This window comes from Taudactylus pleione, unplaced genomic scaffold (assembly GCF_031769625.1).
Source record: "Taudactylus pleione unplaced genomic scaffold, aTauple2 ptg000381l, whole genome shotgun sequence".
NCBI classification, from domain to species: Eukaryota; Metazoa; Chordata; class Amphibia; order Anura; family Myobatrachidae; genus Taudactylus; species Taudactylus pleione.
Window position 1 is genome coordinate 4,201,891 of NW_028284782.1, and position 243,793 is coordinate 4,445,683.

Sequence of the window (243,793 nt, forward strand, 5' to 3'; positions counted from 1 at the left end):
TCACAATGCCATTAATCTCGGCATTGTGAAGAGGAGGCGAGGCCACGATGACGCAATCGTGCTGTCACGCCCCATGCCCCGCCCCCAAAAGACGTGTCATCCTCTGAACCACGCCCCTTTCCCCACGACACGCCCATTTTTGCCTGCTATACTCCCCCGTGTGGTTGCCGGACAGCTCCCTCCCGGAAGGAGGGAGCTCAGTGTCGGCAACCCTGCACTGACTCCTCACACATAGCCCCCCCTCACAGATCACACTAGCCCCTCACACAGTACCCCCCTCACAGATCACACTACCTCCTCACACAGCCTCCCTCACAGATCACACTGGCCCCTCACACAGTACTCCCCTCACAGATCACACTGGCCGGTCACACACCCCCCCTCAACAATCACACTTGCCCCTCACATAGCAAACCCCCCTCACAGATCGCACTGTCCCCTCACACGGCCCTCCTCATAGATCACACTATCGCCTCACACAGCAGCACCCTCTCACAGATCACACTGTCCCCTCACACAGAACCCACTCCCACAGATCACACTGTCCCCTCACATAGCAGCCCCCCTCACACATTGCACTGTCCCCTCACACAGCAGCCCACTCCCACAGATCACATGGTCCCCTCATATAGCAGCCCCCCTCACAGATTGCACTGTTCCCTCACACAGCAGCTCCCCCTCACACAACAGCCCCCCTTCACAAATCACACTGGCCCCTCACACAGAAGCCCCCTCACAGTTCACACTGTCCCTTCACACAGCAGCCCCCCCCACAGATTACACTGGTCTCTCACACAGCAGTTGCCCCTCACAGATTACACTGGTCCCTCACAAAGCACCCCCCCCTCACAAATCACACTGGCCCCTCACACAGCAGCCCCCCCTCATAGATCACACTGTCCCCTCACACAGCAGCCCCCTGTAATGGCTGCCGACACTTGGAACTCCTGGAGGGAGGCAGGCCTACTAGGCACAATAAACTGGGGTGATCTTAGGAATTACCTTTTTATGGAACTTAGTAGCACAGAATAAAAGTAAAATAGAATTTATTCACAAAAGAAATATAATCAGCAAGGTCTCATATAAAGTCTCAAACAGCACAGAGGTTCACATATGCAATAATAAGTATAGGAGGTAATCCCCAAATATATACAGTCAGGTCCATAAATATTGGGACATTGACATAATTTTCAGATTTTGGCCTCTATTCACCACCACAATGGTTTTGAAATGAAACAAACAAGATGTGCTTTAACTGCAGACTTTCAGATTTAATTTGAGGGTAATTACATCCAAATCGGGTGAACGGTGTAGGAGTTACAACAGTTTCAATATGTGCCTCCCACTTTTTAAGGGGCCAAAGTAATGGGACTATCAACTCAAAAGCTATTTCATGGACAGGTGTGGGCTATTCCCTCGTTATTTCATTATCAGTTAAGCAGGTAAAAGGTCTGGAGTTGATTCTAGGTGTGACATTTGCATTTGGAATCAGTTGCTGTCAACTCTCAATATGAGATCCAAAGAGCTGTCACAATCAGTGAAGCAAGCCATCATTAGGCTGAAAAATCAAAACATACCCATCAGAGAGATAGCAAAAATATTAGGTGTGGCCAAATCAAGTGTTTGCAACATTCTTAAAAAGAAAGAACGCACCGGAGAGCTCAGCAACACCAAAAGACCCGGAAGATCACGGAAAACAACTGTGGTGGATGACAAAAGAATTATTTCCTGGTGAAGAAAAACCCCTTCACAACAGTTGGTCAAATCAAGAACACTCTCCAGGAGGTAGATGTATATGTGTCAAAGTCAACAATCAAGAGAAGACTTCACAAGAGTGAATATAGAGGGTTCACCACAAGATGTAAACCATTGGTGAGCCACAAAAACAGGAAGACCAGATTAGAGTTTGCCAAACAACATCTAAAAAAGCCATTACAGTTCTGGAACAACATCCTATGGACAGATGAGACAAAGATCAACTTGTAACAGAGTGATGGGAAGAGAAGAGAAGGAAAGGAACTGCTCATGATTCAAAACATACCACCTCATCAGTGAAGCATGGTGGTGGTAATGTCATGGCGTGGGCATGTATGGCTGCCAATGGAACTGGTTCCCTTGTATTTATTGATGATGTGACTGCTGACAAAAGCAGCAGAATGAATTCTGAAGTGTTTCGGGCAATATTATATGCTCATATTCAGTCAAATGCTTCAGAACTCATTGGACGGCGTTTCACAGTGCAGATGGACAATGACCCGAAGCATACTGCAAAAGCAACCAAAGAGTTTTTTAAGGCTAAAAAGTGGAATGTTATGCAATGGCCAAGTCAATCCCCTGACCTGAATCCGATTGAGCATGCATTTCACTTGATGAAAACAAAACTGAAGGGAAAATGCCACAAGAACAAGCAGGAACTGAAAACATTTGCAGTAGAGGCCTGGCAGAGCATCACCAGGGATGAAACCCAGCGTCTGGTGATGTCTATGCGTTCCAGACTTCAGGAACGCATAGACATCACCAGACGCTGGGATTTGCAACAAAGGATTTGCAACAAAGTATTAAAAAGTGCAACAAAGTATTAAAAAGTGAAAGTTAGATTTAGGATTGTTTAGTTTGTCCCATTACTTTTGGCCCCTTAAAAAGTGGAGTCACATATAGAAACCGTTGTAATTCCTACACCGTTCACCTGATTTGGATGTGATTACCCTCAAATTAAATCTGAAAGTCTAGAGTTAAATAACATCTTGTTTGTTTCATTTCAAAGCCATTGTGGTGGTGAATAAAGGCCAAAATCTGAAAATTCTGTCAATGTCCCAATATTTATGGACCTGACTGTATATGTAGTCTTTAACATATAAGAACTAATGTGGTAGGGAACCCCGAGTCCAGTATGAGGCTAACACCTCAGGATGACATTGAGGACCTTTGCCAGGGTAGAACCCTGTAGTAATGGACATCCAGAGCAGAGTGAGCCCTGCAGAATTATATAGTTACGGGACGCCTTGTGGTGTAGTGAAGTCGGAGCAGGGTTAAGCCCTGTAAGGCGATGAGATTCCAGAACAGGGTTGAGCCCTGCGGTGTGACTAGGGTTCGGAGCGGGGTTGAGCCCCGTGATGCAGAGAAGACTGAAGCAGGATTGAGCCCTGTGATGCGATGAGATTCCGGAACAGGGTTGAGCCCTGCAACGTGGTGTCGAAGCTGGATAATTGGCTGAGACAAGATCAGCTTAAAATTAGATCATAAAGGCGCCATCTTGTGACAGGCCGCAAGACGCCATTTTGGAAAATGAGATCGCAAGACGCCATTTTGCGAATGGCCGCCCAAGCGCCATTTTAGGTAAACTCACACTTAAGTACATATGGTAATATTACTATTAGCATCATGCGATTGCATCTTTCACCATTTCTCATACACACATTAATACGCACAATTGCGCTAACTAGTCGCATATTAGCGAATGCATAAGATCCTGTATGAAAACGCTGTTTATTAGCTTCATGCACATGCATGTGCCCCAAGTTAACTAGCGTCTTTATATCAAACCCCAAATACTTACACAGTACATATTCACATAAAAGGTCTCATAAGCTTTAAAGTATAAGATTCAAGTTTGTTCATTTATTATAATTGCTGTGAAATAAAGGTTATTTAGTAGCTCAGGTTTAATACATGATAAGTATGCCGTGCTTGGTATTATACTGATCTGCACCCTCTCCACAGCTTCCCTGTATCGTTGGTGTGAAGATCGCAACATGTATTCTCAACTTATGGACCGCAGAGACTTAAAGCACCGAAATGTACATTATATGACCAACTGTTAAAATGTGCATGAGGCAGGAAACCAGAGACAACCAGTTGTTAGAGGCTGGACTGTGTATATTTGAATCAACCTGTTAAATGCTCTGCAACAGATGCATCCTCCTTGGGAACCAATGGCAATCGCGACAAGCCTCTCTATTGTGTTGTCTGTTTCTGTGAGAGTATAAACATGTGTGTTGTGACCCCAGTCTGAGTCTTCTTGCTGAATGCTGATAGACGGGGGTTTCTTGCTGATGCCTACATCTGGTCCAGAAGCGCTGCGTATGTATGACTGTACTTGGGTCTGTATAATTCTTTGCGCTAAATTGTACTTAGATCATAGCGTGTAAATGACTGTACTTTTACTTGAAATATCACTTTGTGCTTTGGAACCACAGGTTCAAAGTCTGGAGTTTTTATTTACTATATGACTTCGTACGCAAAATAGCGTCATCCTTAGAGGTTTATAGGCAGGATATTAGAAGGTATAGGCAGGAGTGTATAGAGGTTCTAATTCAATATCCTTAGTTGGGGGCTCATAGTGAAGTCACGTACCTACTCACACGGCACATATGGTTATCCATATCTCACCAAAGGGTGGAGTGGCCACATGCAGGGTTTACCTGCAACCGCTCAGTGCTGAGAAATCGCTACCCGTTTTCGTGTGAGCCAGGGATGCTGACTAGAATCCAGGGACAAGAGAGGAAAAAGTTTGTTTTCCTTTGTTGATAGAAACTTATGTTTAGAGGGGTGCCGCAGTATTGAGCACGCGGCTGAGTCGCAGTTTTGCACACAGTCAAGACGCACTTTTGTGTATGCAGCTAAAGGTTGTCATACGGTTGTGTGGTAGTCGCATTATTGTGTGTGCGACTGGTCGCACAATAGCGTATACGTACTTCCAGTTGTGCTGCCACGTGTTTAAACAAAGTTGTTGAGGTTTACATTTTTCAATTGTTATCAAAATCTGGGTTAACGTGTATTTTTCTGCGCAGGAAAAAAGTGTGTAACAGTGAGTATTTGTTGGTAGGGGTAACTTGTTCCATAAAGTTAGAGGTACCGTATGACCTTTAAGGGCTAAGTGCTAGCCGCTCAGTAAGCAGCTTACCGCTCTATACACAGTAGCAGGTGTACATGTTGTCTTTGTTGTAGAGAGGTGCATGGAAGTAGCAGACTTAAACCTCCATAGGTGTGGAAGTTGCCTTCTTAAATCTTATCCGGGTGTGTGGAGTAGCCTTCTTCAAATCTTCACAGGTGTGTGGGTTCTGCCGTTTAAATCGTCCACATGTAAGTGAAAGTATCTCGACTGTCTTTCACCAGTTTAAATCTTTATTGAAAAACGTAAGAGTTGTTTGCATGGCTCCCATCTTGAGACAATAGAGATGTTAGATAATGATGTGCTGCTAATGGAAGCGCCGTTTGGATCGCCCCTTCGTATTATGCATACTAAGTACGGTGCTTATGCAATAAGGTATTGTGATGTATGGTTTAAAATGAAAATGAAGAGTGTTAGACCGTTTCCCAGAATTGGTAGTTATGATAAAGATTTATTGGATAATGTCCGGGATCACATCAGTCTGATGCGCTCCCGAGAGAAAAGGGTAAAATATTACAAATGTTTAAAATTGTGGCAGCATGAGGGGGATGCGTGGCTTAAAAATGTGCAAACGACGCAAACTAGCGTTGCAAGCGCATTGCCAGATAATACACCCGAGGTGCTAAATTGCAATGCGTGCGAGCCGCAAAATTACGCGCACGTGCGGCAAGGTAGCATTGAGGAAGGTATTGCAAGCATTTCACGCACACCACCTCCACCTTATGTGGATGGGAGTGCAAGTACAGTTATCGAAAAAACCCATAAAAATGTAACAAGCAATTTGTACCCTCTCTTAAGCAACCATAAAGAAAATGTTCATGATGTGGATGATGAGCCTATTGCAGTGGTTCTCAAACTCGGTCCTCAGGACCCCACACAGTTCACATTTTGTAGGTCTCCTAGCAGGTGCACAGGTGTAGTTATTACTCACTGACCCAGTTTAAAAGATTCCCAGGTGGAGCTAATTATTTCACTTGTGATTCTGAGGAGACCTGGAAAACATGCACTGTTTGGGGTCCTGAGGACCGAGTTTGAGAACCTGTGGCCTATTGTAATGTCTGCCATTTCCCATGCTGTGCAGATTATAGATGCTGCACCACAACAATCTCGAGTGGTGCCGCCATCTCCATCGGTAACAGTAATGGAAGTGCTAGCCCCCTCTGCACACGTAGAGGAAGTCGTTAATACCATACGTAGCAGCAGCAGATTAAACCCCCAGCCAGGTAACAAAGTCAAAGGTGGCAGCGCTGCCGGTCTGCATCCCATTCGGACAATAACTGTTCCGAATGGAAATGCAGATGCAAACGGTGTAGTGCCCACGAGGGAAGTAGTAATGCATTGTCCTTGGACAAGAGCAGAACTAAATTCCATCATAAATGATTTCCCCGATCCCAAAAAGGAACTAGCCAAATGTCAAAGATTTTTGAGGAATTTGGGTAGTTCTCATGAGCCAACTAATAAAGATTGGCGTGTGGTGTTAAGGGCCTGTCTACCACGCAATACCAATGTGACAAAATTAATCACGGATTGTGTATTGGATGGTGACGTTCCCTTAACAAACCAAGTAAACCAAGGTAACATTTCCCGCATTGTAACTCAATTGGGTATATATTTTCCAGTAGTAGTTAACTGGAACAAAATTTTCACTATAAAGCAAAAGGAGAGTGAATCTGCAGAAGGTTATTGCGACCGGGCTCTGCAGGCTATCACCCAGTACACTGGGATAGAAGATATTAAAGATAGCACTCACCACAGGGGAATGATAGTCACGGTACTCATGGACGGTCTTAAAGAAAACTTAAAGACTCGGGTTCAGACCTCACAACCTGGCTAGAGGGGTGTCACAATAGATACCCTCATAGAATCTGCCATAGAACATGATAAGAACATCTCAAAGAAGAGAGAGACCCAGAGCGAAAAACTAATGGCTGTCAGTATCCAGGCTCTGGAAGAAATGACGGTAACATCACAGCCAGCAGACACACTTGCATCTATACACACACTTACACCTGAACAGTTATATGCCCTCACTAATCCCATGCAACAGCAAACACAGCTCTATTCCACTAACCCTACACAACCACAGGTCTCATACTAACAAACTTCATACCCCCACAATACCCTTATCCTCCATATCCCTACCCATATCCATCACCTTTTCCCCCTGCTCAAACCTCACAACAACCCGTGTCTTCATCCGATCCACGAACATGTTTTAATTGTAACCAGCCAGGACATTTAAGTAGAACCTGCAGAGTAAAAAGGGTAGAACCCCCAAACCAGAGAGTACCTGGATATCCCCATAAGGGATATGCACAGAGACCAGCAAATGTCCAGCAGGCACCAGCTCCAATTGTGGCCGTTAATGCTTTATTGGAGAATGGTAGCCAACGCTAGGGGTCAGGTCATACCTGTAGTCTACAGATAGTCAGGTTAACGGGAAGTACTACGGAAGAACCGGTCATGATGGTTGATGTAGCTGGTACTAAATATCCTTTTCTTGTAGACACAGAGGCGACCAGGTCAGTGATAAAATCTCCCATTAATTTACAGGTGACCAACGAGACAGTACCAACAATGGGTGTAACAGGTAAAGTGGAACATTATCCTTTAACAAAATCCACAGGGGTTACTATCGGGCCACTGCATACCAAGCATTCTTTCCTTCTGGCTGCTGCGGCTCCTACTAACCTGCTGGGTAGAGATTTATTATGTGTCATATATTGCACCCCTGATGGTGTATTTTTAGATATCCCAGAGAGAGTTGCGCACGAGGTGATGGATATGTTGGACACTCCCCAAAGGATAATGTATCACTCTACCAGTTTAAATGAAAATCCATCCTCAGGTAGATCAAATGTTGTCCCAAATTCCAGATTCCCTTTGGACTAAGGATGGACAGGACACTGGATTAATGGCAAACGTAAGCCCTGTAATGGTAAATTTAAAAGGCGGTAGGCAAGCTCCAAAAATTCCCCAGTACCCACTAAAACAGGAGGTAGAATTAGGGGTTTTTCCAATAATTGAGCAATTATTACAACACGGAATTTTAATTCGTACAGCTAGTGTAGCCAACAGTCCCATCTTCCCGGTGAAGAAGAGTGGTGGGAGGGGTTATAGGCTGGTACAAGACCTTAGAGGTGTTAATAAGGTATTAGAGAGCCAATTCCTTGTAGTGCCAAATCCAGCTGTCATTCTTATGCAGATCCTTCCAAACGCAACCCATTTCACTGTCATTGACCTCTGATCTGCTTTCTTCTCTGTGCCTCTCCACCCTGACTGTCAGTATTTATTCGCATTCACATACAGAGGTGTGCAATATACATGGACACGGTTGCCCCAAGGTTTCATAGACAGCCCCAGTATCTTCTCCCAGGCCTTGCATGACTGTTTACAATCTTTTCAACCTGCCAATGGATCTGTTCTAATTCAATATGTGGACGATTTATTGCTATGTTCTGATTCGTTTATGTCACGTTTGAATGATACTAAACTTTTGTTGCTTCATCTCTCGCATACAGGACACAAGGTTGCTGAGGACAAACTACAGCCGTGCCAATCCAGAGTAAAATATTTGGGACACTGCCTAACCCAGGGGTTACGACATCTCACAAATGATAGAATCCAGGCCATACAGAACATGACACTGCCGCAGAATCAACAGCAAATTCGTACCTTCTTTGGAATGTGTGGATACTGTAGAATGTGGATCCTTGGTTTTTCTATTTTGGCCTTGCCTTTACAGGACTTAGTCTCTTCCTCAAAGCCCGATCGTGTCATACACACAGAGGAAACAGAGCAGGCTTTCCTTAATATTAAAGATAGTATGACAAAAGCACCTGCATTGGGAATACCTGACTATGAAAAACCTTTTGATTTGTATTGTACGGAAGCCGATGGTTGTGCTGCAGGTGTCCTTACACAAAAAACATGGTGATGCCAGTAGGCCCATAGCACACTACAGTGCCCAATTGGACACTGTGGCGAGATCACTCCCCACCTGTTTGAGAAGTGTAGCAGCTACCGCTTTATTGGTGAGTAAAAGTGAGGACGTAGTAGTATTGAGTCATGATATGATTGTATACACTCCCCATGCTGTATCTGCTCTGCTGAACTTTGCTCAAACCAGACACGTCTCTTCGGCTAGGTTTACCAAATGGGAACTAGCTCTAATCGCACCTGCAAACATCACTGTTAAACGTTGCAGCATGCTGAATCCAGCAACGTATTTACCATATGTACAACATGATGTACAAAGGGTGGAAGGAGACGAGTTGCTGGCGGAGGGTGAGTTCAGCGGACATAATGATACACACGATTGTATGGAATATCTGAATCAGACCTTTACTGCTAGACCTGACATACACGACACACCTTTAGAGAAGGTAGATGTGACTTTTTACATGGATGGGAGTTGTCATAGACAAACAGACACAAGTGAGTTATGTACAGGTTATGCTGTTGTAAATGACACAGACATCATAGAAGCTAAACCTCTTGGTCCTCCTCACTCAGCCCAGGTAGCAGAGTTAGTAGCACTAACTAGAGCGTGTGAACTGGCAGCAGGCAAGTCTGCTAACATTTACACTGACTCGAGGTACGCGTTCGGGGTGGTGCACGATTTTGGGGCTCTATGGCGTCTGAGATATTTTATGACAGCAGCAGGCACACCAGTTGCACATTCCTGACACATAAAACATCTTTTAGAAGCAATCCAACTGCCCAAAGCGGTGGCAGTAATTAAGTGTAAAGCCCATACATGTGAGGATGATCCGGTGTCACAGGGCAACAACAGAGCCGATGAAGCTGCAAAATGGGCAGCAGGGTTAAAAAAAAATTTCTCCAACTGAACAAATTATGTCTTTTCAAACAATTGATATGCTGAAATTAATTGAGATGCAAAATTTGTGTTCAATCCAGGAAAAGTCCATCTGGAAGTCTAAGGGATGTGGGCAAGAGTCCTTGGGGCTCTGGAGGGAAGGACAAGGTAAGCCAGTAGCCCCCAAGGCATATTACCTCAGCCTGGCTGAGGCAGCACACGGTCTGACTCATCTGGGAAAGCAAGGTATGCGCAAGTTGGTGAGAGCATACTGGTGCGCACCAGGTTTTTCTTCACAAGCAGAAAAGATAGCAATGTCCTGCCTGACCTGCTTGAGGAAGAACATAGGGAAAGCGATCCCTACTGAACCATCCCACATTCCACCGACTGATGGACGTATCCAGGTGATACAAATTGATTTCATCCAATTACCAACGTGCAGGAATCTTAAGTATGTATTAGTGTGCACTGATGTATTTTCTAATTGGGTTGAGGCCTACCCAGCTGCCACTAATACTGCTACATTTACTGCCAAGAAAATAGTTCAGGAATTTGTATGCAGGTACGGTATCCCTAAAATCATTGAGAGTGACAGGGGTACTCATTTCACAGGTGATGTTTTTCAAAATATGTGTAAGCTGATGGGTATTAATAGTCGACTTCACACTCCCTACCAACCGCAAGCCAGTGCCAAGGTAGAGAGGATGAATGGGACTATTAAAAATAAGTTGAGTAAAATCATGGCAGAGACTGGACTAGGATGGCCAGAAGCGTTACCTTTGGTCCTACATAGTATAAGGACCACTCCTAGACCCCCTCTAAATCTGTTCCCATTTGAAATACTGTTCAGTAGACAATCTCATTTGATTATAAGTCCACAGAAAGACTTGAAGAGTAACAACGAGGTAACTGTAAAGTATCTTATATCAATGAGTAAGCAGTTAAAACAACAGCAGCAGAAACTGAAATTGTTGTCCAATGATATGCCTGAAGCTAACTGTCATGATGTTGAACCAGGAGAATATGTTATGATCAGAAATTTCTTGCATTCAGGTTGTTTGACTGATCGGTGGGAAGGTCCATACCAGGTGCTGCTGACAAGTACTACATCTTTGAAAGTGGCTGGGTCCATTCCACTCACTGCAAAAAGGTCAATCAACCGGTGGAGAAACAAGTCAGAGACAAGGCTGATAGCGTGGACCTGTCGCTCGCGAACATGTTCCGGGAGGATTGAAAAGGTTGTAGTGAGATACCTGAACTAAAAGAAATCTGCAGGTCTTGTTGTGGCAATGGACGGGCCTGCTGTGTTTATTTTCATGTTCTCTTTTATAGTGTTCACCATCCTGGTCCATTTCGGGAATGTCCGGTTTTTGTGAAGGGGGACCGATTGTGGAGAGGGGAGTTGATGGCAGTGCTGATGGAGTGGAGTCAGGAGTGCAGTGCCAATCAGGGGAGTGTCTGACCAATCTTAGGGCCTGATTCAGAGCCGCTCATAAGCGGCCGCTCGTTCGCTCCGAGCGATGTTCGCACATCTGCGCATGCGTATGTGTCGTAATGCGCATGCGCCAACCAGTCAGTGCGGTTGGAAATCGTATGCTCGCAAAATAGCGAGAGCCTGCTAATTTGAGTGACAGGATGAGGCGTTTGTGGGTGGTAACAGGGGAAGGTGCTTGAAAACGGGGAGTGGAGATCCGAACGCAGGCGTGCCAAACGGTCAAAACGGGCATTTTAAAGGTGTGCATAATTAACAAAGCAGCGTCATCGACCACGTCACTTGGTTGTCTTTTAGCCTGAACTGCTCGCATAATTGCGGTAGAAAAATGCTACCACAAGAATAGCGAGCAGTTCATACGCCTTTCGATGTACTCGATTAATCTAATAAATAGCGGAGATGACGTTTGATGCGAGCGGCCAGGGGGCGTCTTTACAAAATAGCGAGCACATGTTTCGTTTGCTCGTTCAGACATAGGGGCGTCAACAGACCGCAAAAAGCGAGCGCTCAATTTAAATATCCGGCCCCTTTTTCTGAACGAGTGAGCGCAAATATTGTCCGGCTCTGAATCAGGCCCTAAGTACTGTTATTGTTAAGAGAGCTGTTATTCCGGATACTAGTTATGACCCTCACACATGTTGAAATGCTTGGTATAAATAAAAACACACCATCACCATATCTTCACACGCAATATAAACATAGTGGCAAACAAAATATGATACCTGGTGACGTGCATAAAGCCACTCAGTTAATTAGTGAGACAATTGGCTTTCAAGTTTTAGTCGCATTGGATCCCACCAGGATCGCTCTGGGGACTTAAAATTTTAGATATATTCAGGAACTTGCTAAATTAATAGATAATATCACCGAGATGTACGATGACACATTCAGGTATACAGGGAGAGAATTGCAAGTGTACAAGAAAGAACTGGTGCAACACAGGCTAGTGTTAAATTATTTAACTGCTGTTACTGGAGGGTATTGCGTAACGTTGGCCACCCAATTTGGAGTAAAATGTTGCACCTATGTCACCAATGATACCAGCGACCCCAAGGAGGTGATAGACCGAAAGATGGATGAAATTCTGCAGCTAAAATGGGAATTTTGTAAGAACCATAATGCTTCAGTGGCTGAAGTAGGGGAGAAGATAGAAGGATGGGTTTCATGGCTGAACCCAGTAAAATGGTTCTCAGGTCTAGGGGAATGGGTCCAGTAAGTGATCGCCAGCATAGGCAAATTCTTAATCCTTATACTGATTGTCATCATAATAATTTGCCTAAGTGTCCGGTGTGTTCCTGTTGTGTTGAAGTGTGGAAAATGTAAAACTAGAGTAAAACGAAAGAACAAAATTATGATGGTGGTCAATAATGGCAATATGAATACTGAGGTAAATATAGAACTGCATTACAACCCTGAACTAGGAAATACCATCATTTAATGTATTATATTTAGACATGCATAGAATGTATTATTGAAATGTTATTTTTAAAACACCTCAGATAATGTAATGTCTCAAATTCCCCTTCAAGACTGCCTTTATAGGACTGGTGTATCCCCACACCTTTCACATGATCTTCCAAGATCCGCGGTGTGCGTATAATAGTAGTTTTATGTCCCCACTCAGAGACACATTATTGATGGATTAAGAACCACCTTGTGCCATCCCATAATAACACTAAATAATATATAAATGTAAGCCTAAATTAATTTTTTTAAATCAGATTGTGATAGCATGTTGTTCGCTATCAAAGGGTGGACTGTCGAAGCTGGATAATTGGCTGAGACAAAATCAGCTTAAAATTAGATCGTAAAGACGCCATCTTGCGACTGGCCGCAAGACGCCATTTTAGAAAATGAGATCGCAAGACACCATTTTGCGAATGGCGCCCAAGCGCCATTTTAGGTAAACTCACACTTAAGTACATATGGCAACATTACTATTAGCATCATGCGATTGCATCTTTCACCATTTCTCATACACACATTAATACGCACAATTGCGCTGTTAACCAGTCGTATATTAACGAATGCATAAGATCCTGTATGAAAACACTGTTTATTAGCTTCATGCGTACGCATCTGCCCCAAGTTAACTAGTGTCTTTCTATCAAACCCCACATACTTATACAGTACATATTCACATAAAAGGTCTCATAAGCTTTAAAGTATAAGATTCAAGTTTGTTAATTTATTATAATTGCTGTGAAATAAACGTTATTTAGTAGCTAAGGTTTAATACTTGATAAGTAAGTCATGTTTGATATTTTACTGATCTGTACTCTTTCAACAGCATTTTGATATCGTCAGTGTGAAGATCGCAACATGCATTCTCAACTTATGGACCGCAGAGACTTAAAGCACCGAAATGTACATTATATGACCAACTGTTAGGATGTGCATGAACAGGAAACCAGAGACCACCAGTTGTTAGAGGCTGGACTGTGTCTATTTGAATCAGCTTGTTAAATGCTCTGCAACAGATGCATCCTCCTGGGAACCAATGGCATCAGCGACAAGCCTCTCTATGTGTTGTCTGTTTCTGTGAGAGTATAAACGTGTGTGTTGTGACCCTGGGTTCCTAGTCTTCGTGCTGAATGCTGATAGACCCCCCGTTTCTTGCTGAAGCCTACATCTGGCCCAGAGTGCTGCGTATGTATAACTGTACTTAGGTCTGTATAATTTCTTTGCACTAAGATTATATGAGGATCACAGAGTGTAACTGACTGTACTTTTATTTGAATAATACTTTGTGCTTTGGAACCACAGGTTCTAGGTCTGGAGTCTTTATTTACTGTATGACTGCGTACGCAAAACAGCTTCATCCTTAGAGGTTTATAGGCAGGATATCAAAAAGTATAGGCTGGGGTATTTAGAGGTTCAAAGGCAGTATCCTTACCACAACTGGGGACTACTGCTGGGGTGGACTACTACTGGGGGCACTGCATCAAGGGGGACTCCTACTGGGCACATTATATAAAGGGCATTGTATAGGAGGGACTACTACTGGGGGCACTATATAAGGGGCTTACTACTGGGGGCACTGCACAGGGGTGACCACTACAGGGGGGCACTGAAAAGGGAGAACCACTACAGGGGGCACTGCATAGGGGGGATAACTACTGGGGGCACTGTATAAGGGGCACTACTGGGGGCCTGCATAAGGGGGGATCACTTCTGGGGGCACTGTATAAGAGGAACTAATGGCGGACTACTACAGAGGGAACTGTGCAAGGGGCACTGCATATGGGGGATCGCTACTAGGGGCACTGTAAAAGGGGCACTACTGGGGGCCTGCAAAAGGGGGATCACTCCTGGGGGTATGGTGTAAGGGGCACTGCATATGGGGGTTCACTACTGGGGGCACTGTATAAGGGGAACTAATGGGGGGCTGCATAGGGGGGACCACTACAGGGGGCACTGTGTAAGGGGCACTGCATATGGGGGACCATTACTGGGGGCATGTATAAGGGGAACTAATTGGGGGCTGCATAAGGGGGACCACTACTGACGGCCTGCATAAGAGGGACCACTACTGGGGGCACTGCATAGGTGTGACTGTATAAGAGACACTGCATTAAGGTGCATATGGATAGAAATGTTCCCAGTGACAAGAAAGGGGGTGTGTCATGCCTCTGATGAAAATGCCTTGCTGATTGGCTGAGAAACGCGTCAGGTGTTCCCTACCAGGAAGTGCTACATTGAGCTAGGAGACAGTAGACGCCAGGCACCCAATCAACACGAGTGCACGCTGACTTACGTTGACAGCTCGGTGGACAGGTGGACAGGCAGACCTCTGGAGTGGTGAGGCAGAAGCCATCGTCTGCGTCAACACATACAGACCGGCTGACTCTGAGAGACCGCGAGCGAGGATGGCAGTGTGGCTTTGCCTGCCTAGTGGCTGCGGCTCCACCGCTAGCCCTGTCGGTGAACGGATCTCCATCTATGAGGGCGCCTATTTATGAGCGGCTGTTCCCGACTCAGGCCCCGTCCTTAACCCTCAGCATTATTTATCCAGCGGCAGCTGCAAGGTACCCCCATTGAGGGATTCTATTGGTGGTATACATATATACATTAGCTGACCGGTACGCCGATATCAGCTTATTTAAGACATTTCTGCCTTAATATAATTTGATACAAGCATCTAGGAGTTTGTGGATTGCTCCTATGCATCAATAGAGGTGTCTTATTATTTATTTCTGAGACTATTTTTGAGGTCACCATTTTCCTCTGTCTGCTACTCTGAACTGCTATATGTCACTAACAACATTTAATCCATACTAACCCATTGCCAGGGTCTGCTGCCATATCCACTGATTACTAACAACTGTGCCTATTATGGAAATCCGCCTATGACCCTAACCTGTCTTTCTTTGCGACCGTAACGATTATCTACTGGAAGCACGATATATATTTCTATTTTACAAATTTTTTAATTCTACTGTTGCTTGGTCCAACTGACTACATATCTGTGTGCACACAAGATCTTTTTGTAGTTTTCATTGAGCTCAATTGCCTATCCTGTAGGAGATTTTGTTGTTGTTTTTATAAATCATTGTATTATCAATTGAATTTATGTATTTGTTTTAATAATATCTATAAAAATTGTGTTATTGCCGCAGCGCTTTCCTTTTTCTTTGTTTCTATCTTATTTTGGAGGAATCAGCTCCCTCGTTTTCTGGGTTAGCTGCAGTGGCATTAATGCATTTACACTTAGCTCATTTTGGTTGATTATACTCATTATCTCTTAGCGCCCGGTACTTTTTATTTTTTCTGTCTTATGCAGCCAATGAATGTTCATGTGGAGTGGTCTAGGGGTATGTAATGGAGTGTATGTAAATCTGTCTCTTTGTGCCAGTTTTTCAGGACAGAGAAGTACATGCAGTTGTTATTATAATATTTGCAGCTTCCTTACTTTATCTTTCTTTCTTACTGCTCCTCGGCTCCCCCCCTTTTTCTGTTTCCTTCATCTTCATTCAATCTGTTTTCTTTTCTCCTCGTTTTCCCCCCTTCCTGTTCATCTTCCCTCCCCACCACTATATGCGCCCTGGGAGCCTGATCCCTGTGGCAGCAGGCTCCCAGTACTTTTCCCTGCCGTGGCCGCCGCACCTCGACCATCGGAGTGTCTGAGGCGGTCACCGCGCATGCGCTGTAAGGCAGAGCTGTGGCTGAGGCTTTGGCCGGCGGCTCTGCTTTGAATGCAGCCATGTCGGGAGCGGTCAGCAGTGCCGCCGCCCCACATAGTATCCCCTACACCACGGCCGCTGTCAGGCTCCCTCTAGGCCGCGACCGTGCATGCGGACTGCTGCGGCAGCTAAGGCCGATGGCCATACTGATCCGGCTATGTTGAGGCAGGCAGCGCCTGCTTCTGCCTCTATGCTGCAGAGGTAAAGGTCCGGTCGCGTGCAGGCCGCACCCGCGATCCGGATCCACTCAGGGGACGTGGCTACGCCGCTAGTCGCAGCCGCTATTTTGTGCTTGAGGGGCTGCTAATGCACCCAACGGTTGTTCAGCCTCCCCTGGTCCCTGACTCCACAGTGTCCTATGTTATAAGGGGCTGCAGGGGTGGTTACCCCAATGATGGTTCTATTCCCTCGGGCTGCTGCTGCAGCTTTGTGCAAGGTATGCCAGTGCGTAGGAATGGCGCTCCCCCTCAGTCCTTAATGCCCCTGGTCAATGTCATCTTTGTGGCTGCAGGGCCAGCCCGTAGGCATGAGGGGTTTATGGTTGGCCCCCTCCCCCCAAGCCCGTACCTTGATGACCACAATAGAAATAGCCTATAATACTAAAGTAGCATGTTTTTTAGGATCCCTTCAGGTCACAACTATCCAGTACATAAGGAGTCCAATCTGTACATCTATGTCCAGGGCAGTGCACGGTTTCTTTTTCTGCCCTCCCCCAAATTCCCCAACTTGCTCAAATGATCTGTAATGGAGCCCACATATGAAATAAAAGATTCAGCTCAGACAGGATGGCTCTACTTCTGCATATAATTGCTTACTGTGTTTGCTGGTCCTGTATATACCAGAATTATTTGATTCAGTACATTCGTATGATGTATTGATAGCTGGTTTAAGTGCTGATTATGCCCTCTTCATGGTAGTAAATGTTGAAGTCAAGCATTTGGAAACCCCTCTGCAGAAATTCTGCTTTTGCCACTGAGCCCTGTCCCTTTACGAACAAGGGCTGTTAGGATTGCCGAAGCGGGAGGTGCAGGCAGACCCCCCCCACCCCACTCCCTACTGAGCTGTTCCAGTGGGGTTTGGCCAGCCTGCGGGGGACTACTGAAGTGAAGAGGAAAACAAACAGTGGCAGTTTTATGCTGGGAATTGAGGTCCCATTGGGGGAATAGCATACTTTAGTGATGCACTATCTGACATTAAAGGGGCAGCTGCTTTGTCACTGCTTTATATATGTATGGCACCTAGGATCTAGCTTTTATCTCCTTTGAATCCTTGTTATCAGTCAATAGAGGAGATTGTGTTATATAGTCTGAGCATTTAAATTGACAGAATACATGGGCTACAGTGAATACATGTGCTACATTGAAATGCCACAGGGTGCACGGCTTATTGCTGCAGTTACTGCCCCAAGATGCTGTCACTGGAGTGGGAACACCTATGGGAAAGCTCCATTCTCAGCTATGCTCCTACTTCGCCTTGTCTCCCATGGCTGCGGCACCCCCCCCTCTCCCCCAGCTGTCATCTCAGGCTAGCCTTTTCACCATGAAAAGGACTTGCTTCAGTGTCGAATCTGGTATCAAGCTGTCGGTGGCAGATTTCTGTAAGACGGCATCATCTATATGCCTCGGTCGTATGTGGTGCTGGCTATGGCTATATCCCCATAGGGAAGTGGCTGAGTACTCCTGCAGTAACACTCAGCTCCAATTTTACTGACGCTGCTGTCGCAACTGGCTTTTTGAGCTTACCTCAACAGTTCAAGGTGCACTATACTTTGGCCGTTCACGTGGGTTGCGTAGGGGTTCACTAAGAACATTTTGTTGCTTAAGCTGTTCCCCATTGTGGTTGCTCTAGAACTCTTGGGGGACCGCTTGGGTAACGTGAGTATGATTTTGTTGCGACAACCTGGGTGCGTTGTAGGCGCTTGACCTCAGAGGTCGTCCTCTCTTCTGGGTGTTTGTTTGCTAGCATGAATTGTTCTGTGTTGCCTGCTGCTTAATGTCCAATTTGTGTCCAGGCATGTGCCTGGGATAGATTGGATTGCGGATGCACTGTTGCCATTCTAAGAATTAGCCCCTCAGGCCGCTCTGGCAGGTGGGAACAAAAAATATGATTGGCAGTGATCCTGGGCGCCTATGGCCAGGGCCGGCGCTTCCATTAGGCAGCTGCCTAAGGGCGCCGGTCTCTGATGGGTGGCCCGTTGAGGCTGCCTTCTACAGTGGGCATGGTCTTGTCTCTCCCCACCGGAAGCCATTTCACCCGGTGATGCACCTAGTCCAGTTATGGTGACATCACCCTGCTACCGGTATGTCGAAGCTGGATAATTGGCTGAGACAAGATCAGTTTAAAATTGAATCGCAGCGACGCCATCTTGCGACTGGCTGCAAGACGCCATCTTGGAAATGAAATCGCAAGACGCCATTTTGCGAATGGCCGCCCCAGCGTCATTTTAGATAAACTCACAATTAAGTACATATGGCGAGATTACTATTAGCACCATGCGATTGCATCTTTCATCATTTCTCATATACACAGTAATACGCACAATTGCGCTGTTAACTAGTCACATACTAGCGAATGCATAAGATCCTATATGAAAGCACAGTTTAGTAGCTAAATGCGCACGCATCTGTCCCCAGTTAACTAGCGTCTTTATATCAAACCCCGCATACTCACACATTACATATTCACATACAAGGTTTCATAAGCTCTAAGGTATAAGATTTAAACTTGTTCATTAAGTATAAATGCTATGAAATAAGATTGTTTGGTAACTAAGGTTTTATACATGTAAAGTAAGCCGTGTTTGGTTTTGTACTGATGCGTACTCTTTCCACAGTATTCCGGTATTATCGGTGGGGAGATCGCATCATGCATTCTCAACTTATGGTCCGCAGAGACTTCAAGCAACAAAATGTATATGATATGAATAACTGTTAGGATGTTGCATGTGGCGGGAATCTAGGGACCCTCAGTTGTTGGAGGCTGGGTTGTGTCTATTTGAATCAGCCTGTTAAATGCTCTGTAACAGATGTATCCCCCTTGGGAACCAATAGCATCAGCAACAAACTTCTCTATTGTGTTGTCTATTCCTGGGGGGTATAAATATGTGTGCTCCAACACTGAGTCTTTAGTCTTCGTGCTGAATGCTGATAGACGAGGGGTTTCTTGCTGATGCCTAACATCTGTTCCGTAAGCGCTGCATATGTATACTGTACTTGGGTCTGTATAATTCCTTTCCGCTGAATTGTGTCTGGATCAATAGCGTGTAACTGACTGTACTTTTACTTGAATAATACTTGTGCTTTGGAACCACAGATTCCAGGTCTTAAGTCTTTATTTACAGTATGACTGCGTACGCAAATTAGCGTCATCTTTAGAAGGTATAGGCAGGATATTAGAAGGTATAGGTAGGATATTAGAAGGTATAGGAAGGAGTGTATAGAGGTTCTGATCCGGTATCGTTAGGCAGGAGATGTTCCCTCCCCGCCCAGTGAGGTGTCTCCAGCAGTGCTGTCACCTGACCTGTAACTCGGTCTTCCCTTGCTTCCTCCCCCGGCGGTGACGACGAGTCAGAGCAGTGCCTGCGCTACAAGGGATGAAGCATCATGAAGGCAATGAGGAGCTGCAGAGCGGGACCGTGGACTCTGTTGGAGTACTGAGGTAAGTGGAAAAAACTGGTAGGAAATGGGAGGGGGGAATAATTAAATATATCTTAAAATGGCTGGGGGTGAGGGGGGTTTATTAAATATATATAATGGCTGGGGATGAGGGGGGTTTATTAAATATATATAATGGCTGGGGGTGAGGGGGGTTTATGAAATATTTCTTAAAATGGCTGAGGGTGAGGGGGGTTTATTAAATATTTCTTAAAATGGCTGGGGGTGAGGGGGGTTTATTAAATATTTCTTAAAATGGCTGGGGGTGAGGGGGGTTTATTAAATATATCTTAAAATGGCTGGGGGTGAGGGGGGTTTATTAAATATATCTTAAAATGGCTGGGGGTGAGGGTTTTTTTTTTAAATATATCTTAAAATGGCTGGGGGTGATGGGGGTTTATTAAATATATATAATGGCTGGGGGTGAGGGTTTTTTTTTTAAATATATCTTAAAATGGCTGGGGGTGATTGGGGTTTATTAAATATACATAATGGCTGGGGGTGAGGGGGGTTTATTAAATATATATAATGGCTGGGGGTGAGAGGGGTTTATTAAATATACAGTATATAATGGCTGGGGGTGAGGGGATCATTAAATATATAAGTGCTGGGAGTGAGGGGGGATCATTAAATATAAATGGCTGGGGGTGAGGGGGATCATTAAATATATAAGTGCTGGGAGTGAGGGTGGGGTCATTAAATATAAATGGCTGAGGGTGAGGAGATGATTAAATATTTAAGACTGGGGGTTAGGGGGTTCATTTAATACATAGTTAATTGGGGTGAGAAGATCATTAAATATTTTGTATAAAGAGTGGGCCATTACATATGTTATATAACAGGTGAGGGGGGATCCTTAAATATATATAAGGGTGGGAGTGATATATTGTTGGGAGGTAGAAAGAGACAAAATTATGCAATATATAAAATGGAAGAAGTGGGAGGACACATTTATTACCAATAATAGAATGGTTCGTGTGTGTGGGCAAATGTGTGTGTATATGTAAATATATAGCATTCCCACTAGGCTGCTTTAGCAGGGCGCGGCGCCCTGCACTCCTTCTGGAAGGCAAAAAGTGCCCTGCCCTCACACCCTGTGGGTGCCGTCTTCACCCGTGGTTCGCAGTGTCCGGTGGGTGGAGAAATGTGTGGTGACCCGGTCACCGCCCGGCAATCTATTCTCTGTGTCTGCAGCGCTTGGGGGCTGCCTGGCGTGTCCGTATATGCCGGGCACGCCCCCAAGAGTGACGAAAAGGGGACGCATCTTATAGACATGCCCCTTTTCAATGGCCATGTCCCCTCTTTGGGCACGTGCGCACCATCGGCGCGCTCACAAAGGTGCCCTCTCTGGCTCCGGCGCCCTGCCTCCCGCCGGAGCTAGAGTGAACACTATATATATATATATATATATATATATATATATATAAATATGTTGAAAGCACTATGCCCTCCAAGATCTGCACGGAAGTCATGTAGCCACAATAGGATATCCAGCCGGCGTCACTCAGAAAAAATGAGACATACACATGTAGGGTGCACCCTGATGAAAATGCCGAAATAGAGCATTGAAACGTTGGTCTACGTACATGTGTATGTCTAATAACTAATTAGTTTTATATATATACATAATATGCACCTGGAGTGCTGGTAGAACCAGCAGTGCTACCTCAATGAAGAGTGGGGGGAGGAGGCGTCCACAGCCAGAGGAGGTGGTGCAGAGGGCCCCCCTCTCTTAAGTGTCCTGCCCCCCCCGAAGGCTTAATCTGGCCCTGCCGCCATGATGACGTATAATTTGCACTTTCGAGCGGATATTGGACATTAGAGCGACCCTATGGTTGCTCAGAATGTCAGATGGTATATGGCCACCGGTCTCAGTGGAACTGCGTCTTTCGTCCAACACGCCCACCGATGACAGTCACTCCCCCAGTCACCGCCCAGGAATGACTATCGGAGTTGCATGGATCGCCATCCAATTCTAATGTGTTCCCTGGTGGTAACATTTAGAACATATGCACAGTGCATGCGTAGACGCCCAGTGTTTTAAATGTGTCCACCTCTGAATCGGGCTCTATCTATCTATCCTGCCTGTGTCCCCTGACTACACTAGAGACTGTCTGGGTGTATCTCGAAATGTCGCGCATAATATATTTTTTTATTTTTTATTTTTTTTTGGAGGGGGTGTTTCTCTATTTAACATAGCGGCTTTGGAACATGTTATACGCCACCGCCACACTTTCACCTGAGAGGCTAAAATGTGTGTGTGTGGGGGGAGGGGGGTGGTAGGCAGAAGTTTTGCCTAGGGTGCCGAGAAACCTTGCACCGGCCCTGCCCATGGCACTTGGATATGGCTGCAGATAAAATGTCAAAAAAAAGAAAAGTACCACCCCAAGATACTCAAAATATATGTAGCGAAAATATTACTGTGACATTTTAAGTGCGCACGGACCCAAAATAAGAATTATGGAATACTCCCCAATTATGCTGATATTGGGGTCCCGTATATGTCAGTCGGTCCCAGTCGATGATACTCTCATTTACATGTAAAACATAATTATCATGTAGACATAGGGTCTCATTCAGACCCACTCGCGAGCGCAGGACGCTCGCAAGCGGGTCGATGGTACCCGAATGCGCATGCGCATGACGGAGGCTGCTTGGGGTCTCGCACCAAAGGGGGCGTGCTGTCGATGGTGAGTGAGAAACCCATGGGAACGCCTACCGTCTGGGTCCGGCCCCACTAACATCACTAGTGATGTCAGTGGGAGTGATTTTGGCTCTGATAGAGCCAAAATCACTCCAGGGCTTGCGGCAGCGAGACCCTACCGCAGGGTCTCGTCGCAAGCCCGATGGTCGCGATGGTCTTGACCATCGCAACCATCATCATGGACGCTTGCATAAGCTGTGGGTGGTAACCCACAGCTATGCGAGCGTCCAAGAGGCCGCTCCAAGTTTAGGTAGGAGGGCCCTGATTCAGAGCGAGCGCTCTGGTCAGAGCGTCCGGCTCTGAATCAGGCCCATAGTGCATTAAAGTAATCAATTTATTGAACAATAAAAAATGAATGAACTGGTGCAACATCCATAGTGCAACACATAAACATATTCATAAGCGCAATACACAACATACCAGATAGGTTATAATATGTGCATATATGCATACACAATATAAAATCCATGGGCCACTGCCTCTTGTTTACAGTAAAAATTGGGGAATTACCTCTCTGGCAGGTGACCCGTGTCCTTATGTTTGGCAGATCATCAGGCCGGCATTTAGGAATTGTCTTCGAGGGCCATTGCCCCCTGGACTTTGTGCTGTTATTAGGCGGATTGGCTGGAATGGGAGCGTTTTTTCTGATTTCAGTGGCTCATGCACGTAAGAGCTTGCAGAGAGTCATGCTGACATTTATTTTGGATCTGTATTCTCAAGGGCGCTCGCTCGCTGTGGTAGGGCATATTTTAGCAGGTATGTCTATTTTCTCGCCGTTGTATGATGGGCCTGGCCCCTTCAGGTCCTTCATAATTTCAGGGGCCTGCAGGGGTTGGTCCAGGTCGACCCCTAAAGCGATTTACTGCAGGTGTTCCATTGTTATGTCCATGGTACTTTACTTGGTGGCTGCGGTCCCTTCAGTTTGTTTTTATTTTCAGCTTTGAATGCTTGCTGTTTCAATTAGGTTTTTAGATATCCAGGATACTACCATATATTTCCGAAAAATATTAAAAACACACCTCTATTGGTAACAATAATCTGTTTTAATTAAATTTTTCTTACCTATATAACACTTTAATTTCTTTCATTGAATATTTCACGGACTATATAATTGATTTACATATTTTAAAGACTAATAAAAGTTCTATTTTAATTCTGTGCATCCATTGCAGACAACTCTTTCCCTCTCTACCCATCATGGGGAATGATTTAAGTCAGCGAATTGCATTGGATTTGCGCTCTATTGTAATTAGAGCCACTTGATAGCAGAAGTTCTGCCTTCCTGCCAGTTGTTGTGGTATTTCATTGTCCACAGGAGTGTTTGGTGGTGTGCTGGTTCTGGTGCCTGGTTGGATGTTGGTTGGAGGAAGGAAAATACTGCAGTGGTGAGGTACATGTTGGAGAATGGTGGTGGTGTAGTGGAGAATGGTGGTGGTATAGTGGAGCAGGTGTTTATTCATTCAGCGATGAACATTTGTTTTGTGGAGATGGCATACATTTTTAGTCCTGCAGGATTGACTCATTTTCTGCTGGTTGAGGTGTTTATTGTTACAGGGTTGAGTTATGGTGGTGGTGTATCGGTTTAGGCCTCGCTTGGCGGAAAAGAATGACACTTAGTTTATGTTAATACTTAGGCTTAGTGGGTGCGCTCTCATTGAAGTGGAGTAAGGCGACAGCCAATTGTCCTGGACGGGAAATGGCTATACCACCTGGACCGGTGGTTGAAGTTAAAGTAGAGTTGATCACCAATGCTTGGCTTGTGTGTGTGTTTGTTTGAACGGTTTTGTTGTTATTGTCCTGTGCGTTCTTTTTGTGCCGTCACCATTATTAGTATTAACGTCTAAAAATGTAATGACTTGTCAAAAATAAATTTGACAAAATATTTAAACGCCAACACTGTTGTCTTTGTTTTTATTTTAGAAGTTAAGTTACATTGTATTTAAGAAGGTTATTATATGGTAACACGATAATACACGGTAGTGAGTTTAGTAAGCCCGAACGCTGACATTAAACATGAGGGACATTAAACCACAAGTGTTTTGAGTGTTGCCAGTTTAATAACGTGTTGGCTATTGCCCCTGTAAGTTTAGCTGCTCTTATGCAGCTAATGAATGTTCATGGGGAGTGGTCTAGGGGTATTTAATGGAGTGATGTATGTAAATCTGTCTCTTTGTGTCAGTTTTTCCCACCCTCCCTCCCTCTTTTGTTTTTGTTTGTTGACTGTCTGATGGTTGGTTGGGTTTCTGGAAAAGAACGACACTTAAGGCCCCCACACATCAGAACGATATTTTTCCAACCAGCCAACTAGTTGGATGGTTGGAATGATAATCGTCTAGTGTGTGGAGCAAACGATTGTCAACCATTTGTTCCCACACGCTGAAAAACGCCAAAAAACGTTTGTTGCAACCAGTTGGGGAAAATCAAACATTTTCCCCAACTATCGTTCTAGTGTAGGGGAAACTTCCCCCCAACTGAACGATAAGTAGGCGGGCACTGGCCACTAGTGTCCGCCTACTTTTTACACACCAGGACAGCAGGTAATCACAGTTTCCTCTGACACAAGGTGCACCCTGCAGGGACTCCGCACACTGCACGGACCAAGCTACCCCCGGCGCACACTGCAGGGACTCCAGCTCTCCCCCCGCGCGCACACTGCAGGGACTCCAGCTCTCCCCCCGGCGCACACTGCAGGGACTCCAGCTCTCCCCGCGGCGCACATTGCAGGGACTCCTGCTATCCCCACTGTTGCAGGGACTCCAGCGACTGCCGGCGACCCTCGGCACAGGACTGCTCCGCAAGGGAATCCTCCTCAGCACCTCCGGTAACAGAGACCTCCTCACAGGCACCATTTCGCGGTGGACTTCACATCCGGTGCCAACCCATTCCAGTAGAAGGCACCTGACAGCCGTCTTACGTATGTATATGTGATCCTTCTTCCCTATCTGTGATCCTCCCTGTCTGTCCGTATGTATGTATGCATGTATATATGTATGTATGTATGTGTGATCCTCCCTGTATGTATGTGTCTGTGTGCCTCCTTGCCTGCCTGCCTGCCTGTATGTATGTGTGAACCACCCTGCCTGTATGTATGTATGTGCCTAGTGTGAGCCACCCTGCCTATACGTGTATATGTGTGACCCTCCTTGTCTGTATGTATGTGTCTATGAACAACCCTGCTTGCCAGTGTGTGTGTGTATGTATGTGTATATGTCTGTCCTCTCCTCCATGTATGTCTGTGTGACCCTGTTTGTATAGGGGATGGGGCAGGTGCAGCGTAGGAGAGGACCGGTGGAGCTGTTGCAGCTGCTGCACTACAGTCTCTCATCAGTCTCCAGTAAGTACGTAGCCCCCCCGCCCCTGACAACAGCACTGGTCTCCACTGCCGTCCCCACATCACCACCTACTGTTGCAGCTTCAGTGTGCACTGCCCTCACCCCCTCCCCACGTGTGCAACGCCCCCCTCCGCGATCACCACCCGCAGCTGCACCTTCGCTGTCCGATGCCAACACCCCCCCCACGCGATCACAGGTCTGCCCCCCACCTGTCCCCCCCCGTGATCACAGGTCTGTCCCCCGCAGGTGTTCTCCCCCCCCCCCCCCCGTGATCACAGGTCTGTCCCATGTGGGTGTTCTCCTCCCCCCCCCCTCGATCACAGGTTTCCATCATAGGTGCACCCCTTCCCCCTCACAAGTTGCCCCATTTTTATGTATGTATGTATAAGTGTGTGAATATATATATATATGTATGTGTGTGTGTGTATGTTTATATATATATATATATATATATATATATATATTTGTGTGTGTGTGTGTATATATAGTCAGCAAAAGAGAAAAGTACGGCGGCACTGAGGGTCTTTAGTAAATGCAATGAATTTCTTTAATCCGACGTTTCAGGGCTGGATCGCCCTTTTGTCAAGGTAATAAAAAGGGCGATCCAGCCCTGAAATGTTGGATTAAAGAAATGTATTGCATTTACTAAAGACCCTCAGTGCCGCCGTACTTTTCTCTTTTGCTGACTATTCATCAATAACGGAGGGCACGAGGGCTGTTCAACATTTTGACAGTAGTGCTGGACCATTGGACTTCTGTGTGTGTGTGTGTATATGTATATATATATAATATAGTGTATGGGGATGTAGTCAGGAAATCCTGACAGTGAATGCCCGCCATAACATGTTTGATTTTCACCAACTACTGTTCTAGTGTAGGGGGAAAGTTCCCCCAATTGAACGATAAGTAGGCGGACACTGGCCGGCAGTGTCCTCCTACTTTTGTCACACTCACCATAGCAGAACAGGGTCCTGTCTCCCTTGTCTTCAGCTCCGTAGGGTCCTCTGTCATCAGTGCCGGGTCCTGTGTGTCTAGTGCCGGCAGCAGCAGCGGGTCCTCAGTCCTCAGCAGCGGGTCCCGTGTTTTCAGCACTGGACTTGTCAGGTGGTGCAGGAGCCGGCTGGAACATGTAGCAGCAGCTGTGGATCCAGGTGGGTAGCACACCTCTCCGCAGCACCTTCAGTCTCCCATGCCAGCCCGTTATCAACTCCCCCACCATCACACTCCCCCATCCCCCTCAGTACAAGTGATACTGACCACCGACCCTCCCCAGTACAAGTGGCACTGACTCCCTGACCTCCCCTACAGGCGGCATCACTGCTCCTGATACCTCACCGCCTCAATCTCCAATGCATGGATGAAGCCAGTGCATGTCGGACTTTCCTCCTGCCACTTCTGTGCTGCCTGACCAATTTACGATCCCTGTAGTACAGCCACTGGGGTGCTGTGGATGTCCTCCCTCTTCAGGTTGTTGTACCTGCTGCTCTTTGGTACCATATTGTGTGTGTGTGTGTGTGTGTATATGATATATATCTGTATATATAGATATATATAATATATGGATCGGAATGGAATTGAAATCCCGACAGCAGATGCCCGATGGAGGAGATCCCAACTGGGGTACGTAAGTATACTAACCCTCCCCTCTCCTCCCCCTAACTCTCCCTTACGGGTGCCTAACCCTGATCTCCCCCCCTAGTGCCTAACCCTAACCTCCCCCACATGGGTGCATAAATCTAACCCCCCCTCCCTGTACCCTAACCCTCCCGGGGGGGGTTCCTAACCCTAATCTTGCCCGGGGGGGTGCCTAACCCTAACCTTGAGTTACCTTTGCTGTTCTCACCATTGACTTCAATGGTGAGAGCCGTTCATTGGCTGAGAGGCGGAGGGCTCGCGTCTCAGCCACTGAACGCTCAGCTGCGGGGTTTCCATGGTGAAATCCCGCCGCTAAGCTCTCATTCGGGAAGTACCGTTCCTAAAGAACGGTACTTTAGTTCGTGGCTCCGTGATTTCTGGAATGCCTACTTTGGAACGAAGAGGATGAACTTCGCATAGGAGATGATGAGTTTTTTTTTTTTTAACAGGTCCCCTATGGATACTCTACTGGACAAGTGGACCGATGCTATAGGGATACATAGGTGAGTATGAGAACATGTGTGTGTACATGTGAGTGCATGTATGTTTAATAAACTTATACTTTGTACGGTGTGTGTGTGTCCTGTGTTTATTTTAATATTGCTCTTGCAGTGGAACTACAGGTACGAGCGGGGCCCGTAATGATCCGAAAGCTGGTACTTGTGGTTCTCCAAGTACCAGAATGCCGAGGAGGCTTGCTGGGACCTGCAGTTCCACAACAAAAGACAATATTAGTTCAACTATTTTTTACACACACTATACACAATCAACCCGGCACCCACCGCCCAGGGGTGCTGGGGATAGCCCCGGGCTATCAGCCTGTGCTTGGGGTGCCCTGGAGAGGGGGACCCCTTTATTGGGGGGGTCCCCAGCTCCCCAGGGATCCATGGCCTGGGCTGACTAGCGGTCAGGGTTAATGCTTCGGCTGGGTGGCCCGGTGAAAGGGCTCCCCTGGCTGTGGCTCTGGATAATACAAGGGAATCCTACTCATTTTTCCTCCTGTATTTCCAGAACCAGGACCGTATCAGAGCCCAGTGCTGGTTGCACAGAATACGGGGGACCCCTACGTCGTTTGTCCACCATATTTTGCGCAACCAGCACTGGGTCACTAAAGCCTGGGGGCTGGTTGCTCTTTTGGGGGAGGGGGGTCACGCCATTTTTTTTTTACACAGGTCTTCATTTTTTTTAAACAGCAGCACAGATGGGTCTCACTGATCCCGTCCATGCATCTGTGTTTAATTTTTTTGCAGACAGATACATGCACCACTGATATCCCTGATCCGTGCAAGCATCTGTTTGCTATCCTCCACGATCTAAAGATTGACAAATCTTTAGATCGTGCACGATAGATCTTGTGACACATCATGCAGCTTTTGCTGCACATGTCCTGGAGTGCCGGGGAAAGTTCAAGGGAAATTGGACATGATATCGGATCGTGACCACATCACCTAGTGTGTAAGCACCTTAAGTCCCCCCGGTGGTTCCTAAACCTAATCCCCCATCCCCAGGCTAAGTATTCTACTTAACCGGCAGGAGGCCGAACGGTCCGGCGTTGGGATTAACATAGGCGTCGGAATTTCGACGCCTATGTTAAATCTCCTGCCGGGATTCCGCAGTTGGAATTGAGACCGCCGGTCTCATAATTATATCCCTATGAATGTGTGTGTGTGTGTGTATATATATATATATATATATATATATGCGTGTGTGTGGAACCTCAATTAGTAATGATCGCATTTGCAATGCAATCTGGGCACCATATTAGCGCCCATGATCGCATTGCAGGATGTGATCACACTGTCTGGATGTATGAAGTTCCACCTGCAGAGACAGCGGTCACTTCACTCCTGTGCTTGGATCCTGTGTGGTCTGCAGATCACGCATGCGCTGCGGCCATTGCAAAGGAATTTTTCCTATGGAACCCTCTTCCATCTTCAGAAGGCTCATGCTGCGCGCATCAAGGTTTCGGAATGTTTCGCGTTCTGGAACGTAATAAATCTGTCAGCATTGCATCCCCTATAGAAACTAATGGGGGTTGCGTTGCCGACGGAAATGGAGGAATAGCAACAGATATCGAATAATACTTAATATTTGCGGCTATCCCCCGAAAATGGTTTTCGGGGAATACAGCGCAAATGTTGAATGATAAATAGGCCCCTATATATTTTATGACCATCTGACTTCTACTGCATCCGGCCACCTTCCCCCCGACCATCACGGCTCCATACCCGCCGATCCATCCCAACTCTCCTCCCCTCATTCGGCACTGTCCAATGTCACACATATATATATTTTATGTGTGTGTGTGTGTATATGTATATATATGTATATATATTTAAAAACGCACAGACATATATGTGTGTGTGTGTGTATATATATATATATATATATATATATACAGTCAGGTGCATAAATATTGGGACATTGACAGAATTTTCATATTTTGGCCTCTATTCACCACCACAATGGCTTTGAAATGAAACAAACAAGATGTGCTTTAACTGTAGACTTTCAGATTTAATTTGAGGGTAATTACATCCAAATCAGGTGAACGGTGTAGGAATTACAACGGTTTCTATATGTGCCTCACACTTTTTAAGGTGCCAAAAGTAATGGGACTTTCAACTCAAAAGTTCGTTGCTCCGTGATTTCTGGAATGCCTACTTTGGAACGAAGAGGACCGAACTTCGCATATAGACGGTGAGTGTGTTTTTTTTAACAGGTCCCCTATGGATACTCTACTGGACAAGTGGACCGATGCTACAGGGATACATAGGTGAGTATGAGTACATGTGTGTTTGCATGTGTGTGTACATGTGAGTGCATGTAGGTTTAATAAACTTATGCTTTGTACGGTGTGTGTGTCCTGTGTTTATTTTAATATTGCTTTTGCAGTGGAACTACAGGTACGAGCGGGGCCCGTAATGACCCGAATGCTTGTACTTGTGGTTCTCCAAGTACTAGCATGCTGAGGAGGCTTGCTGGGACCTGCAGTTCCACAGCAAAGGACAATATTAGTTCATCTATTTTTTACACACACCATATACACAATCATCCCGGCACCCACCGCCCAGGGGTGCTGGGGATAACCCCGGGCTATCAGCCTGTGCCTGGGGTGCCCTGGAGAGGGGGACCCCTTTATTGGGAGCATCCCCAGCTCCCCAAGGATCCCTGGCCTGGTGGGTTGACTAGCAGTCAGGGTTAATGCTTCGGCTGGGTGGCCCGGTGAAAGGGCTCCCCTGGCTGTGGCATTAGCCCCCCGCTAGAAAAAGTCTGGTACTGGTTCTGGATAATACAAGGGGACCCTACTCATTTTCCCCCCTGTATTTCCAGAACCAGGACCGGATCAGAGCCCAGTGCTGGTTGCACAGAATACGGGGGTCCCCTACGTTGTTTGTCCACCGTATTTTGCTCTGTTTGCTATCCTGCACGATCTAAAGATCGACAAATCTTTATATCGTGCACGATAGATCTTGTGACACATCGCTTTTGCTGCACTTCGTGTCCTGGAGTGCCGCGGAAAGTTCAAGGGAAATCGGACACGATATCGGATCGTGACCACATCGCCTAGTGTGTAAGCACCTTAAGTCCCCCCGGTGGTTCCTAAACCTAACCCCCCCATCCCCGGGCTAAGTGTTGTACTTACTTGTAAGTGCTGTACTTAACCGGCAGGAGGGCGATCGGTCCGGCGTCGGGCTTAACATAGGCGTCGGAATTTCGACGCCTATGTTAAATCTCTTGCCGGGATTCCGCAGTTGGAATTGAGACAGCCGGTCTCATAATTACATCCCTATGGATCATATATGTGTGTGTGTAGCCCATTTAGTAATGATTGCATTTACAATGCGATCTGGGCACCATATTAGCGCCCATGATCGCATTGCAGGATGCAATCATACTGCCTGGTTGTATGAAGTTCCACCTGCAGAGACAGCGGTCACTTCACTCCTGTGCTTGGATCCTGCGCATGTGCGGTCTGCAGACCAGGCATGCGCTGCGGCCATTGCCAAGGGATGTTTCCTATGGAGCCCTCTTCCAGATAGATTTGTGATGTGTAGACCATAGGCTACAGTGGCTTACACCATCTTCAGAAGGCTCATGCTGCGTGCATCAAGGTTTCGGAATGTTTTGCATTCCGGAACTTAATAAATCTGTCAGCATTGCATCCCCTATAGAAACTAATGGGGGTTGCGTTGCCGATGGAAATGGAGGGACAGCAACAGATATCGGACAATACTTAATATTTGTGGCTATCCCCCGAAAACGGTTTTCAGGGAATACAGCGCAAATATTGAATGATAAATGGGCCCCTATATATTTTATGACCATCTGACTTCTACTGCATCCGGCCACCCTCCCCCCGACCATCACGGCTCCGTACCCACCAATCCATCCCAACTCTCATCCCCTCATTTGGCACTATCCAGTGTCACACACACACACACATATATATATATATATATATATATATATATAATTTTTTTTGTATATATATATATATATTTAAACACACACAGACATATGTGTGTGTATATATATATGTGTGTGTGTGTGTTCAATATATTTATTCAAAGCATGCAGAAGTAGGCAGGCAGTCTCCGCCTACTTCTGTGACATCACAAGTTGGACAGAGGTTGGCTGGTCTGTTGAAAAAATTGGCAGATTGCCTGGTTGGATGAAAAGTTGGTTAGATGGGTGGGGAAGCGTTTTAGTTGGACAGACAAGTTGGACGGTTGGTCAGTTGGTTGGTTGGAGGAAAGTTGGTCTGATGTGTGGCCAGCTTTAGGCTTAGTGGGTGCGCTCTCATTGAAGTGGAGTAAGGCAACAGCCAATTGTCCTAGACGGGAAATGGCTATACCACCTGGACCGGTGGTTGAAGGTAAAGGAGAGTTGATCACCAATGCTTGGCTTGTGTGTGTTTGTTTGAACGGTTTTATTGCAATTGTCCCGTGCGTGCTTTTTGTGCCGTCACCATTATTAGTATTAACTTATAGTCTAAAAATTTAATGACTTGTCAGAAATAAATTTGACAAAATATTTAAATGCCAACACTGTTGTCTGTGTCTTTATCTTAGAAGGTATTATATGGTAACACGATAATACACGTTAGTGAGTTTATATTCTGTTAGACAGCTTGGTAACCACAGATTCCTATAGAACAGCCCCACATGTAACTGCGCTTATTATAATGAATTGTAGAAAGCTTCCTGGTATTTTCCGTACACCAAGTATCTAAATAATGCATCACTCAGCAGGAAATGTTCTGGAAAACATTTATTGTGTTTGTTTTTACAATTCTTCATATTTTATTACAATCCATTCAATTTTATATCAATTTATTTTATATACAAGGGGTGGCCCAATAAATCAGGTAACAAGACCTCTCATTGTGTATATTGCAGGAACTGCACTCCCTCCTCATGGTACTGTGTCATGTGCATGAGACACAATCCCAACTTATTGGCTTTATGAACTTCTGTGCGGTTCTTCAGTACCCAGCGTGAACACTTTTTCCTATACCCCAGTTGCTCATGAACGATGTTGTGTACAGTGAGCCCGATTCAGAGCCGGTCGCTAAGCTGCGGACGCACTCTATGGGCGATTATCACACATTTGCGCATGCATATGTGTCAATGTACACATGCACGAACCAATCACTGCGTCTGGGAATCGTGCGCTCGTAGTACACAGATAGGACGCTATTTTGAGTGACAGTGCCATTGTTGGAGGTAACAGGGGAAGGTGCTTGTAAACGGGGGAGTGGTGGTGCAAACGCAGGCGTGTCTGGGCATCAAAACGGCGTCTTATGGGTATGCATAATTAGTAAAGTTGCGTCACTGTACACGTCACTTGGTTGTATTTCAGCCTGCAGTGATCGCAGTGCTTGCAGTGGGATAAGCTCTACCTCAAGCGCTGCGTGCAGCTCCGATGGCTCTCGATGGTTCCGATTAATCATACACTTCCTGGAGATGACGTGTCTTAAGTGAGAAAAGTTAGTGTCTTTATACCGGCGTGCTTTCGCTCTGCCATCACTCTCTAAGACATAGAGGGTGTCCTTACACCAGACAGTGCGATCGAATAATTTGCATACCCAACCCCTTTTAGCTGTGTGAGAGCGCAGCTTAGCGACCGGGTCTGAATGAGCTCCTGTGTCCACTAAGATGTTCAGTTCATCGGCAATATCACTAACTCGAATGCGTCTGTCCTCCTGAATCAGATATTCAATGTGGCAAAAATTGTCATCTGAGGTAGACATGCTTGGCCGTCCAGATCACTGTTCATCTTAAACATCTGTTCTGCTATTATCAAAGACAGTGCACCAAACCCAAATCTGTTTTTGTGACATGACGTTATCACCGTACACCTCGACATGTTGGTGATGAATTTCAGCTGCTGATGTGCCCTTCAGATCAGAAATGATCACACTACGCACCTCAATGTTTGACCATGTTTCTGCCAATCCCGCCATGTTACTGATGTTGGGACAGTATGACTGATATGAGCCTCAGTGTAATGGCCATGAGGGGAAGCAGTGGTCTACCTGCTCTAGCATGGTGGGAAATTAGAATGAAATAGAGAATATTACACACGTGAGAGGTTATGTTGCCTTACTTATTGAACCATCCTCGTATTACAATCCATTCAATTTTATATCAATTTATTTTATATATACAGTCAGATGCATAAATATTGGGACATTAACAGAATTTTCATATTTTGGCCTCTATTCACCACCACAATGGCTTTGAAATTAAACAAACAAGATGTGCTTTAACTGCAGACTTTCAGATTTAATTTGAGGGTAATTACATCCAAATCAGGTGAACGGTGTAGGAATTACAACGGTTTCTATATGTGCCGTGTAACGGCCGTGAGGGGAAGCAGTGGTCTACCTGCTCTGGCCTGGTGGGAAATTAGAATGAAATAGAGAATATTACACATGTGAGAGGTTATGTTACCGTACTTATTGAACCATCCTTGTATTACAATCCATTCACTTTTATATCAATTTATTTTATTTATATCCGGCCTCCAAACCACCCCTTCCAGCCGGCCAGCACACACCACTGATGTTATTATCTCTTATTTATTAAATATATACTAAAATGCTATAAATATTAAAATATAAATGTAAATAAATAAGTATAAAAGTAAATAAGGTAAAACATATAACAAATCTTATTCATAAAATATAAAAATTCTTAGTCTTCTACAATCTTCGATCTTCTATAAACTTCATCTACATGGTCTTCGATGTGCTGTATAATTACAAATGAATATCAGATCAGTATACCTATTACACATGTACACTCTGGTAACATGTACAACTAGATACTGTATAACATTATATGCATCTTTTTTTACATTTGTGCCCTCTGTTTATTCCCTGTTACTCACCAACAGCTGACAGCATGCAGTAATATAGCCGGGTTATATACCACATGTAATATTACACCCCTGCAGAGCATATGCTGCCTAGTGACATCTCTTCTTGCACTAATGCGCACACTTATACAGTAAGCACCTGGATCTGCACATCTATGGGGTGGTGCAACATCTTGGTGGGAGAAGTTGGGATAATCAGTGTATGTAGCTAAATATGGGGGCTACACTTGCAGGATGTGATATGTAACTGAGACTGAAGGGAAGGAGATTGGGCATTTATAGGGGCATTCTCTGGTTAGTGGGTGGTCGCAGAGGCTTTTCTCTGCTAAAGGATCTTAGAAGGTGTCTGTAATTAAGAGTTGGTCTAACTCAGACCCACTCACAAGCGGGTCGATGTTTGCCCCCTGTGCATGTGCCGCCTCTGGCGTGCACATGCGTGAGACCCAGCCAGTGACTGGCGCTCCGTAACTACGGGTCTCGCACCAAAACGGGGCGGCTGTCGATTGTGATTGACAGCTCGCCCCGTTTTGGAGGCGGGCAGGGGGGGTGGCTACACAAACGGAGGAGTTCCCGAAGGAACGCCTGCCGTTTGTGGGAGGCACCACTGACATCACCAGTGATGTCAGTGGTGAGCTTCTGGCTCTATTTAGAGCCGGAAACTCACTGGGGCTTGCGGGAAAGAGACCGTACCCCAAGGGTTTCGTCACAAGCCCCAATGGTAACAACCATCACCTGGCCGCTCGCAAAAGCTGTGGGTTGTCACCCACAGCTATGCGAGCGACCAGGAGGCTAAAACAAAACAAAAAAACGCCCTGATTCTGAGCGAGCGCTCTGAAACAGTGTCCGGCTCTGAATCAGGGCCTCTATGCTATCAGGACAGCTTTTGTATCACCCAGACATCTCTCATATGAATGCCTGACTAGGTGCACATATACGCTTTGTAATAAAAGCACTGACATATAAAAGGTACACATGCAGTAAAAACAGTCCACATCCCTCCCAGTACCCTCCCAGTCATTATTAATATATGGTTGGTGATGCTTGTTTTAGGAGAAAGCGTAATATGGGAAACTAATGAATAGGGTGATGGTGCAATAATAGGAGGCATTGTATAGAGGGGGCGGGGCCAAAAGGAGACATGGCCATGCCCCCGCTCTGCCCGCAAATGCCGGGTAAGCTGTCCATGCCACCCTATGCCGGCCACGCTCCCCTGCTATGTCAAACTGGTTGTTCCCTCCCGGAAGGGGCAGCCAGAATGTCGGCATCCCTGTCATCTACATTTCCACGTGCACCACAATCCATCCAAAATAGATTTATCTCCATTTTGTGGACAGTTACCAAAGGTATAACATGGGCTTCCCCTGTACATGTCCTAATACGCACATTTAAATAAACAGAACACACACTGAATGTCGTCATATGTTGCAGTTAGTAAATGAGCTTTTATTTTATACTTAATTCTTATTAATTATTAAGGCATGGGGGCTGATTTACTAAGATAAATCATATGATGTAGTCCATAGCAACCAAGTAATAATTTTCTATCATACATCTATCCAGTAGACTGATGAACGGTAATATCTGTTGTTATAGCACATTGTCATATTATATTATTTAATGACTGTCCAACATCCAGCCCACAACTGGTCCTCATAGAGCCTGAAGTGTAATTAGAGAAAAAGGCATCTAATCATAATCCTTCCAAAGAATAAGGGTTATAGTTAATAAAGTGAAAGTTTCTAGAAGTGGACATGTTGCCCATAGCAACCAATCAGATTCTACTTAACATTTAACTAGCACCTTCTAGAAGATAATAGCTAGAATCTGATTGGTTGCTATGGGCAACATCCTCACTTCTAAAAACTCTCACTTTAGTAAATAAACCCCTAAGAGTGTGCACCAGTGGCGGTTCTTACCTTTTCCCAGCCGGGGGGCTGCCCAGGCTCCTAATCTTGTATTGCACAAGTGCAAAAGCCGGGCTCAGGGGGAAAAAACGTGCATGCGCAGCTGTAGTATAAAAGCATCTGGGCTGTTATACTATACTGCCAGTGCCAACATGCAGGGCAGGTCTACACAGGGAGACTGTCTCCTGCTCCCTGCTGTGCCTGCCCTGCTATTGATTATCACGCCAGTGAGTGGGCGGTGCCAGAGTCAGAGCAGAGATCACTGGTGGGGTCTCACAGTGGCAGATTTTTACTGGGGGGGCTGCAGTCCCACTGCCCCTAGTTAGAATCCTCCACTGGTGTGCAAATTAGGGTGTGCAGTCCAGTTTTTGTGTATATAAAGAAGATAGCCACTTCCTTCTGCTAGGTACCAGCACCCTCCCATCTGCCCTTAGGTGTTTATAATCAGCACAGGTTCCTGCATTGCTAGCTACATATTACCAGACATTGTATAAATATACAATAATAATAATAATCTGTAACTAGAAAATATAAATGGAGTTTTGGTAAATGACTCTTAATGAAAGCAGGGGATTGGGTGCCGGTATACATGGCTGTAGCTAGGGTGGGGCGGCTGGTGCGTCCGCACAGAGCGCACTTGCTCTGTGGGCGGAACCGGCCGCCTCCACCTACGATCATGGCTACTACTGCCCGCTACAACGATTAATATTAGCGATTTGCTTGGGTCTTTAACTACCGGGCACACCGCTACTTATATACTTTACAGTGGACCAGGCAGCGCTCCTCTCTGTTTCTGGTAGTATCACTTGTGGACTGGGAGAGACGTTATGACATCTCCCAGTCAGTCCCAAGGTGGCGTGCGATGAGGAGCCGCTGGCCTGCTGCCATTCTACTGCGGCAGATACAGAGACTGCGGCTCCCTAATGCCCCCACCCCCGACTCGTTATAAAGCTAAGTGCTGATTTTAATTGGCATACTGTGTAAGGGGGAGGGGGGATTTTTACTGTTTGGCCTAATGTGTAAGGGGGAGGGGGGCTACTGTGTGGGCATAATGTGTAAGGGGGGGCATATTTACTGTGTTGACATAATGCGTAAGGTGGAATTTTACTGTGTGGGCATAATGTGAAAGGGGGAGGGGGGAATTTTACTGTGTGGGCATAATGTGTAAGGGGCATTACTACTGTGGGCATAATGTAAGGGGCATTACTACTGAGGGCATATTGTGTAAGGGGCATCACTACTGTGGGCATAATGTGTAAGGAGCACTACTACTGTGGGCATAATTTGTAATTGGCATTACTACTCTGTGGCGTAATCTGTAAGGGGCACTACTACTGTGTGGTCATAATGTGTAAGGGGCATTACTAACATGTATAAGGGACACTATTATGTAATGTAATGTGCATAATGGGAACTACTATGTCTCGTAATGTGAATTGGGGGGTAGTATAGTGTGGCCACACCCTTTTTTCGGACGCGCGCCTGTAACGCTCACTGTCCCTGTTTCATAGTTGCCGACATACAGCTACCTCCTTCCGGGAGGGAGCTGAATGCCTGCGCACAGCGGGGGGCGTGGTTGGGCACTGACTCTGCATGGGGGTGGGGCCAGGGGCGTATCCGTGTGATCGCGCTGTCATGGCCCCGCCCCCTCTTCACAATGCAGAAAATAAAGGCATTGTAAAGCAGGGGGCAGAGCCACGATGATGCGATTTAGCGCAAATTGCATCATCGGGCCCCTTGCTGCGGGGGTGTTTCTAGTTGTAGTTGGGGGGTCAGACGGCAGCCGGGAGGCTTGCCTGCCTTTCCGGGGGTTGGGAGCAGCACCCGATAATCGGGAGGCTTCTGACCAAATCGGGAGGGTAGGCAAGTCTGCCCTGTTTACAACATGGGGGGGGCACTGATGCAAATTCTGGCACAGGGCACCAAAATGTCTAGCTACGGCTCTGCCGGTATACCATACATGCCTACTCTCCCAGAAGTTTCGGGAGGTTCATGATTTTTCAGGTAAGCCCCGCACCCCCGGTAGAGTAGGCATTTCTCCCGCATTCTTGCCCACTTCTTAGTGAAGTGGGCAGTATAGGGAAAATTTCTGCGGCGATTGCGTGTCCCCGTGTAGGGGACAGGGTTTTGTGATGCGATTCTGCAAGAATCGCGTCATTTGGCTCCACCCCTATTTAAAGCTGTGTGAATCATGGCAACTTACCACGATGGGGCGGGGCTTAATTACTTGGACCGTCATGTCCCACCCCCCCCATTGCCATCCAGCTGCTTCTCCTCCCCGGATTTCTCCCGTGGAGGAGAAAAAATTAGTCGGCAAGTATGCGGTATTCCAAACCATTTGGAGTAATTCTGGAGGATGGGAAATAAATAAAACAAAGGGACATTACTCTGTACAACACTGAACCCTTCTGTAGATAAGAACATGTATTAGTTCTGTGTGGAACTGTATGTGTAGCTAAGTATATAAGGCTGTTTTTTGGGAATGGTATTGAAATATCAACAGCTCTTTAGCCACAGGTTCAAATACCATCTCTGGAAGCCCAAAAGCAGGAGATCCTGACGCGACTAGGTAAGTAATCTCTCCCACCCCTACCCCCCCAACCCTAACCCACCCCTAGTGGTGCCTAACCCTAACCTCGCCTAACCCTGAGTCCCCCCCAGTGGTTCCTAACCCTAACCTCGCCTAACCCTAAGTCTCCAACCAGTGGTGCCTAACCCTAACCTCGCCTAACCCTAAGTCCCCAACCAGTGGTGCCTAACCCTAACCTCGCCTAACCCTAAGTCCCCAACCAGTGGTGCCTAACCCTAACCCCCCCTCCTGGCACCCTAAACCTTAGTCTCCGGGAGGGTGCCTAACACTAACCCCCCCCCGGGATGCCTAACCCTAACCCTCCCTCCCCGCACGCTAACACTAACACTACCGGGGGGTGCATAACGCTTATGCTGCCCATCCACTAGGTGATTAAATCTAGCGATTGAGCAATAACGACTGTCGTTATCTCTCAATCAGTTGGTAATCGCCCGCAAATCATGCAGTTTAATGTCTAATACGACCAGCGATGCGCGTGCACGCTGGTCATATTGGACATCTGTCATCGGGCAAACATGCTGGTCAACCTGACGGCAATGTCAGGTTCAGCATGTTACCAGATGATTGATGAGTTTGCACTGAACGACTGCTCATTCAGTGTAGGCACATCACAGACATAGAAACGACAGCATGAACAAAATGTCGTAATAGTGCTATCATTTCTATGTCATGTAGTGGATGGGCAGCATTAGTCCCCCCCGGGGTGCCTAATAGTAACCACTCCCTTCCCCACTTACCTTCATACTTACCTGCCGTCTGGACATTCGGGATTCCGGCGGTCAGGATGCCGACACCGGTATCCTGATGGCCATTGGGATAGCGGCATCATGCCCACGCGGCCAGATTGCGGTGTCAGTATTTCGACTGCCGGCATCCCGTCCACCGGTATAATAACTGCATCCCGTTTTATGACACTTTTATATGAAAATGTTAGGAAAATATATGTTTGTGAAAGCAGGAAAATGTAACAAATCCCTCTTGAGCATTTTTAAAATTAGTGTTCCCTATGTGATATGGGCGCTGTCATTGTATGACTTCCTTCATTCAAACACATCAGCCTAAAATATGTCCCTTCACATGTCAGACATGATGCAGAAAACAACCAGTTTGGCATAGTAGTGACTACTTATGGTTAGCATTGTATCAATTAAATTGTGTTACACAATTTGTTACACTTATATTTTAGTGTGCGCTGGTGGGTGGGGTGTTGCATGATATAAAAGCTGGTGAGCAGGGGGTAGCACAGTATTTTACAGATGCGTCCACATACATCTATTCTCCATGCGTTACATGTCGCATTACACATAAACTTGCGAGCAACATGTGACGCGGCAGCGCCGAGCGTGTTTCCTTGGGACTTCTTCCTTCAAATGCATCTAATTTGCAGAGTGAATAGGACGCAGACAGCTTCTGCTGATTAAAACGATATGCGGCATGCCTATATTGTGTGTGCAACTGAGGGTGTATCTGCATGCAAAATGCAGGGGGTAGCATGTGAGAATACATGGAAATGTGTATGAAGTCACTGGTTTTGCTTTATTTAGCTGGTTATTTATTATAAAGCCCCTAGACACCATTTTAGAACAAAACAACAGTGAAGTAGCAATGACCAGATGACAGTGGGGTCACTCTAACCCCAGAGATCTTACTTTTCTGGACCCATGTCAGGACCTCCAATTTGCATGTAAGAGAAAAAGTTGGTTGGTAGTAAGTGACATGTGAGAGAAAATCTGGTGGAATGGGTCGGAATACGAGAGAATAGGGGTGTAAGATAAAAGCTGATAGGTGGCATATGATAGAAAAGACTGTGGGTTATGTGAGGTAGGAGCTGGTGAGCAGGGGTTGGAATGTGAGAGAAGTTGGTGGGTAGGGTTGGCATGTTATAGAAAACTTGCCAGTCAGGAGACATTTGGGAACAAAGTAATTGTTTAGAAGGTGCATATGCTAGAAAAGCTGGTGGGCTGATTGTGGTATGTGATAGAATAGATAGAAAAGTACATATTTATCAAGTAATTTGTTTTGCTTTAGTTACCTTGTTTTTTATGATAAAGCCTCCAACCACAGAGTATTTGTGTGGCCAGTCACCGTTTTAGAAGGAAAATAACAGTAAAGAAATAGTGCCCAGAAGAAGGGAGGGTCTTGTGTGGGAAAAGCTCTTGTGCAGGAGTGTCGTTTATGAGAAAAAGCTGGTTGGGCAAGGGTGGCATGTGTGAGAAGATCTGTATATTAGGCTGGCAATGTGCATATGAGGCTGGCAATGTGGTCCCTACAACGGGCTGGATATTAGACTGAACATCTATGAATCTGGCATAGTGTCAGGGCAGAGTATGATACCTGTTATAGCCTTGGTATCGGTATACAAGTCTGGCATGGAATCAGGGCAGAGTGTGGTCCCTGTAATGTGCTGGGTATTAGATACTGTATATAAATGAGGCTTGTATAGAATCAGGGCAGAGTGTGATCCGTATAATATGCTAAGTATACAGTATGTACTATACATATATGAGGCTGGAATATTGTCAGCATAAAGTGTGGTACATATAATGTACTTGTATCAGTACTGTACATATCAGGCTGGCAAAGTGTCAGGACAATGTATGGTCTGTGTAATGTCCATTGCGTGACATTTGTGGGAACATCTATTGGGCATGGAAGGACAGGGGTGAGAAAATGTGAAAGACAAGGGTTAGCATATGGGATAAACACTGGTGGGCAGAGGGTGTCATAAGACATGGTGGCTGTGGGAGCATGTGAGAGAACAGCTGGGAGGGAGTGTGTGGCATGTGACAGAAATCTGGTGAGCATGGGGGCATGTGAGGGAAAAGTTGGTGACCAGGGGGATATGAACAAAAAGATGGTGGGCAGGGCATGGAATGTGAGATAGAAGCTGGTATGCAAAGGGTGGCATATGATAGAAAAGTGTGGTGAGCAGAGAATGGCTAGTGCTTGAATAGAAACAGGACTAGGGCTGGTACAGGAGGTGTTGGGCACTCCCTGGTCCTAATATATTATAGATGATCCTGCCCACTATGCCAATAAGTAAGGGTGTGTAGAGCTAGATAGTAAGAGAGAGACACCTCAAATTCCTGACTCACCATGATGTGATCCAGCCGTTTTCGGAGAATGTAACTCAGGCCTCACTGATGGACGCAGCACTGATGCGGGAGAAGAGGATCCCTGCCTTGTACACCGGCCTTGGATTTCTGTAAAAAAAAGAAAGGCCATTTCTGCGAGAGCAGCACCATTCATGTCCCTGACCAAACTATACTCACCAAGTAACGAGTTCATCTGACGACCTCGGTGGAATCCTTGCTCCTTCTCTTCATGTGCATGACGGTGTTCCACTAGCTGGCTCTCACTGATGTTACCAGATGATCTGTGGACAGAACACACCTTATTATTTATCCTGTCCCTATTCTATCTCTGGTGATACACTCTACAACCATTTACATGCAGCCCTGGCTGTTACGCTCTACATGACATACAATAACCCAATCATCCACTGCACTGATCAGTTCCGTTTGGGGTACATACCATCTAGAGTACATTACTAGCGTCTTTCATGAGCGCTGTAATAAATTCTCCAGCATTTGTTCCCCCTGGATCACGTACCATAAGGCTCCGTAAAACAACTGATTTTGCATGGTTCTCTTGCTTCTTCTGAGGTGTCCATCCTCTGCTAACATCCCTGACAGGCCTCTACTCCTCTCCTCACCCCCTATCCTCCATTTCCCCCATTTTATTATATCTCTTATGCGTAACTCAAGCTGTATGTCAGTTTAGGTAATAATCTCAAGACTGCTATTGTTTCTCCATTTAGTCTTGTGAGAAGCCTATTGAACACCTTTCATCATGAATATTGATTATTACTGCTCCTTACTGTACATTATTGTTACTAGCTCTAGCTCCCTTTTTTCTCTCTTTATCCTTGTTTACAAATAATAATATATAAGTATATTATGTACATACATGCAGAGACCTCCATTGGTTTAACCAGCAGTGCTGCCGCCTGAGCTCTGTGTACTTATAGGCAGGGTGGCTTTGGCAGGGTTCTCCAGGTGGAGTTGGTAAATGAGAACCCATGAAATACTGCCTGGTCCTTGGATGTTATTGGCTGTTTGCTGGCCTCTGCTGCTTCCAGACTTTCCAGGTGGTTCTTTCTGCATCCAGAGTGAGGAATGGTTGGCTACAGAAAGAAGAAATAAGTGATTATTGCATCTTTCATTTCAATGTGTAAAGCTGCATACACACATAAAGATTTTCTGTCCAACCATCCAACTAGTTGATTGGTTGGAATAAAAATCTGGTAACGTATGGGAGTAACTGATGATCAGCAATTTGCTCCTAAATACCAGAAAACAGATGAAAATGGTCGTCAGACAAGTTTGTTAAATGTTTGAACTAAACAATTTGTTCAAACAACAGTTTTTGGCCATTTTGCAGCATTTGGGAGCAAATTGCTGATTGTCATTTGCTTTCATACGTTACCAGATTTTCATTCCAACCAATCAACTAGTTGGATGGTTGGACAGAAACTCTTATGTGTATATGCACCTTAAGATAGAAAAATGGCATTTATGAAACTTCTGTGTACTCTGTGCTCTCAGGAGAAGCCTACGTAACCTAGAAGAGCACCTTGGTGTGCAGAGAGGATAATGAATTTCCAGAGGCTCACTATAGAAAGTGTAACTATCACTTAACACTCCAACCACTTTATTTCCCCCCATTCATTAACAAACATTTAGTGTTTCTCCTGCAATACTGTAAGATGCTATAAATGCCGTTCTCCCCCAAAGTGCAATATGAAGGCTAAGAAGAGCCCCATTAATAGTGGAAATGTTCCCTTTGTACAAAAGGTAATGCACCATGTCCACCCTTACCTCCTTTCCAAAATATCACTCTGAGAATATAAATCTCAGACCTTACTGCTCTGGAAATATAGGAGTGCCGGTATACCTATTCCCCGCTTCATAATGAGCTCCCTTATTCTGCCCAGCATCTTTGCTTGTGCTAACTTGTGGTCTTCCACAGATGCCGACATCTTGCCTTGATGGAAATGTTGGTGCACTGGTTGCTCACAGCTGATTTTACTCAGAGCAGCGTCTATGTTATGGTTTGCCAATGAACCAGAGGAGGAAATCTCTTTGTGACCTGGACCAGCATTTATGAGAATGAAGTCTGCCAATTCATTAGGAAAGAGTGACACCACCTAGGCACAAGGCACTGTGGGGTTTATTTAGTAAATGAAATAAAGGCTTTTGTCCAGCATTATTTTTCTAATAACAGTGCTGCAGACCCCATTGGTTTCAATAGGGACTGCACACAAAACTCTGTTTAAGAAATTATAGAAGCAAAGCTTCTCACTACAATAAAACACCATTAAAGGATGGCATTATGTGCACCCTCAGGGGAGATAAGCAGGAAGAGACCAATCTCTTCCTGCTTTCTCCCATACTGCATTGCACCCCAGGCTACTTTGGGGCAGAAGGGTAAAAGATGGAAGTGGACTCTTATCTCCTCACTAGATCTGTTCCGGCGCCCAAAAATATAAATGTGGAGATAAAAGACAAGAGAAAAGAGATGATGCTGTTATGCCGCTTTTCTTTTTTTTTTACTTCAATAAATTTTTATTGTTTTTTTTAAATGCATAATAAATTTACATTGTAAAAACATTGTAAATAATACAATAAAAAACTACTAAATACATAATTCAAAAAGAAAAAGGTAAATGTGTGTGGTCTCACTTCACAGCACTTAAATAGCAAATTAATTATATTCCTTCCTTCACATGACTTGAAAACAGCAAATATATAACTTGACATATACATATACGGCAATGCCTTTTCACACAACAACATTCGCGTACTATGGTAACGTAACTCCCTGGAGTTAAGCACTGAACAGGTTAGGCACAGTCATCCTTGAACAACTATGTGGAGAATCAAGCCATCTTTCCCAGGTAGCATAGTATTTCTGCACTGCATTTCTGGCAGTATAAACATACTTTTCATGTGCAGCAACCGCCCCAACCAAGGATAGCCATGTTCCCAGGTTTGGCCCTGAAGTCGCCATCCACTCCCTTGCTATACATACTTTGGCAAGCGTACAGAGATTAGTAGTGTATCGTATGGCATGTTTATCGATTGTGTCTACATTAATCACAGCCAAAATGCATGTCGTAGGGGTAAGGATATCTTGAGGTATACCCATAGAAATTATAACACGGAGTACCCCCTGCCAAAAGGAATTCACCAGAGGACATGACCATATTAAGTGCCAAAAGTTCCCCTCAGATGAGTTACATTTAGGACATTTTGAATCCGTCCTGCCCCCTATTCTCATTAATCGGACGGGTGTCATATATACTCTGTGTATTATAAAGTATTGTATCTGCTGGTATCTAATGGACGTGGTAGCAAAACGAGGGCTAGCAAGATACCTCTCCAATCATCCTCCTCCATTACTCCAACATAATTTTCCCATTGCAGTTTTAAAGATAATAACTCAGACTTATGATGCTTGCTCAACAAGTTAGAGTAAATCCCAGATATTAAGTGGCCAGAACCAATAGATTGCAATAAAGATTTAATGGGAGACTCCTGTAGAGATAAAGGAACTTCAGAGAACTGGGCATTGATGGCATGTCCAAGCTGGAGGTATCTAAAGAAGAAATGGTTGGGGACATCAAACTCTAGACGCAACTGGTGAAAGGACTTTAGTGTTTCTGCCTGAAATATCTGCCCAATAGAGACTATACCCCACTGGCCCCAGGCCTCACCGACCTGAAGAGCAGAGAGCTCCCTGAGACAATTAGCATGAGCAAGAGGAGTATCTGGATTTATGCCCTCCGCTTGTAATAGACGTGAAGCCAGTCTCCAGATAGAGATGGCCTGCCTTAATAAAGGCATATTAACTATATGTATATTATCACTCAACAATAGTCGCAATGGAGATAGGCCTGTCTTATAGTGAGCCAGGACAATGGAAGGCAAGGAATCACCAGTCTTGTTATAAATCCATTCCCATACATGTGTCAATTGTGCAGCAAAATAATAAAATTTAAAAAAGGGTAATGCCAAGCCACCAGAATCACGAGGCCTAGTTAAAGTATCTAATTTGATCCTGACTCTTTTGTTGGCTCACAGTAGAGAGGATAAAAGTTTAAAAAATTTCTGAGGAATGTACACCGGAGAATGACAAAGAATGTACAGGATTTTAGGTTGGAGAACCATTTTAACAAGGTTCACTCTTCCCGTTAAAGTTAGTGGCAGTTTACTCCAAATTGGGACACGAGATTTAAGATAGGCAATTTGCGGCAGTAAATTCAGTGACAAATATTGTTGAGGGGTATTAGAGATCCATATTCCTAAATACTTAAATGAATTCACCCATTTTAAAGGAAGATTTATAACAGGAATGTCAGGGCAAGACTCCCTGAAGGGAAGGATACATGATTTATCCCAATTAATTAATAAGACAGAATATTTTCCAAATAAGTCAATAACCTCTAAGGCCTTAGGCATAGAGGTATCAAAGTGCCTGACAAAAAGTAGTATGTCATCCGCATACAGCGCAATTTTATCTTCCCTGGATCCTAGCTGAAACCCATGTATGTCGGCGTGATTTCTAATCATGCTGGCCAAGGGCTCAATGGCCATAGCGAACAGGATGGGTGACAGGGGACATCCTTGCCTTGTTCCCCTATACAGAGAAAAGGATGTGGAAATAAATCCGTTCACCGACACCCTCGCAAGCTTTATCCACTTAATAAAACCCGGGCCAATACCAAAACGTTCCATAGTCTCCCAGAGAAATATCCATTCAATCGAATCGAACACCTTGGCGGCATCCAGTGACACGATAATAGAGGTTTGTGGATCCCCACGTTTTATCTGTAGGTGTGTAAATAACCGCCGTAAATTTATTGCCGTGGACTTACCGGTCATAAAGCCTGTCTGATCAGGGTGAATCAATTGGGTTATGACCCGGTTAATCCTGGAGGCTAATATTTTTGCAAGGATTTTTACATCTGTAGTGAGGAGAGAAATGGGTCTGTATGATTCAGTCCTGGTAAGATCTTTACCTGATTTAGGTAAGACAACTATCAGTGCCTCAGACATAGAATTTGGCAACATATTATTTACATAAATTTGATTAAATAGCTCCAATAGCTGAGGTATAAATGTTTTGTTATGTTTTTTGTATAACTCCAAGGGGACCCCATCTAAGCCAGGGGCTTTACCATATGGGAACGATTTGAGGGCCACCTCTACTTCCTCTAATGTCAATGGGGAGTCAAGAGAGTCCCTTGCCTCCGGGGAGAGTGTCGGGAGTGATACAGCAGACAGAAATTCACGCACCTCCTGTTGGGAATGGACCAACCTAGACCTGTAAAGGTCAGAGTAGTATTTAACGAATTCCTCAACAATATCTGGGGTGCGCACATATACAGCATTATCTGACCCAACTAGTTTTATCACTGTATTGGGTGACTTTTGTTCAATTCGGGCCAAGTTAGCTAGATAGGAACCGGGTCTATCACCTGATGCATACTGCAAGTGTGAATTAAAAAGTAACTTATATTGGGCCTTGTCCATCAAACCTTCCACAATTTTTGGGTATCCCACCATGCTTTTTTATTTAATTCTGAACCGTCAGCAATATAGGCTAACTCCAAGGATTTGCATGAAGCCTCTAAATCCATTTCAACTTTTTTACAGGAAAACTTCAAGCCAGCAACTTTACGAATAAGAGAGCCTCTGAGAAATGACTTAAAGGTGTCCCACAAAACCGAAACAGATGCAGTACCACTGTTTAATTCAAAAAATTCTTTCTACTCCACCTCCAGCTCGGCTCCAGAGCCTATGCGTGACAGCCAAAACTGATTAAATTTCCAAAATTGTTGGCCCCTCTGACCCGCCAAGTCCAGACTGATTGTTATTGGGGAGTGGTCAGAAATCTCCCATGTCTTATATTTTATCTTGTGGATTCTAGGCAACAAATCTGGTGTAGCTAAAGCCATATCAATCCTGGAAAATGTTGAATGTGTGTATGAGAAGCAGGAATATTGTCTCACAGAGGGATACCTCACCCTCCAGGCATCAACTAGGCCCATTCCTCCAAGCATATTCGAGAAACCTGGTCCCCTCCCCTGTGTAGCTGGAGCAGACATTTTATGTCTATCTAACAGATGGTCTAATATGTTATTAAAGTCCCCCACGCATAGAGCAGGTGTTCCCGGGAATAAGGCCAAGAATTCGGCGACCTTTTTGAGAACATCATGGGAGTATGGCGGTGGGATATATACTGACAATAATAATAAGGATATAGAATTAATTTTACATTTTAAAAACACATATCTACCCCATGCATCACACTGCACCTTTTCCAAAAGGAACTGAACAGATTTCCGCACTAGAATAGACACACCTTGTGACGCTGAAGTATGTGAGGAGTGATATGTCCATCCTATCCATGGCTTCTTTAACCACAACAATTTCCCACCCGTCAAATGAGTCTCCTTTAGACAAATTATATCTGAAGCGTATTTTTTTACCTGTCTGAACACCAGCGATCTCTTAACCCTATCGTTCAAGCCTCTCACGTTCCAAGTGAGAACATTAATATTGTGTGAAGTGGTCATTCAGACAGTTACAAAAATATTTAAACATCCAAAGAATCATATGAAGAATAAGTATGTGACAACACACAAAATAGAAAAAAACCACTACAACTGAAAAGAAAAAAAAGAAAATAAGCAAACTATCCCATACAACTAGCATGGACCCAACCCCTATAACACTCCCCACCCTGTATACCAAACCCAACCTAGGCATACCTTATACCTGAACACCCCTATCCCATGCTATTAATCTAAACTAAACAATTCAATAAAATATATTACCTTGCTTGCATAAGATAAATGGAGCAAAATATATATAACCAAAGAACAAAACACCTGGAGGCCTCCGAACACGGAGTCTTCCCCCGGGAACAGAAACATATTTTTAGAAACTGCAATATATATTATCCTGTATCTAACCAGCAGAGAAAACATATACGGATCTGACCATATACGACAAAATGCTACTACACAGAAATACTATACATAAATATGAATATATCTATAAATATATAATGTTATCACCAGACCCTTATTGATATACGATAATTTGTCTACATAATAACAGTATTGTTAAAGCATGAACCATATACACTATAACAGAAACGCATTATGCGGCAGACTTGTAACCACATATAATTGGTGTAACACAAGATAAAATAGCAGGATATCAATCATTAGCCAGTGCTTCCGTAGCTGGTCTGCGGCGGTCCAGCCACAATGCCGCTTCCCTCGGAGTTGTGAAGAATTTGGTCTCACCATCAGCAACAACACGAAGCTTGGATGGGTATAACATGGCGTATGAAATATTAAGATCACGTAGACGCCTTTTAATCGGGAGAAATTGGGCCCTATCTTTTTGTATTTCGATAGTGAAATCTGGGAAAACAGAAACACGAGTCCCGTTCCATTGTAATGGACCGCTAGTTCGGGCCAATCTAAGAACAGAGTCCCGGTCACGGAAATGTAAGAACTTCGCTATTAGAGTACGTGGTGGTGCCCCAGGTGGCAGGGGTCTAAATGGCACCCGATGAGCTCTCTCAATTGTGAAGTATGATGAGAAAGAAGTAGAACCGAACGTATCAGCCAGCCATTTTTCCAGGAATTTTTCAGGATTGGTTCCCTCCTCCTTCTCTGGCAACCCCACAAAACGGACATTATTACGCCTTAGGCGTCCCTCCATGTCGGACATTTTCCTCTGTATGGAAATAAGCTGGGAATCCATAGTCAACACGGACGCTTAAAGGAGTTATCTTATCCTACAAAGTGGAAGTGCGAGTCTCCACCTCACCAACTCTCTCACGCACACACTGCAGGTCATGGTGTATAATTGAGAGGTCAGACTGTACCTTCCCGATCATCTCTGACAGCCTAGTCTCACAAACTGTCACCGCCTCAAGAACTCGTTGAAGCGCAGCGTCAGACGACTCAACTGAGGTTGCTGATTCTGCAGGGGATGTAGGAGGGGATTTGTCTCCCTGTGCAGCAGAAGTGGATTGTGCAGGGGGTACTCTGGAGAACTTTTCCAGTTTAGCTGCCGCAGCCGAATTCTTCCCCATCATAACAATATGTATAGGAGGAGCTGACTGTATATTGCTGTATGAGGCAGGGAACAGTAGTATATAGAATAGATATTGACAACACCACTACCTTCGTAGCTGCGTATTATATATGAGGCACAGAAAGAGCTATATTAATAATAGCTGCTGCCAGGAGGTGAGATGCAGAGGAAGCTGGGTCCGCATATAAATCAGCAGGCAAGTTAACAAGCACAGCCCTGCAATACAGGAAGCAGAGCTGAGCGCACACACAGGACCAGGAAGGGAACTCTCACCGTCAGCCTCGCAGGAAGCCCGCAGGGTGTTTCAGAGCTTGGCCGCTGGGAATCACCTCCTCCCGTCACACAGGAGTTGCTGCTAGGATGCTGCCCCGTCAGACAAGATGGCGCCGGCGGCGCATGTGACCAGGTCCCGTGTCTCAAGTATAGCCCCCCGGTGGGTAAGTCAGCCCCTGCAGTGGCACCAGCTCCACTCACCGCGGTCACCACACCCTCCGCCAGCCACGCACCGGATTCAGATCCCGGGGGAGCGATCAGGATAGTCGGGCAGGATGTATGGGTCCGGAGAGCACACCAGATCGTGTGCTACAGCATTCTCTCCGTGGCCACGCCCCCGTTATGCCGCTTTTCACTTTCCTTTTTAAATAGAGCCCTGTGTGTCCTTATAAACTTATTATGAAGGTCAGGGGAATCAAACCTGAAATTGGTCACAGATGTGAATTCAGCTATAGGAAATTATTGTCAAAGTAATAAAAATCCTTTTTTATATACTGTATGTCCACTTGTAGAAAGAAAACTCTTATAAATGTGTCTTGTCAGTAATTACTGTATAGACCTGATCACAAGAATATCTTATTTAAAAATTTCCATTTATAATTATGTAAAAGTAGCCAGGTGGCATATTAGTCACATTGCAGCCTCCTGGCACTGGGGTCATGAGCTACATTTTCAGCCAAGGCCCTATATGCATGGAGTTTGTATGTTTTCCCCATGTTGCTGTGAGTTTCCTTCCACACTCCAAAAATACGTTGATAGGTTAATTGACTTTTGATTACAATATACATGTGTGCGTGTATTAGAGAGAGCTGGTAGAAGTGACATGTGCACATCTCCTTAGATCTACGTGACTGACACTTATACATCATCTGCTTCTCTGCATTTAGTTACAGGCTGTCCAGGAGCTTATACAAGTTCTGTGTTATACTTACTGGAGCGGGTATGTACGGGGGTGCAATTTTAAGAGCTTCAATTGAGACCCAGTCAACATGCTGGAAAAATGGATGGTGGCGGATCTTTCCATTCACTCCGAGACGTCTGGTCGGATCTTTATCGCGCAGCTAAAAAAGTGATTTGTATTTAATTTAGTAACTTTAATTAATAAAGCAGAAGTGCTCAGCACAATCATTTTACACACATTTCTGCTGCCTGGCACAGAGGAATATAAAGTGATCTGTCCATGGCCACAGTATGATAACACTGAGATTCTATCTGGGGACTGTAGCATGTCTCACATTGGGCCTGATACAGAGGAGGATGCATTTAATACATCAGACGAAAGTGCCGGATGTTATAAATGTGTGCATGGGTCTGAGACGCACTGAGCCAGCATACTGATGGTTACCGCCATCTGTAGCACAGTGATAAATGGTATGTTACATTAACTATCTAGGATTTCCCTCATGCTGTATATAATGTTATACAACGTTATCTATAGCCATTAGAACTGCATAAGTGACAGAAATACTTCTAAACGTAATATCTAGGTTACCTTTACAATGATGTCTCTGGCTGCTGCGCCTGGTGCTTTAAATAGCTTACGTTGGAAGGTAAGTCTGCTGGTGATCATTTGGGTTAGGATGACACCAAACGAATACCAGTCAGCACCAGCGTTGTAGTTCTTGCCAGACCGTATCTACCAGAAGAGAGATAATAGTTATTATGGCTGTCACCAATCCCTCTCTAATTTACATTCTTTTATCTCACTGCCCCAGTCCATCACTCTATATAATAAGTGTTTATGTGGTGATAGAATACATGAAGGTAGAATAACAATACAATGTAATGCTCCAATTCAGAACACTGATGAGTGACTGTGCAAGCTTGTAATCATATTGGCATGTGCTGGGTTGTATGGGGAAGGCTGCATGTATACTATACAGGCATTACTATAACTCAGCTCTTTATTTCATTATTTATATATCATTTATATTTCCCTGACCTGGGATATCAGGAATATAATAATAGTTACTGTCTTGTCTCCTACCTTACTCACCTTTTCTTACTATTTACATAGTAACATCTCAAGACAACATTATAAATCACGTGACGATGATGGCCGTCATTATAAAAAACTCCTTGTTGTCCCCTCATAATGTGTAACCAGCACCAGTGCTATAGCCAGGACTTGGTACAGCTAAAGCAGAGGGACCACCAGGGGGTGTGGGGATTAGCTCTCTGCATGGTTGGGTCACCAGTGATCTTGCAGATATAACTGTAACAACGTAATCACATGTGAGAGCCTGAAGTCTCACTAAGAGATCTCTGACAATGGCTAATGGGCCTGATACAGAGATGTACACAATGTCAATGTTTCCATAAGTGGAGCGATTATTTGCCACTGCACAGGCATCATGGTACATTACCGTAGTCACACGCTGTGCAGGTAATGTACAGGTGTTCTTAAAGTGTGCCTTTTGTAACCATATTGCCTTACACCAGGCTTCTCTATGAAATGGGAGCAGTTACATGAGTAACAGTAGGAAATCCTGTGCACCTCACCTCAGGAGCGATGTAGCCAGGTGTTCCTGCATATCCATTGGCTGTTCTGTCTCCCAGCATGTTTTCAATTGCAAGACCGAAATCTGCAATCTTCAGATGACCCGTTTCAGCAACTAGAATGTTTTCAGGCTTGAGGTCTCTGTGAAGAAAAAAAAATCTTTGTATGCACTATGCAAATATTATTTTGATACATTAAATGATGAGTACATTCTAAATTTTAGTAGTTTTGAATGTAGGTTTAGGAGCATTGACTAGAGTGCCAGCACCTTATATTGTCATTATTAAGTTAGTGTCCATATGATCCCACTATTTTATGTACATTTATATGGGTTCAGCAGAATTCTTTTAATCATTTTGCAGCTAAGGACGAGTAGGACTCGTCCTAAGCAATGTAGAGGTTCAAATTGGGATGGGGAAGTTACCTAACAGTCCCCTCTTATAGTTGATGTTGCTTGGACCTGGAAGGGAGTGGGGCTTGATGATGTCATCTTATGGGCCCTGTGATGTCATTTATCATCATTACCCTACCAGATTAAACATTGAAGAACTTTTTAAAAGCTACAAAATAGGGAAAGAGCATTCTGAGTGCTCTATCTGTTCTATCCTGGCATCCACAGATTAAGGGAAAACCTCATATGAAAGAAGAGAATATCCCCTTTCAAATGATTTGATTCCAGAGAAGTTATTCTGTGGTGAATATCGGTGATCACCAGAGAACACATCTGAGCTCCAGAGATTATTATAAAGTCCAGGGATAGGTGAATATATATCCCATCCTGGCTTGAATAAACTCAGGGGCATCTTTATTTGAAAGAGGGGAGTCCCCTCTTTCAAATAATATGACCTCTTTGTGGTTATTATCTGGTGATCACCAGGCAATATCAACCTACACTGCAGAAAGACCTGGCAGATAGGGAAGGGTACTTAATTAATTTCCCTCATCCAGTGGCGCTGAGAGGGGGGGGATATTAATTACCTGGGGTTGTTGGAAGGTACCGGGTCCAATGCTGCCCCCCTCTCTCTTATCTGTCAGCAGCCCAGCTGCAGTCTCCTCTCCTCTGCCACGCCTCCCTTGGCAACCTCATGTAAAAGAGGAATTTCTTGGGGTAACCTCATGTAAAGGAGGAATTTCCCCTCTGTCAAAAATGTGCCCTCTTAGTAGTTTTTTTTTTACTTGTGATCACCTGACAACAGCACCCTATGCTATAGAAGTGTAATAAGTCAGGGCTGGTGTGCTTCTAATCCCCAGATCTCCCACATGTTGGAATCAATTAATACAAAGGTCCCCTCATTTGATGCGATAGATTGTCTATGTATCAGAGTGCTATGCCTTGTTGAGCTGCCATATTATTCCTGCACATTTTGGGCCTGAATTGTGTTGCCCGCAGCTCTGTACATGGCTGCATCTAGTGAATTATAGCAAACCACATATGTACGCTACCATATTTGCCTATAATTCTTAGTCAGACAGACCTCTGCTGTTTCTCATTGTGGACCTCATTCAGAGTCGGTCGTAGCGGCCGCACGGTCGTATGCCACCGATGTTCGCTAAACTGCGCATGCGTAAAGTTCGCAATGCGCGTGCGCAAACTAGCTGCTACGATCAGAAATTTCTCTCTCCTTGAACACAGCCAGGTCGGTAGTTTGAGTGACAGATTGAGGCGTTTGTGGGTGGTAACAGGGGAAGGTGCTTGAAAACGGGGGAGTGGAGATCCGAATGCAGGCGTGCCTAATTATGCGAATGGCGTTTTATGGGAGTGCATAATTAACAAAGTAGTGTCATGGCACACGTGAAATGGGTGGTTTGTACACTGACCTGATCGTAGTGCTTAAGAGAGGGTATGGTCAACCTTATGCTCTACGACCAGTTCCGATGGTTCCCGATGGTCTCGATTAATCCTTATATGTCCGGACATGACGTGTAATGCGTACGAGAAGGGGGCGTATTTTTTGTCTTACGGCCGCATCCTCCCCTTGGTCGGCCAGCTAATGATCCGATCTTAAGGACGCAACTTGAGAGGGCATCATTTGCATATCTGGCCCCTTTACCCTTACGACCGTGCGGCAGCTACGACCGACTCTGAATGAGGTCCAGTATGTGGAACGTGGGGATGCACGGAAGAATAATGGGAGAAATAGAATGCCATGGGCATGTAGCCAGAGGTACCATCCTGTTCTGAGTCCTGCAGATGAATCTCTTGCACCCAGCATGGGATGGTGCCAATACCAGAGATGACGGCTGTGACTGTGTATGGAAAAATCAATGGGTGGCGCAATGTGCACACAGGATGATGTGAGCTTACTCGCAATAACATCCTGTTACCAAAATATCTGCATTGGAATGTGGCCACATATAGAGCTGCTTGTGACATAGAATCAGGCCCTTTATGTGTTTCATTCAAACACGTAATAGAGAAAATGCATTATCACTTTCTGTGCAGCTTCTGTTTTGGAAACCTGTGCAGAATGCATCATGTTGCTGGTCTGGAAAGGTGGATTAATGGTTACAAAATAATGCATACATTTTATTTTGGTTCACACTGTTTTGCAATTACAATAAAAAAAAAAGCATTTTATGCCATTGTTGGTAGATTGTCTTTTGCCTTGGTAGGAGAAATAAGCAAACTAATGCTATTTCCAGGAAATTCAGTCTTCAGAAAAAACTAGGTATGATTTGTGTGTACACCATAAATAATGACTGATGTTAGATGTTGGAATGTGACCATTACAAAAGTGCCAAAACTGGATCAGCAGTAAAGGGGTTAAAAATCTGTGGGTCTCATTCAGACCCGCTTGCGAGCGTCCTGGTCGATGGTACCGTAAAGCGCATGCACACGATGGAGGGAGCTCCGTCGTGCGCATGCGCTAGACCCGCATAGCGACAGCCAAGCTGTCACTATGGGTCACCCACAGCTATGCGAGCGGCCAGGAGGCCGCTCCATTTTTAGGTAGGAGGGCCCTGATTCAGAGCGAGCGTTCTGGTCAGAGCGTCTGGCTCTGAATCAGGCCCTGTGTGCGATTAATATTTTCCACAAAGGATTCCAATTATTGCTGCAAGAAAAGGCGGGAAAAAAAAAATCTGTTTTGACACTGAAAGAATATTTAGTATAATGCCTCTGCCGTGCCACAAGCCTAATTCACAGAATTTATTTTGCCCTCCACTTGGTCACATTTTCTCTTTTCTTCATTAATAGATCTATGGGCCCAGGTCCCATTTGTATAAAACACCATTACCATTAATGATAAAGTATGCATACACAGTATGTGAAATAAGTTACATAAATGTGCTGTGATAATAGAACAGTGGCCGGCATGTCACTCTTGTATATCTTTTGCCTTTGGGCCGGCCTATCTTATACCACTTACACACTGAAAATGAAAACCTGTGTAATTCACTTTTACCCGGTAATTTGCTAAACAACCCGGGATTTTTTCCTGTGTGAAAGGGTCATCCCGGTACTAAATTCCCAGGTCTCCGACCCTGGTTTTTTGCAGGGTCGTAGACTCGGGAATTAAGTCCCGGGTTGACCCTTTCACACAGGGAAATAACCCAGGATGTTTAGCAAATTACCGGGTAAAAGTGAATTGCCCGGGATTTTCATTAAGTGTTATTAGTGGCCAGTGTATACTAGGCCTGATTCAGAGATGGACGCTCTGAAGAAGCGCTCACTCTGAATCAGGGCAATTTTTTTTTGTTCAGCCTCCTGGCCGCTCGCATAGCTTTGGGTGACCACCCACAGCTATTGCGAGCGGGCAGGTTGATGGTCACGATGGTCAAGACCATCGCGACCATCGGGCTTGCGACGAGACCCTTGTGGTAGGCTCTCGTGGCCGCAAGCCCCAGAGAGCTTCTGGCTCTAATAGATCACCATCGACAGCTCGCCCCTTTTGGTGCAAGACCCAGAGCGATGGAGCACCCGTCACTAGCCGAGTCTCGTGCATGCACACGACGGAGCCGGCTCCATCGTGCGCTTGCCCAGTGGACAAACATCGACCCGGTTGCGAGCGCTCAGCGCTTGCAACCAGGTCTGAATCAGGCCCACTGCAGGCTTGCCTACCCTCCCGATTTGGCCGGGAGCCTCCCGATTTTCGGGTGCCGCTCCTGGCCCCCTGGAAAGGCAGGCAAGCCTCCCAGAAGTCTCCGACCCTCCCCACCTCCCCCCTGAAAGAAACAGAAATACCCGCAGCGGGGGGCCCGGTGACGCGATTCGCGCAGAATCGTGTCATCGTGGCCCCGCCCCCTGCTTCACAATGCCGAAAATCACGGCATTGTGAAGAGGGGGCGGAGTCACGATGACGCGATCGTGCAGCTCCGCCCCCAGTGTGACACAAAATGGCCGCCCCACCCCGGCCCCGCCCCCAATGGCCGGCCCTGGCCCCTGCTATTAGCTGACAATCAGCTCCCTCCCGGAAGGCTGGAGCTGATTGTCGGCAAGTATGGCCCACTGTTCTAACTCACAAACTTTTTACTGGACCTTAGAGCTGCTGTCAGCTTCTTATTTTACTAGCTAAGAGCTATTAGCTATTGCTATTTGCTCACTGAAGTTTGGTAGCAGTTTGGTACACAAGAAGAAATATAACATAATTAGCTAATGTTAGGTAATATTCAGTTTCCTGTCTTGCATTGGATTGCCCAAGTTGGATGGCATAGAGAAAGCACAGCAGCTACCAGGCAGTAATCACAGTTACTGGTACTATAGGTGCTCCCAGACCAGGTGGGAGGTTTCTCTGCTGGGGTTTGCTGCAATTGTTGGCAGAGAACTATTCTGCTAGAAGAGTAAATAATGGATGTTATTATGAATGTCTCCTTAATATTAACTGCAGTCTGGTTCTCTTTCTCTTGTTATATGAACAACTCATGAAAGGTAAATTGGTAATATCCTAACAGGGTATTTCTGTACAAGTGTTTCAATCTTTTAATTTAATGTAAAGATGAAGGGGCATGAATAATGTTTTATTACTCCTCCTCAGAGGTCCTCTCCAGTAGTGTTGGACATGTGCAGTAAGCGTGATATCCCCGTATTACAGGAGAGAGTGACGTCCTTAAGCAGACAGAAAGGATGTCCTATACTCAGCATGTAGACTGCTATGGAGTTACCCTGACAATGCCTGATGTGAGGGGGCCACAACATACTTGCCTACTTTTGAAAAGGCATTTCAGGGAGATTGTGAAAGCAGCACCTACAGTATGAGCGCGCAGTAAAGTGAGCGTGTACTGCTACATCTGAGAGGCGTGTCATAGAACTGACTTACATCCAAATGTAAATGCACCCAAAGCAGTTACTATGATCTACTTGTTGATGAAAACACACTGATACTTCTCAGAAAATGAATGTAGCCATAGGGATCATTGGGGTAGATGTATGAAGCCCAGAAGCGGTATAAGCGCACGTTATGTGCGCTTATACCACTTCTCCCCGATGTATGATCGGGGGTCTGGGCGGTAAATGACAGGGGCGCTATGTGCCCCTGTCATTATCGGCGCTGCTATCTATAAGATAGCAGCGCTGATAGCCTGGGCTATGTACGAACGGTCAGATTGTCTGACCGTTCGGCCGGCTGTAGCTGTCGTTACCGACAGCTACAGCCTGGCGCTAGCCTATCCCCACAGCAGGGACAGCGCTGTCCCTGTTGCGGCGGCTACCGGCTCCAGGGCTCCACGCGGGGATCTTGCGATACTTGCGAGATCCCGCGCATGCTCAGTGGAGCCGGCCGGGAAGAGACACAGCGCTCCCCCTCTCCGGCCGATGAGATGTTTATACATCTTATCGGTAGTGCTTCCGGCTTCGCCTCGGTAAAGAGGCGAAGCGGGAAGCGTTATAGCGCTGCTATAATAAATATACCCCATTGCGTCTTATAACCAATGCAGGGAAATTATACTAATGATCACATTTGAATGTATATATCTCTGTTTTTATTTTAATATAACAACTTCATAATGGGGATAAGGTACAATCAGTGAGATTTCTAGACTCTTCAGGGAGATTACTACTATTTCAGGGACTCTCCCTGACAATGAGGGAGAGTAGGCAAGTATGGGCCACAAGTAATACAGCCCCATATCAGGTAGCTGAGAAGCTTCTGGAAAGAACCTCTGACTAATGTGAGTACACATTTTTCAAAACTCTCCTCACCCACAAATCCCAGTAACAGAATAAATGACTTGTGCAGAGAGATCCTGTATGTGTTCTGAGAATACAGAGTGAGCATTACTGTGTAAAGGATGCAGTGTGTAAGATGTAGGTGGAAACATCGGCAAAGAATAAAAGTATAACATGTAAACATTCTGCATAATACAATCCATACTTATATAACGTCATTATACTATTGTTATGTTGTAGCTATATACTTACCGATGGACTATGCCCTTGGAATGGAGGTATTGTACCCCACATACAATCTCCGCTCCATAGAACCTGGTAGAAAGAGAATAAATCAATGTGTCATTGTTAGGATGGTTACATATTGACAACACATTTTCTGACAATGTCTCTGATATTTGTTTTATATAATTTCTCTTTGGTGATAGCTTTCACTAATCTAACTATGGTCTCGATTCAGACCCGGTCGCTAAGAAGCGTTCGCTTGTAGCTGCCGATGGTTCGCACTGTGCGCGAATGCGTATGCATCTCAGTGCGCGTGTGCAAACCTCTGTGAAAGATTGGGAAGTGTGCGCTTGCCGAACATAGACAGCCCAGCAGAGTGAGTGACAGGAGAAGCAGTTTGTGGGTGGTAACAGGGGCTGGCCACTAGAAACGGGGGAGTGTAGATGTGAACACAGGCGTGCCTGACTGAAATAACGCTGTTTCAGAGGCGTGCATAGTTAAAAGGAAGCGTCATTGTACACATCATCTGTCTGTTTTTTACACTCAAGTGATGGCAGTGCTTGAGGTAGGGTATACACTACCTCAAGCGCTGCGTTCGCTTTCGATGGTACCCAATGTACCAATGCTTGCATACACTTCCTGGAGATGGGATGGCATTAGTGGGCATCTTAAGACAAGCTGGTGGGGTCGTCTGCATACACGAAGTGATCGCACGCCAAGACTTAGAGGGTGTGCTTATTCCTTGCCGTGCGATCGCCTGCTGTGCCGTCATTTAGCCGAATTTGCATACACTGGGAGCGAAAGAACGCATCCAGCGAGTGGGTCTGAATGACCTCCAGTGTTCATAAGATTGGCCAAGTTGCATGCCCAAAGGCAAATAGCACCTTTCTATGTGATAAGCTCCACCCAGCTCTATCCTAATTGGATGGTGTTATAGCCATGTGTCCTTCTCCCTGTATCTGACAGCTGCCTCCTTTCCTCTATAAAGCTGACTCGCCCCGCTGTTCTCTCTGACCTGCCTAAGGGAGCCCAACCTGAGATCTGGACACACATGTGATGAGTAATATATGTATACATTACTATAAGGACATTCCTCATCAAGTGACCAATGCAAATTACCTTACTGTTTACTTTTATTCTCAGCACACATTTATTACTATAAGAGTGTGTCCCAAATATACATCTCATGTAGCTTCTGCTTTATAAGTGTTTGACAATGTAAAAATGTGGCTAATATTGGCATTGGTGAGCATATGATTCTGAGTGGGACCCAGCCGCATCCGTGTGTGTGTCTTTTGGTGGTCGCAAATCTATGACTTTATGCCAATGATGCTACAAAGTCCTCCCTGGTATACTCTTGTGCCTACGAATGTGCAAGGACTGAGACACCCACTGTCAGTGCCTATAGATGCTGAATTACCAATTGGTCGTACCACTGACACTGGCACCAGCCCTATGGCAGATGCAGTTTCCCCATCCGAGTACGGCCTCCTATATGAACGGCTGAGCTGGCAATTTATTACTTTTAAGGCCCATCGACAGTCTGTCTGAATACTTATTTTGATATTATTCCCGGGAGTTTTTCTATATGTATAAGTTTAATTATTATTAATATAATGAAAAATATATTTATACTATCCAAGTGTTTTCCTGTGTGATACACCAGCGCCTGGCATAATTCTGCTGGTATAAGTGGTTGAGAGTCTGTGTACACATTTTCAATGACACGCCCATGGTACACCCACAACACGCCCATGACATGCCCATAACACACCATGACATGCCCATGGCACACCCATAATACGCCCATGACACGCCCATGAGAAGGGCCATCTCTGTGTATACTCTAAGCCACCTCCCTGTCACTGCCCAGGAACACCCACTACATTGTCAGCACATTTCTGAGGGAATCAGTATGATTTACCGCCGGCCGACAGCAGCAGGCCGACAGAGGAGGAAATCCCGATCGTCTAGAGAGGTATATATAACTAATCTAATTCTCCCCCCTAACCCTCCTTTACCCTCCTGCCTAACCCTAACCTCCCCCCCAGTGCCTAACCCTAAGTCCCCCCCGGGAGCCCTAAACCTAACCCTCCCACCCCCCCGCGGCTGTCCGCGGCCATCGCCTGGCATCCCTTCGATCGTAAAATGACAAGTGTCGAGATTTCGATGCCTGTCATTTAACCCTTGCCGGGATTAAACAGTCGGGAAGCCAGCGGTCGGCATTGCGTCCGCCTGCTTCCCGACTGCTTCCCTTTCTGAGACTGTGTCTCCCATGCGCCTCAATTGCAGCACTGACCCTGTGCGCATGCTATCTGGGCACATGCGCAGTGCGACATAGATTCATGCGCAACATGAAGAAATCGGCAGTGCGTGTGACTCAGAGTCAGGCCCTTCATTTTCTCAGGCTAGGATCACGATATTTAAAAAAAAAAAAAACATTTTGCTCAGAGCATAATATAATTTTCATGGTCACAGATGCAAACATTAAAAAGCAGATTTCCCCAAAAATAATGTTTTAAAATCTCCAAAAACCTTAATGTTTTAAGATAGTGCACACAAAATTTCAAGTATCTCAGTGCAATCTTATATTTTTATCCATGTGTGTCTGATGTTGCACTATATTGCAGTCACTTATCAAACATTTATAAAAAACATTGACAATTTTATGCAAATGCAGTGAGAACTGGAGCGAGGTCCTACCCGCCTCCCCTCACAGCTCTCACTGGCTGCCATGGACTCTCACCCCCTCCAGCATTGTGAATAGAGGGAGGGTGTTGAGAATGAGAGGGAAGTAAGACATAGCGGGAGGAGGGAGAGAGAGGGAGGAGGAGAAGAGAGGGCCTGATTCAGACCCACTCGCAAGCGCTAAGCTCTCGCAAGCGGGTCGATGGGCGGGCAGTGCGCAAGCCCCAGAGCGATAGAGAAATTCTCTTGCTCTGGGGCTCGCTACAAAAGGGACGGCTGTCGATGTTGATCGACAGCTCACCCCGTTTTGTAGGCGGTGAGGGGGGGTGGCTGGCCAAACGGAGGCATTCCCGAAGGAATGCCTGCCATTTGGGGGAGGCCCTACTGACATCACAAGTGATGTCAGTAGTGAGCTTCCAGCTCTATATTAGAGCCGGAAGCTCACTGGGGCTTGCGGCAGACGAGACCCTACCACACAGGTCTTGTCGCAAGCCCCGATGGTCACGACCATCGCGACCATCACCTGGCTGCTCGCTAAAGCTGTGGGTGGTCACCCACAATTAGCGAGCGGCCAGGAGGCCGGACACATAAAAAAAAGAAAAACGCTCTTCAGACCTGTGAGCTGCCTCCGGCAGCGAGCGGGTCTGAATCAGGGCCAGAGTGTGGTGGGGGAAAGAGAGGGAGGTGAGAATGAGAGTGAGAGAAAAAAGATATAGTGGTAGGAGGAGAGGAGAGAGGGAGGAGGAGAATAGAGAAAGTGGTGGGGGAGAGACAGAGAGATAGAAGGCAGATGGGGAGTGAGAAAGGAGTGTAATAGAGAGAGTAAGGAGGGCAAGAGAGAGAGGGAAATGGAGGAGAGGGAGAGAGAGGAGGAGAAGAGAGAGAGGAGGGAGGCAGAGGGAGAAATAGAGAGAGAGGAGAGAGCTGCCCTAGCCATGGTTATATTATTAGCAGTGCCAACCAGATCAAGGTGAGACTCAGTGTAAGCAGCCAAGCTCTACCCTGAGGTAGGCTGGGGTAAAACCGTATGTGGTTTAGGGGTTTACAAATTGCTACACATTGGATGTGGATTAAGTTTCAAACCATGGAATACTAAATGCAACAGTTTGCTTCTGAAAACCACATCTGATGAGTGGTGGTTTGAAAACCACATACTAAACCACACCTTATTAACTGGAGTGATATCGGCCCGAAATGTAGTTTCAAGCAGAATCGGAATGACATATCGGCAGGATCGTTGAGTGTACAGATGTGTCTTCATACATATTAGTTCTATGTACTATGTAAGGCACTGCGGAACACTTGTGGCGCCATATAAATAAAGGATAATAATAATACATCTAGCCTCCTTGCGCATTAAACAGCCCTTCTAATCACGCCATGCCGTGGAATAACTTGGTAGCGCCGAGCATCTTTTTGTGCAACTTTTTACCTTCAAATGCATCTTATTCCCACAGTGATGCAAATAGATAGCACAAGCAGCTTCTGCTGATTAAAATTATATGCAGCATGCCTATATTCTGTGTGCGTCTCCGGGTGTATCTGCATGCAAAACACTACATGACAGTGTTACAGCGGCTGACACAAATGCTACATTACAACACTGTAATGCTGCATATCATTTTAATCAGCAGAAGATGCTTGTCCTAGCTATTTGCATCACTGTGTGAATAAGACGCATTTGAAGGTAAAAAGTTGCACGAAAGACGCTCAGCGCTACCGAGGCACACGGTGCTCCTGCATTATTTGTAGAGCATGGAGGATAGATGTATGTGGACACATCTTTATGGCCAATCTGCACGCGCCCGCGGTTGTCAATGATATCTTATGATCGGCCGTACTGCACAGCCAACTGGACGATATCACATGCAGCTCCGTGCAAGGTAATGAAGAACGGAACAAGGAATCATTTCATCCTTCATGACATCGATGTGATGTGTACCACGGATTCGATATGTCGGCCACTATATTATCCGGGTACGCAACGCTCCAAGGTTAAAGACATGTTTGCACACTTTGATAAAACAGCTTTACAATTATGTCACAACTGTTTTTCCCTGCTAATATAACTGATATCCCAATTCTTAGATATAACAAAGATGTATGCTTTTAAACACTGTGGGGGCCTATTCATCAAACGATAAATGGCCCGGTAACCATGTGGAAACAGTTTAGGTTAACGGGCCATTCATCATCAGGGGTCCGGTAGGACCACCTGATATTCAGCAAACTCCAAAAACTGAAAGTTTTGCTTCGAGAACAAGCGCCATCTTCAGATGGCGCTTATTCTTGGATTCCTGCTCCTTCCTATGGGAAGAAGTTCCGGAATGCGAAGAGGGATCAGAGTGGATCCTCCACCACCTCCTCACGACCTCCCTGGTTGCTTTGCACATGCGTGGTCTCGGAGAAGAGGTAAGTAATGCAGCTACTTCTGTAGCTGTGATACTAACCGTGGGGACAGCTGCTTTTTGGAGCAGCTGTCCCCGCACCGGAGCAATGATGAATTGCTCCTGTGTCAAGTTTCCCTCTGCTGCGAGTTGGTTACTTAAGTATCCCTCGCAGAGAGACCATTCCTTAATCATCGGGGCCCATACGGCCTCGATGATGAATAGGCCCCTGTGTTATCTATTTCTATACATCAGAAGAAAACGTTCATTAAGTCCATCCTCTATCTAGTTGTGTTTACAAGATATTATTCTATATCCTCACCTTGCACTGGGGATGTTAAGGCGGCCTTCCCTTGTGAGGAGCTGATGGAAATCCCCACCACATGCGTACTCCATGCCAAGAAGCACATGCTCCTGTTTATGGAAGAAGCAGTAGTATCATTACACATGTCGGGTAAGCCAGGAGGGAACAAATGGGATCTAAAGCAAAACATCTCAATGAATTAATAATTGCAGAAGGGCTGCATAACTACATTAGCATTAGAAGTTGTTATCTACGGCATTGATCCCCTATCCTGTGTTGGACTGTGGCATGAAGGGCCCACCGGGGGAAGGCAGAGGTAGGGGCCCATACTTAAGGGTTGTGGCCAGCCAAAATGGATGCTTGGCATTATAGAGGAGATAGCCTGCAGACAACATGGATACTACAGTGCATGGTCTGTTCATCCATGGTCCTGCTCTACCAGGTAATTGACCCTGTAATAGAGTAACAATGTATAATTCGAGTGCACTGTCTGAAACTTGACATTAGAAGGGGAGGGGGGTCCTCGGGCAGTGGGGCCCACCGGAGATTTCCCCTGTACCCCTGTGGGCCAGTCCGACCCTGCCTCTATCTATGGGCCACATAACACAGGCAAAGCTGCTCTTTTCTTCCTGCAGGAAGCAGGACAGATGCACGGATTCCTGGTACAGAAATACAACTGCCTCCCTGTAACTGTCCTTTCTTGCATTGTCCTGAGTCTGAGTTTGGCTTTTTGCAATCACCCACACAGCTGCAATGGGGCCTCTTATAAGTAATGTCAGTCAAACAGCAAGAATGAATGAGCTACACTGTGATATGCCACCAGTCCATTACTGTCCTATAGTAGAGCATGGTCTCACAAGAGTTTTACTGCATGGGAGCAGGGGCATAGGAGGGCAGTTTCGGAGCTCCAGGCGTCTTAGTTGCCAGAGGGTGCCCTGAAGTCAGACTCCGGAAGCAGCTGTCAAGTAGGTGACAGCCTGCCAGGTGCTGTGATACAGAGCAGCCGCAGCGTCCTGTCCTGCCTTCCTGCTGCTCTAGTGAGAGACTCCGTGGTCAGAGGAGCTTGTACTGAGCCCTGATTGGTGAAGCTCAGCACATGTTCATCTGACCTCAGCAGAGGGCGGGGCTACAGCAGAATGTCGATGAGGAAGAAGCTGCAGGGTACACATTAAGGTGAGAGAGGTACCCCAGTTATGTCTATCACCCTCCCTGCCTGTATGTATGTGTAACCCTTCATGCCTGTATTTATATATGTATGTGTCCCTGCCTGCATTTACTGTATGTGTGTGTATGTGTGACCCTGCCTGTATGTGTATATATGCATGTGTGATCCTGTCTGTATGTGTGTATGAATGTATGTATGTGACCCTGCCTGTATGTGTGTATGTATGTACTGTATGTGTGACCCTGCCTGTGTGTGTGTGTATGTATATATGTGTGATCCTGCCTGTATGTGTATGTATGAATGTATGTGACCCCGCCATGTATATATATATATATATATATATATATAAATAATATAGCCCACACTTTTGGGGGGGGGCTGGGCATGCTCATGCTCCGGTCGCCCTGGCCACATGCTACACCTCTGCATGGGAGGACAGTGAAGTGATGTGTAGGGGAATATGCTACTGAATACTTGGGACTTGCTTACTCTTCCGGAACTTGTGGGAGGTTCCCGAATTTTCAGGCAGTTCACCCGCACCCTCGGAAGAGTAGGCACTAGTGGGCAGAATTGTAGGAACCTTACCAGGAATACACAGGCTGTCAGGAGGGACGGGGCTTAAAGTCACAATTCTATGATAATGACATCATTTGGCCCTGCCCCCTATTCAAATGTGCACAAGTAGTCCGGCCCCACCCCCCTCACTGCCCACCTGCATCTCCTTTCTGGCTCCTCCCGTAGAGGACAACTTAAAAGTAGGTAAGTTGGGAAGGACTGGGAAGATATACAGCATGTTTTTGCAGTGGGGGAGGAATGTGTTATAGCAGTGATGGTGGTATAATAAATAATACATCCAAACTAAATATTTAAACCAACAGCCAGGTCCCAGCACTAGAGTAAATGTAGCAGGAGATACAAAATAGCTGTGTACATGAATATAAAACTGCAGCACTGAGGGGTCTATTTACTAAGCAGTGTTAGGAGACAGAGTGAAAAGTGATAAGAAAGTGATAAGGTACCAGCCAATCAGCTCCCAACTGTCATCTCACAGGCCGTGTTTGAAAAATGACAGTTGGGAGCTGATTGGCTGGCACCTTATCACTTTCTCATCACTTTTCACTGTCTCCTAACACTGCTTAGTAAATAGACCTCTTACTCTGACCAGTGGCGGATACAGGGAGGGGGAAAGGGATAAGGGTCATCACACAGCCTGAAGCCCCGACCACTTATTTACACTGCCAGTGTCAGACAGTGCAGCTGGGCAGGCCTGCAGCGCCGGCAATGACAGACAGACTGACTCAGATTTGCTGCTGATGGCGACACTGCTGCTGCTGGGCTGCCAGTATAGTGTCTCTCTCTGTGGGCCTTCTCCTGTCGGTAACTCCTTTGCGCATGAGCTCAGAGATTTCTGACATGAATAGTAGGAATCTGAGGACACTGAAGGGTCCGTCTACTGGTGCCATCTTCAGCAGCAGAGCAGCGCAGCGGTAATGTGGCCGGATCATGGATGGAGTGTAGAGGGCGGGTCCTGTCCCTTTTTTGCAGACTGTCACTCTGACTGTGTGAGTGAAGCATATTTTTATGGGGGCCCGGGGACACACATACACACCATGTGGTACAGTGCACATGTGTGTGGGGAGGTGGGCGGGGTCTGGAGCATATTAATATTTCATTTTGTTGGGAGGGTGTCTGGAGCAGATTATTGGGAGGTCTGGAGCATATTATTGGGGTTGGTGGGCGTGTGGAGCATATTATTACAAGGGGGTCTGGAGCATATTAATATATCATTTTGTGGGGAGGGGATCTGGAGCATATTATTACTGGGGGGGTGGGGCTGGTGTGTGTGGAGCATATTATTACAAGGGGGTCTGGAGCATATTAATATATCATTTTGTGGGGAGGGGATCTGGAGCATATTATTACTGGGGGGGTGGGGCTGGTGTGTGTGGAGCATATTATTACAAGATGGGTGTGGAGCATATTATTATATTATGTCATGTGGGGATGGGGTCTGGAGCATATTATTGGGCGGGTGGGCGTGTGTGGAGCATATTATTGGGTATATATGGAGCATATTATTACAAGGGGGGCTCTGGAGCATAGGATAATGGGGGAATGCATTAAAAGCAAAAATTCTGTAAAATCCACGAAAATGCAGTTTTGGGGGTTTTACCGCATTCCCCAAATGTACTGTACTAAGCACTGGAACACGATGCATTCTGGTGCTTTGTCCTGATGGGTAATGCCACCTTCAGTATAATCTCTTAAATAGTTCCTCCTACAAGTAAAGTCTAGATCCGCCACTGAGTCTGATGCTAAAGACATATACTCAGGTACAACATTCAATTCTGTTGTCTATTTTCATTAACCTCTATATCACCAAGTGTTGTAGATACAGAATGCCGGGATTTCTGGAAATTATTAGATGAGATTTGCTTTCTAGGAAAGAAGAGTCACAGCAGAAGAAATTGAGGATATATGGTATATGTGTATATATTGAGCAATAAAGTAATAATAATAATAATGATGATAATGACAGCAGTACCTTGGTCTGGAAAGCAAAGTACCCATGGATAAGGAAGGCGCTTCCCGATGCAAGTTCTAATATCCTTCTCTCCAGAAACACCATATCCTCCTCGCCCTCCGCTAGCAGCTCTCTCTTGCTCATCACTTTAACGGCCAAATGGTGACTGCTATAGGAATCTGCAGCCAGCAGGACCTAGAGGAAATATTACAGAGTCAGCCTCATATGTAGCACAGGAATATAAAGGCAAATGCATTGTTGTTTCACAGTGATTGTGTATTAACTGCTGGATTACTGAATAAGAAAAGACCAATAAGAAGCTTTTGTTCTGCAGTCACCTTCCCTCACCCATAATCCAATTTATCTGGGACCATGGATGGGTGGATAAGGGTCTGATCACCAGTTTAAGGTCTCCAAGTGGGCCCGAGACAGGAAACTTAAAGTATACACTACCCTCCTCCCCCTCTCAGCACCTTAATTGCTGAAAGTAAAAGTTTGCAGATACTGATGAGAGGAGCATTTGCTAAGTGTGCATTAGACAAAGATTTGCACCTATTTTTCCACTTTGCAGAAAGAGACTTGAAATATTTGGGATATGCAGCTGGTCTAATGTGTGATTGGCTGACAGTGTAAGAGACAGCTCCTGATTGGCTACCCAGCTATTAACTATCCAGGCTCACTGGAGCATAATTCATTTTATGTAGAGTTACAGTTTTGAGGGGCCCATAGCAACAGTTTGAAGGGACTCCCAATACTTCTAGAGAGACACTAAACTCACTAACGTGTATTATCGTGTTACCATATAATACCTTCTTAAATACAATGTAACTTAACTTCTAAAATAAAGACACAGACAACAGTTTTGGCATTTAAATATTTTGTCAAATTTATTTCTGACAAGTCATTACATTTTTAGACTATAAGTTAATACTAATAATGGTGACGGCACAAAAGAACGCACAGAACAATAACAACCAAACAGCTCCATACAAACACACACACACACACCGACACACACAAAAGCCAAGCATTGGTGATCAACTGTCCTTTAACTTCAACCACCGGTCCAGGTGGTATAGCCATTTCCCGTCCAGGACAATTGGCTGTCGCCTTACTCCACTTTAATGAGAGCGCACCCACTATACCTAATTATTAACATAAAGTAACTCCAAGTGTCGTTGTTTTTCACAACCAACAAAACAACCATCATACATTCAACAAACGAAAAACAAAAAGAGGGAGGGAGGGAGGGTGGGAAAAACCTGTAACAAAGAGGCAGATTTACATACATCACTCCATTATATACTCTTAGACCACTCCCCATGAAACATTCATTGGCTGCATAAGACCAGCTAAACTTAAAGGGGCAATATCCAACACGTTATTAAACTGTCAAGACTCAAAACACTCATGGTTTAATGTCCCTTAGGCTTAAATTGACAGCCTTCGGTCTTACTAAACTCACTAACGTGTATTATCGTGTTACCATATAATACCTTCTTAAATACAATGTAACTTATATTCTTAAATAAAGACACAGACAACGGTGTTGGCATTTAAATATTTTGTCAAATTTATTTTTGACAAGTCATTAAATTTTTAGACTACAAGTTAATACTAATAATAGTGACGGCACAAAAGAACGCACAGAACAATAACAACCAAACGGCTCCATACAAACACACAAACCGACACACACAAGCCAAGCATTGGTGATCAACTGTCCTTTAACTTCAACCACCGGTCCAGGTGGTATAGCCATTTCCCGTCCAGGACAATTGGCTGTCGCCTTACTCCACTTCAAGGAGAGGGCACCCACTAAGCCTACCTATTAACATAAACTAACTCCAAGTGTCGTTCTTTACCGCCAAGCAAGGCCTAAACCGATGCGCCACCACCATAACTCAACCCTGTAACAAGACACCCTCAATCAGCAGAAAATCAGGCAATCCTGCAGGACTAAAATGCACACCATCCACACGAAACAAGGGTGCATCGCGAAATTGAATAAACACAAGCTCCACTATACCACCACCATTCTCCACCATACCACCACCATTCTCCACCATACCACACCATCATTCTCCAACATGTATCTCACCACTACAGTATTTTACCTTCCTCCTAGCCACATCCAACCGCACCAGAACCAACATTCCTCCACACACTCTTGCAGACAATGAAAGAACACACCACTGGCAGTAAGGCAGGGCATCTGTTATCTATTAAATGGATCTAATGACAATAGAGCGCAAATACAATGCAATTTGCTGACTTAAATCATTCCCAATGAAGGGTAGAGATGAAAAATTGTCTGCAATTGATGCACAGAATTAATTATAACTTTGATTAGTCTTGAAAATATGTATAGAAAATATAAAGTCTGTGAAATATTAAAAGAAATTAAAGTGTTATATAGGTAAGAAAAACGTGTAATTAAACTAGTGTCTCAGCCCAAAATCGGTGTTTCCAATATTTTTCTGAAATATATGGTAGTATCCTGGATATCTATATATTATATTATCATTCATTAAATCTATTACAATAGTTATTTAAACCAAATGCCATTCCATCAGTATTATTTCAAACATAATTCTAACACTGCTTTGAATGGCGTTCATATGTACACATAGCATAACCTAAGTGGATATGGTTATTCCAGGACAGATGCAGCACCTTAGAATACAGAAAGAAAAAACATAAACAAAGCAGTCGAACCACAGATACACTATACCGACAAGACATAGAAACGTAACAAAGATTGGGGAGGGGGTAGGGGAACAACGTAGCTAACCACACTTGAGGCAAAAAAAAAAAAAAAACCGGAGTAAACTAACCATCACGCCATATCATATAATTCAGAAGCCAATTGGGCCCCCGGGGGAAAATAAAAAATTCCTCATAGACTCCCGCAGTAGGTCGCGAGTTGTTAAGCCTCCGGTGAGCTACGTTTTCAGCAAAATAGCTAAACCCGGACAAATATAACAACAGAATGCAGCAGGACGACACCGACCAAGGGATTGGATATCCCAGTCGGATAAGCCAGCAGAAGCCGCAGATGAAGCAGCACTTATTCCAAATGAGCGAGTACCGAACTTGCCCGGCTTGAGCTCTGAATAAAGCCAAACAACGCTGCAAAACATGATAAAACTGGTATTTCGTAACCGGGGATACCTCCTTGTGCATCAACCATGTCCCATCCCATCGTAATGCATCTGCTCCAAAGCGCGCGCCAGTGCCACCGGACATACTGCAGGAATGGGATATGGTTGAAGTGAAGCCAGCGCCTTCTACCAGCCTGGTCCACACTGGAGCGCTGTATAAGGCCTAGCATTGCTTCCAGGCATATAAATTACATCCCCAATAGTGAGTGGTGGGTCAGCCCTTTTAAAGGGGGCAACTAATTTGCAGCCCACAAAAACATTACATGAAGCGTCATGGAAAAAAATCTAATTGAAACAGCAAGTATACAAAGCTGAAAATAAAACAAACTGAAGGGACCGCAGCCAGCAAGGAAAGCAATCAACATGGACATATCAATGGAAGACCTGCAGTCAATCGTTTTAGGGGTCGACCTGGACCAACCCCTGCAGGCCCCCAAAATTATGAAGGACCTGAAGGGGCCAGGCCCGTCATACAATGCAGAGAAAATAGACACGCCTTCAAATTAAGCCGTACTACAGTGAGCGAGCGCCCTTGCAAATACAGATCCCAAATAAATGTCAGCATGACTCTGCAAGCTCTTACATGCCTGAGCCACCGAAAAACAGAACAATTAATTCTAGCAAACGAACAACCGGAAGAGAGGACGAACTCCGAGGTCAAGCGCATGCACCGCGCCTAGGTTGTCGCAACAAGATCATAGTCACGTTACGCAAGCGGTCCCCCAAGAGTTCTAAAGAAACCACAATGGGGCACAGCCAAAGCAACAGCATGCTCTTAGTGAAGCCCTACGCAACCCATGTGAACGGCCAAAGTGAAGCGCACCACGAACCTTTGAGGTAAGCCAAAAAAAAACAATCGCAACAGTAGCATCAGTAAATTTGTAGCTGAGTGTTACTGCAGGAGTACTCAGCCACTTCCCTATGGGGATATAACTGAGGGCGGGTTTCGGTTAGCATTCCGCAAATATAATGAAATAACGCGCCAGCCAATTATGATAGGAGCAATAGGCCGCCTCACCCGGCGCCCAAGCCCCAACCCCACGGTGCAACAAGCGGTGGCCAACAAATGGGCCCAGCTGCATCTGAACATGAGCAGCAACTGCTGATGACTGATCAATTGATGACCCAGGCGTGGAAGACTGGGATGCTAGCAAAGGGTCAAAAAAATGCTGGCCCGAGATGACAGCGTATGGAGGGCAGCAGTAGTAGCAGCTGGGTCAGAGGGTGTGTGGGGGGGGGTGCCACAGCCATGGGAGACAATCCATCTGGCGTGGGTGTAACAAACCAGGGGAGTGGCAAAGGTGGGTACAGAGGAGCATGAAATGGACAGAGGGCACCACCCAGGGTTCCGGAATGCATGGAGCGCTACCTAGTATGACGGCCGCCTGTTTTATCTTGGTTAGTTTGCACTATATCCTAAATAAGTTACGGATATTTTAGGAGACCTGAAATAATGGTGGTAGACAGAACATAATTAGTAGTACTCACATTAATATAGGTGCAATATATATTTGTGAAGTAGGAGCATAGCTGAGAATGGAGCTTCGTATAGGAGTTTCCACTCCAGTGACAGCTGCTTGGGGCAGTAATTGTAGTAATAATCTGTGCACTCTGTGGGATCTCACTGTAGAACATGTATTCTGTAAATTTAAGTGCTCAGAATATATCATACAATCTCCTCTATTGACTGATAACAATGATTCAAAGTAGATAAAAGTCAGATCCTAGGTGCTATACATAAATAAGGCAGTGTCAAAGCAGCTACCCATTAATGTCAGATAGTGCATCACTAAAGCGTTCTATTACACCAATAGGACCTCAATGCCCAGCAGAAAAAACTGCCACTGTTTGCTGTTTCAACTCCTCACTCCAGTATTCCCCCGCAGGCTTACCATACCACACTAGCTCAGTTCAGTACAGGGAGTGTGTGTGCAGGGGGGAGGGGGCACTACACTTTTTCCGGGAGCCATGGTCCCAACTCTGGTAACAACTGACGCAGTGTTGGGCAGCCGACCAGTTAGCTCTCTGGGTCAGCGGAGTCAGGACTGCCTAGCTCTATGCCTGGGAGACTAAATAACTGCTGGCGTAACTGCGTACTGCGGTAGTGGAGAGCCCACCGCTACTGGTCATACACGCAGTGGAGGTTCTAGGGGTGGGCTAACAGGGCAGTCACCCGGGGCGTCGTCCCCTAGAGGGCGCCACTGAGTCCCCAGAAGGTAAAAAAAAAAAAATCCCATAATAAAAAAACCCCACAGCGCCGGTCCCACCCGCGTTGCCGGGCGCCCGCTGATATTTGTTATCAGCGGGCACTCGGCTCCCTCCCTGCAGCGGCAGCCGAAGCTCACTCCAGAGCTCCAGCTCCCGCATAGAGCACTATGGGAGGGACGTCATGACGTCTCTCCCATAGATCCATGGTGGAGCCGTGGTCAGACCGGACGGCAGCGGACGCAGGAGCGGGGCCTAAGGTAAGTATTGTGTTTGTAATTTTTATTTTTCAGAAGGGAGGCATGGGGGCATTACTACTGGGGGCATGTCTATAAGGGGGCATTACTACTGGAGGCATGTCTATAAGGGGGCATTACTACTGGGGGCAAGTCTATAAGGGGACATTACTACTGGGGGCATGTCTATAAGGGGGTATTACTACTGGGGAAATGTCTATAAGGGGGCATTCCTACTGGGGGCACTACTATAGGGGGCACTAATGGGGACATTCCAACTTTGGGCACTACTATAGGGGGCATTCCTACTGTGGGCACTACTATAGGGGGCATTATTACTGGGGCACTACTAATGTGGGCACTACTATAGGGGGCACTACTACTGTGGGCATTGTATTAGGGGCACTACTACTCAGTACTGTGGGCCTTGTGTATAAGGGGCACTAATTTGGGCATTGAGTAAAAGGGGCATCACTGTGTGTCATAACGTGAATAAGGGACTAATGTGTGGCGTAATTTGAATTGGGGATACTGTATTATAAAGGGAATTACTGCATGTGGCATAATGTGCTATACAGGGCAATACTGCATGTGGCATAATGTGTTATACAGGGCATTACAGCATGTGGCATAATGTGTTATACAGGGCATTACTGCGTGTGGCATAATGTGTTATACAGGGCATTACTGCATGTGGCATAACGTGTTATACAGGGCTTTACTGCATGTGGCATGTGTTATACAGGGCATTACTGCGTGTGGCATAATGTGTTATACAGGGCATTACTGCGTGTGGCATAATGTGTTTATAAAGGGCATTACAGTTATTCGACATGAGGGGAGAGCTTGGGGTAAGCCCACAGTGTGATGAATTGGGGGTGTTCCGCAAGGACACGCCCCCTTCCCGGAAGCTCATGTGCTATCAGCGCGTGCAGAGGAACGTCATCTACAAAAAGTAGTTTTTTGGGGGGAGGGGGGCGCAATTGTGAACTTTCGCCCTGAGCTCCACAATGTCTAGAACCGGCCCTGCATACACGTGACCTCTGCAATATATATACACAGGAGGGGGCTGCCTGTGCCTCCCGCTCGGGCAAACCTAACAGCCCTTGGGGCCTATTCATCAACACTAAAATAAAATTTTTAAGGACATTTTCCTTAAATAACGTTATTTTGGTATTCATGTAGCCACTTAGCACAGGAGATATCACAGATATCTCCTTTCTAAGTTCCCCTGCATTAATTTCCACACTCCCCATACATTAGTATGGGGATGTGGAAATTATGGTATTCAGAAAATTCCGAAAATTATAAATTTTCGGAATTTGATGCAGTTACTATTCGCCACTGTGAGGTGGCGAATAGCAGGTGAAACTTACCTGTATCCGCGTGTGCAGGTCCCCCGACGAATCCCTCCGGCGCTCTGCTCCGTCCTCAGGCTCCGGAGGCTGGTCGGACATGTGTGCTCCCCAGCAGAGCACAAGAAAGTTTAGACAAAAAAAAAAAGTTTTATTTTTTTTTCTAATCTGTCATGTGATCTGCTGGGAAACCACATGACAGACCAGCAGGACGGAGCCGGAGGCTGCTGCACGGACAGGTAAGTCGGGGGGGGGATCGGGAGGGGATACGAAACTTAACGCATCTGTAGGCAGTGCTGCGCATGCACTGGTTTTACAGATGTAACAGCGCATGCGCAGCACTGTTTCCAGATGCGATATGGTAGTGTAGGCAGGGAAAAGTATCTATTTCCCGAAAAGCTGTCATCGCAAAAATGACAGCTTTTCGGAATAGATACTTATGGAGAGGTGGAATGATGAATTCCACCTATAATTAGCTAGTACTCCATGAGAGTTCTAAACCTAATTATCTCCAGAGAATTTTTAGGTTTAATGAATAGGCCCCCTTGTCTGTAAAGGAGACAGGGCTCAAAGGCAAACGCGGAATTTCTACAGATGGACTTTCAAATGCCTGATTTTAACATGTTACCAGTAAGCGGGCATAATCAACACTGAAAACCAGCTATAACAGACATCATATTAATGTACGGAATTAAATAATTCTGGCCTATACAACCAGTACAAGCAGACACGGTAAGTAAATATATGTAAAAGTAGAGCCATCCGGTCTGAGCTGAATCCTTTTATTTCATATGCGGGCTCCATTACCGATCATCTGAGCAAGTTGGGGAATCTGGGGGAGGGCAGAAAAAGAAACCGTGCACTGCCCTGGACATAGACGTACAGATTGGTCTCTTTTTGTACTAGATAGCGTATTATTCAGTATTAATAATTAATCCTATAGATGGGCTATATCATTGCACCCTGAACAGTAAATGTTTTCCAGATCACCCTGTCAGTGCACAACTATATTAATTACTGTCTTTCCAATTTATTTACTACTTGCTGCACCACTATATTCATTACACGTTTTTCAGATCTCCTAGTCGGCGCACCACGTTATTCATTACTGGCTTTGCAATTTATTTACTACTGGCTGCACGACTATATTCATTGCATGTTTTCCAGATCTCCTAGTGACATGTGTTAAAAGATCAACAGGGACTGAAGTTTTGCCAGTTAGTTAATAGGTGACACTACTAAGGGGATCCTAATTTGTATGACCCCTTACAATATGGGGCACTAATAGGGCAGACTGTGGTATCCTGCCGCACCTAGAGCAGGCAGCAGCTGCCCCCCCAGTATTAAAATGGCGGCCGCACTCGGGGCAAAGCCACACCCCCTTCGTGGCCCTAATCGCGGGCATGTAGTAGCCCGCAGGCCGCTCATTGAATCAACCAGCGGGGCAGCTGCCGCTGGTTAAAAACTATAGAGACGGAGCCAGCGGCAACATGCTGAGCCGCGCTCCGTCTCACTAGACAGTCGGAGCCGAAGCTTCCGGCCTCTGCTGTGCTAACTAAGGCGCGCAGCCACGCCGAGCACCACGTGGAGGCACGATCGGAGGCGGCGGATACCGCCGGCCGCCTCCGTACAGCAAATATAAAAGGGCAAGGCTGACAGCTGCGGCCCTGCCCTACTTGCCTCAGGCCCTTTCCGCGATAAGCGCGGCGGCCTGCACGGGAGGGGAGGGAAGGAAGGAGAGTGATGGGCAGCACGGGAGGCCGCTGTGTTAGCCCCATATACAGCGGGCAGTGACAGAGGAGCGATAGGGGACATTAGGAAGGCTAGAGGGAGAGACCAGGAGCAGTGGGATAGAAGACTGAGGGAAAGCATGAAAGAATAAGGGAATAGAATGAAAGTATAGGGGAAGAGAATAAAAGAATAGCAGGAGAAAGAGAAAAGCAAAGGAGATTTATACAGGAGGAGATTCACATCACATTATACTTCTCTGTCCTGGAAAAAAAAACAGTAATGAAGCATACGCACGGTCAGATTTTTCTTTTGAATGATATCGTTTAACGATTTTTTTTTCAAACGATTTGAAGGATTTTGCTAACGATTTACTCAACGATTTGAACGATATCTGAAGAAAAAGAACGATATCTGACTGCAAACATGTCAGATATCATTCTCTAACAAACGTGAACGCGCATTGTTCATCGTCCATGCTTGTACACATGAACGATTATTTCATCAGATTTGAACGATTTTTAAAATCGTTATCGTTCAAATCTGATGAAAAATCTGACCGTGTGTATGCACCATAACAAAGAGGCAGATTTGCATACATCACTCCATTATATACTCTTAGACCACTCCCCATGAAACATTCATTGGCTGCATAAGACCAGCTAAACTTAAAGAGGCAATATCCAACACGTTATTAAACTGTCAACACTCAAAACATTCGTGGTTTAATGTCCCTTAGGCTTAAATTTACAGCCTTCGGTCTTACATCTCTCAGACCGATCGGTATGGAATACCGCTGGACGCATATCTGGTGGTTCTAATCCCGACAGCGAAAGACCGGCAGTGAAGATCCCGACAGGTAAGTATTTTCTCTATTTGCCAACCTAACCCCCCCAACCCTAACCCTCCCTTAGGGGTGCCTAACCTCCACCCCAAGTGCCTAACCCCCCCCTGCAAGTGCCTAAATCTAACCCTTCCCTGCAGCCTAAACTTAAGTCTCCCGGGGGGGTGTCTATCCCTAACCTCCCCCCGGCGGTGCCTGACCCTAACTCCTCCTTCCCCTAGCCTAACCCTCCCAGGGGGGTGCCTAACCCTAAGTCCCCCCGGGAGCCCCTACCTAACCCTCTCCCCCCGTGGCTGTCCGCGCCCGCCGTCCGGCTTACCTTCGATCGGCATGCCGGGCGTCGGGCTCCCGGCATAGGTAAATCGACAGGCATCGAGACTTGTGCGCTTGTCATTAGACCCTTGCCGGGTTTAGACAGTCGGGATGCCGACGGTCGGCTTCCCGACTGCCACCCCTCTCAGAGGCAGTTGTATGCCTCATTTTAGTACCAATTAAAATAATTAACAAATTATTTATATCAATTAAAATAAATCACAATAAATTACTACAAATATTCTCTTTGATAAAGCCTCCAATACAGAAGCGAAATGCCAAATTCTCGGATACTTACCTGAGGAGCGATCATCAATAGCCGATTCTTATATTGCTGCTGGAGCCAATAATTGCATCAAAGCGGTGGTTTGCCAGAAACGCTGGATGCGCTCCTTACAGCAATTTGTGGGGCTGTTACAGTTACTGCCCTCAGAGCTCCTATTCCAGCCAAGTGTGAGCAATAACATTGATGCTGGGCAGTGGCGTAACTAGGGCAGGGCGGGCGGGGTGCCGCCGGCCACGGTACCGGCCCGCCCGCCCTAGTTAGCCAGTGTAGCGCCGACCGCAATGAGTGCGGTCAGCGCTACACATTTACACAGGACCGGCGCTAGACTTCCAGCGCCGGTCCTGTGCTGCACGCCTTAGCCCGTTCCCTCCCCCAGGAGGCGGGCTCAGGCTGTGCATAACACACGCATCGCCGCCAGTGCTGGCGGCGATGCGTGTGTTAAACAGCAGCCAATGAGAGTCAGATAGACTCTCATTGACTGCTGCAGCACCCACTGCAAGAGCCGGACTTCCGTCCGGCTCCTGCAGTGGGTAATGGGACTGACGTTATGACGTCATGACGTCTGTCCCATAATGCTGAGCACGCCCGCCCGGGTGGGAGCGGCGTCGCGATCAGGACTAGGAGCAGGAGCAGAGATTCAGGTAAGTATATTTTTATATATATATATATATATATATATATATTTTTGTAACCTATCTGCACAACGGGGGAGGGGGGTGGCTACTACCGGGGGGACCTCTACTGGGGGAGGGGTGACTACTACTGGGGGGACCTCTACTGGGGGAGGGGTGGCTACTACTGGGGGGACCTCTACTGGGGGAGGGGTGGCTACTACTGGGGGCACCATTGGGAGCACCTACTCTACTGGGTACTACTACTTGGGGGGGAACTACCACTGGGGGCATTATGAAAGGGGCCTACTAGAGGCACTGCACTCGGGGGACCACTAATGGGGGCAATAACAGGAAGGGCCACTACAGGGGGCACTGGATAGGGGGGATCACTACAGGGTGCCTGCATAAGGGGACCACTACTGGGAAAACTGCATGGGGGGGGACTACTGCTGGGGGCACTATATAAAGGGCACTGCATAGGGGGGGGACTACTACTGGGGGCACCATATAAAGGGCACTGCATAAGGGGATACTGCTACTGGGCGCACTGCATTGTGAGGACTGCTACTGGGGGCACTGCATAAGGGGAACACTACGTGGGGCACTGCATTTGGGGGGCCACTACTGGGGGTACTGTATAAGGGGCACTACTATGGGCCTGCATAAGAGGGACCACAACTGCATACTGGGGGTACTGTATAAGGGGTACTACTGGGGTTAAGGTGTATATGGATAGGAATGTTCAGCGTGAAAATAAAGGGGTGTGTCATGTTGACACGCCCCATTTTTAAGTGACCACGCCCATTTTTTCCCACGCGCGCTCACATATCGGTGTGTTAGGGGGGGGGGGCTCCGTTTTCAAATTTGCCCTGAGCTCCAAATACCCTAGTTACGCCACTGATGCTGGGTGTATATCCATGGCAATGCCGCAGATTGATCTGGCTAACACCGCTATAGACCTGGAGGTCTGAAAGTGAGGGAACGTACTATGATCACCTTTTAGGATCTGTTCTGGTGAGATATTTATTGGACCGACTGCTTCAATAAATTTGTTGATGGTTTCTTTGTGGACATTTAAGACAAGCTATTAAATATAGTGGCATTTAATCACTTTTCATATATCGGCAAAGTATGATCCACCATGGTATATGGTATGATTTACTGAGTATTATATAGAGAGTCTTTTATTATATGTAGTCATTTATTGTGATTTATTTTATTTGATATAAATGATTTGTCAATTTTTTTAATTGGCATCTTGATCTCTATTTATTTTTGCTATGCCCAGTGTATGTATGGTTTAATTAATGGGATGTAATTAGTGTAACATAATTTCCATATATTTTTTAGTAACAAGTTTCTAGCCTGTTTGTGAGCTTACACAGGTGTTTGCAGCTATAAAGTGTGTAATTATTCTATTGATGGATTAGCGCCCTGCTTAGTGTTCTTCATATCTTATATGGGCTTGTGTATACAATATACAGTATTGATTACACTAGTATCATGGTGGGAATCGGTATGGGATGCCGGCAGTCGGGATCCCGGCTGTCAGTATCCTGACACCGGCATCCAAACAGGGCTAGCATACAGACACTGACTACCCTAACGCTCCCTCTTTGGTGCCTTACCCTAACCTCCCCCCCTAGTAACTGACCTAATCCCTTCCTCCCCGCACCCTAACCCTCCCACCTTATAGGGGTATTCAATATGGGTGCGATAACATAGTTTTTTGCATTAATATCGCACTTTTTAACTTTTTTGCGTTAATATCACTGGTTTTAGTTTTACACCGTATTCAATTTTAAAGACTTATCGCAGTTTTGAAAAGTCTTTGATAAAAAACGGTGATAACTTTTCACCATTGAATATGGGTCGAAAAAAAGTGCAGAATTGGGGTTTAGGGGTGCAGGCTTAAAAAAAATAGCCTGCACCCCTGAGAATGACATTTAAAAAAGAACTTTGTCAAAAAAAGTAAAAAAAAAAAAAATGGGGACACCCCAAAAAATTAACTTAAAAATTGGGGTGCAAAAAAAAAATGGGAAAAAATTGTTTAACAATAGGGAAATAGGTTCAGGCCTATTCTGCAAGTATGCGGCAGGTGTTTTGAAGAATAGAAATATAGCGGCAGGTGCACAAATGCAGAATTTTTAAAAATTTACTTTTGGGACTTCAAAATATTCTAGTACCCATTTTCATGTATCCCAAATTTGATGGGACCACTTAAAAAAACGAAAAAAGTAACTTCAATGTCGGGAAAAAAACACCTGCTGCGGCTATTTAAATCCCCGACTTTCAATTAAAAGCTAAAACGGGGGTACCCATAGTGTTCCCCCATATTTTTACAACTTTAGGGGGGACTTACAATTATTTTAAGGAAAAATTCGTAACTTTACGCAAATCCAACTTCGGAGTTTCCCGTTTTCGTTAATTTGATATTGAATACGGGGATAAGCGGGAGCGAGCAACAGACTGAACGCAAAAAAATACTCCGATATGAAACGATAACTTCGGCAGTGAAGTTAACGTTTCATATTGAATACCCCTCTAAGTGCCTAACCCTCCCCCCCACCCCGCTACTTACCTTGTGGGCACTTGGATTGTGATAAATGACAGGAAGCCGGAGGTGGTAATATCAGTGTCGGCATCGCACCCACCGGGATACTGACTGTATCCCTCATGGTGAGTAGGTCCGGCAACAGGGGGGGTCCAGAGGTACTAGTGTACAGGGCCCCGAGGTCCTAGGGGGCCCCGGAGTTTACCGCTGCCTGTGCTGCTGCAGTGATCAGCAGGGTGCAGGCATGTACGGGCTAATGCTGATCAGTGCAGCAGCAAATCCAGTGGTGAGCACTGAGCAGGGCCAGGGGGGGGCATGGTGCCATCTTCCTAATTACCTGCTGCTGGCCGCACGCTACATACACATTTGCAGCAGGACTGGCCCGGTCTGAGTCACTCACTGCTGGCAATGCTGGGGCTTGGAGAAGCTCAGCACTGTGGTGGGGGCAGGGCTGCTGCCTAATGATTGCTTCTATCTACCAGCCAGTGATCTGAGGAGTCTGATGTAAGCTGAATAGTCTCCTCAGATCACTGGCTGAGAGACAGAAGCAGTCATTAGGCAGCCCTGCCCCCACCCCAGTGCTCTGCCTCTACACTGACTCCAGTCCCGCCCAGCAGCAGCAGTAGCAGTCTGGACTCAGCACTGCAGAAGATAGACAGGAAGCTCCAGCAGGTAAGTGCAGCCTGGGGGGAGGGGAGAACACAAAACGTGGGATAGGGTTGGGAAGCATAGTGGGGGATGGGAGAGCACAGTGTGAGAGGGGGGATGGGATAGCACAGTGGGGGATGGGAGAGCACCACGCTTCGGGTACGGTGGCTCACTTCGTTCACCACAGGTTTATATTCCCCCTCTATGTCTACATAGATAGCACGGAATGACGTTGGACAGTAACTGATAACATCAAGGTACAAATACTGGAATCTATCCACTTCCGATAAGGAGAGCACAGTGGGGGATAGGAAAGCACAGTGTGGGGAATGGGAGAGCACAGTTGGATAGGAGAGCATAGTGGGGGATGGGAGAGCACAGTTGGATAGGAGAGCATAGTGGGGGATAGGAGAGCACAGTTGGATAGGAGAGCATAGTGGGGGATAGGAGAGCACAGTTGGATAGGAGAGCATAGTGGGGGATAGGAGAGCACAGTGTGGGATGGGGATAGGGGAGCACAGTGTGTGGTGGGGAATGGGAGAGCACAGTGTGGGATGGGGATAGAAGAGCACAGTGTGGGATGGGGATAGGGGAGCACATTGAGGGATGAGCTATGAGAGAGTATAGTGTTAGATGGGGGAGCACATTGGGATATGGAAGACACAGTCTGGGTTGGGGAGCTTATGTGTAATATATCTATCTATATATATATATATATATATATATATATATATATATATATAATTTGCTTATGCAAAGGTGGTTAAGTACATTGAGAATCAAGTAGCCGGCGGAATGGAGCCAGCACCGAGAGGAAAGAGAGGATCCAGCACATGAGGAGCTGAGGAGTGGAGCTGACCCAAAGAGAAGACACCCAAGCAGAGATGCTGCGGCAGATAGACATAGAAATAGGTAAGTGTGGGGCATGGAGGGACACTGTGGCTCAGAGGTTTCCCAGAGAAACTACATTTCGGTAAGGCAGACTCTCAGGTGGCTAGCCTGTACCTGCCAGGCAACCTGGGAAGGGGTCCCCTAAAAAATGTGTGTCCCGGGCCCCATGATTTCTGTTGCCGGCCCTGATGGTGAGTATATTATAGACTGTCCATATCTGTATTCAATACTGTGTCAGCTGTTCTTACTGCACTGTTCAGCACTGAGGCCAATATTAGCTGGGTGCAGGGGTGTTTGGCCCCCTAAGCCTCAAAGACCCCAGAGCAATAGCACCCCATGCACCCACTATAGCTAAGCCCCTGCAGTCGGGTGCTCCATAGAGCAGGACCATTCATTCCATTAGTGGTCTGCTCCCCCAGGTATAGTACCCAGAACTATTCAATTACAGAACCAAGAGCAGCCCAGTTACCACAAATGATGCTCATTTCTGCTCACACCTCTGGGGGGCGCAAACATAAATAAGCATTAACTTCATTGCTGCTCGTGGGTTTGTAATTAAATAACTGCAAGCACTTTACCAGTGGAAACAGATCGCGCGACTCAACCCGTGACTAATTGAATTTGCCCCCCATGTGTTTTTATTCCTTCCCTTATGGAATACCACCCTCCCAGTGGCATAACTACAACCCCTGCGGTGGCTTGGGGGCGCGGATGCTTGTGGGCGAGGTGGCTGCAGATTCCATGCGGACTGGCCGTCCGCATGAAATCTGCAGAAAACAGCCCTCCCAAAACGGCCACTGCCTAGGAGGAGACATATGCTAGAGGTCCTACTGGACCTCTAGCATCTGTTAGTCACCCAGGCAGGGCGGTAGTGTAGACGGCACATAAGTGCCGTCCGCACTACACTACTAGCAACAAACACACAGCCGCCGGCGTCGGCAGCTTGGTCTGTTTGTTTTAGCAGCTGATGAGAGTCTGTCAGACTCTCATCGGCTGCTGCGCCCACTGCTGGAGCCGGGCTTCCGGCTCCTGCAGTGAGTGATGGGAGAGGCATCATGACATCTCTCCCATCATGCAGAGCGGGCCGGACGGCCCGGGAGGACGCTGCACGAAGGAGCATACTGGAGCGGGGATCAAGGTAAGCGGAGTCTTTTTTTCTTTGTGTGTGTGTGTCTGGCCGGGCAGGGGGCACTGCTGGGGGGGACTACCACTAAGGGCACTGCTGGGGGGAGGACGGACTACTACTAAACGCACTGGGGGGGGCTACTACTACTAAGGGCAGTGCTGGGGGGAGGACTACTACTAAGGGCACTGCTGGGGGGGACTACTACTAAGGGCACTGCTGGGGGTACTACTAGGAGCACTGCACACTGGTGGGACCACTACTGGGGGACACTGCATAGAGGGGGACTACTACTGGGGGCACTGCTGAGGGGACTACTACTGGGGGCACTGCTGGGGGGGACTACTACTGGGTGCACTGCTGGTGGGGCTATTACTGGGGGCATTGCTGTGGGGGGACTACTACTAGAGGCATTTCTGGGGGGGGACTACTACTGGAGGCATTGCTGGGGGGGGACTACTGCTGGGGGCACTGCACTGGTGGGACCACTACTGGGGGCACTGCACTGGTGGGACCACAACTGAGGGCACTGCATAGGTGGGGATTACTGGTGGGGGCACTGCATAGGTGGGGATTACTGGTGGGGGCACTGCATAGGTGGGGATTACTGGTGGGGGCTCTGCTGGGGGGGACTACTACTGGGGGCACTGCTGGGGGGCTAGGACTGGGGGCACCATATAAGGGGGTCTACTACTGGGGGCATTATGTAAGGGGCACTGCATAGGGGGACCACTACCGGGGGCACTGTATAAGGGGCACTACTGGGGGCACTGTATAAGACCCCTGACAATGAGCAGGTAATTTAAAAGTAATTAGAAGCCTTACTGTGGGGCATAAAATGGTGTCGGGGCATATATGTAAGTGGCACTTTGGTAATAGGCATTACAGTGTGTGGCATAATGTTTAATGGGCATTATGGTGTGTGTAATAATGTGTAAGGGGCATTATGGTGTGCGGCATAATGTGTAATGGGCATTACTACAAGGAGGAAAAATACTGTAAACTGTCTAGGGGTGGTGGGGGCACATTTTTAACTTTTTCACTGAGAGCCAAATTGCGTATAAATGGCCCTGTAATGATTTTACCAAAATTACATGGGGGGGGAGGGGCCGTCAGAAACATTTTTGGGAGGGGGGAGCAAAATTTATAGTTACGCCACTGCACCCTCCCCCTGAATTTGATCAGACCGAGAAAGAATAAAGATGTTAGGTAACTATATATAATGGGAGCAGCATTTTTTTCTTCAGCGGCGGTAAAACCTAATTATTAGTCACAGCGAAGATTTATTTCTTTAGGATCAGGTGAATCAATTCTTTAAAATCAGGGAAAATATTAAGGGGCCTATTTTAATTTTCACAAAAGCAGGTGAGAATGCACATTTTCACCTGCAATTGTAAAAATGAAGTTATCAGGCCATTCACCAAGAAGGTTAAGCGGGAGATGTCGCAGATATCTCTTACTTACCTTCCTCTTGCGGAATGGCCCGCTGTCCCCATACACTAGTACAGGGACAGAATTCATCAAGCTCCGAAAATATTATATTTTTGGAGCTTGACTACGGGAGCATTCACCATCTTCAGATGGCGAATGCTGCTGCTCCGGCATCGCAACCCGCTAATTCCCTATAGGAAGGAGGTCTGGTTTGCGAAGAGGGATCCTTTTGGATCTCTCCACCCCTGTCCAGCTCCTTCCGCCAGACGTCGGGGAGCTTGTGCGCATGCGTGACCTGTAGAATATCATTACATGGAATGGTTATGCAAAATCAAAACTGACAGATTGAATGGAATTGTGCTGCAGCTTTGCTCATTTCTAATAGCATCCAAACTCAGGCATACAGTAACTCCCCTGTGACTATTGGAACTTCATTGCTTACCTTTCCAAAACTACCCTGGCCTAACTGGTGGTAAAATGTAAGTCTCTGGATGGTTTCAGAGGCTCTATGGCAGGATGACTGAGCACTGCTGGTTCCTAATGGAGACATAAAAGAACATGTCAACATCTACCATATATTATAGATCATTTCTGAGGGGTTTATTACAGCAAAAAATCACATAAAGACCTGAGCATCCAAGTGACATGAAGATTTCTATTCCTGTATCCTACTACCTACTGAGTGCCAAGTGCAGTAATAATATTAATTAATACTATTCATAGGGGCATATTCAATTGGGTGCGAGAATAGCAAAAATAACGCACCAGCAAGGTGTTTCCTGCAGGTGCGGGTTTTCTGCTATTCAAATACAGTAGGTGCAGATTTTTTCTATTTTTGCTCGCTGGGGGATTTTAGTTCTCGCACCTCCCGAGCAAGTGTGATTTGTCCTAAAATCGATAATTTTAGGAAGAATCAGCGGGACTTGCTCTGGCACCCCGGCGGACCCCCCTCTGTGGACTAATTAAGCAATTGGAAGTTTCTAATTAGCTTAATTAGTCAGAAATTACTCACCTTCCAAAGTGCTGTCCTCTTCATCCAGCGTCGGCTCCCGGACTACTGCAGCAGCTGTGAGTATGTCAGTGTGAGTGTGTGTGTGCATGAGTGTGTGCGACCCCTGATATGTGTGTTTGTCCGTGTGGCCCCGAAAATGGGCGCTGGGAGAACTACATCTCCCAGCTTCCCTTGCCCCTCCCACCAGCTTCTGGAGCCTCCCAGCAGCCCCCTCCCCAGTGAGAAGACAGAGGGGAGGCCACCAGGAGCCGTGGAGACCACAACGGCACAGAGTTTTCAGAGCTGAAAATCCAGCAATTACTCTTTTTTAATTGGATACTGCAGGTATCGGGAGAGAGCATACCCGCAATATTCCAAAATTGGGCGCAAGGTTTTTTACCTCGCTAAACCTCGTGTCCAATTGAATAGGCCTCATAGTAATAATATACACATACAGTAATAAATGCATACATATCAAAACTCTTTATTTTGTTTAAAGATTTCCCTTTGTGAACTACAGGACTGCCTACAACTTTTATGTTTCCATATGTGGTCACATGACAGTGCTGCTAGTGTAAGCCAATCATAAGTCAGCATCTGGTCATAAGTGCCGTACACTGTCATATACACATGTGCGCAGCTCTTGAGGGAGATGCAGACTTTATTAAAGAGGTTATCAGGGCAGCTGACAGTAAAAAAAAAGCCTATTCTCTTGTCGGCAAGAAAAATATATTACTCGCAGTTGCAGCAGGGCCCATTGCAGTGCCACATTAATACACTGCACTACAATGAAAATGTTTCCGATGTGAAAATAGGTACTTCTAATTGATTTCAGCATGCAAAGAATGAATATGACATTTAAAACTCTCAGCTCTGAGTTCCGAGATATAGCCCATTTATGACGATGTAGGGGTCTTCCTAGAGAAGTGGGCAGAATGGAGAGAATCTTACCAGCAACCTACATTCTGCGCAGAGGGGGCGGGGCCTAATGACCCAATTAAATGAATCAGTTATTTGTCCCCTCCCCTATTCAAATATAAGCGATTCACGGCCATTATATTAGATAGTACTTTCGGATGCTGTATGTTTGTTTCGTTTTGTGTTCTTATTTGTGATTGATTTTATTAAAACAACTGTTATTTTTTTTCTATCAAGAAAATATCAGATTATTTTAAAATAGCTTTTCACTATGACTATATTACTAATGTACATACAGTATAGTGCAAGTAGTGTAGCTCAAAAAATAGAGCTAGTAAAAACATTCTGAAATCATTTTAGATTTTCTTGACCTCAAATTAGTAATGTATGACTATTTTTAGAAAGGAAACAAATTAAAAGTATTAATTTGTTGTACAGTGTAATGAGGCAGTCGGAGTGGGACGGTGGGACAGTCACTGAAAAGTGGCAAAGCCTCGCCGAAAGTAGGACAGTAGGGAAGTATGCCCGAGCTGTGCCAGAGCCAGGCACTTCAACCATCAAGTAAATATCAGGTATGTTTATAAACATGTACTACTGCCATATACTATTTGTGTGCTACAGTATACTGTATTTGCAGTGATAACTTAAATAAGATTTTAGATCTATGTCTTGTATAAACTTGTCATTCCGAATTCTGAAATGTAAAGCGCAATGAAAAGATAATAAAGTGACTTAGGGGCCTATTCATTAAACCTAAAAATTTGATGGAGATAATTAGGTTTAGAACTCGCATGGAGTTCTAGATAATTATAGGTGGAATTCATCATTCCACCTCTCCATAAGTATCTATTCCAAAAAGCTGTCATTTTTGCGATGACAGCTTTTCGGGAAATAGATACTTTTCCCTGCCTACACTATCTTATCGCATCTGGAAACAGTGCTGCGCATGCGCTGTTACATCTGTAAAACTAGCGCATGCGCAGCACTGCCTACAGATGCGGTAAGTTTGTGTACCCCCCCGACCCACCCCCCCGACTTACCTGTCCGCGCAGCAGGTTCCGGCTCCGTCCTGCTGGTCTGTCATGTGGTTTCCCAGCAGACCACATGACAGATTAGAAAAAAAAACAAAACTTTTTTTTCTTTTTCTAAACTTTCTTGTGCTCTGCTGGGGAGCACACATGTCCGACCAGCCTCCGGAGCCTGAGGACGGAGCAGAGCGCTGGAGGGACTTGTCGGGGGACCTGCACACGCGGATACAGGTAAGTCGATTCTGCTATTCGCCACCTCACAGTGGCGAATAGTAACTGCATCAAATTCCGAAAATTCATAATTTTCGGAATTTGATGAATACCACAATTTCCACATCCCCATACTAATGTACTAATGTATGTGGAGTGTGGAAATTAACGCAGGGGAATTTAGCAAGGAGATATCTGTGATATCTCCTGTGCTAAGTCTGTTCATGAATACCAAAATAACGTTATTTAAGGAAAATGTCCTTAAAAACGTCATTTTAGTGTTGATGAATAGGCCCCTTAATGCTGAGAACTGTCTTTACTAAATCAATGTGAGTAGATCTAAATTGATTTCCAATGTTTAGTACAGGTTGACTCTCCCATATCCGAAATGCTTGGGACTAGGGGTATTTTGGATAACGGAATATTCCATATTTTGGAATAATTGCACACCATAATGAAATATCTTGGGAATAGGACCCAAATATACACACAGAATGCATGTATGTGTTATATACACCTTATACACACAGCCTGCAGGTAATTTTATACAATATTATTAATAATTTGTGCCTTAGACAAAGTTTGTGTACATTGAACTATCAAAAATCAAAGGTTTCATTATCTCAGTCATGCCAAAAAAAATCCGTATTTTGGAATATTCCGTATTTCGGAATATTTGGATATGGGAGACTCAACCTGTACATGTAAATAAGAATGTTCCCTGTATTTACAAGTGAAATGGAATACGTCCACTCGACCTGAGATTGTTCCCAACAATAAAATAGAGGAATTTTATTTTGGCAAACAAAAATGACAGTGCTGGCCCGAAGCAGTAATATACATAAACTAGCAATGGCTAAAAGCAGCCTTATTTCTCACGAGGAGCAACCTTAAAAAAAATAAAGTTAAAGAGTTCGGACCTGGTTACTAACACATCAGTCAGTTCCTGATTTACTCTGTGCTGCTGGGGACCCTGTTGCTTACACTATATAAGTCTGTGGCTTCCTGCTGCCTCCATTATCCCTCCTCTCATCATGACACTCCCACACAGCACTGGCCATACCCATAAGGTGCTTACACACTTGGCGATGTGCTGCCGATCTGACGATGTGTACGATTTCTCTTGAAACTCCCCCGGCAGTTCCCCGGCAGTCCTACTCACAATTTGGCACACGATTTGGTGTATGTACAAAAGATACATCTTGCATCCTTTCATTTTTTCAGTGCATCGTGTTCCAGAATGTCAGATCTGCCCTACAGCACCAGGAGATGCCGGGCGTCGGTCTCCCGGCGTCGGGGAAATGTCAGGAGTCTGCATCTAGATGCCCGGCATTTCACCCTCGCCGGGATATGACAGTCGGAAAGCCGGCTGTCGGTATTAAGGCAGCCGGTTTCCCGATTGTATACCTCGGAATCGGCCAGATCGGGGAAAATATCACCAAGTGTGTAGGCACCTATACTGTTTCTCACAATAGGTCATTGATTATTTTTAGTCATGCCATAAACGTGGTAGGAACATTTGTGACATGGTGGTCCGTACGGATGTGACTTCCATGGGCAAAGAAAAACCTACTAATTTCTTAAAGAAAATGGGCAACTACAAATGTCTGGGTTGCACTACGTGCAGTTATTTGGAGATGGGGACAGCTTCTGCCATCCACATACGGGCAAGAGATTGAGGATCAGTCATAGACTGACATGTAGTAGCCAGTACGTGATCTATTACATCAAATGCCTATGTGGTTTGTACTACATAGGCAAAACCCATTAGGCAATTCAAGGAAAGAATGGCGCTCCATAGTAGTGCCATCCGCTTGGCATTAGAAGGCAGAGCCACCGAACAGTCCGTGGTGAGGCATTTCAGGGAATTCGGACATGACTTATCTTCACTAAAATACAAGATGATTGACCATATTCCTCCTGATATCAAGGGAGGTGATCGCGCTAGGAGACTACTGCAGGCAGAAGCCGCTGGATACATGACCTCAATACGGTCAGACCTTTCGGTCTGAATGAAAGTCTGTCATTTAATTGCTTTTTGTAGCGGCTTGGCCTGCTACTTCTATTACAGAGCCTTGATTGTCATAACTCTTTGCTGCTTTAGTGACTGATGGACCCTCCTTGTCCAGTTATTATGTGTCATAGCTTCACATTAATTCTCATAGTTGTGATTATTTGATACAGTTCTATTTTCATTGGTTGCATTATATTTAGCACTTATCTTACAATTCTGGCAATTGTCTCTTTTTTCTATGTTTCCTTTTCTGATAGGACTTGGTGATTCATGTGTTTGTTACTTTTTGTCACAGTTTTCTGCTTGGTCAGTGTTGCCTGGCAACCTCAGATCCGGTGTCTGCCGGCAGACCCGCTGGGACATGGCGCGGGTTATGACGTCAGCAGTTGCAGTCCGGACACGAGGAGGCAGTGTACAATCACGGTGGAGGGGTATTATACTGTTATATTAGGTAAGATTTTTTTATTCTATGTTGTTCCAGATGAAAAATTTGCACAAAATTTGAAACGTTGATCTTACCTAGAGGTCTGGGACCCTTTGATTGAGTACTTGATACACTGGGAGTACCGCTCTTTCAGCGGTACACAGTGCTACAATCCAATCCAAATACCAGAATGAATGGCACTCGGAGACAACAAAGAGTTACAATCCAATGTATTGAGTCAAACGTTTTCAGGGTCTCAGCCCTGTCATCAGGTGTGTATTGTCCTGATGACAGGGCTGAGACCCTGAAAACGTTTGACTCAATACATTGGATTATAACTCTTTGAGGGGTATTCAATATGAAACGTAAACTTCGCCGTCTATGCGTGTCGAAGTTTTCGCCGCACATCAGAGCTTTTGCCAGCGAAAAAGTATCGCGCGCGCCCCCGATTATACGCGTATTCAATATGAAATAGTCGAAAACGGCACCCGGCGAAAGTGAAATCAGCGAAAACTTCGCTGATTTTTGGGAAATCACCCTAACACCCCCAAAAAGATGCTCTGACATGGGGGATCACTCTGGATACCCCCGATTAGCCCTGCTGAAGGTTTTTGGGGTCTTTAAACGGGCTCGATGGCTGCTATTTTGAGGATTTGGGAAGGTGGTGAAGAATAGTATTTAGAAGTTTTTTTGGCAGAAAATAAGTAGTCCCATCAAATTTGGGGTACTTGAAAATGGGGTGAGCATATTTAAAAGTTGCTAAAGTGGAGTTTTAAAAAACATGAAAAATCCACCTTCCGCAAACACCTGCAATGAAAAAAACACCTGGGGCATACTTGAGGACCCCCCTAGACTGTAGTTCGCTAGTTTTTAACTTTGTACCCCCCAATTTTTTATTTCGCCCTCAAAATGAAAGTGCTTTTTTTGGGGTCTTCTGAGGTATTTTTTTTTATTTTTTTGACACAGTTTACCTTTGGGGGACTGTGTGAAGGTTGCAGGGTGGTTTCCGAAATGTTGCACCCCAAAACCCCAATTCTGCACTTTTTTTCGCCACCCATTCCCTGGTGATAACTTTTCGCAGGGTCGAATGCAATATACTTTTCGCACCGGCGAAAAGTTTTCAAATTGAATACGGTGTAAAAGTAAAAGCGGCGAAAATGACGTCATCCGAGCGAAAACATCGCAGAAGCCGAGTTTTCGCTCCATATTGAATACCCCGATATGTTGTCTCCGAGTGCCATTCATTCTGGGATTTATATATACAGTATATATTATTATTATTATCCTCCATTTATATGGCACCACAAAGGTTCCGCAGCACCTTACACATTACATAAATGAGCACACAAGAAAAACAGTTAATAGTAACTGAAAACAATGCAGGACAAGGACATGGTTTATAAACATAGCTGCATAACACAAGCAGCAGGACCAGTGGCGGGCTGGACCGGGGGGGCAGGATGCCATGTGCCCCCCAGGCCGCAGTGCCATGCGGGCCACAGGCAGTCTGTGTCTCTGTGACACAGCTGCCTGCACCGCACGTGTAGCGCTGACTGGACGGAGTTCGATCAGCGCTACACAGTGACTAACAAACACACAGCCGCCCGTGCCGGCAGCTGTGTGTTTGTTTTGAGTGGCAGCCAATGAGAGTCTGTCAGACTCTAACCGACTGCTGCTGCGCCCACTGCCGGAGCAGCTCCATCTTCCGGCTCCTGCAGTGGGTAATGAGAGAGATGTCATGACGTCACTCCCATAATGCAGAGCGGGCCTGCCTGGGAGGACAGACAGAGGAGCGGATGGCAGCGGCGGCAGCAGGGATTCAGGTAAGTGTTTATTTTTATTTTTTATTACCTATGTCTACCGGGGAGGGGGGGCGCACTGCTGGGCGCACTACAAGGGGGGAGACCACTACTGGGGACCCTACAAGAGTGCGGGACTACTACTGGGGGCGCTAAAAGGGGGAGATCACTACTTGGGGGCACTACAAGGGGGGGACTACTACTAGGGGCACTACAAGGGGGGGGACTACTACTAGGGGCACTGCATAGGGGGGAGGGGACTACCACTGGGGACACCGCATCGGGGGACCACTGCTGGGGGCTCTATATAAAGGGCAATACTGGTGGTACTGCATAGGGGGGAGACTACAACTGGGGCCACTATTTAAGGGGCACTGCATAAGGGTTACCACTATTGGAGGCACTGCATGGGGAGTGGACTGCTACTGGGGGCACTGCATAGGGGGTACCACTACTGGGGGCACTATATAAGGGGCTTCCTACTGGAGGCACAAGGGGCACTGCACAGGGGGGACCACTACTGGGGGCACTGTATAAGGGGCACTACATAGGGGGGATCACTACTGGGGCACTACTGGAGGCCTGCATAAGTGGGTCCTCTCCTGGGGCACAGGGGGGCACTGCATATGGGCACCACTACAGAGGGCTGCCCCTAATCTTTATTTTTACTTTACATTAATCCCATATGCACCTGCCTCCTCCCTGGAACACTTGAGGGGGGGGGCGCCATACCAGGTACGTGCTCCAGGCACCCTGGCTACACGCTACTCCTCTGCCAGGGCCACCTGCATGCATTTGCCCTCCAGGCTAAAAGTTGCCAGCCAGCCCCTGAGCAGGACATGAGCAACCAGGTGTTAGATGCCGTTGTGGGGAGTTAGGAGTAAATGATACTATAAGTAGGGGGAGGAGAAGCACGTGAGGGAAGAGGGCCCTGCTCGTGAGAGCTTACATTCTAAAGGATATACTGTATATATATATATTCACCACACAGGCGACGTTTCAGCGCCTTTAATAGCGCTTTTGTCAAGCCATCAGGTACTGAAACGTTGCAGTTTAAGCAGAGTTGCATTGTGTTTTCTTCTCTGGAGTGCCACCTGTGTGGTGAATATGTTCAGGTTGTCTCAGCTGTGAGACTTAGGACCTCATTCAGAGGCGGTCGCTCGGGAGCGGTCGGTCGCACCCAAAGTGACCGAGAATATGCAAAATGAGCGCTCAGTCGCAAAGCACATCGTAGGCGTGGAAACACCCACAACAATGAAAGCACACCTCCTATCTCTACGGCCTAATTCAGAGTCGGTCGCAGCCGGCAACCTACGTCAGCACGATTAACACCTGTTACATTGTTAATTGCCTACAAACATCGGTTGAGGCAGTAACCATCGCCAGCACTCGCAATGCTTAAGGTAGACCCTGGGCTACCCTTAGCTCTGCGAGCAGTAGTGTCGTTATTGCAACAAGATGACGTGTGATCTCGCTCAGTATTATATGCACGCCCTTAAAACGCCCTTTTTAAGGTCAACCACGCCTGCGTGCGCACCACCACACCCCCGTTCACAAGCACCTTCCCCTGTAACCACCCACAAATGGCACGAAATGTCAATCACAGCTACGACCTCGTAGTGACTAGCGAGCAAGAGGATTGCGGTCGGGAAGACAGGCTTGCGCACGCGCACTGCCAGGTACACGCATGCGCAGTTGCAAAAAACATCGCTCGCTACGTCCAATCGCTCCGTGCGACCGACTCTGAATGAGGACCTTACTGTGGCGGGCACCCAGTGTATTTATCTGCGGATCTTACGAGTGCCGGATTGTATGTATATATATATATATATATATATACTACATATATGAAATTTATACATCAAATAGTATCATTAGTGTAATTTCCCTGCATTGGTTATAAGACACAATGATACCTATGGCTACATGCATTTTCTGAAAAGTATCAGTGTGTTTTTATCAACAAGTAGATCTTACTAACTGCTTTGGGGCTCATTTATATTTCAGAAGTAGGGCCCATCAGTAGTTACCATCGATGACACACAAACCATCTTTAGTGAACCATTGATGGTTTGCACCCCTTTGATGGCCATCGCTGCTGGGAGATGCTGAGCCATGGGCCAATCAAAAATGGGGGCGGCGCTTAGCGGCCACCGGGGAACTAGGCTGAGCTCCGTTCTGTAAATTTAAAAAAAAACAAAACATTGGCCACCAGTAGTCCATCGATGGTTTATGGCCATCCCTATTCAAAAGAGCAGCTCCATGGCACAGACAGATAGCACAGTCATTGCATTACATATTAGCGATATTTGTGGAGAAGATACAGGAGCTGATCCTGAGTTTGGAGCAAAGCAAGTAACTGTGCACCTTGGTAAAACCATGCTGCACTGCATGTTGGGCATAGATTTAAATGTGCATGTGTATGGGCGTGTACACACTCAAATCTAAATTGCAGTGTAAATATAAAGCTGTCCAGTATTTGTGGGCTACATGCAATACAAGCCAGTATTTACCCTGCATGCATACAAATATACTAATGTATTTGCACTCCTTGCATTGCAACATGGTTTGTTCCAGATACAAAGATACTTGCTTTTTTTGTTTTGCTTTACTCCCAACTCAGAATCATTAAATATTGGGATTTATAAGCATTTTCGGAATGACCAGCAAGACAAATAACAGTAATTTAGATTTTGATGCAGGTAATTTAGCATATTACAAATAAATTCTAATAAATGTATTTTTAAATATTAATAGATGAGATAGAGGCCTCAGCACTTCTCTAATGTGGTACAGCGACCAAAAGTCATTCACAGTGTTTATATGAAAATAGTTTGTATGTGTGAGCTTCCCTTACTTCTTCTCTCTGCATCTGCGTCATGTATGTCGCTCATCTTCCTCTCAGCTCCGCTCTCACTCTTCTCGTCCGAGCTAGATGGTAACTTTCTCCATCTCTTCTTATTCCTCCTCATGATGGATCCCTTCACATCTTCCTCATCAGAGGAGTTGGAAACCATCCTCCTCTTCAACGCATCTCGAGCCCCACTCCTCTCCTCCTCTGAGCTAGATAACTTTCTCCATCTCTTCTTATTCCTCCTCATGATGGACCCCTTCACATCATCCTCATCAGATGAGTTGGAAACCATCCTTCTCTTCATGGCAGCCTTCTCCATCTCTGCATCCACAGCTGACGTCCAACTGTCACTGTTCCACCAGTGGTTTTAAAGTAAACAGCTCAGCTGTCCTGGCGGCAGCCGCATGCCTCAAAAACAACATGTGGCAGTTACCTGCCCATATCACTGTGCTGTATATTGTGTATGCTGGATGTGTCTATGTGCATGTAACATCCACTGGGAGCCATTGGTGAAATGACCACTGGATAACTTGGGGGTTTGCTAATTAATGGTATGAAAGTCATTATATCAATGTAGACTTTTCAGATTAAAATGTATCTATATTAAGAACATATGAAAATATGTTTGTTTGTTTTTATTTATAACAATAGCAACTAGTTTTTGGAAGAATAAACAACCAGGTGTCAGTAGAAATAATGTTATATAGCAGCAGGAGCGTTTCAAGAGAGGAGGGGCTCATGTGCAGTCCCCATCTGGGGCCCCCTCCTCTCTCTCCGGCGGATGGCAGCGCACTGAGCGCAGCGTTGTAGCGATAGACTCTGGGCACTAGTCTCTACCCAGAGTCTACAGCGAATGCGCCGGTCACCAGGAAAATGGCGCGGCAGCCATTATCCCGGTGTTTTTCATATTGCACATGCTCAAAACGCCGGGATAATAGCCACATTGACCAATTTCCATGCGGTTTTTGCAGCACTGACACCGGCGCCGATGTGGGACTCCGGAGTGGTAAGTATAATATAGGGTCAGGGTGTGCGGTGTAGGCCCCTCTGGACCCAGAGGCCCGTGCGCACTGCACACCCTGCACCCATTATAAATATGCCCCTAAATATCAGGTAAGCACAGTAGGAAATTATTATAGCTTAGGGAGGAATTCAATGCAAATTCGTACTTATCGCGCAATCCTATTAGCCATGACTTATTACAGGTGTGAATTCTCCATATCATTTGCAGCAAAAAGTGTTTCACCACCTCCTGAGTAGTAAAAGTTGTGCTAAACCCCTATTTTTAGCTAAAATTATGGGGACCACTAGGACACACCCCTTAATGACTAATTAGACAAAAATACGTTTTTAATTAGCTTCATTTGGCCAATAATGACATATAATTTTTGGTGTGGAAAGTGCAATGTGCAGGAAGATGGGTTAATTGATGGACAGGTATATGGGGGTGCTGTATGAATAGGAGAGGTACATGGGGGTGCTGTATGAATAGGACAGGTATATGGGGGTGCTGTATGAATAGGACAGGTATATGGGGGTGCTGTATGAATAGGACAGGTGTATGGGGGTGCTGTATGAATAGGACAGGTATATGGGGGTGCTGTATGAATAGGACAGGTGTATGGGGTGCTGTATGAATAGGAGAGGTACATGGGGGTGCTGTATGAATAGGACAGGTATATGGGGGTGCTGTATGAATAGGACAGGTATATGGGGGTGCTGTATGAATAGGACAGGTATATGTGGGTGCTGTATGAATAGGACAGGTATATTGGGGTGATGTATGAATGGGACAGATATATGGGGGGATGTATGAATATGACAGGTATATGGGGGTGATGTATGAATAGGACATGTATATGGGGGTGCTGTATAAATAGGACATGTATATGGGGGTGCTGTATGAATAGGACAGGTATATGGGGGTGATGTATGAATAGGACAGGTATATGGGGGTGATGTATGAATAGGACAGGTATATGGGGGTGCTGTATGAATAGGACAGGTATATGGGGGTGATGTATGAATGGGACAGGTATATGGGGGTGATGTATGAATGGGACAGGTATATGGGGGTGATGTATGAATGGGACAGATGTATGGGGGTGCTGTATGAATAGGACAGGTATATGGGGGTGCTGTATGAATAGGACAGGTATATGGGGGTGATGTATGAATAGGACAGGTATATGGGGATGCTGTATGAATGGGACAGGTATATGGGGGTGATGTATGAATGGGACAGATGTATGGGGGTGCTGTATGAATAGGACAGGTGTATGGGGGTGATGTATGAATAGGACAGGTATATGGGGGTGCTGTATGAATAGGACAGGTATATGGGGGTGATGTATGAATAGGACAGGTATATGGGGGTGCTGTATGAATGGGACAGGTATATGGGGGTGATGTATGAATGGGACATGTATATGGGGGTGCTGTATGAATAGGACAGGTGTATGGGGGTGCTGTATGAATGGGACAGATATATGGGGGTGCTGTATGAATCGGACAGGTATATGGGGGTGCTGTATGAATAGGACAGGTATATGGGGGTGCTGTATGAATAGGACAGGTATATGGGGGTGCTGTATGAATGGGACAGGTATATGGGGATGCTTTATGAATCGGACAGGTATATGGGGGTGCTGTATGAATGGGACAGGTATATGGGGTGATGTATGAATGGGACAGGTATATGGGGGTGATGTATGAATGGGACAGGTGTATGGGGGTGCTGTATGAATGGGACATGTATATGGGGGTGCTGTATGAATAGGACAGGTATATGGGGGTGCTGTATGAATGGGACAGGTATATGGGAATGCTGTATGAATCGGACAGGTATATGGGGGTGCTGTATGAATCGGACAGGTGTTTTTAAGATTGCAGATGGGTGTTAGAGACGTATTTTGATTGTTTTTTAGTTAAAGTGTCTTTAAATGACACAGATATATACTTACAGGCATTTTTATGCACCTGCACCTTAAAAAGAACATTTATTTTGCAAAAAAACCCACTAGCTTTCTATCATTATTTGAATGTTTGTGAAATATGTATAATGCAGCCGTTTGACACAATTTAAGAACCCCAAATACTTTTATTAGGACCACTAATACACTCCTATGTTGTTATCCTATATCACTTTGCCTTTTTTGGTGGGTAGAGGCAGAATGACGCTTTGCACTTTTGGAATTCAACTGCGCAAAATGCGATAAGTGCAATTCGCATGTGAAGGGTGCGAAAATGTAGTGTGCGAAAAGTTAGCGCATTATCGTGGCTAATTGAATTCCCCCCTAAATCTGTAAAAGGCCCTCAGTCATGGAAGTTTCGCCTCTCACTCAGGGGCCTATTCAATGGAGTTCTACCTAATTACCGGAGGAATTCATCATTCCTCCTCTCCATAAGTATCTATTCCGAAAAGCTGTCATTTGTGCGATGACTTTTCCCTGTCTGTTCCTACCTTACCGCAGATGGAATCAGAGCTGCGCGTGTGCCATTACGTTCACAAAAGCGGCGCATGCGCTGACTACAGCTGCTGTAATTCTGTGTCCCCCCCAACCTCCGCCCCTGCTGCCCTCCCCCACCTACCTGGCCGACTATTACAGACTGCAGCTGCGGACCACAACCTCCTGCTGAAGAGGAGATGAATTAAAAAAAAAACAACTTTACTGTGTTCTGCCGGGAGAACACAGTCTGCGTCATAGCAGGAGCCGGAGGAGGGACCAGGGAGTGACGGAGGGAGCTGAGGAGGACCTGCTCACGCTGAAAGCAAGTATAACCTGCTATACGCCATCTGAGAGTGTCGTATAGCAACACCATCAAATTATGAAAATATATAATTTTCGGAATTTGATGAATAGTCTAATTTCTACATCCCCACTAAGGGAGGTTTAGGGTTAAGTGGGGGAGAGGGGAAGGTTAAGATACTTACCAGCCCCAGTCGGGAATTAGGTCCATCAGGCATTCGCTGTCGGTATTTCATCCGGTGGCTATTCAGCCGCCAGCATTAAATACTGATTCCCTTACTACTAGTCATTGCACACGGCTGATCTTGGATATGGAGGATGATGAGACAGTACGCATATTGTCATCTTTCACATTTATTCAACTCCTACAATCAGCACTAGTGAGTACTGTTTGGTCATCGCCTTTTGGAAGTAAAATGTCCTTGTTTAGAGTGAGCAATGTGCCTGGAATAATACCTGGGCACATATAAGTAGGGATCAGATTGATAATAAGGGATCTATTCATCATCACTTAGTTTTCACAAAACCAGGTGAAAATTAACATATTCACCTGCAATTGTAAAAATTAAGTTATCGGGGCCATTCATCAAGAAGGTAAAGCAGGAGATATCACAGGTATCTCCTAGTTACCTTCCTTTTGCAGAATGGCCCGCTGTCCCCATACACTAGTATGGGGACAGAATTCATCAAGCTCCGAAAATATAATATTTTCAGAGCTTGACTGTGGGACCATTCGCCATCTTCAGATTGAACACTACCACCATATATTATGGGCGTAAGTATATATATGCATGCGCCGTGGATTTCAGAAATTTTTGCGCTTACACAGTTGCAAAAAATTGGTCAACTAAGTAAACATCAGGACCAGTATGTGGAAATACAATTGGTATTACATTATCGATTAATGATATGACAAATAAACATACAAAATGACAAATCCCTATACAAAATACTAAGACAAAAAGATAAAAAAACGTGGCACTAAAGATTACTAAAAATGAATCATAATAACCACAAATTTTATGTTCTAAAAACCACTAAGAAATTTAGGGTTTAGTGACATGTATTTTAACTTATCCAAAACAATTTCATTTAAAAAAATAAAAATATGTAATATTTGTTAAAAAAAAAAAATTTCATGACATCGGACCACCACGATCGGGAACATCGCGACCATTGCGACTTTTCTTTTCCCAGTTGCTGCAGCCACCAGGTACACTCTAGAGGGCTGAGTGGGGGTTAATTTACTTTTCCCTGCGGCTGCTAATCTCTGCATCCACAGGGGTCCTGCTGTGCTGACCAATCAGCAGTGATCTGCAGCACAGCAGACACTGGGGGAGGGTGCAGGAAAGCAGAGGGAACAGAAGGTCCCTCTAAGAGCAGCAGCTGTGGGAAGATTCTCTTCCTTCAGCCGCCCACACTGTGTATCTGACTGGTCGTATCTTTTGTGACCAGATCAGATAACAGACAGCCTGGTGTGGGCGCAAACAATGCGACCATGCCAGACAAGTGGTTAAGCATTCATAATAGGGATACTATGACAATTACACAAAGTGGGCAGGCAGAAGGTATATACCGTAAGAAGGGTTATTGAGAAGTAATTCTAGTCATAAAAGAATTGATTACTGATTAAAAAGAAACAAATTTGAGTACTGCTGCAGTGACACTACAAGTCCCAGCAACTACAGCTGACAAGGTACATAGCTCCCAACTGTCCCGCTTTGGTCTGGACAGTCTCATGTTTCTGGCCTGTCCCACCATCCCACCTCCGGGCTGCAGTGTCCTGCAGTGTGGGGGGGGAGTTGGGGAGAGCACACGCAGCTGTTCTGCATAACCAAGCAACAGTTGAGTAGATGGCATCTATACTGTGCAGGCAGAGTCTCTGGGGGCAGCTGGGAGTGCGGGCATATCCTCAGAGTGACGAAATGGAGGTGGGCGGTGAGGCCCCGCCCACCTGCACTAAGCCCCGTCCCTCTGTGCTAGGCCCACACCCCCTTTTAGGCTCTTTTAATGTTGGGAGGTATGAAGGTATGCTGGGACACATGTAGACTCTTAGTTATACAGGACACCCCCACTCATGTAGACCCCCAGCCTGCTCACCTCTGGAAGATGATGTCCAGGAGCAGCACTAACTGTAGCTACATGGGGAGGAGCAGATGAATAGGAGGAACATGGGATGCTCATGCCGGGAAATGCACTGAATCTGTGTCAGGGCAGCCCCATATCTGAGCCCCTGGCTGTAGATGACCCCATGAACAGGACACTGCCACCTAGAAAAGTTACTTTCATCTTGCAGCTCCCAGTACAGGTCAGCTCTTCATCTTATCTGGGAGGTGAAGCTATTTTATGCCTGATTGGGAGGGAAGAAAGGGGAGGAGGCAGCAGGGCAGAATGGGAGTCAGGCTGGCTGCGCAGTGACAGCTTGGGATGACCATCGGTGTATGACCATCGATGGTGCAATCTGTTGTTATCATCGATGGTATAAAACCATTCAAAGGGAAACCATTGATGGTTTCATCCACCGATGGTCATCCTTGTCTCTTTCAGAGACATCCTTCATTCTTATGGTAGGTGGTATCAACAGCACCCTAGGTATCTGCCTAAGGTAGAGATGCGAAAGTGTTCAAAGAAGAAAGAAAGAGAAGACTCTGGTGGTGCACTCTTAAAGAAAAATAATAATATAAACAACATTTCTTTATTTAATCTAGTTAAAATATTGTGTGCTTTGCACATCTAGGACAGGGTAAACACAAAATAACACAATACACAATTTAGTTAAAACTATGTACATCACAGAAATCCTTTCAAAATTTCCAGAGTCTATTGAACATCTGGATAGAATATAGAATAATCATTTAGTATATATTGAGTTCTCATGTACAACTCCTATGGAGCGGTTCGTGCACAGACCTGCTCCATATTGCAGAAGAAACTCCAAAAACAAACTCCATTGATTATTGATATCATCTCTATTAGAGGATTATTTTCTTGATAGATGTCCTAAAAAATATTTTTGCCTAAACCCATATGGGCCATAATACTCCTAGACAGGCCCAGTGACAGGGGGGTCCAGGGGTACTAGTGTACCAGGCCCCGAGGTCCTAGTGGGCTCTGGAGTGTACCGCTGCCTGTGCTGCTGCAGTGATCAGCAGGGTGCAGGCATGTACGGGCTAATGCTGATCAATGCAGCAGCAAATCCAGTGGTGAGCACTGAGCAGGGCCAGGCGGGGGGGGGGGGGGCAGGGGCAGGGTGCCATCTTCCTAATTACCTGCTGCCGGCACGCTACATACACATTTGCAGCAGGACTGGCCCGGTCTGAGTCACTCACTGCTGGCCACGCTGGGGCTTGGACTGGAGAAGCTCAGCAATGTGGTGGGGGCGGGGCTGCTGCCTAATGACTGCTTCTATCTACCAGCGATCTGAGGAGTCTGATGTTGTCTCCTCAGATAACTGGCTGAGAGATAGAAGCAGTCATTAGGCAGCCCCACCCCCACCCCAGTGCTCTGCCTCTCCACTGTCTCCACTCCCGCCCAGCAGCAGCAGTCTGGACTCAGCAGGAGATAGACAGGAAGCTCCAGCAGCCTGGGGAGAGGGGGGGGAACACAAAACATGGGATAGGGTTGGGAAGCATAGTGGAGGATCGGAGAGCACAGTGTGAGAGGGGGGATGGGAGAGCACAGTGTGAGAGGCGGGATGGGATAGCACAGTGGGTTATAGGAGAGCACCGTGTAGGATGGGGGTTGGGATAGCACAGTGGGGAATGGGAGAGCACAGTGTAGGATGGGGGATGTGATAGCTATGTGGGGGTTGGGAGAGCACAGTGTAGGATTGAGGATGGGATAGCACAGTGGGGGATGGGAGAGCACAATGTAGGATGGGGGATGTGATAGCTCTGTGGGGGTTGGGAGAGCACAGTGTAGGATTGAGGATGGGATAGCACAGTGGGGGATGGGAGAGCACAGTGTGAGAGGGGGATGGGATAGCACAGTGGGGGATGGGAGAGCACAGTGTGAGAGGGGGATGGGATAGCACAGTGGGGGATGGGAGAGCACAGTGTGAGAGGGGGATGGGATAGCACAGTGGGGAATGGGAGCGAACAGTGGGGAATGGGAGCGCACAATGTGAGATGGGGAATGGGAGAGGGAAAGGTATAGATCCCTTTCAGTATTTGTACCTGGAAGTGATGTGAGGGCGGTAGTGCGTTTCCCTGCCCATACAGTCCACCAAAAAATGAAACTTGTCCCCTCACGGGCTCACTTCGCTCCCCGCGCTTAGGGCACTGTGGCGAGCAAGGTCTATATTCCCCCTCTATGTCCACGTAGATGGCACGGAATGACGTTTGACAGTAACTGATGATGGGGAGAGCACAGTGTGGGGTTGGGGAATAGGAGAGCACAGTGTGGGGTGGGAAATTGGAGAGCACAGTGGGGGATAGGAGAGCACAGTCTGGGGCGGGGAATGGGAAAGTACAGTAGGGGATGGAAGAGCACAGTGTGGGGTGGGAATGGGAGAGCACAGTGGGGGGATAGGAGAGCACAGTGGGATAGGAGAGCATAGTGTGGGGCGGGGAATGGGAGAGCACAGTGGGGGGTGGGGAATGGGAGAGCACAGTGGGGGGGATAGGAGAGCACAGTGTGGGGTGGGGAATGGGAGAGCACAGTGGGGGGGATAGGAGAGCACAGTGTGGGGTGGGGAATGGGAGAGCACAGTGGGGGATAGGAGAGCACAATGTGGGGCGGGGAATGGGAGAGCACAGTGGGGGATAGGAGAGCACAGTGTGGGATGGAGATAGGGGAGCACATTGAGGGATGGGCTATGAGAGAGTATAGTGTTACATTGGTAAATGGAAGCACAGTCTGGGTTGGGGAGCTTATGTGTAAAATATATATATATATAATATGCTTATGCAAAGGAGCCAATACCAGTCCCCATGCTGCTTAGGTTAAGTATGTCGAGAATCAAGTAGCCAGCGGAGTGGAGCCAGCACCGAGAGGAAAGAGAGGATCCAGCACATGAGGAGCTGAGGAGTGGAGCTGACCCAAAGAGAAGACACCCAAGCAGAGATACTGCGGCAGGTAGACATAGAAATAGGTAAGTGTGGGGCATGGAGGGACACTGTGGCTCAGAGGTTCCCCAGAGAAACTACATTTCGGTAAGGCAGACTCTCAGGCAGCTAGCCTGTACCTGTCAGGCAACCTGGGATGGGGGGCCACTAAAAAATGTGTGTCCCGGGCCCCATGAGTTCTATTGTCGGCCCTACTCCTAGATATGTATATTTTGTCCTTAGATACCTTATATAAGATAAATAATATTTTGCTCTGTAAGGTATAGATATATACCAAAAGATGATTCTATATTCCACCAGATGTTCAATAGACTCTGGAAATTATGAATGGATTTCTGTGATGTATCTAGTGGTAGCTAGATTGTGTATTGTGTTATTTTGTGTTTACCCTTCCTAGATGTGTAAAGCACGTGATATTTTAACTAGATTAAATAAAGATATATTGTTATATATTATTATTTTTCTTTAAGAGTGTACCACCAGAGTCTTCTCTTTCTTTCTTCTTTGAACACTTTGGTAACTGCTTATTGACTCTGGTGCACCACCAACATTATGAAAACTAGGTAACGCTAATGCGTCTGTATATTTCAGTGATTCCCAACCTCGGTCCTCAAGGCACACTAACAGTCCTGGTGTTAGTGATAGCCATGCTTAAGCACAGATAGTTAAATCAAAATAACTGAGGTACTATTTAAGTCACATCTGCTCAAGTATGGCTATCCTTAAAACCTGGACTGTTAGCGTGCCTTGAGGCCCATGGTTGGGAAACCCTAATATATTTGGTCTATTTGTTGGTTGAGTTTAGATCACAGGTTCTCAAACTCGGACCTCAGGACCCCAAACAGTGCATGTTTTCCAGGATCCTCACAGAATCGCAAGTGAAATAATTAGCTTCACCTGTGGATCTTTTAAAATGTGTCAGTGAGCAATGAATACACCTGTGCACCTGCTGTGTGACCTGGAAAACGTGAACTGTGTGGGTTCCTGAGGACCGAGATTGAGAACCTCCTGGTTTAGATTATTTCTGATTGTAGTTGCTCTTGTGCGGACTCACAATTTTTCTTGCTAAGGTAAAGATGCGTTAAGAATTGGAGAGTGATAAAGTGGAAAATGATAAAGTACCAACCAATCAGGTCCTAACTGTCCTTTTTCAAACACATTCTGTAAATTGACAGTTAGGAGCTGATTGATTGGTACTTTATCTCTTTCCAAGGCAGTGGCATCCTTCCCCGCGGTGTCACCTGGTGCGGGGAGGGATGCTGTGCTTGTGGCGTAGCCGTGCGCCGCTGAAAAGGGGGTGTGGCCTCGCGGACAGGGGGCGCACCCACACGAGAAGAGGCCTGAACCCAGTAGTCCCAACCCCTGTGCTTTTTACTGGGAGGGCCCGGGGGGGGGGGGGGTGCAGGAGGTGCAGACTGCCCTGTGTGCTGTGACGGCTCCCTCACAGTGTCAGGAGCAGAGTGCTGCACTTAATACTACAGTGCAGCACCCAGCTCCTGTCACTGAGGGGGAGTCTGCACCTTGGTGTCACCCCTCAGCGGGTGACACCCGGGTGCAGCCCGCACCCCCTTTTGACGCCACTACTCCAAGGCATAGTGCATCTCCCCCCCAGGTGCCATGTCTTGCCGTGTTCTTGCCAATAGCAGTGAAGATGTTTCATGTACAATAGCTGTTGTTGGTACACATTCTGTTTAAAAGGACACAGTATATATTTTTATTATTTATTAACAGTATCTTATATAGCGCAGCATTTTCCGTTGCGCTTTACAATTGGAAACAACATTAATAGAACAAAACTTGGTAGTGACAAACAGACACAAAGGTAAGAGGGCCCTGCTCGCAAGCTTACAATCTATAGGGAAATAGCTGTTGATACACAAGGATAGGTGGTACATATTGCAAATTGGTCTAGCCAAATTGCAGAGGTTCTTGTAGGCCATATGTTCCAGTCACACAGGAATGCTGGCCTAGGGTTAGGAGGATGTGAGAGTGAAGAAATATGTGAGGTTATGTGTGGACTGTAAGAAGGGATGTAATTAGATAGGGAAGCTATGAAGGTTATGTGGGCAGTTCTGGAATCTGATAAGCTTGTCTGAAGAGGTGAGTTTTCCGGGTATACATGAATGTTTGGAGACTAGAGGAAAGTCTTATTGTGTGTGTGGGGGGGCATTCTACAGGGTGGATGCAGCCCGAAAAAGTCCTGTAACCGTGCATGGGAACGTAATGCGTGTGGATGAGAGAAGCAGATCTTGTGCAGAGCGGAGATGACGGGTTGGGAGATATTTTGAGATGGGTGAAGAAATGTATGTTAGTGTGGTTTGGTTAATAGCTTTATGTGTAAGTAAAAGTATTTTATATTGAATACGGTAGAAAACCGGTAACCAATGGAGGGACTGACAGAGCGGAGCAGCAAACAATGAACGTTTGGCGAGGAAGATCAGCCTCGCAGCTGTATTCAAAATGTATTGTAGCGGCAAGAATCTGTTTTTGGTAAGACCAGTAAGGACACTATTGCAATAGTCAATGCGGGAAATAATGAGTGCATGGATTAGAGTTTTTGCAGTGTCTTTTGAAAGCTATGGTAGAATTTTGGATGTTTTTTAGATGTATGTAACATGATTTTGAGACAGATTGAATGTGGGGAACATTGGACAGTTCAGACTCAAAGATTACACCTTGGCAGCGGGCTTATGACATTTGCAATGTATGCATATTATTTAGAGGTAAATACATTGACCCAAGTAATTAGACTGATATATTATGCTTAGGTGATAACTGTAGAGTATACTAAGATTAAGGTTAATATTTGTAAAGGTTAATCCCCCTTATGGTGCATGCACAAGTTCAGATCTGTCAGACGAATGAAGAACTACGAACGATGAACTACGAACTATTTGAACGATTTTACCAACGACTTCATGAACTACGAATGATTTTTTACAGTATTAAAATGAATGAAAATCAACCAAATCTGACTGCAAACACATCAGCTGTCAGATGTCAAACAGGAACGCGCATCGTTCATCGTTGCAGGGACACATGTCAGATTTTCTTTCAGATATGAAAGATTGAACGATTTTTAAAATCGTTCTAGTACAAATCGGAAGGAAAATCTGACCGTGTGTATGCACCATTACAATATAAAATGGTAAGGATCTCTCTCCGGAAGCATTACTGTTATCTCCAAGTCACTGATTGTGAGACGAAAGATGTTTAATTAAAGAGGGATTTCCATGAAGGCTGGGCTTGATTAGACAAGTGTGTGGACATATACAGTCTCTAAAACCATCATCTGAACTTTTGAATGTCTGTATGATATCAACAATCTTTTGCTATGGAGATTCTTGTAGTGCTTTAACTGCACGGTGGATGATAGATATGATATAGGGTTACCTGGGACATAGGCGTATTTATAATGGGTGCAGGGTGTGCGGTGCAAACGGGCCCATGGATCCAGGGGGGCACTGCACACTCTGCACCCGAAGTATACTTAACTAAGTTCTGGCAAGCGGGTCCCTCCTCCTACACTGCATCTTCCCAGTGACATCTTCGGGAAGACAGCGCTACGCAGTGACAGTAAATACTCTAGCACAGTATCGGAGCCTTTGCTCTCTAGTACGTGTGTGCCATTTTCCCGAAGAGGAGGATGGATCCGCTTGCTGTAGCGAGGTAAAATTCCTGTTTAGGGGGAGGGCTGGAGCCACCATTAGGCAGCTTTAGGCAGCTGCCTAGGGGTGCCGGCCACTGGAGGGTGTCACACACCGCCCATAATTGCCATTGTGTATTTGTACTTATATGGATCATGGCTGCTTGTGTGAAGTCCGAGCAGTGGCCGCGACACTGATGTAGCCAGCCGCAGCCACCTCTCTGTCAGTGACTGAGACAGTGTGCACTGGCAGTGTCTCCTCACTCCCTGCAGTGTCTGTCTGCTATGACCGGAGCTGGGCACAGGATGCCTGTGTCAGCGCTGCGGCTGACGTGCCACTCGTAGGTCTTGCTTTCACTTGTTGATTGTGAAAGCAAGGCATGCCAATCATGAAGCAATCACCCGCCCCTTTGCTCTATACTTCCCCTTTGCTCCTCCTGGTTGCTCCCCGGGCAGAGAGCCTGGAAATTGGAATGAACGAGTCTTCACTATGAGTAGTAAGTGTAATAATGGTGCTGCTGTGGACATTCAGTACAATATTATATATATTAAAATAAATGTATGTTGTGTGTGTATCAGTAATTGTAATGTACTGACACAACATTAATTTCTTGTTAATATGTGTGTGTGCGTATATATATATAAATATATATATATATATATATATATATAATGTGTATAAAGACCCGTCCACTTGCAGAGTGATCCACCACCAGGGGCTCAAACAGAGACGAGGCCAGCACTCACAGTCCTTTAAGATCACCAATAATTTGATCCAATTGTGTAGATCATAGTAGCACTGGTACAAATAATAGGGGCATCATCAGGGACAATGGACTAGGCACTGGGGGATGGAGCCCAGCTTATGCCAGATATGTATGATATGCTGATGATGCCCTTATTATTTGTACCAGTTCTACTATGATCTACACAATTGGATCAAATTATTAGTGATCTTAAAGGACTGTGAGTGCTGGCCTCGTCTCTGTTTGAGCCCCTGGTGGATCACTCTGCAAGTGGACGGTTCTATATATCGATTATATTGGCCTGGCACCCGATATATTTACATTACTTGGTGTTGTGCGGTTTTTTGTACTAGTTTATTTATATATATATATATATATCTACTTCAGGGTCCATAGGGGGTCCACAGGGTTGACCTTGGGGGTATAGCTGGATCTGGATCCACGGGCACCACGCAGTTAAAGCTTTCACTGCTGCCAGGATGCACTTGGGTCCGTCCTCCTCTATACCCCGCCCCTGAGCCACAGGCACCTCAGTTTTAGTTGGTGCCCGGCCGGAGTCGGGTCACCCTGTCGCAGTTGGGCTGCAGGAGCAGCCCCTAAGCTTTATTTTAAAGAGAAAATTTAAAAAAATTTTCTTCTTTTGTTTACACTATCAGAGCAGCAGCATCAGACTGTCCTTTAGGACGTCCACGCTGCCGCTCTTTCCGCCCGCTGGCGCCGCAACGCCAGTACAGATCTGGGGCTCGCGGCGGGACCCCAGAGTCTGTACTAGCCGGGCTCTGGGGACTCCCGGTGACTGCTGCCGGATCGCGGATACTTTCAATGCAGTCAGAAGCCTCCGGCTCTGGGGACAGACCAGTGGCGCTAGCAGCGGCGGCGGGCTCCCCCTCTATAGAGGAATACACCGCGTGTCCGCTAGACCACCAGGGTGATAGGCTGGAAGTGGGACCGGCAACCCAGGGGTTAAATGCTAGCCATGGGAGGCAGCCTTCCCTGTCTAGCGGCTCCTCCCCTCAGCTCAGCGCGCCTTTCAACACGCAGTCTCGCGTCACTGAGCTGCTCTTATCTCTCAGCCACTCCTCCTCTGAGGTCTCCGGCAGCCATCTTTACTGGCAGGCATCGCAGACTCCCAGGTGGTATCAAGTGGACCGGTCCCCCAGTGTACCTCTCCCCTGCTAAAGGTCAGTGTACACAGACACTGAATCTGGGCGGTTGATTGTAGCGGAAGGTGCAGCGAGTATAACTTTTCTGCATTCTATGTGACTATTGCTAGTGCTGCCTGTCTGTGACTTATTTCTACTTACTGTCAGCTTATTCCTATCCCTTTCCTTCTCCTATGGCCCGGCAGCTGTGTGGGGGAAGGGCGTTTTTCTGATACCCTCACTTATATAAATCACGTATTTGTGGGGTCAGTCACATACTGTTGTGTGCTACACAGTGCCATATCTGGGCTGTTTGTGTTGCATACTGGTGAGTGCGCGGGTGTTCACACCGTAATTCCTCTGGTGATACGTATTTTTTGTGTATTTACAGTATCATATCTGATGAGGAGACTGAGCACTCCGTGGCTCCTGTGTTGTTTTCCTGCACACGCTGTGCTGCTGGAATTGATGGGGAGGATTTATCTCAGGATGGTCTGTGCGGGCGGTGCCAGCTGGTTCCGGGCCCCTCTAAGCCCCCTGTATCACAGGACCCTCCTTGGGCGATGTTTTCACAGGTGCTGGTGTCCATTGCGGACCGTTTATCGGTCCCATCAACGGTCCCTTCTAGGGCGTTGCCCCAGCCAACCATCCCCCGTTCCCCGGGTATTCCGCAAATATTGCAGTCTCCCCCTGAGGCCCAGACTGTGGGTCCTTATTCGGGACTGCCTGTGTATGCCCAGTCTCCTCATGTGACGCAGCAGTCTGTGGTGCCTTTTCAGAGTTTTCCTCAGATGGCTCCTCCACCTTGGGTGGACGTTCTCTCCAGCTCTGTACAGAGTCTGGCGGCCTCATCCTCGGCGTTTCAGTCGATGTTGCAAAGTGATGTGCCACCGAGGGTGTCCAAGCGTCCTGTCGTGAGTTCACTGGCTGCACAGTTGTCGGACTCGGAAGTGTCCTCAGATGACGGTGAGATCCACGAGGACTCTGACTCTGATGCCATGGGGCAGGAGGTGGAGGCTAAGTCCTCCATTAATGTTCCAGCATTAGTTAGGGCGGTGCAGGCTATCCTCCATATAGAGGATGATGCGCTGGCTCCTAGGTCGAAGTTCCCTAATTTTAAAAAAGCCAAGGTAACTTTGAATGTGTTTCCCCTGTCTGATCAATTAACGGATCATATGGCGGCGGCCTGGCAATTACCCAATAAGAGGTTCCTGCCTCAGAAGAGGTTGGCGTCAAATTATCCTTTTCCTGAAGCTAATTGCAGGAAATGGGAGACTCCGCCGGCGGTGGATTCCCACGTCACCCGCTTGATCAAAAGCGCAACGCTGCCATTGCCGTCTATCTCCTCTTTAAAGGATCCCACGGACAGGAAGGTGGATACTTGTTTAAAGTCCATTTACTCTCTTTCTGGGGCGGTGGCTCGCCCGTCCATGGCTATCTCCTGGGTGGCTAAAGCCATTGAGAACTGGGCCAATGCCTTGGAGGATACCTTTACTGACGATGCTCCGGATATCCAGAGAGCGTTAGTGGGGCAGATGAGGGATGCGGCTTCCTATATTGGGGAAGCGTCTTTGGATGCCAGCCTGCTAACTTCTAGGGTTTCGGCTGCTGCTGTGTCTGCTCGGCGGTCCCTGTGGCTGAGGTCCTGGAGGGCTGATGCAGACTCTAAAAAGGGTCTAAAGGCCTTGCCTTTTAATGGAGAATTGCTATTTGGTCCAGATTTGGACAAAATAGTTGATACCTTGGCTAAGTCCAAGTCGGCTTTCCTCCCTTCGGCCTCTGCGCCGGCTAAAGTGAGGAGCTCTGCTTTTCGGTCCTTTCGGGTTCAGGGTAAGGCCGGTGTTGGCGCAATACCACCACGGATGCCTGGGTTCGAGAAGTAGTCTCTCAGGGGTACGCCCTGTCTTTTCGGTTCAGGCCGCCCCACCTGTTTTTCTGCACAAGTCTTTCTCTGGACAAGACCAAAGCTGTCCAGATTCAGGTAGCTATAGAATCCTTGCTACAAGCAGGGGTCATTGTTCCCGTTCCGCAGTCTCAGCGCGGGACGGGGTACTATTCTACTCTGTTTCTGGTGCAGAAACCCAATGGTTCTCATCGCCCTATCCTGAATTTGAAGTCTTTGAACACATACCTCAGAGTATCCAAGTTCAGGATGGAAACGTTACGTTCCATCATTCTGGTGATGGAACCCGGGGATTACATGGTCTCCCTCGATATCCAGGACGCCTATCTCCATGTGCCCATAGCACTGGCACATCAGCGGTATCTGAGGTTTGCTATCCTGAACCACCACTACCAGTTTCGGGCGTTGCCTTTCGGCCTTTCCACGGCTCCGAGGGTGTTCACCAAGGTGATGGCAGTTATGGCTGCCCACCTTTGGGGTCAGGGTATACGGCTGCTGCCGTACCTGGACAATCTTCTGCTGCTGGCAAGCTCCCCGGAGGTGCTTCTTCGACATCTCCACCTGACCATTGCTTGTCTTCAAGCAAACAGGTGGTTGATAAGTTGGAAGAAGTCATCTCTGATCCCATCACAACGGATGGTCCATCTGGGAGCACTTCTGGATTCTTGTCAACAAAGGATTTTCTTTGTCCTGGGGTCCATGGTGTCGGCATTCGACATGGTGGAGTTTGCCCGGTTCCATTCCAGGCCCCTGCAGGGGCAGATTCTTTCGGAGTGGAACGGGTTATCTCACCGGATCCGTTCTCATACCAGTTGCAGAGTCCTGACGAAAAGTTCTGCGGACCTTGAAACGTTGACATGTTGCTGTACTGTTTTTTCAATATGATATAAGTATATATATATTTTTTCTATTTTCTAAGGGAGTGCCTCCTGTGTTTTGTTTTTTCCCTGGGGGTTGCTATACCTCACATAGGAGAAACATTGTGATTGTGTGTATATATATATATATATATATTAGGGATGTGCAGGCTCGGATAGGTTCGAGTTTGCACGTGGAGTTCGGATTTTTCCCTCCAAAAAAACGGAACTCAGAACGAGGCAAAACGTCATCTTACATGGACGAACATCATCATTCCTGGACAAAAGTCCAGGAATGATGATGTTCGTCCATGTAAGATGACGTTTTGCCTCGTTCTGAGTTCCGTTTTTTTGGAGGGAAAAATCCGAACTCCACGTGCAAACTCGAACCTATCCGAGCCTGCACATCCCTAATATATATATATATATATATATATATATATATATATATATATATATATATATATATATGTTAACAGCACATGTATTTTGAGTGTCAGTAAGTGTAATGGGGTGAGTGGGCATAGGCTGAAGTACTGCCTAGGGTGCCAGGATATCTTGCACTGGCCCTGGGGTGCCCGCTGCTAAGTTGAGGGGGTCCACTGCACACAGACCCACTCGGGCTTTAATGTGCCTCTATATAAGGGTATACCCATAAGGAAAAAATGGATAAATATGGGGTTATTCATGAATACCATGTTTTAAATATCTACATTAAACAGCATGTATTTAGTAAATAAATATCTTATGACTACCATTTTCCTGTCTTGTGGGTTCTATTTTTAAGGACAGCATGATTTTAGCAACAAAATGAGTGTAACAAAAAAGGAAAGCATGATGGTAAATACTTTAAGAGCATGAATTGCACATGATATATATATACTTATATATATATCTGTCACAAGGTGCCTCATGGTTTCTAGATGAGAATTTGTTAAATCAGGCTGAGAATGCACAGGTGAGCCTGACTGATGAGGATGCAGAGTACTGTTTGAGCAGGAGGAATTTGCACAGCTCCCCTCTGAATCCGCATTAAGGAGGCCATACATCTGCGACGGATCGTTGTGATGCAGGGATGTGATCGGAAATTTCTGATTGCCCATCTGAAACTTCTGATCGCTCACCATCGATGTTCTGAGATCCGTCGTCGGATCGCAGACATCTGTCATGTTAAATGTCGCCAATTTGACGACCGTGATCATTTTTTGATCGCTATCGTCAAATCGGCAAAATCCAACATGTTGGATTTCTGGGATCCCGCGATGCAGGGTTGCAGCACAGCGGGATCGCGGCAATCCATCGCAGATGGATGGGGCACGTTAGACCTGTATCACAAATTGTTGCGTTTAAGCAAAAAAAGAGGTTGATCTAGTCCTTCATGGACAATTTTTGTCTGACTATCGGCAGAAGAAAATTCCAAGTGGCTTTCGTGTTCACAATGTACCCACAACCAACCCTGAGTTTTGTAGTAAATGGTGCAGTATTTTTTATTTTTTTTTAATAAATGCTCCTGGGATTTGCTTCTGCTGGTAGTAGAAGAAGTGGGAGTGGAATTAAAGAAAACATGGGCCGACCTAGAGGACGTGCACTCTTCTTCGTTAAATGTTTTAACAGAAGATAAATGGCTAGAGAAATTGGGATGTGTTGACCACTATAAAAAGGACTTAATAGCGTTTAAAAGAAACAAGTTAGAAATTGTCCATGAAGACTATAAAAATCATACGGTCTACAGATGGTTAACAGGGGATAAGTCCCAATTCCCAAGACATCTTATTAAATTAAATAGAAGAAGAATAGGAGGAATCAACAGTGTAGTCTGGTTGCCTTCTGATATTGAGACTAATGAGAGATTGCCACCAACTGGATCCCAGGGACAGCCTTTTTTAGGTGTAACACAATTGACACCCCCCCCCCCCCCCCCCCTGGTGATAACAGGAAAGACAGAGGCTCCACACACGGAGGGGGGGGTTACAAGAAGAGGCCGAAAAAAAGCATTGATTGATAATGTGTATAATCTTTCATCTTACACACTCACAGAATATGAGACTTCAGTGTTGGCACTCGGAATTACATTATTTCCTCAATTTACTAGGAATGATTTTGAGTTCCAAATTGATCATTATAAATTGGGTCGCAAGTTAAGGTTGAAATAATTTTTTCATGAGCAATCAGATTCCCAGAATAGAGAGTTAGGTTTGAATCTTAGAAATCCAAGCACTTTCAACCCACAGTCATCCAGTCCAAGTGTCAAGACATTTTTGAGAATATTTGAACAGGATTACAATACTTTGACACATAACCTTCGGGTATATCATAACTTGAATACACATCAATGCCTTGCACTAAAATCCCTATGCACAAATGACAATATTGTGATGAGGGTTACCGATAAAAGAGGGGCTGTGGTGGTTTTAGATTACACTTAGTACAATGCTAACATTTTGCAACAATGAAGCTGCACTGATACTGTACTTATACCAAATTGGACTATAACACGATGTATGAGAGATTAAAAGCAAAATTGATGCTCTACTGGCTATGGGAACAACACGTATGTGGCTTGGTGAATCTTTGGCTAGGTTATTGACAGTGGAGCACCCAGTGTGCCCCATTTTCTACAGCATCCCAAAGATTCACAAGTCTTTCGAACAGCCGTCTGGCGACCGATAGTGTCTGCAAGAAATTCGGTTCTGCAACCCATAGCACAATATGTGTATTTCTTTTTTTTTTAAAACATATTTTTATTGTAAAACCGCAAAAAACAATATAACATATTGATCAGAAAATGACAAGACATCAACAGGACCACAACAGTGATGTGCAATACAATGTATCCATGAGGAACGTAACAATACAGGAATTAAAATGGTGGTTCACCTGAAGACAAGGTTTCTTCATTATACCAGGCTGTAAGTTGAACTGCAGCTCGAAGCGTGTCTTTAACCTGAGGTGTTAATGTGTGAACATATGGGAGCCAAATATTAAAGAACTTCTCTGCTTCCTTGTCTTTATTAAGGGATAGTTCTAACCAATCCATATTAAATAGGTGCGTAATTCTAGGTTGTAAAAGACTGAGTGTTAAAGTGTCAGTGGATATCCATTGAGATAATATTGTTTTTTTCGCAGCTGCTGCAATCTTTGCTAGTAATAGACGGGCACCTCCAGGGGCACAGGATGATCCAGATGATGGTACAATATCCCACATAGCCCACTCGGGTGTTAGTTCAAAGGCAATTCCCAACTTGGTGGAAATATAGGTGTGTACCAAGGACCAGAACCTCTGTACCTCCGCACAGTGCCACATACAATGCATTAGATCCGCATCAGGTTGACCACATTTAAAACAATTTGAGTCTGTGGAAGTACCTGTGATGAGTCTTAATTTGGGGGTGAAATAGGCACGATGCAATAATTTATACTGCATTTCCGCGTATGAAGCCGAAATTAATTGCTTATTGAGTCTAACAAAAGATTTCAAAATGGTGGATAGGGGTATGTTAGGGAATGTGGAATGCCACTTGGCAAATCCCACCGTCTCCACTTCCAAATTTATTTCCCGGCGTATATAGGTGTATAACATAGAAGTGGAAAATGACATAGAGAGGCAGCGAGACAGCACATCATCCAAACCATTTTTCCCAGGTATAATGGGAATTTTAGGGAGTAAAGTATTGACATAACTACGTATTTGGAAATATATAAATAAAGGGATTTGGATACAGGGAAATTTTTCCTGTATTTGGTTATGAGAGTAAATAGTCATTGTGGAGAGATCCAATAATTGATATATGTAACGCAATCCCTGTGTGTTCCAGGTTTTGAAAGTCTGTGTTAGAAAACCAGCATCAAACCCTGGGTTATGGCCGATAGGAAGGAACAAGGAGACATTGGGAGGGACTCTCATTTGAGTTCTGGCTCGGCGCCAAGCCAAGCATGTAGTATGTAGTAGTAGATTTTGTGCTACGTGAGGTGGAAAGGACAAGGGTCGTGTGTGTAGCAAACTAGCTAATGGCATTTCAAGATTGCTCTATTAGCGTGTCAGCAAATCCATTTGTTCCTCTAATCCAGTCAATTGCGTATCGGTAATTTGACGCAATAGCATAAGATTTTAAGCAAGGGAGATTAATTCCGCCTAAAGCAGGTGGTTGTCTGAGTTTGAATAATGAAATCCTGGGTTTTTTGTTCGCCCAAATGAACTTGCTGATCGCTTTGTTAATCAATTTTAAATCAGATTCTAAAGGAAGCAAGGGGAGCATCTGAAAAAGATATAAAATCCTAGGAAAAGATATCATTTTAATTAATTGACATCTACCGAGATATGAGAGTGGGAGATGTTTCCATTTTTTAAAATCTAAAAGTGTACGTTGTATTAAAGCAGGGAAATTGACTGAGTATAGGGCGGAGGGATGTGCCGGGATATTAAGGCCTAGGTATTTTAGAGTTGTTTTGGCCCATTTAAATGGGAAAGAATTTTTCCAGTTTTTTGTGACGTCCGAGTGTAGGGCCAAGGCCTCTGTTTTGTTATAATTTATCAAAAAACCAGAGATAATATGGAAGTCTTTCAGGATATGAAGGAGTTTAGGTATGGCAGAATGTGGGTTCTCAAAATACAGTAATAAGTCATCCGCATACGCGGAGACTTTCAAAGTATTATTTCCGATATTTATTCCCTGCCATTGTTGACATAGCAAAAAGGTGCGGATAAGAGGATCTATAGCCAGGTTAAATAATAAAGGAGATAGGGGACAACCCTGTCGGGTTCCCCTATGTAGTCTAAGGGATGGAGTATTCAGGCCGTTAACTGTTAGGAATGCTATAGGGGTGTGGTATATTGTTTTGAATAATGTAATAAATTCGGGACCAAAATTTTGTAGCTGGAAGATGCGCAGTAGGTGGTTCCACGACACCCTATCAAAGGCCTTGTCAGCGTCGCAGCTGACAAGGAGCGTTTGGTTATTTCTCATTTGGTGAGATTTAGTTAATCCTGCAATCAAATGTCGGACGTTGATCACTGAGTGTCGTCCTTTCATAAACCCAGTTTGTGCGGTGTGTATGAGATGTGGCAATACTAATTGTAAACGTTGAGCGATAATACCAGTGAGGATTTTGAAATCCTGGTTGAGCAGAGATATTGGCCTATATGATTGGGTCAGTGTAGGGTCTTTCTCAGGTTTCAAGAGAAGGATAATTCGGGCCTGGTTAAAGTCTGGTGGTGTTGAGGTTCCCTTCAATATTGAATTAAATAAGGAAACTAAATGAGGGGTTACAAGTGGATTTAATATTTTGTAGTACTCGGCACTAAGGCCATCTGGGCCGGGTGTCTTTCCGTTGGCCAGGGACTTGATAGTTAGAGCAACCTCCAACTCCGAAACAGGAGTTGTTAGGGAGTCGCGGGCCTCTTCAGAGAGGGAAGGTAGATTAGCCTCTTTCAAAAAGTTCATCCCCAGAACAGGGTTATCATCCTGTGCGGAGTATAAGTCTGTGTAATATTGTAAGAAAGAGGCCGCAATGTCCTCGTTGGTATGTAATGATCCTAGGGGACCTTTAAGAGAAAGAATGGGAGAGGATGTTTTCTGACTTCTCACTATATTAGCTAGCAGTTTGCCCGCTTTATTTCCCCAACGGAAATAGCGATGTTTCTGGAAATCTAGATAATATTGGGCTCTTTCAGTGCACAATGTGTCATATAAATTTTTGTTATTCAAATAATTCCGCCGTGTCTCTGTGTTGTTATTTTGCAGCATAATGGCATACGATTGTGATAGGGCGTTACTCAATTCCGTGAAACGTGTGTTAAGTTTACGGCGTTTATGGGAAACATATCCCATAATATGCCCTCTCACTACTGGTTTAGATGCGGCCCAGAACAATGATATGTCGCCAATATGAGAAGCATTATCATTATTATAATTAAGAAATTGTTGTTCTAAGTATTTTTTGAAGTCTGGAGAAGTGAATAAGTATGAGGGGAATCTCCAATTGAAGGAAGATGTTTTGGGGGTAGATAGTTGTAACGTGAACCATGTAGGCGCATGATCGGAGATGACTATGTTTTCTATATGAGATGTTTGAATCCTATTAATTAATGAGCTTGAGACCAGCCAGAAGTCCAATCTAGCTGAGGAGTGATGGGGGTGGGAGTAAAACGTGTAATCACGTGCTAAGGGGTGGAGGTGTCTCCATGGGTCTACTAGGGCGAGGGATTCAATTAGTAGTTGTAGCGTTGGAGATGTGCTGCCCCGCCACTCACCGGATGCTCCCGTTCTGTCCAGACTAGGAGAAAGAGTAGTGTTGAAGTCTCCTCCTATGACGAGGGCGCCTTCTGCCCAATTCTGGAGTCGGGCGTAGAGATCGGAGAAGAATGCATTGTTGTGACCTGTGGGAGCGTACAAAGTGACAAGCGTGATTAATTCACCTTCTAAATTCAGTTTAAGAAAAAGAAATCTGCCCTCGGTGTCCAGGATCGAGTCTACAACTGTGTATTTTAAAGATTTATGGAAAATCACCAGCACCCCTCTTTTTTTAGATGTGAAAGATGCAGCTGTATAATCTTTTATCCATGAGTCTCTAAGAGTATTAGGGTCACCCTGTCTCCAATGGGTCTCCTGTAGCACTGCTATGTCAGGTTTACATTTTTTAAGTTGTTGTAGTATTTTACGCCGTTTAATCGGGGTGTTTAAACCCTCTACGTTCCAAGTTAAAAATCTTATGTTTTTTTGTGTTTTAGTGAGATCAGCAATAGAGTGAGACATTGTGTTATCCTATACCTGTTCTGTAGATCAAAAAAATGAACCATCGTAAAGAGACCATCACGCTCTCAGTCCCAGCATGCAGAGAGCGCCTGCAGTAAAACCTTGAAAGTGCCATTACAAAAATACACATAACACAAAAACAAAAACATGACCTGCCATAATGTATGGAATATAACAAACATAATGCAGTCTTACAATTTTTGAAAATTTTAAGAACCAAAAAATAAGGCTCTACGGGCCTATTTAAACCCAGTGAGGTATAAAAGTATCGATAATTGAAAAAAAGAAATAAAAGAAAATAAAAAAGGGGATATGAAAGAGGAGGAATGGTAAATGTGTAAAAGGAAGGGGAGAAAACAACAAACCAGAGATTATCTTGACAATTCTGCCGTTGACGTTTAGCAGTTGTTAAAATAACCAGAAATCTTGAAAACAAGCATAAGATATATATTTCCAATAACAAACTCTCCATGTTTGCGATAGGAGATGGATTTGTACAATTAAATGTATCTTCTTAAGTCACGATATCATTTTGAGGAGTGATTTGGTCAGTTAGAGAGTCCAGGAAAGTCTTTGCAGACGATGGAGAATCGAAAAAGTGTTGTTTGCCGTTATGTAGGACTTTCAGCTTCGCAGGGTACATTAATGCAAATCTCAGTCCCAGATCAAATAATGCTTTACAAATAGTAGAGTATTCCCTTCTTTTCATTGCTACTTGATACGAGAAGTCCTGAAACAACAACAATTTGTGTCCCTGATAGGTGAGGCCTTCTGATTTGCGGTAGGCGTCCAGTATGCGAGTTTTGTCTAGGTAGTTCAACATTTTCATTATGACAGGCCTAGGTCTTCTCTGGTCAGAAGCACGGTCAGGGCCTATGCGGTGAACTCGTTCTATGATGAGGGTATTGGAAGAAGCCGAGCAATTGAGCTCAGAGGGTAACCATTTAGAGACGAAATCCATGAGATCTCTTTGCTTAACAGATTCCGGTAGGCCTATTAACCTTAAATTGTTGCGGCGATTCCTATTCTCTAAGTCTTCCAATTTTTCCTGCATAGCAGAGATCGCTGATTCCTGTGTACGTATTACGCTTTGTGCCTCTGTTAGCTCATCTTCAACATTGGAGATACGTTGTTCTGCTTCCGTAAAGCGTCGACCATGTTCCTTAAGTTGCGAAACTGCTGATTCTATAGCTTCTTTGAGGCCGGACAGTTTTTTGTCAAGCAAGGGAGAAAGAAGCTCAGATATTTCTTGGGCTTTAGCTATTGAGGCGGTACTAAATTGAGTCGATTTAGAGGTTCCGTCCAGAATATTGTCAGCTGGAGGTGAAGTAGGAGAGTCAGGAGATGATGATGGAGCTACATTTTTGTCTTTCCCTTTAGTAGTTTGACCTTTAGGTGCACGCTGTGGTCTGGCCACAAACTTCTCCATGGTATAGGGATGTGATGTGCGATTTAATCAGGAGCCACTAGGGGGAGCCCCAGGTGTTCAGGATATATATGACACTGGGTCTGTAAATTAAAACTTATAGTATGGCTTGTGAGCACTATCTTTGGACCAGACAAGACAAGATCACAGTATGAGGACCCAGCAACACCACCCTGCTCCCTGGTGTGAGCAGCAAACAGAGAGGATTGTGAAAGGAGGTAAGCGCTTGCTGCAGCAGCTTAATCAGGTCTCAAAAAATGGCGGCCGCGGGTGATGTGTGGCCAGCGGGGAGCTTGTAACTGAGGGACGTCCCTGAAACGGTGTCCAGGCGTCCCGCTTGTTCCTATGGGTCTAATGATAGCTCCGGTGGCTGTTGCTGAAAGTGGGGAGGGGAGAAATTATGCCCGGCCGCGATCCAAGATGGCGGCCGCGGGCAGTGCCGCTTTTCCAATGCGGCTGTACTCCGGTGTTGTGGGGCAGTGCGGGGGGCCGGGGCATGCGCCGCTCTTACCCGCGTTATCCTAGAGACCTCAGGGTGGCTTTAGGTGAGGCAGTGAGTCTCTCCGGCGGCGCTATGTCTCGGCTATATGGAGCCGGCTTGGGAGCCCATTAAAAGTGCGGCCAGGTCGTTTGGTCCGCCCACCGGAAGTCCCAATATGTGTATTTCTTATTACAGCCGTTGGTGACCAAGTCTAAGAGCTATATAAAAGATACCCCAGATTTTTTAATGAAATTGAAGAACATAAAATCACTTCCATGTGGTGTACTCTTGGCTATTATGGACGCCTCCTCGCTCTACAAGGAAATACCACACAAAGAGGGTGTACAGGTGGTAAGAGACACTCTGTTACAATATGACTTTGTTGGTCCACCAATTGACTATATTTGTGAATTGATCTCTACAGTATTGGTCAACAACCATTTTCAGTATGGCAGCTCCTACTATGTGCAGAATGCTGGGACCGCTATGATGCTCAAATTTGGTTCTGCTTACGCCAATTGGTACATGACGAAATATGAGGTTACTCATATTTACCCCAAATAAGTGATAGTAGTGGGCAGCACTAACATGTGGCAGTTCAGCTACCAACATGGCACAGAGTGGCATTGCAGTGATAGACAGGATGGCAGTTTAATAAACTATACGACCCCTAGGAAGTTTAAAAACCTAGAATGTTTTCTTAACTAGGTCAGAGGCCCGACGGAGTTGGAATATGTTTATGGACTGAAGACAGGGAAAGGACGGAAGGATTGGTTAGTTCTTTATTTATTTTAATGTTTTGATTCTTAAAAAAAAAAAAATTGAGTGAAGATCAATCTAAGATCAAGTTCTTCAGTTCCTAAAAGTCATCTTTGATCACTTTTATGGTGGGTACACACTACACGATATGCTCCCTGTGCGATATCGTGTAGTGTTGTCCCCGGCAGGCTGTGCTCAATGTCGTTACTGACATTGAGCACAGCCGCTGAACAATATCATTAACGATATCGTTCAGCGCCGGGCTCTCTCCCCCATTCCCTGACATGCAGCAACCTGACGAGATCGTCAGGTTGGCCTGCATGTCAGCCTGATGAACGATGATGACGAACGACCCGCGGGAATGCGCGTCGTCGTCATCGTTCATCTTTTTGGGGTTAAAAATGGACGATAAAGTGGACGACTGAACGATAACGATATCGTTATCGTTCAGTCGTCCACTTTATCGCCCAGTGTGTACGCACCATAAATGTTTTAAAACTGGGGAAGAGCAACCCTGAATGAGTCCCTTGATGAACATCACAGACAGCACCTCTTTTTTATGGAAAGCAAAGCACCCCTGTCGACTGCTGACACACCACCTGCAGAGTCACAAAAACGAGGACGATAAACTGCGCAAGTGTCACCGAACAATAATAGCGCAGCGAAGTTGCCAACGCGCACACACTTAATTTTTATTTTATTTACATGGTGGAAAAGCACCCCTAATTGACAGTGCACCCCCCCCCCCCCGACAATACAGCATCCCTTTATGGACTGCTGCAGTCCTAGCCTGATGGACAGTATAATAACAATGCAGCAGCCACAGTTAATTGGCAGAACAAGTGACACAGCAGCTGCAGCACCCACTGAAGGAAACCCCCTTTATATACTGCAGCCTAAGCCCCTTCATGGACAATACAGCAGCAGCTTTCAGCCCAAGACCCCGAAAGGACACACACACTGAGTGCCTGACAGTCACTACACGTCTGCTAGCTTCTTTCTCCACAGCCGCAGTGAAAATGGCGCAGATCGCAGGGACGTTTTTATAATCCACAACCCGCGAGAATCCAAAAGCAAAAGGATGACGCATTTTGCCTAGTTTTCGGAACCGAGTCAGGCGGGAAAACCCGAGCCAGTCTTGGATCCGACTCGGAATTGCACTGTTCGGACGGACCCATTCATCTCATATATATATATATATATACATATATATATATATATCGTGGAAACTGGAGGACGGCACTCAAGGAGACTAAATAAATGATCAAACTGCTACGAGTGAGAATACACTTTCATAGCAGTTTGATCATTTGTTTAGTTTCCTTGAGTGCCGTCCTCCAGTTTCCACGATGTACACATGTTTATGATAGGCATCGGAGCCACTTCTGCCTATATGTATTGCTGAGTGCCGGACTATTACCTTCATTTATATATATATACAGGCAGGTGCATAAATATTGGGACATTGACAGAATTTTCATATTTTGGTCTCTATTCACCACCACAATGGCTTTGAAATGAAACAAACAAGATGTGCTTTAACTGCAGACTTTCAGATTTAATTTGAGGGTAATTACATCCAAATCAGGTGAACGGTGTAGGAATTACAACGGTTTCTATATGTGCCTCCCACTTTTTAAATAGGCCAAAAGTAATGGGACTATCAACTCAAAAGCTATTTCATGGACAGGTGTGGGCTATTCCCTCGTTATTTCATTATCAATTTAGCAGGTAAAAGGTCTGGAGTTGATTCTAGGTGTGACATTTACATTTGGAATCAGTTTCTGTCGACTCTCAATATGAGATCCAAAGAGCTGTCACTATCAGTGAAACAAGTCATCATTAGGCTGAAAAATCAAAACAAACCCATCAGAGAGATAGCAAAAACATTAGGTGTGGCCAAATCAACTGTTTGGAACATTCTTAAAAAGAAAGAACACACCGGAGAGCTCAGCAACACCAGAAGACCACGGAAAACAACTGTGGTGGATGACAGAAGAATTATTTCCCTGAGGAAGAAAACCCCTTCACAACAGTTGGCCAAATCAAGAACACTCTCCAGGAGATAGGTGTATATGTGCCAAAGTCAACAATCAAGAGAAGACTTCACAAGAGTGAATATAGAGGGTTCACCACAAGATGTAAACAATTGGTGAGCCACAAAAACAGGAAGACCAGATTAGAGTTTGCCAAACAACATCTAAAAAAGCCATTACAGTTCTGGAACAACATCCTATGGACAGATGAGACAAAGATCAACTTGTACCAGAGTGATGGGAAGAGAAGAGTATGGAGAAGGAAAGGAACTGCTCATGATCCAAAACATACCACCTCATCAGTGAAGCATGGTGGTGGTAGTGTCATGGCGTGGGCATGTATGGCTGCCAATGGAACTGGTTCCCTTGTATTTATTGATGATGTGACTGCTGACAAAAGCAGCAGAATGAATTCTGAAGTGTTTCGGGCAATATTATATGCTCATATTCAGTCAAATGCTTCAGAACTCATTGGACGGCGCTTCACAGTACAGGTGGACAATGACCCGAAGCATACTGCAAAAGCAACCAAAGAGTTTTTTAAGGCTAAAAACTGGAATGTTATGCAATGGTCAAGTCAATCCCCTGACCTGAATCCGATTGAGCATGCATTTCACTTGATGAAGACACAACTGAAGGGAAAATGCCCCAAGAACAAGCAGGAACTGAAGACATTTGCAGTAGAGGCCTGGCAGAACATCATCAGGGATGAAACCCAGCGTCTGGTGATGTCTATGCGTTCCAGACTTCAGACTGTAATTGCCTGCAAAGGATTTGCAACAAAGTATTAAAAAGTGAAAGTTAGATTTAGGATTGTTTAGTTTGTCCCATTACTTTTGGCCCCTTAAAAAGTGTAAGGCACATATAGAAACTGTTGTATTTCCTACACCGTTCACCTGATTTGGATGTAATTACCCTCAAATTAAATCTGAAAGTCTGCAGTCAAAGCACATCTTGTTTGTTTCATTTCAAAGCCATTGTGGTGGTGAATAGAGGCCAAAATATGACAATTCTGTCAATGTCCCAATATTTATGCACCTGACTGTGTGTGTGTGTGTGTGTATATATATATATATATATATATATATATATACATACATACATTGGAATGGGATGTAGTTTGGAAGCTGATGGTCTAAATCCCGACCGCCGGCTTCCAGACGTTCTAATCCCGGCGTGGTACTAATGACAGGCGTCTAAATCTAGACGCTTGTCATTAACCAGACACCGTAAGACCGACGCCTGGCATCCCGATCGAAGTGATGCCAGGCGCGGACAGCCACGTGGGGGGGGTTAGGTTTAGGGCTCTGGGGGGGACTTAGGGTTAGGCACCCCCCGGGAGGTTAGGGTTAGGCTAGGGGAAGGGGGGGGGGTTAGGGTTAGGCACCCCTGGGGGGTGATTAGGGTTAGGTACCCCCTAGGTGGACTTAGGTTTAGGCGGCGGGGAAAGGGGTGTTAGGTTTAGGCACTTAGATGGGGGATTAGTGCTAGGCACTTGGGGGGGAGGTTAGGGTTAGGCACTCCTAAGGGAGGGTTAGGGGGGGGAATTAGGTTAGCGATACTTACCTTAGGGACGATCAGGATTTTCACCCTTGCCGGGCTGCTGTTGTCGGGATTTGAACCCACCTACTACACCCATTGGAATAAGTGATTTTGTTACAGTTTGTTACACTATGCAGGTGAGCGTACAGTACTACATGCCTGCCATATGAAATACTCAGAGCATGTCACTACTTGAACCTATGTTCCAAAACAGATACAAGCCAAAATCATTTTGGACATTTGACATATTTATATATTTTATCTTTTTCTGACTAGGGTCATTACAGCATTGGTGGAAAGAAATGTAAGACCGAATAATAACATACCAAATATCTTTTAGGTTGCTTTTGTCTAATTATCTATATACAATACTTGAAATATTACTTTGTAAATTGCCTCTATCATACTTGTCTACTCTCTCTGAATTTCTGGTAAACTCCCAAAATTTCGAGGAGCTCTTGTGGGCAGGATAGAACCGTAATGAAGCCATTTGGTGTAAAATGCATCATCGTGACTTGCTTGCTGCAAAGCAAGTTGTGGCATTTCACTGTATGGCTGGGGTCATGATGAAGCAATTTAAGGCACCACCACACCCCCATCGTTCTCCTGGGAAACCCCCCTCCAGGACCTCCCAGAGGGCAGGCCCACCAAGTCTGCCATTCTGTCTCTATGAAGATGGACCATATGAAATGGTTATCATAAAATCATATCCCATGTGTTCATTTCAATGCATTTAAACATAACCAATAATTACTAAATCTACTGTTAGACAGAATTTTCGTTGGAACAACAAAAACAATCTTCTACCCAATTTCCATCCATTTAGCTGCACGTACTGCTTGCTAATCACATGTAGTTAAGCAGAAAACAAGAACATATATATTTATTTTGCATAAATAAAGAAAAAGTTGCTATTTGTTTAAAATAGTATTTTAGGAGGATTGATAGGGTGTAATTCAGACTCCCAAGCACATGCTCTCTGTCACCCTAGGCAGAGCAAATGACTGAGCTAGAACATCAGACCACCAAGCCTCAGGTTCTGAAAATTCTGTAACCCAAAGAGAAAGAAGTAGACAATCTATACTGTGTGGCCACAGGATCAACTAGTTCAACTGCAGCCCAGATCAAAGACAGGTTCTAATTTCATCCTCAGTGGATTTCTAGTAACTGAATAGAGCTTCTCTTATATCCTGGGAAATGTTTGTCCCTCAGACATTTTCTTCAGCTTATTTTTATGCTTTTGGTCACTACTTACAAATTTAATGAGCATTTTCCGCAGTCTTAAAGTGCGTACACACGTGCTGAGTTTAATGAACGATCTGAACGATAACAATATGAACGATATTGTTATCGTTCATTAAAATATCGTTCATATTGTTATCATTCAGATCGTTAATTTTTTTGTGCCTTCCAGCCCTCAAACGACCAGTGATGCGATGGCACGTTAGGACGATAACGATATCGTCCATTGTCTGTGCATGCATGCCAACCTGGACAATATCATCCAGGTTACATAGGGAGGGTCGCTGGCCCGTTGTTGGTGGTGTGCTGGATGGGATGATCGATATCATTCATCCAGAACACCAGGGAGAGTGCAGGAAGGTCAGACAGCGATATCGTTATCGCTGTACATTGTCCCGTGTGTACCCAGCATTAATTTGCTCCTAAAGCAGCACAATGAACAGTATGTTTTTTATAAGTTATCATACCACAAAGAGGTAGATAGACAATTACAGTAAGTCCATTAAGAGAGCGCAGGAATTCTAACTAGCAATGAACCTTTTTAAACTGATTGGCTGCAAATTGCAGCATGTATGGGCACAGAAGGATCCTGTGATTGGGATGAATCATCTGTTGGTTGGGATGGAGAGTAAATATGAACAGAAGATAACTGTATCTGACCATGTTTATGTTTATTGTCTGACCGTGCTAATCGGGCATTTCCAGTGTTTGCCACAATAACTGTCCTGCTAGATTAGAATAAATAATAAATGCTCTATTCTTTCATTAAAACTTATTTTGAATCAATGGAGAATTTCAAATATTTATAAAATAAATCTAATCTGTTTTTTAAATGCATTTATATTTTCCAAACACAAACTCTATGGAAGCAATGAGAAGCACAAGGAAAACATGTTAATTAGTATTTAATAGCTATTGCTTCACCGCTCTTTCTGACAACTCACAGGCGTAACTATTAGGTCCGGCGAGGAGGATGGAAGTTGCCTGAGAGAGGTCAGAAAATCTCTCTCTGGTGATAATGCCTCCATTGCCACAAAGCGGCTAATGCCATATGGGCATACTTGCCTACTTTTTTTTCTCTTCCTGGGAGAAGCCCGTGTAAGAGAAGTAGGAGGGTGGCGACGGGGGGCGGGACCTGACAATTCGCGTCATTAAGCCCCGCTCCCTCGTGGCAAATTGCCGTGATTGGCTCGCATTAAAATAGGGGGCGGGTCCAAATTACACGATTCATGAAGAATCACCTCATTAAGCCCTGCCCCCTACATGGAGACCTGCGATCGCCGCTGAAATACTCCCCATTCTGCCCACTTCACTAGGAAGTGGGCAGAAATGTGGGAGAAATGCCTACCCTTCCAGGGGTGCGGGGGGTTACACGAAAAATCGGGAGCGGAGTCTCCCGCAAATTCCGGGAGGGTAGGCATGTATGCATATAGGTGGTTGACCTAAGGGCAGTAGAGAGGTTGGTGTAAGGGAAATACACCACCACTGACAACCAGGGAAAGCGCTTAATACAGAAAATTCGAAGCAACACTTGTAAGTGACTCTTCCAGTTACAGATGTGTCCTCACTAACCTATCCTCAAATCGTGTCAAATAGCCCTGTTTGATGCACCACGAAAAATGTGACTAAGCCACGCCATGCATCCTGCTGTTCAGTATTCTTTTAACTGCATTTGTGTCTGTTTCACACTGTTAATGTGATAAAAGCACAAGGTACGCAAACCCTGTACTAGTGGATTTGTATGCTATAGCAGTGTGATAAGGACGCTAATCTAAATATAAGGCAATAGGCTGGGGACCAATATGACTGTGCCACACCATGCGTCCTTCAACATTCTACACATTTACACTGCCATGATTGTGAGAAAAGTACAAATTCTAAGCCCTCTGACTGTGCAATACTGTTTGTGTGCAACTGCGATGCAAAAAAACCCACTAGCCCTGATTCACAGATGGATGCAATGCCAGGGGTGGCAACTCAAATGCAGGTGTGTCACGACCGTCTCTAGGGCATGTCTCAGCCTGTGACTGTGATACTGTACGCAGTTGCAAATGCATCTCAGTTCAGACAGTCATTCTACGCTACCATTGGGTTACTCAGAACTTTGGGAGTCGACTGATTTGCATCCAATGCTGCATCTTTGTACGCAATGGGTTGGATCTGCGAAGCCGTCTGCGGACGTCTCAATACAAATCTGCGTCATATTCTTATTTCACACAGTTGCTGCGTACAAAGACGCAATCACCACAGGATTTGTGTGTATCTACGAATCAAGCCCACTATGCGGTGTGAAAGTCTGAGACTGGCTATCCGAGGCACAGCATCTAATGCTGGGCATACACTCTACAATTATCTGTCAGATATCTGTCAAATCTGTAATGTGGGAAGGAAAATCTGGTCTGTTTTCTAGTGTTTGGGAACAATTTCTATTGTTATTTGCTCCCATACATTACCAGATTTTCATTCCAACCAGCCAGATTGGACAGATATCTGACGGATAATTGCATAGTATATGCCCAGCATTAGTCATGCTGTATAGTGCAAGAACACTAATGCTGGACATACACTCTACAATTATCTGGCAGATATCTGTCCAATCTGTCTGCATCCCCAGACACAAGCACAAGGAACTCAGATACCCAAGGGGAGATGTACTCAGCCTTGGAGAGTGATAAAGCACCAACCACTCAACTCCTGTCATTTTTCAAACACAGCCTATAACCTGACAGGAGCTCATTGATTGGTGCTCTATCACTCTAGAAGGCTTAGTCCCCCCAGTTACAAGGACCCAGGCACAAGAAACATCTCAGGTTATATATGCAAGCTGTCCTTTCTAAATTTATATTACGGATCGTATTCTCACATATATTTTAGCTTTATATAGCTCTCCTGCACCTAGGGTGTTTAGCAATGGCTTTCTGTCAGATACATTCCCTATATCTAATGGCACGCGACAAGGATGCCCCCTTTCCTCCTTAATATTTGTTTGGGCCATTGGACAGTTGCTGCTAAAATAAGAACAGATGCTGCATATCCTGGAGTTAAGGTTAGGATTAATTCGCCAGTGGCGTATCCAGGACGGGGCAAGTAGGGCATGTGCTCTGGGCGCTGAGGCAGTCCAGCTGAGGAGGGGCACTGCCCCTTGCTCCTGTGTGGCCACATCATTTAAACTTCGCCTCTATTAATGTCTTAGCCTTTTTTTTAATTCCTCCGGGTGGCCAGGGTCTGACTCATACTGGCTCAGTGGGCGGCCTCACTGACTCCAAACCCCAGCAACATGCCCCAGCAAGAAAAGGGAGACTGTACTCTGGTAAGCAAGCAAAACATAAGTTTTACTGAAATAAATTCTTATAAACTGTTAGCTTACACAGCTCTCTCTATGGGCCAAATGTAATAGGGTGAGAGTTTAGAAAATGTCAGAGTTTAGCAGTAACCTGTCACATTGGTCAAGTTTTATCTTCAAAATGGGAAACATCTGCATGTTCTCGGACTCTATTACATTGGCCGAGTTTAAAAAGTGTGAGAGGTTACTGCTAAACTCACACATATTCTAAACTCTAACCCTATTACAAGTTTGTTGAAATGTGTTAGTGTGTGTGTATATATATATATATATATATATATATAATGTGTATATATATATATATATATATATATATATGTCAGGTGCATAAATATTGGGACATTGACAAAATTTTCATATTTTGGCCTCTATTCACCACCACAATGGCTTTGAAGTGAATCAAACAAGATGTGCTTTAACTGCTTTCTTTCAGATTTAATTTGAGGGTAATTACATCCAAATCGGGTGAACGGTGTAGGAATTACAACGGTTTCTATATGTGCCTCCCACTTTTTAAGGGGCCAAAAGTAATGGGACAAACTAAACAATCCTAAATCTAACTTTCACTTTTTAATACTTTGTTGCAAATCCTTTGCAGGCAATTACAGCCTGAAGTCTGGAACGCATAGACATCATCAGACGCTGAGTTTCATCCCTGGTGGTGCTCTGCCAGGCCTCTACTGCAAATGTCTTCAGTTCCTGCTTGTTCTTGGAGCCTTTTCCCTTCAGTTTTGTCTTCATCAAGTGAAATGCATGCTCAATCGGATTAAGGTCAGAGGATTGAATTGGCCATGCATAACATTCCACTTTTTAGCTTTAAAAAACTCTTTGGTTGCTTTTGCAGTATGCTTCGAGTCATTGTCCATCTGCACTGTGAAGCGCCGTCCAATGAGTTCTGAAGCATTTGACTGAATATGAGCATGTAATATTGCCCGAAACACTTCAGAATTCATTCTGCTGCTTTTGTCAGCAGTCACATTATCAATAAATACAAGGAAACCAGTTCCATTGTCAGCTATACATGCCCACGGCCATGACACTACCACCACCATGCTTCACTGATGAGGTGGTATGTTTTAGATCATGAGCAGTTCCTTTCCTTCTCCATACTCTTCTATTCCCATCACTCTGGTACAAGTTGATCTTTGTCTCATCTGTCCATAGGATGTTGTTCCAGAACTGTAATGGCTTTTTTAGATGTTGTTTGGCAAACTCTAATCTGGTCTTCCTGTTTTTGTGGCTCACCAATTGTTTACATCTTGTGGTGAACCCTCTATATTCACTCTTGTGAAGTCTTCTCTTGATTGTTGACTTTGACACATATACACCTACCTCCTGGAGAGTGTTCTTGATTTGGCCAACTGTTGTGAAGGGGTTTTTCTTCACCAGGGAAATAATTCTTCTGTCATCCACCACAGTTGTTTTCCGTGGTCTTCCGGGTCTTTTGGTGTTGCTGAGCTCTCCGGTGCGTTCTTTCTTTTTAAGAATGTTCCAAACAGTTGATTTGGCCACACCTAATGTTTTTGCTATCTCTCTGATGGGTTTGTTTTGATTTTTCAGCCTAATGATGGCTTGCTTCACTGATAGTGACAGCTCTTTGGATCTCATATTGAGAGTCGACAGTAACTGATTCCAAATGCAAATGTCACACCTAGAATCAACTCCAGACCTTTTACCTGCTTAATTGATAATGAAATAACGAGGGAATAGCCCACACCTGTCCATGAAATAGCTTTTGAGTTGATAGTCCCATTACTTTTGGCCCCTTAAAAAGTGGGAGGCACATATAGAAACCATTTTAATTCCTACACCGTTCACCTGATTTGGATGTAATTACCCTCAAATTAAATCTGAAAGTCTGCAGCTAAAGCACATCTTGTTTGTTTCATTTCAAAGCCATTGTGGTGGTGAATAGAGGTCAAAATATGAAAATTCTGTCAATGTCCCAATATTTATGCACCTGACTGTATATAGTTACACATATATATATTATACGCGCACACATACATATATATATATATATATATATATTATGATATTTAATACCCCTTCCCAGTGGTGTAACTAGGGTAGGGCCACCGGGGCTCGTGCCTCTGCCCCCACGCCGCCGGCCACGGTACCGGCCCGTCCTAGTTAGCCAGTGTAGTGCCGACCACTGTGAGTGCAGTCAGCACTACATATTTACTCAGGACCGGCGCTAGGCTTCCCTGCGCACAGCGCCGTACTGTGCTGCACAGCCGCGCCCCTTCCCTCCCCCTGAGCGCTTACCCTATAGTGCCAGGCGAAGGGTGGGAGGCGGGCTCAGGCTAGCCAGTGTATTTACACATACATCGGCGCCGACACAGCCAATGAGAGTCAGACAGACTCTCATTGGCTGCTGCTGCGCCCATTGCAAGAGCCGGGCTGGAGCTCACTCATGAGCTCCGCCTTCCGGCTCCTGCAGTGGGTCATGGGAGAGATGGAGCGGGGATTCAGGATTTTTACTTGTGTGTCTGCACTACTGGGGGCAACTCTAATGGGGGGGACTACTACTGGGAGCACTGCACCGGGGGGGACATCTACTGGGGACTACTACTGGGGGCACTGCATCAGGGGGGACCTCTACTGGGGGCACTGCATGGGGTGACCTTTACTGGGGCACCACTGGGGGGGACTACTACAGGGGGAACAGCATTGGGGGATCACTACTGGGGGCACTGTATAAGGGCACTACTGGGGGCCTGCATAAGGGGACCACTACTGGGGGCACTGTATAAGGGGCACCACTGGGGTCCTGCATAAGGGAGACCACTACTGGGGGCCTGCATAAGGAGGGCCACTACTGGGGGCACTGTATAAGGGGAACTAATGGGCTGCATAAGCGGGACCACTACTGGGGGCACTGCATTAAGGTACATATGGAATGGAAAGGAATGTTCAGAGTGACGAGAAAGGGGTGTGTGTCATGTTGACACGCCCCATTTTTAAGTGGCCACGCCCATTTTCCACTGCACGCGCCTTTGACACTTGCACATAGGGGGGCTCTATTTTTCTCCAAATACCCTTGTTACGCCACTGCCCTTTCACACTGCAATGCCGGGTTGCACCCAGGATTTTGTACACCGGTCCATCCCGGGTGTAACCCAGCTGAGACCACTCTGAGATTGGTGGCCTGACCCGTCAAGAGCCAGCTCTTCCTGTGCAGTGAACGGGAGCCGGGTCGCATCGACCTGGGTTACCCATTCACACTGCACCGTGAGCAGGGTTAATCCCTTCAGTGCCGTGGCCCCACGTGTTTAATGGCGGCCACGGCACTGAAGGGATTAAACCCCCATGCTGCGGCACTATTTTTAAATGATCAATGGGCACCAGGTGCCATATTTAAATGTATTACCGGCACTAGGCGTCGTGTGTGGGGAAGTGTGTTGGCTGCCATGGCCCAGACCTCTCTGTGGCCATGGCAGCACTGTAGTTTAACCCCCGCTACACCGGGGGCTGTGATGAAGCACTGCATGCTGCTGGAGGTGAGCTCCGGTGGAGTGGATATGGCTGTTAACCCCCTGCACGCCATGCTGGGGGTGGGGGCTGTATGTTGGCACCGCAGCCCTGGATCATCTCAGGCGGCTGCAGCGGTGTAACAGGAGGGCTCCACGCTGGAGACCAGGAGCCTGGCTCCCGGCGCCCCCGCTGGTCCCTCTGTGCTGGCTGCCTACTGCGGACAGACAGTGGAGGGCAGGATGCTGACCGCTGGGGGCTCAGCTCCCAGTGCCCCAGCTACATGGTGAGGTGCTGTGCGCCGGAGGGCTGGGGGCTGTGTGTTGCGCTACAGCCCCCCGGGCCACCTCCGGAGATGGCGGGGCTATGTGCTGCCTGCTGGGGACCGGGAGCAACGCTCCCAGCGCTCCAAGGTGACAGGATGCCGCTGCAGTAAGGATCACTGTCCCGCACTGCAGGGCTGAACAATTACATCGGGGGAAGCCGGCTCCCTGTGTGGTGTTGTACACTGATGCTGGGGATCGGGAGCACAACGGGGCTGTATGCTGGCTGCTGGGGACCGGGAACTTAACTCCGGGTGCCCCAGCATTAAAGGGTGGCAGAATTGAGTGCCGCACACTGGGGGGAGGTACAGGCAAGTCGGCTCCCCGTTGGAGGAGGAGGCTAAACCTCCGGTGAGCTGCACTGGGGGGGGGTCATGGGTGCTGCCAGCCCCGGGAGCTATGGAGGCTGTGGCTAAGCAGTGAGGACCTCATTCAGAGTCGGTCGTTGCGGCCGCACGGTCGTAAGGGAAAAGGGGCCGGATATGCAAATGATGCACTCGCAAGTTGCATCTTTAAGATCGGATCGTTAGCTGGCCGACCAAGGGGAGGATGCGGCCGTAAGACAAAAAATACGCCACCTTCTCGTACGCATTACACGTCATCTCCAGCCATATAAGGATTAATCGAGACCATCGGAACTGGTCGTAGAGCTTAAGGTTGACCATACCCTCTCTTAAGCACTACGATCAGGTCAGTGTACAAACCACCCATGTCACGTTTGCCATGACACTACTTTGTTAATTATGCACTCCCATAAAACACCGTTCGCATAATTAGGCACGCCTGCGTTCGGATCTCCACTCCCCCGTTTTCAAGCACCTTCCACTGTTACCACCCACAAACGCCTCATTCTGTCACTCAAACTACCGACCTGGCTGTGTTCAAGGAGAAATTTCTGATCGTAGGAGCTAGTTTGCGCACGCGCATTGCGAACTTTACGCATGCACAGTTTAGCGAACATCGGTGGCGTGCGGCCGCAACGACCGACTCTGAATGAGGTCCTGAGAGCAGATAGTGCTGGGGGACCATTCAAGCAAACTCCTGGTAACCCCCAGCGCTGAGAGAGCCCCAGGACTGAACCCAGCAGTCCAGGGCTGCAGGGATAAGGGAGCTGAGCGCTGCAAAGCTAAAGTGTATAATTTAAAAGTAAAATGCACTTACTGTACCTGTGATTCTCTGGACGGCCAGGGGATCCAGAGTCCTCGGTGGGCTGCTGGATCCCCCAGCCCCTTTCAGAAGGAATAAAATATCCTCCTATGCAGCCTCATGCCTGGAAGTGGTATGAGGAGGTGCATAGGAAGCTGGCCAATGCAGCCAGCTAATTGTGTTCAGGGAGCTCCAAAAGAGCTTCCCTTCTGTGGCCAGGAAGCCCTGCCCTGGGACCCGGCTTGCCCATCTCTGGAGCTCAGATTCAGGCAGAGATGTCAAGCTTGTTGCCTTAGCAGATTACTGGAAGTCGGTTTTGGAGGGACACATGGCGCAGTCGTACACCGAATTGTGCAGTGTGTACGGCGTGATGTATAATTATATTGCATCACACCCTTGGCTGGGTCACTCATCGTACAGTGGACCTGATTCAGACCCACTCGCAAGCAGCCGATCGCTCGTTCGCGGCCGATATTTCCAATCTGTGCATGTGTATGCATCCCAATGCGCGTGCATGAACCACTGCGAGTAGTCTGGAAGGGCTCGCTCGCCCAGCCTAGACAGCCCATCTGAATGAGTGACAGGAGAGGCCATTTGTGGGTGGTAAGAGGGGCAGGGCACTACTAACAGGGGATTGGAGGTGCGAACGCAGGCGTGCCTGACTGTGGCAACGCCATTTCAGAGGCGTGCATAATTACAAGGCAGCGTCATAGTTCACGTCACTTGGTGGAATTTCATACTGAAGTGCTTGCAGCAGGGTATAGTCAATCTCAAGCGCTGTGATCACATTCGACGCTGCTCGATGTACCAATGGTTTCATGCAGTTCCTGGAGATGACGTACGCAAGTGGGCGTCTTTAGACAGGCTGGTGGGCATCTAAAAAAACAAAAAGTGATCGCTCGCCAAACCAAAGTGGGAGTGCTTATGACTTGGCCTGCGAGCGGCTGCCTTGACGTCACTTAGCCGAATTTCCATACGCTCGGAGCGAGCGATCGCATCTAGCGAGCGGGTCTGAATGAACTCCAGTGTGTACTCATCTTTGGACTCTCACATTTTAGTTTGCAAAAATAAGTATTATGCAGTCTTCCCTTTAACATGCACATTTTAACTACTGTACAGTATATGGTCTTTTTTTTACATTTCTATTGTCACTGGTTTGATATAGCTTATTGTAATTGCTAGTTGAGTATAGGTCTTAGAACATAGATTTTACTCATACTATTTTACTATTATATAAATATTACTATTTTTGACCCATCCTCTTTTCCTCCCATCTCCCCCGTTCTTCCCTCTTTCCTCCCATCTCCCCCGTTCTATCCTCTTTCCTCCCATCTCCCCCGTTCTTCCCTCTTTCCTCCCATCTCCCCCGTTCTTCCCTCTTTCCTCCCATCTCCCCCGTTCTTCCCTCTTTCCTCCCATCTCCTCCGTTCTTCCCCCTTTCCTCCCATTTCCCCGTTCTCCCCCTTTCCTCCCATCTCCCCCCTAGTTCTATCCCCTTTTCTTACATCTTCCCCATACTTCCTTCTTTCCTCCCATCTCCCCCCATTCTTCCCTTTTCTCCCGTCTCCCCCTCTTCTTTCTTCCAGTCTCCCCTCGTTGTTCTCTCTCATCTCCCCCTGTTGTTCTCTCTCGTCTCCCCCTGTTGTTCTCTCTCATCTTCCCCTGTTGTTCTCTCTCATCTCCCCCTGTTGTTCTCTCTCGTCTCCCCATTGTTCCCTCTCGCCTCCCCGTTGTTCTCTTTTGTCTCCCCCTGTTGTTCTCTCTCGTCTCCCCCTGTTGTTCTCTCTCGTCTCCCCCTGTTGTTCCCTCTCGCCTCCCCGTTGTTCCCTCTCGTCTCCCCCTCTTCTTTCTTCCAGTCACCCCTCATTGTTCTCTCTCGTCTCCCCCTGTTGTTCTCTCTCGTCTCCCCCTGTACTTCTCTTTTCTCTCCCATCTCCCCCTGTTGTTCTTTCTCGTCTCCCCGTTGTTCTCTCTTGTCTCCCCCTGTTGTTCTTTCCTGTCTCCCCGTGTTGTTCTCTCTCATCTCCCCCTGTACTTCTCTCTTCTCTCCCGTCTCCCCCTCTTGTTCTCTCTCGTCTCCCCCTGTTGTTCTCTCTCGTCTCCCCCTGTTGTTCTTTCCCGTCTCCCCGTGTTGTTCTCTCCCGTCTCCCCCTGTTGTTCTCTCTCGTCTCCCCCTGTTGTTCTTTCCCGTCTCCCCGTGTTGTTCTCTCTCGTCTCCCCCTGTACTTCTCTCTTCTCTCCCATCTCCCCGTTGTTCTCTCTCGTCTCCCCCTGTTGTTCTCTCTCATCTCCCCCTGTACTTCTCTCTTCTCTCCCGTCTCCACCTCTTGTTCTCTCTCGTCTCCCCCTCTTGTTCTCTCTCGTCTCCCCCTGTTGTTCTCTCTCGTCTCCCCCTGTTGTTCTCTCTCGTCTCCCCCTGTTGTTCTCTCTCGTCTCCCCCTGTTGTTCTCTCTCGTCTCCCCCTGTTGTTCTCTCGTCTCCCCCTGTACTTCTCTTTTCTCTCCCATCTCCCCCTGTACTTCTCTTTTCTCTCCCATCTCCCCCTGTACTTCTCTTTTCTCTCCCATCTCCCCCTGTTGTTCTCTCTCGTCTCCCCCTGTTGTTCTTTCCCGTCTCCCCGTGTTGTTCTCTCTCGTCTCCCCCTGTTGTTCTCTCTCATCTCCCCCTGTTGTTCTCTCTCGTCTCCCCCTGTACTTCTCTCCCATCTCCCCCTGTTGTTCCCTCTCGTCTCCCCCTGTACTTCTCTCTTCTCTCCCATCTCCCCCTGTTGTTCTCTCTCGTCTCCCCCTGTTGTTCTCTCTCATCTCCCCCTGCTGCAGTTGTTGTGCAGACACATCTCCCATCATTCCTAATGAGTGGCTTGGTGAGTGAGAGGATTGTATTTTGGCGCGTCTCAATTTAACAACAGAGTGAGTTGTCACCACCAGGTGGGGCGTGTACAGTATCCTGCGCGCCTGTACTGGACTGACATTAGGCTCGTTATAATACAGTACTTTGCATTGCATTATTACGTACATCGTACATCAATATTGCTTTAGAAGTGTACCTTTTCTGCAAATTATATGTTACAGATAGTGCTCGCCTAATTAGAATGGTTTGTGATGTATTAAATATGCTGCCATATAAGGTTAATGTCAAATTATGTGAAGAGAAAATTCTGAAGATTCCATAATTCATTTAATGAATATGTTATCTAAACAAAAATATTAAAAGGAGTAATAATGGCATATTAAAAAGACATGTAGGGATATACAAAGAGAAGGGTAACACTGGTATGGGGTGGGAAGCTGAGGGGTAAAAAGTGAGATCAATTCAGTTCTAAGGTAGGCATGTGCGCCAGACCATTTTTGCCGGATTTGGAGTTGGTTCTAATTCGTCGTCCAGATTTGGATTTGGATTTGCCAAACTGCGGTGACTGGCTTTGGATTTGGATTTTTTTACAAAAATGTACAAAAAATAGCTAAAATCACATAAATTGGGCTTTTTTCTTCTTCCTAGAGTATTATTAACCTCAATAACCTTAATTTCCAGTCATTTACAGTCAATTTAGACCACCTCACAGTTTAAATTATAGTTTTCACCATTATTGGCCAAAGGTTCCAGTGAGCTGACTGGTTACCAAGCGGCAAAGCAGTGGCACAGACACCACAGTTTAAAGCACATCTATAACACATTGCCACACAGCAGTGGCAGAAATGAAAAGTAGTGCACCCACCCGGTGGGGTACGGCCAGCAGAATCACAGTACTAGTTTACAAAGTGGGCTACGGCCCTAGGAGTCACAGTGCACAATCTTATTCACATTACACCGCACATAGGGCCTGATTCAGACCCGGTCGCAAGCGCTGAGCACTCGCAACCGGGTCGATGGTGGCCCATAGCACATGCGCATGACGGAGCCGGCTCCGTCATACGCATGCGCGAGACCCGGCTAGCGACGGTCAATCCGTCGCTCTGGGTCTCGCATCAAAGGGGGCGATGTTGAGTGAGTTTCCCGAGGGAACGCTTGCCGTTTGGGGGCGGCCCCACTGACATCACGAGTAATGTCAGTGGAGAGCTTCCGCACCTGTTAGAGCCGAAAGCTCTCTGGGGCTTGCGATGAACGAGACCCTACCACAAGGGTCTCGTCACAAGCCCGATGGTCGCGATGGTCAAGACAGCGCTGTAGCTAGACGGCAGTGCGCCCAGTGCAGCACTGCCGCCCCTCTCACTGACTCTCCGCCCCCCCGAGCGCTCACCCTACCTTCCGATGGCAGGAGGGAGGGAGGGCGGGCGGGATCTTCCGCCGATATTCTATCTGCAGACCTCCGGCACAGAAAAGTGTGTGCCCGGTGCCGCTGGAGGATGGCGCCAGGTGCACATGACCCCTCAGCCCCCCCCTAGTTGCGGCCCTGGTCAAGACCATCGCGACCATCATCATGGCCACTCGCTATAGCTGTGGGTGGTCACCCACAGCTATGCGAGCGGCCAGGAGGCCGCTCCTAAAAAAACCAGCGCCTGCTCTGATTCAGAGCGAGCGCTCGCTTTTTGCAAGCGCCTCTGAATCAGGCCCATACTGTCCCTGATTCACATTACACCATAAAGTAGTGTCTCTTATTTATGTTACGACACACAGTGGTGCCCCTTTTACAGAATGCCCACAGTAGTGCCCCTTTTACAGAATGCCCAAAGTAGTGACCCTTTTACACAATGCCCACAGTAGTGACCCTTATACACATAGCCCACAGTAGTAATGCCCCTTATACAATGCCCACAGTAGTAGTGCCACTTATACAATGCCCCCCGCAGTCAGGTCCCTTACACAATGCCCCCAGTAGTGGTGCCTCCTATGCAGTCCCCTTAGTAGTAGGGCCCCCTATGCAGTGCCACCAGTAGTAGTATGCCCCCCAGTAGCAGTGCCCCATTAGCATGCCCCCAGTAGTATGCCTACCAGTAGCAGTGCCCACATTAGCATGCCCCCATTAGCATGCCCCCAGTAGTATGCCTCCCAGTAGCAGTGCCACTATTAGCATGCCCCCAGTAGTATGCCCCCCGAAGCAGGCCCCTAGTAGTAGTGCCCCCCAGTAGCTGTGCCCCAAGTAGTATGCCCCCCAGTAGCGCCCCCTTAAAAACACAAATAAAAAAAGAAAAAAACACTTACCTGACTCCCCGCTCCTGCCGCCGTCCGTCCCGCTCTGCTGCTCTCTTACGCGCGGAGGGAGCCGGAAGACGGAGCTCATGGGTGAGCACCAACCGGCTCCCTCCATGCAGCAGCCAATGAGAGTCTGCCTGACTCTCATTGGCTGCTATTACAAACACACAGCTGCCGCTGGCAGCTGTGTGTTTGTGTCTGTGTAGGGCAGACCGCTATCACAGTGGTCTGCACTACACTAGAGGAGAGGAGCCCTGACGTCGAATTCTCGCGAGAATCCGACATCAGGAGGCCGCCGTTCGGCCCCGAACGAGTTCCGAGTCAGACGGGAAACACCCGAACAGGGTTCGGGTGGACTCGGATCCCCTATGTTCGGAGCGGTTCAGAATCTGAACCGCTCTTCTCTATTCTAAGTACACTGTAGCTGTTCCTGGTAAAAGTAAAATGTTCTCCTGTGGAATTTGGTACAGGTTGTCCACCGGTATTGTTACCTTTGAGCTCTGCAGTAGCCACGGTGATCTGCCTGTGATCTCAGTTTGGGCCAGTACTTGGTGCTTCTGACCAGTAGCCTCTGTGTCCTCTGCTTTGGCAGCTAGGTGAGTATATTGGGACTCTGCTGGTAACAACTATAGAAGTACAGGAATGTTCCAGTTTACAGTAGTGCCCCTTTTACAGAATGCCCACAGTAGTGACCCTTATACACATAGCCCACAGTAGTAATGCCCCTTATACAATGCCCACAGTAGTAGTGCCACTTATACAATGCCCCCCGCAGTCGGGTCCCTTACACAATGCCCCCAGTAGTGGTGCCTCCTATGCAGTCCCCTTAGTAGTAGGGCCCCCTATGCAGTGCTCCCAGTAGTAGTATGCCCCCCAGTAGCAGTGCCTCCATTAGCATGCCCCCAGTAGTATGCCTACCAGTAGCAGTGCCCACATTAGCAGTGCCCCCATTAGCATGCCCCCAGTAGTATGCCTCCCAGTAGCAGTGCCGCTATTAGCATGCCCCCAGTAGCAGTGCCCCCAGTAGTATGCCCCCCGAAGCAGGCCCCTAGTAGTAGTACCCCCCAGTAGCAGTGCCCCAAGTAGTATGCCCCCCAGTAGCGCCCCCTTAAAAACACAAATAGGAGCCGGAAGACGGAGCTCATGGGTGAGCACCAACCGGCTCCCTCCATGCAGCAGCCAATGAGAGTCTGCCTGACTCTCATTGGCTGCTATTACAAACACACAGCTGCCGCTGGCGGCTGTGTGTTTGTGTCTGTGTAGGGCAGACCGCTATCACAGTGGTCTGCACTACACTAGAGGAGAGGGGCCCTGACGTCGAATTCTCGTGAGAATCCGACATCAGGAGGCCGACGTTCGGCCCCGAACGAGTTCCGAGTCAGACGGGAAACACCCGAACAGGGTTCGGGTGGACTCGGATCCCCTATGTTCGGAGCGGTTCAGAATCTGAACCGCTCTTCTCTATTCTAAGTACACTGTAGCTGTTCCTGGTAAAAGTAAAATGTTCTCCTGTGGAATTTAGTACAGGTTGTCCACCGGTATTGTTACCTTTGAGCTCTGCAGTAGCCACGGTGATCTGCCTGTGATCTCAGTTTGGGCCAGTACTTGGTGCTTCTGACCAGTAGCCTCTGTGTCCTCTGCTTTGGCAGCTAGGTGAGTATATTGGGACTCTGCTGGTAACAACTATAGAAGTACAGGAATGTTCCAGTTTACAGTAGTGCCCCTTTTACAGAATGCCCAACGTAGTGACCCTTTTACACACGCTTTTACACGCTTGCCGCAGTGTGACAGCGGTCACCGGTGGGTGGAAGTCGTGGAAGGGATCAGACGGCTGGCCAGTGACTCTGCTAAATGGACCTCAGAGACAGCTGGGGCACAGTCGTTGCTGTAGTGGGTCAGCAGTCATTGGGAGCCATCTGGTTCTCCCGCACAGTGTTGGCATGCACCCTGTACTCACCTGGCGTGGCTGTAGCAGCAGTGGGTAAGCAGTAGGTCTGCCTCGGGAGATCTACTGTATGTTCACCGCCGTTAGGACCCACTGCTCAGTCATCAGAAACTACAGTGTGCTCTTTTTGGAGGTTAGAGGTGCCCTACTCTGGTAATGCATACCCACCTATAACATTTCACACACAGCAGATCCACAGTATGTGGATCTGCTTTTTCAATGTGTTTTATGTGGAACTGGCTTTTTCAATGTGTTTTATGTGGAACTGGCTTTTTCAAAGTGTTTCATGTGGAAGTGGATTTTTCAATGTACTTTATTTGGAACTAGCTTTTTCAGAGTATTTTATGGGGAACTGGCTTTTTCAATGTATTTTATGTGGACCTGGCTTATTCAATGCACAGTATTTTATGTGGATCATGGGGCACACTAACCTAACATATGTAAACTCATAATATTACCTAAGTAAACTTTACTATATATCTAAATCTAAAATAGATTTAGTGCTGGGCATTGGGGATGTTTCACGAGGACACATGCGCCTTTGGGAAGCCCTACCCTCGCCTCATTGCCCTGCCTTGCCCCCAGTCTGCAGTGAACACTAATTTATATCATGCTGTTAAAGATTTTTTTTCTTTTAGCGGAGGGGGTGCCATTTTCAATTTGATATTTAACAAAGTTACTGCGCACTGCTCTTATGACAAATAAATATGTGATATGTACTAACTCCACATAATGAGTGGTAGCTAGCAAGCTCTATATATCCTTGCCTAGAGACTATAGGTACATCCTTATGTATTAATGTGGATACGTCAAGACTAATGTAAATAGCAAGGAAAAACCTTTACTGATAAATTATAACATGTGAACAACATACATGAAAATAACCGGATAAAATAAATTACACAAATATGTATGTACACAAGAACATACATTTCTAGACATTACCCACCCAATTATCATCTGTTTATCATCTGTGACCCACATACGCCTGCTCCCTGGTACCATCTTGTCCATTTGGTTCTGTCCTATGCTGAAAGTTTTCTCCGCTCCATCCAGAGTTTACCAGCACCTGTATAGGGGAACTTATCCTGAGGGCCACGACCTGTGTGTCGGACGTAGCCAAGTCCATACCTTCTTGCGAGAGTCCCTGGTGAATACCGCCGGCACATTAGACTCCATGCCTCAGAAATAGGTCACATCAATCCCAAAATACGGATTGCATCCACTGTCCACCCGAGAGTCATGACAGAATACTCTGGCCAACATGAATGCTGCTGGTAATCTGTCTCCACGTGACTTGCTTGAGAACCTCCTCGCCAGAGTCGAGAAACAAGAACCAAGACCAGGCTCAGGTTATGCAGTGTTTGCAGATGCTAATGCAACAAGTCGGTGTTGCCCATTAATCTCCAGTACAACCAGTTCCATCTCCTATGGTTACTGTACAGCACAAGCTGCAGGTGCTTCTACTACATTACGGATTACAAAATATGATGGTGAACCCAAAGGCTGTAAAGGATTTTTGAACCAGTGCTCAATTCAGTTTGAAGTCCAAGTGTCAAATTTCACTTCCAAAAGGACGAAAGTGGCTTACATGATCTCGCTACTATCTGGTCCAGGCATTGGCTTGGGCCTCTCCATTATGGGAAAGGAATGATTACCTGGTTAACAACAGTACCGAGTTCCTGACAGCTTTCCGGAAGGTTTTCGATGAACTCGGAAGTGTATCCTCCGCAGGGTTGGCTATCTCACAGCTGAGATAAGGCAAGCAATCTGCAGGACAGTATGCTGTGTAGTTTCGAACCCTTGCTTCAGAATTAGGGTGGAACAATGAAGCCTTGGTCGCCACATTTATGCAGGGGCTGTGGAATCAAATTAAAGATGTCCCTGAATTCAGGGAATTGACAAATTTGGATGACTGACTTGATCGCCTTGGGTAGATGCCACAGAGAAAGAGCACGAGAAAAGGAACAGTCTCGTCGCTTTACCTTTAAGCTCCCTCCCTGTTTCACTGCACCTGCTGAGCCTCCAGAGGAGCCTATGCAGATTGAGAAATCTCGCCTTCCTGCCACAGAAAGGGAAAGGAGGTTAAAAAATAAACTTTATACTGTGGCGAACCAGGTCATCTTCTCACTGGCTGCTCAAAACGTCTGGGAAACAAGAAGGCCTAGCTGGTCAAGGGGTGGTCAGGCGAGGTGCATTTTAATACATCCCAAAAGACAGAGGCCCTCATTCAGAGGCGCTCGCAAGAAGTGAGCGCTCGTTCTGAATGAGGGCGGCCACTTCTATTTTTAAGTGCGGCCTCCTGGTCGCTAGCTAAGCTGTGGGTTACCACCCACAGCTTAGTGACTGACCAGCGTGATGGTCGCGATGGTCAAGATCATAGGGGCTTGCAACGAGACCCTAAGGTTGGGTCTTGGCAACTGCAAGCCCCAGGGAGCTTCCTGCTTTGATCGAGCAGCAAACTTCCCACTGACATCACTGCTGATATCAGTGCGGCCACCCACAAAACGGTAGGCGTTCCTTAAGGAACAACTCCGTTTGTGAAACCACCCCCCCGCCCCACCTATAAAACAGGCCGAGCTGTCGATCAACAGCGACAGCCGGCCCTTTTGTAGTGAGCTCTGAAGCGAGAGAGTTTCTCTCTCACTCCGGAGCTTGCGCACGCGCAGTGCGGCCGATGCACGTGCGCAGGACCAAAACATCGACCCGGTTGCGAGCACTCAGCGCTTGCGACCGGGTCTGAATGAGGTCCAGAGTTACTTCCCAGTTTTCCATCGATGTTACTCTGGTAATGGGAAATTCATTTGAGGTCGTCAAGGCCTTCTTAAATTCGGGTGCCGATGGCAATTTCATTACGGCTAAGAAGGTCCAAGAGTTAAAGATTTCAAGTGTGCCGCTGCAAACCCCCCTTTGTATCATTGGTGTGGATGGGAATAAACTTCCTACAGCTAGCATTCACTCGTAGATGACAGAAATCACCATGCAATAGGGGCTCTTCATCGAGAATTAATAACATTCTATATCCTCCCATCAGCTGAGAGTCCGATCATCCTGGGTCTGCCTTGGCTCCGCAAGCATGCTCCTGCTTTGGCCTGGAGGAAACCTCAAATCCCTGTCATGGGATTCTCAATTTTGTGGGTCCTGTTTATCATCTGTCAAACCACCACACCTCGCCATTCGGAGCTCAGCCGTCCCTTCTGAAGATCAGCTTCCAGCTCTATACCAGTCCTTCAGAGATGTATTCAGTAAAAAGGCTGCAGAGATGCTTCCTGCTCATCGGGAGTGGAATTGCGCTATAGACTTATTACCTGGGAAAGTGCCGCCTCGTGGAAGAATTTTTTATCTCTCATTTCCCAAAGTCCAGGCAGTAACTGAATACATTACAGAGAACCTGGAACTTGGGTTTATCAGGGAGTCTAAATCACCTGCTGGAGCTGGCCTCTTTTTCGTTAAGAAGGACGGGGGGTTTGAGACCATGCATCGTACCAGGGCCTGAATGTAATTACCATCTAGGACTGGTTTCCACTACCTCTGATTTCTGAGCTTTTTGATCAGATAAAAGGAGCAAAGATTTTCACCAAGCTGGATCTTCTTGGGACCTACAATCTAATCAGAATCTCGGGACCAGTAGAAGACGGCCTTTAATACCTGTGATGGCCACTACGAGTACTTAGTCATGCTATTTGGATTAAGCAATGCCCCAGCTGTTTTCCAAAAGCACAGTACATGAATCATATCTTCCGGTATGTTAAATAAGTACGTAGTGGTATACCTGGACAACATCATGATATTGTCTGAGGATATAGCAAGTCACCGCAAACAGGTGTGTTAGGTGCTGTCACTACTCTGGGTGAATCAGCTTTTCTGCAAGCTCGAGAAATGTTCTTTGAGCAAAAGGAACTAACATTTCTGGGGTACATCATTTCGGGCTCCTGTCTTCGAATGGATCCAGAAAAGCTTGTCGCCATTGTTAACTGGCCCCATCCAGTCAGGTCGAAAGCTATACAATGCTTCCTGGGTTTTTGCAATTTCTACCATAGGCACATCAGGAATTACTCGTCCATCGCAGCCCCCATCATTGCTCTTACCAGAAAGGGTCAAGACACTTGTGTGTGGCCATCTGAGGCAGAGGAAGCCTTTGCCCATTTAAAGCAGTGCTTTCTGTCAGCAATCATTCTGAGACAACCAAATTGTGATCTACCCTTTTTATTGGAGACGGATGCCTCTACGGTTGGTGTGGGGGCAGTGAGATAAAGAAAACAAGTTGTACTCCTGTGGGGGGTTCTCTCTGAAGTTCTCTGCCCCAGAGAGGAATTATGCTGTCGGGGATAAAGAACTATTAGCCATCAAGGTGGCTCTCCAGGAGTGGGAGATAAATTTCTGGGGACAGTTTATACCGATCATAACAATTTGACATATCTCAAGACAATCCACTGTCTAAATTATCATCAGTCAAGGTGGTCATTATTTTTGATTGGTTTAATCTGGTGATTACCTATCGGCGGGGTAATAAAAATATCAAGGCCAATGCACTCTCTCTCAAGCATTTAGTTCTGCCGAGATGGAGGAATTGAAGTAGGACAAGTCCATTCTAAACCCTGCTTGCTTTGTGGATGTCAACAACAAGGTCAAGATTCCACAAGGGAAAACATTCATAGCACCTGAACTCCGGTCCAAAGTACTGGGCACATTCTTCACGTTTTAGTGGGCATGCAGGAGTCAAAAAAACTTTGGAGCTATTCCTGGTGGTCGATGGTCCGTCAAGCTGTTAAGGTCTTTGTGGCAGCTTGTTATATTTGTGCTCAGCACAAGGTTCCACCGCACTTTCCATCAGGTTCTCTGTTGCCACTATCAGTGCTTGATTGTCCTTAGACTCATATCTCTATGGACTTTGTGACAGATCTACCTTCATGACAAGGGTTTAAGGTTCTCCAAGTCCACTTTGTTCCTCTAAATGGTCTACCTTCAGCACCGAAGTTGGCGGAAGTGTTTATTAGAGAAATTTTTAGGTTGCACGGATTTCCTAAAGACATTGGCCCTGATTCAGACCCACTCGCGAGCGGCTGTCCGCTCGCAAGTGGGTCGATGTTCTGCACTGAGCATGCGCCAGACGCGACGAGCGAAGGAAAGTCCTTCGCTCGTTGTGTCTGATCAAAGGGGGCGTGCTGTCGATGTTGATTGACGGCACGCCCCCTTTGGTGGGCGTGCCTCACTGACGGAGGCGTTCCCACGGGAACGCCTCCCGTCAGAAGCCGGCCCACTGACATCACTAGTGATGCCAGTGGGAGTGATTTTGGCTCTGATAGAGCTAAAATCACTCCGGAGCTTGCGGTTGAAAACCTCAACCGCAGGCTCCGGCTCGCAGTTTCGATGGTCGCGATGGTCAAGACCATCGCGGCCATCAAACTGCACGCTCGTATAGGCTGTGGGTGGTGATCCACAGCTATACGAGCGTCCAGGAGGACGCTCCATTTTTTAGGAGGGCGGCCCTCATTCAGAGCGTGCGCTCTGCTCAGAGCATACGGCTCTGAATGAGGGCCATTGTTTCCATCCGAGGGGTACAGTTTACTTCTAGATTCTGGAGTGCATTATGCAGGTTCTTTGGCATCAATCTGAGCTTCTCTTTTCCTACCATTCCCATAGTAATGGCCAGACAGAGCGAATAAACCAGGATTTGGAGAAGTTCATTCAGATGTATGTTTCAGCCTATCAGGATGACTGGATCTCTTTGTTACCATGGGTTGAATTTGCCCACAATAATCTGTATCTAGAGGCATTGCAGCACTCTCCATTTTTTACTATATACGGTTTTCATCCTTTGTTACCAGAGTTACCAGGTCTTCGATCAGTGTTGCTTCCAGCTGTGTAAGGTACAGTAAAATGGTTCTTTAAAATCTGTAAGGAGGTAAAGAAGGATCTGTGCAAAGCCTCTTCAAGGTATAAAATGTCAGCAGATAGGAAGAGGAGGAAGTGCCGGTGTTGAGGCCTGGTGATAAAGTCTGGCTGTCAACTAAGCATCTGAGATTGAGAGTCCCAACAATGAAGTTTGCTCCCAGATACATCGGTCCCTTCCAGATTCTTCAGGTGGTTAATCCAGGGTACATTCCATCTGAAACTTCCTAAAATACTTATAATACCCAATGTATTTAATGTGTCCCTCATTACACCCCTGGTGCTTAATCGTTTCTTGGCACCTGGCAGTCCTCCTCATGCGATTACGGTAGACAATCAGGAGCAGTATGAAATGAAACAGATATTGGACTCCAGGGTTTCTAGAGGAGCTGTTCAGTTCTTAGTGGATCGGAAGGGGTATGGCCCTGAGGAGCGCTGCTGGGTCAAGGTCTCAGATATTCATGCACCTCAGCTTCTTCAGAAGTTCCACTGAAGGTTTCCTAACAAACTATTTGTGGGGTGTTCGGTGCCCATCCCTAGAGGGGGTGTAATGTTACATATGCACCGGACACCGGCTGTCACTTACCATGTCCGGCAGCACTGGTATCCCAGCTGCTGCTAATATATGTGGCTCCCCTCGCTGTGCGGCTGTTAAAGGAAAATTTAAAGTCGGCGATGGGGCCACAATAACACAATTCAGAAAAAATCATGTCATCCAGTTGCCCAGACTGCCGACATCACTCTGGAAGTGGGCAGGGTGGACAGCATGGAGGTGATTGAGACTTGCCTGCTCTTCCCATGGTCCAGGAGAGCCATGAGAGATTGGAGAGTCTCCCATACATTTCGGGAGAATACGTATGATTCAGCTCTTTATTGCCCTTTCTATAATTCAAGTAGAACATCACATAGTGCCCATATATAGTAAATTACATTAGTGGTGTAGCAGCTGCAGATTCACCAGGAAATCCTTTGGACCCCAATACTAGGGGAACTTGTTTTGCAATTTATTATTTTTATTAGTATTATTATTAATAAACCTTATAAGGCGCAGGAAAGCGCCCTCCCCACTTTACAGATTGCATGTACAGAAATAATACAAAAATAACAGGATGTAAAGTTATACATTATGATAAAAAAAACTAAACAAAAAGAAAATTAACATGTTAAAAAAGTTACAATTTAGGAATAATCTTAAAAACAAAATCAGCGTCGGCCAACACCTGTATCATGTAGCAGACAGGCTCAGGGACACTCTAAGGAAGCAGGAAGAAATAATTACAAAAGAGAGGAAAGGAAAAGTACATAAAAGGGTCCTGCTTGTGAAAGCTTACAATCTATAGGGGACAGGACCAGTGGTGGCTCCAGAGATGGGGCTGCAGCGCAGTCTAAAATTCACATAGGGGAGCCACACTTGCTGCCAGTAAGTCCCGGCCAGCAATGTTTGGAAGGGCAGTCCTCTATTTGGATTTTGGACTACGCTGCAGCCCCACCTCTGGAGCCACCACAGTATAGGACAGATATGGGTGACACAGAGAGGAGCGTTAAGCTGGGTACACTCCTGAAAGATATATCTAAAGATCGAGTGATCTGCAGATATATCTGCAGATAATGGTTGTGCAAACACACTGCCAGATATATCTGGCTGGGGGGCCCGCTGGCCAAGGTTCGTGGTGTGCCCTCCTCCCCGACGGCCTCTGCAGCAAGTGTACGGCGGGTGCCTGGCACACCACAATGCACCAATATATTTGCAGATATATTGGGCATCGACTTTGCAGGACAGCTTATGTGATGTCTGTGAACGGCGTAGTTCACAGATATACCGCTGTACGCACTGGCCAACCCACACACATTTTACCAGCCATTCAATTGATCAGCCAATATATCTACCAGTGTGTACCCAGCATTAGAGTACTAGGACAACCAGGGCCGGCCAAAGCCCAAATTTTTAGGTAGGCGAATATTTTTTTTGGCGCTCCCAGAGGTACTGCTGCATGTGACCAAAAAAATATAAAGAGGCGTGGTCTTGTGGAAAAAGCCATACACATACCTAAAACATGTTCACAAATATGCAACTACACATCTACACAAATTCCTTGTATTGTTCTCCCCCTCTCTGTCTTATATTGTCCTCTCCCCCTCCATGCATTGTATTGTTCTCCCCATGTCTCAAATTGTCTTCTCCCCCACCATACCTTGTATTGTACCCCCCATGCCTTTTATTGTTCTCTCCCCCGTTTTATATTATCTTCTACCCCCCTCCATGCCTTGTATTGTGTCCCTGTGCCATGTATTGTTCTTGCCCCCCCCCCCCTGCCTTATATTGTCCTTCCCCATGTCTCATATTGTCCTCTGTCCCCTTCATACCGTGTATGGTCTCTCCTTCCTTGTCTTTTCCTCTCTGCGAGCAGAGTTATTATGCGTGCGCTCCAAGAAAGGGGGCATGGCTAACCAGGAGGGTCTGTGTCCTCCTGACACGTCCCCAATTCGTCTCTGTTGAGGGCAGAGAAACTGAGGTGGGGTTACAAGGAGGGTGTGGATAGGGACACTGAGGGGGAGGTACAGGGAGGGTGAGGACAGGGACACTGAGGGGCAGATACAAGGAGAGTGGGGGTAGAGACAATGAGGGGGAGATACAGGGAGGTTGAAGGTAGGGACACTGAGGGGGAGTTACTGGGAGGGTGAGGATAGGGACACTGAGGGGGTGTTAAAGGGAGGATGAGGGCAGGGACACTGGGGGGAGTTACAGGGAGGGTGAGGGAAGGGACACTGAGGGGCAGATACAAGCAGAGTGAGGGTAGAGAAAATGAGGGGGAGATACAGGGAGGTTGAAGGTAGGAATACGGAGGGGGAGTTACAGGGAGGGTGAGGGCAGGCACACTGAGGGGGAGTTACAGGGAGGGTGAGGGCAGGCACACTGAGGGGCAAATACAAGTAGAGTGAGGGTTGAGACAATGAGGGGGAGGTTGAAGGTAGGGACACTGAGGGGGAGTTACTGGGAGGGTGAGAATAGGGACACTGAGGGGGAGTTACAGGGAGGGTGAGGGCAGGGACACTGAGGGGGAGTTACAGGGAGGGTGAGGGCAGGAACACTGAGGGGGAGTTACAAGGAGGGTGAGGGCAGGGACACTGAGGGGGCGTTACAGGGAGGGTGAGGTCAGGGACACTGAGGGGCAGATACAAGGAGACAGGGTAGAGACAATGAGGGGAAGATACAGGGAGGGTGAGGATAGGGACACTGAGGGGGAGTTTCAGGGAGGGTGAGAGCAGGGACACTGAGGGGAGTTACAGGTAGGGTGAGGACAGGGACACTGAGGGGCAGATACAATTGGAGTGAGGGTAGAGACAATGAGGGGGAGATACAGGGAGGTTGAAGGAAGGAACACTGATGGGGAGTTACAGGGAGGGTAAGGATTAGGGACACTGAGGTGGAGTTACAGGGAGGGTGAGGGCAGGGACACTGAAGCGGAGATACAGGGAGGGTGAGGGCAGGGACACTGAGGGGGAGCTACAGGTAGGGTGAGGATAGGGACACTGAGGAGGAGTTACAGGGAGGGTGAGGGCAGGGACACTGAGGGGAAGTTACAGGGAGGGTGAGGGCAGGGACACTGAGGGTGAGTTACAGGGAGGGTGAGGATAGAGACACTGAGGGGGAGTTACAGGGAGGATGAGGGCAGGGATACTGAGGGGGAGTCACGGAGGGTGAAGGCAAGGACACTGAGGGGGAGTTACAGGGAGGGTGAGGGCAGGGACACTGAGGGTGAGTTACAGGGAGGGTGAGGACAGGGACACTGAGGGGCAGATACAAGCAGAGTGAGGCTAGAGACAATGAGGAGGAGATACAGGGAGGTTGAAGGTAGGAACACTGAGGGGGAGTTACAGGGAGGGTGAGGATAGGGACACTGAGGGGGAGTTACAGGGAGGGTGAGGGCAGGGACACTGAGGCGGAGATACAGGGAGGGTGAGGGCAGGGACACTGAGGGGGAGCTACAGGTAGGGTGAGGATAGGGACACTGAGGAGGAGTTACAGGGAGGGTGAGGGCAGGGACACTGAGGGGAAGTTACAGGGAGGGTGAGGGCAGGGACACTGAGGGTGAGTTACAGGGAGGGTGAGGATAGAGACACTGAGGGGGAGTTACAGGGAGGATGAGGGCAGGGATACTGAGGGGGAGTCACGGAGGGTGAAGGCAAGGACACTGAGGGGGAGTTACAGGGAGGGTGAGGGCAGGGACACTGAGGGTGAGTTACAGGGAGGGTGAGGGCAGGGACACTGAGGGGCAGATACAAGCAGAGTGAGGCTAGAGACAATGAGGAGGAGATACAGGGAGGTTGAAGGTAGGAACACTGAGGGGGAGTTACAGGGAGGGTGAGGATAGGGACACTGAGGGGGAGTTACAGGGAGGGTGAGGGCAGGGACACTGAGGGGGAGTTACAGGGAGGGTGAGGGCAGGGACACTGAGGGGCAGATACAAGGATAGTGAGGGTAAAAACAATGAGGCAAAGATACAGGGAGGGTGAGGGCAGGGACATTGAGGGGGAATTACAGGTAGGGTGAGGATAGGGACACTGAGGGGGAGTTACAGGGAGGCTGAGGGCAGGGACACAGGGGCAGATACAAGGAGAGTGACCAGAATATAATGAAGTCACGTCTGTAGTGACTAACCAGTAGTCATCGTCCCATTGTATTTTTGAATATAACGAAAATTTTAGAATTACAAAAAGGGAAAACATTGGATGGAAAAATCCTCTCATCCAAACCACCTCATTTCAAACTCTATCAATTCCAAGTAGATAGATCACTTTTGTGTTTAAACATAACCAACCCCAATAAACCCGGGAGTTGGGAAGTGACGGGAAATAATCAGACGATGACCTTTTCACAGAGAGCTGATAATGAGTCTGTAAATCATGATGTTACGTTCAATTAAATCTAGTGGGAAACATTTTAGGTATCGGTATACATTGAGTTCCACCAAAGAAATTATTGGTAAGGTACCAGATGGTTATTGTGCTAAAATAATACAACCAGAAACTTGCATATACCAGATGGAAGAGCCTGAGATAGGATTGTTTGCAAGGGAAATGTGTTTAATGATAATGATGCATACCATCCCTTATGTTCTCCCCGATAATGTGTATTTTATATGTGGAAGAAAGGCGTATAAGTGGCTCTCCCCGAGTTCTGAAGGTTTGTGTTACCTGGGAAGAGTAGTCCCAGAAGTTATGACCCTCACACATGTTGAAATGCTTGGTATCCATAAAAACACGCCATCACCATACCTTCACACGCAGTATGAACACAGAGGCACACGAAATATGATACCTGGTGACGTGCATAAAGCCACTCAGTTAATTAGTGAGCCAACTGGGTTCCAAGTTTTAGTCGCACTGGATCCCACCAGGATCGCTCGGGGTACATTAAATTTTAGATAAATTCAGGAACTTGCTAAATTGATAGATAATATCACCGAGATGTATGATGACACATTCAGGTATACAGGGAGAGAATTGCAAGAGTACAAGAAAGAACTGGTGCAACACAGGCTAGTGTTAAATTATTTAACTGCTGTTACTGGAGGGTACTGCGTAACTTTGGCCACCCAATTTGGAGTAAAATGTTGCACCTATGTCACCAATGATACCAGTGACCCCAAGGAGGTGATAGACCGGAAGATGGATGAAATTCTGTAGCTAAAAGGGGAATTTCGTAAGAACCATAATGCTTCAGTGGCTGAAGTAGGGGAGAAGATTGAAGGATGGGTTTCATGGCTGAACCCAGTGAAATGGTTCTCAGGTCTAGGGGAATGGGTCCAGGAAGTAATCGCCAGCATGGGCAAATTCTTGATCCTTATACTGATTGTCATCATAATAATTGGCATATGTGTCTGGTGTGTTCCTATTGTGTTGAAGTGTGGAAAATGTAAAAATAAAGTAGAACGAAATTATGATGGTGGTCAGTAATGACAATATGAATACCGAGGTAAATATAGAACTGCATTACAACCCTGAACTAGGAAATACCATCATTTAATGTATTATATTTAGACATGCATAGAATGTATTATTGAAATGTTATTTTTAAAACACCTCAGATAATGTAAAGTCTCAAATTCCCCTTCAAGACTGCCTTTATAGGACTGGTGTATCCCCACACCTTTCACATGATCTTCCAAGATCCGCGGTGTGCGTATAATAGTAGTTTTATGTCCCCACTCAGAGACACATTATTGATGGATTAATAACCACCTTGTGCCATCCCATAATAACACTGAATAAAATATAAATGTAAGCCTAAATTAATTTTTAAAATCAGATTGTGATAGCATGTTGTTCGCTATCAAAGGGTGGACTGCCGAAGCTGGATAATTGGCTGAGACAAGATCAGCTTAAAATTAGATCGTAAAGATACCATCTTGCGACTGGCCGCAAGATGCCATTTTAGAAAATGAGATTGCAAGACACCATTTTGCGAATGGCCGCCCAAGCGCCATTTTAGGTAAACTCACACTTAAGTACATATGGCGATATTACTATTAGCATCATGAGATTGCATCTTTCACCATTTCTCATACACACATTATTACGCACAATTGCGCTGTTAACTAGTCGCATATTAACGAATACATAAGATCCTGTATGAAAACGGTGTTTATTAGCTTCATACGCACGCATCTGCCCCAAGTTAACTAGCATCTTTATATCAAACCCCAAATACTTACACAGTACATATTCACATAAAAGGTCTCATAAGCTTTAAAGTATAAGATTCAAGTTTGTTCATTTATTATAATTGCTGTGAAATAAAGGTTATTTAGTAGCTCAGATTTAATACATGATAAGTATGCCGTGCTTGGTATTATACTGATCTGCATCCTCTCCACAGCTTCCCGGTATTGTTGGTGTGAAGATCGCAACATGCATTCTCAACTTATGGACCGCAGAGACTTAAAGCACCGAAATGTACATTATATGACCAACTGTTAAAATGTGCATGAGGCAGGAAACCAGAGACAACCAGTTGTTAGAGGCTGGACTGTGTGTATTTGAATCAACCTGTTAAATGTTCTGCAACAGATGCATCCTCCTTTGGAACCAATGGCATCAGCGACAAACTTCTCTATTGTGTTGTCTGTTTCTGTGAGAGTATAAACATGTGTGTTGTGACCCCAGTCTGAGTCTTCTTGCTGAATGCTGATAGACAGGGGTTTCTTGCTGATGCCTACATCTGGTCCAGAAGCGCTGTGTATGTATGACTGTACTTGGGTCTGTATAATTCTTTGCGGTAAATTGTACTTAGATCATAGCGTGTAACTGACTGTACTTTTACTTGAAATATCACTTTGTGCTTTGGAACCACAGGTTCAAAGTCTGGAGTCTTTATTTACTATATGACTGCGTACGCAAAATAGCGTCATCCTTAGAGATTTATAGGCAGCATATTAGAAGGTATAGGCAGGAGTGTATAGAGGTTCTAATTCAATATCCTTAGTGGCTAGAGTTCGGAGCGGGGTTGAGCCCCGTGATGCGGAGAAGATTGTAGCAGGGTTGAGCCCTATGATGCGGAGAAGGTTGTAGCAGGGTTGAGCCCTGTGATGTGATGAGATTCCGGAACAGGGTCGAGCCCTGCAGCGTGGCTAGGGTTCGGAGCGGGGTTGAGCCCCGTGATGCAGAGATGATACTGTAACGGTGCAGTTGACAACTGTAACAAGGGTGAGTTCAATATCCACAGGAACGGAAAGACAACAGGCAAAGTAAATAGTGCAGCAAAATGATGAAACCACAAAGATGGAGCAATAAGCAATACTTAGACGATAGGAATGCTGGGCTCTGTAGTGCAGCGGATAACTGGCATCAGAAGTTCATCTGGAATATAACAAAGGCCACAGCAATCCACAGGCACAGTGGGGATCTGGCAGGAATCCAAGTAAGACCTGAAAGCAACGTTGCACAGACACTGAGACACAGTAACAGGCTTTATACTAGAGGTCTGTGAGCCATAGGAAGTTTCAGAACATGTGACCCAAATGGAATCAGGCTTGAAATAATGAGCAATATAGGCAGGGCCGGATTAAGGCTTGTGGGGGCCCTGGGGCAACTAAGTTGAAGGAGCCCCCTCCAAGCCACACAATGCTAGGCCTACACCCCCAAGCCCCACAGCAACTGTGCCAACCCCCCCCAAAGCCCCACAGCGACTGTGCCTACTAATCCCACCCCCATCCCCCGCAGCCACGGCATCTGTGCCTACTAATGCCGCCCCACAGCACCTACAAACTCACTATCCCAAACTCACATCTAATTGGATTGAGCTCTATGGGCACTGCCTGAATTACAGAGTCATTATAGTAAATTACATATCCTTAAACAGAGAGGATAATGTAATTATGTGATGGCAGCAGGAGGCCATGCTTATTATTTATTATATAAAATATGTTATTCCTGGAGATAGATCAATGACTCAGCTCATCTATAGCTCAGCTACACAGTGACATACGGTACTCAGTTACCTGAAAACTGTGCAGCTATACAGATATATTTGGTACCCTGAGTTCCAGGTTTGCTGCTCGATCTTCTGGCTACACTCCAGCACTACGTCCAGCTCCCTCCCTCCAGCCCCTCTCTTACCTGATGTATCCCGCCAGAGCTGCTCCTGGGTTCCCTCCTCAGTGTCATGGACATGTGTCACATGAAGCTGATGAGGGTACTCGGGAGCAGCTCAGAGTCTGTGTTTCAGGCAGCAGCACTAACAGTGCTGCTGCATGTAATAGAACAGCTGCGGCTTCTGAGCCCGGCTCCCATCCGAGAACAGGTGCCGCTGGACACCCTGTGTGGCTACCCCGGGACGATTGCCCCTGTCGCCCTCCCCTTAATCCGGCCCTGAATCTAGGAATCCCACAACCTGACAACATCTGGGAAACAGATGATCACTTTACAGGATAGCTCCTCCAACGACCACAATGGAACTTTGGCAAAAGTAGTCTATCTTTATATACTGAAATAGTCGCAGTCCTGACTCCCCCACCCTCACAGATCACACTGGCCACTCACACATCAGCCCCCACCCTCACAGATCACACTGGCCCCTCATAAAGCAGTCCCCTCACAGATTACACTGGCCTCATAAAGCAGCCCCCTCTCACATATCACACTTTCCCCTCACACAGCAGCCCCCCCTCACAGATCATACTGACTGCTCACACATCAGCCCCCACCCTCACAGATCAGACTGGTCCCTCACACTGCGTGACAGTCCCCTCACAGATCATACTAGCACCTCATACAGCATGACAGCCCCCTCACAGATCGAACTGAAACTCTGACACCTCTAGCACTGACCTGCTTTCCTCAGGTCTTCCCCTCACAGAGCTGTGACTCCGCCCCTTCTGGTGGCCCCACCCCACCAAGTCATCATAGTCAGGCAAGGCCAGGGGATCTTTTTTATCAGCAACAGATGGCAGCTGGGGTCCCTGTCAGTCCGTACCTTCAGCTGCCCCTGGCTGGGAAGCCTCCCCCCCGAACGTCGCCCACTAAACCCCACCACCTTTTAGAAATGGGCGTGGCCTACCATCAGTGGGGCCCACCGGGGAATTACCCGAATCCCCGGTGGCCCAGTCCGAGCCGGATTGTTTCCCTTACACAAATTTCAATTGTATATTACCTGGCACAAAAAGGTTTTGGCATGAATAAGGCAGTAAAGCGGGCACAGGCACCAGATTTTGTCATTTTGAATAAGAAGCTGTAGTTGTGCAAGGGATAACTAGCCTCGGTCAACAAATTTTACACTTGGAACCCACAGAGAGTGGTCACTTACATATGTCCCACTTGCCATTTTCTTTGACTAACAAGGTTTTGAGAATAAATAGGGCAGTAAAGTGGGCATAGGCACCAAATATAATTTTGAATAAGAAGCTGTAGTTGGGCAAGGGTTGAATTGACTTGGTCATCAAATTTAAAACTTGGAACCCACACAGGGTGGTCAAGTACATATGACCCACTTGCCATTTGCCTTGACCAACAAGGATTTAGGCATAAATAGGGCAGTAAAGTGGGCACAGGCACCAGAACTTGTCATTTTGAATAAGAAGCTGTAGTTGTGCAAAGGTTAACTAGCCTCGGTGAACAAATTTTACATTTGGAACCCACAGAGGGTGGTCAGGTACATATGACCCATTTGCCTTGACCAACAAGGATTTAGGCATGAAATAGGGCAGTAAACCGTGCACAGACACCAGATTTTGTCATTTTGAATAAGAAACTGTAGATGTGCAATGGTTATCTAGCCTCGGTTAACAAATTTTACACTTGGAACCACAGAAGGTGGTCAAATACATATAACCCACTTGCCATTTGCCTTGACCAACAAGGATTTGGACATGTAATAGGGTGAAAAAGCGGGCACAGGCACCAGATTTTGTCATTTTGAATAAGAAGCTTTAGTTGTGCAAGGGTTTAACAGACTTGGTCAACAAATTTCAAACTTGGAACCCACACAGGATGGTCAGGTACATATGACTCACTTGCCATTTGTCTTGACCAACAAGGTTTTGAGAATAAATAGGGCAGTAAAGTGGGCACAGGCACCAGAATTTGTCATTTTGAATAAAAAGCAGTAGTTGTGCAAGGGTTAACTAGCTTCGGTCAACAAATTTTAAACTTGGAACCCACAGAGGATGGTCAGAAACATATGACCCACTTGCCATTTGCCTTGACTAACAAATATTTGGGCATGAAATAGAGTGAAAGGCACCAGATGTTGTAGTTTTGAATAAGAAGCTGTAGTTTTGCAAGGGTTAACTAGCCACGGTCAACAAATTTTACACTTGGAACCCACAGAGGGTCGTCAGGTACATATGAACCACTTGCCATTTGACTAGTCTTTCACTTTTTTGATAATGATATATCATTATTTAATAAACAATAAATTAATTAACCACCCTTTAGACCAGTGTTTCCCAACCTTGGTCCTCAAGGCACACTAAAGCTGCATACACACGTAAAGATTTTCTGTCCAACCTTCCAACTAGTTAATTGATTGGAATGAAAATCTGGTAAGGTATGAAAGCAAATGACAATCAACAATTTGCTCCCAAATGATGGAAAATGGACAAAAACTGTTGTTTGAACAAATTGTTTAGATCAAACATTCAACAAACTTGTCTGACGACCATTTTCATCTGTTTTCTGGCATTTAGGAGCAAATTGCTGATCATCAGTTACTCCCATACGTTACCAGATTTTCATTCCAACCAATCAACTAGTTGGATGGTTGGACAGAAAATCTTTACGTGTGTATGCAGCTTAACAGTCCAGGTTTTAATGATATCCATGCTTGAGCACAGATCTTAAATCAAAATAACTGAGGTACTAATTAGGACACGTGCTCAAGTATGGCTATCCTTAAAACTTGGACTGTGTGTGCGCCTTGAGGACTGCGGTTGGGAACCCCAGCTTTAGACTGTAAACTCCATGAGCAAGACCCAGCTACACTCAGGGTCGGTGCTACCATTATACAGATTTAGGGCCATATTCAATATGGGACGAAAAAGTCCGTTATCGGCGAAAAGTTATCGCCGATGATGTCATTTTTGCCTATTTCCAATATCCCCGTATTCAATTTCATTGACTTTTTGCCGATGCGAAAAGTCAATGTAAAAAAATAGGGATAATTTTTCGCTTGCCTTTAGCAGGCGAAAAAAGTGCAGAATTGAGGTTTAGGAGTGCAGGTTTAAAAAAAAATAGCCTGCACCCCTGGGAATGGTTCCTAAAATAATCTGTGTTAAAAAAAGTAAAAAAAAAAATATATAGGGACACCCCAAAAAATGAATTTAAATTTTGGGGTTTAAAAAAAAATAAATATAGGGATCGCACTTCTAAATTAGCGTAATGGAGTCCAGAGGGGTTCCCTTATATGCGGCAGGTGTTTTCTTCATTGCAAGAGTAGCGGCAGGTGCATTTTTGCAGAATTTTTAAAAATCATTTAAGGGACTTAAGAATATGCTTGCACCCATTTTCATGTACCCCAAATTTGATGGGCATAGTTATTTTTCCCAAAAAATTATTCTAAATGCTCTTCTGCATCACCTTCTTCCAAGCTGCATTTATGCACCTGCTGCGGCTATTTAAAAACCTGACTTTCTTCTGCAGGCAAAAACGGGGATACCCATAGTGATCCCCCATGTCTGGACATCTTTAGGGGGGTTCTAGAATTATTTCTCGAAAATTCCAGTTTTTTTTCGCGGATCCAAGTTTCGCCGGTTCCCGATTTCGCCTACTTTGAAATTGAATACGGGGAATAGCGGGCATGCGCGCAATACTTTTCCACCTGGAAAACAGGTGAAGGAGGCGAAAAGTCCAGCAGGCGAAAAGTCTGGACTTATCGCCTCAAATTGAAAATGGGACTTAGTTGGCTGCCTAGGGGCGCTGGCCACTGGAGGTCGCTGCTGAGTCTACAAAAAAAAAAACATGTCTCTTTCAGTCCCAGACAGATTGGTTTAGTGCAGTGGTCTCCAACATTAATTGAGGTGTGAGCTACTTTAGAAAAATTAAACCTTCCGTAGAGCTACTAAAATTGTAGAAAAAAAAATCTGGCTAATAAGCAAACAATTAGGTAATTTAATGAAAATGATATAAAAAAAAAATGTTTCATAGAAAATAAAAATGCATTTAATTATTACAGTGATATTGTTGTAGTTTGAAATGTGCCGGTGCTTACATTTTATTTACACTGTTAATTACCGGCTCCAAGGAGGTACATGCAGTAGAGGAGCAAAACATAGGCAGGGCTGCTGTGTGATTTTCCAGCAGGGCTGGGCGGGATTCACTCGCTCCACCGTAACATAGGCACCGTGGGTGGAACCATGGGAAAGCACGTCAGGTGATTGTTGTAGAGGTGTCGGCAATCTCCTAATGTGCTTCCCTGTGTCTCCATCCATGGCATCGATGCCACGGGGAAGCACACGTCATAGGTCACTTCCTCCTAGTTGACTCAGCAGTACTGGAGCTAGATGAGCTACCGGTAGCTCACGAGCTACAGGTTGGAGATCACTGGTTTAGTGTGTATGGTATTGAGTGCTGACAGGGTTAGTGTATGTGTGTATGGGTATACTGAGTGTTGGCAGGGTGAGTGTGTATGTGGGGGGGGGTAATGGGTACTGACATATATTGGAGCACAGATGTGTGCCATAAATATATTGGGGCATGGATGGTTGGCATACTGTATTGGGGCACAACTATATGGCAAAGAATTTGGGGCACATGTGTGCCATATGCTTGGGGCATCGTTTGGCATAATTCATGGCATGTGGCATACAATCACTTTTTTGCACAGCTGTGTGGCATATGTATTGGGGCACAACTGTGTGGCATATTATGTATTGGGGCGTAAACGTTTGACATATTATGTACTGGAGGCATTGATGTGTAGCATAATTATGAATTGGGAATACAGCTGTGTGGCATATAATGAATTGTGGAACATAACATATTATGATTTGGGGACATGGTTATGAGGCACAGTATTATTATGGGGCTCGGCTGTGTGGCATATTATAAATTAGCATCACTAATATGCGGCATAGTATGAATTGGAGGGAGCAAGGGCAGTGGGTGAAATGTTGCCTAGGGTGCCCAGACAACTTGCACTGGCCCTGGCTACCCTACCCCTCCTCCTTGGGCTTCCTGCTCCTAGACTCCACTCCTTAGTTGTTTTTACTTTAGAAGACCTAGGCCTATTATCTGCGCCCATGCTAATAGCTATTGGTTTCAGCTTATACTTAATATTTCCATTGCACCCCTTGTATAAGTGGCTGTGTTGAGATTTTTTACTTGTCTACAGTATTGTACTGAACTGTTTTATTGTTTTGCCCTCTCTACGGCGCTGCGGACCACTTGTGGCGCTGTTTAAAAAAAGTTTACTAATAATAAACATGTTGTTTTGCTACACAGAAAAGTGCTTTCACCTTCTTCCTTAATATACATTCAATATTAAATCTAAAGTTTTTTTTACAGCCAGTACTATGCTTATTATACTAATTTACAACTTTATTGGGGCAATATTGTTTATTAGTTCTGAGGCTGCCAACAGAAATTGTGAGGCCCAGTGTAAATTTAAAAAGCTGCCCCCCTTCCCCCCATGGACATACACACATAAAATAGGTAGAAAACAAAACATAAAAAATTAGTTAAGTAATATAAAACTTTGTAGGTTAAAAAAATAATAATTTTAAAGGTAATATAGTGGTACTAGAATTAAAATAAATGGACTTGACAAGTAGACTTCTCCCTTCAAAGGCACAGGTAGGGAGGCTGGCAGTGGCACAGTTGGCAGAGGCACAGATGGTAAGGGAGATAGTGGCATAGGTGGTGAAAGGGTAGAGGTATGGGCAGGGGCTGGCTGGCAACTTTTAGCCTGGGGGGCAAATGCATGCAGGCGGCCCTGGCAGAGGAATAGCGTGTAGCCAGGGTGCCCGAAGAAAGTGCGTGCTATGGTGCCCCCCCTCAAGTGTTCCAGGGAGTAGGCGGTTCCATATGGGATTAATGTAAAGTAAAAATAAAGATTAGGTGCAGCCCCCTGTCATAGTGCCCATATGCAGTGCTCCCGTGCCCCAGAAGAGAACCCCCTTATGCAGGCCTCCAGTAGTGATCCCCCCTATGCAGTGCCCCTTATACAGTGCCCCCCCTGTGCAGTGCCCCTTGTGCCCCCAGTAGTAAGCCCCTTATATAGTGCCCCCAATAGTGGTACCCCCTATGCAGTGCCCCTTATATAGTGCCCTCAGTAGCAGCCCACCCCCCATGCCGTGCCCCCAATAGTGGTAACCCTTATGCAGTGCCACTTAAATAGTGGCCCCAGTTGTAGTCTCCCCCCTACGCAGTACCCTCAGTATTGCCCTTTATATAGAGGCCCCAGCAGTGGTTCCTCGTTGCAGTGCCCCCAGTGGTAGTCCCCTCCCCCCCTATGTAGTGCCCCTAGTAGTAGTAGTCCCCCCCTTGCAGTGCCCCCAGTAGTAGTAGTCCCCCCTTGTAGTGCCCCCAGTAGTAGTCCCCAGTAGTAGTAGTCCCCCCTTGTAGTGCCCCCAGTAGTAGTAGTCCCCCCTTGTAGTGCCCCCAGTAGTAGTCCCCACCTTGTAGTGCCCCCAGTCGTAGTAGTCCTCCCCATTTGTAGTGTCCCCAGTAGTAGTAGTCCCCAGTAGTAGTCTCCCCCCTTGTAGTGCCCCCAGTAGTAGTAGTCCCCCCCCCTTGTAGTGCCCCCAGTAGTGGTCTCCCCTTTGTAGGGCCAGCTCCCCTGCAGTAGACACACGTAATAAAAAAAAATAAAATAATACCCCACTTACCTGAATCCGTGCTCCTGCCGCCGCCATGCACTCCTCTCCCAGGCCGGGCCGCTCTGCATTATGGGAGAGACGTCATGACGCCTCTCCCATTACCAACTGCGGGAGCCGGAAGATGGAGCGGCTCCTGCAGTGGGCGCAGCAGCAGCAGCTTATGAGAGTCTGTCAGACTCTCATTGGCTGCTGATCAAAACAAACACAGCTGCCGAAGCCGGCGGCTGTGTGTTAGTCAGTGTAGCGCTGACCGAACTCCGTCCGGTCATCGCTACACATGCGGTGCAGCCTGTGTGACAGAGACACAGACTGCCAGCGGCCCGCATGGCGCTGCGCCCCAGGGGGCACATGGCACCCTGCCCCCCAGCCCAGCCCGCCACTGGGTATGGGTGGGGTGGGGGTAGAAGCACAGGAGAGTAGGGAAGAGGTGTATTAGGTGGAGTGAAAGTAGCAGAATGGGTGGGGTGGGGCTAGAGGCTCAGTTCATGAGGGAGGCAATGGCATACGTGGTGAGGGGTAGAGACATGGATGGGGTGGGGCTAGATGCACAGGTGTTCAGGGAAGGAGTGGCATAGGTGGTGAGTGTGCAGAGGCACAGTTGGTGAGGACGCAATGGCACAGCTGGTTAAATGCACATGTATTAAAAATGGCAGTGGTGCAAACTGCAAAGAGGGTGGTGGCATAGAGTGTTATGGGAATGAGGCAGAATGTTCAAAGGCACACGTCGGGTAACTTCTGAGATCACCTGTCTGTGCAATGCAGCTACTCACTTCACCTTACCTGTGCGGTGCATACAGCAATGCAATCTGCCTGGACCATGCATGCATGGAGGAGGAGGAGAGCTGGGAGCAGGATACATGGGGGCATTACTCAGGGGGTATTACTCTTTGGCACTACTACTGGGGCATTACTCGGGGGGCATTACTATTGTTACTATTGGGGGCATTACTCAGGTGGCACTACTATTGGGGGCACTACTACAGGGGACATTACTACTAGGGTACTACTACAGGGGGCACTATTACAGGATTACTAATGGGGCATTGCATAGGGGGCACTGCATAAGCTGCACCACTACTGTAGGCTCTGCATAATGGGTACTACCACTGTGGGCACTGCATAAGGGGCACTACCACTGTGGGCACTGCAAAAGGGGCACTACCACTACTGGGGGCACTGCATAAGGGGCACTACCACTACTGGGGGCTCTGACTATGGGGCACTACTACAGTGGGCATTATGTGTAAGGGGCACTAATGCTATGGGCATTGTATAAGGGGCACTTCTATTGTGGGCATTGTGTATAAGGGGCACAAATGTGGGCATTGTGTAAAAGGGGCACTGCTGTGTGTCATACATGAAAAAGGGACACTACTATGTGGTGTAATGTGAATCAAGATTGTGCTACTGTGTGGCGTAATTTGAATTGGAAATACTATTGTGTGACCACGCCCCTTTCTTTTGAGACCATGCCCCTTTATGGAAAAACCGACGGGTGTGGGGAGTTTCACCACTTCTCTAGGACCACGTTAAGCACTGCACTTACCGGAGGGTTAAGGTTAGACACTAGAAGGGATGGATAGGGTCAGGCACCTACTCCGACAGTTAGGGTTAGGCACTAAGGGAGGAGGGTTAGGGGTAAGGGTTAGTCTTAGGGAACTTACATTATCCTGTCGCGATTCTCACTGTTGGGATGCCGCTGTTGGTACGCTGAGCAGCAGAATCCCGTCCACCGGGATCCCATACCCAAGCATAGATGAATGTGGTTAAACCCTTGCAAAACTACAGCTTCTTATTCAAAATTACAATATCTGCTGCCTGTGTGCGCTATTTCACCCTATTTCATGCCCAAATCCTTGCTGGTTAAGACAAATGACAAGTGGGCCATATGTATGTGACCACCCTCTGTGGGTTCCAAGTGTAAAATTTGTTGACAGAGGCTAGTTAACCCCTGCAGAACTACAGCTTCTCTTTCAAAATGACAAATTCTGCTGCCTGTGCCTGCTTTACTGCCCAATTTATCCCCAAATCTTTGTTGGTCTAGGCAAATGGCAAGTGGGTCATATGTACCTGACCACCCCCTGTGGGTTCCAAGTGTAAAATTTGATGACCAAGGCTAGTTAACCCTTGCACAACTACAGTTTCTTATTCAAATGACAAAATCTGGTGCCTGTGCCCACTTTACTGCCATTTTTATGCCCAAAACCTTTTTGTGCCAGGTAAAATGCAATTGAAATTTGTGTAAGGTACACAATGTTTTGTTTACATAGTGCTAACTTAGTGATCTAACTTTATTTAAATGTTTTAATATAACATGTTCTAAATAAGAAGCTGAAAAATGAATAAGTGAATAAGAAGCTGGAGCAGGAACAAGAAGTGAATAAGAAGCTGGAGCAGGAACAAGAAGTGAATAAGAAGCTGGAGCAGGAATAAGAAGTGAATAAGAAGCTGGAGCAGGAATAAGAAGTGAATAAGAAGCTGGAGCAGGAATAAGAAGTGAATAAGAAGCTGGAGCAGGAATAAGAAGTGAATAAGAAGCAGGAGCAGGAATAAGAAGTGAATAAGAAGCTGGAGCAGGAATAAGAAGTGAATAAGAAGCTGGAGCAGGAATAAGAAGTGAATAAGAAGCTGGAGCAGGAATAAGAAGTGAATAAGAAGCTGGAGCAGGAATAAGAAGTGAATAAGAAGCTGGAGCACGAATAAGAAGTGAATAAGAAGCTGGCGGTCTTATGTTTGGACTGAGAAGAACCATCTAGAAGCAGCATCGGTACTAACGTATAACGTGCCATTCATGGAGTCTTCACTTTTTCTCTCTCCAAGGCCCCCATTTATTAATGATCGCTATTGCAATGCGATCAGGGCATGTCAGTACTGCCCATGATCGCATTGCAATATCCATTGCAATATGCAATAATTTGGTATGGATGTATCAGCCAGGATATGCAGGGACACTGCGATGTCTCCGTCCCTGTGGTGTCTCCGGAGAGCTGCCGGCCAGTGCTGGGGCTGCTGCACATGCGCAGTCCCGGTGACTGGCGACCATTTCCGGGGCTGCTGCGCATACGCAGTCCCGTTGACATTGCCGTGGGAGGGTTTCGGGGGAACCCTCCGCCGGCTAATTATGCGGTGGTAGGCCATTGGCTACAGCGGCTAACGTCATCTTCAGATAGCGTCAGCTGATGGGGCCAATATCGGGAATGCATTGCATTACGTATATATTGGTAAATCTGGCAGCATCTCATCCCCCATAGAAACCTATGGGGGGTGTTGCTGCCTGCGGAAATGGAGTGATCACAGCAGGTATCGGATATACCTGCTGCGGTCCTTCCTTGATACATCCGGGGGAAACTTAATATTTGAGGTAAACCCCCGAAAACTGGTGCTTTCGGGGATTTTACCTAAAATATTCAATGACAAATGGGCCCCCAAGGTTTAATAGTGAATAGACTCCCATCTGTGCTGGATAGGGGTGTATCTAGGCATCTGAGCGTCCCTGGCAAAGTAAGGGACTGGCGCCCCCCCAATCATTTTAAATAGAGAAATGGAACAGTAAGCTCAGTAACACATTTATAATTTGCTGAATGGTCACTAACATGTTTCTGCAATTCTGTGATATTTCACCGTCAGTATTGTATTGCCATACCCACTCGGCTATCCCACAGTTATGCTTGGTACACACTTGCCGATATGTACCCGGATGGACCAACATATAGTACCATGGGTATACATTGAGCGATGTAATGAAGGACAGAATGATCCCTTGTTCCGTCCTTCATTACCTACAACGGCGCTGCATGCGATATCGCCCGGCAGGCCGTGCAGCATGGCTGACCAGACGATATCGCATGCGACCGCAGGAGCGCGCAGATAGTCCATACACACTATGCGATCCACTCCATCTATCGTTCAGATCTACGTTGGAACAATAGATCGTTCAATGGATCGCATAGTGTTAGGGATGGCCATCGGAGGGGTGTCAATCGATGATTGCCATCGATGGGTCCATCAGTGGTTATCATCGAAGGTACACAAACCATCTATTGTGAACCATTGATGGTTTGCACCCCTCGATGGCCACCGCTGCTGTTGGGAACGGGGCCTGCAGGCCAATCAGAAAAGGGACAAGACTAAGCGGTCGTCGGGGGCGGGGCTAAGCTCCGTCCCATCCAGAAAAAAGTATCGATTGTTGCTCGTACATCGATAGCAAATAACCATTGGCTCTCTGTCATCGATGTTAAATATGCATCGGCCATAAACCATCGATGATTTTGAATAATTGATGGTCAATGGCCATCCCTACATAATGTGTACCCGGCTTAAGTGTTGTGATGACATACACCTGTCAGTCCTCTTCTATCCCACAGTCAGCATTGTATACGTTGTAGTTCCATACACGTGACTCACTGTATTATGTTCAACTTTTAGCAAGTACTAACCCACATTGAGGATGTGAATGCAGGCTGTCGATTCCAAAGAAAGCGCCTCACGCCTCACTAATGTTGTTAGGGAATTGGTTTGTTGAATATTAATGGTGGCTGCCACTGTGTGCGGGTAACTAGTTACTGTAAATGTAATAATACAATAATAACCTCTATATGTAAAGAGAAATCCTTCATTGGGTACTCAGTGCTGCACAATAAAGAAACACGTTTTTTTCCTCATATACAGAACAGGAGAATAACTTGTCACCAGTAAAGATAAATACTGTAAAATGAGCAGATATTGCTTGTGGTTATTATTCTGAGGCACATCGTACAGTATTAGAGGAAGGGGGTGAGAGAGGCTATTAGGGAGGAGGGGGGCAGGAGTACACTGGCAGAATGACAGAGGGATGTTTGCTTTTTGGAAGGGGGTTGGCTGAATCAAGCAGCAACAGCTGTCCTTGCTTAATTGCATAACCCCGCCTCTGACAGGCTCAGCGGATTCTCTTTTCCTGGGGTGTCCACGCACGACTGAGGCGATTGGTTGATGCGTCTGTCAGTTAGATTTGAGGACTGCGCCCTTTCCATGGCTGTTACTGGTGCCGGAGAGGTGAGCGCCGTGTGACAGGGGAAGCGTGAACTGTGTGGCGGCACTAACATCCATCCCGGGGCCAGGAACTGTGCAGCAATAGGAGGAACTTCTCCCCAGGGGTGCAGTCACAGTTATTCTCCCCCGGCCAGCGCCCCTGGCGATTACCATCCTGGCCAAGTGGTAGAGATACACCCCTGAGTGGAGAATCCAACCAATTAGCTCCTGACATTTTTCAAACAGCCAGCAACATGACAGTTAGGAGCTGATTGGTTGGTACTTAATCTCCATACACTTTCTCTCCAAGGCCAAGTGAATAGACCAGATGGTACTAATGCTGGTGTGAGTAGTATAAATAGATGGAATTGGCCATTGATGCTGCTGCCACCCTCCACTGAGCAGTGACAATCCTTCTTAAGAGGACAAGCGGAGGTGTTGCCCCTAGCAACCGATCAGATTCTGGCTATCATTTATGTAGTTCATACATTCTATAAAATGAGAGTTAGAAGCTAGTTGTTATTGGCAACTTCTCCACTTGTCCTCTGTCCAAGGTATGATTTATCCTCCCCGAGCAGTGTTATAGCTTGTTAAATGTTCTTAAGGCGCCACAATGTATGCTGCAACACAATGTACAGAGCATATACATAGTAACAGGGTATCAGAGCATAAATACCCTACACACCACAGGTTCTCAAACTCGGTCCTCAGGACCCCAAACAGTGCATGTTTTCCAGGTCTCCTCACAGAATCACAAGTGAAATAATTAGCTCCACCTGTGGATCTTTCAAAATGTGTCAGTGAGTAATGAATACACCTGTGCACCTACTGAGTGACCTGGATAATGTGACCTGTGTGAGGCCCTGAGGAACGAGTTTGAGAACCACTGCCCTACACAATGACAGGGGCGGTATAGACTATAGAGGCTAATGAGTGTGCATAACGGGATGTACAAAGTATAACGGACACATGTGTGGTCTATCAGGCTCAAGAACAAGGGGGGAGATGTAGGTGATGCGGGTGCAGTGACTCTACAGTGTGTGTATATATATATATATATATACACTGTATATAAAGCGGTCACTGTTGCCAACTCTGAAATGAGACACAAGCAACTCTTGAGTGAAAAACAAGCCCAACACAATCCGATAAAGCCCAAAACATAGCCCAACGTAATATGGTGGTACGGGGGGTGGGGATAATTTAATGAAAACCACAAACGTTATTGTTTATTGTTCATTTTATTAAAATAAATATAAATATTTGCAAAACACGGCTTTTCCCTGCTCTACGAATACTCCACTGTGTGAAGTAAAGCGCAGGGCACTTGGGGCCTGATTCGGATTGGATGGAATTGCAAAGCCGCACACAAGCAGCTTTGTAATTCTGCCCTTCCTAAAATGCAAATGCAGCAGGTGTCTGAAATCTCCTTGCTGCATCTGCGACCCCAGGCTGCGACCAAGGTTGCAGTCTGGGATCACCATTGCAACCATTGATCGCGATGGTTGCACCTTTGGTCAGGCTGCGGTAACTGAAGCTGGCCGTGTTCGGTCATCCTGCAAGGCCAGGAAGTCTGCGTCCATGGATGCAGATCCTAGCCTTGCCACTCCCGGAAAAACGGGTGTTACATGCAGGGCTGCCATCAGAAAATATGGGGCCCGGTACTGACAAAAACATAGGCAAGGCCCCACCCCAGGGTATGGGACAGAGGTTGGCGGAGCTGTGGATAATGTGGGTGGAGCTACTTTTAAGGGGTATTAACATTTGGGCTGTGGGGGCAGTTGTTATTATAACTGGGGGGGTGGGGTGCAGGGAAGGCTGCCTGGACTGGGGCAGGCTGGCTGGCCAGACTGGGGGAGGGTATAGGGAAGGCAGGCTGGCTATACTAGGAAGGCTGGCTGTACTGGGGCGGCGGGCAGGCTCACTGGTTGGACTAAGGGGCGCAGGGAACGCTGTATGGACTGTGGGGGAGCACAGGGAAGGCAGGCTGGACTGGGGCAGAACAGGGAAGGCTGGCTGACTGGACTGGGAGGCACAGGGAAGGCAGGCTGGCTATACTAGAATGCTGGCTGGACTTGGGGGGCACAGGGAATGCTAGATGGACTGGGGGTGGGGAGCGGGGAAGGCTGGCTGGACTGGGGGGGGGGGGTGGGGAGCAGGGAAGGCTGACTGGCCTGGAGCAGGGAAGACAGGGTGGGTGGATGGCTGGACTGGTGTTGGGTGCGCAGGGATGGCAGGCTGGCCAGACTAGAGGGCTGGCTGAACTGGGGGGAGGGAGGCGAGCAGCAGGGAAAGCTGGCTGGCTGAACTGAAGTGGGGGTGCAAAGGCAGGGTTTGCATACCTTGTTTAGAAAGAGAGGGGTCCTGAGTGGCAACGGTGCAGAAAAAAACGGGCAGCAGGCAGAGTCAGAGCATTGGCGCCACAGCATTTGGAATATGGAGCCAGCCGCGAGCCAATCACAGCACAGCTCGCGGAACGGCAGCCAATCAGGAGCTCCTGATTGGCTGCTGTTCTGCGAGCTGTGATTGGCTCACGGACGGCTCAATATTTAATTAAAGCGCAGCCTATGCTCTGTCTCCTGTGCCTGTCAGCCACCCAGTGTATTGCGCACCGCTGCTACCCGGGCCCCATCTCTTTCCGGGCCCGGGATTGGATTCCCAGCAGTCCCCCCCTGATGGCGGCCCTGGCTACATGCCCAAGTTTCCGGGAATGCAGAAAACAGAGGCAACATGCCCCCGTTTCCAGGAACGCAGGCTGTCTCTGCCCCACAAACTCCTCTGCCTGTCAATCAGGCAAATGCATACAGGTGCCTGTGCGATATAGCAGGACCCGTTCTGTACATGCGCAGAAAGGGTCCTGCGCAGATTCCCAAGCAACTAGTGTGCACTCGTGAATCAGGCCCTCTGTGCGTGGTAAAGTACAGGACAAAAGAGTAATTTAAACAAACACGTCAAAGCAAAATAACTGACATATGGGAAAATGTAACTTCTATTGATCGTTTAAACTAGGGATGTGCAGGCTCGGATAGGTTCGAGTTTGCACGTGGAGTTCGGATTTTTCCCTCCAAAAAAACGGAACTCAGAACGAGGCAAAACGTCATCTTACATGGACGAACATCATCATTCCTGGACAAAAGACCAGGAATGATGATGTTCGTCCATGTAAGATGACGTTTTGCCTCGTTCTGAGTTCCGTTTTTTTGGAGGGAAAAATCCGAACTCCACGTGCAAACTCGAACCTATCCGAGCCTGCACATCCCTAGTTTAAACGAGTCATTCTAGTTAACCAAATCTATATAACTACATATACAGAGAGATATACATACAGACAGACAGCTAAACATAAATGGATTGGTGAAGGAGCTATATAACATTTGCTTACCTTAGTAGTGGGACCTGGCTATCAAGCCCAAAAACAAGCAACAAGCAACCATCCAAAAAAACAAGCAACTGGGGGGGAAAACAAGCCCAGTTCCGCTTGTTATAAGCGGACTTGGCAACTATGATAGCGGTAATGTTATTCCCAGTCACACAGAGGTTTCCCTACATGTGGGCAGCCAGTAGCAGGAGCCAGGAGGCAGGGACTAGTACACGTGACGCCGGAGTAGCTATGTGTGTCTGTGTGTGTGTGTGACCATTGCCACCATTCCGGCCCCTCCTACTATGCCGCTGACAAATGGGACAGTAACAGCTAGACGGCCGCTGATTTGCTGCTCATAGCGCGTCCTCCAATCAGAGACCTGCGCATGAGACGTCCTTCCAGCCCGACGTAATGACATGATGACGCTAACTGCTGCCGCTTCCCTTCCCTGACTGAGGATTCGGAAAGTTTAGCCGGGGAGATTATAATAACATGTCGTCAATGAAAGTGCTGCTTGCCGGGGGCATCCTGCTCGCTCTGTGCGGTGGTCTCTCTGACGGACAGAAGAAAAAGGAGGTGGGTCTGGTTGGGTTAGTGATGCGGTTTGTATTGTCCCTGCTGCCAGCCATCATAGGGGCAGTGATGGCCTCACTGTAGGAGTAGCACAAAGTCACATAAATGCGGCTGTACACAATCTGAGCACTGCTTACTTCTTTCCAGTATTCTCACTATTGGGACCGGGTGGCTTGTTTGCAGGGTTACACACTGTCAGGGTGCTGTTGGCTTGCTTGCCTCTGTGAGCTTGCTTGCAAGTGTGTGCGGGTGCTGAGACTGTGCACACTTGCAAGTGTAAAGAGAAAAAGGTTCCCAGTAGTGCACAACTGGTGTAATAAATTGTGTCCACAAAAATAAATCAACACTTTGCAACAAAATAACAAGCTTCTCCTTTAAAAATATTTTTTTACTATATAATAGGCAACAAATATCAAACATATAACATATCTAAAAATCATGTAAATTAAACTTCAGCAATATAATAAGGGTTAATCACAGTCATAATGGAGCACATTCCGCCATGCTCTGAGATAGGTCCCTATTGTTAATGCCTCCAGGTGAATTCCCAGCATAGAACTGAAGCAAATTAATGGTAATCTCTATGAAGTCAGCACACACCACTGCAAATGCATAATGGGGCTGCAGGTAGTTAAATAAAAGTCAGCACAATGATAGTCATAGCCACACTAAGGGCCTGATTCAGACCCGCTCGCAAGCTGGTCGATGGCCAGGGAGTGCGCACGCGCCAGCCCCGGAGCGAGCGAGAAATCACTCGCTTCAGGGCTCGCAACAAAACAGGGTGGCTGTTGATGTTGATCGACAACTCGCCCTGTTTTGTAGGCAGGGAGGGAGGGGGGTGGCTGGCCAAACGGAGGCGTTCCCGAAGGAACACCTGCCGTTTGAGGGCGGCCCTACTGACATCACCAGTGATGTCAGTAGTTGAGCTTCCTGCACTATTGGAGCAGGAAGCTAACTGGGGCTTGCGGGAACTAGACCCTACCGCAAGTGTCTCGTCGCGACCATCATCTGGCCGCTCGCAAAAGCTGTGGGTGGTCACCCACAGCTTAGCGAGCGGCCAGGAGGCTGTTTTTTTTAAAACAAAGTGGCCGCCCTGATTCAGAGCGAGCGCTCGCTTTTTGCGAGCGGCTCTGAATAAGGCCGTAAGTGTGTCAGAATGATATCACTCACCCACTGTGGAGGGCTGATTTGGCGGTATGTGTGAGGTTCTGTCCCAGAGCAGTCTGGCAGGGTCCAAAACAAGAAAAAGCTGAGCGTGGTTCTTAGTGCAGTTCTCACTGAAGCTATGGCATGGACGTATCACTGCCGTCTCTCAGCAAATAGCAACAGCAAATCTGTAAACGCAGGGGGCTCCAATAAGCCGTTCAATAGAGCTCTTTAACATCCTGCTCCAGCTGAATTTACAATCTATACTCCCTACCACATTTTTACATACATGGGGAGATAGAGAGAGAGATCTATCTATCTATCTATCTATCTATATATATATATATATAATATCTATCTATCTCCCATACCCATTGGCAGCGGCACTCATCGGATTTCCAAATAGAAATAGACACACACGCAGTGTAATTCTACGTTTCTGGTTTATTCCAACCCTTCGTCAGGAACCTTCGCTCTTGACGAAAGGTTGGAATATACCCGAAACGTAGAATTACACTGTGTGTGTCTCTATTTCTATTTGGAAATCCGATGAGTGCCGCTGCCAATGGATGTGTATTGTTGAATTTCACTGCTGGCACCTCGGTTCTTGTTGTGTAATGGAGGGAGTACCATCCCTATGGAAAATAGATAAGGTAACCAATTTACCAGAATGTGTTTGGATACTGTGAGGAAACCGGAGTACCTGGAGCAAATGCACACAAATGTGGGAGAACATAAAAACTCCACACCGGTTCTTGGTGGGAATCAGTCAAGACCTCAGTGTTGTGAGGCAGTAATGCTAACCATTGCACCAACTGCTTGCAAAGGGCAGACACTGTTGGCTTGCATGGACACACTGGCATGTGAGCTTTCAGCGTACTATTGGCCTTTTAATAATAAATTATGTTCCCGGTGCACTTGGCTTAACTTGCTTAGTTGTAATTAGTACCTGTACATTTTCATGGCAGTTGGCACTGGAATTCGTAGAAAAGGTCCATATAGACAGAAGACTTCATATCACGTGGTGTCTATTTTGTGTTTTCATTAACTGAATCTTTTGTGTATATGAGATGGATGTCTTTGTACTTGCTGTAGATCAATGCATGCTAGAGATCTACTACCATTTTTATAAATGACTATCTTTGGTTTTTAATTTGTAGATGGTTTTATCAGAAAAGGTAAGTCAGCTCATGGATTGGGCCAGTAAGAGACCTGTCATTCGCATGAATGGAGACAAATTCCGGCGGCTTATCAAGGCTCCACCGAGGAATTATTCGGTTATTGTCATGTTCACAGCTCTCCAGTCACACAGGCAGTGTGCTGTGTGCAAGTAAGCATATGAAAAATATATTTGTTTATAAACCTTTAGTACATTCCATGTCCTTTGCAAAAGGCTATGTAAATGTAATGGCAAATAGTTGTCTATTTTTAAATGTAAATATAAGAAATTCTTTTTATGGATTTATTTTAGCTGTATAATAATGAAAATCACACTACCATAATACACAGTGGCATGCCTGACCAATAATCTTTAAAGGTTTGGTGATAAAAATAATTTTCTTATCTCCCTTTCACTCCTACACAGTTCTCTTCTAAGTACATTATTGTGACATTCAGCATTACATCAATGTAAATACAGAAACAGTCACATCAGGGGCGATAGCTTCGTCTATTTGTTTTGGGTGCCGACGGAGGAATTCAATTGTTGCTCCGTTCAGGCATGTATAGCCGCGACTGCACACGTTTCTGCTCGGGGTAGCAAGCAGAAATGTGATAAATTGGCTGTTTGAACGCCCAAATGGAAGTTTGTGCACCCAAATCAGATCTTCAGACAGAGTTGGCTGCTATACTCTGCTAAACCCCATGCTTTTGGGCGTGCACACGTGGCACTAACGCCAGAAAGGAGCAACAATTTATAGGCTACTTCAGGTGCTCATTGTATTTGAGTACCCCAAAAAAATTGAATCGCCCCCATTGAATGCTGTTTGTGACTGTATCTGCATTACGCTCTTGAGCTAGTAGTGACAACTTGGATCCAATGATACTCGCTCATAGAAACATGAGCTCACCACTTACCTACTGTACATGGACATAGATATAGAGGGCCCAGGTTCAAAATTTCGGTCTCTTGGAAGTTATCACAGGCAGAGGACATCCTGCTGCTCCGTCATTCATTCAATGAAGGGTACTAAGGGCCTAATTTAGCAAGGAACGCACAGGAGAGAACGCATACACTCGCCCGATGTTTCAGCTATTGCGATGAGTCCTGCGTTGTTGACAGGAAGTGCCGTTTTGTGGGGGTGGACGGGCAAACGCAGGTGTGCCTGTACGTTTGGACTGCGTTTTAGGGGCGTGCATAATTAAGCCCCTTGCGGCAACGGCTGTAGCCTGTGGTCTAGTTGCACACATCCTGCGTGGAGTCAAGTCAACCACTAATATGCTAATGTGTTCGATGGTTCACGATGTTTCTTGCATGGTATAACAACGCACGTTAAGGGAAGTGGGAGGTATTGTGTTTTGCTAGCCGTCTGCTTATTCTGCGTGAGTATGCATTTATTAGCATACACGCAGCAGTCGGGTGCGTGCGCCCGCATCCGTGTGTTCCTTGCTGAATCAGGCTCTACGTTCTTACCTGAGTGGCTTGCAGATGTAGCAATAAACCTCAAGTTGCTTTATTGTTTGTTTTCCAGAAGTCGGGGAATAGAACATCCATCTAAATGACATGTTTTACCTCGCACCCTATAGAGTTGCTCAAGAAAACTTGCAATACCATGGCTACAGTAATTGCTAGATACGTGCAGTGCTTGGCAGCACATGGTCCTGAATTGCATTGGCTCCCTTGAAGTCACCGATGTATATGCACATTTCTAACCTCTCCAGTTTTCATGTTTCACTTACCACTTTGGACCAGTTTCAATATCTAGTGAGAATTGTATACAGCATTCTTTAGTCCTTTGCTAAGTATTTGCGGGTTGCTCTAGGTTAGAGTATGTACTAGTGTGAGACACTGGCTCATGATGATGTTGTACAAAGTGCTGTTTTCTAGAGCATTGTAATTGCACATGACTGCTCTACCTGCAGCCCCTTCCCCAGGTCAGGGCGCCATTCCTGTGCGGTCTTGGTGTTCCCTGAGCTGCTCCTTCCTCCGCCCCCTCAGAGATGCGCTGCAGCCATTTTAGCAAGCAGGTCTTCGGGAAACGCTGAGTCCAGTCTCCCTGTATACCTCTCCCACGGGCCAGGTTATACAGCGCTATATCCTGCCAGCCACTGTGGTCTGTGTAGTTGACTTTAGTGCCCATTGCAGACACGTAATGTATTTTTCTCTATTTGTATGTGGCTTGTGCTAGCGCTAATATCTATTCCATACTGTCAGTTTATACGTGTCCCTTTTTTCTACAATACAGTGACATACTAAGGTATTGGGGGTTCATTGTACCCTACATCTGCTATTTAGGTTTGAGGACTAACACATACTATATAGCGCGGTTGCACTCTACACTGCCATATATACAGCGGTTGCGCACTACATTGTGCCATATTACACATACTGCAAGGTGTTCGTTGCACTGTACCATACTGTGTATTCTATTATTCTTGTGACTATGTCTGGCAGAGGAAAGAATAACAAGCAGCCTGATGCTGCTCCTCCTACTCTAATAGCTAGTAAGTCCTGCTCTGCGGGCTTAGCCACAGAGGACCTCATTCAGAATGGTCTCTCTATTAATTGTTACACAACTCGAGGTCCATCAGCCCCGGTGTCTCTCCCTCGGGACCCACCCTGGGCTGCCTTTTCACAAATGCTGGCAAAACTTGTGGACCAAGTAGCAGTCCCCGTGGTAGCTCCACCTATGGGATGGCCAAAACAGGTACCCCCTACAAATCCTACGCCTTCCCCATGGGTAAGACCTCTACGGTTTTTCAGCAAATGCTGCAAAAAGATAAATCTTTACCTACTAAACATTCTATGATATCTTCCCAATCCATATCTAATTCTGAGATATTATCTGGGGAGGCAGAAGACGCCGAACTCTCTCTCTGACTCTGTCTCAGGAGAAGAGGAGCCACCCTCTAAACTAAATATGCCTGCTCTTGTGAGAGCTGTTATAACTTCTGCAAGTAGTAGAGAATGAACCCGCTCCTAAGAAAAAACATGCATTTTTTAAGCGACAAAAGGTTGTTTTACCAGAGTTTCCTCACTCTGACCAGCTATCTGATCACATGAGTGACCCTTGGAATATGCCCGGTAAAAGGTTTCAAGTTCCAAAACGGTTCAGTTCTTTTACCCGCTTCTAGCTACTGATTGTACTAAATGGGAAGTTCCCCGTATGGTGGATTCTCATGTAACACGTCTGGTTAAAAATGTCACCTTGCCCATTCATACTGCAGCCTCCTTGAAGGAGATCACAGATAGACGTATAGAAGCTTGTCCTAAATCTATATACTCTCTTACAGGAGCTAACACTCGTCCAGTTAGGGCTACGGCCTGGGTGGCAAAAGCCATTGAGAGTTGGGCAAAGGCCCTAGCCTCCTACTTAGGTGAAGCGGCTATGGATACGGCTCTCCTGGCCACCAGGATATCTGCCCACTGTGTTCTTTGGCTACGTTCCTGGAAAGCAGAAGTAGTCCCACTTACAGGGCCTGAGCCCAATCGACCAAGGGTGTCTTGGTACCCATTTCTTTGGTCTCAGGGTCCATGTCTACATCCGGACCTAGCCCGTATGTCTTTAACGGCTTGGCTCTTGAGACATCCCTGCTAAGGGTTTTTCCCGCTCTGTGGTCTAGACCATGCTAAAGAATTTTTGCCTTTCTTCAAGCTGGATTGGGTCTAGGCCTTCACCTAGCATCTCTGAAAGTGCAGGTCTCTGCTTTGTCTATTTGGTTTCAGCGCAGAATTTCTCCTATACCGGATGTTCACACCTTCATTCAGGGTGTTCTACGAATACAACTTCCCTTTGTCCCTCCTGTGGCTCCATGAGATTCGTCAGTGGTGCTCCAAGCACTTCAGGAACCTCCATTCGAACCCCTGGAATCAGTGGATGTCAAATTGCTCACTGCGAAGACTGTTTCTTCTGTATATAGCATCTGCCGCAGGGTATCTGATTTTAGGGGTGCTTTCATGTTGCTACCCCTTTTTTGATATGTCATCAGGACAGGGCTGTTTATTGAACACACCCAGGCTTCCTTCCCAATTTGGTTTCTCACTTCCACCTGAATGAGGAAATTGTGGTTCCGGCATTTCATTCATCAGACCTCTCGGCAGGTGAGACCTGTTTAGATGTGGTCCGTGTGCTAAAGATCTATGTGGACCGTACTGCCTCCATCCGGAAATCGGACTCCCTCTCTGTCCTATATGGATTACACAAGAAGGGATGGGCAGATAACAAACAGACTTTGGCCAGATGGATTTGCATGACTATCTCACAGGCTTACACGCAGACTGGCTTTCCTGTGCCGACTACATTCTCTGCTCATTCTACTCGCTCTGTGGGTCCCTCGTGAGCAGCCCGGAGTGGCGCCTCAGCTGAACAGCTATGCAAGGCGGCCACCTGTCTTCTGTCCACACCTTTCTCAGGTTTTATGCCTTTGATGCATTTGCCTCTCAGGATGCTTCCTTCGGGCGAAGGGTTCTCCTATCAGCTCAGGAGCATTCCTGCCCTTGTACTGCTTTGGGACATCCCCAATGTCTCCCTGTGGAGCCCTATGGACCCTGAAGAAGAAAAGGAGAGTTATGGTAGAACTTACCTTTGTTCACTCTTTCTTCGAAGTCCATAGGGTCCACACCTGCCCTGATGCTCCTAACTTCTATGGGTTTTCTTCTCCTGGTCACTTGTTTCCTTCTCTGTGTGAGAGTGAGATTCCTCAGTGTACCAGTCTTCCTTCTCTCCTATCCTGCTGCTGCCTTGGGCTTATTAACAGAACTGAGTTGCCTTCAGGCTGTGGGCGGGGCATAGGGGGAAGGACCGGAGCATCCTTGGATTGAAAAGCTTTGCTGTTGGTGTCCAACTAACCAAGGTCAGTTTTATCATCATGCTCCTCCCTTTTTTTTTTTTTTTTTTTTGAATCTTATGTAAACAAATGTTTCTTTCTCCATGAAAATCTTCATCTACTCTTTTTAGTAAATGTTTAGGGTACAAAAACAATCATCCTGTATGCTTTCCCTAACTGCATCATCTTGAGAAATTGCAAGAAAAGTATTTGTATTTAAATTCTTATATTTTTATGCACCTCAGTTTGATAGAGCTTAATTCTCAAATTAGTTGCAAACATTGTGCTTATAAGTCGGTTATTTAAATGTTAAATTGCGTTGACAACTTTTGGTGTTCTTCACTGAAGACTTTGCTAGCCAGCTTTGCAATAAGAAGTACCTGGGTGGGAGCAGATACTTCACAATAATGGGAAATGGACACGGATATAAAGGTGTCCAGCATTGCACACTGAAACACAGTACATGTCTGAACTATCAGTCTCGCCTCTCTGCAATGTTCCCACTGTCCAATCTGCACCCTGCCTCTTAAAGATGGGGTGATTTCTGTGACTGCATGCCCCTGTAACCTCAACGAAGCTCAACTCTGGATCTCTGATGGGAGAGAGATTTGTAACTGTGCCTGTCACAGGAACGTAAGTGAATCGCAACTCTCATCAGTCACAATCACAGATATCTCCCACTTGATCTTGGGGTAGTGTTCCCGCTATGCTGTTTCAGATTTGAAGTGCTGAAATGCGCCCTGCCCTTATGGCGATGCCTGGTTAAACAGCCGTCCACGCCCGTGGGTGGTAAAGTTCTGGTGAAACAAATCAGTGAGTGAATAGCGCTCGGCATGTATTCTAACTGCGGGTAGAGCGTGGGACAGTCCAGCATCTCTGCACGTTCTGGGCACGCCCCCTACAGTAAGGAAGAGGGGGTGCGTCTCAAGGCCACATACCCTTTTACAACAGGCCCCTCTGGCTGCACTGGCGTGAACACTGCTTATTATAACACCCCCCTCCATCCCCATGTGCTATGCTGGGGAGAATATTCTGTACTAGCTGGGATACCCAGTGTTGCCGATGATGAAGACTGGACCCTGAAGTACACCTGCAGTCTTCATTTTATTACTTTTGTCCTTGCCTATAACCTGGATAACTGCTAATTATGAGAAAATGACAGTGCAGGCGGGTGTATTCTTTTATAGTTTGGAATGGGGTGTATCAGGAGCAGACTGACTTGCAGAACAGAAATCAGTATAGCTTCCAAACTCCCTTGAGTTTCAGCATTCACTGCAGAACAGAGAGTGTGATTCAGCTGCCGATGAATATGCTATTGCAGCTACTAACATGTTAGGAGCTGTGATAGCTGTAATATCGTAATGCAGCAGGAGGCCTCACGCCTCCTGCATGCATTACTGATCCGCGCTGCGACCTATGTCTAGCAGGGCTACCATTGGGGTGGGGGGGGGGGGGGATGCAGGGACTGGAGTACCGTTCCCAGACAGAAGGTGGCCCACCTGCAGTGGCACTGTGTGGCTGCGATCAATGTCCCCTGCTGTTCATAATCTCCGTATGCGAAGCTTTGCCAGGATCAAAGATTGTGGATTGATTATGCTGTCTGCCACATTCTGAATGTCCAGAGTTTCGAGTGCTGAGCTGCTCATGAGCCTGCCAGGAAGAGATAAGTGACAGTGTGTGTGTATGAAGCCTACCCCAGAACTTGTATAATTTAAGTGTCCCGTTTTATGGTACTGTGTTGCCCTGACTTAGTTCAAACCAAGGCAAAGACCTAATCCAATCCTGGTCAAACTACACCGCCGTGACACAACACACACACACACACACACACACACACACACACACACACACACACACACACACTTTCTTGCTTATTATATAGATAAAACGTTTCTTGCATTAGCGCGGTATTATGCATCATGTAAACCTTTATAGAATGTGCTACAGAATTTTCAATCTAATTTCTGTTGATGCAATGTTCTCTTATATAAAAAGGCAAGCCGACGAAGAGTTCCAGATCCTGGCAAATTCCTGGCGATACTCAAGTGCATTTACAAATAGGATTTTCTTTGCTATGGTGGATTTTGACGAAGGATCGGATGTCTTTCAAATGGTAAAATAATTTAGACTCAACTTTTTCCTTTCGTATTGTATGCCTCGTAATTTTACTAGTATGTTGTCATTTACTGAGAAATGAGTTCTTGTGTACTACCGATTGTATTTTAAACTGCAGAAAATGTTTTAAAATACACAAAATATCGTTTTGCTTGCTGTGGTTTCTAATGGTAAAAGCAGTTGACCAAAGGTGTGGTATAGAACAATGGTTCTCAAACTCTGGGGTCGATTCAGACCTGGACGCTAAGCTTCGCGCTCTCGCAGCCAAAAGGGGGCGGCTATGCAAATTCTGCGATCGCACTGTCTGGTGTAAGGACGCCCTCTATGTCTTAGAGAGCGATGGCAGAGTGAACGCACACCCACTTTTCTTTCTTAACACACGTCATCTCCAGGAAGTGTATGATTAATCGGAGCCATCGGAGCAGCACACAGCCCTTGAGGTAGACCCTACCCCGCCGCAAGCACTGCGAACACTGCAGGCTGAAATACAACCAAGTGACGTATACAATGACTCTTCCATGCTAATTATGCACACCCATAAAACTACATTTTGACGCTCAGACACGCCTGCATTCGCAGCACCACTCCCCTTTCGCAAGCACCTTCCCCTGTTACCACCCACAAACGGCACTATCTGTCACTCAAAGTAGCGTCCATTCTGTGTACTACGAGCGCACGATTCCTGGACTCCGTGACTGGTTCACGCATGCGTATTTTGCCGCATGCGCAGACGGGCGACAATCGCCCATAGCGTGTGTCAGCGGCTTAGCGTCCGGGTATGAATCGGGCCCTCTGTCTTTAGGACCCCAAACGGGTCATTTCTAGGTTTCCAGGTCACCTAGCAGGTGCACAGGTGTAATTATTGCTCATGGACACATTTTAAAAGAGCCACAGGTGGAGCTAACTATCTCACTTGTGATTCTGTGGAGAGACCTCAAAAACATGAGCTGTGTGGGGTCCTGAGGACCTAGTTTGACGACTATGGTATTGAAGATCAACAGTGTCTAGATAGACATTCAATAGATCTACAACAGATGGTGGACAGGCAAAAAGTCAACTGGGACAAATGGTCGACATTTTTTTTTAATTTTTTATTTATGCCTAACTTCACTCTAACTTTCCCCCCTGGTGCCTGACCCTCCCCAAGTCCTTAAACCTTGCCTAACACTAACCATCCTCTTCCGCATTTCAACTCCTAACCCTTCGACAAGTGCCTAACCCCCTAAACTTAAAAATGTTGAAAAAACATGTTGTCCCTGTCGACCATTTGTTAGTCCACCTATTGCCTGTCGACCAATTGAATGTCTTTCTAGACACTGACTATCTTTAATCCGGATACTGTTGACCAAGAAATGTAATTGCTTTCGTTTTAACGTAACTAATCAACTATCATTTTCTGTGAGCATTTTTACTTGTTTCATTGTCTATAGTCTTTTTCTCTAAAACTAAAAAATATATATGAAATAGAACTGATTTAGGGGGTCATTCAGACCCACTCGCAAGCGGCAGTATGCTCGCAAGTGGGTCGATGTTCCCCACTGCGCATGCGCACGACGGAGGGAGCTCCGTCGTGCGCATGCGCGAGACCCGGACTGCGACAGCCAAGCTGTCGCTCCGGGTCTCGCACCAAAGTGGGCGTGCTGCCGATGGTGACTGACAGCACGCCCCCTTTGGTGGGCGTGCCGGGGCGTGCCTGCCAGACGGAGGCGTTCCCATGGGAACGCCTACCGTCTGAAGCCGGCCCCACTGACATCACTAGTGATGTCAGTGGGAGTGATTTTGGCTCTGATAGAGCCAAAATCACTCCAGGGCTTGTGGCTGGGAAACCCTACCACAGGGTCTCCCTCGCAATTCCGATGGTCAAGACCATCGCGACCATCTTTTTGGACGCTCGTATATGCTATCGGTGGTGACCCACAGATATACGAGCATCCAGGAGGACGCTCCATTTTAATTGAGGAGGGCCCTGATTCAGAGCGAGCGCTCTGGTCAGAGCGTCCGGCTCAGAATCAGGCCCTTATACTCTGACTCCTCCTCTCATTCTCCTTTTCTCATTACTTGGTGTAGATCCATAATCTTTATTCAAATTCCCCTTGAGGTTTGTACATTCAAATCGGATGCATCACACTGCATAAATGTTATATCATTATCGTGCCTTTTATTTCTAGAGACCTGTTAGATGATTCTGATGCTTAGATACACCCCTCTTATGAGAAATGCAAAGTATGGCGGTAGTTGAGATTATAGAAATGTTTGTGACTTTTGAACATTCCATGGTTAATGAATGTACACTCTACAATACCTACAACATATTCTGAATCAAAGTTTCATGTTGATTTTAAAAAAGATAATTCTAGAAGTCATAAAGAATCAGTTGACTCAAACATTTATTTATTTGTGTTGGATGGAAGAATGTAACTGAAAATATAATTTTAATAAGTTTGTTTTTTTTTTTTTTTGTATGACTTTGTTTTTGACTGTGAGAAAGAAGTCTTCATGTCTCCTCTACCTCCCATATTCTTATCAAATGTATATTCAGAAAGTAGAGTACTTTTATTTGCAGTCATGATTGGAAGTGGTGCAGAAAGAAGGTGTGGCATCTAGTAAGACTATAAGAACAATGGCAGTGCTTCAGATAGGCTGTTTGTTTTGTTTTTGGTTTTTTAGCAGGCGCAGTCATCAAATGTTCATATTTTCTGTACACATAAATATCCTGTGTTTCTCTTGATTCTATTGGACACTGGAACCGTAGAGAATAGAGGTGGCTGTAGGACTTTGGGCAGTTTGAGAAATTATCACTGGCTCCTTCCCATCTGTATGCCTTAAGCTGGGTACACACTACAGCTATGGGCATTCGTTCCGACAACTGAATGAATGCCTTTGAATGGGATTGCCTGTACACACTGAAACAAGCTACTTAATGATGGAATCATCACTGTTCCGTCCTTCATTAACTTACAGGTTGCTAGCGATAGCGCTAGGTTTTGATGTGCAATCGCCGGTACAAATTGAGAGATTTAGGCGATTTGTCATCCTGAAAGGGCAAATTGACCCGACATCACTCCATTGTGTACCCAGATTTAGTCTGAAGTTTTTTTTGTTTTGTTTTTTTTCCTTTTGGATGCTAAGTGCAGGGAGCTTCTATATATTGTGCAAGTTCAACTTTTTTGTATCCAAAGTTGCAAGATTTGTGCATGGCAACCTCAAAACATTGCTTTCTGTAGTGGCTGCTTTGGTAACCCCAAGGTTCCAGTGTTCCTGACCCCCTATGGATGCAAACAAAAAGGGTTTTTGTTCTTCTGCCCCACAATGGAACATGATGTGTTCAATATATTCTATTAAATTACTTTGGATTTGAGCACCTTTTAATGGACCATGTAATTTTATAATAACCCAACCCCCCCCTCCCCCCCACACTAAGAAGCCTTCCTTTCCCCTAAGGTCCCCTCCTAATTAACAAGTCACTTATTACATAGTTTGGCTCCTCTACCAGCAGTGTCTTATCTTCCTAAGCCTTACTCATTTACACAATTCTCCAGTAGCTGAAATATGCTTCTGTCCCATAGTTTATTAGTGATTATTTGGTCATTTTTGGAGTGATAAGAATATCATAGCATAATCCATGGGAAATGGATGATGTTCTTAGCAATACATCCATTTAAGTACATGTTAATTGTAACCCCCACCCACCACCATCCCTTCGCCCCAGTTATGAAAATAGTAGGTGCTTTGGACCCCTGTCAGTAAGGATTCACTCCCTGATCCCACAAACCAGCTCTAAACTGTTGACTTTATGGCACTTTCTGCTAGGAGTACATTTCATTAAGTCATCAAATTTTTGCTTAATGTAAGTTTTCCACAAAAATTGCTGCTATAACAAAGGAAATATTAGACCTATTTTTCTTTTCATATGGAGATAGGCAACCGTTGTACAGATGTATTGTATTGTAATCTGAAATGGCCTTTATGCACATTGTACATAACAAGTATCTATCTGTTCTAATTGTGTGTTTGAAGCCAATGAGTAATGACTAGACTTTCTTTCATTGAATCTTTTACCTTTTCCTGTTCCACCAGCTAAATATGAACTCTGCTCCGACCTTCATTAATTTCCCCCCTAAAGGAAAACCCAAAAGAGGCGATACATATGAGCTCCAGGTGCGAGGCTTTGCTGCAGAACAACTGGCTCGCTGGATTGCGGATAGGACTGACGTCAATGTAAGTATTGCATTCTGCAGCTATAGAATTGTTGAAGGACTAATGTTTCTACGACCTTCATCTTAGTGTAAGGAAAATGAACAATACACATAAAGAGTATTTATCATGTTAAATTTTGTCTTTCAGATACGAGTAATAAGGCCTCCAAATTATGCTGGACCTTTGATGCTGGGTTTGCTCTTGGCTGTGATTGGTGGATTAGTGTATTTAAGGAGAAGCAATCTGGATTTCTTGTGCAACAAGACTGGATGGGCATTAGCCGCCTTGGTAAAATACATTTTTTTTTTTTCCTATAAGAAATGTAATGTAGCTTTGGACACAATCCTTAACTTTTATTCCACACGTTAAAATAACTTTCATAGCAGTGTTCATTGACTAACAGCTTGTGACATTTCTATTGTGTTTTCAGTGCTTTGTTTTGGCAATGACTTCTGGACAGATGTGGAATCACATCCGAGGGCCTCCGTATGCACACAAGAACCCCCACACTGGTCAAGTGGTAAATAAATGCTTTCTCTCTCTTTTTTTCTCACTTAGTCAGTTTTGAGGTGACTATGTCCTCCTGTGAAGATCTATATAAAAAATATATAGCTTGGTAAGATTTTGTGCTTTACTATGGTCCATTCATTATCTTAAGCCTGAAAAGCTCTTTATGGTAATTTTACACTAATACCACTTTCAGACAGAAAAATCCCCAAAACCCGGGTTTTACCCTTATCGTTAAACCCGGGAATTTGCTCCTAACCCCCTTTCACACAGCACATAATTCCCGGGAAATTCCTGGGTTGACCCCTTTCACACAGAACCCAGATTATCCCTGCAATATACAGAGTGTCATAATAAATGGACTGCTTTTATGGCACACAGAGATGAGGTCATGAAAAGTGGGTGGTGACTGCTCACTGCATTGCACTGGAAACTTACATACAATGCCATAGTATAGAGGATACAAGTGTAGTTTTGCAATCAAATTTTTTTTTTATTTGAAAGACTCATGTTATGTACACGTTATGTCACATGTAACACCTTCTGTATTACATTTTTAAAAGTGCTTCTTTTCTTTTGTTTTTCAACAAATATGCATTAGCCATTAACAACATGGCCTTAATGCATTCAACAATTTAAATTTGATATATATATATATATATATATATATATATATATATATATATATATATATATATATATATATATATATATATTAGGTTGTACTGTCATGGAACTGAAAAATATAATAGGAGAGGCACCCCAACTATTAGAACTGTGTATCAGGGCCAGTCTTAGAAATGACACATATACAGTATACATTTGGTAATACAGCGGCCACGCATGGGAGAAAGCTCACGACTGGCCTGTTAAGTGCGGTATACACATTTTTTAATACAAAACAAATGGAGGTAATGTGTGTACATTCTAAATTATGTACACACCCATATATACATGTAGCTGACTTAAAGGGCACCCACACATTGCCCTAAGCTCTTGCCAGGCCTGTTAACGGCAGGATAAACAATATTGTCAAAAACAACAAGCTTCAACAAAAAAGAAATATAAAGTAGACAGCAAACATGTAAAACATCATACAAGTCTACAACTGTCTGTAGGCAGTGCCGACAATAGTGCTAAGTGGAGTGTTATGATGAGTACCATCTGAATAACTATGCACTCTGCCATTCTGTGTATTAATCCCCGAGCCACCTGCATATGTATGCACAGTGCCATATTGACTAGTATTTCCTGTGCCGTCAAGACTATTATGCACAGTGACATGTGGAGTGCTAGACACTGTGCCCTCTGGACTGGTATTGGCATGTGGACTGCTCTGTACAGTGACATGTGGATTACTATTCCCTGTGCCATCTGGATAACTATGCACTGTGCCATGTGGAGTAGCATGAGGTGGATTGGAGGGGTTACTTTGCAGAAATGGTAGCCCTCTGCTATGCTGTTGGTAATTTCTAACAGGACCCTCAGAGTACTGAGGAGGATACATTACATAAGGTTGTGGAGTGTGTAACCTAGACACTAGACTGTTAAGGAAGGACATCTGTGCCTCTCTGTTTTCACGTGAAATTTGTTCGTGTAGACCAACAAGCTGACTGACAAATTAATTTTGTAACTCTTTCATTGTCAAAGAAGCGCTGGAGTCGGGCATCCTCCTGTGCCTGGAATTCAGCATCAGAATCTCGCAGCTGATTTACCAGGATTCTGGTCATTGTGCGCGTTGCTAGCTCCATCTTGGAAGTTTTTTTCTTCCGCTCTGGTACTTCAAAGACTAGGAATAGAAGAAAAGAATAAATACATTTACAAATGAAATCAAAGCCGTAATGTAAACATATATGTGCTTGCGGCCTACTGCACACTAGACTAGCTTCACATTGCAACAGATACATTGAGTTTAGATTTCAGCATAGTAAAATCACCATAGTCATGCTGTAATGACAAGTCAATACAGGACAATGTTAACATTCCGAAAACGTAATAAGTGGGTGTATAGTAACTTACTGTTCCTGCGCAATGTCGGAGTCTCAGTCTGTGCAGGAGTTGCCGTCCCACTCGTACTGCTTCCACTCGCCTCAACCACACCCTCAAGTGTATTGGTGTCTGGGACCCCCATGGCTGCCATCGGATCTGTGTCACTTATCTCTGTGATGTCATCAGAGTATTGGTGATGTCATTGGGCAGGATTGGCTGTTCTCCGGGGTAACACTTTGTTGTAGTATTTGCGTAGAGCTTTCAGTTTGTTCACTACCTGCTGCTGGGTCCGCACAATGCTCCTTGAGGTGAGGATCTTAGCTATGTTTGTGTAGACTATCGCGTCATTCACTGTGCCACTGATCTGTTTGCGGATCTCCTCCCCCCCCCTCTGACTGCCAGCAGCTCACGGATCTCCTCTTCCTTCCAGTGCGCCATGCTTATCTCTCTCTCCTTTTCTGCAGCACAATTGTGACATCAGACGCCACCGCCACTGCCCCGCCCGCTCAGCCAATCAGCCTGTGCACCACCATCTTAGCCAATAAGCGCTGTTTACTATGCCCAGAGTAGAAAAACCCAGGTCGGCGCCTTTCAGACAGCCGCAAACCCGTGTAAGACCTGGGTAAAACCCAAGTAACTACCTGGGTCGAAATACTGGGATTTAGGTCCCGTGTTGACCCTGTCAGACCGACAAAAAAAAAACCCGGCTAGAGCCGGAAAATTACCGGGTTCTTTTCCCTGTCTGAAAGGGCTATAATAAACTATTAAAACCCAAAAATATTTACATTCCTCTGATATAAAGCATTTCCTCACAAAATAAAAAATATATATTTTATTTTGATGGATTACATGCATAAGAGCACACAATAATTGGCTTGTTTATTGCACATGCACAGCCACATATACAAAACCATGTTACAAGGATGCATGTGGATACAGATTGTTTTGCACTTTTAATTATGGAACAATGGGAATAAAATGTATTTTCCTGTATAAAGTGCATGTGAAAGGGTACAAAAGAGACATCCATTTGAAAGTATAAATTGATGCCTGGTTTTCTACACCTTTTCACTTTTTTTTTTTTTTTTCTATACTGTATATATCTCGTTTTACAAAATAAAATGCAGCAAGCCTGCACTGGTCATGGGACAACCCCCAATCTAACCAGCTTATCCCACACAAGTTATTTTAACACACTTGTACACGTTCTTGAAAAGCTTGGCAGAAAATTGAATGCAGGGAATTGCCATTTTCATAAATAACCTTTTACTGTACATTGTCTAGATTTATGAACCATTTGTTCAGTGTTCTGCACAACATTTGAGATTGTATTTCTGTGCTAATGAACAAAATACTGACTACTATTAACTCCAATCTAACACTGTTTTATTTTCCATTGTTTCTTTGTGTGTATTTCATCTGTGTAGAATTATATACATGGAAGCAGCCAGGCGCAGTTCGTTGCAGAAACACATATTGTTCTACTGTTCAGTATCCTTTTATTAAAGCTTAAGTATTTTACTCCTACTGTGCCAATCAGAAAGCCTATAATGCAATTACCATGTGCATGCCTAATGCAGATTAGTCTCTTCTCAAAATATTATAATTCAGTATAGTCTTAAATTTTTCACGAGTATTTAAAAAAAAAAATAAAAAAAAATTATAAACTTTAGCACAAATCACCTAAGAGAATTGTTTTTTTAATGCTTATAAATCTGGTTACCCTGCAGTAATATTCTGAAAGATGCATTTCAGGGAAAGCTTAAAATTCTATGTTTAAAATACAGAAAATACTACTAAACTGAAATAAACAAATATATTTAGGGCAAAGCTAATGCTTAATTCTAAACATAAATATTCTAATTTATCTTAAACTAAAAATACCCAGAAAACAAAATTGATAATAAACCTGCAACAATCCTGCACTTATTTGAAAGTTTCTTTTTTATAATGTATACTCACATATCCATGTACCAGATGGTGGGTCTGTATATTTGTTTGTTTTAGCATAATGATTACTGCAATAGGATGTTTTTTACCCTTCTAAATTCACATCATGTATTGTAACTTGCCTACCGGACATCCTTTGCAAAAACAACCTCTTGCTAATTGCAAGTCTCAACTGCACGATGCCCTGGTTCCTTTTGTAACAGTTGGATGGTATAGCTGCCACTGACAGGATTCGGCACCTGGAGCCACTTGCTTGTTGGTGCTAGATGCTCTGACGGAATCATCCTAACCTGTGAAGCTGGCAGGGACCTGGACTGAACACAGGACTTATGGGGTTGGATTAGTGTGTTACTATTACATTTAGTTTACAGAAGGGGTAGGCATCTCACAGGAAGAGAGCAGGATCTATTATAGCAGTGGTAGTAGTAACTGTAATGGTATTTTTTGCTCCATGTTTATTAAGTCTTTAGACATACACAATAGTTTTAAAACTAGTGACACATATACACAAGCTTTTAGTCCACTTATTAATTCTATGGGGGGAATTCAATTATCATGTGCACCTAAATGCGTATCGTGCAAACCCATTCCCGGAGTTATGGCACGTGTGAAAACTCCATAGCCTAAAACCGGCGAAAAGTTTTCACCATCTCAGAGCAGGTTAAAAAATTAACAAAATCGCTATTTTTACTTAAAAATGTGGGGACTTGGTTCAGAACACTTTGGACACCTCCCCTAATGACTAATTAGGCAAAAATTATTTTTTAAATACTTAATTCCCCCTAAAAATGTAATTTTTGGGGTGAAAATTTAAGTGTTTGGAAGATGGGTTTAAAGTACTGGGTCAGGCATTGTTGGGGTCTTTATGGATGGAACAGGTGTTTTTAGGATTGCAGGTGGCTGCAGCGGGTGTATTGTTAACATTATTTTTTTAAAACTGCACTTTATAGATACAAAATTATACTATCACCCATTTGAATGTACCCTCAATTTAACTACAGCAATTATTTTTTCCAAAAAATATTGCTTTTTATATCGTTTTTCAACACTTATGAAAATATGCATATAACAGCCTTTTAACACAATTTAATATACTTTTAGTAGGGCTATTAATATACTTCTATATTGATTTCCAGTGTCAGTTAGGCTTTTTATGAGGTACAGACTGATTTCCCAAAATGTGCTGCACTTTTCGCTGATTTCGCCATGCACAGTTTTCACACTTATGCGTTTTCGCATCTTTTGTAATAGGATAGGGCGAAAAACGGGCGCGCATTGCAAAAAGATACAAAAATATTGCACCAAAATGGGCGAATAGTGCAAAAATGTCTCCGGTGTTAAGTTTTGGATTTATCACGGCTAATTGAATCCGGCCCTTTGTTTTTGTGGTGTTGGCAAGAAGGAAACAAACCCTATTTCCATCAGTATAGAGTGGAGCAGGGCATCCTGAGCACCAACTAGGCTCCCTCACCCCCTCAACTAGAGGGCCAATTTTAGTTTAGCGCCTCAGGAGTGGGCATGTTTTTAGGGGCTGCTACCACAGCCTTTACGTAGTTTCTTTGCTTTTATTGTCTTTTAGACTGAGTGGGAAGCTGGTCAGTGTCATTGACACCCCCACTGCAGCTCCAACCACCCCTGTTCCGGTGGCCGGAGCACTGGCAACTGGGTCAGAGACCCTGGTGGCTCCTACTCGCACAGACTGGAGCCTAGCCGGAATGCCGGGGACAGGTAAGGTGGGTTGTGTCATAGCGGTTGATCACCGCTGGTCAGTGGGGTCCTGGTTGTCACCGTACCTCCACTAGGGAAGCGGGCTAAATGAGAGGCGTTCTTTTTGAGCTGAGCCATTCCCTGAGGTCTGCAGGACAGGGAGGAACCAGCTTGTCCCGTTAGCACCTATGCCATCCCTTGGCACGTCCCCTGCCCTAGGATACCCGCCACAGGGCCGCTGCTATTCCTCTCTCCTCCCCTCTGCAGGTCCTTGGCGGCCATTTTCACATTGCCTGCCTTGCACAGAGAAAGAGATACACAAGTTCTTCCTCCCCTATACCTCACAACTGGGTATTGGGTTATAGTACCAGGCTCCTTTGCCCCTGTTGGTTTGCTGCAGTGTTACACACATTGTCTTGTCATAACTGTTGTGTCTTTTGCAGCTCTGAGCCAGGAGCTTGATGGTTTGTGTGAAACATGCTTTGCATGAATGCTGCGTGGAAGCACTTTGGCTGTGGGTCCCCTTCAGATACAAGCTTGGTCATCCACCCAGTCACAGTCTATTATAGTTGGCTACCCATCTACAGGCCTCTCGGCCCGCTCCTCCTTTGCCTACAACAGCCCTACGTGAATCAGCATGGGTTCAGAGTTTATCAGTCAGTCCAGGGCCTAGTGCAGATTTCTACCTCACTACAATAGAGGTTGTATCAACCATCTTTGCGTCAATAGTCTATGCGAGACGACTCTGTTCCTCTTCTTTAAGGCTGTGGCTCAGAGTCACGGGACTTCTCTAGCTCGGAGGAGGATATGTCTGTGACGTCTGATGTGGAAATATTGTCTGTTCCAGAGGACTCTCAATGCCAGGTGTATATAAATAAAGTCTGCTTTATTAGTTAAGTATTGTGATACCATGCCTACGGTGGAGGTGTCCCTTTTTAAACAGAAGAAATAGGAGGCGGCAGTATTTCCTTCCCCTCCTCAGTTAGTGTATCCAAGCCTCTGCCAGAACATCCTCCAACAAGTGTTTCCAGGTATCTAAACACATTTTGAACTTTTAACCTCTCTGAGCTGCAGATCGGACCATGTGGGAATCTCGACCTGCGATGGACGCCCACATAGCCCATTTCGGCCAGTCCAAAAACCTGCCTATCCCGAATTTGGCCTCTCTTAAAGATCCTATGGATAAAAAAATGGACCATATTCTAAAAATTCATCTATTCTTCTTCTTTCCTCCATGGCAGCCTACATCTTGGGCATAGGACCTGTTCCCCCTAGTATAGACAGGAAGTTTTTTCAGGGACTACCCCCTCACCGTATATAGTCCAGCCCCTTCCTCTTGTCCCTTGTCTTTTTTTCCTGTCTCTGAGCAGTATACAGCAGGATAGGGAAGTTTTTTAATTTTCTATTAGTATGGGACTTGCCTATATATTTGCCCAGTGCGCCCTTTTTCCTGTCTCTGAGCAGTATACAGCAGGATAGGGAAGTTTTATTTTCTATTCGTATGGGACTTGCCTATATATTTGCCCAGTGCGCCCTTTTTCCTGTCTCTGAGCAGTATACAGCAGGATAGGGAAGTTTTATTTTCTATTCGTATGGGACTTGCCTATATATTTGCCCAGTGCGCCCTTTTTCCTGTCTCTGAGCAGTATACAGCAGGATAGGGAAGTTTTATTTTCTATTCGTATGGGACTTGCCTATATATTTGCCCAGTGCGCCCTTTTTCCTGTCTCTGAGCAGTATACAGCAGGATAGGGAAGTTTTATTTTCTATTCGTATGGGACTTGCCTATATATTTGCCCAGTGCGCCCTTGGCGCTGTGGGCTGGTTCACCAGAGGGACAGCATGAAGGTTGGTGTGCAGCGAGACCGGAGGAATGGTGACACTTGCGCTTTTGCCCGGGGAAGTCTCCAGGGGTTGGCGGCTCAAACATTGTTTGTGAACAGACACGTGTCATGACCAAAGAAGTGCCGGATCAGAAGCCTGTGCGAAGATGCACAGCACATGTGCCCGACTTCTCATAGGTCATGGGGCTATATTGGCGCTGCACACCGGAAAAAGGTATACCTGTTATAGCCGATTTGCGTTGCAGGCGTTCCATAAAATTGACGCAGAACCTTCTCCCCAACAACCAAATAGTCCCCAGCCGAGGTAAGTCCCTTTTTGTGGGCATATATATGGATTATGCTAGCTAAGTATCTTGTTAGTGATAGGGTATTGTTTAGTGTGCCTTTGATGACTGTTGGATCTAAGTAGAAAGCTAAAAACAAAGCATTTAAGAGCTCTGTGTGCTGCCTGTGATAATCATTCTTAAACGGATGGTATTCTGTGAGGATTGTGCTTGGAAAAATCCTACACCTGTGATTGTCCAGCAGTCTAGCCAGTTCAGGTGTTAATGGACTGGATAAAAAAATGTTTTTTTCTACTTCGGGGTCCATAGGGGTCCACAGGGTTGACCTTGGGCTATAGCTGGATTGGATCCACGGGCACCACACAGTTAAAGCTTTAGCTCCCAGGATGCACTAGGTCCATCCTCCTACTATCTGGACAGCCACCGATTGTGCAAGTTGTTGCACTTTAAAACATGAGAGAGGTCTGTAATTTCCATCATAGGTACACTTCAACTGTGAGAGACAGAATCGGAACAAAAAATTCTGGAAATCATATTGTATGATTTTTAAACAATTTATTTGTATATTCTTTCAGGAAAAAAAATATTTGGACAATCAAAGTTTAACTCAATACTTTTGTAAAGTAACCTCGGTTGGCAATTACAGAGGTCAAAATTTTCCTGTAGTTCTTGACCAGGTTTGCACACACTGCAGCAGGTATTTTGGCCCACTTCAATGCAGATCTTCTCTAGATGTGTCATGTTTTGGGGCTGTTGCCGGGCAATACGGACTTTCAACTCCCTCCACAGATTTTCTATTGGGTTGAGGTCTGGAGACCGGGCGGTGTGTTTGGGGTCATTGTCATGCTGGAAGACCCAGCCACGTTGCATCTTCAATGCTCTTACTGAGGGAAGGAGGTTTTTCCCCAAAGTGTCACGATACATGTCCCCATTCATCCTCTCCGTAATACGGATCAGTCGTTCTGTCCCCTTTGCAGAAAAGCATCCCCAAAGCATGATGTTTCCACCCCCATGCTTCACAGTGGGTATGGTGTTTTTGGGATGCCACTCATCATTCTTCTCCCTCCAAACACGGCGTGCGGAGTTTATACCAAAAAGTTCTATTTTGGTCTCATCTGACCACATGACATTCTCTCAATCCTCCTCTGGATCATCCAGATGGTCACGGTCAAACTTTAGACGGGCTTGGACATGTACTGGCTTAAGCAGGGGAACCTTTCGAATCCATGACGACGTAGTGTGTTACTAATGGTAACCTTTGTGACTGTGGTCCCAGCTCTCTTGAGGTCATTGAACAGGACCCCCCGTGTAGCTCTGGGCTGATCCCTCACCGTTCTCAAGATCATTGATACCCCACGAGGTGAGATCTTGCATGGAGTCCCCGGTCGAGGTAGATTGTCAGTGATCTTTTATTTTTTTAATAATTGCGCCAACAGTTGATCTCTTCTCACCAAGCTGCTTGCCTATTGTCGAGTATCTCATCCCAGCCTTGTGCAGGTCTACAATTTTGTCCCTGGTGTCCTTAGCTCTCTGGTCTTGGTCATGGTCGAGAGGTTGCAGTCTGACTGTTTGAGGGTGTGGATAGGTGTCTTTTATACAGTTAACCAATTCAAACAGGCGCCATTAATACAGGTAACGAGTGGAGGATAGATGAGCTTCCTAAAGAAGTAACAGGTCTGTGACAGCCAGAATTCTTGCTGGTTGGTAGGTGTCCAAATATTTATTTTCCTCAAGAATATACAAATTGTTTAAAAATCATACAATGTGATTTCCGGAATTTTTTTTGTTCAGATTCTGTCTCATCCCAGGGGTTAATGACCAGCCAGGGGAGGCAGCCATCCCTGTTTAGCGGCTCCTCCCTTCAGCTCAGAGCGCCTTTCCGCTTGGGTCTGGCGACGCTGAGCTGCATTCCTCCTACGGCCACACCTCCAGTGAGTTCTCCAGCGGCCATCTTTCCTAAGGCACATTGCAGATCACTCGGATAGCGCATGGACCGGTCACCCTGTGTACCTCTCCCCTGCGAAAGGACCGCGTACACAGCACTATAGCCCTCCCAGACACTGAAACTGGGCAGGTTGAATATAGTGGTAAAGGTGCAGTGAGTATTAACTTTCTGCATTGTATTTGACTTTTGCTAGTGCTGACTGCCTTTTTTTTTTTTTTTTTACTGACTGTCACTCTATACCTATCCATTTTCTTCTCCTACAGCCCTGACCGGTGTGTGTGGGAAGGGCTTTTCTTGGATCTCACTTATATAAATTCATGTATTTGTGAGGTTGGTCACATACAGTTGTGTGCTAGACGGTGCCATATCTGTGGGCTTGTGGGTACACTAAGAGTAACACTTAGCTTTTCTGTCGTGTTGGTATATATATACATAAAATTATATATATATATATATATATATATATCATGTCTGATGAGGAAGTTGAGCGCTCTGCGGCTCCCACTCTGCTTCAGGGGTAAATATGGAGGATTTGTCACAGGATGGGCTGTGTGGGAGGTGCATGAAACAACAGAATTACAGCGCTAGAACAACAATAAATGTCATAAAATTTATATTTAATATATAAAATAAAGATTAAGAACCATGTGCAATGAATTCATTCATTAAAAACAACATCCGATCCACCCCAAATTCCTATTCCATATATCCTGGGAGGCATTTGTGTCCAGTATAGGTAGTGCTCAAATACTGTGTAATCCAAGCCTGATATTTACCAAGTCCAATGTCCAAATATTATGGGGTCCCAATTAGGAGTGCTGGAAAGCTTCCGCATACATCCGATCCCCTGGTCATAGGTATGGCGATTTGCTGGTACAACTGAAGAGGCACGTAAAGATCAAAATCCGCACTCCTTGTTGGAAATGGGGTGGTGGAGGCTATCACAACCACAGCCTGACGCGTTTCGCTGTGCCAAAACCACAGCTTTATCATTCTCAGCCCTTCTCTCCGCCTGCTCCTGAAGATTCTCCCTCGGAGCCTGAAATCACTATGCATAATTTAATGCAGGCAATTACCTCTTCAGAGAAAACGCTGTCTGGCAAGATTTCTGAAGTTCATGTGGAGCTTTCCCTTATCCGTCATGATATGTAGACGATGCGTGAACGTGTTGGTGAGGCTGAGACTCGTATTTCTACATTAGAGGATATTACTGCTCCGGTTGCGGGACGGCTTACAACCTTGGAGTCCCAGATGGTGGCCTGTCCTACCAAAATCTCTGATATAGAGGGCCGACTTCGTAGAAATAACATCCGTTTTGTGGGTCTGCCCGAGAAGTCGGAGGGGTCTCAACCAGAGGCGTTCCTGGAAAAATGGTTGGTGGACACCTTTGGCCGAGATGATTTTACTGCCCACTTTGCAGTAGAAAGAGTGCACCGTATCCCTGGCAGGGCTCTGCCTCCTGGTGCCCCCCCCCCCCCCCGCACATTCATTGCCAAGATCCTGCATTTCAAGGACAGAGATTCGATTCTTCGTTTGGCTCGTCTACGTGGTCCTTTGGAATATAATGGGAATCGGGTAGCAGTGTTCCCAGACATTTCTATGGAGGTCCAGAAGACTAGGTCCCAATTTATACAGATTAAACGTCGCTTACGTGATCTGGGCTTCTCCTACGCCATGTTCTTTCCTGCCCGTCTGCGTGTGGTGGCTGATGGTTGATCTCATTTCTTTGATTCCCCACGTGAAGCTTCGTCGTGGTTGGATCTTAGGGACCGTGGTGAAGATGCCCCTCCGGACTGACCTGGACTTATTATTCCGTGAGCTGTGTTTGTTCTTTAGATAATCTAATGATTATTAGCTTTTGGAAGCTCTTTAGTTGGTATTAGTGATGTGGTAACCGTTTATACAGTTATTTTAGGTGCCAGGGAGGGCAATTCTTTTCTGGGCCTGGTTGATACTCCACTTTACGGCTGAGGTAAGAATTGCTCCCCCCTTCTATCTTACTCTTTATTATAACTAAATAAAATAAGGGGTTTATCGGGTATTTTGTTTTGGGGTTAGTAGTTGGTAGGTTAGGGATTTAGGTATGCGGGTTTCTCTTCAGGGTTATTGTATGGGAATTTATTTTTTGTCTTTACGCCATTGCAATGTAATTTTCTAAACTATTATGTCTGTATTTATTTTATTCTCAGTTTTTACTGTGTTTTTTATTATGTAGTGCTGCCATGTCTCGCTGGTCACCCCCTGCTGTGATGTCTCAGTTGTTTGTATCTCATCTTCCCCCTGATGTGTGGCTAAGCCCATGATGTCTACTAGTTTAGGTTCCCCTCTCCAAATTCTCTCTTGGAATGTCCGGGGCCTCAATGATAGGGTTAAGCGCTCCTTAGTATTGACACAGGTTAAAAAGGCTCAGGCTGATATTATTTGTTTGATGGAAACACAGTTGGTGGGTGGGAAAGTCTTGGCCTTGCGTAAACCTTGGATAGGCTGGGCTTATCACTCCACACACTCCTTGTATTCCAGAGGTGTGTCAGTCCTTGTTCTTAGATCCCTAAGTTTTGTGCTGGATGATGTTGGAGTGAACCCCTTGGGTAGATATGTCTTTATACGGGCTTCTATTCACTCCTCCTCATTCCATATTCTTGCAGTTTATGTTCCCCCTCCTTATACCAGTGAGGTTCTGAAAAAGTCTGTTGAATTTATTTCTTTATCCCCTGCTACCCCGGTTACTTGTGTCGGGGATTTTAATAACGTGCTAAATCCTGCCCTAGATAGGTGGCGTGAAAGTTTGTGTGTGTCTGGCCCCTCCCCTCATTCTTTTGCCAATTTGGTGGATGAGCTTGGGCTGGTGGATATTTGGCGGGTTCGGCATCCTCGCTTGGCTCGGTACTCTTGCTTTTCAGCCTCTCATCATTCCTTTTCTAGGATTGATCTTGCACTGATATCCGGGAGACTGGTCCCGCAGGTTGTGGAGGTGGAGTACCGATCCCGAGGTGTTTCGGATCATGCCCCTTTAACACTGACTATTGATGTTACTGCTCCACGAGGTCACTCTTTTTGTAAATTTAATCCTTTCTGGCTTACATTAATGGGTGCGGGCTCGGAAATGGAATCCCAATGGGCTAATTTTTTCGCTGAGAACACTGGCTCTGTTTCCTCTGACATTTTGTGGGATGCCTTTAAGGCTGTCTTGAGAGGCTCTTTAATTGGTAGGGTGATAAGTATTAAAACTTTTCATAAAAAAAGAGTCTGAGCTGGAAAATAGTTGTCCTTTGTTGGAACAGAGACATCTGTCTTCGGGTTCTATTACTGCTAGATCCTCATATATGGAGGCTGCTAAACTTTTATCTGATTTCCTCTTGGATAAGTCCAGAACACGTCTGCTATTTGCTAGGCATAGTCACTATTCAGATTCGGATAAATCTGGGGCTTTTCTGGCGTATCTTTCTAGAGAGGTCCGACGCACCACAGTTGTAGCTCAAATTTGGGACTCCCTAGGTAATCTACACTCCTCTACACCAGCTATTACAAAAGTGTTTTATGAATATTTTGCTAGTCTTTATTGTTCTCAGGCCCACTATACTTTAGATGAATTATTTGAATATTTGGGACATATATCCCTCCCATCTATTTCCCAGGATAGCAGAGCATTTCTTGACTCCCCATTTACTGTAGAGGAAGTTGGGGTTGCTGTTTCTTCATTGCCGGGAGGGAAGGCCCCAGAAGTAGATGGGATTCCCATTGAAATTTCTAAGAAACATGCCCTTTTCTTTTTTCCCAGACTTCTTAACCTTTTTAATGAACTGTGTGACCTAGGTACTCTTCCCTGTTCTATGTCAGAGGCCATTATTGTTATGATCCCTAAAACTAGCAAAGATCCCCTTGATCCTGGCTCTTATCACCCGATCTCCCTCCTCTCTACGGATATTAAAATACTGGCTAAAATGCTTGCACTTAGGCTTAGTAAGGTAATTGGTGAGGTGGTGCATCCCGACCAGACTGGTTTTATGCCAGGGAAGTCTACCTCACAAAACCTTAGGAGATTATATTTGATTTTACAGCTAGCGGATTCTGTGGATGACGGGGCTGTGGTGGTGTCCTTGGATGCCGCCAGAGCCTTTGACTCTGTAGAGTGGCACTATCTTTGGGAGATCCTGTTTAGTTTTGGGATGGATTTATAGCCTGTGTTAAATTACTGTATTCCTCCCCTTTAGGGCGGATTTGTATTATTGGATATGTTTCTCCTTCTTTTCGCTTCTCTAGAGGTACTAGACAGGGATGTCCTCTTTCCCCAACTCTCTTTGCCCTGTCCATCGAGCCTTTGGCGTGTCTTATCAGAAGTTTTCCCAGAATACGGGGAATTCAAATACAACAAAGGATTGACGAGGTGGCTCTTTATGCAGATGACATGCTGCTATTTTTGTCTGATGCATCAGAGTCTTTAATCGCCTTTCTCTCTGTGGTAGATTCTTTTGGATGATTTTCTGGGCTGCGCATTAATTGGGACAAATCTTGCATTCTTCCTGTTCATGATCCTTCTATTCCTGTTAGTGCTGTGAGTACTCCTTTGGAGTGGACCTCCAGGTTTAAATATTTGGGAATTTGGGTAACGTCATCTATGTCGGACTTTGTCCCACTTAATGTTCAGCCACAAATTGACTTCTTGAAATCCAAGTTGCACGTTTGGAATAAACTTCCCTTGACTGTCACGGGTCGGGTGAATTTGGTAAAAATGATTGTTCTCCCCAAATTTTTGTAAATTTTTCAGCAGGCCCCTGTTTATATTTCTCCTCGCATATTTAGATTCATAGATAGTTATATCTCCTCTTTAGTTTGCGCAGAGAAACGTCCTCGAATAAAACTTAATACTCTATGTAGACCCAGAGAGTTGGGTGGCCTGGCATTACCGAATTTCCGCCTTTATTATTTGGCTTCACAATTGGTTCATCTACAGGGGTGGGTGTTGGGTGAGGGGAGCCAGGATCTACCTACTTTCTTGGTACATACTGTTTCTAGAAGGTGTTCCCCTTTGCAATTATTACTCGATGACAGGTGCCCTACGGGGGGAGTTCCATTGGTCACACAGGCTCATAAGTTGTGGAAACAGGCCCGTACATTAGTGGGAGCAGAAGGTATCGATCCTGATTTGTCTTTATGGCTTTTTCGGCTCTTAGAGAGCTGGCCCTATTAGATTGTAGCTCTTTGTGGTCTAGGAGGGGGGTTCTCTCCATCGGACAGTTGTATAGTGATGGGGTTTTAAAAACTTTTGACAATGTTAGGACTGAATTTGGGGTCCCGAATACTATGTTTTTCCGCTACTTACAGCTCCGACATGCTTTAGCCATCCAGTTTTCTTCTGGACCTCCGCAAATTACACCTGATCCTGTTAGGGTTATGCTGCAAGCGACCAGTGGTAGGAGATTAATTTCTCGACTTTATTCCTAACTCCTTACTGCCAATTCCGATGATACCCTAGCACCACTTAGACTCAAATGGGTGGATGATTTGGGTCCATTAGATGATGAGTGGTCTCTAATGTTGAATAGTCATGTGACTGCCACCTCTGCAGTGCGATTTCAACAGATACAATTTTTTTTATTACACAGGGTGTATCTTACTCCCCTATTATTGAATAGATTTGGATCTAGAGCGTCTGATAGGTGTCCTAAATGCTCTATTCCTCAGTGCTCATTTTGGCATCTCCTCTGGGAATGTTCTGCTGTCCAGGTGTTTTGGTCCCAAGTCACTAACTGTCACCAACACAGAATGTGGTATCCCCATGTTGTCCCCTAAAATGTGTATTTTTGGATTGGGTCTTGTGGACAGGGCTATTCGTTCGACGGTCCAGTATGTGATTAATGCGATGACTCTGGCAAAGGTCTGTATTGCCCGTACTTGGATGGCAGCTAGGAGCCCTACTTTCGCTGAATGGTGTGGGTTGATGAATGAAGTGGTGGGGCACGAACGTTTTTTATACACGAAGCGTAACTGTATTTTGAAATATGAGCATATTTGGGTCCCATGGATTTATTTGTACTGATTTTTCTGCTACACTGAATAGCTGAGATTTCTTCTGTGCTGATATTTTGCTCTGTATTATTTATGTATTTATGTCGATTGTGCATGGGTATTAACATATTAACGAGACTATATGTGAATGGCTGGTTATTAAGTGGGGTTTTTTTTGTGGGAGGGGGTTTCATAGGGGTGGGGGGATTTTATTTTATTTCTTATGTTGAGATTTGATGTGTGTTATAAAAAATACAAAAGTTTTATAAATAAACTCAATTTAAAAAAACAAAAAGTCAATTTATTCGCTCTCAAGGGCGGTGGCACGTCCATCCATGGCCTTCTCTTGGGTGGCTAAAGCCATGTACTGGAAGATACTTTTCCTGAGGAAGTTCCGGAGGTTCAGAGAACTTTAGTGGGACAGATGAGGGATGCCGCTTCCTATATTGGAGAAGCGTCTTTGGATGCCAGTCGTCTGACTTCCAGAGATTCGGCGGCAGCAGTCTCTGCTCGCCGATCTTTGTGGCTCTGTTCTTGGAGAGGAGATGCGGATTCCAAAAAGGGCATGGAGGCCTTGCCCTTTTAATGTTCGGCCCTGACAAAATTGTTGATACCCTAGTGAAGTCTAAGGTCTGAGTTTCTGCCATCAGCAGCTGCGCCTTCTAAAGCTAGGACCTCAGCCTTTCGCTCCTTTCGTACTCAGGGTAAGACTAAGGGTCAGTCTTTCCTACAGCAGTCGTCAACCAAGACTGCCCCTAAACAAAAGAAGCAGGCCTGGAGCACTAGACGCCCTGCTTCCAAGCCAGAGGATAAGCCTTCGGCCTGATGGGACAGGCCTCTCTCTGGGGGTTCCCAGAGTGGGAGGCCGATTTCTTCAATTCGCCCAGTGCTGGTGCAATACCACCATGAATGTTTGGGTACAAGAAGTGGTCTCTCGGGTACGCTCTTTCCTTTCGGCCCAGACCCCAACCCCCCCCCCCCCCAACAGATCTTCTGCACGAGTCTTTCTCAGGACAAGACCAAGGCGTTGCAGGTTCAGAAAGCCATACAGTCCTTGTTGAAAGCAGGGGTCATTGTTCCCGTTCCGCTTTCTCAACGCGGGACGGGTAACAACTCTTCTCTGTTTTTAGTTCCGAAACCCAATGGGTCTCATCGGCCTATCCTCAACCTGCGGTCACTGAACAAGTTCCTCAGAGTGCCCAAATTCAGGATGGAAACTCTGCGTTCCATCATTCTGGGTATGGAACCGGGGGATTATATGGTCTCCCTGGACATCCAGGACGCCTACCTCCATGTTCCTATAGTCCCTTCACACCAGCGGTATCTGAGGTTTGCTATACGCCAGCTTCACTTCCAGTTTCAGGCTCTGCCCTTTGGTCTTTCCACGGCACCAAGGGTGTTCACCAAAGTTATTGCTGCCCATCTGCGCAGCCAGGGTATACGGCTTCTGCCATATCTGGATGACCTCCTATTGCTGGCAGGCTCTCTGGAGGTACTTTTGCAACATCTGCACCTGACGATCGCTTGTCTGCAAGCGCATGGGTTGCTGATAATAAACTGGAAGAAGTCCTCCCTCATTCCGTCACAGAGGATGGTTCATTTGGGAGCCCTTCTGGACTCTCCTCAGCAAAGGATCTTTCTGACTCCAGAAAAGGTTTCCTCCCTACAACTTCGAGTGAGCAGTTGTCTGAAGAGTTCCCAGGTGTCCCAGGTGTTCCCAGAACTCGGCAATGAGAGTTCTGGGGTCCATGGTGTCGGCATTCAACATGGTGGAGTATGCCCAGTTTCATTCCCGGCCCCTGCAGGGGCTGATTCTATCCAAGTGGAACGGGTTACCACACCGGATCAGGACTCAAATGCTGGTGTTGTCTCCGGAGGTGCGCCTGTCGCTGGCTTAGTGGCTTCAGACATCTCATCTCGCCATGGGTCGCCCCTTTTGGATCCCTGACAGGGTTCTGCTCACGACAGATGCCGGTCTCCGGGGTTGGGGGGCAGTTACAGGTCCACTTTCACTTCAGGGCCGTTGGACGACAGAAGAAGCGGTTCTTCCCATCAACATTCTGGAACTTCGGGCCGTGTACAGGACCTTCCAGTTGTCCGGTCACGCTCTTCAAGGAAGGGCAGTGCAAGTTCAGTCAGACAATGCCACCACGGTAGCGTACATCAACCGTCAAGGGGGGGCTCGCAGTCAAGCAGCAATGTCGGAGGTGTCGCGCATCCTGTCTTGGGCGGAGTGCCACCTTCTGGCCATCTCTGCAGTCTTCGTTCCAGGAGTTGTCAATTGGGAAGTGGACTTCCTCAGCCGTCACAACGTGCATCCCAGAGGTATTTCAACTACTCTTGGGCAGGTGGGGACTGCCGAAGATGGACCTCATGGCCTCCCGTCGCAAGATGCCTGTTTACGGGTCCAGGACAAGAGAAGCCTGGTGGTTGCGCGGTCAGTGAAATTGACATTTCAGCTGGCGTATATATCCCCTCTGATATCCCTGCTTCCTCGGGTACTTCGCAAATTCTAACAGGACGATGGCACGCTTCTGCTGGTGGCTCCGGCTTGAACCAGACGTCCTTGGTACTCCGATCTTCGGAGCCTATCCATCGACGTTCCGTTTCTTCTCCCTCAAAGTCGGGACTTGTTGTCTCAGGGGCCCTGCTTTACCTGGATCTGGGTCGTCTGCCTTTGACGGCATGGCTCTTGAGACATCAGTCTTAAGGTCCCGGAGTTTTTCCATCGGCACAATGCTACAGGCGCGTAAGCCTGCTTCCGCCAGGATTTACCACAGTGTGGCATACTTATTTCCACTGGTGTGAGTCCAGAAACTATGATCCTCAAGCGTTTCATGTTTCTAGGATTTTGGCGTTCCTTCAATCTGGGTTGGACCTAGGCTTACGCCTAGCTTCTTTGAAAGTTCATGTGTCTGCACTTCCTGTGTGGTTCCAGAGTTAGATCGCTACTCTGCCGGATGTCAGAACCTTTTTCCAGGGTGTTCTCAGGATTCAGCCTCCCTTTGTTCCCCCAGTGGCTCCTTGGGATTTGGCAGTGGTGCTTCGGGCCCTACAGGGTCCTCCGTTTGAACCTCTTGAGTCGGTGGAACTCAAGTGGTTGACAGTTAAAACTTTTTTTTTTTTTCTCCTGGCGATTGCTTCAGCCAGAAGAGTGTCAGAATTAGGCGCACTTTCTTGCCGTTCTCCTTTTCTGTTTTTTCACCAGGACAGGGCAGTGCTTCGCACCAGTCTGGGTTTTCTTCCTAAGGTGGTCTCTAAGTTCCACATTAATCAGGTAATATTTGTGCCTGCATTTCAGTCACCTGATTTCTTGGCTGGTGAGGCTTCCTTTTTAGATGTTGTCCGTGCTCTCAAAGTTTATGTGGACCGGACTAGTTCCCTCTGGAAGTCTGATTTCTTTGTTCGTCCTCTTTGGTTTTCACAAGAGGGGTTGGCCTGCCAACAAACAAACTTTGGCCCGTTGGCTTCGTTTGGTTATTTGTGAGGCTTATTCACAGGAGAGTTTACCTGTTCCGGCCTCTGTTAAGGCTCATTCCACTCGGTCTGTGGGTCCCTCGTGGGCTGCTGGCCGTGGCGCCGCGGCTTTTCATTTGTGTAAGGCAGTCACCTGGTCTTCCATACAGACTTTGCTAAGGTTCTATGCGTTTGACACCTTCGCCTCTCAGGATGTATCCTCCGGGCGCCGGATTCTCCTTTCAGAGCAAGAGTGTCCCCGCCCTTAGTTGTACTGCTTTGGGACATCCCCAAGGTCAACCCTCTGGACCCCCTATGGACCCTGAAGTAGAAAACAAGAGATATGGTAAGAAACTTACCTTTGTTATCTCTGTTTCTACGAAGTCCATAGGGTCCACAGGGCGCCCGCCCTGACGCACCTGGCTTCATATGTGCTATGCGGCTGGTCACCGGTTTTCCGTCTCCCTTTCTGTAAGTATGGTTCTTGTGTGTTCCAGTCTTCCTTCTCTCTGTTTTTTCTTCCTCCGCCCTTGGCTACTTACCAACTGAGGTGCCTGTGGCTCGGGGGGGGGTATATAGGAGGATAGACCCAGTGCATCCTGGGAGCTAAAGCTTTTAACTGTGTGGTGCCCGTGGATCCAATCCAGCTATTCCCCAAGGTCAACAGTATGGACTTTGTAGAAACAGAGATAACAAAGGTAAGTTCTTACCATATCTCTTGTTGTTTCTAAAGAGGAGTTTCTGTCTATGCATATATCTGAAAGATCTGGATCTGTAACATGTTTCTTCTGAATATGGTTTGGAGATATTCATGAGGATGTGAGAACTTTGTACTGGTTGAAAACCTATATAAACCATGAATTATAAGCGTGTAAGAGCTGTGTAATTCAGTGCACTAATACCCTACTGCACTAATGGTGATGTTAGTGGAGACCCTGATTATTAGCCCGTGTAGGTTTCCAATTAAGAAAAAGAATGTCAGGATCTAAATAAAAGGCAAAGTATTTTGAATCGTGTTACAAGGGGTGGATGCAGTCAGGAAGTAGACGGTCGAAATACTGAACGCTGGCTTCCTGACTGTCAAATCCCAGCAGGGTACTAATGACAGGCGTCGTAATCGCGATGCCAGTCATTATACCTACGCCAGGAGCCTGACGCCCAGCATACCGAACGAAGGTTAGCCGGGGGGCAGCCGTGGACAGGCACTTAAGGGGGGGTTTGGTACGGGGGGGGGGGAGTTAGGGTTAGACACCTCTAAGGGAGGGTTAGAGGGGGGGGGTTGGTTATTCTTACCTAAATTCTCTGTCGGGATTTTCACTGCTGTCGGTCTGCCGGCGTCTGTATTTGTACCTGATTCCGTTGCAAGTATGTATTCTATTTAGGATGGTGACTTGCTTAATTGGTGCACATTACCTCGGTGGATGCTGCAGTTGCAGAGTTAATGACAAGAATTACCATTCCATTGGGGGATGGGATAATGGTTAAAGATACCATGGATAAGGATGGTATTTTTTTTTTTTTTTTACTTATTTCCACTCTGGTATCCCTGAAGTCTGTAGCTATGGCTTAGTTTCTGGGGCAATAAGACTCTAGAGTGCGAATTTGCATACAGATATTGAAGAAAGGATATCAAAAATATATCTTTGAGAAACCTATTGAAAATGCAGAAAGTGATTGTATTGTGTGAAGCGTTCTTGGATACTGTGATGTATGCAGCAAGATCTAGGACTACAAGGATAGAGTCAAAGAGGTCTAGGGTTTACGATCCTGTATGGCTGATGTGAACTAAAAGTGACCGCAGTTGGTCTAGTGGTTGACATTGCTGCCTCACATCCCTGGGGTCATGAGTTCAATTCCTGACAATATTAGCTGTGTGGGGGTTTGTATGTTCTCTCCCCCCCCCCCCCCCCCCCCCAAAAAAAAAAAAAAAAAAACCAAACCAGTTGGCTACACTAACTTATGAAGGTTCCTTGCTTTTGGGAAATAAATTAGATTCACTACTACATAAAGTGATGGGAGGTAAATTAGTTTGATTACCTCAGGTTAAGCGGAATAGATGCCCCCAGGACATACAGACCTAGTCGTCTGGTAACGCCTGAAGAAACCTTCGATTGTACAATCTTTTCGACAGAATTTGGAGGATTCAATCGTAAACAGCAATGACTACTGTACAAGGCCTGTTAGAAATAGCAGTAGGAGGAAGATTAATACAGTTCGCCAATCAATTGATTCACTGTATTCAGGACAGTTGGGTATTGGATGTGGCATCCAACGGATATTGAATAGAGGCCCTGTTTCAGTGCCGGGTTCTCTGACAGAGCGCTCGCTCTGAATCAGGGCCGGCCACCCACAGCTATAGCGAGCAGCCAGGAAGATGGTCGCGACCATCGGGCTTGCAACGAGACCCTTGTGGTAGGGTCTCATTGCCGCAAGCCCCAGAGAGCTTTCGGCTCAAACAGAGCCGAAAGCTCTCCCACTGACATAACTTGTGATGTCAGTGGGGCCGCCCCCAGATGGTAGGCGTTCTTATGGGAACGCCTCCGTCTGGGCAGCCACCACCCCAGCCTGCCCACCAAAGGCGGCGTGCTGTCACTCAACATCGATAGCACACCCCCTTTGGTGCGAGACCCAGAGCGATGGCTTGCCCGTCGCTATCTGGGTCTCGCAAATGCGCACGACAGAGCCGGCTCCGTCGTGCGCATGCGCTCTGGGCCACCATCGACCCAGTTGCGAGCACTCAGCGCTTGCGACCGGGTCTGAATCAGGCCCAGAGTTCAAAAAGGAACCAGAAATTATACAATTTTGTCTATCAAGAATGCCAATTACAAAGTGGGAAAGATGGCTATGGAAGTCAGTTTAACTAAATGAATCTGCCTTCAAGCAGTAAACCAGTGTTAATTGTATAAAGGAAAACCGATTCTATTCACCTCTTTCAGGTTAAAAAAAAACAAAAATAAACCAATCAGGAAAATTCAAGCAAGAAACAATTCTTCCAGGAGAATGGGAATTGAATATGGGTATATTCCAAGGAATAATAGAAAGATTTGGATGTCTAGAAGTGGATCTAATGGCGACAATAGGGATAGATGTCCTCTCGCAAAAATTGAATTTTCACCTGGCATGTCTTCCGCCTTACCCACTGATATATCAGATATTGAAAAGGATCAAACGGGAACAAGTGGAGGTAATAGCGATCTTACCTTATTGGCCCAGAAGAGCCTGGTTTTCAACTGTATTAAAGATGACAAGGGAAGAATCATTGCTGTTACCAGCTACACCGAATATGTTAAAACAGGGTCCGTTATTACATCAGAACCCGGCAGTACTCAATTTAGCGGTCTGGATATTGAGGAAGATATTTTAAAGCAAAAAGGGCTTTCTAAACAAGTGATACACATCCTATTACAGGGAAGATAGAATAATTCTTAACAGATAAATTTTTTCTAAATCCTATAATATATCTCGTTTATTGGAAATGAAGACTCATATCACAAATATTGCAATTTTTACATGAACGATTTATTAAAGGTTTGGCAGTCTCAACAGTCATACAAATATCATGTCTGTGTACATCTGAATAAGAAATTAGCAGAAGATGAACTAGTAAAGGGATTCTTGTCAAGCAATTATGAGGATCCATCCACAAGTTAAATCTATCACAGCCCCTTGGGACATGAATTGTTCCTGTGAACATTAATGCTGACTCCATTTGAACCTCTAGAAGAAGTGTCTAAGGCCTTTAATTTACTCTCTCTTCTTGCTGATGTTATCACAATTAGAAAAATGACTTTAAATGTTTGGACAGAGGAGCCATATTTGAAGATTAGGCCAGCCAGAGTAATATTGAGGACAAAACCGGAGTTTGTGCCAAAAGTAGTTACAATATCTTGATTGAGATGAATTACCAGCTTTTTTTCTTTTTTTTTTTCCCTCAACCAAAAAAATGACAGAGCAAGAACTACAGATACTGGATCTGGATAGAGCTATTTCTATCTACATAGAATAAGCGAATTCAGAAAAACAAAGCATCTATTTGTTCTACCATATGGAAGTAGACCAGGCCTTAGTCCTATTAAACAGACCATTGCAAGATGGATAAGAGACGTTATTATCTTGGCGTACAATAAAGAAGTACTTAAGGTGCCGGAGAGCCTTAGAACATACTCAAATAGGACTGTAGCTACTTCTTGGGCGAAGAAGGCGAAGGCTTCTGTAGAAGACATTTGCAAAGTAGCGGCATGGTTGTCAGTACATACATTTACCTCTCATTATGCTTTGGATTTGTCAAAGTCTTGCTTTGGAGATAAGGTGCTTCAGGAAGCACTTAAATAAAATTATTGATATGCAGAAATCATGAGGTTTGGTTATTGACCTCCCCCCCCCCCCCCCCCCCCCGTATATTTAGCTTTGGTATGTCCCAAGGTGTAGGCCTACATGGCGGAACGAAGAGGATATTATCGGATTATACTTACCGATAATTCCGTTTCTTCGAGAGACTCCATGGCAGCCCATAGTTACTCTCCCTTAAGTGTTTTTTCTAAGAACCGATTACAGGGACTCTCAAAGACAAGGGACCAGAGGAAGGGGCTGGACTATATACGATGAGGGGGGCGGTCCCTGAAAAAACTGTCTCTATACTAGGGGGAACTTGTCCTATTCCCAAGGTGTAGGCTGCCATGGAGTCTCTCGAAGAAACAGAATTATCGGTAAGTATAATCCGATGTTTTCCAATGCAGGTGTGGCTCTTCGTCCAGCTCTGCCTCAACTTTTTTGGCCAAAGCTCTAGGGTGTTGGGTGGATGCTCTTGAGCAAGGCCTTCTCACTGGCCTGAATTGCTGTCCAAGGTGGATCTCATTTGCAACACCAGTGTTTACCTGTGGGAAGCTGCCATTGACTCTGGCCTCCTTTCTTCCAAGGTCTCTTCTTCCACAGTAGCTGCTAGATGTGTGCTCTGGCTGCGTACTGGGAGGGTGGAGTCTGATTCCAAAAAGGTTCTGGAAGCCTTACCTTTCTCTGGTAATATCTTGTTCAGGCCTAAACTGGATAAAATTGTGGTTACAGTAGCTGTCTCTATGACAGCGTTCCTCCCATCAGCTGCTCCTATTTGTCATTTCATCTGCAAGGCAAAGCCAAGGGACAGTCCTACATAATCGCAGAGCCTCTCCTCTTTCCAGGTTCAGAGGCATCTGTCCTAGCCGACCTCAATCCAGCGGCTTGACAGGACTATTCCCATCCTAGGACCTTCCAGCGTGGGGGTCTGTCTTCTACTCTTTGCAGCGACCTGGCTGTTGACTACTTAAGACACACCTGGGTAAGAAGTGTTGTTTTCCGGGGTCACGGTCTGTCTTCTGGGGGTGTCCGGACATTGACACAATGGCCTTTCGTGACGACAACAACAAGCATACTCTGTACTGCTCCCACAACAGGGATCGGTAGTGTTCATTCTAGCACCCTGTACCTATCACAACCCGTGCAGTTCCTCTTTCTTTACTGATATGTCGCTCTCTGCTTTCGTGCTTCTAGCACACTCTGGTCTATCTCAGAAGTTTTTTGCATCAGTTAATCTTTGATCCCGCGAGTTCTCCGCAAACTGAATTTGGAGAGTGGCACAGCAATTCTCATCACTCCAGATTGGCCACGAGCTTGGTATGCTGAACTTTTCGCCCTGTCCGTAGACTCTCTGTGGCGTGGTTTCTCCACCTCAGTCATCCATACTCTGCGGAGTGCTACGAAATCATGCTCCGCTAGGATCTATCGCAGAGTCTGGAAGATCTATGATTAGTGTATGGTTCACCGTCTGAACCCATGGGTTTTCCGTTTGTCTCTGATACTGTTCTTTTTAGCATGCCGGCTTGAATTTGGGCCTTCGGCTTTCTTCCCTTAAGGGTCGGGTCTCCGCACTCTGGGCCTGATTCAGAGCCGGACGCTATTTGCGGACGGTCGTTCCAAAAAAAGGGCCGGCTATTTAAATTGAGCGCTCGCTCTTTGCGGTTTGTTGACACCTCTGTCTGAGCGAACGAAAAATGCGCTCGCTAGTTTGTAAAGACGCCCCTTTGCCGTTCGCAACACTCGTCATCTCCGGTATTTATTAGATTAATCGGGTACATCGAAAGGTATCTGAACTGCTCGCAGTGCTTGTAGTAGGTTTTTCTTACCGCTATCACTGCGAGCAGTTCAGGCTAAAAGACAACCAAGTGACGTGGTCGATGATGCTCCTTTACTAATTATGCACTCCCATTAAACGCCCTTTTGACCGTTTGGCACGCCTGCGTTCGGATCTCCACTCCCCCGTTTTCAAGCACCTTCCCCTGTTACCACCCACAAACGGTACATTCTGTCAATCACATTAGAAGCCCCTCGCTGTTTTGCGAGCGCCCGATTTGTGACCGCAATGACTGGTTTGCGCGTGCGCATTACGACCCATGCGCAGTTGTGCGAACATCGCTCAGAGTGAACGAGCGCCCGCTTAAGAGCAGCTCTGAATCAGGCCCTCTGTTCTCTTTCAATAGAAACTTGCCTTTTTTTTTTTTTTTTTTATTACCGGATATTCAGACTTTTATACAAGGTGTGCTTCAGGACGTGCCTTGGTTATATTCTGAAGGTCTTGTCCCGTTTCCATATTAATAAGGAATTCATGGTACACCTTTTGTGTTCTTGACTCTACTCCGTGTTTATGTAAAAAGGATGCAGGATATCCAAAAATCGGATTCCCTATTTGTTCATTACAATTTCAACAAACAGGGCTGGCCAGCCTCCAAACAAACTTTGGCCCTATGATTTCACTTCACTATACGCTATTTTGGTGGACCAACTGGCTTCGATGTGTGTGCGCTCATTCTACCATGTTGGTGGGGACTTTGTAGGCGGCTAGGCTTGGCGCATCTGCTGAGCAGCTTTGTAGGGCAGCCATGTGGTCTTCCACCCACACTTTCATCAAATTCTATTGCTTTGATACCACCACCTCCTCAGATGCTGGGTTCGGGTGTAGGGTATTGAGCACAGCACAGGAGCATCTCCTCCCTTAAACTTACTGCTTTGGGACTTCCCATGGTTCCCAGTGTCCCCCATGGCTATAAGCGAAAAGAGGATTTTTGTCCTTACCTGTTAAATCCTTTTCTCTGAAGTCCATGGGGGACACTGGGCGCCCACTCTCACGCCCCTGGCTGGCGGGGGGTTTCTTTTGGGTCTTTTCTGGCTCTCTTCTCTCTAGCTGACTGTGAGCAGATCTTCCATCTCCCCTTCTCCTTCTCACTCTCCTTGGGCTTGTTAACTAAACTGGCTCTCTGGCTGAGGGGGTGAGATATAGGGGAGAGTGTGCCTGAGCTGCTGGGTATTAAAGATTATCTAGTTGGCATCAAGTCTCCTCTTCTCCACTCTATACTTATGATTCCCAGTGTCCCACATGAACTTCAGAGAAAAGGATTTAACAGGTAAGGACAAGAGTACTCATTTGGGGGACATGCCCACCTCCCCTTTTTCCACACATTGCCACAGCAAGGGATGTCTTAATGCACTCTGTCCTGGCTCAACCAAATCTGTGAGGTTTGATCTTTAAATTTGGCTCAAGGTGTCTTCTTGACAAGACTCCTAGCCACCATTATTGAAGCCCTCAGGGCTACTGTATAGCACTTTGCATTACATGGACCACCGTGATGGAACTTTCCATCACAGCCATGCTCTCTTCTCACGTGACAGAACTTATAGCTGGTCATCTCAATTAATACAGCACATTTGGGGGTGAGGGTTAGGATGACCTGGTCATAACTACTATGGCTGATGCTTGGCTAATAAAGATCTAAAATACATGTTTGCCTCCTTACATCTTCCTTTTTAGATGGTGGAGTAACTTTGGGAATGGTTCTTTTACATGAAGCTGCCACTTCTGAAATGGACGTAGGAAAACGAAAGAGTGAGTAATTTTCTCATAGTAAGAATGTGGAAAATGGTGACTTAGCACCAGAAATCACTTTTGTTAAAGTAGCAGGTGTAACTACATAAACATACTCTATTATTTTGTTATAAATTTGGGCAAAACTGTGTAGTCCATTAAGTACAATTATTTAAAAAAAAATTTTTAAATAATTGTAATCACATATTAGTGTGGAAACACTGTTTGGTTTCAGAAACAAATCAATGAACTGGAAAATACAATATACTGTAGATGTTGTGTGCTCTCGCTGTACAACACTTTGCGCTGTAGCAATGCTCAGCGCCTCAGACCCATTTATGGCAGAATTTGTGCAGTGATCAAGTTCCACTTCAAAAATGCTAAAAATATAAATTAAAATGAATAAAGGCATTAATATAAATATACTTACTAGTGTAATGTGCCTATTGCTCACACATGCTGTAGAAGCAGAACGGTGTGGGCTGAGCCAACATTTGTAAAAATTGCAACCTATGAATTTAACCATGTAGTTTAAATAAGTTTTTTTTTTTTTTTAATTTGTTTCACAAAGTGTCTCATTCGGCTGTATATGAGCCTCAGCTGCACTTTGAGGAATGTAGTTGTGTTACAAAAAAACGTTGGGCCTGATTCATTGCGTGTGTAATCACAGTTGCAATCGGTAGTATGCATCACAGGACTGCGATCGCAGTGACTATACAGATCCATTGCAAAGTGATTGACAGGAAGTGCAGTTTGTGTGGGGTGACGGGGGGTGGTCGGAGAAACTCAGGCGTGCCAGTACTTTTGAACACCGTTGCAGGGGCGTGCAGAAATTATCCACTGTGATGCCGTACGCAGCTTGAGTACTCATAGTGTGCGATGAAGTTAGCAATTCCTGAATAAGGTCAGAGCTTTTTTGTGAGGCTGTGATGGTACCGATTGTTTTGCAGTCTTGCTAAACATTACAGATGGGTGTATGGTACAGTGGGCGTGTTTGTTCTGCGACTGCATAGCGATTGTAATGGATTAGCATACTATCGCAGTGGGCACGCGATCCGTAATGAAGCAGGCCCTTTTTAAAAAAAAAAAAAAAAAAAACAAGAAATCGGATTGCAATCTAGCTGAATCCTGAAAGGTTTCTCCAAGAATATGGTATGGACGAGTTTTAAATGCTCAACCACTTTTTAAGGAATTATTTCCCAATGCTTTTATTCCATTACCTGTTATCCTGACCTGAATATAAAATAAATCTAAGCAGTTATTTAGTCCCCTAATTATAATATACAACATTGGTTTACAAATAAAGATGTAACTTACTGAAATGTTGTAAGAGGTATTTACTTGAAGGAAGCTCTATAATAAAATGTGTGAGACTGCAATACAGTTTAGCAATAATTGTGCTGTATTCTCTTGATAGTAATGTGTATAACTGGCATGGGCCTGGTGGTGATATTCTTCAGCTGGTTGCTGTCTGTCTTCAGATCCAAATACCATGGCTATCCATACAGGTAAAATATAATCGCATATCCCCTAATATTTAACCAGCAACACTTTTCATTCACTACAGACAATATGTAAATAGCACATGAAAAACACCAGTGTAACAATTCAGTTTAGCTTTAGCCTTTTGTTACTTACTGAAACTTTTTCAAATTATGCAACCAGCAGTATTAACGCACCCAGAGAGCCCTCCACTCCCTATCCGTGAACCCTACACTATATAGCCTCCAGATATTACCGATGTCATGTTTAACCACCTGGTTCGGGAAAAGAACAGCTGGGATGGAAGCCACCGTGCAGTGTTCCACTCCGGTTATGGTGACTTGCTGATCCCAAGTTAGCACCCCTAGGTGGTGTAAGTCCTATTTTGGGGACATGGGTTGGGTCCTTTAAATATAAACTTAAACGGTATACATTATGGTCCATAACTACTCCCACCTCGCAGGTACAGAGACTGCCAACCTGGTGACATCATCCCTGCACCGATGGGCATCTTTCAATGTAAATGAGGGACTTACCTTGCACCATGGGAATTTCAGACCTCTCCAGTCCTAGAAATTGGGACAGTAGGGAGTCACCAGACTGGGAGACTTTATTTAAAAACACATTTACGATGTAACTGATTGTCGAATTACAGATACTGATGAAATACAGGAACCAATGTTAAATAGCCAAACTAGCCACATTGCACATTCTATTACTAGTAATCTTACAATGTCCCCATTATGTTACATATCAATCAATAAGATCACTAGCTGGTCATGCAGCTCCTTCTCTGTTCGTGTCCTGTACAGAAAACTGTAAAAGTATATTCTGTGTCCTAGAGTGTGTGAGATGACATTCAGGGACTACTTTATAGGATGATAGATCTTCATCTTATCACACATGCATTGCACAATGTGATGAATTTATAGGGTTACTCAAATAATTTTTTCCATTTCAGTGAAAGAAAAATTCTACTAGTAATATAATGCATGCTTAAGTGGTGTTGTCTCCAAGACAATTAATGAAATCAACTTCTGAAAAAAAAAAATGCTGCCAATATTAAGAAAGTAATAGGCCCCCCAAAATTTAATACTTTTAAGTATTGATATGTGATTGCAATATAGTGTAAAAGCAGCAATGTTCACATTACTATAAACAAATAATCTCATCTAGAAAGTTTCAAACCACATGTATTTTTTTTTTTAATCTGTTTTTAAATGTTTTAGTTTGGCTCTGAAATGTTAACTTCTTTAAACCTAGTTATGCGGCATACCCTATTAAACATGTTATGTTCTGAAAAAAGGATTATTTTTAAATCTCTTAACCCTGGCCTGAGAGAGTTAGGGTTTTGTATACTCACAAGGGTAACAATTTGTGGATTTTTTTAATTTTCAAACCCTTAGAACTCAAACGACATATAAAAAATAACAAATTTGTAGTCTGCTTTGATGTTCCATTAAATATAGTAAGTGCAGTAATAAGTACAAAGTAAGGTAAAACCCTTGTGTAATTTGGCATGTGTGATATGGTGAGTGCATACAAAGCTGTTTTCTGTGTGTTGTTGTTCACTAAAGTAAAAAAAAAAGCAAAACATAATTAAGTCTATGAAAAAACGTTTTCATTTTTAGCTTTCTCATGACCTAGAAGTTATGCCGACCAACTGTGACATGGAACTGGAGCCATTGGAAAGAGACTGAGGAAGGTTCATGCAAATTCTTTTGAAACTTCTGCTGAGATTTCACAGCACAGATTGTACCATCCAGGACACCTTCTGCAGCAAAGAATTTATTGTGAATGAGATTACATTTTTTATGTTAACTGTGAACCAAAGACTTAATGCAGTGCCTTAGTCAAATGCAGTAATACCCCACCCCTATCAAAGTACAGTTAAAAGTACTTTTCATAACTCTTCTAGTGTCACTGAGGCTAGAACATAGCCAATGAGGTTTCATTTTTTTGTCTGCTTCACTCCTAACCTGTACAAAATATGCACAGACTATGGATCCACCTGCAAGCTTGTACCACATTTGTTTTTTCTGTATTTCTCCTGCCATCGTCATATACTTAATTTGGATAGTATTAATTCTTATTTTTCTTGGTAATATGTATTCCTTTCAAAATCAATCTCTCTCATACAAATCTTTATCGTTTAAGCTTAAAAGCACAAGCCATTGATTTCTACTATAACAAAGTGGATGCTGAACCTTTCTCTTTGGGCAGATTTGTAAAATGCTGCACCAGCAGTTACTTTCTATGGAGTTCTAATATGGACGGCTTCTTCCTTACATTTAATAAGATAATTGATCTCCAATGTAACAGGTAAAATATGAAGCCACAACTGTCATGGCTCTACTTGCATTTCCAGATTCCTTTCTACTGGTAGCTAGAGCTAGCACTAAGGTACTTTTATGGTAACTTTTTTCTTCTTGTTGAAATGTAGGAAAACATGAACAATATTATATGGGTTTTTTTTTTTTTTTTAAAAAGATCTAAAAATGTTTTTAGAAACCATTTACCTTCAAAATGTGTACCCCAAGTAAAAGTACATGGGGCGATGTAAGAAACAAATGTACTATACATGATGGTGAATATGCAGTGTCTTATGTCGTGATGCCAGGTTACATGTTCAGCAGAGTTCATTAGGCAGTCAGTAACACACCTTTACCTGACTCTCCAACGTTACCCATTCCACACAGTGCAAAATGTTCTGCTCCTGTCAAAAGTAGCCTGGTCTGGACTAGTTGTTTAAACAAAAAACAAAACCCATTCTCATTGATTAGGGTAATGAGTAAGGAAATGAAATGGGAAATTGAGACCAACATTTTGTATCTGGTGAAATTGGTCATTTTGGAGGGACATCTATGCACCATGTATGTGATATGTCTGTTGTCCCTTTTTATTTCACTGTGCTGAATCTACTTGAATGCATAACCAGAAACAATCACTCAGAAGTGCCTGACATGTAGTTGTGGCTTGAAGGACTAGACTTAAACCTAGTGGGTGACTACTGTGCTAGAATTTTTGTCTTTTATTTACAGAAAATAAAGGAATACCTATACTTGTAAAATTGTGCATAATATTAGAAAGCCTTGCAAACTTATGGTCATTGCATGCAATTTTATGTAATGCTACTTTGTTTGCATTAGAATACAAAGAATGAGTTTTAGAGCTCGTTCACACTTATGCAATGGGGAAAACAAGTAAGACGCATGAACTAATGTTTGTCTTTGACATATGAAAGTAATGCATTTTACACGTTTGGAATTTTAATCATACAAACTATTGTAGAGGTTGCACACTCTACTGCATGAATACTGGGTCATGCCATGGTGTACCATTTTTTTTTTAAGTGCACCATTAAGATGTTGGAACACAATGTTGGTAACAAACCCATGAGAAATTTTAGTATAATCTTAATATGGTTTTCAGGCAGTAGTCAGCAGCTAAAGACCATGTTAAGGGGATAGGTGTGAATAAGACCATACTGCTAATATGCCCTTTGCATTATTTTATCTTTAATCACCCAACATAGTTAACTGACATTACAATCTTGCCAACATGACCCATTTCAGCAGGAAAACCTAATTTAGAATACCTCAGATCCTGGGACACACTTCCTTTTCATGAAGAGGAAGATGGCTATGTGCCTCTATGACTAAAAGGTTTATTCAACCAGAATATTCCATCTTAGTAATAGAATGAACCTTGCACTTTTATTTACATTGCTGTGTATTTTTGGTTGTTCAATAAAGAAACAAGTTGGGATCACCTTACACAAATTTGAGTTCTTTCATGTACTTTCGTGTACCTGCTTCTGTCTATTGCTGTAGTGTACTTAGCGTGTATGGTTTATTTGATTTCTACTTATGATATCACTTGAATTACATTGGTGGACTTCATTGCATAAAGATTTGTCATAGAGCAGCTGTATTTCTTACAAAATAATTCTCTAACTGGCATAGCCCTTTGACTTAAGAACAGTGCTAGAATGGTTGGTGGACTGAATTGTGATGGTAGAGTTCTAACATAAAATGTAAAATAACTACGGTAGCTGAATATAGAAATTTTATAAAGCAATTATATGGATAAGTGAGAAAGGCGCTCCTGGGGATATAGAAATTAAATAGATATTCTTTAGCACCCTAGAACCTTTCAAAAACCTCTTCACCTGAGGTGTAAAACTACATAATCACACTGAATGAATGGTTCATGGGTGCTCCCCCCTACTAGTAGACTAAAATATGAACTCTGGATATATCAGAAAAAAATATATATACAACTTTATTTAGCAAATATAATTCATAAAACACATAAAATTCAATCGTAAATGATAATAAAATCTTCAAGTGGTAATATTGTTGTTCAACCTACTAAAAGACCTCCCAATGTGCATGTAAACAAGAGGAAACAATCACATGAGGGTGTAAAACACTTTCAAAAGCAATGATATAGTCAATAGAAGGACATATTTCCATATGAATAAAAACACTTTCCTTTTGCAAACAATGTTAATAGTGAATACACCTTATGAATAAAGTGTCAGTGCTTGTCAAGTAGATAATAATCAATAGGATTCCTACCATCAGTGAAAGTATGGGGCCCCTTAACCCCGCGGACCTAGGAACTCCGGAAGGCTGAATAAGGGGAAGGATGTTCTGGGCCCCAAAACTTGTACCTGATGGCTCCAATCCTCAGTCACTGCCGCCAACGCGTTTCGACCGTCTCCTGGGGTGTTTATCAAGGCTTAACTAACTTGTGACTGAGGTGGGTTTAAATACCCTCCAAATAGCTCACTTCCTGTTTGGGTTATTCCCACCGGAAATGGTATCAAGGCACATAAATATAGAATATGTGTTGCTATGATGTCTCTCTATATGTGGCGTCCTGTATGGGCCCCATGTGGAAGACAAATACATATTGTGTTTATATAAAAACAATCCTTATAAATTTAAATAGATCAAAACAGCGGTAAACCGGAAGTGACCTCACTTCCGGTAACCGCGCTAGTCCGTTCCTGAAAAGATCCCCTATCTTATCATCTTGTGGCTAGTAAACCACCGGATCTCCATCTCAAGTGGGACTCCTCACTTCCTGTTCATTGCTGCCCAACTGGAGATGACGTGCGCTTTGGATCACGTGGTCCCGTCGCTTGCCGAACTTCCGGTGTCCACCGGAAGTGACGTTATGTCCTTTTCTCCATAGATGGATCACCATATTGTTTATGGGCAAGTTGTAATTTGATGATGATCCGTCACGTGGTTAGTCACCTGCGGGACTCTCAATTTCTGCCGGGGCTCCAATCGGTTATCATCCATTTTGTTTATGGGCAAGCTTGTGGGAAAAAGTTCCTTCAACGTTTGTATAGTTCCAATTTGTCATGTAAAAAAAAGGATAATATAATATTGCTGGTAATGATTGAGAAATAAGAGACCTATAGATATGAGTCCTTAATCAATAAAAACATAAATTGGTAAATTTTAAATAAAGAGCCCCCTAAGACTTTTTATATGACTGATCCAACCAGATGGAATGATTAACAATGAAGATATATATAACTCATTCTATAAACTCCAGCTGGAAACGATGGGAAATGATGATAATGGATATGGTTGTAAACCCCAAGGACTAAAGGAACCATTTTAGTTCAAAGTCAGCATTGAGGCCACCCGGTGTCAACGTTTTTAGATTAAATATCCAGCGCATTTCAGCTTTGCCAATTTTTCATCGATATTTTTCTGTCTCCAATTTGGTCTGATGTTTTCAATCCCAATGAAATATTTCATCCCTTACAATGAACAATTATGAACTTTATTGAAATGTTCAGGTATTGAGTGTGGTGCTGTACCCTTTTTAATATTTCTCAGATGTTCTCCCATCCGCGTCTTTAGTGGTCTTGTAGTTTTGCCCACATATCTGAGGCCACACTTGCATTCCAATAAATAGATTACATTGCTGGTGTTACATGTAATAAATTGATTTATCTTATATATTCTATCATTGATGTTGAATTCTTCCGTTTTTGTGCCTTCTCCTTTTATTGAGCGACACGCTATACATAGTCCACATCTATGGAAACCTTTCGTCCTTACGAGAGATCTATTGTTTTCATCAGAGGAACTCTTCACCAACTTATTCTTTAAATTTGGTGCTTTCCGATAGATAAAAGAAGGATTTAGTGGAAGAATATCTTTAAGAACCGGGTCACTGCGTAAGATGTTCCAATGTTTCTTCACTATTCTTTCTACATCTTTGTTTACTACTGTATTGTGTAAAGAATGCCCATTCAGCTTTTTTCTTTCCTTTGATTTCTTAATTTGGGTATAAAGAGATCTTTCCTTCTTGTTTGGAGAGCTAATTCCTCTGCCGTTTTTAATAGATTGGGTTCATACCCACTTTGTAGAAACTGCTTCTCCATAATTTTAACCTGTTCCTTAAATATTTTATTTTCCGTACAATTACGTCTCAGTCTTATGTATTGGCTTCTCGGAATTCCTTCAAGCCACTTTTTATGATGTTCACTTTTAGTATGGATGTACGTATTGGAGTCCGTAGGTTTCTGATAACCTTTAGTGTGGATTTGAGTATCCTTAATATAGATTTCCAAATCTAAAAAGTGAATAGACTTATTGCTGGAAGTAAAAGTTAAGGAAATATTACAATTGTTGGTATTTAAATCATCCATAAAAAGTTTAAGATTCTCCTCCAACCCTTTCCAAATAAAAATGATATCGTCTATATATCTGAACCACCGGACCAAGTTCGCCCCATAGGTACCTTCATGTAACTTCTTAATTTTAAAATGCGCCATAAACAGATTGGCGTAGCTTGGGCGAACTTGGTCCCCATGGAGGTTCCTTGTTTTTGAAGATAAAAATCACCTTTAAAAAAGAAATAATTATTCCTTAAAATAAAATCAATACTTTCCAGAATAAAATTCTTAAAATCCTCAGTCATATCTGTATTGGATAAAAAATGTGAAATGGCTTCTTTCCCTTGCTCATGATTAATAATAGTATACAAAGATGTAACATCCGCCGTGACTAAAAACATATTTTATTTTTCCCATGTGATTTCTTCCAGTTTTTTTTAAATGTCCATAGTATCTCTTAAGTATGAATCATTCTTTTTTACTAAAGGCTGTAAATGATGGTCTATAAATGATGAAAGATTGGATGTGAAACCCGCTGATAAGGGTGGAGGTGTGGTGATCATGGATAAAGTCAAATATGAGAAATTACTAGACAACTTCAAGATAGCAAAACATACCAAAAACTTAGGAGCGATCCCACGAGTAAAATACAGAAAGAAATGGAAAAAATGCTAGACCGTTATGTAAAGAAAGGAACTATCAGTGAGGATGTATATAGCTACCTAAAGAAAGAAAATCCTTCAACTCCAGTGATCTACGTCCTTCCAAAAAATCCAGATAATCCCCCTGGGAGACCAATTATATCTGGGGTAGATAGTCTCACATCCAATCTTTCACCTGTTCACTGGAGAGCTCAAACAGCTCAACGCATGTCCTAGGGAGCAAAGTAGGGAAATGTCCTCTATCCCTCCCATGATAGTTACTGGGAGCATCTGGTCTTCCCCACCGCACACACTGCACCCATATTATTTTTAAACTTCCCTGTCCGAGGTTCCACGTCGGGTGTCGCTGCTGCTCAGAACACCGGAAAAATGGCTGCCCGGAGTCTACTGTGCATGCACAGAACACCGGAAAATGGCGCCGCAGCCATTTTTCCTGCGTTCTGCGCATGCATAGTAGATTCCGGGCACACTCTAGTGCCCGGAGTCTACTGATGCTCCGGTGGCTGGCCAGCCACGTCAGTCGCCTGCCAGCCACCAGGGAGAGAGGAGGGGGCCCCGCAGGAGGAGTGCACACGGGCCCCCTCCTCTCTTAAAAAGCCCTGCCCCGAAGCATATGCTTCTGGAGGTTTAACAAGGTTTGGGAAATGTATGTGACCTGAGCGTTCCTCCTAGGAGGAAGATTAAATGGTAGAAGGCTCTGATCTTGAGGAGCATAGTGTGGATTCTATGGTAAACACTAGATTGAAGAGAGTTAGGACTTGTTCAATATGTAATCCCCTTCTTTTACAGTAGTGTGTGTGGGTATATGTGTGTTCATTTATACAGTGTGACCATAATAATTAAATTTCTCCTATTCAGAGCAGTCTGTAGCTTGATCTAACAACCAGAATGGCACCATATATAGTAGGGAGACTAATTAGGACATGGGAAGCATGATTCCACAGAAATGTTTTAGGTTGAAATGTTGATAGGGGGGCTATGGCGCTGTTAGAATGGAAAGACAAATAACAACAAGACTAAACCTTTGTGTTAAACTAATGATAACACGGCAATAAAACATTGGTCTCTGCTTGCCGTGCCCTTGGTAACGTTGTCGCTGTTGGATCAACCTACAGATGCCTCTGAATAGGGGAAGTTTTAATTATGGCCACTATGGGGGTGATTCTGAGTTGGGCACAGTAATGCCGATGGTTGACCTATTAAGACGCCCCTGGCTGTGGCGCGATTTTGCCAATGTGTGTACAAAGCCTATGGCAGCCGCAGATTGTCCTATGCTCCATTACCGGTGTCTGTGGAACTGTGTCTTTAGATGCTGTCGCTGACACCGACACACCCTCAACTTGTAGCCACCCCCCTTTACCATCCAGAAATGCCATGCAATTTTGATCTGCGTCTCCCGATGGTAAACATAGGGACACATGTGCGGTGCATTTTGGACCCATGTGAAGAGGTAAAACATTGGGTGCTTGTGCCCGATATTTTACCTGCATCTGACTCATACTCACACCCTATGTATGTGTGTGTGTGGTTTTAGGTTCAGTTTTATGTATCACAGCTATGTAACAGCCAAATGGAGATTTCACAGAGATCTCCTGCAAAAGGCTAACTACCTATGCAGACCTTAGGGGGTCCCCTTTGATAATACTGGGGACTATGTACCAAACTCAAAAAGCAAAGCTTTTTGGAGATTTGTCCCTTTTTGTTTAGGCCATCTTTAGATGGGATGAACCGCTTTATGCCAATTGAGATATTCTCGCAGGAGAGGGATCTTACAATGTTTCTCTCGCAGACTCCATTCCGACTCTGGAAATTGATACTCTGTGCATGCACAGTGTCAGATTCTTCTTTCAAAAACTTGAAAAACTCCTCCAATACCCCCAGGATGAAACTTGCATGGACAATTGTTATTGCTACCGCTGTGTCCCAGCAAGTTATATTTAGTACATGGTGGGGAAAACATGTAAACAATTATCCCCATTGTGATGTACAATGAAAAATTGTGATTCTGTTTTTAGTACATGTACCCTTGTGACTACTTTATCTAGCTCAGTACAATACATTATTACTATACCAGTAATTGACCAAGATTTTTCTTTATCGATATGGGCAATAATAATATTTCTGTGCTCATGTCGTAGACAAATTGTATCGATAAAACATTTGGTTTTTTAATATTAATTGTAATATAGTATACCAAACTCTTTTGTGCTTTGCGCCTTATTGTAGTCATACTTGCATTTATATAGCGCTTTCTTAGTATTTTGTAAGGTTTTCTGCCTGTTTGGAGGATTGGTATACCTCTAATGTGACAGCTGCTTAATAATACATATTTATCAGTCTGTTACTACATTAACCTACACAGCGTCTATTTGTACCTTATTTCCTGGGTCCATTAGAGTGAGGAAATTTAAAGTTATGGACAGTTTACTTTTTAAAAGAAAAATAGACTTTCCCCTTTTCTGCTCTGTTGAAGGAACTGCTTATTGAAGTGTGGCCTGATTGCAGATATTAGGTCTCGCACAGACTGCAGTCCCTTCATCTTTTCACTAATGAAAATACAGTCAAATGGGAATCTTTTTCCTATGGTGAATCCTCCATGTAGCTCACCTGACATAGACGACCATCATTCTGTTTCCAAACACTGCTACCTTTTATGGCACAATTTATAAAATTTAGGTCACCAGCAAAATAATTACATTTTAGCAGGTACCTCCAGCTTAGCTTTGAGTTAATAAGTCAGTGCAGAGAGTCTAGAATCTGACAGACCACAAGTGCAACTGAGAACTCTGGTGGAACATTTCTGGGTATAGCTGATGTTTTATATGGGGTTTTTGGGAGTTACGATTCTACCTTCAGAGTAATGACATGCCCTTGGGACTTCAGTGGTGGATGCAAAGTCTAAGAGGCCTCTGGACTCTTTGCTACCCTGTGGAGTACTGTATAATATCTTGCAGACCACAAGGGAAATGGCTCCTTTTTCTCTATTAATATACCTAGCTGGAAAGCCCCTAAATTCCGTTCCTTTTGTCCATACAGGAAGAACTGCCTCGACAAATTAATGAGTGAATTTGCAATACCTCTGCATTATACCTAGTAGAAAGTTATGCCTTCAGACAGTGTTGGTTCCAGAGGTGGGGCAGCATCACAGTCCAAAATTCAAATAGGGGAATATTGCAATGCACAATGCAGCTTGACTAATTTTTTGGCATGATTATAGGCACTCTGCACTAACTGTAACTCGCAGGGACATTGATAGTGACAATTGCTGTCCCTTGTGAGTTACACCCCCAGGGTATTAGGAGTCTTTCACATCTTCCTGGAAATCTGACACTGCACATGAGCACATTGTGAGTTTCCAGAGTCGGCCGGAGGCTGCGAGAGAGGAATTGGTAGAGCTCTCACCTACGCGAATGCATCCATAGGGATAAAGCGGTTTATGCCATCTAAGGCTGGCGCAAAACCAACTGGGCGAAGCTCCAAAAGCTATGCTTTTCAGAGTTTAGTAGCTAGGGGTCAGACCATAGTCCTCATTGATAATAATGGTGACTGATCTGCAGCCGTAGTTAGTTTTTTGCAGTAGATTTCTGTGAAATCTGCATTAGGCTGTTGCTACAAAGCCAGAATACATAAACTTATGCCCAAACTTGTTTCTGTATAACCTTATTAAAAAACAGCTTGATAAATAGGCACCTTGGAAGTAACTCAGTTCTTTATCTGACACTTCTGTCGGCACTGTCACAGAAAGGGTTAAATTTGACACAGAATATGAATAGTGTTCAGACCAATATGTCTATTACTATGTCCCGCATGAAGACATGCAAGATTAATCTGACAGCACAATTAGTATCACATGTTTAAGTATTAGAATGAACACAACCGGGCGATTACATTAAGATAAAAGCTGAATCTCATTTATTGATAATCCAACAGATTTAGGGTATATAACACAAGGCTTGTAAACATTTGTTAGCATATAATGTATATAAGTATGTGTGTATAACATTTATAATGTGTGTATCTCTCTCTCTGTATATGTGTGTGTGTATGTGTGTATGTATATATATATATATATATCTCTTATCTTTCGGTATGTAACCACACCATTTAAATAAAAAAAAAATCATACAAACTCAGCACTCACTATCATATTCCAAACTACATTTAATTCCAGGGAATGTTAGTTTCAAAGTATTGCAATAATTTGTCAAGCTGACCAACTACGTCACTGTCTTCCCTACTGGTCAGTCCCTACACTGACTCTCAAAAATAACAGCATTGCTCTTATCATTTGGCTCCAGGTATCACATAGATTTAAATACGCATTATGCCTCTTCCATGGGTTTAGTAGCTGGCTCACTGGCTTAAAGAGACAGAACCACACCCAAACATATTCATTGACAGCTGGGGATAAGTTGACAAAATTTGTCAGCTTATCCCCCAGAGAGCCAGCACCTAGACCCATGGAAAGAGCATAATGTATTTAAATTTGTGTGATACCTCGAGCCAAATGATGCAGAACAATGCTTGGATTTTTGAGTCAAGGTAGGGACTGACCAGTAAGGAAGACAATGATGTGGTTGGTCAGCTTGACAAACTATTGCAATACTTTGGAACCAACATTCCTTGGAATGAAACAATAAAATATAGTGGTTAGCGCTAACAGAGCAAAAATGGGGAGGGTGTTTTATTTACCACTAGCTCCTAACTCGGGAAGTGTCCTCACCTCCTACTCATAGAATTGCAATACCATAAGGGGAAGAGTGAGCTCTAAAGTATATGGATGCATTCTAATGTTTTAGTTGAAACATTAAATGGTGTGATGTGTGTCAATGTTACTGCTCCACACTACTGTGTTTAAGTATCACTGTGTCATGAAACACCTCTTGTTCCTTATTCAATATGCATGTCCAAAACTGACATGCAATAAGTTTATCTAGCCCGGATGGCAATAACTGTAGGCAGGGTGTTCACAAGTTATATGTATAAAAGTTCAGTCCAGTAATCAGTTCCTTATAATGAGGTGGGCAAAAACTGTTGGCAAGATTTGGTCTTAACTGTGTTACACAACCATTCTTGGCACAATAGTTGTTATGGATTATACACTCCTCATATACAGTGCCTTGCAAAAATATTCACCTCCTTTACATTTTTCATGTTTTGTTGCCTCACATCCTGGAATTAAAATGGATTGTTTGGAGGTGTGCATCATTTCATTCACAGAACATGCCTACAACTGTGAAGTTGTGTTTTTTTTGTTTTTGTTTTTGTTTTTTTTTAATGTTGTGAATCAAACAACATTTAGGACAATATAACAGAAAACTTCAGCGTGCATAACTATTCACCCCCCTAAAGTCAGTACTTTGTCGAGCCACCGTTTGCGTCAATTACAGCTGCAAGTCCCTTTGGATAAGTCTCTATGGGCTTGCCACATCTTGCCCCTGGGATTTTTACCCATTCCTCAAGGCAAAACTGCTCCAGCTCCTTCATGTTGGATGGTTTCCGCTTGTGAACAGCAATCTTCAAGTCTGACCACAGATTCTCAATTGGATTGCGATCTGGGCTTTGACTAGGCCATTCCAACACATTTAAATGTCTCCCCTTTAAACCACTCGAGTGTTGCTTTAGCAGTATGATTCGGGTCATTGTCCTGCTGCAAGGTGAGCCTCTGTCCCAGTCTCAAATTACAGGCAGACTGAAACAACAGGTTTTGCTCAAGAATATCCCTGTATTTGGCACCATCTATCTTTCCCTTGACTGAAATCAGTTTCCCAGTCCCTGCTGCTGAAACACATCCCCACAGCATGATGCTGCCACCACCATGTTTTGTGCATGTGACTATTTTGTGCATGTTTCACTGTGGGGATGGTGTTCTTGGGGTGATGGGATGTGTTGGGTTTGCACCAGATATAGCGTTTTGCTTGGTGGCCGAAAAGTTAAATTTTAGTCTCATCTGACCAGAGCACCTTCCTCCATACATTTGGGGAGTCACCCACATGCTTGGCAAACTCAATTTGTGTCGTCTTATTTTTATCACTAAGTAATGTCTTTTCTCTGGACACTCTTTCATAAAGCCCAGCGCTATGGAGTGTACGGCTTGTTGTGATCACATGCACAGATACACCAGTCTCTGCTGTGGAACTCTGCAGCACATAAAATTCAGAAAACAAAAAATACAAGTTGTAATGTAACAAAAAAGGTAAAAAGCCAAGGGGAGGTGAATACCTTTGCAAGGCACTGTATGTCTCTATAGCGAATGTCTTTCTCTGTGCCAGCCCTTGGATACCTCAGGAATAAATTGGTGCAGTATCAGAGTGGTGTGGACACAATTGTGCAGGTATTAGGTAAGATGGATGGTACTTGCCAAACTATTTTCTGCTGGTCCATTAGATCTCTGCCATTCTGCAGTCCCGTGGGTGGTGGTGTGCAAATAACGTGCTGGGTGGAAATCAAATTTAGATGAGCACAGACATGCTTTAAAGTGAGCTCTCTCTTTATTACATATATTAGCAACTGTTGTACACATAGTCAAAGCAACTACAGTGCTGTATACAAGTCAAATTATAGTTCTTACAGAAGTGTCCCGAATGCGTTTCATCCCAACTTGGCCCTTTTTCAAGGGCAAATGGTTTGCTTAATTTCTCACCAGGTTTTATCCTCTGTCCCTGACGTGTTTGTGGTAATTTTAAGATGCGCTTATGGGTCCCGATCCTGACGTTTGCACACAGGTGTGGATTTGACTGTCCAGTTGCGAATGCGCCGTCCCATGGTATAGACTGTGACGCTGTGTGTAGATATTACCTCTACTGAGCACTTGTTACACTTATTTCCATTGTTCTCATTTCTCTAGTGTCCATACTTCACACTGCTTCCATGGCGGTGGCCATCTTTGGGTAGTGCAATTCCCACTGATTACCTGTATCACCTCTAGTGTAGTTACTCATAGATGAACACTTTCCACTGTTTCAATGTGTTCGTTCCATATATATCTTGGATATTACAATAGTAGGAGATGATATATAATGTTACAGTATATTTTGTGTACATCCATTGCTGCTAATATAATCCTATTATGATGGCATGCATTAGATATGCACCTGTCTACCCAATCTCAGATAAGTTTAAGTGGTGACCTCGTACGTCAAGGTTCTCTCTCTCTCTCTCTCTCTACATATATATATATATATATATATATATATATACACCCCATAGTATTACAATGTTGTATTCTAAAAACATACAAGTGTAGGGATGGTGGTGGTTATTAAATTGGTCATCCCTGGGTGGTGATTAGTTTATCATGTGTCTACATATGTAATCTTTTCTATCTATACTCATCATCTGTGTAGATATACATAGTTTTACGGTTATATATATATATATATATATATATATATATACACACACACACACACACACTAATGCCAATACCAATCTCCATTGTTACATATATGGACACCCCAGAGTTCCTGGCCCTAAGATTTATGTTGGTTGGGATCCCTCTACTCCTGTGCCTGCTGGGGGAATGATCTTGAGTCGCTGGAAATTATGAAAATAAGGGTCGAAAACGAGAGAGAAGAGTGAGTGAGCAAAATAAAGTTACTTCTCCAAGTGCTTGCTGCAGATTTGTTTTTGGTTACATTTGTATTTCATGTGGAGAGACCTGGCAGATTTCCCAAGTGAGAGAACCTTTTCCTCCAGGGCCTGAACAAGATACTTCAGCTGAAGGCAGCCTCTTGATCTCCAAACCCCCCCCCCCCTTTCGTATCCACCTATTGATGTGACCAGATGCAGATGTCTTGGATTCATAAATAATGCTTTGAACAATTACTCGGTACACGGCTCATTTTTTATTTTATTGGTTTCCTAATCGGTGCTGGGAACTTACAAGAAGCATGATTGGAGTGCTTCCACTAGTTGTTATAATCTCCACACAGTGGATATTTAATACTCGTCCTCCTGCATAAGAGCACGTGTATATACACGTGTGTGTGTATTTATATATATATATATATATAATATATTATTTTTTTTATTATTTTTTTTCGTGTGTGTGTGACAATACCATCAGGGATGCTTTGGAATCCCAAGGAATAAAGTGGAATCTTTTTTCACAATCTTAATTTTTTTTAAATTGGACACTGAAGGCTCTATCTCTTCACTATTGTTTAATTATTTTACTGATAATTGTCTGAATATATCATTGCTTGGAAGAACTTAGCAGCCACCTCAACTATATAGAGGGAGTGCATATATATTTGTTGGGTTATAAAAGATGTGAATAGTGTAAGTGCCCAGTTTTTTTAGCTATTTATGCCACTTACACTATTTAGTGTGTGTATACAAATATATAGCAACAAAGCGGGCGGCGCTCCTTAGTTTTTCTTACAAAAGATTACCAAACTGTGGCATCATGAATCCAACATTTCAAATGCTTTAATTACATTTTTCGTCAGGGACAAAGAATGTATCTGAAGCATTGGAATCATGATGCCACAGTTTGGTGATCTTTTGTAAGAAAAACTAAGGAGCACCGCCCGCTTTGTTGCTACTAGCACCCAGGTAGCTTTACTTTATTTATTGGAACACCGGTCACAATTTGGAATATATATAAATAATACACACACACACACAGTGATCCGGCATTCACAATAGTAGTAAGAACATACTGCCTCCGGTGCCCTCCTTTACAGGGGGCAGCGTCCCCACAACATATATCCACAAGAGGCGGCAGTCGGATTCTTGGTAGAAGGTGAGAGAATGCTGATTTATTCAGAATTAAGTGCTATACATCGACGTTTCGGGGCCACATGCCCCTTCATCAGGATGACAAGAATACATTACATATACAGTGTGAAACACAAACTTAAATACCTTACCCTACCGGACGTGTTCTCCCATCCTCTGCGCTGGCCCAGGTCCCGGAAGTCCAGCAATCGCACGTGGGATTAATCACCTCGTGGCTAGCGCATCCGTGACGCAGTCAGGCGCACAGGATGACAGGACTAAACATGGCAACCGACATGTTGCCATGACAACCCTATAAACAACATTCAAAACAAGACACCAAATATAAAAACAACATATGCACCAGCACTATATGTTATCAAGACAACCTCTAAAGGCATCAGAATCTATAGGCATCATAAATAATAAATATGGGACAATGACATCCTCAGTATGTTCTTACTACTATTGTGAGTGCCGGATCACAGCCGCTGTTCTATATGTAATGCCACGGATACCGAGTGCTAGGTATTGTGGATTGATCAAGGCACCTCCAAACAGCACTTATTCCTCAGGAATTCATTTTGGTATTTTTTTTCTATTTTTTAAATTTTTTTCATTATTCACTGTTTTTAAGTGTCACTTTATGCACATCTTCAGCACTATCTGCAGTGCATTCTGCACAACACTGATTTGAGGAATTTGTCCAAAGTGCATTTTTGTTACACATTTAATTACATTCATCATGGCAACAGCTCCAGAATCTGCAGAAAACATCTTATATTTATTACAATGTGATACAACAGAGACGTTTAGTTTCTCCGATGCAGAAACCAAAGGAATTTTACACACAGAACCTATTTTTGATTCACCAATTGATAATACCAATGAGGATTTGTTGAAATGGAAAAAACGTGAACTAGATTTCGCACTACATAGTCGCACGCTTTCTGATTATTATAGAGCAAAACATTCCAAGGGGCCTAAGGGAGCACAATACCCCGACAATTGGCAGGCACAGTATTCCTTTTTGCCACCGCTGGATATCAATACTGAACAAGTATTCTATGGACTCGATTTTGTTAATTATTGAGGAAGCCACACGGGAAAGTAACATTTACAAATTGAAAAGTACAGCACTGGAAACGGAAAGTTCTAGCGCTTTATCAACGGATCCTGACATGAATTGGCAGGATAAAATAAAAAAACAGACGGAGCAATACAGGACTGAGCTGTTTAAATGTAAAAAACAAAAACTAGTGAAAGTACAGCAGGACTATGAGTTCCACAGGGTTTATCCCTGGTTGGGGTCCGCCTCCAATCCTCCCAGATTGGGCCGCTCTCATGTAACACACACCAATAGAGTTTTTTAAAAAAATTCAAGCACTTCGGCAAGCGATACTGATGAGGCGCATTGCAGCCAAAGATCAATCTAACAACAAATGCCCCCTTTAGGAGTAGGCATTATGGAAGGCATGATCACCCGAAGAAAAAAACAACCAGAAGGGGTGGCCAAACGTGGAGGCAGAAACATAGGAAGACCACGAGAGGGAGGAGGATTTAATATTTAATCTGTCCTCTGTTCCTTTAACACCTATAGAACATCAAGTCCTCAGTAAAGGCTTGACATTTGTACCAACAAATGACATAGATATGTTGAAATGGCAAATTGACAGCTTCAAATTTCATAGAACACTCAAATTGAAAGAACATTTCAGTAAAGAGAAATCTACTAACCCTAGCTCCACATTACCATTATCCTTATCTAGGATAGGACCAAAATCTACGTTTGATCCAATTTCGACTAATCCTTCAATCAAGACGTTTCATAGAATGATGGACACTCTACCACAGAGGATTCAAACCTCTTATTCTACACCTAATATGTCAAAAGAAGAATTGTCAGCACAAATCACTAAGTTCAAGACAGATATTGTAATAAGGGGTGCAGATAAAGGGTTGTCCATTGTGGTAATGGACACCTTGGCATATAAGGAAGAATGTTACAAGTTGCTTGGTGATTGTGACACATATTGTTGTTTATCTAGTGACCCTACTGTTGATTATAAAAAACATCTTGATAATTTATTGCAACAAGCTGAAATAGAGGGTATTAGTTCAGAGGTGATGTGTAAAAAATTAACCACAGAATTTCCAGTAGTGCCATTATTGTATATAATACCTAAGATTCACAAGGATTCACAGAGACCCCCTGGCAGACCCATCATCTCTGCCAGGGGTTCCTTGTGTGAATCGGTAGCGATCTTTGTGGATACTTACCTACAACCATGTGTACAGGACACATTTACATATCTTAAGGACTCCACTACATTATTAAGGCGGTTGTCCTCTATTTCAAATATTACACAAGATACTGTTATGGTCACCCTTGACGTAACAAGTTTGTATACGTGTATCCCACATAAGGCTGGGATCAAAGCGGTAGACACTTGGTGATTAACAACCCCAAGAATGATGGTCCTGACATTGATTTTTTTTTTTCTTGCTTTGCTTCAATTTACATTAGATCACAACTATTTCTTGTTTAATGGAGCCTATTATAGACAAAAGATTAGGTGTGCTATGGGTTCTCCAGCAGCCCCGTCTTTTGCTAATTCCTATGTGTGGGAAATAGAGAAATGCCTCTTTTTTGAAGATTCGACTATTACTAACTGCATTTTGTTGTATTATGGTTATATAGACGATTTGCTAATTTTTTGGAAGGGTAATAATATGTTGCTCGACCTAGTTTCGGCACAAAATGCTTCTGCCAGTCCAATCAAACTGACTGTTCATTTTAGTGACAAAGAAATCAATTTCCTTGATATCAATATTAAAGTCATTGATTCCAAAATACAGACTCTTTATGTGAAACCGACAGACAGAAACATGTTCTTACGGTATAACAGTTTCCACCCGAGATCAACAGTGGCTGGGTTAGGTATTGGTATGAATCACCGCTGGACCCCTTGCCGGCGGTTCAAATCCCGACAGCGCGTGGCCGACAGGAAGAAATCCCGATCGTCCGTAGGTAAGTATTGACTAACCTAATCTACCCCCTAACCCTCCCTTAGGGTGCCTAACCCTAACCTTTCCCCCCAGTGCCTAACCCTAATCCCCCCTCGGCCTAAACCTAACTCCCCCTTCCCCGCCGCCTAAACCTAAGTCCCCTGGGGGGGTGCCAAACCCTATCCTCCCCCCCCGGGGGTGCCTAACCCTGACCCTCTCTCCCCCTAGCCTAACCCTAACCTCCCGGGGGCGTGCCTAACCCTAAATCCCCCCCGGGAGCCCTAAACAACCCTCCCTCCCCCCCCCCCCCCGCGGCTGTCTGCTACGGCGCTGGTCTCCCGACGTCGGGCAAATGACAGGCATCTAGATTTAGACGCCTGTCATTCATCCCTAGTCGGGATAAGTGTCTTGAAGCCGGCGGTCGGCATTCCGTCCGCCTGCTTCCTGAACGTATACCCTGGGTTACCCTTTTGCCAATTTATAAGGGTTTGTAGAGCTACCAGCGACAGGGTGGAGACGATAAAACAACTTGATATTATGACCAACAAATTTTTGAATAGAGGTTATCCCATTAAATTACTTAGGCAAGCTAGAAAGAAAGCTCTTAGTAAAAGCAGAGTCATTATTAACACCTAAAGAGAAAAAACAGCTCACAAAGGTGGTACCGTGGATTAGTGAGTATAACGTGAAAAGTCGATATTTGTCATCTCAAGTTAAACAAAGGTGGCCTATGATAGCCATGGATCCTGACATGTCCCTGCTTCATGACAATTGAGTGTTGCCTGGCTACACTCGCAGTCGCAGTATCAGAGATTTTGTCACATTTTGTTGTGTACGTTCTGTCTTGCCCATGTGGGTTGACAGAGCGCCAATTTAAAAAGAGGATGGCACAGCACCGGGCTGCCATTTTACTATACCTCATTGCTGTCAATAGCTCCATAAACGTATATCCATACATTATGGCAGCATCGATAGACTCACTCATGTGACATAAGGAAAAGGGGGAGGGTGGAGAGAAGATATACCCATCTACTTATGATGAGGCAGTAGACAGTCTTCTAATCAAAGACCATGTAGTATTTTCAAATATTTTCATTATATCAGATTGTAGTGAGGTATTTAAGTGTTGAATAAAAATTCCCCATCTGCTAAAGAATCTCTCCACTCCCTTCTATATATCTGGAAAGGTAGATCATCTATCAAAGTATAGAATCTCCAGCAGATTAGCTTGAACTGCTGATAATAAGGGGGCTACCTGTTATAACCACATTCGCAGAAACCATTTCTTTGCCACCGTCAGTATGACAGTAAGAAAAGGAAACACTTCAGATTTGTTATGATTCTGTAGAAAAGGCACCCATATATCAAAGTTGCAGAAGAGCATAGGTATAATATGCATAGGCAATCGCAGCTGCATTATTTAGTTTATATAGTTCAAAACTTTATTCCAAAAACGTCTGACCTTTCTACATCCCCAGAAGTAGTGGTAAAAATTGGCCCTCTGTGCCTTGCATTTCAGACAGTCCCCCACCACACCTGGGACAAAGTGGCTTCTCTGTGCAGGGGATATATACACTTTATTAATGAATTTAATGTGGGTTTCCTGCATTAAAGAGCAACGTAGATATTTCAACGTATTGGGATAATATTTTTAAGATATAATCAGATGGACACTGTCCCTCTGAGTAGGGTGTCCATGCTGCGTAGGTAGTGGACCATACTTTGGCTTGATCATTCTCTGCGAGATCAACGTATAACAGTTTGATTCTGTATGGGTTAGTTTTAAGATAATGAAGTAACATTTCTATATCATCCGAAGGTGGCAAATGATTGAGTGTAGAAGTGAAAGTGAGAGTGTAATGTTGGACTTGTAAATACATAAAGAAGTGCGTGCGTGGTATAGCGTATTTATCTTGAATTTGTTGGAATGAATATAACACACCCCATGGATCAAATACATCCTTAATCTGAGCTATTCCTGCTTCTCTCCACTCAAGAAAAATTGAATTTTGAAGACCTGGTTCAAAGTTTGCATTTCCCCAAATTGGAGTGTATCTGGTCGACATGTCCGCGCGACCCAGGTTTTTATTTATAGTCAGCCATGAGAGATATGTATCCTTAAACAACACGTTATGTAGAAATTGCACAGGGATTTTATGTCTCTGTGTCTGCACAAGAGCTGTCGGTGAATAGGGATAGAATAGCGCATTCTCCAGTTCTAAATTTGCGTAAACTGATATGTCAAAGACTGGCTTCTAAACACATCTAAATTGTGCTGCATTCTGAAAGGCCAACAGGTCTGGGAATCCTATCCCTACTTTCAATTTATTCTGAGTTAATTTCTTAAGAGCCACCCGGGGTTTTCCTCCCTTCCACACGAACTTCAATAACTGTTGTGTGCACCTGCGCATGTCTGCATTTGACAGTCGGAGAGGTAGCATCTGCATAAGATAAGTTAACTTAGGAAACAGGATAGACTTGACAACCACATTTCAACCAAGGAGAGATAGCGGGAGGTGTTGTCATTTTGATATTAAACTCTCAATAGAAAGTAAAACTTTGTGGTAGTTGGCTGAGTATAGATTGTCTATGGATTCAGTGATGTATATCCCTAGATATTTAATCCTATTAGAGACTAGTCGAAAAGGAGCAAATTCAGTTGAGTGTGTACCACTTTGAGAGGGTTTTTGTAATGGGAGTACCTCCTGATTTGTCATAATTTATTTTGTATCCAGCAAATGAGCTAAATGTCCCAATTATTTTTAGAATGGCAGGGATAGAAATTTCAGGTTTCGATAACAGCAATAGCATGTCAACCGCAAAAAGAGACAGCTTGTATTGTTTTGAACCTAATCGTATACTATAAAAGTCAGAGCAATTTCATAGTGCCACCGCCAGTGGTTCAAGGGCTACCGCGAAGAGTAAGGGGGATAAGCCCTGTCTTGTTCCACGCTGTATTGTGAATGGTTGTGATAGTTGTCCATTGATAAATATTTGTGTATATGGACTGTGGTATATCGATTTAATGATCTGTAGATAGGCCTACGGGAACCCAAACCTCCCCAGCGCCTCGAAAAGGTGATCCCATGTGACCATATCGAAGGCTTTCTCCGCATCAAGTAAGAGTAACAAACTAGAGTTCGGGTTACCGGAGGTCTGACCCTGATAAATCGGGGCGATTACCTTTCTGATATTAGTCATAGAGTGCCTCCCACAGACAAAACCTGTGTGGTCTTTATGGGAACAATAGTTTTGAGTCTTTCAGCCAATATTTTATAATCCGAGTTAAGTAAGGAGATTGGCCTATAAGAGGCCGGGGAAATCGGATCTCTACCTGTTTTAGGGATTAGTCTAATTAAAGCTGCATTAAAATACAACAGCATGTCACCTTTCTTTATTATAGAGTTGTAAAATTCGGTTAGTGTAGGTACTATTTTATCCTTAAGTATTTTAAAGAACTCACCACTGAGTACGTCTAGGCCTGAAGTTTTTGCCGTTTTTAGGGATTGAATAACTTTGCCTACTTCCTCCTCTGAAATAGGTAGCATTAGAGATTCTATATGCTCCATGGTGATTCGTGGTAGAGTCACTGACCCCCAAAACTGTGTTTTATCTTCTATGGATATAGGACCTTGGCTATATAGATTGGAATAGAACTTCATAAGTATATTAAGCACTTCCTCATTTTTCGTTCTCGTGATCCCCCCTTCATCCTGTAGAGCTGTAACGACAGCCGGAGGACGTTGGCCTTGCAAGAGATGTGAGAGTAACCTACCCGACTTATTCCCATAGCTGTAAAATCTATACCTAGAGGACGAAGTTTTCTTGTCTGATTCTTGGGATAGAAGAGTAATATTAAACTGCGTTTAAACTGCGTTTTGTTGGTAATATATTTCAGTTTGTTCGCCCGTGTAGGGTGTTTGGAGTATGCATGGAATGAGTGCGACAAATTATGTTTTACTTCCAGAAAAGATCTAGAGTTCTTTATATTTTGTGCTTTAGTGTAAGAGATTATATGACCTTTTAGAACGGTTTTCGCCGCTTGCCAGAATAATATAGTATTTGATTTATGGTCTTCATTAGTAGACGCATAGTCCTCCCAAGCTGAGAGTAGGGACTGCTGGAAATTACGGGACGAGGCCAAATAAGTGGGAAATCTCCACTGTCTGTTTTCCTCTAGAATCCCCACACTCCATTTCAAGCCACACTACCGCATGATCTGATAGCGGAACCGGATCAATGTCTATCTTAGAAATATTTGATGTCAAGTTTTTTTAAACAAGGAGGCAGTCTAATCGGGAGAGGGACCCATGTACAGCAGAGACACATGTATATGTACGTGCTGTGGGATTTCGCTCTCTCCAGATGTCACTAAGATTTAGTTGGGTACATATGAATTTAATACCCAGCTGTGTAGAGATGTTTCGGTTTGCCATGGGGCCACTGCGATCTAATTCTGGTGCGGCAACTGTATTGAAATCTCCCCTAATTATGATACTAGAGTCTAAGTATACATAGAATTTTCTGACTAACGTAGTAAAAAATGATCTGCAATAAACAGTCGGAGCATACAATGAATACAGTACAATATGTTTTGCCCCAAAAGATACTTCTATTATTACAAACCTCTCTTTTGGATCACACATTTTAGTATGGATAGTGTAGGGTACAGAACTTTTAATCAGTATGGCTGTTCCTCTCGATTTTGAGTTGTAAGATGCATAAGCCGCGACTCTATATCTATACCTTGTCAATTTTTCATGTTCCTGATCTGTAAGATGTGTCTCCTGTAACATAGCTATATCCACATTCAACTTGTTTAAGAGTTTTTTTTAAGTATTTTTGTTCTTTTAGCTGGTGAATTACCGTATATATACTCGAGTATAAGTCGACCCGAATATAAGCCGAGGTACCTAATATTACCCCCAAAAACTGGGAAAACTTATTGACTCGAGTATAAGCCTAGGGTGAGAAATGCAGCAGCTGGTAGTGCCCCCAGAAGTAATTCTCCCTGGTAGTGCCCCCAGTAGTAATCCCTCCCTTCCAGTGCCCCCAGAAGTAATCCCCCCCTGGTAGTGCCCCCAGTAGTCCTAATAAAAATAAAAAACAACACTTACCTGAAACCCCGCTCCTGGTTCCGCCACTGCTATCAGCTCCTCCGGCCGCTTTACATTATGGGAGAGACGTCGTCATGACATCTCTCCCATTACCCACTGCGGGAGCAGGAAGATGGCTCCCGCACTGGGAGCAGCAGCAGCCGATGAGAGTCTGACAGACTCTCATCGGCTGCTGATTACAACAAACAAACAGCTTCCGGCTCCGGCGGCTGTGTGTTTGGCAGTGTGTAGTGCTGACCGAACTCCGTCCGGTCAGCGCTACACACGCTGTGCAGCTGTGTCACAGAGACACAGTCTGCACCGCGGCCCGCATGGTACGCTACTCAGATGCGTACCATGCGGGCATGACTCGAGTATAAGCCGAGGGGGTGCTTTTTCAGCACAAAAAATGTCCTAAAAAACTCGGCTTATACTCGAGTATATACGGTAATTCCACTAACGTTGAATGTACAAAATTTCAATGAAGCCATGAAAGATTAACTGTAGGTATTTGGCGAGCAGGATAAATGTTTGTGAATAGTATCTGTGGCGTTGAGCTCATTACACAGTGTGAGAAAAGCATAAAATGTATACGCGGAAGTAAATACATCCCTGAAAACCACGTGCTGCGTAAAGTATACCATATTTCGAAGCATAGGACGAGAGCTACCAGACGGGACCAAGGAAGGGAGGGACATAGGAAAACAAACAAACAGAAAAACACCTTTCTATTCAAAAAGGTAAAACACACAATGAACCTGTCAACCGACAGTTTCGGCAGAGGGAGCTCATGAGCAACCTCCGTCCAGTAAATTTTCCATTGCGAACTAAGGTACATCCCCACATCATGGGAAAAACACCCCAGGTCGCAGAAGGCATAACATACCCCTCTCCGCCCCCGGGAGCCCTATAACATTGTATTAAATATTAACATAGTTTAATCGTCCATAACAAAGGACTCATAGAATTAGACATATATTCTATTATAAGTAATATGTAAAGAGAAACTCTACCTCACCCAGAGCGAACTAATAACTGTGAATGTAGCATATTAAATTCTCATTTTGACTGCAGAAAGCATCAGGTGCCTAAAACGTTCAGTTCGTTATAACTTTATCCCTATATTTTCTGTTCCTACTCAAAAAGAGCAAAAGAAAAGTGGTGTAAGGGACCTTTAAGCTTTATAGTAAATAAGTCCGTAAATATTGGTTCTTACGTCAGTCCTGGTCCAACATTGTGGAATCTGAGACATGGTCGGTCGTCTCAGTCTCCTCTTCTTGCAGATATCCCTTTGCATCTTCAACTGTAAGAAAGTCTTTGAAGCCATCGTCGCAGAATACTCGCAGTTTAGCTGGAAAGAGTAGTGCAAAACGTCTGTTTTTCTTGAAGAGAGCAGAGCATATTGGTGTAAATTCTCTGCGGCCCTTAGAGACTTCTGCTGAGAAGACAATGGGATTCCCAATTCACCGAGTCTTTTTTCCTGAAAGCCTTCCATAATTCTTCTTTTTGGGCATAATTAAGACACTGGAATATGACTGCTCTAGGTCGTGTATTTAGATTTCCCCTGATAGGACCCGGGCGCTGCGTACGTTCCACAATTAGGGCACCTGAAGTTGACGTGAATTGCAGTAGTGAAGGTAAGATGGCTGAGACAAAGTCCGCCAATGCCTCCGATTTAATGGATTCCGGTAGCCCCAAAAGACGTAGATTATTCGGTCTAGAACGGTTTTCGAGGTCATCAATTCTATTTTGAAGATGAAGTTTAAGTTTGGAGTCTCGATCAACTTGTTGTCGTAATTGGGCAATAGCATGGAAGCTTCCCCTAATCGTTGCTCATTCATCTTTACCTGTGTGTTTGTCTTATTTATCTGCTTCTTTAAATCTTTAATACTTGCTGTAAACTTGTCCGTCTGTTGTTGTAACAATGGTTCCATTGTTTCTTTGATGGCTTTAACAACATCTTTATACGAAATGGGATTTGAGGCTTGTGGGTCAGAACCCTCTACTGAAGATTCATCAGGCCCTGCAGCAGCCATTTGTGAACCATCTGTTTTACGACGATCTCCTCCTCGTGATCGATTATTTTTAGCCGTGACAAATTTCTCCATTGCCAAAAGGTATTAAGATGAATGCAAGTATGACTATAGGTTTTTGTAGACTAAACACTGGCTCTGTGGGTGAGGGTAAATGGATTAATTAACTTCAATACATATTTCGCCTTCCCAGCGACCGACATGAGAGGGGGGGGGGGGGGGGCAACTTTTTATGAACTCATCCTGAGTCAAATGATCAGCTTCACACTTCAAAGGACTTTGTAATACCCATAAGCATCATGGGTTTAAACCGCACAACTACTTTAGTTTTAGAGCAGGTTCTGTAGAGTGTTTTGTTAATCTTCCAGAGTTTCCAATCAGTACAGCGGGTAGACCCAGGGAATTCTGATAAGTTAAAGTGTATCACTCCAACTCTGAGTACCAGAATATTATATAAATTAGGCACGTCTACAGTGCATGGAAATGCTATTCTAGAATACTGCCAGTAGAGGGAGCCTGAGGATTAGTAATGGAGCCAAAAGTCCAGTTTAAATGTAGACTCTTGGAAGTTGAAAATTGAAAATAATGTATTTTCACAGGCTCAATCTTCTATACATAATACGTACTTAAATGTAGTAGCGATTCTTTGGCGCCACTCAGGGCTCTCATTCACTATATATATGGGCTCTTGTCACCTCCATCCACGTTGCAGCGTGCGGGCTAATATGGCTGTCGTCTCACTCCAGAGCAACACAACACGTTTCCTCTGCAGTGCAATAGGCAGGGAGAGGAACTTGCGAGGGGACCAGCGTCATGCAGCCGCTGTTTAATCAGCAAGTCAGCAGCGCAGACATCTCTATGCTGCTGTGAAGGGGGAGAGGCGGGCAGGGCCTTTGAAATGCGGCAGAGGTGCATAGGTGTATAGGTCTCTCACCTCGTGGAGGGGTCCATCAGGGCAATGGCTCTGTGGTGCAGTTACTTCCGCGCCTCCGCTCAGAGAGCGAGTGGACGGCAGCCGCCGGGGAAGGGTAAGTAGAGGCTCCGTATCTGCTGATGCGTGGAGCTGAGTCCCGACCGTCGGGGAGCTGGCGGGTTACTTCCTCTGGTGTGACAGGCCCCGGGCAGTTGCGCCGCTTCCGCAGTTCTCCGAGAGGCAGTAAAAGGCACCACCAGGGCTTGTAGATGGTGTGGGTGTGCAGTAATGCACAAAGCACCCCAAATGTGTGGCATCAAGGACTCTAGAATAGGTCCTAATATCCTCGGAAGCGGGAGCTCGTTAAAAAACACGTCCTGCTGAAATGGCTGCCAAGCCACACCTATCATACATTGTTAAATAATGTGTATAATAAGTCCTTCGATGGTTAAAGTTTTTCTTGCCATGGGTGACGTATAGTAATAAGCGTGGTGATGTACATTATTTCATTTGATTGAAAAAAAATTCTTCATGGTTCTTTTTCTGTTCTTTCATATTGATTTAGTGTATATCTTAGATTCATTAATTATCCTCTTTATAGACTGTATGCATCAGAGTTTATTTTAAGTTCACTAGATAATTACTCATGGTAGTATGGGTTATAGTGGTCAGCTATAGTGTTTTAGTATAATATACGACGAAGACAAAGGTTTTCTGCTTTTTTATAGTTACCACATTTGTTTGTTGTTTTTTCAGCATCAGTTGTTTTTTTCTTTCT

The 243,793-nt window shown here is 45.2% G+C and overlaps 2 protein-coding genes across 5 annotated transcripts; one reads left to right on the forward strand and one right to left on the reverse strand.

Annotated features, from left to right (window-relative positions):
* Positions 1-32,979: 32,979 nt before the first annotated feature.
* Positions 32,980-173,114, reverse strand: LOC148507840 (protein kinase C delta type-like). 4 transcript variants are annotated; one of them, XM_088445499.1, is made up of 11 exons: positions 172,874-173,114; positions 86,775-86,869; positions 68,963-69,136; positions 65,271-65,362; positions 59,901-59,963; positions 53,548-53,686; positions 52,538-52,681; positions 51,978-52,106; positions 43,559-43,775; positions 42,685-42,965; positions 32,980-34,968 (listed from the first exon to the last, which is right to left on the reverse strand). In XM_088445499.1, the coding sequence occupies exons 3-9, from the start codon at positions 69,083-69,085 to the stop codon at positions 43,614-43,616; spliced, it is 852 nt and encodes a 283-aa protein (XP_088301625.1). In that variant the 5' UTR covers positions 69,086-69,136; positions 86,775-86,869; positions 172,874-173,114; the 3' UTR covers positions 32,980-34,968; positions 42,685-42,965; positions 43,559-43,613. The 4 variants fall into 4 exon arrangements, with proteins under 4 accessions (XP_088301625.1, XP_088301626.1, XP_088301629.1 ...); XM_088445500.1 differs by lacking the exon at positions 86,775-86,869; XM_088445503.1 differs by lacking the exons at positions 86,775-86,869; positions 172,874-173,114 and adding an exon at positions 119,930-119,967.
* A 94-nt stretch (positions 173,115-173,208) lies between these two features.
* Positions 173,209-219,699, forward strand: MAGT1 (magnesium transporter 1). Its single transcript, XM_088445555.1, has 10 exons — positions 173,209-173,428; positions 175,732-175,901; positions 182,552-182,669; positions 186,749-186,889; positions 187,016-187,156; positions 187,299-187,388; positions 190,792-190,855; positions 214,391-214,465; positions 215,862-215,952; positions 217,558-219,699. Exons 1-10 carry the CDS (start codon positions 173,345-173,347, stop codon positions 217,571-217,573), a joined length of 990 nt encoding a protein of 329 aa, XP_088301681.1. The 5' UTR covers positions 173,209-173,344; the 3' UTR covers positions 217,574-219,699.
* Positions 219,700-243,793: the final 24,094 nt, after the last annotated feature.

What these genes read in the sequence shown, in the direction of transcription:
- LOC148507840 (XM_088445500.1), bottom strand. Translation starts at nt 69,085, where the DNA reads ATGAGCAAGAGAGAGCTGCTAGCGGAGGGCGAGGAGGATATGGTGTTT. An exon ending in CTTAACATCCCCAGTGCAAG is followed by an intron (nt 59,964 to 65,270) that starts GTGAGGATATAG and finishes TCTTTCTACCAG; the next exon opens with GTTCTATGGAGCGGAGATTG. An exon ending in TCCAAGGGCATAGTCCATCG is followed by an intron (nt 53,687 to 59,900) that starts GTAAGTATATAG and finishes TTTTCTTCACAG; the next exon opens with AGACCTCAAGCCTGAAAACA.
- MAGT1 (XM_088445555.1), top strand. Translation starts at nt 173,345, where the DNA reads ATGTCGTCAATGAAAGTGCTGCTTGCCGGGGGCATCCTGCTCGCTCTG. An exon ending in ACCCCCACACTGGTCAAGTG is followed by an intron (nt 187,389 to 190,791) that starts GTAAATAAATGC and finishes TCATCTGTGTAG; the next exon opens with AATTATATACATGGAAGCAG. An exon ending in GGACGTAGGAAAACGAAAGA is followed by an intron (nt 214,466 to 215,861) that starts GTGAGTAATTTT and finishes TTCTCTTGATAG; the next exon opens with TAATGTGTATAACTGGCATG.